General features: G+C 37.8%; 10 protein-coding genes and 2 non-coding genes across 25 annotated transcripts; 7 read left to right on the top strand and 5 right to left on the bottom strand.

Moving 5' to 3' along the window:
* Nucleotides 1-9,154: 9,154 nt before the first annotated feature.
* Nucleotides 9,155-28,716, bottom strand: usp38 (ubiquitin specific peptidase 38). 2 transcript variants are annotated; one of them, XM_067404525.1, is made up of 11 exons: nucleotides 28,580-28,716; nucleotides 18,600-19,334; nucleotides 17,473-17,608; nucleotides 17,010-17,139; nucleotides 16,538-16,639; nucleotides 16,094-16,252; nucleotides 15,301-15,494; nucleotides 14,962-15,055; nucleotides 14,723-14,829; nucleotides 11,181-12,459; nucleotides 9,155-9,902 (listed from the first exon to the last, which is right to left on the bottom strand). In XM_067404525.1, the coding sequence occupies exons 2-11, from the start codon at nucleotides 19,279-19,281 to the stop codon at nucleotides 9,741-9,743; spliced, it is 3,045 nt and encodes a 1,014-aa protein (XP_067260626.1). In that variant the 5' UTR covers nucleotides 19,282-19,334; nucleotides 28,580-28,716; the 3' UTR covers nucleotides 9,155-9,740. The 2 variants fall into 2 exon arrangements, with proteins under 2 accessions (XP_067260626.1, XP_067260627.1); XM_067404526.1 differs by having other exon boundaries at nucleotides 18,600-19,328.
* Nucleotides 28,717-95,452: 66,736 nt separating this feature from the next.
* LOC137032701 (uncharacterized) lies at nucleotides 95,453-98,555 on the bottom strand. 3 transcript variants are annotated; one of them, XM_067404596.1, is made up of 6 exons: nucleotides 98,173-98,555; nucleotides 97,735-97,888; nucleotides 97,219-97,603; nucleotides 96,957-97,103; nucleotides 96,353-96,503; nucleotides 95,453-95,621 (listed from the first exon to the last, which is right to left on the bottom strand). In XM_067404596.1, the coding sequence occupies exons 1-5, from the start codon at nucleotides 98,498-98,500 to the stop codon at nucleotides 96,366-96,368; spliced, it is 1,152 nt and encodes a 383-aa protein (XP_067260697.1). In that variant the 5' UTR covers nucleotides 98,501-98,555; the 3' UTR covers nucleotides 95,453-95,621; nucleotides 96,353-96,365. The 3 variants fall into 3 exon arrangements, with proteins under 3 accessions (XP_067260697.1, XP_067260698.1, XP_067260696.1); XM_067404597.1 differs by lacking the exon at nucleotides 95,453-95,621 and having other exon boundaries at nucleotides 95,955-96,503; nucleotides 97,219-97,319; nucleotides 97,428-97,603; XM_067404595.1 differs by lacking the exon at nucleotides 95,453-95,621 and having other exon boundaries at nucleotides 95,957-96,503.
* An 8,577-nt stretch (nucleotides 98,556-107,132) lies between these two features.
* LOC137032786 (B- and T-lymphocyte attenuator-like) lies at nucleotides 107,133-110,545 on the top strand. The gene is made up of 7 exons (XM_067404733.1): nucleotides 107,133-107,312; nucleotides 107,502-107,565; nucleotides 109,073-109,399; nucleotides 109,492-109,533; nucleotides 109,644-109,778; nucleotides 109,890-109,930; nucleotides 110,016-110,545. Exons 1-7 carry the CDS (start codon nucleotides 107,139-107,141, stop codon nucleotides 110,325-110,327), a joined length of 1,095 nt encoding a protein of 364 aa, XP_067260834.1. The 5' UTR covers nucleotides 107,133-107,138; the 3' UTR covers nucleotides 110,328-110,545.
* An 11,614-nt stretch (nucleotides 110,546-122,159) lies between these two features.
* LOC137032042 (B- and T-lymphocyte attenuator-like) lies at nucleotides 122,160-126,082 on the top strand. Of its 3 annotated transcripts, none has more exons than XM_067403534.1 (8): nucleotides 122,160-122,284; nucleotides 122,402-122,465; nucleotides 123,174-123,500; nucleotides 123,580-123,621; nucleotides 123,739-123,783; nucleotides 123,879-124,004; nucleotides 124,076-124,116; nucleotides 124,203-124,329. In XM_067403534.1, the coding sequence occupies exons 1-8, from the start codon at nucleotides 122,225-122,227 to the stop codon at nucleotides 124,287-124,289; spliced, it is 792 nt and encodes a 263-aa protein (XP_067259635.1). In that variant the 5' UTR covers nucleotides 122,160-122,224; the 3' UTR covers nucleotides 124,290-124,329. The 3 variants fall into 3 exon arrangements, with proteins under 3 accessions (XP_067259635.1, XP_067259634.1, XP_067259636.1); XM_067403533.1 differs by having other exon boundaries at nucleotides 123,577-123,621; XM_067403535.1 differs by lacking the exons at nucleotides 124,076-124,116; nucleotides 124,203-124,329 and adding an exon at nucleotides 125,798-126,082 and having other exon boundaries at nucleotides 123,577-123,621.
* Nucleotides 123,779-147,821, bottom strand: LOC137032041 (OX-2 membrane glycoprotein-like). Of its 4 annotated transcripts, none has more exons than XM_067403527.1 (8): nucleotides 147,697-147,821; nucleotides 146,157-146,220; nucleotides 145,830-145,905; nucleotides 144,948-145,280; nucleotides 141,757-142,086; nucleotides 130,323-130,604; nucleotides 130,061-130,166; nucleotides 123,779-125,489 (listed from the first exon to the last, which is right to left on the bottom strand). In XM_067403527.1, exons 2-7 carry the CDS (start codon nucleotides 146,190-146,192, stop codon nucleotides 130,078-130,080), a joined length of 1,146 nt encoding a protein of 381 aa, XP_067259628.1. In that variant the 5' UTR covers nucleotides 146,193-146,220; nucleotides 147,697-147,821; the 3' UTR covers nucleotides 123,779-125,489; nucleotides 130,061-130,077. The 4 variants fall into 4 exon arrangements, with proteins under 4 accessions (XP_067259628.1, XP_067259630.1, XP_067259631.1 ...); XM_067403529.1 differs by having other exon boundaries at nucleotides 130,061-130,136; XM_067403530.1 differs by having other exon boundaries at nucleotides 130,372-130,604.
* Nucleotides 147,822-152,933: 5,112 nt separating this feature from the next.
* On the top strand, nucleotides 152,934-157,024 carry tpt1 (tumor protein, translationally-controlled 1). The gene is made up of 6 exons (XM_067402952.1): nucleotides 152,934-153,076; nucleotides 154,382-154,455; nucleotides 154,782-154,969; nucleotides 155,296-155,401; nucleotides 156,020-156,136; nucleotides 156,565-157,024. The coding sequence occupies exons 1-6, from the start codon at nucleotides 153,049-153,051 to the stop codon at nucleotides 156,565-156,567; spliced, it is 516 nt and encodes a 171-aa protein (XP_067259053.1). The 5' UTR covers nucleotides 152,934-153,048; the 3' UTR covers nucleotides 156,568-157,024.
* On the top strand, nucleotides 155,067-155,200 carry LOC137033222 (small nucleolar RNA SNORA31). The gene has a single exon (XR_010896844.1). It is a non-coding gene; the product is annotated as a small nucleolar RNA SNORA31 (small nucleolar RNA).
* On the top strand, nucleotides 156,274-156,405 carry LOC137033221 (small nucleolar RNA SNORA31). The gene has a single exon (XR_010896843.1). It is a non-coding gene; the product is annotated as a small nucleolar RNA SNORA31 (small nucleolar RNA).
* Nucleotides 157,025-159,957: 2,933 nt separating the features above from the next.
* Nucleotides 159,958-168,974, bottom strand: gtf2f2a (general transcription factor IIF, polypeptide 2a). 2 transcript variants are annotated; one of them, XM_067404492.1, is made up of 9 exons: nucleotides 168,791-168,974; nucleotides 168,548-168,621; nucleotides 168,426-168,444; nucleotides 168,184-168,328; nucleotides 162,977-163,024; nucleotides 162,572-162,653; nucleotides 160,921-161,020; nucleotides 160,686-160,829; nucleotides 159,958-160,489 (listed from the first exon to the last, which is right to left on the bottom strand). In XM_067404492.1, exons 1-9 carry the CDS (start codon nucleotides 168,854-168,856, stop codon nucleotides 160,370-160,372), a joined length of 798 nt encoding a protein of 265 aa, XP_067260593.1. In that variant the 5' UTR covers nucleotides 168,857-168,974; the 3' UTR covers nucleotides 159,958-160,369. The 2 variants fall into 2 exon arrangements, with proteins under 2 accessions (XP_067260593.1, XP_067260594.1); XM_067404493.1 differs by lacking the exon at nucleotides 162,977-163,024.
* Nucleotides 168,975-169,189: 215 nt separating this feature from the next.
* Nucleotides 169,190-175,310, bottom strand: gpalpp1 (GPALPP motifs containing 1). The gene is made up of 8 exons (XM_067403881.1): nucleotides 175,141-175,310; nucleotides 174,813-174,936; nucleotides 173,692-173,826; nucleotides 173,439-173,591; nucleotides 173,042-173,300; nucleotides 172,098-172,262; nucleotides 171,806-171,907; nucleotides 169,190-170,071 (listed from the first exon to the last, which is right to left on the bottom strand). Exons 1-8 carry the CDS (start codon nucleotides 175,223-175,225, stop codon nucleotides 169,853-169,855), a joined length of 1,242 nt encoding a protein of 413 aa, XP_067259982.1. The 5' UTR covers nucleotides 175,226-175,310; the 3' UTR covers nucleotides 169,190-169,852.
* Nucleotides 175,311-175,458: 148 nt separating this feature from the next.
* pibf1 (progesterone immunomodulatory binding factor 1) lies at nucleotides 175,459-237,119 on the top strand. 4 transcript variants are annotated; one of them, XM_067404423.1, is made up of 18 exons: nucleotides 175,459-175,618; nucleotides 175,764-176,062; nucleotides 176,156-176,256; nucleotides 178,392-178,590; nucleotides 178,710-178,829; nucleotides 179,345-179,478; nucleotides 180,040-180,148; nucleotides 180,553-180,734; nucleotides 181,010-181,135; nucleotides 186,403-186,501; nucleotides 193,045-193,210; nucleotides 195,547-195,697; nucleotides 199,909-199,999; nucleotides 200,118-200,220; nucleotides 223,603-223,733; nucleotides 229,792-229,876; nucleotides 236,581-236,745; nucleotides 236,981-237,119. In XM_067404423.1, the coding sequence occupies exons 2-18, from the start codon at nucleotides 175,814-175,816 to the stop codon at nucleotides 237,032-237,034; spliced, it is 2,265 nt and encodes a 754-aa protein (XP_067260524.1). In that variant the 5' UTR covers nucleotides 175,459-175,618; nucleotides 175,764-175,813; the 3' UTR covers nucleotides 237,035-237,119. The 4 variants fall into 4 exon arrangements, with proteins under 4 accessions (XP_067260524.1, XP_067260528.1, XP_067260526.1 ...); XM_067404425.1 differs by having other exon boundaries at nucleotides 175,462-175,499; nucleotides 175,602-176,062; XM_067404426.1 differs by having other exon boundaries at nucleotides 175,468-175,499.
* A 1,280-nt stretch (nucleotides 237,120-238,399) lies between these two features.
* klf5a (Kruppel like factor 5a) lies at nucleotides 238,400-248,738 on the top strand. Of its 2 annotated transcripts, none has more exons than XM_067403187.1 (4): nucleotides 238,400-238,972; nucleotides 241,501-242,401; nucleotides 243,803-243,862; nucleotides 247,107-248,738. In XM_067403187.1, the coding sequence occupies exons 1-4, from the start codon at nucleotides 238,802-238,804 to the stop codon at nucleotides 247,283-247,285; spliced, it is 1,311 nt and encodes a 436-aa protein (XP_067259288.1). In that variant the 5' UTR covers nucleotides 238,400-238,801; the 3' UTR covers nucleotides 247,286-248,738. The 2 variants fall into 2 exon arrangements, with proteins under 2 accessions (XP_067259288.1, XP_067259289.1); XM_067403188.1 differs by lacking the exon at nucleotides 238,400-238,972 and adding an exon at nucleotides 239,796-240,030.
* Nucleotides 248,739-274,085: the final 25,347 nt, after the last annotated feature.

Genomic DNA, 274,085 nt, shown 5'->3' with positions numbered 1-274,085 from the left:
AAACGGATTGACTGTTTTATGAATGGACTTGTGACTTAAGCGCCGCCTCTTTACAGCGAAGGGACGCTCCCTGCTTTACCCCTTATGGATGGGTCTCCTTGACCTGGGGAGAGGGAAGTGCTTTTAACTTTTATTCATTTATTTATGTATTCATGGACTGTGTGTTGTATGACGGACAACGGGTATGAGAGGGAGGTTGGGGGTTAAATGAATGAAGAAACGTGCCTTTTGTGTGTTCACGGTGTGCTGTGTAAGCGTGCTGTTGGAGTGCTAAATAATTAATGAATTGAGCGTGAAATTCACTGTATGTAAAGTGTGGTGGTGAATTGCGGGTTGCTCTGTTTATTGCCCCCATTTGCTGTATCTACCCGTGCCTGTGTCAGGAATTATATTTGTGTACATGTGAAATAAAGTGAATTCCCTGTCATTAAATCAAATAGCCGTGGTAGGAGAATTTCTTTGACAGACGTGTTTTGGCTTTCAACGAGGTTTATTACACTGGAGGCAGCGGTGGGATCATAGCGAATTGCTGTGATTCATATAGATCTCGTTGATATAGTTGATCGCCTTAAGTTTGTCAAAATTTCAGAGCCAAGGTGGGGGGGGGACAGCGGGGCCGATGCCGTACTTGTTTCAGGTGCTGAAGCTTTTGGGCAGTTAAATCCTGCGCCGTCCTGTTTTTATGCCTGAAACATTCACTGGAACGGGGCGTGAGTGGTCCGATTGGGCCGATCAGTTTGAAATGGCTGCGGGGATTAATGGTTGGGACGATGTATTGAAATTAAAATTTATGTCTTTATTGTTGTCAGGTCGTGCGCGGGATGTTTATTGTGGTTTACCCGATGAAGCTCGACAAAATTTTAGTCAACTGAAGGCGGCAATGGGTAAATGTTTCGAGCCCTGTGAAAGTACTGATTGGAATCGGGTGAGCTTTTCCTCCCGTAAGAGGCAGCCAAATGAGACCGTGCGTGAGTTTGGAAACGCTTTAAGGCGTTTAATTTCAAAAGCATATCCGTCAGTAGATGGTGTTACGAGAGATCTTTTGGCTCGAGACCATTTTATTGCCCACATAGGCTGTGCTGATACGCGTATTCATTTGCGCAGCGTCAAACCAGCTACTTTGGAAGGGGCGATTAACCTGGCATCTGAACTTGAATTGATTAGAAATTTGGAAAGAAATACAGCTCTCCCAAATGCTAAAGTTTGTGGTGTAGTAAATGAAAATGTGGGGCCAGCTAGAGATGGACAAATCCAAGCTTTAGTGGGTATGGTGGAAGGGCTTCGGCAAGAAGTAAAAGCTTTGCAGAGTACTGTTAAAAATTTACAAGATCATGTGACAATGAATTCGTCGTCCTTGAGTCCTCAATTTGATTATGTCATAAATAGACGCGATCCAAAGAATTTGAAATCGGATAGTTCACGAATAGACTCACAAAATCGAGATAGGACTGAAGCTTGTTGGGAGTGTGGGTGTACTCGTCATTTTAAGAAAGACTGTCCATATGTTTCGGGAAACGGGAGGGGGCGGGCTCGGTAGACCGGGAGTCCGCCCCTCTTTCTATTGTGTCTATACCTGGGGAAGCGTGTCAGTCCCAGCCAGAAATGGCTGGAGTTTATATGCTCGGTAAAGTTGGGGGAGTGGAGACCCGCTTATTGGTCGATACAGGAGCACAAGTGTCGATTGTACCTAAGCAGTTTTGGTTGGAAGCAACAGGTGGGGGTGGTGATTTAGTGGAGTATAATGGTAGTTTGCTAGTAGCGAATGGAGGCAGAATGGAAGCTATAGGTCAATGGAAAACTACTTGTCAATTTGAATCTTTGACTGTAGTTCTTGACTTTGTAGTAGCAGATATAAGCCCCGGTGATGTGTTATTGGGGAGTGATTTTTTTAGTTAAATTTGGCGTAAAGTTGGATTTGAAGGAATTATGCTGTTATCTGATGGGAAAAATTTCAGTATATTTGCAAACTGATGTTCCAGTTTCTTCTATGCCTGTTGTAGTTCATGGAGATACCAGGATTCCTCCACGCAGTGAAGTGATAATCTTGGGGTCAGTTGAGGGAGCGCCACCAGGAAAGATAATAGGTATGTTGGAACCTGGTTCTTCTCTGTCTCGCCATTGTGATGTGTTGGTGGCGCGGGTGGTGTGTGCAGTAACCGCTGGTGTTATGCCAGTCCGCGTTGTTAATGTAACTAAGGAGGCCCATACTTTGCGTGATGGAATGAAAATTGGTGTTTTGTCTACCAATATAGAGGTAGGAGAAGGGGCAGAAGAAGTGGATCAGAAGTGTGATGTTATGACTCAGTGGTCAGCTGATGCCTTGATATCCCATTTTGGGTTAGATTCTAGGGGTTTTAATCTAGAACAAATGCATTCCATTCGCCAAGTATTAGAGCAATATACCCAACTTTTTAGTACGGGTGACCGATTTGGGTAGGACGCATCTCGTTCGTCATCAAATTGATACAGGAGCAGCTAAACCTATTAAAATGGCCCCCGTCGTGTCCCGCTGCACTTGCACCAAGAAGTAACTGATCAGATAAAGCAAATGTTGGATAATGGTATCATTCAGCCTTCTTGTAGTCCCTGGGCAGCCCCAGTGGTACCAGTTAGGAAAAAGGATGGCAGTTTACGTTTCTGTATTGATTATAGGAAGCTAAATGAGGTTACACAGAAAGATGCTTACCCGCTTCCCAGGATAGATGATGCACTGGATAGTTTGGCAAATGCTTGTTGGTTCTCAACTTTGATCTAGCCAGTGGTTACTGGCAGGTTGAGGTTGACCCCAAAGATAAACCCAAGACTGCTTTTATTACACGTCAAGGTCTTTTTGAATTTAATGTTTTAAGTTATGGTCTGTGTAACTCTCCATCTACCTTTCAAAGGTTGATGGATTTGATTTTAGCAGATCTTCAGTGGACTACGTGTTTAGTATATCTGGATGATATAATTGTTTTTGGAAAGACATTTCAGGAACATCTAGGACGCTTGGAGCAAGTCTTTAGGAACTTGTATGGAGCCAATTTGAAGGTGAAACCCTCTAAATGTAATTTATTTGCGAAACAGGTATCTTACCTGGGGCATATAATTTCAGCAGAAGGCGTCAAGGCTGATCCTTCAAAGGTTGAGGCAGTGAGGGGGTGGCCGGTGCCTAGGAACCAGACGGAAGTGCGTAGTTTTCTGGGGTTGGCGTCTTATTATCGTCGTTTTATAAAGGGCTTTGCTGAGATTGCTAGGCCTCTGCATCAACTGACGGAAAAGGGGAGAAAATTTCAGTGGGGAGAGGAGTGTCAAAGAGCATTTTTAACACTCAAGTCATGTCTTGTTTCAGCTCCAGTATTGGCATATCCAGACCCCTTGAGACAATTCATTTTGGACACTGACGCTTCCGATGTTGGGATAGGTGCTGTATTGTCCCAGGTGGAGAGAGGGATGGAACGTGTTGTGGCTTATGCCAGCCGGTCTTTGACTAAACAAGAACGTAAGTATGCAACCACCAAAAAGGAATTACTGAGTATGGTGACATTTACAAAACATTTCAAGCATTACCTTTTAGGGGCAGAGTTTGTGTTTCGTACTGATCATAATTCCCTGCGGTGGTTGCATAACTTTCAAGGAATTGAAGGACAGCTGGCTCGTTGGCTAGAACAGCTAGCAAGCTTTCAATACAGGATTGTGCATAGGTCAGGTAAGCAACATGCTAACGCTGATGCTTTATCAAGACTGCCAGGCCTGAATTCAGTTTTGGATCAGGTGCCCAAGGGGGTTGGGGGTGAGGCTAGTGAAGAAACTTGCCCTGTAAGGGTAGTGCAAGTGGTTAACTCAAGTGAGAAGCCACTGTTTAGAGAAACGTTAGAAGATGACTTGGTTAATTTGCAGAGGGAGGATAGTGAGCTGGGTCAGCTGCTTCACTTGCTAATTAAGCCACCAGAGGAGCGTGGGGAGATAGAAAGTTACCCAGGGTTGCGAAAATTTGCAGTAGTGTGGGATCAGCTTCAGATACGTGACCAGTTATTGGTGCGGGTCCCTCCACGTAATTCTGATGCAGCTAATAAAGTGCAGGTCGTACTCCCAAAGTGTTTGGTTCCAAAAGTTCTGACAATGTTGCATAATGCCGTTACTGGTGGCCATCTAGGGGTGCAAAACTTCCAAGGCAAAGTTAAAGATCGTTTTTATTGGCCGGGGTGGTTTGCGGATGTGAGGAGGTGGTGTAGGGAGTGTTCGGACTGCGCCTCACGAAAGCTTCCAACTCGCAACCCCCAGGCCCCATTGTGCCCTTCTGCTATTTCTCGCCCTTATGAGCGTGTTGCTTTGGATATTTTGGGTCCACTTCCAGAAACAATTGATAAAAATCATTATATTTTGGTTGTGGGAGATTATTTTTCTAAGTGGACGGAAGCTTTTGCTTTGCCTAATCAAGAAGCACGATCAGTTGCCAAAGTTTTAGTGGAGCAGTGGGTGTGCCGTTATGGTGTCCCTCGGAGTCTCCATTCCGATCAGGGCAGAAATTTTGAATCTGTTCTTTTTCAGGAATTATGTCGGTTATTGGAGATTAATAAAACGCGTACTTCCCCCTATAACCCTCAGTCAGATGGGCTCATTGAGCGTTTTAATAGGACTTTGCTTTCTATGCTGTCACTTTTTGTGGATAAGAACCAACAGAATTGGGATTCATTGTTACCTTATGTGATGATGGCATATCGTAGCAGTGTCCATGCAACTACTGGTTTTACCCCCTATAAGGTGGTGTTTGGTAGGGAGATGGTATTACCAGTGGATGTTATGTTGAATGTGAATTTGGAAGAGGCTTTTGAATCTCCAAATGATTATGTGCAACGCATGGCCGAGACTTTGTCTACTGTGGTGGGGGCAGTACAGCAACATCAGTTACAGGCTTCTTCGCAGCAGAAAAAGTATTTTGATTTTCGGGCTCAAGTACAGTATTATTCAGTGGGAGAATTAGTCTGGGTTCGAAATAAGGCTCGGAAAAAAGGGGTTTGCTTTAAATTGCAGAGAAATTATAAAGGTCCCTTCAAAGTGATTGAGCGACTGTCGGATGTATTGTATCAACTACAGTCAACAGAAGGGGGTGCTGCTATAGTTGTTCATTACAACCGTTTAAAACCATATGTTTCTCGATTTGTTGCAGAGAGACTGGGGGGAAGTGATGAGTCTGAGCAACCATCACTGCAGCAGCCGGTTGATCAGCCAGTCCTTCAGTCGGTGCCTCCAGTTGGAAGTGAGAGACGACATATGGAGGGACAGTCTTGCCCCTTGGGAGAGAAGGATGGACCTCTTCGACATGGTTCATCGGTGTCATCGACTCAGAAGCCAGGGTCAACTGTGGAGTTTAGCCCTGGGCTAGCATTTGAATCAGCGGACAATGGAGCAGATTTAATGCAAAGTGCAGAAATGCTTCGACCTGTACGACAAAGGAAATTGCCAGTTTGGGCTAAGGATTATCATCTTGACTCGAGGACGAGTTCTTCTGAATTAGAGGGGGAATAGTGTACTGTGTCGTCATTGTGTCGTCATTGGACAATCATGTGACTATTATGATGGGGTGCACCTGTGGAGGAGCGCACAAAGGACATTTAAAAAAAGTGGCGTGGTGGGGAAGACACGGTGGCCTAAGGCGGTGACTAGTGGGATACGTTTTGCTGTCTCTCGGGGGCAATAGGCCCTCCGGAGATGAAGACAGATAGTTAGTTAGCTGTCTTTAATATTAGAGAGCGGAGGTAGAGGGGGGATTTGACTTAGTGTCACCTGCCTCGGCACACTGATTGCTGGCGCCACGCGTCACCCAACTCCAATACGGCTGAGGGGACGGATTTTTGCTTAGTTCTTATGAATTCAGCACAAGGACGAAGTTGCTGCCGAAAACGGATTGACTGTTTTATGAATGGACTTGTGACTTAAGCGCCGCCTCTTTACAGCGAAGGGACGCTCCCTGCTTTACCCCTTATGGATGGGTCTCCTTGACCTGGGGAGAGGGAAGTGCTTTTAACTTTTATTCATTTATTTATGTATTCATGGACTGTGTGTTGTATGACGGACAACGGGTATGAGAGGGAGGTTGGGGGTTAAATGAATGAAGAAACGTGCCTTTTGTGTGTTCACGGTGTGCTGTGTAAGCGTGCTGTTGGAGTGCTAAATAATTAATGAATTGAGCGTGAAATTCACTGTATGTAAAGTGTGGTGGTGAATTGCGGGTTGCTCTGTTTATTGCCCCCATTTGCTGTATCTACCCGTGCCTGTGTCAGGAATTATATTTGTGTACATGTGAAATAAAGTGAATTCCCTGTCATTAAATCAAATAGCCGTGGTAGGAGAATTTCTTTGACAGACGTGTTTTGGCTTTCAACGAGGTTTATTACAATATTTTCTAAAAGCGCACAAGGGAGACCTATTCAAGATAAATCAATTACAAGCGATATATTGATGAAAAACGAAGAGTTTCAGTAAAGAACATTCATGTTAGTGGGATTGGTATCTGCGGAATGTTATTGTAATGCTAAACGCCTTACTCAGTTATCTCTGAAGCTTTGTGCCTACTCAGTGCTGTAATTTGTAGCTCAGTGCAAAGGATTGATTTAGACAGTTTATTATCCTATAATCTTTCATCATGTGATTTCAGGTTGTGGATTAAAATGTGCACTGACATTCCAGTATACTTGAGGCAGTATATAACTTTATTTATACAATTCCCAAACCTGTCTTGGAGGACCCCCAGCTCTGCACATTTTGTATGTTTCCCTCATTTATCACACTTGATTCAACTCATGTGCTCATTAGTAGAGACAGCAAGACCTGAAATGGGTGTGTCAGAAACAGGGAGACATACAAAATGCGCAGGGCTGGGGGGTACGACAGGTTTGGGAACCACTGCAATAGATTGTTTCAAAGCAGCTTTACAATAACAAACATACAAATATACAAGTATTATAAGTATACAATTAAGGATTTTGTTTATTCTTAAGAGTAACAATACTAATTTTAATGTATTTAAAATAAAGTTTAATTATTATAATTTCCTGTAAATTATGGCAAATTCAGTAAGTAAAGTAAACTTCAGAACAATAAAATCAAACAGAGAGCAGAGCGGAGTGTACTTAAAAGAAAGCATTTGATTTATTCAATTCTGTTCACAGTGAAAATTTTAGAGGTTTGAGCTCTTACAAGAAATGAAAAATTTATGAGACAAGTACTCTTATCAAGATATAATGCAGAAAAAACTGCCTTAAATTGAAAGCATGCATAATTTTAATATATTATGTGTTAATGGCGAGTATGGGTGCACATTTTACATGCCCTGTTTACACATTGTTTCATCAGAAATCGTCTAAATCCAATTACAACAATTTATATAAAGTCTGTCATTAAAATTACTTATCAGACAGCAAAAGTTATAAAGCAAACACGAGGATGAAGCCAAAAACAAAGTGGTGAATTCACTTTATGATATGCAACTCACAGTGGTAATTTAAATTGTGTCTATAATTTACAATAAACATCTGGTTGTTTTCTTCCATTTTTGATGTAAAAACCCAAAGATGACAATAGTGGCCATTCAAATTGTTACTACAATAAAGCTAATGTTGTTATAACAGTAACCTAATATATTTGCCATTCAACAAATTTTGATGTCACAGAATAAATTGTTAGTGGGAGTGGCCTAAACTGTAGCGATGAAATGTGTAGGACTCAGTTGTTGAATAATTGAGAGTCATTGATTTTACCAAATGGTCTTAGAGACTGTGTGAGTGGTGCAATGCTTCAGCGCACAATATGTTATAAAGCTAATGGCTCTGGGGGAGATTGAAGAGCTAAAGGTGCCCTCATCTGAAAACCACAAGGCCGACTTTTCTTAGGCAATGTTTTTTATTAACACTTTTTGTTATACTGGTTGTAACTCTCTTCACATCCTGATAGCAATCAATAATAGAAGGGGTCTAAATATTAAAAAAGAATGTACATATACCTTCTGTGGAAGTCTCGGGACCAAAAAACGTTCGTCCAATCCTTCAATTTGGTACAAATGCAATGATACAATGTCCTACCTGCCTGTCAACATGTACTTGCATACCTCCACACACCAAGATTATGCTGTGTTCATGCCATAATGTAATTGTGCATTTCTATGGCAACCCTATTTACACCAAAATGAATCTGCAGGAGTCAGGTGGTACAAGTCAGAGCTTTTTAAGTTGCTTACGTTCATTATTATTTGAATGTTATTTGCTTTTAAACATGAGGTAATTTATCTCCATCTCTCGTGACGCTTTGAAGATGCTGCTCTGGCTGTGCACGTTCATGTGTTTTGAAGGACGCGTGGCTTTAGAGAGCGGGATCTTATGCTTTCAAACCCTACCTTTAAATGTTTATTCAGTTACTAATACTCCAGGACTATGCCGTACTGATTTAAATGGGGTTTGTCGTCAAGAATGGAGTATTTTGTCAGAGTTCACCAAAACACAGGAGTGCAGTGGTTCAAACTGAGGGCACTGGGAGTTTGGGGGTGGACTTATGGATTGATAGCCACAAGGTGCCTAAAGGTTTCATGCTTTGATAGTAAAAACAGACCTCAGCTTGATTAAACTGTCTTAGAATATGTGTTGACAACATATTCAAAGGAATAACACTTGATTAATTGTTGCTTTGGTGCCCTGTGTAAACCAGTAGTATCATTGACATACTATATTTATCAATATTTGAAATTAGAATTTTATTTTATTTATTTTTTTTATGTTAATACTTAAACTATAAAGAGTTACTTAGTTTAGTTATTTTAGTACTTCAACTTAAACATGAGAAATATTGCCTTGGCAACTAGTTGAAATAAGTTTAAGTTATTTAGATTTTATTTCAGTTAATGTTTATCTTATTTCAAGCAATGACATTTTTAATGGTTTTAGTTTTAGTTAATGATAATAACGCTGTTGTAATGCTGAGATTTCTTCATGCTGAAACTGCTTTTTTTACATCCTCGGTTAGAGATGTACAATCTTCTTAAATTTTGTAACCAGTAAATGACAGAAAATGTGAGTGATAAAATTTTAACCATGTGTGTATTTTAAATAATAAAATTAAGACAATGTTCAATGATGAGTCTTTACTATAGAGCAAAAACATAATCATTACATATTAACACTGTACAGCAAGAGCAAGATGTATTTTGAATACTCAGTCCAATAAATCTGTAAAATCTGAAGTATTGAAAGGCACATAAAATTCTCAAAAAAGCTTAAACATTTAAAAAGTTAAATCAAAAAAGTATTCCCTGAATGAATAAAATAACTTAATTATAATTAAATAATTGACAAAACAGTTATAACTGTAATCCTCAAACCAGAAGCTGAAAAACTTCCAATTAAAATATTCATGCAAGTAGTTCACTGTATATTATGGTCCAAAAATATTTGCTTTAATTTTTAAAACCATTCTCTGCCTAATGATTTCATTTTAGAATATGAAACGATTAATATTCCAGGATGAGACCAAAATTATTACTGTATTCTGTACAAATTTATTGCATGCCCATTTCTGACCTATACTGAAAAGTGCTTCATTTAACTTCAAATGAACAAGTCGATGTAAAGGAAAAAAAGCATGCAAACCAGAAAAATTAAGACATGTTCTGAGGTGGCACATTTATCCAGACTGTGGGCAATTAGGACAATTAGAACTGGTGTTGTCAGTGGGACTGTCCAGTGCTCTGAGGGTATGTCTGTGACCCTTCCTTAGAAGACGAGTCTGCTGATAGTATTGAAGCCCCCTCCCCCACCCCCACCCGAGGGTCCACAGCTGCCAGGCGGCTCGTTGTCATCAGAACCATTGGGTCGGAATGAACAAGAAGTAGAGGTTGCTTGGAGAGCCCGAGCCCTGGCGTTCAGCTCCTGCTCCTGGAGGGAAAGGAACAAAGGGTTAACTCCATACTCTAATGATAAATAAGAGTGTCCAAGAGCAAGGAAAATGTTTCATATGATTTTGAAAAAAATTTAATTATTGGAATTATCTGAAGTGATTTATTCACTTTGACACACAGTCATGATGGTATTCAGGAGTCCTCTCTATAATATATTCGTTTGTTTTTCTCTTCAATGTTTCTGGAATAAATCAATATAACTCTACAAAACAAATTGGCATTATGCCATTTTAGTTTTTAGGGGAAAAAATAATTGAGGTCAGTAAGAATTTTTGAAATAAATACTTTTTTCAGCAAAGATGCATACGCACTTTTATTTCAAAAATTCTATTTCAAAGAAATGCTGTTTATTTGAACTGTCTATTAATCAAAGAATCCTGAAAAAAAGTTATATTAAGCAAAAATATTAAACAGCACAACCGTTTCCAACTGTGATTATAATAAGACCTTTTTCTTGAGCACCAAATCAGCATATCAGAATGAATTTTGAAAGATCATGTGACACTGAAGACTGCGTAATGATGGTGAAAATTCAGCTTTGCCGTCTCAGGAATGTATTGCATTTTAAAATATATTAAAATAGAAAATATTGTAATATATATATATATATATATATATATATATATATATATATATATATATATATATATATATATATATATATATATATATATATATATATATATATATATATATATATATGTGTGTGTGTGTGTGTGTGGGTGGGTGTTCAGATAAATGCAGCCTTGGTGAACATAACAGACATCATTTAAAAAAAAAAAAAAAAAGACTGACCCCAAACATTTGAATGGTAGTGTATATACAGTCAAACCAAAGATTATTCAGACATTTTTGAAATATTTTGACTAGTGGGTGCAGGACACTATAGTTCATTTATGTAAGTGAGGATAGCAAAATAAAGTAAACCGTGACTGTGATTATACCCAAAAATTACTAGTAAAATTGATTAAATTTGGTACCAAAAATCATTCACTTTAACCTGACAATGTTTTGCTTAAGTGTTATCTGACATAATTAAGATTAATTTTTTGACACAGTTTAACTCTGAGATCTTGTCATTTTTTATTACCATTTTTTAAACTTTAATGAATAAACTGTATTAATGAATGAAATGTTCAAGGTGTCTGAATAAATTTTGGTCTGACTGTATGTAAATCAAATGATAGTGAGGGCCTGTTTGATCATTTCTGGCCTATACTCCAAAAGCACCATAGATAATGTACAATATTCTCACCTGTAGGAAGAGTTTGTTGTCTTTGGTAATGGCATCCATCAGCTCTTTCTGCAGGGGTGGCTCTCCACTCAGTTTTGAGCCATTTACGACTGGCCCTGAATTGCTTGGATGTCCACTGACCTCTTGTTTCCTATAGATCAGGACATAGGCTGTGTCCTTAGGGAAGCGACTGGTGACGTTCTGCAATGATTGAAAGTTTGTAAAAGTCACTCGGCTGTCATTAAACAAGAACCAGTCCGTTGACTTGTGGTCAGGGCACCCCATGTCCTCTTGTGTGGTTGTCGAGTTCTCTGATAGGCTGGAGCTTTCCAGGTTTTTAGGACATGGGTTAGCTACAAGACCATCAGTGCTACTCACATTTCTTCCATACGAGTAGTAGTGACCACTCTCGGAGGACATACCAGAATGCATTACAACAGAACTCAAAACATACGGCACTGACAGCATTTCCAAATTGTTTTTCTTGCTTTTTGTTCTGCTTTCTGTCATCCCCTCCTCTTTCTGAGAAGGCTTGAGCTTTTTAGCTAGATTCTCGCCACTCTCAGGGGAGTCAGATGAGGAAGATGCAGCTGCAGTTGAGGAAGATGAAGCAGAGCTACCGTGTTGGCATAGAGGCAGGCACATGTGCAGAGGAATGCCCACGTTGTCCAGGATCTTGCGACGCACGTGGCAGGTGGCATCGTACGAGAAGCGCAGCAGAGTCAGAATGAGGTACTCAGGTGCCGCCACCACCCGCATGACCTTCTCGGCCCTCTGCAGGGAGGCACAGCGTTCACAGAAATAGCAGTTCTCATTCTCCAGGATTTCTGGAGCCAGGAAATAGTCCACTAAATCGGTCACAGACAGCGTGGGCTCCACCACGGGCATCTCCATCTTGGTTCCTGTACCTTCTTTTACTGAGCCTTCTGAGGATTCACTGCCTCCATTCACTGCCCCTTGGCAGGGTCCCACCGAAGAGGAGCTTTTGTGCTCATCAGTGGGACCATGTGGCTGTGACATCGAGGGGCAGAAGGCAAGAGAGAGGTCCGTAAAAGGCTCCTCTTTTTCTGACAGGCTGTGACACTGCAGGCAACGGATGGCTGTAGAGAGTCTACCACCAAACATACGCTCCACTAGTGTGCGACCATCTCCTTCGGCTACTACAGGATCTGGGTGTGATGGCACATCAGCGACTGGCTGACTTACAGCATTGTGAAGAGTTTCAGCAGAAGTGCTTGCGGATTCAGGTTTTTGGCTGGTCACCTGAAGGGCTGAGAGAGTCTTCTCTTCTTCATGCAACCTTAATATTACACAGGAAAATGAAACAAAACTTTATGGAGACTACGAAATACATGAACTCCCCCTGCTGATGTAAATAAGGAAACACATTGTTATCATTATCATTAGATTTTTAGAGTTGTCAATTAATTGAAATACTCGTTCATGATAAATCTCATATTTTGTAGTTAACAAACTAACTGCTTCAAAACCTTTTAAAGGTGCCCTAGATTCAAAAATTGAATTTATCTTGGCATAGTTAAATAACAAGAGTTCAGTACATGGAAAAGACATACAGTGAGTCTCAAACTCCATTGTTTCCTCCTTCTTATATAAATCTCATTTATATAAACCTCCGAAGAACAGGGGAATCTCAACATAATACTGACTGTTATGTAACAGTCGGGATCATTAATATGTATGACCCCAATATTTGCATATGCCAGCCCATGTTCCCAACATTATGAAAGGCATTAGACAAGGACAGCCAGTGTTAATGTCTGGATGTGCAAAGCTGAATCATCAGACTAGGTAAGCAAGCAAGAACAATAGCGAAAAATGGCAGATGGAGCGATAATAACTGACATGATCCATGATATCATGATATTTTTAGTGATATTTGTAAATTGTCTTTCTAAATGTTTTGTTAACATGTTGCTAATGTACTGTTAAATGTGGTTAAAGTTACCATTGTTTCTTACTGTAATCACGGAGACAAGAGCCGTCGCTATTTTCATTTTTAAACACTTGCAGTCTGTATAATTCATAAACACAAATTCATTCTTTATAAATCTCTCAAACAGTGTAGCATTAGCCGTTAGCCACGGAGCACAGCCTCAAACTCATTCAGAATCAATGTAAACATCAAAATAAACACTGTACTTACGCGATTAGACATGTTGCATGATGAACACTTTGTAAAGATCCATTTTGAGGGTTATATTAGCTGTTTGAACTTTTTTTATGTTGTTTAAGGCAAGCGCGAGCTCTTGGGGCGTGGAGCACCAGATTTAAAGGGCCACACACCCTGAATCGGCTCATTTCTAATGATGCCCCAAAATAGGCAATAAAAAAAATTAATTTAAAAAAATCTATTTGGTATTTTGAGCTGAAACTTCACAGACACATTCAGGGGACACCTTAGACTTATATTACATCTTTTAAAAATAAGTTCTAGGGCACCTTTAAAGGAAAGTCATATTTATATGTTAACACAATATAACAAAACAATCTGCATAAATGTTGTTTCAGTGACATATAGCCCTATTCGGACAGCAGTGTTTCTCATGGAGATGTCTGTAAAAATAAATCACCATGGCTTCTCAGAAATAAAACTCAAGCATTCAGATGATGAATTATTTATGGCAGAAAAGCAATAATTCTGTGATCTTAACAACTGGAAATATGCTTCTCACATATCTCTTAAAATGATGGAGGTCATTTTAAAAATGTAGAAATTAAACAACCTCTTATTTACATAAGGTAAACATTTCACCTATCTACTTAGTCGACTGGTATTATATTATTAAATTTTATTGCATTCTTGTTGCAGCCATAGTAAATTTCAGAAGTTTACATTATTTTGTTTAATTTTTTCTTTCAGTAATTCAGTAATAAGTGTGTCCATATTTAAAATGCAAGCACATTACTGTGAAGCACAACAGAATGGTGTTTTCCAGTGGTCAATCCAAGACTTGAATTGATCCCTTCTTGTAAACTAAGATGTGGATTCAGATAGTGTCTGGGAATTTTTTTATGCAGGTGGAGTGAGGAAAACACAGACATTCTGGATGTCAATAAATTCACAGATTTGCCGCTGTAAATCTAAAAATTACCTTACGTCCCCATGAGACAAATAACTGTCAATTGCAATTACTGTCAGACAACTTTGCCCAGACTTTATGGACTTATACATGTACAGCTTGTTTTGCAGCTGACCTGCTGTCCTTTGACATTATTCTCATTAATGTTTGAACAAATTAATGTGTGTTTTCATCCCATCTAGGTTTTTAATAAATAAGATTTTCGTTACAAGGGACATTTTTTCAATAATTCCTGATCATATAACAGAATAAATCTTTAATGTCAAATTCAATTAATGTGTTAAACAGCCCTTTCTTTGTTTTGAAAAACTGTTTCAAAATCAGCTCAGTTCTGTGTTAAGTATTGGCATTTACAACAAAACTGCATGCCTAGAGTATAACACATCAGCATAATAATTTGCAGGAATAACTATCTTTCTTTTAATTATGGGAAAGGATTCTGTTGCTATTTTCTGAGTTTACCTGTCCAAAAGAAAGCGCAAATACTCTGAGCAGTCTTGCTGGGATCCGGCTGTAAACCATGGGGGTCGAGAAACCTCCAAAAAACTCCTTGGCGAATATGCTGCTCTCTGGTGGGCATATAAAATGATAAATAGTCACTAGCAGGTACTTTTAATACTCTCATTTAAGAAACAGAAAGCACACCTACCCAGCAGTGCTGAGTTCTGCAACATTCTGAAACAAACAGACAGAAAACAAACCTGTGTGTGGGCCAAGAAGGCAAATAGAAGCTGGAGTTTTTTCATGAGACTGTTGCTGCCATTCAAATGCAGAGACATAACATGTCGCCTGAAACTTTTAAGGAGAGACTGTTAGCGCTGAGAAATATCTTGCATTTAAAAAAAAATATACTGTAAATATTTAAATGCTTGAGAGTTATTTTATTATACATTATAACATTGTGTTTACATGCAATCATTAAAAAAATGTAATTACATGTACTGGTTATAGCATTGGGAGAATGTTAATCACAGTTGGATTAATTACAGTAGTCAAATTGATTCACAGATCAGATAATATGCAATAGATTTTAAACTTACTCTGTAGCCATAAATAAAATTTGGATGATGCTGTTCATGTAGCACGTGTTGCCCAGATTTACAAGTCCCGTCTTCCCCGTTTCTGATTTGCCAGTGATCTTGAGCAGGCCTGAGGCAAATGAATTTGACTGAGAGGTCCAGGCACTTTGGTTCAGGACAAATTTGATCTTCTCCTCACTAGGTTTAGACAGGTCCTACAGCAGAACCAGAGGTGGATATAGAATAGATGAAGCATAGAAATACAGTACTGCTCAAAAGTTTGCATTCAGTAAGCTTCTTTTTTTTTTTTTAAAGAAATTAATACATTTATTCAGAAAGGATGCATTTAATTGAGCAAAAGTAACATTATTTATGTTACAAAAGATTTCCATTTTAAATAAGTGCTGTTCTTTCAAACTTTCTATTAATTAAAGAATCCTAAAAAATATTAAGCGGCCAACAGAAATGTTTCTTGAGCAGCAAATCAGCATATTACAATGAAGGATCATGAGCCTTTACAGGAATAAATTACATTTTAAAATATATTAAAATAGAAAAAAGTTATTTTAAATTGTAATCATATTTCACAATATTATGTTTTTATTGTATTTTTCATCAAATAAATGCAGCCTTGGTGAGCGTAAGAAATTTTCAAACTTTCAAAAACCTTACAGAACCAAACAGTATAAAATTAGTTCTTACACACAAACACAAAATGTTAAATAACTGCAGTGATACATATAACATGTCCTTTGTTTTACATACTTAAGATATAGATTGGGAATCTTTGGTTTAATCACTTGAATTAACTTACTTTAATGGATTCAAGAATGCTGTCATAGAGGTCTGGGAAGCCAGAATATTGGTACATCATGCAGTGGATGAGTTCTGCGAACTGCAGCAGGAAGGTTTTACTGTTGGGAAGGCCATCACTCTTCAAAGACTTCACAAGCGGGACTATATGAGGGACCACCTGGTATAAATGAGAGGGTTAACATAATTCATATCACATTGAAAAGCACTACAAATATTTAAAATGTTCTAATTCATTTGATACAATATTAACATAAAGTAAAATAAGATATTTATTAATACATAATATAATAACCATATTCTTGAAGAATCAAAGTAAGCTATGAATGTTTAATTAGGCTTTGAGCCCTTATAAATGGTTTCTCTCTTTTTAGCACATAGAATTTTTTTGAGGTGGAAAAAGTGAAGCAATGTTTTGGTGAGTTCTAGTTTATGGTGGCCTTACTAAGTGGAAGGCTTCAGGAGAGTGCTGGAAACTAAGCAGCATGTGTGAAAGAACCACCAGCGCTCCCTGTCTCACAATGGGATACCAGAGACGATTAAAGACCTGCAAACAAACAAACACACATTCATACACATAAACACACAGAAAAGTCTTAGGTATCAAAGATACCTAAGAAAAATGGTTAATGTCCTCAAACAATCATTTAGTCATTAGTCATTTAGCAGACGCTTTTCTCCAAAGCGACTTACAAATGAGAACAGTAGAAGCAATCAAATTAACATGAGCGCAACAGTATGCAAGTGCCGTGTCAAGTCCCAGTTATTCCAGCAAAGGGCTTGTAGCAAGAAAAAGTGCTATTCTGATCTAATCAATCTCCTTTTTGGAGATTCTAATTTGGCAGGTACTCTAATGCAGGTGTTGCTCTTTAAATATGTGACTTTGAAAGCTCTTTTATAAGTAAATACACACAAACCTGTTCAATTTTGAGAAGAGTGACATCTATGAGAATGGTGAACTTTTGAACAGCAGCAAGTCCCTTCAATAAAGCAATGACCCAGGTGTCCACATGATTGGCTAGAGGCCAGGACAACCAGTCAATCATCCTAAAAATAAAAAAAAAAAGAGAGAGAAAACAGGGTCAGGACAGGCAACATAAAAACCTTACATAACAGTAACAGCACCACAGAAAAGAAAATGGCAAAATTCTGACCTCAACATTCAACAACAAACCAACCACTACTCATTTAAAATCTGTTAAGCCGTTACAGACACTACACTCTTTCCAAATGACTTGCATAAATGCAATTACCACATGCTCAAAGTGCAAAAGTAGTAGAGAAAACAACATGATGGCAGTTGGATAAAGGGCTTAGTCTTTTAAATGGACACAAAAGCACTATTCACAAGCTTTACACAGCACACACACAGAGTCTGACCTGCAGAGCGCTTGTGTCATACTGGCATCTTTAACATTCTGGTCAGTTGTGAGGCTTTTGATAAGGACTGTGATCATTTGCAGAGGGATATGCTGGACCAGGCTTGCTAGAGCAATGGAAGGTTCAAATGAAGGATCTGAAATGATAAACACATTGTGCAGTGATATGAGGGAGCATTGAATATGATTTCATATTTTGATGCATATAACATATTTAGGATTTTTCAAAGGGTCGTATCATATATTTATTTATTTTTCACTAAGGTCCACTTAGGTTTCTAAATCCTTTGCTCCAAAAACAGTTTTTCAAGGCCATTTTACTCCCTCTCTGACCATTAAAACTGAATGTCTTATTTTGCATCAGTGCACTCCTTTTTGACATTGTTTCAAAATGCATACCAACAAACTATAACATATTTCAGAACAACTATATTTATTATAAAAAAAAAAGAGTTTATTTTCTACACGCAAATGCATAGTGTGATTCAGATTTACCAGTGTTGTGAAAAATTAATATTCTGCACTTCACAGAGCCATCTCTTATTATTATTATTATATTTAGACTCATATTTCTTAAGAAGATTATCTATGGTTTGACTGATGTCTACTTAACTAAAAGTAACCCCTGAGATTTAATATTTTGATAATTTACAAAGACATTCACATTTTCATGGTTCTCTGATGCTGATTAATGGTCACATGATATGCAGCTAAACAAAATATTTAATCTTTATTTTTAAGTGCATTTGGATTGTTTTTATATTAAAATCATAATTATTTTACTTATTTTAAAAAAGCCACTTTAGGAAACCCTAAATTAGATGTAGAAAAAAAAAATCAACATTTTAACTTGACATCTCATATCCTTACAAAGATAATTTCACCCAAAAATTAAAAAAACCTGTCATCATGTACTCACCTGTATCTATATGTCTATTTTATGGTGTTTTCACATACTCTTTAAAGCTACATCTCCATTCATTCTAATTTCATGCAAAAGAGCTAGAAAAAAGTCATACAAGGTTGAAACGACATGAGGGTGAGAACATACTAACAGAATTTTAATTTTTGGATGAACTATTCCCTTAACTTAATATATCATCATGAGAGGAATCAGAGCTTATTGACCTGTGGATGAGATGATGGCAAACACCTCCTGCAGTGACGGTAGCAGCGTGGCCGGCTCAGCCTTCCAGATGCCCTGCAGCAATGCACTCACCCTGGTCACTTGGCTCACATACTCCCGCAACTCCCGCTCTTCAGTGGCAGGACTGTGAAAGTAAGCAAAGGTGCGCACAAGCTGCTGACAGAAAAGAACTCCTGCCTTCTCTCGTGGGACGCACTGAGGGAAGTCCGTCAGTATGGTGGCCAGCTTGGCACAGGTTGCTGGTTCTGGCCGTTCACAGATGATGCGTAGGACCTCCGTCTGTAGGAGCGGTGCCAACTCTAACACAGCCGGGCAGCTGATGAGCAGTCGGAGAGAACCGTGAAGGAAGTCCAAGATGGCAGGGTCTCTGCAGTCTAAAGAGCCGTAGCCCTGCTGAAGGAGACCAAGCACATACTCCTTACTGAAGAAGCGGGCAAACTCATCGCGATGGTAGCGTGCGTATGCTTCTTGCACTTGGAGTCCAACCTGTCGCTGAAAAGCATCCTCACCCTGGAGGATAAAGCGGGTGGTGAGGTGGTACAAGGCCTGGCACTGCTCCTCTGTCACCTCCTTTTCTGCAGCCTCCATCACTTTTTTCACAATAGCCCGTTTGACAGTCAAAGGATGGGAGGAGCTCACTAGTGCCTCCAAAATCTTATCCATGGTTGGACTGTATTGCACCACAGGAAAGGTGAGGAAAGCCAAATGATCTGTAACTTAGATGAGAGAATGGTTTTACCCAAAAGAGTATGCTGTTATTTTAGTGCAATTCCTGATTTTCTCAAATTAAAGATCCTTGTGTAGTCATTTTTTCAAATAATAACAATAATATTAAAAAATAGATCAATTCTTAGTAGAACTTGAACTATATACCTGCCTGTACACTAAAAAAAGAACTGTTGGTTTAACTTAAAAAAGCAAGTTACCTGGTTGCCTTCAAATTATACAATTGATTTAATTAACAGAAACTTATTTGTTATTTGAACCACATTAATTATCCAAGTTGATTTGACAAAAGAAAAAATGCTGTAATATACGTTTTTGGAATAATAAATTCAGTAACATCAGATGAAAAAAATAAATAAAATAAAATAAATAAAATCAAAAAAATGTCTTCTGACCAAAAAAGTTATTTAAGTTTCTTTTTAAATTATTCAAAATGGTTACACAGTAAACTATAAACTTGCCAAGTATAATGACAGTAGTATTTCACCAATTGCTCCTTTTGTCACCACTTTTAAAGAAAGAAACAATTACCCTCTTCTTGTGGAATTGTGTTTATTGCAGCATAATTTGTAAAAACATTTGTTTTTTGAGACACTTCTCATAATGTTTATAATTATTTTAATGCTATTCCTTGCAAAATTTTACATTTATAAAATGTACAATTTTATAGAAAAATGCATTTTTTTTATTCTCAAAGATGTGATATATATTTGAAAATATATTAGAATTTTTTAAAGAACTAAAATAAAAATTCAATTGCTTGTAATATTCTTTTATGTTGTAATATATCTATAATATAATACACATCATTTAAGAATTTGATGTATTCTAACTCTCTTAGAAAATTGTCTTTATGCTTGTAAATGTTTTAAATTGTTTTATTAGTTCAAAAGACAATATGAACATTCACATGAAATGACTAAAGGCAGGGGCAGAGCCAGGGGTGGCCGTGGCCACCCTTGGCCTAAGCTTGGCTACCCCTTTGGCCACCCTGCTCACAACGGCTGTTTCTGTGAGACGTGAGACTTGAAGGCTGTAGGCTAACTGTAGGCTATATTACTCACTGTAGGCTATATTACTCACTGTAGGCTGTATTACTCACTGTAGACTATATTACTCACTGTAGGCTGTATTACTCACTGTAGGCTGTATTACTCACTGTAGGCTGTATTACTCACTGTAGGCTATATTACTCACTGTAGGCTGTATTACTCACTGTAGGCTGTATTACTCACTGTAGGCTGTATTACTCACTGTAGGCTGTATTACTCACTGTAGGCTGTATTACTCACTGTAGGCTGTATTACTCACTGTAGGCTGTATTACTCACTGTAGGCTGTATTACTCACTGTAGGCTGTATTACTCACTGTAGGCTGTATTACTCACTGTAGGCTGTATTACTCACTGTAGGCTGTATTACTCACTGTAGGCTGTATTACTCACTGTAGGCTGTATTACTCACTGTAGGCTGTATTACTCACTGTAGGCTGTATTACTCACTGTAGGCTGTATTACTCACTGTAGGCTGTATTACTCACTGTAGGCTGTATTACTCACTGTAGGCTGTATTACTCACTGTAGGTTGTATTACTCACTGTAGGCTGTATTACTCACTGTAGGCTGTATTAATCACTGTTACTCACTGTAGGTTGTATTACTCACTGTAGGCTGTATTACTCACTGTAGGTTGTATTACTCACTGTAGGCTGTATTACTCACTGTTACTCACTGTAGGCTGTATTACTCACTGTAGGTTGTATTACTCACTGTAGGCTGTATTACTCACTGTTACTCACTGTAGGCTGTATTACTCACTGTAGGCTGTATTACTCACTGTTACTCACTGTAGGCTGTATTACTCACTGTAGGCTGTATTACTCACTGTTACTCACTGTAGGCTGTATTACTCACTGTAGGCTGTATTACTCACTGTAGGCTGTATTACTCACTGTAGGCTGTATTACTCACTGTAGGCTGTATTACTCACTGTTACTCACTGTAGGCTGTATTACTCACTGTAGGCTGTATTACTCACTGTAGGCTGTATTACTCACTGTAGGCTGTATTACTCACTGTAGGCTGTATTACTCACTGTAGGCTGTATTACTCACTGTAGGCTGTATTACTCACTGTAGGCTGTATTACTCACTGTAGGCTGTATTACTCACTGTGTTACTCACTGTACTCACTGTAGGCTGTATTACTCACTGTAGGCTTGTATTACTCACTGTAGGCTGTATTACTCACTGTTACTCACTGTACTCACTGTAGGCTGTATTACTCACTGTAGGCTGTATTACTCACTGTAGGCTTTATTACTCACTGTAGGCTGTATTACTCACTGTAGGCTTTATTACTCACTGTAGGCTTTATTACTCACTGTAGGCTGTATTACTCACTGTAGGCTGTATTACTCACTGTAGGCTTTATTACTCACTGTAGGCTGTATTACTCACTGTAGGCTGTATTACTCACTGTAGGCTGTATTACTCACTGTAGGCTGTATTACTCACTGTAGGCTGTATTACTCACTGTAGGCTGTATTACTCACTGTAGGCTGTATTACTCACTGTAGGCTGTATTACTCACTGTAGGCTGTATTACTCACTGTAGGCTGTATTACTCACTGTAGGCTGTATTACTCACTGTAGGCTGTATTACTCACTGTTACTCACTGTAGGCTGTATTACTCACTGTAGGCTGTATTACTCACTGTAGGCTGTATTACTCACTGTAGGCTGTATTACTCACTGTAGGCTGTATTACTCACTGTAGGCTGTATTACTCACTGTAGGCTGTATTACTCACTGTAGGCTGTATTACTCACTGTAGGCTGTATTACTCACTGTAGGCTGTATTACTCACTGTAGGCTGTATTACTCACTGTAGGCTGTATTACTCACTGTAGGCTGTATTACTCACTGTAGGCTGTATTACTCACTGTAGGCTGTATTACTCACTGTAGGCTGTATTACTCACTGTAGGCTGTATTACTCACTGTAGGCTGTATTACTCACTGTAGGCTGTATTACTCACTGTAGGCTGTATTACTCACTGTAGGCTGTATTACTCACTGTAGGCTCTATTACTCACTGTAGGCTGTATTACTCACTGTAGGTTGTATTACTCACTGTAGGTTGTATTACTCACTGTAGGCTGTATTACTCACTGTTACTCACTGTAGGCTGTATTACTCACTGTTACTCACTGTAGGTTGTATTACTCACTGTAGGCTGTATTACTCACTGTAGGCTGTATTACTCACTGTAGGCTGTATTACTCACTGTAGGCTGTATTACTCACTGTTACTCACTGTAGGCTGTATTACTCACTGTAGGCTGTCACTGTACTGTACTCACTGTAGGCTGTATTACTCACTGTAGGCTGTATTACTCACTGTACTCACTGTAGCTGTATTACTCACTGTAGGCTGTATTACTCACTGTTACTCACTGTAGGCTGTATTACTCACTGTAGGCTGTATTACTCACTGTAGGCTGTATTACTCACTGTAGGCTGTATTACTCACTGTAGGCTGTATTACTCACTGTAGGCTGTATTACTCACTGTAGGCTGTATTACTCACTGTTACTCACTGTAGGCTGTATTACTCACTGTAGGCTGTATTACTCACTGTAGGCTGTATTACTCACTGTAGGCTGTATTACTCACTGTAGGCTGTATTACTCACTGTAGGCTGTATTACTCACTGTTACTCACTGTAGGCTGTATTACTCACTGTAGGCTGTATTACTCACTGTAGGCTGTATTACTCACTGTAGGCTGTATTACTCACTGTAGGCTGTATTACTCACTGTTACTCACTGTAGGCTGTATTACTCACTGTAGGCTGTATTACTCACTGTAGGCTGTATTACTCACTGTAGGCTGTATTACTCACTGTAGGCTGTATTACTCACTGTAGGCTGTATTACTCACTGTAGGCTGTATTACTCACTGTAGGCTGTATTACTCACTGTAGGCTGTATTACTCACTGTAGGCTGTATTACTCACTGTAGGCTGTATTACTCACTGTAGGCTGTATTACTCACTGTAGGCTGTATTACTCACTGTTACTCACTGTAGGCTGTATTACTCACTGTAGGCTGTATTACTCACTGTAGGCTGTATTACTCACTGTAGGTTACTCACTGTAGGCTGTATTACTCACTGTTACTCACTGTAGGCTGTATTACTCACTGTAGGCTGTATTACTCACTGTAGGCTGTATTACTCACTGTAGGCTGTATTACTCACTGTAGGCTGTATTACTCACTGTAGGCTCACTGTAGGCTGTATTACTCACTGTAGGCTGTATTACTCACTGTAGGCTGTATTACTCACTGTAGGCTGTATTACTCACTGTAGGCTATATTACTCACTGTAGGCTGTATTACTCACTGTAGGCTGTATTACTCACTGTAGGCTGTATTACTCACTGTAGGCTGTATTACTCACTGTAGGCTGTATTACTCACTGTAGGCTGTATTACTCACTGTAGGCTGTATTACTCACTGTAGGCTGTATTACTCACTGTAGGCTGTATTACTCACTGTTACTCACTGTAGGCTGTATTACTCACTGTAGGCTGTATTACTCACTGTAGGCTGTATTACTCACTGTAGGCTTTATTACTCACTGTAGGCTGTATTACTCACTGTTACTCACTGTAGGCTGTATTACTCACTGTAGGCTGTATTACTCACTGTTACTCACTGTAGGCTGTATTACTCACTGTAGGCTGTATTACTCACTGTTACTCACTGTAGGCTGTATTACTCACTGTAGGCTGTATTACTCACTGTTACTCACTGTAGGCTGTATTACTCACTGTAGGCTGTATTACTCACTGTAGGCTGTATTACTCACTGTAGGCTGTATTACTCACTGTAGGCTGTATTACTCACTGTAGGCTGTATTACTCACTGTTACTCACTGTAGGCTGTATTACTCACTGTAGGCTGTATTACTCACTGTAGGCTGTATTACTCACTGTAGGCTGTATTACTCACTGTAGGCTGTATTACTCACTGTAGGCTGTATTACTCACTGTAGGCTGTATTACTCACTGTAGGCTGTATTACTCACTGTAGGCTGTATTACTCACTGTAGGCTGTATTACTCACTGTAGGCTGTATTACTCACTGTAGGCTGTATTACTCACTGTTACTCACTGTAGGCTGTATTACTCACTGTAGGCTGTATTACTCACTGTAGGCTGTATTACTCACTGTAGGCTGTATTACTCACTGTAGGCTGTATTACTCACTGTAGGCTGTATTACTCACTGTAGGCTGTATTACTCACTGTTACTCACTGTAGGCTGTATTACTCACTGTAGGCTGTATTACTCACTGTAGGCTGTATTACTCACTGTAGGCTGTATTACTCACTGTAGGCTGTATTACTCACTGTAGGCTGTATTACTCACTGTAGGCTGTATTACTCACTGTAGGCTGTATTACTCACTGTAGGCTGTATTACTCACTGTAGGCTGTATTACTCACTGTAGGCTGTATTACTCACTGTAGGCTGTATTACTCACTGTAGGCTGTATTACTCACTGTAGGCTGTATTACTCACTGTAGGCTGTATTACTCACTGTTACTCACTGTAGGCTGTATTACTCACTGTAGGCTGTATTACTCACTGTTACTCACTGTAGGCTGTATTACTCACTGTAGGCTGTATTACTCACTGTAGGCTGTATTACTCACTGTAGGCTGTATTACTCACTGTTACTCACTGTAGGCTGTATTACTCACTGTAGGCTGTATTACTCACTGTAGGCTGTATTACTCACTGTAGGCTGTATTACTCACTGTAGGCTGTATTACTCACTGTAGGCTGTATTACTCACTGTAGGCTGTATTACTCACTGTTACTCACTGTAGGCTGTATTACTCACTGTAGGCTGTATTACTCACTGTAGGCTGTATTACTCACTGTTACTCACTGTAGGCTGTATTACTCACTGTAGGCTGTATTACTCACTGTAGGCTGTATTACTCACTGTAGGCTGTATTACTCACTGTTACTCACTGTAGGCTGTATTACTCACTGTAGGCTGTATTACTCACTGTAGGCTGTATTACTCACTGTAGGCTGTATTACTCACTGTAGGCTGTATTACTCACTGTAGGCTGTATTACTCACTGTTACTCACTGTAGGCTGTATTACTCACTGTAGGCTGTATTACTCACTGTTACTCACTGTAGGCTGTATTACTCACTGTAGGCTGTATTACTCACTGTAGGCTGTATTACTCACTGTAGGCTGTATTACTCACTGTTACTCACTGTAGGCTGTATTACTCACTGTAGGCTGTATTACTCACTGTAGGCTGTATTACTCACTGTAGGCTGTATTACTCACTGTAGGCTGTATTACTCACTGTAGGCTGTATTACTCACTGTTACTCACTGTAGGCTGTATTACTCACTGTAGGCTGTATTACTCACTGTAGGCTGTATTACTCACTGTAGGCTGTATTACTCACTGTAGGCTGTATTACTCACTGTAGGCTGTATTACTCACTGTAGGCTGTATTACTCACTGTTACTCACTGTAGGCTGTATTACTCACTGTAGGTTGTATTACTCACTGTAGGCTGTATTACTCACTGTAGGCTGTATTACTCACTGTAGGCTGTATTACTCACTGTATCTCACTGTACGTTGTATTACTCACTGTTACTCACTGTAGGCTGTATTATTCACTGTAGGTTGTATTACTCACTGTAGGCTGTATTACTCACTGTAGGCTTTATTACTCACTGTAGGCTTTATTACTCACTGTTACTCACTGTAGGCTGTATTACTCACTGTAGGCTGTATTACTCACTGTTCTGTAGGCTGTATTACTCACTGTAGGCTGTATTACTCACTGTAGGCTGTATTACTCACTGTAGGCTGTATTACTCACTGTAGGCTGTATTACTCACTGTAGGCTGTATTACTCACTGTAGGCTGTATTACTCACTGTAGGCTGTATTACTCACTGTAGGCTGTATTACTCACTGTAGGCTGTATTACTCACTGTAGGCTGTATTACTCACTGTAGGCTGTATTACTCACTGTTACTCACTGTAGGCTGTATTACTCACTGTAGGCTGTATTACTCACTGTAGGCTGTATTACTCACTGTAGGCTGTATTACTCACTGTTACTCACTGTAGGATGTATTACTCACTGTTACTCACTGTAGGCTGTATTACTCACTGTAGGCTGTATTACTCACTGTAGGCTGTATTACTCACTGTAGGCTGTATTACTCACTGTTACTCACTGTAGGCTGTATTACTCACTGTTACTCACTGTAGGCTGTATTACTCACTGTAGGCTGTATTACTCACTGTAGGCTGTATTACTCACTGTTACTCACTGTAGGCTGTATTACTCACTGTAGGCTGTATTACTCACTGTTACTCACTGTAGGCTGTATTACTCACTGTAGGCTGTATTACTCACTGTTACTCACTGTAGGCTGTATTACTCACTGTAGGCTGTATTACTCACTGTTACTCACTGTAGGCTGTATTACTCACTGTAGGCTGTATTACTCACTGTAGGCTGTATTACTCACTGTAGGCTGTATTACTCACTGTAGGCTGTATTACTCACTGTTACTCACTGTAGGCTGTATTACTCACTGTAGGCTGTATTACTCACTGTTACTCACTGTAGGCTGTATTACTCACTGTAGGCTGTATTACTCACTGTTACTCACTGTAGGCTGTATTACTCACTGTTACTCACTGTAGGCTGTATTACTCACTGTAGGCTGTATTACTCACTGTAGGCTGTATTACTCACTGTAGGCTGTATTACTCACTGTAGGCTGTATTACTCACTGTAGGCTGTATTACTCACTGTTACTCACTGTAGGCTGTATTACTCACTGTTACTCACTGTAGGCTGTATTACTCACTGTAGGCTGTATTACTCACTGTTACTCACTGTAGGCTGTATTACTCACTGTAGGCTTTATTACTCACTGTAGGCTGTATTACTCACTGTAGGCTGTATTACTCACTGTAGGCTGTATTACTCACTGTTACTCACTGTAGGCTATATTACTCACTACTCGCAAAAGAACAAGCATACATCATCCTAGTTCTGTTGTCAATTAAGTCATTAAAAATGTATCACATTTAAATGCATAAAAAAATTACATTCTGGCATTTATGTGCTGTTGACTTCTGCTTCTGCATCGTGTAAATGGGAATTCAAAAGAGAACACATTTTTTCCTTTTTCCTACTTTTGCAATGATTTATTTTGACAATGTAGAAACCTAAACATTTGGTGTTTACTTTTTCGGTTAGTTTTTGAAACAGACAAACTCAGAATTGTTGAACAGTTCATTTATTATACATAAATTCAATGAAGGTTTAAAAAAATCTTTGAACTAGTCTTTAAACTAGTTATCTGCATGTCTAATTATTATTATTATTTTAAATAGTCAAATTCACTCAGCCTTCCATGATCTAATTCACTGACTAAATTACAAATTAAGAACAACCTAACTGTGTTCAGTTGTGTTGTAGGCACAGTCCAGTAGGCTACATTATAGTCAGACTAATTTTTTTCTTAAAATAATGAAGATTTCTGTGCCACTCTAGATTGGTTGCTGGCCCCTGCCTGGCCACCCATATGAAAAAATCCAGACTGAAGGATGTTTAAATTAAAGTAGTGTGTCTATAGCACTCCTAAAAATGACAAATCCGCTTACATGATGGAAAACTTGCTAATAATATATAATTTTTCTTAGTTATGTAAACAATGTCTTTCTTAAAAAAAAAAATAAAAAAAAAGAACTATTACAAATGTGTATTTATCGTGTTATTCACCTACAGAGTATTCTAGAAAAAAACAGTACCGTAAGCTCTCGACAAACATCACAAGTGTTTCTCTGAAGCTGTCATTAAGATAAAGCTACCTGCTAACTATTCTGCTAGCTAGCTTTGCTAATACAAAGAGTAGCAATGAATTAAAACATCTAACGTTAGTAGCACGAAACACTAAAAAAAAAAAAAACGAAAAAGAAAAAACAGCACCCACCGTTTATAGGTTAAATATTTCATTTCTTTCTATCGACAATATCACCAGCTAAGTGGCTAACTCAGAAATCGAAACAAAGCAGATACACACAAATGCCACAGCACTGACTTGGCAAAAACAAATATTACTTTCCTGTCCTTACTCAAAGACGAAAACAACCACCGACACTCACCAGATTAAGTCATTCCGAAAATGTCTTGGTGTAGAAATGGAAATAAATCACAATAGAGGATGAAATCTATATATTTTCAGCAGATTAATGTTGTGAGCTGTTTGGTTAACTGCGACCTCTTTCAGTCAGCTGTTGAAACACACACGTCATCTGAATGCGCGCGACTGATGTCAGGACCCACATTCAGAGCCGCGTACTAGCAAAGAGCAAACTACTCTCACTACTTTCTGCCATAGAAACTGATGTGGTAAAAGTAGTACGAGTAGTGTAGGCCACTATTATGCGTTTCCGAATTCAGCAATAAAATGTTATTTCTTTCTGACAGAATAAACTGTCCATTTCATTCAAGAAACGATCTTCTTTTCAAATGGACTTCTTCAGTCCCTCCATTTAAAAAAAAAAACAAATATTCTTATGTTGAGTATTATAGTATATTCATTAATCAATTACTGTTAATAAATATGAATAATCATTACAATTAATTATAAGCCTACAAATAAATTCAATAAAATGAAAAGAATACATTTAATAATTACTTTTGACTTTTCTTAAAGTCAAAGATGGCTTACTAGGCTAACACATATCTTACATGCTTTATTTTTTAGAGTAAGGGTGTACATTGACAGGTTTGCTGGCATCTGGCACTAAAAGTACCCAAAAATAAAAGAAAAGAAAAAAGCGTTTACTGCGTCCAAATTACTGTAGCCTACTTTCAGAGTATGTAGAGCCTACCTGAATTTGATATATAAATTAAAAAAAATAAATAAATTCTCGACCATTGAAGTATTAATGTATTAATCATTAATGCAAATATCTAATAAGCCAATTACATGGCAGCAACTCAATGCATGTAGACATGGTCAAGCTGAGGTTCAAACTGAGCATCAGAATGAAGAAGAAAGGTGATAAACAGGTCTCACTGCTGATCAGCTGGGATTTTCATACACAATGATCTCTATGGTTTACAGAGAACGGTCTGTAAAAAGGAAAAAATATCCAGTGAGCGGAGGATCTGTGGGTGAAAATGCCTTGGTGATGCCAGAGGTCAGAGGAGAATGGTCAGACTGATTTGAGCTGATATAGGCAACAATAACGCAAATAACTAATCGTTACAACTGAGGTCTGCAGAAGAGCATTTTATTTATTATTTTATTTTATATATTTACAATAGTCTGATATTCTAAGTCAGCACTTCTCAAAGTCCGGACTCCGGTCCGGATCCGGACCCGGAGGGAATTCAATCCGGACCCGCCTAAATTTCGTATTTCAACAGTAGTAATTGTGTTAAGGGATTAAAAGTCTGGATTTCCTACTTTGATAAACGCATGCCAGAATCATTTGTTTAGTGTTTTATGTCTTTTTGGAGATGGTCAGAAATTAAAGCAAAGGCGAGATAGACTATTTAAAGGTGCCCTCGAATGAAAAATTGAATTTATCTTGGCATAGTTAATTAACAAGAGTTCAGTACATGGAAATGACATACAGTGAGTCTCAAACTCCATTGTTTCCTCCTTCTTGTATAAATCTCATTTGATCTCCGAAGAACAGGCGAATCTCAACATAACACCGACTGTTACGTAACAGTCAGGGTATACGCCCCCAATATTTGCATATGCCAGCCCACGGTCCCAACATTATCATTATGAAAGGCATCAGACAAGGGCAAAACGTCTGGATGTGCACAGCTGAATCATCAGACTAGGTAAGCAAGCAAGAATAATAGTGAAAAATGGCAGATGGAGTGATAATAACTGACATGATCCATGATAACATGATATTTTTAGTGATTTGTAAATTGTCTTTCTAAATGTTTCGTTGCATGTTGCTAATGTACTGTTAAATGTGGTTAAAGTTACCATCGTTTCTTACTGTATTCACGGAGACAAGAGCCGTCGCTATTTTCATTTTTAAACACTTGCAGTCTGTATAATTCATAAACACAACTTCATTCTTTATAAATCTCTCCAACAGTGTGTAATGTTAGCTTTAGCCACGCATAGCCTCAAACTCATTCAGAATCAGTGTAAACAATAGTGATGTGACGTTTGACACCGAGGCTTCGAAGCTTGTATCATCTCACAGTGAAGCTCATTCAGAATCAGTGTAAACAATAGTGATGTGACGTTTGACACCGAGGCTTCGAAGCTTGTATCATCTCACAGTGAAGCACTGTATCGGAGCTTGATTCGTTTTGCCATAACCACGTGATCGGTGACGTCCGAAGCTTCGTTTTCGCACACAACCACGTGACTGCTTCATATTCTGATTCACATAACATGAACCTTTGCGCAGATGTGAAGTATCATTTGCTTTTTAGCAAAAAATATGCCATAATACGAATAAATATTTACATGTGTTCAGTTTGTATTTATTCCCAGTTCATACTTCATTCTATAACAATCATTTATTTTGATAATATATGCCAAAGCTTGCCTATTTGTCCCCCCAAATTTTATTCAGACTCATTTATTCAAATTGTGTAAGTGAAATGACACGTGAAAGACTTTTTTTATGTATAATAATAATTTACATTGTTTTATACGCTTTTCATAGCACAAACTGATTTATTACATGAAACTCCAAAAATAGCTGCGTCATCTGGGACGCAAAGGCAGTTTTTTCCACCTTTTGACCACAAGATGTCGTTAGTGTGCACTGTGTTGAAAAGCTTCGAGTAATTAACCTTTTTACGATACACTTGAGAGGAAAGCCTCGGTGCTTCACAAAGCTTCATTTCGCCATCACTAGTAAACAATATAACAGTACACAATACTCACATTATCCGACGCATGCATGCCGCATGCATGACGAACACTTTGTAAAGACCCATTTTGAGGGTTATATTAGCTGTGTAAACTTTGTTAAGGCACTGTTTAAGGCAAGCGCGATCTCTGTGGGCGTAGACCACGGGATTTAAAGGGGCCACAGCATAAATCGGCGCGTTTGTTTATAATGATGCCCCAAAATAGGCAGTTTAAAAAATTAATTTAAAAAAAAAAAAAAATCTATGGGGTATTTTGAGCTGAAACTTCACAGACACATTCAGGGGACACCTTAGACTTATATTACATCTTTTAAAAACATAATCTAGGGCACCTTTAAAGTTTCCCTCGATGATTCAGTTGCCATGACATCCAGTGAATGTAATTGGGCGCGAGTCGCGCAACGCGACACTTCACTGCAGCAAGCGTTTGAATGGGTGTGGAGCAGTGGTTCTCAACCTGCGGCCCGTCACGAATGTAAATGCGGCTCGCGAAATGCCGATCACAATTAAAAAATAATAATAATAATAATTATAGCATACAATTTATTTTTGTTTTAAAATTTAAATTAAAGTGAATTAAATAAATATAAATGAGCTATAATGCTTTATTTGTCATATAAAATAATTTTGGTGAGCATTTATTATTTTCAGACATCAATGTAGTTAGGCTAATGACGCAATCACTAAGTTAACGAAACAAACACAAGTGCGCGCTTAGGAAGAATTCAAACAGTAGCCATTAATTTTGTAAATGTAAGCCTGGTCAAAAATGGTCAAATTTGTTATTAGAGGAGAAAAACAAAATGAGGAACATACAATGAAGGAACACATGCAAACAAGAAGAGTCAGCATCGAAGGTAAGAAGAATGGAAGAATCAGTACCGCAGTAAAGATAGTTTGCGGTTTGATATTCAGATTTCTTTTGGCTATAAATACGCAGTGCGCTGTCATAGACATGCAAATAATACCGAATATCGTTCTCCATGATTTGTGAATTAAGGTGACGCTGTCCTTTGGGCCGAAATCAGTTTTTTTTTTTCATAGCGACTCTTAATTTTATAATGGCTATAGCTCCAAATGTTGGACACTTAGAGGAATGAAACTGGTGTCATCTTCACCAGCTTGATCTGTGAATTTTTTCACAGCAAAGCTCTTGTCCGTAAACCCCTTGGTAAGACCGCCAGTAAGGAATGTGAAATAAAGGCGTTCTTCATGTTTAACGTCTATTACCAATGAACAGGCAGACTGCTGGAATAAAATAACCTTTTACAGATCAGAATAGTGATGCTAGTGACCCAGGGAAGGGTCAGCTGACCCGTACTGAACTGTGAAAGTTTTCACAGATCAGAAAAGTTATGTACATGACCCAGGGAAGGGTCAGCTGACCCGTACTGAACTGTGAAAGTTTTCACAGATCAGAAAAGTTATGTACATGACCCAGGGAAGGGTCAGCTGACCCGTACCGAACTGTGAAAGTTTTCACAGATCAGAAAAGTAATGCTAGTGACCCAGGGAAGGGTCAGCTGACCCGTACTGAACTGTGAAAGTTTTCACAGATCAGAATAGTGATGCTAGAGACCCTGGGATGGGTCAGCTGACCCGTACTGAACTGTGAAAGTTTTCACAGATCAGAATAGTGATGCTAGAGACCCTGGGATGGGTCAGCTGACCCGTACTGAACTGTGAAAGTTTCAAAAATGAGAATAGTGATGTCTGTACAAGGTCATTTATATAATATATATATATATATATATATATATATATATATATATATATATATATATATATATATATATATATATATATATCATATTATACAAAAAATGGGGGGCAGAGCAAAGAGAAACACGACCACGAGATAAAATGCTATTGTGAAAGTTTTCACAAATCGAGCTCGACCTAAAACAATGTTATTTTATTCCAGCAGTCTGCCTGTTCATTGGTAATAGACGTTAAACATGAAGAACGCCTTTATTTCACATTCCTTACTGGCGGTCTTACCAAGGGGTTTACGGACAAGAGCTTTGCTGTGAAAAAAATTCACAGATCAAGCTGGTGAAGATGACACCAGTTTCATTCCTCTAAGTGTCCAACATTTGGAGCTATAGCCATTATAAAATTGAGTCGCTACGAAAAAAAAACCCTGATTTCAGCCCAAAGGACAGCGTCACCTTAATTCACAAATCATGGAGAACGATATTCGGTATTATTTGCATGTCTATGACAGCGCACTGCGTATTTATAGCCAAAAGAAATCTGAATATCAAACCGCAAACTATCTTTACTGCGGTAGAATCAGTTAAGCGAGATGGACGGCCTTCCTGTTTGCTTTGTAGTAAACTAGGTTACTTGACAAGCAAAACCTACAATTTCAAAAGACTGTGAAATCGATGTGTTTGTTTGATGTATTTTAAATCAGTAAAAATAACCTCATCATCGCACCCGCGGCTGGAATGAGTCCAACTCTGCGCGCGCTCGCGGATCCGATGCTGCGCGAGGGATTGCGACATCACAGAATGCTTGATATCGTCAGAGATTGTAATTACAATGCGCTCAATGTTGTTTGTAAAAAGAGCTGAGTAACATTTGCCTATTAAGGCGTTTATGTGATTGTTTGGTGACTATTGCGATGCTGTTGAAGAAAGTCATAAAGTCATACAGAATTAAATAGCAACTTAAAGTGATTTATACAGTTTGTGTGTTCATTGAGCATTACTGATAATTATTGTAAAGCTAATGTCAGTAAGTTAGTTTTTATTTGTTATTTATTGTGTGCAACATCTAGGTATAATAATAGTATTTGCTAATACGATAACATTAAATCTGATTGGTTTGTATTGGTGACGTCATATGTAAATTTTCATTTGGACCATTGTGCGGCCCACTGGGAAAAAAGTTTGAGAACCACTGTTCTAGGTCATTAACAAATATGTCTTTTATAATTAGCCAAATTGTTGAAAACCATAAGCTGGACATCAACTTTTTGACAGAAATGTGGCTTGACAGCTTTTAGAATATTCTCATCCCCAGTTCAAAATGAGCACTTATTGAAACTAAGCAGCAAAGATGACTTATTAACTTTCTTACATGACACGGATAAATGCATCAACACATGACCATTTTTGGCACATTCTCTGCTTTGTAAAATACTTATTATATAATAAAATAATATTTATAATACACCTTATAAATGCCTTCCTCTTCACATTTCTGCTATGTTTGACTTTGCATCCTCCCCATTCATCCACTAGACAAATATATGCCCATTTAAATAATGTTTCCATTTCTTTCAATATTCAAAACATGCATCTTAAAGGGTTAGTTCACCCAAAAATGAAAATTATGTCATTAATGACTCACCCTCATGTCGTTCCAAACCTGTAATACCTTCGTTCATCTTCTGAACACAGTTTAAGATATTTTAGATTTAGTCCGAGAGCTTTCTGTCCCTCCATTGAAAATGTACGGTAGACTGTCCATGTCCAGAAAGGTAATAAAAACATCATCAAAGTAGTCCATGTGACATCAGTGGGTTAGTTAGAATTTTTTGAAGCATCAAAAATACATTTTGGTCAAAAAATAACAAAAACTACGACTTTATTCAGCATTGTCTTCTCTTCCGGGCCTGTTGTCAATCCACGTTCACGGACTAAATCTAAAATATCTTAATTTGTGTTCCGAAGATGAACTTACGGGTCTTACGGGTTTGGTACGACATGAGGGTGAGTAATTAATGACATTATTTTCATTTTTGGGTGAACTAACCCTTTAAGTAGTAAATTCTCAGTTTCTTCAACCATTTTTTTTTCTTTGAAAACATTTTTATGCACACAGAATATAAATGCTCAAATATTCATTGCCCAGCACTGACAAATGACAGAATTAAATATAAATATATATAAATATATAAATATATATAAATATATATATATATATATATATATATATATATATATATATATATATATATATATATGCTCGGGCCCTAATAATGTGTTATATCAAGATACACATTTACTTTTACTCATTCCTTAGGCATTCCCTCTAATATGAATAATTTGAGTTTCATCTAAAATAATTTCACATCCACTTTGACTACAGTGGCTGCTTACAGTTCATAAAGTCTGTAACCGAAATATTACATTGTTACAGATCCCGTGTTCCCCTGGACTCTATTTCCCAAGATCCTCCTGTTCTCCACACCTGCACTCACTTCCCTCGTCAGCTCCTCATCGTCACTCATCACCTGCACCTGGACTCTATTGTCAGCACTCCCCATATATTGCACTCACTCCCTTCACTCCTTGTCCGTTCTCGGTTTATGTTAGATGCTTGTTTGGTGTACTCTGCCTTTGGTTATATTAAAGTCTTATATGTTTGTGGAAATCCGTTATCTGCCTCATCTCTACACCACCAGCCTTAACATACATAGGCTACCACAAAACTTTCAATGAATAAATGTCATTGAAATTAAAAGTATTGCTGTCTGACTTATTTTTTACATATGCACTCTTGTCATGTGCAGGTGACTGTGAGTTATGAGTCATGGTTTATTTAAGGTAAACCTAAACCAAAGCAAAGGTTTTACATTGTAAACAGCAATGAAATGAATGTAAAACATCAATTACGTTGAAAACAAATACTGTCGTTTGCATTTTTCCATTAATTTCCCCATGCAAAGGAATTCCACATCCAGAGTTCTCTGTTCAAATGAAGGACAAAAAAATAAGTCATTTCCTTGGTATCAACTGAGCATCTTTTAAATGCCACAGCCAACCTCAGTATTGTTGCAGACCATGTCCATCCCTTTATGACAACAGAGTACACATCTCTGATGGAGATTTCCAGCAGAATAATGCGCCATGTGAAAAAAGTCAGATGATCTCAAACTGTTTTCTTGAACAATGAGTTCACTATACTTTCAGGACTAAAACAGGCTCTGCAGCATATTCGAAAGTCTCCGTTTTCGAGGTTAGCGACAGGCATAACCATAGCAAAACATATGTGTTTTAAACAAAACGCACTAGTGTAAACGGGGCCTAACCGTGCTGAATCGTACTGGTAGAATCCATGAGATGACGTTGCCACTCAGGATTGGTCACTTGTCTGTTGCCTGGCTACCAGTTTCTCTGAAGCTAGCTAAGCACGCTATTTGATTGACGTAAACACAAGTTAATAATTAAATTAAAAGAAATATCTGATTATCCTACATAACGCGGTCGTTATTCATATCGTCAGTAAACCGTTGTGTTACCAAGACAACGACTGATGCTTTTGTATTCCAAAGTGCGGCTGTTATCAGCCCCGCAGTGGAAAATGAAACCGTACCAGCTGACCCTGATCGACACGGAATGGAACAGTTTTACAATGAGCACTGTTTGGCCCGACGGTGGAAAAGCAGCTAGAGAGGCCATTTTTGGTTCCCCAAAGAATCTTTCAGTGAACAGTTCTTAACCATTTGTTTCTTAGTGTGAAGAACATTTTAATTTTAATATTCTTACATAATTGCTAAGACCCATTTCTCAATAGCCTACTTTGGTCAGTGAGCACAACAGAAATCTATGTGGGCTAAAATATGGACCATTTAACTTTGCTTTGGCGCAAAATGCATTCAATGACTACATCTTTCAAATAACATTATTTATTTAATCACTGCGACACAACAATCATTAAAACTCTGTGTACCTACAGGCCAATTTGCACGTTTACATATTTTTTTCAAAACTGTTAAACTTACTGTAAGTTCAAAACAATAACATAATACAAAACTGAATAAGACAGAAATATGCTGCATTTCTACAATGAAATATATTCTGAATCTAAAAAATCAAATACTATCAAAGCAATTAGATGAAACCGAACACAAGCATTAGTCTTTCAATTTCCTTATCTTCCATTCAAAGAGGAAAACTTCAGAATAATGTTGTACTGTTAAACATGGTTCATGTAACATAAACTGCAGTGAATTATAAACTATAGAGAGTGTTATTCTTGTTTTGTTAAGAAAATGTACAAAAGAAATCATTGTATAATGCAACCATGTTAGTGTTTTTTAGGTCTGTATTTTATGACTGAAAAAGTGTTTTCTGGGTGAAAAACTTTGTGTTCTGGAAGAATTAGTTGATGTGAGACATGAATGAAGTGTTTTGGTAGATTTAGTGCATTTTGAATGTGAAATTAACTGCTATGCCAAGATGAAAGTTGGTTAGGAGAACTGTGTGAAGAGTTTTGAAAAAAGTGACCTTATTGAGAATGTTAAAAAACTGTGTGTGTGTGTGTGTGTGTGTGTGTGTGTGTGTGTGTGTGTGAGAGAGAGAGAGAGTGTGTGTAAATCGTTTTCAAAAACAAAAATACTATACACTGTGACTGTTGTACCTGCAGTACATTAATAACGATGGATTTGCATGTTCCATGTCAGCAGCTCAGTGAGCTTCATAAAACTGTTCAGTGCTCAACCATCCTTAAACCAAACCAGCTCACTACAGCAGAGATGAAGATCACTCTCACTGGATTTAGCCTGTTTGTCCTTTATGGACTGACTACAGGTTATAGAGTACACATTTATGTGTCCACTCCAATGACCGCGAATGATGCTTATACATACTGTACTACAAACTATAAGGACTTGTCCAGCATCACTAGCAAGGAAGAATACCAGGGTTTGGTAGAAGCAACAGGAGGACAACTCTCTGAAGCTTGGATTGGTCTGCACAGAGGGACCAGAAATCCAAACATCTGGACGTGGACTGATGGACAACCACATGACTTCACGAAGTTATACATTTACAATAACAATGATTATAATTGTGTATATACTACAAAGCTTGAATGGTTTAATGGGTTTTGTCCAGATAAACGTCCTTTCTTCTGCTATTACAACTATAATTTGAGCCTTGTGACAACGAATATGACTTGGCAAGATGCTCTTATGTACTGCAGGAATCAGTTTATTGACCTGGTCAGCGCAACGGAACAGTATCAGTTGAAACTTATGCAAGATACAATCAAAGATTCCACAACAGACAGTGTATGGACAGGTTTGCGTTTCCTGGAGGGAGAATGGCACTGGGTGAGCAAGACTTTCATACATATCCCATACCAGGGCTCACTGCCGTCATGCCCAGAAGAGGCGTACCGCTGTGGAGCCTACACCAAAACAACAGCGCAGTGGGAGATGAGAGATTGTGATGACATGCTCAACTTCATTTGTTACTAGAGGTGAAAGTGAGTAACAGAAATTTACATTCCCCTTGTACAAGTTATTCTTTCCTGTTAAATTGAATTCTGCAGGAATAACAGATTCAATGGGTTTATTTAATGTATAAAAATGCATTTTAAGACTGTCTTTGCTTACCTCTGAATTGCAAAAAAATTATAATCAAGCTTAATTACATGTTCCTCTGTGCAGAAAACTCGGTGTGCAGTGGATGAAGTTCAATTTCACACAGGTTTCCCAGCAGAACAACTTCACATAAATATGGACATGTTGCAAAGTTTGTCAAGCAGACAAGTTTGAAGAATATATGAATCGTTTATCTATTTGAAACCTTAAAAAGATTGGATAGGCTTTATTTTCTGTTAATTACAAGCCATGGTTGAATATATTTTGTATTATTTTGTTTTTGTGTGGTTTATCAGTACAAATATTATATATAGACATACACATATATAACTTTACAGTAAGGTTAAATTTGTTAGCTTTTGTAAACATTTAACATTTATTAGCATTTATTAATGTAGCACATGTTCATTTAAAAAAAATGTTAATTCATATTCATTCATAATATATAAACTATTTTTAATTTATAGAACTTGATTAACAGAAGACATTAACCTATTCATTAATAAATTCAGTAAAAGTATTGTTTATTTTTAGCTACTGACATTTGCATTAACCCCATAAAACCTACTGTATCATATTTGATATTTAAATTTCTATGGCCTCTAAATTATCAACAAAATTTGCTGAAAAGTCTGTTTTACAAAATCTACTACATGTCTTTTGTCATCTGATTGATAGTTTATTCTTTAAATATTCTTTTAGAACTTAATATAATTCTAAAAAGTTCCACTACTTCTTTTTGTTGTGAAATCTTTACTGATATATAAAGTAAACATAAGAATAACTTTTATATTGTTAGTAATATTTCAAGATGAACATTTACTGGACTGAAACCACTTAGGTTTACTTAATTTTCAATACAATATTTTAGAAGAATCATATTAAAATGTGAGCAATAAATCAATATTTATTTGTACATCTCCTAATTAACACTGTATTGATAAAAAACAAAAACAAAAAAAAAAACATAAAATACATAAGCAAACATTTTTCTTAGATTTTTTTTTAATACTGTATAAAGGTTCAATAAACCGAAAGAGAGAGAGAGAGAGAGAGAGAGAGAGAGAGAGAGAGATTCATAGGACATCCATGTGAATGTTAATTATGACAAGAACTCATAGTGGTATACTTAGCAATGAACTCACTGCTATAATGCATTGATTCCTGTCTTCCTATGTAAAAGAATCAACAATAAGTGACAATTGTTAGTAGCAGTGCGTTTCTAAACAATGGTTAGTAATGAGGAAGAGGTGAAGTGGAGAATTATATTAAAATGCCTTTATTATTTAAAACAAGGTTTATGCATTTTTTTCTTAATGTAGCAAATTAGATTAAAAAGATGTAGCACAGGGCAGGATTTTTAACTTCTAAGAGCTTTAATAGTTATTATTATTATGCTCACTGCTTATAGTTCGATATATTTAATGTTATTTTAGTGTTTACAGAGATTTTCGAAAACCTGCCTTTCAAAAGGCACAGGCATGTCCAAAAAAAGCCTTTGATTGAAAAATACTCAGTACTGCCCTCTGATGTCCAACAGGAACAAAATAGTCTCTGCTTTAAAATGAACCTGATTTATGAAACCTCACCAGCAGATGGAGTAAGTGATGTGTCAATGAAGTCATGATACTACAGAATCAAATTACAACATAACATTTTCACTTTGTACTTAGCACTACTGATACTAACAAAAATGTCCTTTTGACAGCTTATTTCACTTTTCTTCATTTGTTATAAGTGCAATTGCATTTCTTTTAGGGGGCAAAACTGTTTAGATTGTATTTTTACTCTTCCTTTGTTATTTTTTTAAATAAAATAATACTCAAACATCTGTGTAATAAGATAATAGTAATTGTTATTCTTGCTAATAAATTGTAGACCAATAGCATGATGCTCGGGTTGTGTAATTGCCCATCTGTATGTGTAACTGATACAGTTAACTGATATGTTTAAATTCTCAGCCATTTGAAGAATGCCTCCTGCTTCGTCTCACACCTCGCTTTTGTATGAGCTTTTTTATGGTTTCTGTGCATACAGTATAAGTATAAGCGTGCAAGGATACTGCTGTACTCCACAGGCAATTCGATAGTATGCTTATGTGCTGGTGTCCTTTCACATTGGGTGCAGAAAATGTTTATTTAACGAAACTGACATTGGCAGAATTTGCAGAATTTACTGTTTACCTTCAAACAAAAATGAACAGAAGAAAGAATCTGGCAAATTTAAAAGTGGTCCATTCTAGCTCAACTTAGTAACAAGCACCCACACCCATGAAGCACTGCAAATGAAGTAATCAAGTCAATTTTTGTCTGATTTTTAAATACTGTTACGTCAAATCAAAGTTTGTAACGATGTGATATACCTCACAGAGGATTGTGATGATCAGGAACCTCCTAGCAGCAGCCCTGACGTCCTTCCCTCTTCTGAGGACCAGCAGATGCAGAAGCATCTTCAACCTCGTGTCTATGATAGACCAGATAGTCTTAGTATTAGAACAAATGTTTAAAAATCAATTTACCCTGAGAAAAGCATGTCACTGCAGAAATTTCATTTGTCTCTAGGGTAACCACCACAGTCCTGAAACTGGGAGCTCTGTCCCACATTCTGCAAGACTTTAGCTGTCCTGCATTTCAATTATGTCTGTATTGTTTTTCTTCCCCGAAATTACAATACCACTAAAAAGACTATGATACTAAAATGTGATTTCCATATTTAAAATCTCGCAGCCATTATTACTATAGCTAGAGTAGTAAAATAACCAACCAATGCATTCAAGGTTTTTTTCCACTTATGAAAACTGCGTGAATGGAGCAAAGAAACCAGTGTGGATCTCATCAAAAGTTGTCAAATACAGCTACACCAGCCAGGGCATCTTCTAGACATGTAGTACTGGATAACATCCTGGTTAAACCTGCAAGATCCAACAAAAAATACAAAATCAAGATGAATTGAATCCAGTAAAACACATTTATTGTTTATATAGTCTATATAAGAAAAATAAACTAGTCACTACTTAAGGAAATTTATTTTAGCATAAAATGCAATTTCTATCTACTGGCTTGTTATTCAGTCCATTATACAGTGCACAGCATAAATGAGTACACCCCCTCTGAAACTTCTGAAAGTCAGCAATTACTCAATTACTTAGAAGACATGTTAGGGTTCTTTAGAGATATAATGTTCCAGCAAGTCTGCTTAATCAATTACCAAAGAAGCATGTGAAAATTATTCAGCAAAATAAGATGTTCTTATCAAGGTGATAAAATGTTGTGTAGCAAAAATGAGTGCACCCTCCTAAAAGTTACTAAATAAAACAAAATAAAAATGTTCTGGTGTAAGTTTAAGGCAATGTTTGAGGTAAGTATGTTGAACCAACACATTTAAAGAGAAGAAATTTCTTGACAATTAAAAGTGTTATATAGCCACTGAATCATTCTCAGACTTAATGCTGACAACAATGGAAGCACTTGGGAACCAACTGTCAGAAGACTTATTTCTTAGCACAAAAGAGGACAGTGGTACAAGAGGATTACCAAATCATTGTTTTGAGTGTGAAAATATAGCAAAAGTAATACAGAAATTAAAAAAAAAAAAAAAATGGACTTGTGACAAGGCCCCTGAAATAACCAGGCCTTCATTTTAAAGGGATAGTTCACCCAAAAATGAAAATTTGATGTTTATCAGCTTACCCCCAGTGCATCCAAGATGTAGATGACTTTTTTTCTTCAGTCGAACGCAAATGATGATTTTTAACTGCAACCGCTGCCGTCTGTCAGTCAAATAATAGCAGTGATGGGAAACTTGAACAATAAGAGTCGAAAAAAACTTCCATAGACAAATCCAAATTAAAACCTGCGGCTCGTGATGGCACATTGATGTCCTAAGACACGAAATGATCAGTATGTGCGAGAAACCCAACAGTATTTATATAATTTTTTACCTCTAATACACCTCTATGTCCAACTTCGTTCAACTTCCGGCAAGTGAGGTCGGATCGCGCTCTGACAACGGAAGTGATGTCTCGCGCTCATTGAAGTATATGGGTGAGACATCACTTCCGTCATCACAACGCGTGAAGCTGAACGAAGTTGGACATAGCGGTGTATTAGAGGTAAAAATTATATAAATAATGTTCGGTTTCTCGCACAAACCGATAGTTTCGTGTCTTAGGACATTAATGTGTCATCACGAGCCGCAGGTTTTAATTTTGATTTGTCTAAGCAAGTTTTATTTACTGTTAAAGTTGAAGTTCCCATCTACTGCTATTATTTGACTGACAGACGGCAGCAGTTGCAGTTAAAAATCATAATTTGCGTTCGACTGAAGAAAAAAAGTCACCTACATCTTGGATGCACTGGGGGTAAGCAGATAAACATCAAATTTTCATTTTTGGGTGAACTATCCCTTTAAGCTTTCATTTAGTGATGAGGGATTTTTTTTGCTAGACAAAGAGCAGGAGAAATACCAGAGAATCTCAGAGCCAGCAAAAGCTATTAAAAGAGTGACTGTTTATCTCACAGAGTAAGATGCAGCCTGCAGAAATGACATGCATGGTTGTTGTTCTCACTGGAACTACCTACTGTAGCCAAAGCACAATAAAGTCAGTTAGCCATTTCCTCACCCAAGGCTGGCTTATATTCCCAAGATCCCCACTAATGTGTACACAACACTGTTTTCAAAACTGAAAACTTTTTATGCGTTTTGGCTTTAGGTTGTTTGCACATGACGTCATTGCTGTGGCGCGAAATCCAGCTGAAGGGCAGGAAGTGATTTTTCTAGGAATCACAAACTCAAAGTTCCTATGATTTGCGTCATTTATGGTTGCTCAAATCAATCCAAACCACAATGAGTTATCGTTTAAATAACTTTTATCGTTTTTTTAACTTTAAAAGTTGTCGTCGTTAATAGAGTTTTGTGTCTGCTGATACTGAAAATAATATGGATACCTGCTTTACATTTATCCAAAATATTGATTAAATAAAATAAAAAGGCCCATATGAAGCATGAAGAATGACGTTCCTCTCAAGCTATAGGTGAGTAGACCTGAGATCAGGTTCTCCATTCATGTATACATTTTACTGTGATCATAAGCACTATGGACAGGATTAGTTTCTTAAGTTAAGTTATGAACAGAATAAGTTATGTTAATAACATCTTAAATCAACTGATTTCATGTGCCATTTGATGGAAGTAGCCTATAGTTTTTGTAGGGGAGTTACAAAAAGTCATTATATGAATACTTACGTGCATCACGTAATAAATGCATGATAAAATCGAATCAATATATTATATGATATGATATCAATATATTATATGATATGAGCTTTCTTTTAATGAATAATTAACCAAATGAAATATGTGATTAATTAACATTGTGTATATGTCACGGGAAATCACAGAAACAGGCAAGTAGATCCAAGTGCAGCTTTTTAATGAGGCTAATCCAAAACATAGTCGTCCAAGCAAAGATCAAAATCCATCCAACAGTCCATAACAAAAACAGGAAAACACAAACAGAAACCTGTGACCGTAAATTAAACCACCATGACAAGAACAGAACAAACACAGACTAAATAGACAGACACTGATTACAGAACTCAAAACAGCTGAGTGTAATGACAGGGATAACGAGTCCAGGAGTGAGTTATGGGAAATGTAGTCTGAAACAGTGAAACAAGGTCCGGGGTGGAGTGCCCTCTGGTGGCTAGACAGGGCACTCCAACTGGTGGTCGTGACAGTACCCCCTCCCTACGGAGCGGATCCCAGACGCTCCAACAAGACCCAATAAAAAACAAAAACTCAGGAGGGAGGTGGACCGGAGGAGGACCAGGGGGCGGGATGGTGGGCCCAGACCAGAGTCCCCGGCTGAGGGCCAGGGGGGAGCCGGAGGAACAGACCATCGGGGTTCCATGAAATTCGGGGTCCAGGCTAAATGCCAGGGCGGCGCTGGGGGAATTGACCAGGCAGGTTCCCGCAGGTCTAGAGTCCTGGCTGGTTGCCAGGGCGGCGCTGGAGGAACTGACCAGGCAGGTTCCAGCGGTTCCAACGGCCGGGGCAGTGGCAGCAGGGCAGGAAGCCTGGACGACGGTGGCAGGACAGAAGGCTTGGTTGATGTTGGCAGGGCAGACGACCTGGGCGGCGGCGGCGGCAGGGCTGGCGGCCTGGGCGGCGGCGGGGCTGGCGGCAGGGCTGGCCAAGGGTGCTCCGTGGTCGTATCAGGAAGAGCGGGCAGCTCGGTGATGGCAGCAGACTCAGGCTGCTCGGGCTGCTCTGGGACGGCAGCGAGTTCGGGCTGCTCGGGCTGCTCTGGGACGGCAGCGGCCTTGGGCTGGCAGACAGCTCCAAAGTCCATAGAGCTTGAATTCATCCTCCACGCGCGCAGAACAGCCAAAACATAAAAGGTGAACACAGCCCTCTGGGCCAAGACAGGACTAACCAGGACAACAGGCTGCTCTGGAGTGGACTCACTGGCTGGAGCGGGCTCTGGAGTGGACTCACTGGCTGGAGCGGGCTCTGGAGTGGACTCACTGGCTGGAGCGGGCTCTGGAGTGGACTCACTGGCTGGAGCGGGCTCTGGAGTGGACTCACTGGCTGGAGCGGGCTCTGGAGTGGACTCACTGGCTGGAGCGGGCTCTGGAGTGGACTCACTGGCTGGAGCGGGCTCTGGAGTGGACTCACTGGCTGGAGCGGGCTCTGGAGTGGACTCACTGGCTGGAGCGGGCTCTGGAGTGGACTCACTGGCTGGAGCGGGCTCTGGAGTGGACTCACTGGCTGGAGCGGGCTCTGGAGTGGACTCACTGGCTGGAGCGGGCTCTGGAGTGGACTCACTGGCTGGAGCGGGCTCTGGAGTGGACTCACTGGCTGGAGCGGGCTCTGGAGTGGACTCTGGGGAGGCCTCCGGGTCTTGAGGGATGGAAGCCTTCCTCCTCCTCTTCCTCCTTTTAGATGTGGGAAGTGGAGACTCAGTGCCCACCTCCTCTGAGGCCTCTGGAGCGGACTCACGGACTGGAGCTGGCTTTGGAGCGGACTTGCTGGCTGGAGCGAGCTCACGGGCTGGAGAGGATTCCCATACTTGAGCGGATTGATGGACTGGAGCGGGTGCTGGAGGTATCCGTATCTGCCCATTCCCACGCAGGTACAGGTAGTTGGAGAAATTCCAGAAACTTAAATTTCCCACAAACTCCATCTCCCATTGCGGCAGGGGTTCATCAAGACACTGATTAAACATGTCCCTAAGGACCAAATCAGGGAGATTAAATCTCTCCGCCCGCGACCAAAACCGTTGGGTGAATTTCCGCACCTCCATACCCCTCTGCCGAAGCTCCGCTAGATCCTGGAGACTGCCTCGACCTCCCCAGCCACTAGAGACTGGCCGATCCCTCCTGCTGCTGGATCTGTTCATGATGGTGGTTTATGTCACGGGAAAACACAGAAACAGGCAAGTAGATCCAAGTGCAGCTTTTTAATGAGGCTAATCCAAAACATAGTCGTCCAAGCAAAGATCAAAATCCATCCAACAGTCCATAACAAAAACAGGAAAACACAAACAGAAACCTGTGACCGTAAACTAAACCACCATGACAAGAACAGAACAAACACAGACTAAATAGACAGACACTGATTACAGAACTCAAAACAGCTGAGTGTAATGACAGGGATAACGAGTCCAGGAGTGAGTTATGGGAAATGTAGTCTGAAACAGTGAAACAAGGTCCGGGGTGGAGTGCCCTCTGGTGGCTAGACAGGGCACTCCAACTGGTGGTCGTGACAGTATATAATTAATTAGGATTAGATTTATATCTGACAAACAGTAGCCTACTTAATTTTTTATAAATTAAATTAATTTGTAGGCCTAAATGGCAGATAAATCAAATAGCAGAATCCCAGTCAAAGAAGTACATCTGAATTACACGCCTATATATTTAAATTAAGGTGATAATTTGCAATTGAATTCAGATTAGATTATTCTGCTCACTTTCGGGCTATAATGAATTTAATTAAGATGTTGGAAATAAATAATAGGCTAGTTCCACTAATTAAAATGATAATTTAAATAATAAAACATTTTCAACAACATGCCACTGGGAAACGTGCTACTGTGTCCATGGAAAATCACTAAAAAATGTTGGGTTATTTTTTCATTTGGGTTAAAAATAACCCAACAGTTGGATTAACTATTTACTTTTATTCATGACATTATTTTAATATATAAAATATACTTTGTTTTCTAGATTGTTTATTTGTATAAAATAATATGTTTTAACAAATATATTTTAAATTACAAATTAAATATTGTGGAGCCATTTAATGTAAATATACATAAGTGTACATATTAAATTCAAAACACACAAGTGTACATCTATTCAAAACCTATGCAAATTTGTACAAACAGTACACATTCAAAACCTACACAAACATGTACAGAGTAAACTCAAACCATAAATAAAATATGTATACAGGACACAAAAATTCAAAATAAACACTATTTAAACCTACACAAAAGCGTACAGTACAAATATTAAATTCAAAACCTATAAATTTGTACAAACAGTACACAATTAAAACCTATATTTGAAACCTTTGCAATCATGTAAACTTAAAACATACATAAAATATGCACACATACAGAACACACAAACACAAAATGAACACTAAAAGAAGTACACATAAATTCATAACATTAAATCCTTCAATAAATAAACATCTTTAATGAAAAGTCAACACTGTACATTGTATGCATTGATGTGTTGTAAACATACCTTAAGTAATAAAATCAAATAATGTTGGACCTAATGATGATGATCAAAGTTCTTAAGGAGGCAGCAAAGTGTTGAAGCAACCCCTCTTAATAGTAAACATTTGAAGTGGATCAAAAAAAAAGCATAAAGTTTAAAGCAGAAGTTAAGATCATAAAATTAAAAATTTAAATAAATATGCACTAAATTTTAATTGGTAAGATTAATCTAAACTCAATAATTGGCCGAAAGCAGCCTATATTTGCCTTGATTTATCCCATTACAACAGTCCATTTACAGTTACTGCTATTATAAAAATACACTTACTTGTATGTTTAAAATTGTACATAAGGCACATTTAATGTCCAAAATCAAATATTTTAGCAAAAATGTATATTTTAGTCAGAATTATTGCGCTCATTCACTGTGAAGTTTAGCAGCAAAATGGAAATATTTGCATGACTTTCTAATATTTACAGATGGAGAATAAACCTGTGAAATGTAAGTTATGCACTGAGGAAAATACCATGTCTCAAACACATAAAACATATGCTGTTGCTATGGTGGATCAATTTGATCCATGATCGACCTCTAGTGCTGCTTAAGAAAAGCGTGCACGCGCAATTATCTTGTAAACCCGGATCAAATTAGCGGGATTGCATGATCTTCAGTTACCTTTTATGAAACCGCTTTAGCCCCAACTTATTTTAGGCTCATTCAAGTCAGGTGTTGGAGTTTAATCCTCGCTTTTCTTAGCGTCTTTTATGAAACAGCCCTCTGTTCAACTCAACACAACACAATGAAAATAATAATGTTAAGTCACATTGAGTACTTTTGTAATGTCTTTACTACCCTTCTGGGCCTTAAAAATTTTAGTTGCGTAGAGACTGTCAATTGAGGGACAGAAATTTCTCTGATTTTTTTAAAAAGATTTTGATTTGCGTTCCAAAGATGAACGAAGGTCTTATAGGTGTGGAACGACATGAGGGTGAAAAATTAATGACAGAATTTTCATTTTTGGGCGAACTAACCTATTAACTAGCAGAATCACTAAAGGAAAGGAGAAATAAACAAAATAAAATATTAAAACACTCACCTCTTATTTCATCCATGTGAACCATTGAAAATCTCAATAAAGAAAATGGGTAACACTTTACATTAAGGTTCCCTTTGTAAAGGGTTTATAAAGGTGTTTGTTAATGAGTAATAAGTCATTTACAAATGCATTATAAATCATTAATAATGCAGTTATAACTGCATGAATAAAAAGGCGACTTTAATGCAATACCTGCCAAATAGTGAGCCGTTTTTAACTCACATGTTATAAATGCTTAATAAATGTATTTATTAACATATTTAACTCAAAACCAGATTTCTGGTTTATTTTATGATGCAGCAAAAATTGACTATCATAATTAGACTGAAGGTTGTTGTATTTGTGCTTTCTTATTAATATCTCATGACTGCCACTTGTCTTACTATGTTGCTTACCAGAAGTTTTTGTCTTACCCATGATACTCTCCAAAAAGGTCATGATGCCTCTCCACAGCAGTGTATAAAAACAAAATTATTGTTTTTTTAAAGACAAAATTCCAACTTTATTTTGAAAATAAAACAAAAGATAATAACCATAACTTGATTAGATATTAAAGTCTGCGTGAACCGGAAGTTGCAAACGACTCTTCTCCAGTGTTGTGACGTATTTCCAAGTGAAACAGAATATTGAATAGAGGGCAGAGTTTTACTTTAGTGCTCCTCCTTTCCATCTCTCGCACTCCTCCTCTCCATATCTCACTCATAGCAGACGAACGGTTGCAGAAGAGTGGTTTACACGTTTTCAACCCAAGCCGTCAAACTGACGTTATCAGAGAAGGAACGCCATTCCAGACCAGAAGTAACTTTTCAGATTTTGATTAAAGATTACTGCGGCAAACAAGTTTTTTCTGTGTTTTAACTTGCACGGATTCATTGTTCACCACAAGACCCGTAATATGACCAGTAATAATATTAATGTAAAGTGAAAACCTGTGAACCATTTATTAATGAGTTATGAACATTAACAACCTATGAAAGGGAACATTAATGTAAAGTGGAAACCCGTGAACCATTTATTAATGAGTTATGAACATTAACAACCTATGAAAAGGAACCTTAATGTAAAGTGGAAACCTGTTAACCATTTTTTAATCAGTTATGAACATTAACAACCTATGAAAAGAAACCTTAATGTAAAGTGGAACTCATTTAATGAGTTATAAACATTAATTACCTATTAAAGTGAACCTTAATGTAGTGTGAACACACGTTAATCATGTATTAATGAGTTATGAACATTAACAACCTATGAAAAGGAACCTTAATGTAAAGTGGAAACCCGTGAACCATTTATTAATCAGTTATGAACATTAACAACCTATGAAAAGGAACCTTAATGTAAAGTGGAAACCTGTTAACCATTTATTAATGAGTTATGAACATTAACAACCTATGAAAAGAAACCTTAATGTAAAGTGGAACTCATTTAGTGAGTTATAAACAATAATTATTTATTAATTATTAATGTACACAGAAGATAATATCTTTTTCAGATGAAATATTTTATTTTTGATGAATGTCTCAGTAAACACAACTTTAAACTTGAAAAAAATAAAAAATCTTTTACAGCACAAAGTTACAGAGCATGACTTCTCATGAAAAGTGGCTTATGCAGGTAAACTTAAATTAAAAAATTCAGAGAAACAATCAAGTATTCAGAAAAGATAATAAACATCACACCTATAAGCCAAACATATTTGATACAAGCTGAATAAAGGCACCTAAATATGTATTTTTTTAAATTAACAGTTGTGTAAACCATTAAATCAATGACCTAATGCACCATTACAGAACATTAGCAGCATATTAATATGCATTTAATAGATATTTCTGATATGATAAAGGCCACTGTAACTTGAGTACGTTATTTGGCTTTGGTCATCCGTACAGTACATGCGCGGGTGCGCCGGAGCGGTTATTTGTTTAAGATAACTACAAACTAACACAGCGATTACTAATATAATATAAACACTAGAAAAACAAAGTCTGCGATTTCACCACAGTTAATTTACCCATCAAATCAGTAAACACAAATTCCCTTCAACGCATGTTGGAACAGTACTGTGTAACTTCTTCTCAAAAGTGGCAAGGCTTTATTGAATGCTCACTAGCGCCAACTCCTGTCACACGCCAGAATCAACACGCATAGTGATGAGAACCCGAAAGAGAATAATAAAGTATATAGCCTACTACTACTGCGTATAATAATAATAATAATAATAATTATAAATAGAAGAAGAATGCATTGCTCATTATACATTATTGTCACATTTGGTGTAAAGAGCAGTCAGGGAGCAGGATTCAGATGAAGCATTTTTTTTATTATGAAGAAAGTTATAGAAAACTAGACATGACAATAATATATTAGGCTATACTAATATATACTCTTTATATATACTCTTTATATACTTATATACTCTGTATACTTATATACTCTTTCAGGGTTACATCACTAAGCATGCGTGTTCTGGCGTGTGACAGGAGTTGGCGCTAGTGAGCATCCAATAAAGCCTTGCCACTATCATGAGAAGAAGTCATGCAGTTACCAGGGCATGCTCTAAAGTAAAATTTGTGTTTAAAGTTACTGATTTGATGGGTAAGCTAACTGAAGTGACATTGCAGACTATGTTTTTCAAGTGTTTATATTATAATCGCTGTGTTAGTTTGTATATTATATGTTTATTCGCGGTGTTAGCTTTTTATATTAAATAAATAACCGCTCTGGCACTCCCAAAAAATTACAGTATCCTTTATCATGGTATCAAGAATAATTATTAATTGCTTATTAATATTTCAACAATAAAATATGTCACCAGGAAAAAAACAAAAGAGATCTGCGTCTGCTTTAATAAACACGATGCACACTACATTAAGGTTCACTTTCACAGGTTATTAATATTCGTAACTCATTAATAAATGGTTCACAGGTTTTCACTTTACATTAAGGTTCCTTTTCATAGGTTGTTAATGTTCATAACTCATTAATAAATGGTTAACAGGTTTTCACTTTACATTAAGGTTCCTTTTCATAGGTTGTTAATGTTCATAACTCATTAATAAATGGTTCACAGGTTTTCACTTTACATTAAGGTTCCTTTTCATAGGTTGTTAATGTTCATAACTCATTAATAAATGGTTAACAGGTTTTCACTTTACATTAAGGTTCCTTTTCATAGGTTGTTAATGTTCATAACTCATTAATAAATGGTTAACAGGTTTTCACTTTACATTAAGGTTCCTTTTCATAGGTTGTTAATGTTCATAACTCATTAATAAATGGTTAACAGGTTTCCACTTTACATTAAGGTTCCTTTTCATAGGTTGTTAATGTTCATAACTCATTAATAAATGGTTAACAGGTTTCCACTTTACATTAAGGTTCCTTTTCATAGGTTGTTAATGTTCATAACTCATTAATAAATGGTTCACGGGTTTCCACTTTACATTAATGTTCCCTTTCATAGGTTGTTAATGTTCATAACTCATTAATAAATGGTTCACGGGTTTCCACTTTACATTAAGGTTCCTTTTCATAGGTTGTTAATGTTCATAACTCATTAATAAATGGTTAACAGGTTTCCACTTTACATTAAGGTTCCTTTTCATAGGTTGTTAATGTTCATAACTCATTAATAAATGGTTCACGGGTTTCCACTTTACATTAATGTTCCCTTTCATAGGTTGTTAATGTTCATAACTCATTAATAAATGGTTCACGGGTTTCCACTTTACATTAAGGTTCCTTTTCATAGGTTGTTAATGTTCATAACTCATTAATAAATGGTTCACAGGTTTTCACTTTACATTAATATTATTACTGGTCATATTACGGGTCTTGTGGTGAACAATGAATCCGTGCAAGTTAAAACACAGAAAAAACTTGTTTGCCGCAGTAATCTTTAATCAAAATCTGAAAAGTTACTTCTGGTCTGGAATGGCGTTCCTTCTCTGATAACGTCAGTTTGACGGCTTGGGTTGAAAACGTGTAAACCACTCTTCTGCAACCGTTCGTCTGCTATGAGTGAGATATGGAGAGGAGGAGTGCGAGAGATGGAAAGGAGGAGCACTAAAGTAAAACTCTGCCCTCTATTCAATATTCTGTTTCACTTGGAAATACGTCACAACACTGGAGAAGAGTCGTTTTGAACTTACGGTTCAAACAGACTTTAATATCTAATCAAGTTATGGTTATTATCTTTTGTTTTATTTTCAAAATAAAGTTGGAATTTTGTCTTTAAAAAAACAATAATTTTGTTTTTATACACTGCTGTGGAGAGGCATCATGACCTTTTTGGAGAGTATCATGGGTAAGACAAAAACTTCTGGTAAGCAACATAGTAAGACAAGTGGCAGTCATGAGATATTAATAAGAAAGCACAAATACAACAACCTTCAGTCTAATTATGATAGTCAATTTTTGCTGCATCATAAAATAAACCAGAAATCTGGTTTTGAGTTAAATATGTTAATAAATACATTTATTAAGCATTTATAACATGTGAGTTAAAAACGGCTCACTATTTGGCAGGTATTGCATTAAAGTCGCCTTTTTATTCATGCAGTTATAACTGCATTATTAATGATTTATAATGCATTTGTAAATGACTTATTACTCATTAACAAACACCTTTATAAACCCTTTACAAAGGGAACCTTAATGTAAAGTGTTACCAGAAAATGTGCACATTCCACAAATCCTCCATTGACAAAAATTTAAAAAAAATTTTTTTACAATTTAACGATGAAACACTATAAGCTGAACATGTAATACGCATGTGCATGACGTCATCGTTTTCACAGATTTGCGTTTTTGTTGTTTGCAAGGAGGCTTGTTTATGTTTAATAGTCTAAAGAGAGAGAGAGAGAGAGAGAGAGAGAGAGAGAGAGAGAGAAACAAACACTCCAGACATCTGAATGTTGAGGCCAGAGCTTTTCACACCTTGAAGCCTTGAACAAAAAAGATACAGTTCATTTAACAACATACTGACATTTTGTAGCTAAATACATCAATGATTTGATGATTCAAAACCACTGCATATGAAAACAAGAATTAGAGCACTTTGTCTTAAACCTTATCAATGAGATTTAGGGGCTATTTACACTATACCGTTTTCAACAAAAATATTTACACTACAACATTGTTTTGGCGGCCTGAAAATACTTTTGAAAATGTTTTTCAAAGTACAAGTCTTTGAAAACCGTATTGTTATTGTCTGTGTAAAATACAAAAACGTAAATTTGTGAAAACCATGACAGCATCCGCATACATGTTCACAATATAGGTGTGTAGTTTTTCTTTACAAAGTGACCTCAACAACTACTGGCCTGAAATGCATAATACAGCATTTTTAATTGATTTCGCAGATCCGTGTAAATGGCTGTCATTTTGGCAATGATGTCTATACGCAATAAATAAATAAATAAAATACCCTTAAATATGGCACTATTTGAGGGAACAGCCATTTGTAGTGGTGTCTGAAACCAGTGGACATTATCGAGTGCACTCATTCAATCCCACAATGCACCGCAATAATGAGTGTACAACTGATGTAAGCTAAATGGCTAGAGAATACACTGTGAGAGTTGTGTGTCGATTGAATTCCCACGTTTGACCAGAAGATGTCGCCTGCAACTGAATCATCCATTCATCCATTTTGTTTTAGGCAGGTGATTTGGAGCTGGTTGGAGCTAAACTCTGCTTGACAGTGACCCTCCAGGAACGGAGTTTGATACGTGATTTAGGAAGTGATTATTTCCTATAAGTGGTTGCATTTCCTCTCACAGACACATGAGGGTGACAGACATCTTTGTTACCAACCAATCTTTCCAGCAGAGATTTGTATTCATCTGCAGGCTATATACAGATCAAGAAGAATTTGTGTACCATCCACAAAGAAATACCCTTCCTATCTGTGGAGAATTTACTTACTCAGATTTGAGGTTGCAAAAAGTGTCTATTTCATTCAACTCTGGAACAACATATGACATCCATTAAAATGGAAAATCTAATGGAGGTTGTGTGATTCGCATGCAGAGTTTATTAGAACAAACAAAGGTCCAGGAGATCAGTAAATACAGCAACATAATGGGCAAAAAAGCGTGAGAACATGTAATCCACAGAATATGGAGAACACTCAGAAATGCTAATTAAATTTAACTTTGCAAAGACTGGAAAAACTGGCAGGATACAGAGATAATATTTTCCCATTGCTTGTTGTTTGTTACATGTTTAATGTGAGACTGTTATAGGTTAATTTTGCAGTGTAAATATTATAATCTCAGAAATAATACCTAAAAGTAATTGCAAAGGGTTCCTTTTCCTTTCTTTGTTTTTCATTTCCAAACATCATCCCCCTATTTTTTTTTTCAGATCTCAGAAGACTTATACAAACTGACAGAAAATTTTACCATTACACATTTTTTTTTTTCTATTACAAACATCTAATCACAGCTGACTACAAAAAAGTCATATTCTTGAATGAAAAAGTATATTTTAGATGTTTATAATAATGTTTATGAAAGATTCTGAGCCACTTCTTTGTTGCAGAGAAATTCTTCTGTGCTCGGTTATCTGTTAAGAAAAACATATTTGTAAATTTTAGTGAACAAGTATTTACTTATTTATTATATATTTCAGCTGTTAACATACTTTGGAATCAATCTGCAGTTTCATCGCTTGCCTTTATTACTTGAAACACAGAAAGTTGAGCTTCTCCTCACAGTCTCTGTTTTCCCATCGCTCTGTCTCTGTGTTTCGGGCTCCACAACGGTACGGCTCAGGTGGGCATGAGGGCAGAGGGAGGTCAGTCTGAACACTCTTCACATTCAACCAATACCAGTTTCCATCCAGAAAGCGCAGGCCTTTCCACACACTGTCTGTCTGAGTATTATTGGTCTCATTTTTAATCTGATTTAGTGGCCAATCAAAAGGAAAAGAGGCCAGATCAGTGTAGTGACTCCTGCAGAACTCCAGAGCTTCCTCCCATGTCTTATTCTCCCGCACCAGAATGAAATTCTCATAGCAGAAGAAAGGAAATTTATTCAAACATGATGTTTTTTTCCAACGAACCTCATAAGTGAATGCACAAAATGGAGGATTTTCAAACAAGTATTCTGTAGATGAAGTATGTGTGTCTTCATACTTCAGTGACTTGCACACATTTTCCTGGCTGTTGATCCAACTATTTTTGTATGTTCCTCCAGCTGCCTCTTCAAGCATCTGAAGATCCTCTTTGTTAGAGACTATAGACAGGTTTTTATAAAACCTTATACAGTACGTCTGAGCAGAAGTGCAGGTCATTGGAGTGGACACATAAATGTGTACTCTATAACCTGTAGTCAGTCCATAAAGGACAAACAGACTAAGTCCAGTGAGAGTGATCTTCATCTCTGCTAGTGAGCTGGTTTGGTTTAAGGATGGTTGAGCACTGAACAGTTTATCAACCTCCCTCAGCTGCTGACATGGAACATGCAAATCCTACAGCACAATCATCTATTTTGTTTATTTAAAGAAGTTGGGAAGTTAGGCATGGATTTATACATTTTTGCTGGTCAGCCTGTCAGTGCTCAGACCATACGCCAAACACTGCATCAAATTGGTCTGCATGGCTGTCGTCCCAAAAGGAAGCCTCTTCTAAAGATGATGCACAAGAAAGCCCACAAACAGTTTGCTGAAGACAAGCAGACTAAGGACATGGATTACTGGAACCATGTCCTGTGGTCTGATGAGACGAAGATAAACTTATTTGGTTCAGATGGTGTCAAGTGTGTGTGGCGGCAACCAGGTGAGGAGTACAAAGACAAGTGTGTCTCAGTCAAGCGTGGTGGTGGGAGTGTCATGGTCTGGGGCTGCATGAGTGCTGCCGGCACTGGGGAGCTCTACTTCATTGAGAGAAACATGAATGAGCAGAGCATGATCCCCTCCCTTTGGAGACTGGGCCGCAGGGCAGTATTCCAACATGATAACGACCCCAAACACACCTCCAAGACGACCACTGCCTTGCTAAAGAAGCTGAGGGTGAAGGTGATGGACTGGCTTCCGGATTGGCCCATGCTGGGTAAACTTTTATTCTGATAACAGCTATGGCTGAGGCTAACAAGATAATGTAATAGTTACAGTATTTCAGATTTTTGTGAAATTAGCCTAATTGCAGCCTCTCTCTCTCTCTCTCTCTCTATATATATATATATATATATATATATATATATATATGCTCCAAATCACACACTTGCAACTATGACATTCATAGACACACATTCATATAGATATGAAAATTCACTATATGAATTAGATGCCCAAAATTGTCATAATTTTAAATGGCTGTTGTTCACAGACAAAATAAAATCATATAGGTTTGAAAATTCATTAGGCTGAGAGTTTTTAAAAGAATGATCCTCTGCGGCCTCCATAGGGCTTTTACACTGGTGGAATATTTTCATAGTTCCTATAACTATTGGTAGAAGTACCCGCTTTTTAGCATGTTCGCACCACATGGAACTGGGAACGATTTTATTTATAGGAACGCCTTTAGGGAGACTAAATTAGCTCCTACTTCAGAGTAGGTTCTAACCCAGCACGATAGGAAGTACCAAAGATCATGAATGTATGAAACACAGGCACCCGCCATTTTTAAAAAGCTTTGTAAACACAGTTTACATATACTTCCCAAACTAATGTACAGAAAGCTAATGTTAACATATTTCTCCATCCTAATAGCATATTGGCAAAACAAATTTAGCCAATGCTTATCTGTGTTTGTGCTCTGGAGAGCATCAAAGTTTTTTATTTTCAAAACGTTTTTGCAACTTCACAAGCATATCTGTTGATTTCTTGAATGCAATGACCAAAAAGATGTGTTTACATTAGAATCCACTCACCACTCTATGGGAACGCCTCTGCGTGACTGGATCTTGTAGCATGTGTGAAATCAGTCCAATGTTGTGACGGAACATTATAGGCAGGTGACGTCATGACCAGGAAGGTATAAATCCCCCAAACCAAACTGTCAAAATGGCACCGAATCCTCCTTCCCCAGTTTATCTCCAAAGTGTTTTGTGTTATGGAAATAAATTCACCCTCAATGCTTGTGACCACGTCATTGTGCTGCTGTTCTGTTGGTGACACAGTCTCACCTTCAGGCAGACTATCTGGACTATCATGGACACGATGTTGAATATGCTGGTCCTCAGAAGAGGGAAGGATGTCAGGGCTGCTGCTAGGAGATTCCTGATCATCACAAATATATATATATATATATTTCAGTCATTAGTTCCAAGAAAAGGTCCAGTGTCATCTCTGATCTCACTTGATGTGATAATTTATCCAATGCAGTGATATTATTAAATGTGAATGAACTGACAAATAACATATTTGGAGGACTGTATGATGTCAAAATCTCTGGAATCAACATTTGTATCAAAGAACAATCACACTCTTCAAAGTAAATGTATATGGAAGTTATTGTCAGGTAACAGACTAGAGAGATGGGTAAGACAATGCTTTATTGAACACAGCAGTATAGGAATGGCGTTATATTATGTTATGTAATGTATTTTTTTAAGTGTATGTTTTTTTTAAGTGTTTCTAACAATAAGCAAAAGAAAATACATCACATGTATTCAAGCCAAATAATTACACAACTAATATTATAGTAATTCAACAACAACAACCTGCAGTAAATATGTTTGGGAAAATGGGCTAATTTTCAAATGAACAAAATGGTAAGTTGGTTCTCATTACTTCAAAATGTGTCTACATAATATTAAAATGTTGGGATGGAATTCTATTGCTTTATTTGTAGAGTATTTTGTTAATATTAATTCAATTGAAACAGATTATTTAGTATGTTACATACTGTACATTATTTGGATAAAATGAGGTAAGTGTTACAGATCCCTTGTTTCCCTGGACTCCATTTCCCAGAATCCTCCTGTTCTCCACACCTGCACTCACTTCCCTCGTCTGCTCCTCATCGTCACTCATCACCTGCACCTGGACTCTATTGTCAGCACTCCCCATATATTGCACTCACTCCCTGCACTCCTCGTCCGTTCTCTGTTTTGTTAAGGTGTCTGTCTGTTGTTCATTGCCATTGTTTGAAGTAAAGTCTCTATTATCGTGGAAATCCGTATCTGCCTCATCTCTCTACCAGCCACCCGTAACAGAAGAACGGACCAAACCGACCGGATTTTCCACAAAAAAAAAATGGAGACTTCCACCAGCTCCCTGGCTCCTGCTCCTCCAGCGCCTCTCACTCTTCTAACAGCCAGCGAACGCATTATCGGGCTCCTGCAGGTAGGACGTTCGCTGGAGAAGGTATGTGGAGGAGTTCGTGGGCTTGCTTTCTTGTCTGACTGGCCTGATGCTCAGTTGATCTCCTTGTTTTTGGATGGATTGGATGACGACACTATCCGTTTTGATGAACCTGTTTTTTGCTTCTCCTTAAGCGACACTATCAATTTAATTTTGTGGTTGAATGGCTCCAATTTCTTAGTAGAAGAGGTTCAGGATCAGTGTTGTCGTCCGGTCCATCCAGAAACACGGTTGGCCGGGCCAGTCAGTCAACCTCCGGCTTCCTCCGCATACCGCTCCAGCGAACTCCCTGCCTGCCCCAGGCTGGACCCATATTCCGCTACTGGGCCCAGTAAGCGGAGGAGGAGGAAGAAAGCGGCCCCAATGTCTCCAGAGCCCGCTCCAGTATCTCCAGAGCCCGCTCCAGTATCTCAGAGCCCGCTCCAGTATCTCCAGAGCCCGCTCCAGTATCTCCAGAGCCCGCTCCAGTGTCTCCAGAGCCCGCTCCAGTGTCTCCAGAGCCCGCTCCAGTGTCTCCAGAGCCCGCTCCAGTGTCTCCAGAGCCCGCTCCAGTGTCTCCAGAGCCCGCTCCAGTATCTCCAGAGCCCGCTCCAGTATCTCCAGAGCCCGCTCCAGTATCTCCAGAGCCCGCTCCAGTATCTCCAGAGCCCGCTCCAGTATCTCCAGAGCCCGCTCCAGTATCTCCAGAGCCCGCTCCAGTATCTCCAGAGCCCGCTCCAGTATCTCCAGAGCCCGCTCCAGTATCTCCAGTGCCCGCTCCAGTATCTCCAGAGCCCGCTCCAGTATCTCCAGAGCCCGCTCCAGTATCTCCAGAGCCCGCTCCAGTATCTCCAGAGCCCGCTCCAGTATCTCCAGAGCCCGCTCCAGTATCTCCAGAGCCCGCTCCAGTATCTCCAGAGCCCGCTCCAGTATCTCCAGAGCCCGCTCCAGTATCTCCAGAGCCCGCTCCAGTATCTCCAGAGCCCGCTCCAGTATCTCCAGAGCCCGCTCCAGTATCTCCAGAGCCCGCTCCAGTATCTCCAGAGCCCGCTCCAGTATCTCCAGAGCCCGCTCCAGTATCTCCAGAGCCCGCTCCAGTATCTCCAGAGCCCGCTCCAGTATCTCCAGAGCCCGCTCCAGTATCTCCAGAGCCCGCTCCAGTATCTCCAGAGCCCGCTCCAGTATCTCCAGAGCCCGCTCCAGTATCTCCAGAGCCCGCTCCAGTCTCTCCAGAGCCCGCTCCAGTATCTCCAGAGCCCGCTCCAGTATCTCCATAGAGCCCGCTCCAGTATCTCCAGAGCCCGCTCCAGTATCTCCAGAGCCCGCTCCAGTATCTCCAGAGCCCGCTCCAGTATCTCCAGAGCCCGCTCCAGTATCTCCAGAGCCAGCTCCAGTCCCCACAGAGCCAGCTCCAGTGCCTGTGGGGATTTTAATTGTATTTGAGGGGATGAAATGGCCCTCAACCCCAGTCTCCGCCGAGCCAAGTTCTCCAGTCTCCTCCGAGCCAAGTTCTCCAGTCTCCTCCGAGCCAAGTTCTCCAGTCTCCTCCGAGCCAAGTTCTCCAGTCTCCTCCGAGCCAAGTTCTCCAGTCTCCGCCGCCGAGCCAAGTTCTCCAGTCTCCGCCGCCGAGCCAAGTTCTCCAGTCTCCGCCGCCGAGCCAAGTTCTCCAGTCTCCGCCGCCGAGCAAAGTTCTCCAGTCTCCGCCGCCGAGCAAAGTTCTCCAGTCTCCGCCGCCGAGCAAAGTTCTCCAGTCTCCGCCGCCGAGCAAGGTTCTCCCGTCTCGGCCGCCGAGCAAAGTTCTCAGTCTCCGCCGCCGAGCAAAGTTCTCCAGTCTCCGCCGCCGAGCAAAGTTCTCCAGTCTCCGCCGCCGAGCAAAGTTCTCCAGTCTCCGCCGCCGAGCAAAGTTCTCCAGTCTCCGCCGCCGAGCAAAGTTCTCCAGTCTCCGCCGCCGAGCAAAGTTCTCCAGTCTCCGCCGCCGAGCAAAGTTCTCCAGTCTCCGCCGCCGAGCAAAGTTCTCCAGTCTCCGCCGCCGAGCAAAGTTCTCCAGTCTCCGCCGCCGAGCAAAGTTCTCCAGTCTCCGCCGCCGAGCACAGGTCTCCAGACTCCGCCGCCGAGCAAAGAGCTCCAGTCTCCGCCGCCGAGCAAAGTTCTCCAGTCTCCGCCGCCGAGCAAAGTTCTCCAGTCTCCGCCGCCGAGCAAAGTTCTCCAGTCTCCGCCGCCGAGCAAAGTTCTCCAGTCTCCGCCGCCTACGAGCCCTCAGCTCCAGCCGCCGCCGCCGAGCCCTCAGCGCCCGCCGCCGCCGCCGAGCCACCATCTCCAGCCTCCGCCGCCGAGACAGCCGCTCCAGCCGCCGCCGCCGATCCAGCCGCTCCAGCCGCCGCCGAGCCTGCCGCTCCAGCCGCCGCCGCCGAGCCTGCCGCTCCAGCCGCCGCCGCCGAGCCTGCCGCTCCAGCCGCCGCCGCCCGAGCCTGCCGCTCCAGCCGCCGCCGCCGAGCCAGCCGCTCCTAGTATGGTCTCTGTGATTGAACTCTCCAGCCCAAAGACTGTTTTCCCTCCCTGCCTCCCTCTCCCGCCTCCACCAAGTCATGTCTATACTGCACCTCCACCTCAAGCCCCCTCGCCCAGATCTCCACCTCGGACCTCTGGGCGATTACCTTCACCCCGGCTCCAACCTCCCTCTGCTCCACCGTTGCCCATCAGTCCTCCAGCTTCACCAGTCTCCATCCTGCCTCCACTCACACCTTGGTCATTCATCAGCCTGCCCTCCCCTCTGGACTTCACTCCTCCGTCTCCGCTCCGTCACTCCGTCCCTCGGATTCAGTTGGCCTCCTCACTCCCCCCGGTGTTCGTTTTGTTGGCTGTCCTTCTGCTTTCACTGCGGCCTTCTGGAGCCCCGGCTGCGCTTCGGTCGGCGGAGCCTTCGGTTCCGCCATCACCCGCTAGTCCTTCAGCGACGCCTGGGCTCAACGCCTCGAAGGCTTCGACTCCTGACCCGCCATGGCTGCCCGCTGCACCTGACCCGCCATGGCTGCCCGCTGCACCTGACCCGCCATGTATGCCCGCTGCATGTCTGCCCGCTGCACCTGACCCGCCATGGCTGCCCGCTGCACCTGACCCCCCATGGCTGCCCACGGCTCCTGACCCCCCATGGCTGCCCACGGCTCCTGACCCGCCATGGCTGCCCACGGCTCCTGACCCCCCATGGCTGCCCACGGCTCCTGACCCGCCATGGTTTTTGGACCTGCCCTGGAGACCTCCACTCCAGTTTACTCCTTCCCCTGCTCCGGTTTGAGGTCTCCAGGGCGCCCGCCCCCCTCCCGGTTGTTACATCTACGGCGCGAGGACGCGCCTACCGGGAGGGGGAGGTACTGTTACAGATCCCTTGTTTCCCTGGACTCCATTTCCCAGAATCCTCCTGTTCTCCACACCTGCACTCACTTCCCTCGTCTGCTCCTCATCGTCACTCATCACCTGCACCTGGACTCTATTGTCAGCACTCCCCATATATTGCACTCACTCCCTGCACTCCTCGTCCGTTCTCTGTTTTGTTAAGGTGTCTGTCTGTTGTTCATTGCCATTGTTTGAAGTAAAGTCTCTATTATCGTGGAAATCCGTATCTGCCTCATCTCTCTACCAGCCACCCGTAACAGTAAGAAGATCACACTGAATTAAATTTAATGTAATTTGTAATTTATCCACACATGAAAAAATGGTAACAAAGCAGACATTACACTGCATTTTAAACTGGCTGTATCAATAAATTAATACATACTGTATTTACTACAATAATAATAAAGCATAAGATCCATAATGCAGCATACACAAAAGAGCAATAAAACAAATGTTACAAATTTTGCTACATGAAAGTTCTAAAGTTTTATGAAAGTTCTACTGATTTTAGCCTAAAATTTTGACTTAAATCAATACAGGCAATATAGGAAGCAGTTTGAATGTTTTATTTTCTGACAAATATATTTGTATTCAAAAACACTACAGTTTTCTCCTCTCATGTTTATAAAGGAAGGCTTCAGAATCAGATGCAGTTTATCTTTAAAAAGAGCATCTTTATGTTTAGGTTAAGTCATTTTATTTCAATGGCAATAAAAAATAAATAAATAATAGTCAGTTATTGAAATGCCTTCTTTTCAAAAACATCACTGATAAGAGTAAAATTAAAAACATTAAAAAGCTCATTTATAAAAATAAAAAAGTCAGATAGACAGTCTTCAAACTACACCAAATCACATGAAAGGGCAATATTTCTTCCTTGGCTGATTTTGGTTGTTTGTAAAATATCAGTTGCTGTGAAAATGAGACCGCAAACAAATCTGTTGTTTGCACTGTTTTGCATCCATTTCTGCATGCAAAGAATTTCCACATGCACAATCCTCATTCAAATGAGAGAAATGATGATTTGCCTTTGTCTACATTTACATTTCTTAGCATGAACATGATGTCATCAGTTATTGCACCTTAGATATTCAGTGCTGAGACACATTACTCACTCAGATACCTTTCACAATGATGGAAACTAAAAAGAATTAAAAAAAATATTAAAACATTTTTTATTCAATGAAATATTTTTTTTATTGTGGTCACATCACTTTTTACCATGCAAATATGCCTTGTTTATGTCATGATTATAGTGTAGATTTTGTTTTCAGTAACTAAAATGTTACTCCAGTAGATAATATGTTTGGCTTTCAATCGTCTTTAAATAAACAAAACTGCTACAGTAGACGCTGTTGTATCAGCAATAAGTTGGATGACGATGTGGGATTTTGTAGGATTTGCATGTTCCATGTCAGCAGCTCAGTGAGGTTCATAAAACTGTTCAGTGCTCAACCATCCTTAAACAAAACCAGCTGACTACAGCAGAGATGAAGATCACTCTCACTGGATTTAGCCTGTTTGTCCTTTATGGACTGACTACAGGTTATAGAGTACACATTTATGTGTCCACTCCAATGACCTGGAATGATGCTTATACATACTGTACTACATATGTCCATCATTACTATTAAATCACCAGATGCTGTAGAAGCAGCAGAAGGAAACATCTCTGAAGCTTGGAATCACATTTCTTAAATGCTTTTTTCTGTTTTTCTATTAGTCATGATGACTGTGTATATGCTGAACGTACTTTCTTCTTTTAAGACAACTTTAAATTGAGGCTTGTGCCTGTGAATTTGACTTGGGAAGATGCCTTTTAACAGTTAAAGTTCACTTACCTACCCAGCGCAATAGCACAGAGCTTAGACCTGATGAAATACTGTCAAAGATTCCAAAACAGATGGACCAAAGACTGTGAAGAGATGCTCAAACATAATCTGCTACTAGAAAAGTGTGTGAGAAACAGATTTATTGAAGTTTTTCCCATTAATATTCTCTGTGAACTGATAGCAAATATCACTTTAGTGGTTTTAGTCTTTACATGCATCAACAATTAAATGTTAATTTAAACTAAATGTAAGCCACCAAAAGTTTGCATATTTTTTAAATATTTAGAAACAATTTACAACTTGTTAAACTTTTTTTTTTTTCTTCTGAACAGAGTGCTTGGTCCAAGGATAACTTGCAAGTTTGATATATAAATTTTTCCTTGCTCTTGATCAGAAACATATAGTACATGTTAATATTTAATATAGTTAATACACCTGCTATAGCAGGTGAGAAAAGGAGGACTCAAAGCATATTTGAAAACTATAATGTTCTTATCTCAATCACAGTCAAGGCTGGTGTAGGAATTTACACATTGTATTCCTCCAGTAGTCTCCCTCCATTTCACACATGCATTTCAACACACTTATCTTCTTCTTTTCTCTTGTGTCCCTCAGAACACTGAGATAGGACTAACCGCAGAACCATACGTCATGACAGTCTGAGGACAACGGCACCAGACTAACAGCCTGAGGGCGGAAGTTCAAAATTGAACATTGGTCTGGGGAGTCTGTAGGTGCGTCCCAATTCGCGTACTTATGCACTATTCTATGACGTTTTTAAGTATAAATAGTGTGTGTTCACACTGAAAATTCCAAAAAGAAAAAGTGCACTTAAAATACCCGGATGATGCACTAAATTAACAGAAAAAAACGAAGTGTGGAATGTTGGACACTTCGTGCACTCAACTGTCGCAGCTTTAATTACATAGTGGAGGGGAAGGGAGGATCGGACCCGTTATTAAATGACAAAATAACCTTATACAGTTCACGCACTACATGGATGAATGCATAGTGCACAAGTATAAGTGTATAAGTGCATAGTGTGTAGTATACACTATGCACTTATACACTTATACTGTATAGTGATATTCTCTTGTGCTTTTGTCAGTCGATGTTTGGAGTTTCTTGTGTTCGGATGTTCCCAGTTTGTTTATTAAACATACTCTACTGTACTTAAATCATCACCTTTGCCTTACTCCCTTTCCTTAAATTATACAAAGTGCATGTCCTAACCAAATACAATCAATCAAACCATCAAACAATATCAACAGAATGTGAGGTGTAATCCAATTCATGTCTAAACATTCATTAAAGCCTTGTGTCTTCTGCCCCCTTGTGAGTGTTACATCTTCTTACATTTCTGTGCTCCTTTTACTCACTCCTCCCTTTCTGTATACTAAAATACTGAGGAAGCAACACAGAATGTATATAGTTGACAAAACTAAATAAATGAGTTCAATTAAATGAGAACTTTTGGTATGGACTTTATATATTTAATGTGTGATTTTTATGTATCTCTAAAATAATATGGACTTTAACTTTTCATTAAGAACTATGTGAAGTTTAAATTACAGTCAAATACAAAATGCAAATCTCATAAATGTACTAATCCATGCAAAATATCCACAATCAACAAAGTACACCGTATCTATGGTAAAACAGAAACAAACATGAACAAAGAATGTGAACTTGTAAAATGCCTGTAAAACATGAAACTATGCAGGATATTTACGTGAATCGTGAACTAACAGGTATGCAAATAAGCAAAGCAACTGACCCTTAATACCAGAGGAGATAGTAACCTCTAGTGTTGACTAAAGTTGCTGTGATGGATGCCAAACAAGGAGAAAAGTATGAAGGGCAGCAACTGCACAATAAAGAATCTCAGATAAAAGTCAGCAAGAGACATTATTAGGCTACAGTTATGGGTTTAAGAACTCTCCAACCCCCCTTAATCTCAGTTTCATCCATCTCTTGACAACATAAGACTTATATTACATAGCCTATAGATAGCGTTGTTGTAACATATTTTGTTTTTAGCACCTGCATCTGCAATATATTTGAAGTACAATACAGGCCTATATTATAAAATTCTACTTTAACACCAATTGAAAGCATGGACATATTAACATTAAAAATGAAATTAATCATTATGTAATTTCTGATCACCCACCTGCATATATTTTAATATGTTTAACCCTTGTGCATTGTTCAAATTTACTACCCTTTCATTATGTTCGTGGATGAAAACATCCACTAAATTAAACTGCTGTAAAAATGTATCAGATAAATATTTTTTTCAAATTTTTTTGCATAAATCTGTTAATCAACCTTAGTCCTGATCAAAACTACTAAAAAATCCAGTCCACAATCACTTTTTATATTGAAAATAAGTAATTTTGTGTGTTTTTTCCCCCAAATCAGTGACATCATTTCATAATCTTGGCAATAAAAGAGTAAAAATCCTGGATTTTTTTCAAACATTTAGTAGTTTTGATCAGGACTGAGGTTGATTAACACATTTATGCAAAAAAATTTAAAAAATATATATTTATCTGATACATTTTTACAGCAGTTCAATTTAGTGGATGTTTTCATAATGAAAGGGTAGTAAATTTGCCCACAGTGTATTTTTGAGGTTTTGAAAATTTTCAAAGCATTTTCCCAAAATATGTATCAAAATAAGATTTGTCACCAAAAATCATTCCATTTGCTGAAACACAGAGAAAGTTGTGGCCAAATTAACACTCAAAAACACCCCATAGTGGATGAAAACATCCCCAACAACACATAAGGGTTAAACATGGAAGCATTTAAACCAAAACAAATAAAAAGCAAATAAAATAAGAAACAAATGTATAAGTACCTAAAACATAAATAACTAGCATCAATGGTGCATCACTTTTATTTTATAGACACACTTTTAAGTGCCTTTATGTTTCAGGGTTGTCAACAATGCATTCAATGTCAAACATATCTGCAAATGAACTGAAAACAGTTCTCACGTGATGCTTCATCACTTGCCTTTATCTTTAAAAACAGAGAAAGTTGAGCTTCTCCTCACAGTCTCTGTTCTCCCATTGCTCTTTCTGGCTGTTGCAGGCTCCACAACGATATGGCTCCTGTGGGCATGAGGGCAGAGTGATGTTGGTCTCAAAAATATTCTCCTTGCTCACCCAGAACCATTTTCCAGCTAGGAAACGCATGCCTGTCCACACACTCTCTGTCTGGGCATCACTCAGATCTGGTATCACCTTAGAATCCAAGTAGGCCAGATCAATGTAGTTGGACCGGCAGTACTCTAGAGCTTCCTCCCATGTCTTTTTCTTCTGCACCAAAACCATGTTCTTAGAGCAGAAAAAAGGATGCATACTTGTACACAACCAATTAGGAAACCCACACAATGCAGTCCAAAAAGCTGGGATTCTTGCTTCTTCATAGTTCATTAATGTGCATGAGTTTTCAGTTTTCTGAATCAGTGAACTGAACCAACTCTGGTTATAAGCTCCTCCAGCTGCGTTTTGTACCATCTGGATGTCCACCTCACTGTTGATTGTAGACAGGTCAGTATGATATGTTTGACAATACTTTTGAGCTTCAGTGCAGGTCATTGGAGTGGTCACATAAATGTGCACTCTAATTATACCTGTTGTTTGCCTGTAAAGGACAAACAGAAAAAGTATAGTGAGAAATAACTTCATCTCTGCTTTGCTTTGTTGTGTGCTGGTTTGGAGTTGAAGGATGGTTGGGCACATTTTTTATCCCTCTCACTGGGTGTTGACATAGACATGCAAATCCTATAGACTCATCATCAAGGGGAATTTATCCCCGGGCATCATGAGTGAAAATGATACAATCACTTTCACAGGGATCGACGTTTTTGATGGATTTATTGAGGTGCAGTCTGTTGAGCTTTATCTTGTACAATCCAAAGTTTAGACTTAAAGTGTTTAGTGATGTATTTGTGAATCTTTGATATAGTAATAATAACAGTGTATATGTTTGTCAATGGTCCATCTAATAACAAAAAAGTACTCAAGCAGCTTCTCATGTTACATCTTACTCTTTTATTTACTGAAATGTTTGGAAACCACATTGAAACAAATACAGCATGTTTTTATTCAGTTGCAATATTTGTTCTTAAGGCAGAACATAGTAGGTCAGATCCTCTCCAAAAAATAATGCCTTGTTGCATAATATGACGTTTACCTTGTGATCCAACAGTAGCCTTCAAATACATGAGCAGAAGTTTTACTAAAATGTCTTAAATTTCAGAATAACATAATGGGCATGTAAATAACATTCAGAAAGTATTTTTGAAACGAATAAGGATCAATACATAAATACTGATGTTCTTAAAACAAGAAATTAGGAATTTATTTATTATGATTCGGCATGCACAACAAAGACAGAAGCACACAGAGGAACACTGTATAGGTTGCTTTTGTGTTGAAGAGCTGCTATAAATTATTCACATAATGTTCTCTCTCTTAAAATGTGAAGGAGTGTAAATGGCAATATTATCATATGTCTAAAGGATTAAAATTAGGTAAAATGAAAGCTTTCTGATGCAGTTCAGGCAATATTATTCTAACCATTCAGTTAACGGTTTAGTAACTACTCAACTTAAAATCTAAGTTGGCATTGTGTAGTTTGTTTGTCTGTGTATGCGCAAGGGATCCCAGGTCCAAATCCTGATAATTTTGTTTGAAAATGAACGTAACATGATTATCTGTTTTCAATGTATAAAAAAGAAAGAAAGTTTGGAGCAACATGCGAGTGAGAGAGTGAGTCTTGATGACTGACCAAATTAAGAGGACTTGTTTCAGTGTTTTGAACTATATATATATATAGGTATAAAATTGTCAAACCAAAAATTATTCAGACACTAGGTAAATATATTTTTACTAGTGGGTGCAGGACACTAGTTCCTTTAAGTGAGGATAGCAAAATAAAATTAACTGTGACCGTGATTATACCCAAAAATTATTACCAGTAAAATGTATAAAAATTTGGAACCAAAAATTATTCAAACACTTTTACCTGACCATGTTTTGCTTAAGTATTATCTGACATGATTATTTTTTTCTGACACAGTTTAACTCTGAGATCTTGTCATATTGTATTACCATTTTTTTTTTAACTATAATGAATAAACTGTAATAATGAATGAAATGTTGAAGGTGTTGGAATACATGTTGGTTTGACTGTGTATATATATATATATATATATATATATATATATATATATATATATATATATATATATATATATATATATATATATATATATATATATATATATATATATATATATATATATATATATATATATATATATATATATATATATATATATATATATATATATATATATATATATATATATATATATATATATATATATAGTGATTTTTGTAATTTTTTTTAATTGAACTGACCAAAATAAGTTTGCATGCAAAATTACTGACCTCACTGATAACATTAACAGGATAAAGGACAAACAGTAACATATTTGTATCAAACAACCATTAAGTTAAGCATGATTAGTAAGGTCAAGGCACATAAAGTCAAATTTCATCTAATTTGAAATAAGATTTTGCATGAAGATGTGGAATTTCTTTGCATACAGGAAAAAAATGCAAAAGTTTTCTTGGGTGTATTCACATTCAGAGCATCAAGACTGATGTTATCTCTCACTGCTGTTTCTATACTTAAGTCTTTACCTCGAAGGAATACAAAAATCATATAATTATATTCTCTCATATCTTCTCCCCTCCATGTTTATTCATGTCTTAATTATATGTATTAATCAAAGAGAAATCACCCAATGAGCAGTGTTCTGATTTTAACCCTTGTCACCAAAGGTGCATAAGGTTTCATCTGTGGTTTTATTTCCTCTTCATGAAGGGACAACAAGTAAGAAATGGCTCTTGAAGATCATTAAGGGGAATGAGCAGTCACAGATAGACAAAACAGAATCAAAATCTACTCTCAAACATCAACGCATCAAACAAACGTAGCTGTTGTTTGCATTTGTTATCCTTTTTCGCATGCAAAGAAATGTGCATCCAAAGTGCTCTTTCAAATGAGAGTAAATTAGATTTGCCTTTGTGTACATGATGTCACTAGTTGAAATGAAATGATGAATCAAAAACATGAATAGAAAGCATAAAATAGATCTTATTGTAAACAATCTGTGCATATGTTTCAGACTTCTCTCTGGTGACCTATGCAGGACTCCTCCAATCATTTTGTCTGCTTAAACACCATCTCCTCTATTTTTGAGAGCAACTCTCCAATCTCAAAACCCAATCAACAATCAATACATAGAACAACTGTAAACGATTTCTGTTGTTTTCACAGTATTATTGCTGTATTATCAGAGAAAGCTTACTGTAGAAACAGTTTACAGTAAATTGCTATCAATTTTATAACTTTTGCAGTATTATTGCTGTATTTCCAGCTTTGTCTTACTGTAGAAACTATTTACAGGACAGTTGCTGTCAATTTATGCTATTCTTTGAAAAAAACAATTGAGTGGGAAAATAATTACAGTAATCCTTATATTACTGTTAAATTGATGACAGTAATAATCCAACAGACAAGGAATTTTATTTATTAATTATATATTTATTTATAAGGAATTTTATAATATATCGTTTCATAAGGTAACCCATATATTAAGGCATTTAGCATATAGTTAAAAAAATGTTTAATGTTTTATGTGGGTGTTTTTTAATTGCGTATCTTTATGGTTGCCAGATTTTGACACAAAACCAACTAATCTCATAAGTTATAGCCAACAATTTTGTGGGTGGGAGGTAGTTGTAGAGATGTAGATGTCAATAATATAGGCTAGGTAAATAGATAAAATCAATTCCCATGATATTTTTTTATTATTATTATTTTGCTTTCTATTAAACACACTAATTACATAAAGAGCGGAATCGCACGGGATATACCTGGCAACCAATCATCTAAACCGTCAGCCCGCACTCATTTTCCAGTTCATTTGCTGAGCTTTTGAGGATGAGCAAGACCAACAAGAACCAGTCAGGTGAGATATACAATTTTATTCAATATCTTAAAGATGTGTATTTCTAAAAGTTTCACCCCAAATGGGAAGATATTCGTTTTAACGTTACCACTAACGTTAACGTTAAATAATCGGTGGTTTGATAGTAGTTTTGTAACACAAACATTCTAACTTTAACGTTAGCCAAATACTAATTATCACAAGGTTTGCTGTTAATGTTAGTTAATAATTTCAAGTTCAGAACAAAGTAATCGAAATGTTCTTGTTTCTGAACATTTGTGTGTAACTTACACCGTGTGTGTGTGTCCTGTCGCGATCGTTTGTTGTTAACATATTGTATGTTCCACAATACGGAAGAAAAAACCTGTTGCTACTTATGTTTCATTGCAACTTTAATATGTTTTTTTTTTTTTTTTTTTTTTTTTAAGTTTTACATCTATAGCAGTGATAAGCTTCTGAGAAATATCACTAAAAAGATGTACACTCATTTACACCAGCCTTCCAGCGTTGTATCTTAAAGGATTAGTTCACTTCAGAATTTAAATTTCCTGAAATTACCCCCATGTCATCCAAGATGTTTATGTCTTTCTTTCTTCAGTTGAAAAGAAATTAAGGTTTCTGAGGAAAACATTCCAGGATTTTTCTTCATATGATGTTTTATTAACAAAGTTTAGGAGGAACATGTTCAAATGATCTATCCAATCAGCTTGAGAGGAGGCATATATATATATATATATATATATATATATATATATATATATATATATATATATATATATATATATATATATATATATATATAGCCAACTCACCTATGTTCCTCGACAATTTTTAGCATCCCACCCTGACTCCTCACTCATGGCAGGTTCCTAGGGATATGGGGAGTACATGTTTGAGCTTCCGGAAGAGTTTTTTTCTCGCATGTGTAGCAGGTTTGGTTGAGCTTCTGCAATGTTCACATGCGAGCAAAAGCATAAAATAAATCTTTTTATCATAACAAGAGATCATGTCTGGACAGAGGACCCAAGAGTGATGGCAGGTAACAGAAACAGTTTATTAATAATAATAGAACATAGGCAGTCTGCCGAGCACCGGCTTTCAGGGTGAACGCAGCTGGAAAAAACCTAAATATTTCGCATCAAACAGAACGAAGAAACAGGTCCCAAGCTTGACAGGGCACACAGCAAAGAAGTTGCACAGTCCCCAGCCAGCAGACACAGCAAGTCAACAGCAGAAGGCAAGGTGACTTCAGGCAGCAGGATGACTGGGCAGAAAACAGGTATGACGTGCACGACTAGAGAGATGAAGCAGTTTGAAGAGCCTGCGCGAGACTGTAGAGTGTAGAGTGTACTGTACTTTTCCTGCGGTTAGATCAGCACGTTACACTTCAAATGTGCGCATCTTCCACACTGTTACAGTACAGAAGGGACGGAGACAGGGAATCGCAGTTAATGATGTTTTATTGAAACCAGTATGGGTAAACAGCAGTGCAGGTGAGTAGATGGTGAAGTTAGTGAAGAGACTTGAGGAATGGAAAGGTAATACTGTCTTTTTGTGATCGTAGATGCAATGGGTCTTGGAATTACTGGAGTTGGAGATCGCTGGAGACAAGGAACACACAGACGAGGAGTCACACGAGGAGAACAGGAGACGCTGGAGACAGGCAAGGTAAGCGTAGATGCAAATGAGACCAGACCCTGGAGTGGTGTGTGTGAGTGTTCTTTATACTGAGAGTGATAAGATGCTGATGAGGTGCAGGTGCCGGTGATCAGTACTTGGGTGATTGAGTGCGCTGTGATTGGTGGACGGTGGAACCTGACGTGTCTGTGACAGTACCCCCAGGAGGGAGTTGGAGTTTGTAGGTGACGGGGTTGATCTGCTCGATGATGGTGAATGGGCCAATGTACCTGGGACTCAGCTTCTTGCAGGGCAGACGCAGTCTGATGTCCCGGGTTGACAGCAAGACCTTCTGTCCCGGCTGGTAGGAGGGAGTGTTGGAGCGGCGAAAGTCAGCTGTCATCCTGCGTCTGCGCAGAGCTCGTTGCAGTTGATGGTGTGCTGAGTCCCAGACCCTCTCGCTCTCTCAGAACCAGTAGTCGACTGCCGGCACGTTGGATGGTTCCCCATCCCAGGGGAACAGTGGGGATTGGTAGCCAAGTACGCACTGGAATGGATTGAGGCCAGTAGATGGTTGACGCAAGGAGTTCTGTGTGTACTCAGGTACTGGTTCCAAGAGTCCTGGTGGCCGTGACAGAAGGTACGGAGGAAGCGGCCGATCTCCTGGATCTTCCTTTCCGTCTGCCGATTCGACTGAGGGTGGTAGCCGGAGGAGAGACTGATGGTCACACCCAGGAGGGATAGGAAGGCCTTCCATACCCGAGAGATGAACTCGGGGCCTCTGTCTGAGACGATGTCTTCAGGAATACCATAATATCGGAATACGTCAGCTCCGCTGTGTCCATGGCGGTAGGTAGACCTCTTAGGGGAATCAGACGACATGCCTTGGAGAAACGGTCTATGACCACTAGGATGCTTGTGTGACCATCAGATATAGGTAAGTCGGTGATGAAGTCCACTCCCAGGTGTGACCATGGTCGATCAGGAATGGGCAGAGGATTGAGCTTGCCTGCTGGAAGATGGCGTAGGCTCTTGGAGATGGCACGCTCCCTGCAGCCCTGCATGTCCCTTCTGACAGCCGCTGCCATGTTTGGCCACCAGAAGTGCTCCTTCAGCAGCGAGAGGGTTTCATTGACCCCCGGGTGGCCAGTGCCAAGTGACGTGTGGGCTGAGTGAATGAGTGGAGTGCGTTGTGTTCTGGTGGTGTATTGCAAGCCCGGTGGACATGGTTTCAGGTTCTTCATTACTTTCCTCTGGAACATAGAGACGAGATAAGGCATCCACCTTGACGTTTTTGGAGCCAGGACGGTAGGAGATTGAGAAGTCAAAGCGGGAGAAGAACATAGCCCAGCGTGCTTGTCGAGGATTCAGTCTTTTTGCCGCTCGCAGGTAATCTAAGTTCTGGGGTACACGTGAACTGGGGTACACGTGAACTGGGGTACGTGTACCCCTGGGAGTACGTGAGGTTACAAAAGGGGGTACGCAAAATGCTGAGTAGTTCATTTAATTCTACCTTAAAATAATATTAAAATCAAGCATGTATTTCTAACTGCCAAAATATCATAAATCCAGTACATTTTATAAAATTACCTCATCATTTTCAGTCAAAAATGACTGTATCCATTGAAGTAGCATGATATGATAGATTGTGTGCAGAGTCTGCTGCCTTAAATCACGCTAAATTACTGTCGTTCTCGACAATGTACCTTTGTAAAAGTGGGGATTCAGCACTTACTCGCATGAAGAACAAATATAGACAGATATTGGATTAATTTCGATTTAAGACTCAAACTTCCTCCAATACAAAAACATACCTTGTGTGAGTTCTTGCATTTAATGATAACGAGCATGACTGCAAACGTGACATTATTATAGAACAGGTCAAAAAAAAAAAATTTACATTTTAAACAGTACTGTCATTATTTACTCTATTTTGCAATGAAATAATAATTCTAACGAAAACCGCAGCAGAACTATAACACACGTCTGTGTTTCAAAAACAATTCTGCGGCTTTGAACGAATCGTAAGAGTCAGTGATTCAATGATTCATTCACAGCCACTTGCTTCGTTACTGAATGACTCGATGACTCACTCATAAAAACAGTGACTTGCTGCCACCTACTGGCGGTTTAATATTTAAAAGTTTTACTTCGTTTTATCATCATTGCATATTTCTCTATTGAACATTTTTTTTATTTAAAACGTTATTCATAAAGGTAACAAAATACACTGAAATCAATTTAGGGGGCAAATTTTGTGGTGACTGCAGTCGAAGTGGAAGAGAGGGGGTACGCAGAAGGATGGTAATCCCTTCAGGGGGTACTCCACGCTAAAAAGTTTGGGAACCACTGTGGTAGATGATCGGAGAGGGCGAGGTCTTGAGCTTGAGTTGTTGGCAGATGCCGGAGATGAAGTTTCCTACTGACCCTGAATCGAGGAGCGCCACTACTGGAATAGATATATCAGCAGCAGTAAGGTTCACAACAGTAGTGAGTGGTTTCATCATTTTAATGGAGGGAATGACAGCAGTCACCATTGGACGAGGAGGACGTATGGGGCATGCAGATATGACATGCCCAGGAGCACCACAGTAGAGACAGAGATTCAGGGTCAGCCTTCCTTGACGTTCTGTAGACGATAGACGAGAGTTTTCAACTTGCTAAGTTCGTTGGCTGGTTCTGGAGGGCTGACGGGTTCGGACCGACAGAGGAGGGTGTTGAACAGTGGCTGGTCCAGGTTTTCTTCGATACACGACTGCATATGAGAGCCTACGTGGATGGACAGCTGGATGAAGCGTTCGAAGCCGATGGAATCCTCGTATGCAGCAAGATGCAACCGCACCCTGGGTTCCAGACCTTGCCGGTAGGTGGCGATGAGCGCTTGCTCGTTCCATCCGCTGGAAGCTGCTAGCGTTCTAAACTGCAAAGCATATTTATTGACAGACACTGAACCTTGTTTCAAATTGTAGAGTTTCTCACCAATGGATGAATCAGAGACTGGTTTGCCGAAAACTTCCCGGAAGTGGGTAACGAAGGAGTCATAGGATTGTACAATGGGACCTTTCTGAGACCGGAGGGAGTCTGCCCATTGGAGGGTTTTACCTTGCAGTTGAGAGATGAACGCCAATCCGCTGCAATCCTCTGCCGATCCGGCGCTGGTTTGGCCATGGGACTGGCGTGAACGGTAGTGAAGGAGAGGAGGCTGTGTTTATGGAAGTGACTGCTGGTGCCGACGAAGGTGGACGAGGAGTAAGTGCTCGGCGCAAAGAGTCCACGAGCTCTTGAAACGGATCCGGGGTGCTCATACTGGTTTCTGGTGGTAACGGTCCGGTCTTCTGTTACAGTACAGAAGGGACGGAGACAGGGAGACAGTTAATGATGTTTTATTGAAACCAGTATGGGTAAACAGCAGTGCAGGTGAGTAGATGGTGAAGTTAGTGAAGAGGCTTGAGGAATGGAAAGGTAATACTGTCCTTTTGTGATCGTAGATGCAATGGGTCTTGGAATTACTGGAGTTGAAGATCGCTGGAGACAAAGAACACACACACAGATGAGGAGTCACACAAGGAGGACAGGAGACGCTGGAGACAGGTAAGTAGATCGCTGGGAATCCTTAAGGTAAGCATACAGGTAAGCATAGATGCAAACGAGACTGGACACTGGAGTGGTGTGTGTGAGTGTTCTTTATACTGAGAGTGATAAGGTGCTGATGAGGTGCAGGTGCCGGTGATCAGTACTTGGGTGATTGAGTGCGCTGTGATTGGTGGACGGTGGAACCTGACGTGTCTGTGACATACACAGGACATCAGTCCTGACTGGATATCTTCCCAAATCGTCCCTCTCTATCATTTGTCTCGTTTTTATTCATTGACGAAAATTAGTACATTTTAGTTTTAGTCATTCAAAACGCATTGTAGTCATCGTCTTGTTTTCGTCCGTGAAAAAAAAATGACACTGACGAAATTAACATTGCGCTGTAGACAGGAGAACCTTCGACAAGAACAGGAGAGGAGTGGGACAGGAATCCGCAGGAATAACAGGTTTAATACACGCTACATGGAAGACAGGATGAACGCATTGCAGATAATGAGGTAATCTGACTCTTATGGCCACAGGACTAAGAACTTTGACAATGGAAAAACGGCCAAATAAAGTGAGGTGCCAGCTTACATGAAGTGAACTGATGGGGTAAATTATGGGTGGAAAGCCACACCTTCTGGCCACAAACGTATCTAGGAGCCTTGATGCGATGTCAATTAGCAGTGTGTCATGTGCGCTCTCTGTTCTGGCACAGCGTGGTTCTCACCCTTCTCCAGGTACATCGGCATCGCTGAAAAAAAGCCTGCACCGAGGGAACGGACACCTCTGTTTCCTTAGAAGAGAACAGAGGTGGTTGGCAACCGAGACGGCAATGAAAGGGGACAATCCAGCGGATGATGAGGGTAGCCCAGGGCAGGGTGTATTCGGCCCAGGGCAGTTACTCACTCCAGGATGAGGGATTATGGGATGCCAGGGTGTGAAGCATACAACCGTGAATCTGGTTAGTGCATTCAGCTTGCCCATTAGTCAGTGGGTGAAACCCTGATGACTGATTGGTGGATGCTCCAATCTGCCGGCAGAACTCCCTCAAAAACAGAGGCAAACTGGGGTCCCCTGTCAGAAACGCATCAGAGGGAAGCCCATGAAGCTTAAAAACATGATCGAAAACCACCCACACTGTCTCCTTGGCGGAGGGGAGCTTAGGGAGTGGAACAAAATGGATGGTCTTAGAAAAGTGATCGACGACCGTCAGGATCAATGTGTTACCCGTGGACGGAGGAATCCCAGTCACGAAGTCCAAGGTGATATGAGACCAAGGACGAGACAGGATAGGAAGCGGCTTGAGCAGACCAGTGGGTGGAGAATTACTAAACTTGGTCTTGGCACAAATAGGACAAGATGCAACGAAAAGGCGTATATCGCAAGCCCTCATGGGGCCAAAATCTTTGACTAATCGTAACAAGAGTGCCCCTCACCCCAGGATGAGCAACCAGTTTGGAGGAGAGTTCCCAATGGAGGACAGCTTAAGGTGATCAAACGTGTTCTGGGTGGACTCTGGCCAGATGAAGTGAGACTTAGTCAAGGTGGGAGTGGTCAGAGGGGCGGCAACTTGACTGAAATTTGAAATGAAACAGCGACAGAAATTTACAAACCCCCTACTGACAAGCTCTGTCTTTTAGTGGGCAAACAGCAACAAGATGGCCTAAACAACTGCAGTACATACAAAGTTTATAAAGGGTGTGGCGTTGGAGTTCAGCTGGAGAAATTTGAATCACCTTCAAAGGAGATAGCAGGTATAGGCTGGACCAAAGGTTGTTCAGTAACCACACCCCGTGCGCGGTGACACAGCTCAAAGCGCTTGTCTAGATGAATGGTCAATTCCACCAGCTGTTCCAGGATAGCAGGAAAATCACAAGCATAAATCTCCCTTTAGGTCTGAGTTCATCCCCTCCAAAGAGCGTGCAAGCAAGGCAGGTTCATTCCTCTCACATGTGGCAGCTAATGTGCGGAACTCTATGGTGTAGTCAGCCACGGAGCGCCTCCCTTGACACAACACTGCAAGCAGATGAGAAGCCTCCCGTCCGTAGACCGAACAGTCGGAAACTTTGGTCATCCCCTCCTTGAACAAGACAAACTTTTCACAGCACGCCACCTGGGTCAAGAATGCTCTGCACTCAGAGAGCTCACCCTAATAATGAGGAGGGTTGTTGACTCTGGGTTCGACGGCACTGCAAGAGGCCGGTGTGCTCGGCTGGTCACGATGGAGGTAATGGAAGCGACTGCTCAAATCAGTGACCTGGGCAGCAAGATTCTCAATGGCGTGCATGGCAGCAGACAGCTCCTCTTCGTGTCTGCCCAGCATGGCTCCATGCAGCTCGACTGTGGAATTAATGGGTGCCTCTTTCACCAGGTCCATGTTGGCCAGATTGTTCTGTCAGCAGGGACAGAGGACACAAAAGTGATGGCAGGTAACAGAAAAGTTTATTAATAATAATAGAACATAGGCAACCTGCCGAGCACCGGCTTTCAGGGTGAACGCAGCTGGAGAAAACTTAAAAAGTTCACATCAAACAGAACAAAGAAACAGGTCTCAAGCTTGACAGAGGGCACACAGCGAAGAAGTTGCACAGTCCCCAGCTAGCAGACACAGCACGTCGACAGCAGAAGGCAAGGTGACCTCAGGCAGCAGGATGACTGGGCAGAAAACGGGTATGATGTGCATGACTAGACAGTACAATCAGGACGGAATAATGCTGAGACTAACAAGACTGATGAACATAATAAAGCTTAACCGGTATGAAAAGCAGAGTAACACGCTAGAAAATCCACAATAATCTGGAAAAGAACTGAGAGAACAGCAGAGTAAAATAGCAGAGAGAATTAGAGTAAAGCAAGAACAGGTGTGGAGATAATCATCGTGAGCACTGATTGCGATAGCGAACAGCTGGGTCTAAGTAGCAGTAATGATAGGAGAAAGAGAAACAGGGAGAAAATCAAACCAGACTCATGACAGATTGATTCTCTTCAGAAAATTTGGACTAAACTGCTTGATTCATATGGATAAGTTTTCCAATCTGTTAAGTTTTTGAAGTGTCAAAGTGGTAGTTACAAAGGCAGTCAATGGAAGGAAATCTGACAGAATTCTGTCATCAAAAAGATGAGGGTGAGTAATTTATGACAGAATTTTCATTTTGAGGTGAACTAAACCTTTAATGAGATAATATACGCACCCTATTGTTGCAGGTGTATTATTGATGTAAAAGTCTAGACCCTAAATATAAGATGACCCCATTTTTTTATATGTATTTACAACAAAACAAAAACATTGACTTATATTTGGAACAATACGGTACCTCCCTCAGATCTTGGCGCTTCCTCTTGCCAGCGCACTTGGTTCAACTTGTTCCTAGAGATGGATCAGAAGTTTTAGCAGCGATAGAGGGAGGTGACCTGGTTCGGCGAGGGATGTATTGCCTGAATGCCTCTTACTGTGCCTTCGCCTCTCTGAACCCTTCTACCACCATCTTGACGGCATTGCCAAAAGGTCTAGAGGGCGATAATGGGGAATTAAGAAGAAAAGATATTTTTTCCTTTCCTTGATCCACGAGATTGAGCCAGAGATGCCTCTCCGAGACCACCTCAGCCTTCATGTAGCACAGACGTCTGTTTCGTGAAACAAGTCCATAGTATGGCACAGTTTAGTGACTTGCCCATTATTCAGGTCCTTCAGCAGGTCAGCCTTGTAGGCCTGTAACACTGCCATTGTGCAGGGCTCCATCCTCCGTCCTCGCATCTTTTCCTTGTGTCCTTCCCTCGCGTCCTGAAAGGGTGGAGCTAAGACGCGAGGAAAGAAAACGAGGATGCACAAATAAGAATTGAGAAGCACCCTCTTAATTGTTCAGTGATTTACTGATGAACTGTGGGCTATCAAGTATGGTTTACCATACTTGGCCTTCACATGTCACTCATATTTAATTCTTAGATTCTGCTATTGAATAGCAAAGTATCAGTTGTATATCCTAAAGGACAGGAATATTAAATTGTGTTTGGCAAATTTACAAAAATAAAGATCCGTGTTTCAGCTGTACTAGGATGCTGTTTCAACTTACCTAAAATGGGTGTTGTTCTTGTGGAAAACATTAACTGTTTATAGGCATTATTGATCACAATTTCATTAGTAGACAAATAAAAGAACAGAAATATTGTATAATTTTTAAATATGTTACATGATTTATGATGTATTACACAATAAAATTTTTTTGCTAGTTTTTGTGTTGTAATGTAAAAATGTGCTCCAACTGCACCACAGTCTACCCTATAAGGTTACACAAGAGTGAATGAAAGGTGTAACAACTTATATAAGTGGAGTGTAATGAAGCAAATGTGATTTACATCCAATCTTTGTCAGCAATCAGGAGATGCTGACCTCTTCTGGAGAGTTGACTATACTGCATCAGTATATGTATGATATGTAATGAATCAATAATTTTCTTTATTCCTTTTCATGCTTTCAAATTCATCAGAGTATGTCACAGGAAGAATTGCATGTGGATATTTCATAGCATACTAAAGCATGTGAGATATTAATATGTATTTGTAAACATATAATCTAATAATAATAATAATAATAAAAATCACATCTCCTGGGGCCTGTATGGTAGATGAACAAACTCAGGGTTGTAGGATTAGTTTCGAGTTGACAAAACCAAACCACTTTGTTGGTACCATGATGATTTTTTTTAATTGCAAAATTCGAACATACATACAGGATCAGGGAAACAAAGCGTGGTTGCGTCTGTTACAATGGATAATTATACATTAAAAGAACAGAAAACAAATATCCTGATTTGATCTGTTTGCATACATCAATATGAGATAATAAAGAAAAGAAAAGCACAATAATTAGGTTAAAACACATCTTTAAATAAATCATCATAATGCATCAAAAATTTTGCACTTTTTTTGTTATTTATAAGTCTGAGGGATAAAATAAAGGAGTTAAATTCAGCAAGAAAAAGAGGAACGCTTAGGTGAGATTTAAGCCATTTTTGTTTGTGAATGAAGAATTTTGCATACAAGATAAAAAAGTTAACAACATATTCAAAGGATAGCAGCTTTGGGTTTTCATAGTAAAAAATTATTTCTTTAAGGGTGAAGGTATGGGTTACATTTGCATGGGTAAAAATATAGGAACTTAAATTAGCCCAAAATATATTGGTTAAATTACAATCATAAAATAAATGGCCAACTGTTTCTTCGACAAAACCACAGAAGGAGCAAGTTTCATCAATATCAGAATATTTAGAGATAGATGAGTTAACAGGATAGATTTTATGAAGGATTTTATAATGAATTTCTTTAACTTTGTTCGATATACAAAATTTGCTTGGCAAAAGCCAGGCTTTTCTCCAATTTACACTTGTTACAAGGGAATCCCAATAGAATTTACCCCTTGGCGTAATCTTTCTCTTCATCTGAAAGATTGTACGAATATGTCTGTTGTTGCATTTACAATCTAAAAGATCAATGCCGTCCAAGCGTAAAGCTGGAGAAACACTGTTGCTTTTACTGAATTTAAGGTGACATTTAATTAATTGGGTTAAGCCTGCTGGGATAGCTTTTACCAAGGTGTTATATTCTTTAAATGGGACTGGAAAGTTATGAAGATTCATAAATTGCACATAAGTTAGAATATTACCAGAATCGTCAAAGACAGATAGAATGCAATTAAAGTTATTGTTATACCACCTAGGAAAGAAGAGAGACTTATTTCTAACAGTTATATCAGTATTATTCCAAAGGAGAACTTTGTGCGGGGAAAAGTTATGGACAAAACACAATTTCCATGAAAGAAGGCATTGTTGATGAAAGTTAGATAAGGAAATGGGTAATTTGGTAGGCAAAAAGTTACACTTCAATAGGAAAGACAGACCACCAAGTTTGTTGAAAATATTATTTGGAATGAAAAACCATAATGACACTGGGTTCACAAGGCATATTTTCAGCCAGTTTACTTTAAGGGTGTTTACAGTATCTGCAAAGTCCAGAAAGTCGAGGCCACCTTCACTTCTAGCATTAGAAAGTACTTCTTTTTTTAATTTGTGGGGTCTATTTTTCCAAATGAAATCCAAAAATATTTTGTTAATTTCCCTTATTGTTTTATCATTAATAAACAGAGAGAGAGAGCAGGGTATACAAAGCGAGAGAGCCCTTCCACCTTAGATAAAAGAACTCTACCATATAACGAAAGATCTCTCTGAAGCCAAATGTTAAAGATATTTTTAGTTTTTATCATTTTATCAGAAAAATTTGAATGATGTCTGGTAACTGGGCTTTTAGTGATATGAATGCCTAAATATTTTACACTATTTTTAACTGGGATACCTTCTAAAAATGTATCATCTATATCATGAATTGAAATAATCTCACATTTCGAGATATTGAGCTTTAGACCAGAGGCGCATGAAAATTGTTCCACCAGTTCCAGGGCATTAGGTAACTGTCGTTTGTCTTTCAAAAATAGTGTGGTGTCATCGGCTAGCTGTGCAATTTTGATCTCCCTGTCAAATATAGAAATTCCTTTCAAATTTTCATTTTGGTTAATTCTCAGACAAAGTAATTCTGTGGCTATAAGAAATAAAAACGGGGAGATCGGACAGCCCTGTCGGACTCCTCTCTGGATGTCAAACCTTTTGGATGTGTCGAAGTTAATAATCACTGAACTGTTAATACCTTTATAAAACATGGTTACAGTATCTATAAATGATTTACCAAATCCAAATAATTCTAGAGTACGAAAAAGAAATTTGTGTTCTATGGAGTCGAAAGCTTTATGAAAGTCAAGAAAGAGTATAAGACCATCTGAATTAATTAAATCTGAATAGTCTAGCAGATCTAATACTAATCTTATGTTATTAGATATATGACGGCCTTTCATGAAGCCCGATTGGGACTCTGAAATAATAAAATCCAGACCAGAACTTAATCTTTTAGCATAGACAGAGGCTAATATTTTATAATCTAATGTTAATAGAGTAATAGGCCGCCAATTATCGATTACTAAGGGGTCCTTGCTGGGTTTGGGTATTAGGGAGATAACTCCTTGTTTCATAGTAGCAGTCATATCTCCCTGACTGATGCATTCCTGATACATGTGAAATAAAGGTAATTTAATAAACTCCCAAAAATGGAGGTAAAATTCTACTGAAAGCCCGTCAATACCAGGGGATTTGCCTTTTTTCATTGAATGCAGAGCTTGCTTAATTTCATCTATTGATAAATTTGCATCACAAATTTTACTATACTCGCACTCAATAACTTTAATACGGGGTTTAATTATATCAATAAATTTTTCACAAATGTCATAATTGAAATTAGAGGTATAAAGATTGCTATAAAATTTGGTAACAAATTCTGAAATTTTTTTAGGATCTTTAGAGGTAACTCCATCAATATTTAGTGTTGAAAGAGTTTTTCTCTGACCGTTTCTTTTTTCCAGGGCAAAAAAATAACTTGAATTCTTTTCCCCCTCCTCGAGCCATTTTGCTCGAGACCTTATGTATGCACCTTTAGCCAACTCTAAGTATGCTTTGTCAAACTCCAGATTTAATTCTTTAATTTCCAAATTCTCTTCTTCTGTGATATTATCTTTAGCTAGCAATATATTAATTCTGTTTATCAACTCTGAATCAATTTGAGGAGAGATCGGAGCACAGGGAAAAAATTAAATCATTATTCATCCTGTTATCAAATCTAGGGGGAAATCTATCCAGGTGATTGTCCATACACTCATTAAAATCTCCTCCCAAAATAAAATAAGCATTATTATATTTTTTGTGTAACTTTTTAAGTTTATCCATTAGATGAGAGAACATTACCCTATTGGATGAATGAGAGTTGTGTCCGTATGCATGCTCTGAAAATTGATATAGGCTACACATCCTCAGTGATTCATCCGATCACCACCAATTTCGGTTAGCGTGAAATCATGACATTGAGACTGCTAAATTTCAAGCATATTTATGGCAACAACAACAACACCAAAAAAAAATGGAAACAGGAAGTGTGTTTTAACTTCTGCATACATTGATTTTGATGAAACTTCAGCTGTGAAGTTTCTATTGTGACTATTGTGAGTCAAAGTCTTAGCACCACCAAGTGGCAGCAGGAAGTGTGCCACTTTAAAAATGCATTGAAATCACCGTCTTATTTTTACACTATTTGCTTCAAACTTCGTCAGAATAATGTCAAGCCACCACAGATACCCATCTAAAGGATTCTTGACATCTTGAATACTGTTGTCATGGCAACGCATCAATCTTTAATATTATTTTTGGGTGTTGTTAAGGATCATGCTTCAAATTGCATGAAACTCGACACACACATTAGAGCTGTCGGCCAGTAGACATGGGTAAAGCCTTAGAAGTGGCCATGTAGGAGGGGCTTAGTAGTGCCAGCCTTTGACTAAAGTGGGGGGTTAGTTTTATCTACAGTCACCAAATTCGGTACATAATTTGTTCTCATTGATCCGGACAACTTTCTAATTTCCAGTCATTATATCTGACCAACAGGAAGTCAGCTATTTTGTTTGAATGTGCATTTTTTAAATTAAGCTCTGAATTTTTAAATAGTGCGCCAAAGAGCATCATGCGATTCACACCAAACTTTCTCAACATGATGCCAATATATTGAAGATGCTAAACTGCAAACAGATATTGGATATCTTGAATGGTGTTGTTATGGCAAGGGATTAAATAATTACAAAAAGGGAAACTGGATATAATAAATTATACACATTTTATTTCTATATAAAATAATAGAAATAAAAATAAAAACATTTTAATCTTTTTTTTTTAAAATGCATTATGTGCAAGTTTAAAATATGCAGATTTCATGCTGTCTGGTTAAAATAAATAAAATGTAATACATAGTATAACCACTTAAAGGGTTAGTTTACCGAAAATGAAAATTCTCTCATTAATTACTCACCCTTATGACTGTCACGGAGACACAGCCAATGCCCACCAACACCAACGCGTCGTCACCAGATCCCCACGCTCCGTCCACTCGTTCACTCTCCCGAGTATTGATCACGAGCACCTGCACCTCATCTCACTAGCCCTATAAAGACTCTAACTCCCCACACTTCAGTGTCTGGTCTCGCTGATACAAATTGGACTGTGTCATCCCACTGTCTCCTCTCCATCTCCTGGGTCGTGTTCTCCATGTTCTCCAACCGATCACCAATCAAGGAAATCCCGTGGCCTTGCCAGCAACATTCTCTGGTGTGGCTGAGGATTGCAGTGGGTTTCTTCTACAATGTTCGCTCTATCTGGAAGCACAGGCTCATCTTTTCTCAACCGAGCGTGCGAGGGTGGCGTTCATCATTTCCCTGCTCTCCGGACGAGCATTGCAATAGGCTCAACCCCTCTTGGAATCCAACGCACCAGTCACAGCCAACATAAATGATTTCTTCAGCCATTTCAGGGAAGTATTCAGGCAGAATAGCGTAGATCTCTCCGTATATGACCAATTATTCAACCTTTGCCAGAGTGAGGAAACTGTGAGTATGTATGCACTCCGATTTCGTACACTAGCGACCGCTAGTTGATGGAACGAGATGACGCTGATAACAGCATTCCGCCAAGGACTCAACCCTCAAGTAAAGCAGTTAATGGTTGTGTACGACGACTCTATGGGATTGGAAAACCTTATACAAGAAACTCTCCGGGTGGCTCAACGTTTCTCAGCATGCTCTGTGTTCACGCCCACTGCCAATCCTCCGCCCACCTCAGCATCTGTCACCCTTCCAGCACCTGAACAATTGCAGGAGGATTCCTATCGCCTCACCCGAGCAGAGCGTCAGGGAAGAATTCAACAACATCTCTGTCTTTACTGTGGGGGAGAGGACCACTTCATCACTGTCTGCCCTATTTGACCAACATGCCCCGCAGTGAGTACCATCCAGTTACCCGCTCGTACTGCTCCTCTTACTAGAACTACTGTCCACATCCTAAATTCTCACGCCTGTGTTTTAGCGCAAGCCCTCCTCGATTCTGGTTCAGCAGGGAACTTCATCGGCAACCAGATTCTCCAAAAACTGAATGTACGCCGTAAACAATGTCAGCAGGATTTCCGCATACAGACCATCCAAGGAGAGCCGCTGGGGCGTGGTCGCATCAAGCATTTCTCCCCCGTACTGACACTCCGCATCGGCTGCCTGCACTCGGAGGAAATAACGTTCATGGTGCTGGAGGGATCCACCGCAGACATCATCCTGGGACGTCCTTGGCTTAACCAACATCTACCTCATGTCAAATGGAATATAGGTGAGATTTTTAAGTGACCATTGTTTCACGAACTGCTTATCTTCTATCAAGAAATCTCCTAGAAAGCTGCGTCCTTCTTCTTCTTCCGACTCTGAAATTCTGTCCTCTCCACGTCTAGCGAAAGTCCTGAGACGAGGTTCAATTTTATGGTTTTTCTACTGTTCTGGAACGAAAAACTGCAAAGCGGACGCCTTATCTAGACTATAGCAACCCAAGCCAGAAAGTTCTGACCCTGAACCAATCCTCCCTCCAGCCATGCTCATCAGCCCTATCCAGTGGGCCATCAGCCAACAGTTTACCTAAGCTAATGCCTCTGAACCCACTCCCAGCCCTATCGATTTCATGACTGACCTCCCACTATCGAACAACTTCACCTGTGTTTTAGTCATTGTGGACCGTTTCTCAAAAGTCTGCAAGCTCGTACCCCTCAAGGGTCTTCCCACAGCCCTGGAAGCTGCCGAAGCTCTGTTCAACAATGTTTTCCGTCATTTCGGCATTCCCGAGGATATTATCTCAGACAGGGGACCACAATTCATATCCAGAGTCTGGCAAGCCTTTTTCAAGCTCCTAGGAGTGTCCGTCAGCCTATCCTCTGGATACCATCCCCAGACCAACTGCCAGACTGAGCGGAAGATTCAAGAGATCGGGAAATACCTGAGGTTGTACTGCCACCGGAACCAGGACAGCTGGAGCCAGTTCCTGCCCTGGGCCGAATATGCCTAGAATTCCCTCCGGCAAACAACCACTCACCTGGTTCCAGTGTGTCCTGGGCTACCAACCTCCTCTCTAAGATTAGATGGACTGGCTCCTCCCTTAATTACGTTTAGGAACTTCACTAATAATTTGCTGTTCAATAGCAGAACATCTAAGTAGTTCAGAAAAACACTGAACACTTTATGTTAAAATTAAGAATAGTTAATCTACATTTTTTTTTTGAAAAATCTAAATCTTTTTTTTTTTTTTTTAATTTTAAATCACAAAAATATTGAAAGATTTAAAAACCTCTTCATCTGTACAACTGTAAAACATTTACTGTGTCAGTGAATAACTTCACATTCTCATTAATCAATCAAATATTAAGTTAAATATGTGGTGGTAGTTATGGCCTCTATCAGTGCAGGTGTGATGCACATGTAAGTTTTTTAATGTGTTCCAGCTGTACACTGTCTACCCTATAATTTGCACAATTTATTTAATGATTGGAAGTACAATCAACATTACTCTGGCATCTATTTATTTGTTTGTTTGTTTATTTGTTTGTGTGTGTGTGTGTGTGTGTGTGTGTGTGTGTGTGTGTGTGTGTGTGTGTGTGTGTGTGTGTGTGTGTGTGTAATGAAATAGCATGCAAATTATTATGCAGAGGTAATGTAAAAACATCTTATGCAATAGTGACTTATAATAACACTGATGCACACTGTTCAAAACAAATGTGCCATTTCCAAAAAGTAACATAAGTCTCAAGGATACAGTGAAAGTGACTTGTTCTGGATGTCAGTCCTGTCTCCTGGTATTTATTTGCATATTTTAAAAATCTGTTTACACTTGTTTACAATTAGACCTGTAAAAACTTGAGGCGTGTTGTGACTAAAGATTTACATTCTCTAAGCAGAGTTTGTAGTCCTTTTATAATTTTTTGCATTTTTCAAATCAATTTGCAAACATCAAATTCAATGTAAATCTGCAAAGTTAAACCCAGACTTTATGGACTTAATATTGCATGTCTTGTTGAATATTGCAACCAGTTGTTGTGCCACAAATGTTCAGTAAATATTTATGAATGCAGCTGTTTAAGCCTTTGACTGACTAGGATGCAAAAACAGATCAAAACGGATTTAGACCAGTTTTCAGGATGCCTTGATGTCTCCTGAATCCAGATGCTGTTTGATAAGGGAGCATTTTGATTTATTTCAACATAGCCCATGTCTTTTTCTCTAGTACACTTAAACTAGCCTAAGCTGGGTTAAACTGCATTCCCAGCCTGGCCAAGCTAGTCTTCAGCCGGTCTCCCAGTCTAATCAGCTGAAAAGGACACAAAACCACTCTAAAATTGGCCAAAAGACAAGCCTGAGCAAGCTGGAACAATAACTACCCAGCTAACAGGGAACAATCTCAAAATGTTCTGGCAATGTTATAAACAACCATTCTTTAAGTAACTTTAATAGAATGCTTGATAATATAGGTTATCTGTCTTTAATAACATTATCAAAGCATCATTAGAACACAAATATATTTTTTATACTTTTTCTTTTTTCTTTTTCTGAGACATTTTGGACACTAGTCTAATGTTTTCTAAATGTTTTTACTTTTTTCAGATGGTTCAGAGAACATTCAAAAGTTACGTTTCAATAATACTTGAAAAATTATAAAATAGAGAACATCCTTAATGTTTTCTTTAAAGTTCACACTAAGAAAACACTGTCTAAAACATTAAAAAACTGGGCATTTGAAATGTTCTGAGAACATCAGAAAACAAAAAACAAAACAAAACAAAAAAAACATTTTCACAACTTAATGGGAAAGTTAGCAAAACGTTTTTAGAACATATATTTGATAGCAGGGTAAGACCGAAAAACAGTTGAGACTGGTTAAAAGTGTAACTGAATAAACAAGTAGGTGAGGTTTAATTTCCATGATGAAGTAATTGCTGCATTTGTGTTCATTTGAATGTGTTTTGAATGAGTTCACAATATAACTACATACTGGAGGATCAGTGGCTATTAGCAAAGGAAACTTGGAAAGATTTGTGCGCTCATTCGGAAACATTTCTACTGACAAGCAATTCATCAAAGAAGAAATGGAAAACCTTTTTCTGTTTTTTCTTTTGATTTTCCATGGTGGATCCTCAACAATCACAAGAGTGCATATCCATGTGAGCAGCAAGAAAAACTGGGCAGATTCACAGTCTTATTGCAGGCAAAAATACAAAGACCTTTCCACCATCTCTAGTACTGAAGAAAATGAGCGTCTCAGAATAATGTTGGGGGGAAAAAATAATCATGCTTGGATTGGGATGTACAAGAACAGTACGAACCTGGACCAGTTCATATGGTCTGATGGGGACTTACAAACAAACTTCTATAATTGGAAGTCATATCAACCTAATTGGAGAAACAGCAATCAAAATTGATTTGTGTCACTGCCATGGTGCCCAGCCATACCTTATCGTTGTGGAGCCTGCAATGTAGTGACTAAGCAGTGGGAGAACAGAGACTGTAATGATAAGCTCAGCTTCCTCTGTTGTTAGATTTGAGGATGATTGATAGAGGTACACATTTATTATTATTTTAATTCAGTTAATCAATTAATATTCAAATTTAACTTGATTCAAAGTAGGATTTTACCTTCTTTCCAAATGTTTTGCAGTGTGAATGGTATGAGCTGAAACCTCTCCTGAGTAATCTTTCATCTTTTGTATAGTAGTGGTCAAAAGTGGACATCTTCACCCTTTATTCAAATATTGCTAAAGATTTTGTAGATATATTACATAGTTGTACTTGGAGCAAATTGTTTTATTTGTGATAATGCAATGAAACATGCCAAATTGTGCAGACATAGAAAGAATTAATGAGCACATGCAAAAACAAGAAAGAGCCAATGAAATATTAATAACTGATTATGCTGTAGTAAATGTATGCTTTTTTGTGTGTTTTTGTTTATTTCATCACCTTGGAATTACAAGGTTTACAAACAAAAAGATTTCTATTTAAGTAATCGAATGGAATGCAAAAACATTGAAGCTCAGTATCTCAAAATCGCTCACAATGCAGAGAGAACCTTATAATTCCAAGGTGTAAAATGAGTTATGCTTCAGGTATTTTCACCAAAAGACTGTTTTTCTGTTACAGATTCCCAAGACTCTCCTGCATCCAGAAGATCCAGAATGTTTCTGTTGCAACAAATGTTTATCTTCTTACTTACTGTAGAATTGATGTAATAACCTTTTGGTGGCCTGATTGTTTAGAGAGATCTTTAAAGTCTTTTCTTCCAAGATTCCACATGTAACATGACTATACTGTAAAAAGATAAATAAATGAATTCATCAAATAAACAGTAGTGAAATGCATACATTAACACCTTTTTTTCTTTTTGTTTGCACAATGTAAAAAAATGATTTTTGTACAGCACTATTTATAAAAAAAAATGTCATGTTTTAGTCAATGTTTTACTTGCTGTTTCTGTATAATTAACTGAGAAATTTACTAGCAACGTTTCCCCCCAGTGCACTGTTGCCAGTTTAGAACTGCAGGTGGACAGTTTGTAGCTTCCTAATTGGTATGACAATGTTCTGTTTCAAAGATCTGCATTATAGCTTTCAAATTAAAATATTTGATTAGAGCATTACATGTATTCTTTCCATGTTTCATGAATAAAGATATTGGAATAATTATACTGCTTCATTTTTATTTTTGTATTTTATTTTTAAATAAACACAGATAAAACCTTACTTTTAGGTCCTACAACAGTCACAAACTGTCCATCATCCTCAGTGTTATCTTTCACCAATTGCACACTTTTGTAAACCATATGCATTCATCTACAATTCAGTATAAATTCATTTTTTCAATATATATGTTTGGCCATGTAACGTGTCCTGCAAGACAAAAAGTAATATCATCTCTCCCGTATCTGTTACAATACAAAAAGGCAATATACAAAACCGTAATAATACACAATGTCCTGTATATGCATGTTCATTTATAGAAGGTTTGTCTATGTATTAATGGAGAGCATTTGACCTTAAATGGGCCTGCTTGGACCTTTGCTTGTTACGGTCTTGAGGGGTCTGTAGGATTATTAGTTAAAAGTAGGGTGGGCAATTTTGGAGCAGCTAGCAATGGCAAGTTAGCTTTGAAAGCATGAGAAAGCATAAAAACTTTTCTGTTTTTAGTATTATCATGTAAATGTACCCTCAAATGCAGGACTGACAACCATATTCTGCTGCTGTGTGAACGTGGCCCTAGAATTTAGATGAATCTAGAATCTGACATACACAGCAGAAAGACCTTCAGACTGACAGCAGAATGGTCTGTGGGCATGACGTCTGAGGTTGAGACTGCCAATTGAGAAACACCCAAAGACTTACTCATACTCAAGATAGTAACTTGTCACCAGTTACTGGCATATTGATGCAAGTTCATACAGCACTGCCATCTGACTGCATGGAGTGATCAACAGCAGATGGATTTATTTTGGAGTGGTTTAGATCCACAATTCACTCCGTGGACAACACCTGGAAATTCCAATATGACCCTTGAGTGGTATCTGGACTCTGTTCTGAGATGGTGTGGCTCACCATATATGGTCGGTGAGGTTAATTTCACCAATACCAACACCATTCTGTCACAGCCATCCTAGCACACTCCAGCTCTATTGGTACCTAACTGTATTCATCTCCGAATCCATTCCAGTGTTTGAAGACTCCGAGTACATTCCAGAGATTGAAATTTCTGAATCCGGTCCAGTGAAAGACATTCCAGAGGCTTATCCCATCATGGCCGCCCTTCCAGAGTCTCGTCCCATCATGGCTGCCATTCCAGAGTCTCGTCCCATCATGGCCGCCCTTCCAGAGTCTCATCCCATCATGGCCGCCCTTCCAGAGTCTCGTCCCATCATGGCCGCCCTTCCAGAGTCTCGTCCAGTCATTGCCACTCTTCCAGAGTCTCATCTCATCATGGCCACCATCTCTGAGTCTCGTCCTGTCATGGTCACCCTTCCAGAGTCTCATCCCGTCATTGCCACTCTTCCAGAGTCTCATCTCATCATGGCCACCATCTCTGAGTCTCGTCCAGTCATGGTCACCCTTCCAGAGTCTCATCCCGTCATTGCCACTCTTCCAGAGTCTCATCTCATCATGGCCACCATCTCTGAGTCTCGTCCTGTCATGGCCGCCCTTCCAGAGTCTCGTCCAGTCATGGCCACCCTTCCAGAGTCTCATCCCGTCATTGCCACTCTTCCAGAGTCTCATCTCATCATGGCCACCATCTCTGTGTCTCGTCCTGTCATGGCCGCCCTTCCAGAGTCTCATCCCGTCATTGCCACTCTTCCAGAGTCTCATCTCATCATGGCCACCATCTCTGAGTCTCGTCCTGTCATGGCCGCCCTTCCAGAGTCTCGTCCAGTCATGGCCACCCTTCCAGAGTCTCGTCCCGTCATGACCACCCTTCCAGAGTCTCATCCCGTCATTGCCACTCTTCCAGAGTCTCATCCTGTCATTGCCACTCTTCCAGAGTCTCATCTCATCATGGCCACCATCTCTGAGTCTCGTCCTGTCATGGCCACCCTTCCAGAGTCTCGTCTCGTCATGGCCGCCCTTCCAGAGTCTCGTCCCGTCATTGCCTCCCTTCCAGAGTCTCATCCTGTCATTGCCACCCTTCCAGAGTCTCATCTCATCATGGCCACCATCTCTGAGTCTCGTCCTGTCATGGCCGCCACGCCTAAGCCCTCAGCCAAGATGGCCACCACACCTGAGCCCTCAGCCAACATGGCTGCCACGCCTGAGCCGTCCACGGCCAAGGTGGCCTTCCTTGAACTGTCAGATCTGCCCTGGCCCCCTGAACTGTTAGATCCGCCCTGTCACCCTGAACTGCCGGCTCCACCCTGGTCACCTGCATGTCCGGCACCACCCTGGAGGCTTCCTAACCCGTAAGAACCACATGCACACCTGCCCAGGACTCCAGGGTGCCTGCCCCCCTCCCTGGTTGGACTCTTTTTGGCACGAGGTCGTGCCTTCTGGGAGGGGGGAGTAATGTCAGAATTATGTATTTTTTTAGGTCAATTTGATTGTGGTTTTACTTTTCCTTGCTCCGGTTTACTGTTATTATTAATAGATTAAAAGACTTTCTATGTTTCTCCTTTGTCGTGTGCTTTATCTACAGCCACACAACATGACTCTGGTCTTGTCTTGAACGTATACCAGGCCAAACAAAGTCATGTAGCACTGACTTAGACTTATGACTAATCTGTCTCACGATGGTCTAATGGTATAGGAGGATCTTTGTTGACATCTTTGTACGCATGCGCGAGTGGTTGTGTGGCAACAAAACAAACAGTATGGCGGGCTGTAAAGGCGCGACGAGCACTTTCAAGAGAGTTAGCGGGCGAAATCCACAATATATAAGCACTTTAACATCTGAAGACCGGAGGAGGTTTGGAGAGAAGCTCAAAATTTGTATTGGTGACAAAATTGAAGTTATTCAAAGCCCATATGAGATCTGGGATGACAAAAAACGTTGGTCCGACTCGCCCGTGTCTTGGCCACCAATCTGCTGGGGAGACATTTATTCTTATTTAATAGAAACCCCTGGACCCTTCACTCATGAAAGATTAAAGGCTTTCAAAAGTCTGGAGGCCTATGATTATTTTGTTTCTCGCAAAGTTGGGCCGATCTTTTCTGCCAAACAGAAAGCAGTGATCGTGCTAAAAGCAGAGGTTAGACCTGGCCAAGCAGAGTCACAGCGTGATTCGCATCTCCCGTGGGTGATCGCCAAAGAGAACGGCGAAATAATCACTGCTCACTGCGACTGCAAAGCCGGGTAAGTCTTCATTGATCAGTGTTCTTATTTACTTATTTATTGAAAATGTAGTGACTGTTGTACCAATTCAATTGTGTTGTTTAGTTTTGATCCAATTCAGTGTGAGACTTTCAATGGCGTCTGTACTAATGGTGAAAAATTGTATATCACAGCTTACACATTTCTCCTTCTTTCAAATCCAGTCTTGGAGAAACATGCAGTCATGTAGCAGCTTTAATGTTTAAAGTAGAAGCAGCTGTCAGGATAGGACTTACAAATGCTGCATGTACTAGTGAGGCTTGCAGGTATCAAAGCACAGCTACAGAATGTAATATTTTGTCATTCTGATAAGATTAACTAGATATGGACACTCTTGTCAATATGAATTAGGTAAAAAAAAAAAAAAATTATTATTTTGTAAAAATTGCGTCTAATATTATATGAATCCAGAAATAAACAGCCTATTCTGCTTTTCAATGTTTCAGATGGAATCAAGTTTTTGGAAACAACTCCCTGACAGCACCTGCAGATGAAATCAACTTCCATCCCAGTAAGAAAAAAGAGACTGCTCCACGGCCAGCATGTGAGAAGAAGGGTAGAATTCCGCTGGCTTGTACCAGAGGGGATGAGTGATACATGGAGACATATAGGGGTTTTATCAGCGAGTTGAAAGAAATTTGTCCCACTGCTTGCGTATTTAAGTCCTTGCCAAGATTGGACCCAGAAGAGACTGATACAGCAAACAGCGAGACAAATGACACTGAAGATGAAGGTAAAAATTGGCGCTTGACATTTACCAATTAGTTTCAATAATGAGAAAAATGAGAATCTGAGGCATATCTGGATTTAATAGAGGCCTATGCATTTTGACTTGCATCTTCATCAGGGCAGTATGACATGCATGTGTAAAGCATGGCATTTAAATACAGGTCATTGTGTTATCAGTCATATGATAGCTATGCATGCAGTAGAATTAACAATGCAAAACAGCACTAATATTTATATATACATACGATATATTCAGGAGGATAAGAATGCAGCAAGAACATGGCATCAGATATTGGCTATATACAAAATAGGGTTGCACTACTACAGAATAGCATAATACATATGGGAGACAGTCTTCCATGTTCCAGCTGCATTGCATGCATTGCATTGTAAACTATATTGCATGCATAGCTGATTGTGACTGATCACACCTGTGTCATACTGCCCTCATGAAGATTAATGTCGAAGCGCATTGGTATCTGTTAAATCCAGATGTGACTTAAGATTTTATTTTTGGTATATGTTGCGCCTAGCACGTCCTGCCTTTCCTCTTTTCATAAATATTCATTATTCTGTTTTACAGATATGGACGTTCCAGCACACGTGGAGAATGCTGGTGAACCCTACCAGGTGTCCGTAACACCACATCAGGAACCACTGCTCGACCATCTACTTGCCAAGGAGTCTCCTGGTCCACCACCTTTCCCATTTAGTGGCACTAGGCTCCAAAGGTGGGGAGAGACTCCACAAGAGATCTCAGCTCAGCATAAAGTTTACATAGATTCACTCTCTGTGACATATGATCAGGCAAATAAATTTCAGAATGAAACAAAACAACAGGCTGATTGTCCCAAATGGTTTCTTCTGAAGTACTCAAGACTCACTGCTTCAAATTTTGGAAAAATTTGCAAGAAAATGAGCAGTAAAAAAGCCAAACCAGAACTTGTTGCACGTGACATGCTTCATCCAAAGCCCCCACTGATTTCCAAAAAAATGCTCTCTTGGGGAAAAGAAAATGAAAGCGTCGCCATTCAAGTTTACAAAGGACTAGCACAGAGAAGACATGTCATAGTACATGAATGTGGCTTGTACATCAGCCCAGAAGAACCCATTCTAGCCGCCACTCCTGACAGAGTTTGTTATGACAGCACAGAGGTCAGCAAGTGGGGAATCATTGAGGTGAAATGTCCATACAGTGTGCGAGACAAACCCCCAAGTGAGGCAGCAAAATCTGACAACTTCATGAGCAAATTGCATGATGGGGCCCTAGAACTCAAACACGACCATGAGTACTACCACCAAGTACAAGGACAAATGGCCATTACTGGTGCTCAGTGGTGCGATTTTGTCATTTACACAAAAGCTGGCATTTCTATTCAGAGAATTCCATTTAACCCCCAGTTTTGGATGTCAGCTGCTTGCAGATTACATAGCTTCTTCTATTCCTACTTTCTACCCATGTTCATTGTATCACAAGAGTCTGCGAAGTAATGTAAACAAAACAGTGATATGCAAGGATACTGGAGGAAAACCTTTATTTCACTAGTGGAGGTAGCAGATTAACAAGTGCAGCGATTATTGTTACTATGTTGTCTGCACTCTTGACCAGTCCGAGTTCCCATGTTGTGTTCAGAATCCGGAATTTTTTCATCCGACCAATGGCCCGTTCTACCTGTTAAAAGAAAGGAATATAGTAGAATATATATTTTAATCAGCTGATGTGTACATTTGAAGTACTTTGCATTTTATTTGTGTTGGCTATTTTCAACAGAGCACTTTGGCAAAAGCAATACACTTTTTTTATTTTATTTAAGAATGTCTATTTTTCGAGGCAAGACTGAATGTTCTTAAATTATTAATGGATTTCTGCCTTAAAATGTTATTAAAATAATTGCTGGTTATAATTGCAAGCGTATGTTTGTGTAAGTTTGAAGCATAGTTTGTATTCTTCAGATCATAGGTTTATGAATCTAGACTGAATATTACAAAAGTTAATAGAAGACATCTTAAATACATTTTAGTTATTCTTTCTTTATCCCCCTCAAGTCAAATGTTTTGGAAATAAGTATTCATAAAACAGGAAACTTGACTATAAATTGAATGTAGAGTAACAGTTTCAACTTACGTGAATTCTGACATTGGCAGTTTTCCTTGAGTCGATGACTTCCTTGTGGCTAAGCTGATTTTTGCCCTTTGTGAATGCAGGGATGACGAGGCTTGCTCCTCTGCAGAGAAGTTCTTCTCGAATGAGGAATCCTCGATCTGCCATAACCTTCAACACAATCATAAAAAAATATATATATATATATGTTACAACTATTTTATTTATTTGAGAGGGAGGGTTTGGAGGGGGATAGATTTACATGTTATAAAAAGAAGCAATTTACCTGGTCCCCATGCTCCAGCTGTTCCAGGAATCCACTGTTGATTGTCAGCTCCTTGTCTGATACCCGGCCACCCCAGCACTTCGACAGAAAGCAAACTGCTCCTGTTGGAGTAATTCCCACCAACAGCTTCAACGTGTTGTGATGTTTGTATGTGGAGTATGTAACATTTCGAGCTAGTAAATTAGATGGCCGCTGTATGAAGATCTCACTGCAGTCAATTATGACACAAGTCTTTTTGTATCTTCTAGTTTTCTTAAAAGCTTTAGGCAGGTTTCTTATTATCGCCCCTTTTTCTGGCCACACTATCAGGAACTTCAGGGCATCAGCCATTACAGAGCTTCCGATGTTCACTATCTTTGTTACTTGGTCAGCACTTATCTTGAACCTGAAGAAAGATAAGAAAACATTAATGAATAGAAATCATGATTAATTATTTTTCCAATGTTACAAAAACTTCTAAATGGTTTATTTTTGTGATGACAATCAAACACCACAGTTACAGGCAATGAATCTCACCTGTATGCTAGGTCCTTGTTCTGCAGTCCCAGCCTCAGCTTCATTAAAAGAAGAAGGACCTTGTCTGTGATGCTTAATTTCTCACAGAAGTAGGGCAGTTGACGAGCAGACACCACTTTAACTATCCAATCAAATAGTTTCCGACTTCTGAGGCCTTCAACAAAAAGTGGTAGTAATTAGGATTGTCACCTACATCGGGTGTAGATTGGATGCTGATAGACATATTTATTAACCAGTCCAAGTGAATGCGCTGCAAAAAGTGATGAAAACATGTACAATTTTAATAATATATATCATTGCATTATAAATCTCAATTTCATTCATTTGCATTTATTTTATCTGCTCAAATCAAGGTCAAATAAACTTAAAAATAAAATTGTACTTATTTTTACATCATATATTGCAGTGTTCAGTCATATTGAACTAAAAAGCACATACCTGTGTAATACTTGAGTTGTTTTTCGCTCAGGTTGTTTACAGTGAATTCTTCTTTATTTAGAGCTTCTTGGAGTTTCGTGCTCTTCTCATTGTAGTACACAGCTGCTCGTTGCTGTGCCAGAAGTTCTTCTGCCAGTCTCTTGGTCTCTGCCTCGAGCTGCTGTATTTTCACTGCCTGGTCAGAGCAACTGGCGCTTGTTTCTGTGGTCATTTCGTTGTCAGCAGAAGTGGGATCGGGGTCAACACTGACGGTCACTTCACAGTCCATGCTAACATCATCATGACCACCCAGATCCGGAACCGTAGCGGAAGTAGAAGTGGAAGGCATTGCGGATGGAAGGCGTTGCCTCTTGATCCTCCGTTCGTATCGCTGAATAGCCTTTTCTTTTGCTTTTTAAGTTTTGCGATCCATAATAGCCCATTTTGATGTGAGGAACATAGTCTGGGTGCTGTGGATCGCGGTTTGGGACACCTGAATCAGAACGCGAAAACATATGACGTGGTTGATTTGACTCAGTTTTATTTATTTTTTATTTAATCTTCTATAAATACATAGTCACTAAGACTTACCATGAACAAAATGTGCCTCACAAACTCGATCAGAAGCTGCAGGAATCCAGGCTTTCTTTGGAGCGTCCAGGTTCAATCGCCTAATTGCACGCAACCATTTCTTTCGTTTTTCGCTATCCTTTTCGGAGGGAATTCGAAAAAACTTTTTATCAGGCCCCCAACGAGCCGTACAATCGACCACACAGCAAGAGTGAACCATCCTCTTCTCTAAATCCTCCTCCAAACGTGCAAAACAATCAAATTACAGGTATCTAGCGGTGTTTCTTGCCACACGACTCCCATGATGCAACGCGACAAACATAAACAATGACGTCACAAAAGATCCGCCTATAGGCTTTTAGTGTGCAATGATTATCCCTGTTGTTTTAGGTTGTATTTCATATCCATATATCGGTAGGCAAATATATCACTTGGAAATCACACATTGCTCTTAAATTTCAAATCATCATTTGACAGACATACCAGCATTTTTTTGTGTGTGTGATACATGTGTGTTTGCAAACTTTTTTTGATATTGACAAATTCTAAAATCTAAAATAAACATTTTATTGTAATTGATTTTTCTCTTTTATTTTAAATGGATACTTTCCATCATGCAAGACACTTACCATTCAAATCCTTTTACAGTCTTTGGTAATTTCTGCAAAAAAAAATGGTCCTTGATTGAACTGAGCAGACTTAAAAATTGAGAGGGTTTTACTTATAGATCTAATTTTTGTTTTCAAATAATAATAATAATAATAATAAAAATAGTTCAGATCAGTATTTAATATCCTTTCATGTACTAGTGAATATGATCATGAACAGCCATCATTTTGAAAAATAACACACCACTTTTTTACCTAACAATATGAGCTGTTACTGATATCAGGTCAGAGTGCAGAAACTCTGTGATGAACTTAACAATGATTGAATTCTCTTTTAGCCAGTATTATCCAGTACAAAACAAACAAAGAAACAAAAAAACTCAATAGTTTCTCATCAGACTGAATGGTTATCCAATTGCCTTCCTTAATTTTTATTACATCCTGTTGTCAAAGTGTATTCAGTAATTATCCTATGAAAATTTGAGAGTGTGGACGGGACTGCGTTACCTGGTTGGAGAATGGTTCTGGGTCAACAACGAGCCTCTGGGGGATCAAATGTCACTGCTAGAGTGCCCAGCTCAACCCTGTCGTTGTGGAGTTCAGTCTCTCGGGAATTAATGTCTTTTGTGTTCATTCGGCACAACACCACAATAATCCACATGTAAAACTATGTGCAGCACACGTTATGGTAAGAGGCGTGACCTTTCCGGGCAAGGAGCGCTAAGCTGCTGTCGATTCAGAACACAGGAACCGCTGGCACAATCAGAACTCGTCACGTATTTCTGAAGGAGGGACTTCATAGAACAAGGAAGTCATCAGCCCGTTTTTATGACAGTGGAAACAGCGGTATACAGATAAGTAAATTATGTGAAAAATACGGTGTTTTTTTACACGCGAAACATGAACACGTTATATTGCACACTATAAACACAATCAAAGCTTCAAAAAAAACACGAAAAACGGGACCTTTAAATTTAGGTAGGAATATGGTGTGTAATTTAACACATTATTACAGGAACTGTTTAAGTTTAAGTTTCCTTTTGTTTAGACAGAAAACAGCTACTGCAATTCCACAGAAAGTGAGACAGGTACCGTGCTGTATGTTCTATTGAGGTGGGATATAAGTAAGGCTAGGGATAGATTTGGTGTTATAGGTTTAAGGGTTGTTACAGGAAACACTCGAAAAATGCTAGGTTGTTTCAACCCATGGTTTGAGATGAATATGGACAAATCCAACGGTTGGGTTTCAAAATTTAATTTAAAAATTTAAACTGACAGGTGGGTTTGTCGATATTTGACCCAAACATGGGTCAACAGTGTAATTACATATATTTATTAAAATACAAGTACAATGTAAAACATGTATGTACACAATAAGTGTATTGTATCAAATTATTAATTTAAACGTTACTACATAATAGTTAAAGACACATAATAATAAGCAGGACCACTAGAGTTTATAAAGACACTGTGGCTATGAAACCTTAGTTCTGATTGAACAAGGAACCAAAGAGAAATCAACTTTCTGGTTGAGCTCAAAAAACAAACCAAACATCTGGGAGAAGCTTAACTTCCTCTAAGTAAAGTGAGAAGTGAAGATATTATTTGCATGTCTTTTAAATAAGCTTGACATGAATGTGTCACTGAGCACACTGTCAAATGGAAGAATCAACAGATTTGCATGCTTCATGTGAGCACAAACTTGATCGTTAGAAACATGACTCATCATCATCATCCTGACCCCATGCTGTGGAGACTACAGCTTTTGGTAAAATAACTACAGAAAATACAGAGCTTCTTTGCCAATGATAAAATTCAGGTCAATTAAGGAAACCACTAATCTATAGCAGTTGCATGAGACCCAGTTCTGGATTAACCGATTGTGGCAAGAAGCTTAAATCTAGGCTCTGGGTAGATTCATATCAGATACATTTGTGTGTTGGAAGTTGTTATAATTCTACTCTGTGCGTTTGCTTGGATGCTACTATAAGACACTTTATGCACACTGCATTAAGCTAGATCGATATTAGGCATGTATGGACAACTATGTGACAGTCTAAAACAGGACAGAATTGTTGTAGGCATTCACAACGATGCACTCAGGGCCAGGCTGCTGAGAGAACCTGATTTAGACTTGTATAAAGCCATTCAAATGTGCGAGCCACACACAGCTCTCTCAAATTCAAATTACAGCAGATGCAGAAGTTCATGCAGTGAGACAAACGCGAACAAGACACGGAACACAATTAAATGATCCAGGCACGTCACGTTACATCATAAGGAACTGTAAATACTGCGGAAGGGATTACAACAAAGGTAAATGTCCAGCATATGGAGAAACCTGCAAAAGATATGGCAAAAGGAATCATTTTGCTAGTAAATGCATGACAACCAGGCCTCAGAAAAATAAATAAATACTGCATCTGAAGAGATGATTCAGAAAATGAATTATATGTGGATGCTGTGAATGCAAGAAATGGAGATGCTTGGATGGTAACCATCAGACTGAATGGCCATAAAACAAAATTCAAGATGGACACGGGGACTCAATGTAACATCATTCCACAATCAATACACGCTCAAGGCTGTTCCAAGATGGAAAAATCAAAAGCAAGATTGGTGACATGGTGGACAGTGTTTGAAACCCAAAGGCAAATGCTTATTATTGGGTGAATACAAAGGCAAGTATTACGACATTGAATGCCAAATTATGGAGGATGATGTACAGCCCTCTGGGACTAAAAACATGCACACAAATGGGACTCAAACGTGTAGTGACAGTTACATTAAAGCATAATGACATTAAAGACCGATATGCAGATGTGAAGGAGAACAACACATCAAGATTAAATGCTCAGCCTGCCATACATGCACCTAGAAGAGTTCCAGTAGCCCTCAAGAACAAAGTAATAGAAGAGCTGGAGCGTATGGAAAAATTAGGTGTCATTGAAAAGGTGGTGGAGCCCAGAGCTTGGGTCAACAGTATATGGTCACTATATGGAAACCAGAAAAGAAAAAAGTCAGGATATGCATGGACCCAAAAGATTTAAATGCTGCAATTGAACGAGAGCATTACTGATGACAACAAATGAGGAGGCGGTGACAAGAATGACTGGTGCTAAAATATTCACCACACTTGATGTCTGTTTACTGGCAAATAAAATTGGACAAAGAGAGTTCCAAGCACCTTCAACAGTCCTTTTGGAAGATTTGCATACAAAAGACTGCCATTTGGAATCAGCTGTGCTGGAGAGATGTTTCAAAGAATTATGTCACAAACATTTGAAGACTTGGAAGTGATTGTGGATGACATACTGATCTGTTGGGAAAATGAGAAGCAACATAACGAGAGACTTGAAAAAGTAATGCAGCGCATCAGAGAAAAGAACATAAAACTAAATCCAGACAAATGTACATTCAAAGCTAAGGAACTGAGCTACATGGTCATTTACTGACTGCAGATGGACTTAAACCAGACCCTGAAAAAGTGGCCGCCATTAGGAACAAACCACAGAACAAAACAGAGTTACAACAGTACCTTGGCACGGTCACATACTTAGGAAAATTCCTCCCACAACTGTCTGATGTCACAGCCCCTCTAAGACTCCTCTTGGAAAAGACAGCTGAATGGTGTTGGGAAGAAGCCCATGACAAGAGTTTTGAGCAGTTACAAAGGATGGTTTCAGAAACAGCTACTCTCAAATATTCTGATCCAGCAATGCCAGTGACACTCAGTGTAGATGCATCCAGCTGTGGGGTATGTGCCGTGCTACTTCAAAACAGTAGCATTTGCTTCCTAAGCGTTCACTGAAACACAGAAGCGTTGGGCAGAAGTTGAAAAAGAATGGGCAGCTATTGTATTTGGATGTGAAAAATGTTATCAGTACATATGTGGCAGACGCTTCACAGTATAAAGTGACCATAAGCCTTTAGAAATGATCATGAAAAAACCCTAGCTGACACTCCTCTCAGACTCCAAAAAAAGCTCCTGAAACTTCAGAAATTCGACATGACAGTGACATATAAAAAAGGAACAGAGCTCTACATAGTTGACGCTTTAAGCAGAAATGATCAGTCCCACACAGATGTTGACACAGCTGATGACGATATACAAGTGTGCATCATTGCTTCACTGCCCATCGCACCACCACGTCTGTTGGAAATAAAAACAGAAACGAGAAATGACTCCATTTTGCCCCTCGTCAAAAAATTTTGTCCTAAATGGCTGGCCTGAAGACATACGTGACTTACCTGACCAGGCAAAACCTTACTGGGATTATCGTGATGACTGTCGAAGATGACGTACGCCTAAAAGGTAACCGCATCGTCATTCCACAAAGTTAACAAAGATTCATTCTACACAAATTCCACACTAGTCACCAAGGCATTGAAAAAAACCAAACGACTTGCAAGAGACATAATGTTCTGGCCTGGCATATCGATGCAAATCACTGACCTGATTTCCAAGTGCACAGTATGCAATACATTCAGGAGAAGGAACTGCAAGGATCCCATGATAGGGCATGACATCCCATAGAGGCCATGGCAAAAGGTGGGCTCTGATCTTTTTTAATTTGATTCTGAACAGTACATTGTACTTGTGGACTACTATTCTAACTTCATCGAAGTGGAAAAGGTGAAAAACATCAAAAGTACAACCATCGTTAACATCTGCAAGCAGCAATTCGCTAGATACGGTATACCTGAAGTGATGATAACGGATAATGGCCCAGCTTATGCATCAGCTGATTTTATTCTTTTCAGTCGGTCATATGGATTCAAACATGTTACATCATCACCAAGGTACCCACAAAGTAACGGCAAAGCAGAAAAAGCTGTCCAGGTGGTTAAGTCACTATTCAAAAAAGGAAAGGCAGACAGACAAGACCCATACATCATGCTCCTAGACTACCGAAACATACCCCTGGAACCCATCCTATCTCCGGCGCAATTGTTAATGGGGCGTATGACTCAAACACAGCTACCCACTGCACAAGCACTGCTTAAACCACAATGTATGACTGGCATACATAGACAAAGGCAACCAGCTCAAAACAAAACAGTACTATGACAGAGGTGCCAGTCACCTGCCATGTCTTAAGCCTGGTGATTATGTGCGCGTACAGGACAATGCACAGTGGAAGCCAGCAAAGGTTTTTGAAGTATGTGAAGCACCACACTTTTACATTGTGGAAAGTAATGGACAACAACTCAGATGGAATAGAAGACATCTCATACAGACAAGAGACCAACAACAAAAAAGCATCACACATGATTCAGAGCAAGAGTGCATTACCTTATTGCCACCAACAGGAGAAGAGGGAAGTAATGAACTTGATGCGCAGTCCGGGGCAGTTACAGAGCTCAGTGTCAATGTCCAGTCCAATACGACAGAGCCCAGCATCACAGAAGTGGAATATCCTAAAAGAGTTTGTAAACCATCTATGAGATTAGACTTATGAAGTGAAACTCTTTGGTGATGCATATTGCTAGTAAATACTGTTTACAGTTAAGTTGGTACTCCTTAATTGTTAGTAATGCTGTCCCTGTTAAGGTATTAAATACTGTTATGTTCTATTACTATTTAATATTAGTGAAAAAAGGGGAGATGTAATATGTGTGTTGCCTACCAGGTGAGGGCGCTAACAGTTAAGACTCCCCTGGAGAGCGGATCCGAATACAGTTCAGTTGTTATTGACAAACATGGCGTGCAGACTCGTTTATAACAAACATGATTAGTTTTCTGTCAGTTAATATATTCATCCAAACAGTTAAATAGCTAAATAAAACCAGAACTAGAGGGTAACGATGTCGTTGATATGCTTTGCACTGACACAAAATTGCTGGATTTAAACATTCTTAGAAACATTTGGGAAAATGTAAGTATACAAGTCAACAAAATATATAACACTGTTCTAGAAGTTTTGGGGTATTTTAATCCAAAAATCTTACATATTGTGCCTTTAAGTAGTTTGTGTACCTTTGTGTATGAATTAGCTCAATGACAGCAGCACCCTAATCAGGGACTATTTTTATGTTTTCAAAGTTACTCACTGTACTGTAAAGTTTTCTCACCGGTGAATGACACATGATGTAATCCATTAAGGTTGTCTTTCTGTTTTGTGCACTTTCATGTGTTTTGGAGGAGGTGAGAGGTGTGGCTTTGGACGGCGAGTTGCAGGGAGGGTGGGATCGTATGCTTTCAATGCTAGCAGGCTAAAATTAGCATTTCTCAGATCACCTACTGCTCTTTTAATGTTTAAACTGAACATGAACTGAACCGCACTAAACTGAACCATCCACTTTTTGATATAGCAACAATAACACCTTTAGCACCGGAAACACCTTGTAAACACAAAGACAGTGCCATTCGTATCTCTACAAAATTGTTTGGATGAATTTATGATAAAGTAACCACCAGCATTTCTTACGAACAAGGATCAGTCAGGAGAAGTGTAGTGGACATGTATGATATTAATTTCTTCAGGTAAAAGAAGAAACTGATATCATATATTTTTTTTAAAGCTTATACTACATACATTTTGCAATTTTCATAAACAAGAAAAGCACTTTTTTCATCATCTCTCACAATGTGAAAAAGACAACAGTGCATTTTTCGTATTACTCATCAGATATAATTAACTATAGGCAATCCAATTATTTCTAGAATATTTTACTGAATTATACTTGGAATATCATTTTTCTCATTTATATATCAAAGTTTTCTCTTCTTTATTTCCAGTCCCTATTAACATTCTTTACTGATAGGTTTGTTGAAAAGAAAATGCAGAAAATATCCCATACTGAATTATCTGTCAATGTTTTTAAAGTGGAAGTTGCAATCATCTGCTTCTCAAACAAGAAAAAATGTAGGGCGGGACTTGATTTCGTCTATTGTTTGGATCTTGGATCATTAAAAAAATAAGAAGTGTACATTTTTATTTCATGATGACTTTAAAATTAGGTAAATGTAAATAGAACTTTTTCAGTTACACAGCATCTCATGTAATATTTAATATTGCCGATTTGCATTTTGCATGGATAAGTACAATCTGATCTGGAGAATGATGTAAATGCAATCCTACTAATAACTTCCAGATACTATTCGGACTCTAAACGTATGTTAAGGCTAGGTGTACATGGTGCTCTTATCTCCTCAAGGTGACTTGGAAAATTGTTAATAAGTAGGACTGTTGAAAACAAGCACTCATTTGAACTTGTATAATTTGTGTTCCAAATAAAAACCCATGCATGTCTAATACTTTACTTATGCTAGAGAAACGTATGACCAGTTTTCTTTTGTTTTATTTGAGGACACTAGAAATATTTCGTACTATAGGTACATGTTTTGCTGGTTAACATGACCTTGTTAGTCTCTGCTGGTAAATTCTGTAACTGCAAATCTGTGGCTCCAAAGAGTCTCTTTCTCCATTGATGGTATTTATCTATGGTATTTATTTATAGCTCAGGTGACCGGCTTAAAACAACCTGCCTGCTAAATTTCCAAGCAACCCATGAGCAAAGATTTCTAATTCTGAGGACTCCTCCATCAGTCAAACAACTGCCATTAAAATAAATGGGAATGCTAACAAAATAGCTTTATGCATGCATTTAGACCTCATTGGAAAGAGTAGATAGTAAGCAAGTAGATCTTGTTTGTGCTGGTGTTCAGTCATTATCCACAAGGAGGTGTCAATGAGTTCATTTGAACAATGTCTTTCTGTTTCTTCATTCTCTTCAACAGTTGCATGAAGGTTCAACCAACCTGGACAAGGTTCACACAACCTGAAACCACTACAAACACACTAGATGAGGTTCGACACTGTCAACGACCAAAGAAGGCAAACCAAGAACAACCAAGATACAGAGACAGACACAAAACCAACTAAACAAATACAAAGAAATGCTGAGAACCAACACAGGTGTAAAGCACTTATGATCCAAGGAGGGACGATACAAGTTCAGAAAAGAGAAACAGAGATGGTGAGAAACGTCATAGAGGAACTTACAGCTTACAGCACACTTCCACTTCACTCTTGGTCTTTCCAATACACACATTCACACACACACACACACACTCAGGACAAACAATGAACTCTCATTTTGGAAATTAGTTTTTAAACACATGTTGTCTGATAAAAACCTTTGATCATGGGCTACTGTGTCTTCCAGATCATCTGTAATCTTACTATTTCTCTCCTGCTGCTATCGCTTAGTGTCAGCGGCACCACAAACGGTAAGTATTAAGATCTGCTCTATGATGCCCTATTACTGACTGATTTCAGTCAGTAATATATTGTTAAACGTGATTTCTAGCTAATATTGTGGTCTATGGCAACATTTGCGGTGTGTGTATGGTTTTATGAGTAGAAAGCAGTTGCATAACCTTTCACCTGACAACTACAGTAGCTGTTTTTTTCCCTTTTTCCCATTTACTGTCACACATATAATGTCTTGTTTGATCTTGGTTCAGCTTTTATGAGACAAACAATGCCATTTATTAAAATGTTATACTTTATTTTTTAATTTTATAGACAATTTAATGCTTTTTAAGTCCAATTTACATTGCACTGACAGACGCCAACCAACAGAAAAAGAAGGATTTTGTCGGATCAGTGTGTTACCCCTGCCGCGTCTGTTGATGAGAAATGACATACTGTAATCTGGTTATTGCCTATTTTAGTCTGTGTCTATCATGCAGTTTATAATAATTTTAATAATAATTTTGATTATTATCATAATTCTAAGATAATATTATATAATACGTAGCTGGTAAATATTCACTTAGAATACTAGAGTAGAAATAGCGAACTAGAATTTTTGTTAATTTAGATTTTCGATACCCAGATACCTATATCTGAATCATAAACCCATCTTAAAAAATATAATTTAACTGAAAGTCCTTTGACTTAGTCTTTATGCCAATATTACCAGACAGATGTAAGGAACAAATAAAGTCTCCATCCAATTGTTAAACAAAAAATAAAGCTCATGCGCAGCATTACACTTAGGGATTGGGGTGGGGGTGTCTGGTTACAGAATAGTGGATATAATTCCATTAAAGGTAGGGTAGACGATTTCAGAGAGGCTAGCAATAGCAAGCTAGCTTTAAAATAATAAGATTACAATAATACGCTTTCAAAGCATCATAAGAGACTGCATTAAATGACCTAAAGTCTCAAAGCACATTACAATAATAATGAATATAAACAACTTAAAGAGCGCTGTCTTGTACTACCTGACTGCGGCAGAATCATTTTGACATTGATAGTGTTGCCATAGAAATGTATGAGTGTGAGGACGTGAACAACTCCGGCAGAATGACACGGGTTGCCATTTCGTAATTACAGTCACAACATGACTTGAGCTCAGCATAAGCTTGTTGTTTTGGTTCTGGAGGAACAGTAAAAGCTGGCTTGTTTTTGGTGCTCTGTGGTTATCTGTCTACAACTTGGCATAGCCTCATGGAACATGCTGATGACTTGTGATGTCTTTTCTTGATTTGAGTTTCAACCAGTATAACAAAAAGTGTTTATGAAAAACATTGCCTACCCTACTTTCAATATCTGGGGAAAAAACTGAGAAGGTTTAACTTTACTTTTTCAGGATTGAAAATTAGAATGTGTAGAAAATTACAGTAATGGTCTTATATGGTGTGTTTTAATGCTAATATCTATGCCGATATTAGACATGCAAAGGCTTTTCTCGGTCTACATTTTTGTCCTGTTTTTTTATTCTTTTAGGGTCTGAGCTGCAATGTAATCCAGTGATCAAAGTGCCACGAAACACAGTGTTTAAAGCTCATGTTATGACAGTGTTGAAGATAAACTGTACTGTAAATCTGCGTGGATGTCACAGGAGCCCAAGAGTATCATGGTGCAAAATCGATGGAAATGACTGTAAAGCTTTAAATCACTCAGATTACATAAAAACTGAGTGGAATAAAACAACAGAGCATGAAGGGAAGGCTTTCCTGATTTTCCTGAACATCTCAATGGAGGATGCAGGTTTATACAGATGTAAAGAAAGTGAGACGTCTGTAAGCCATGCTATTAATGTCACTGTGACAGGTGAGTGAATTATATTTCATTTCATTGGCAGCATGTATACGCATTCAGACATTCTGTTGAATATAAATATGTATTTACATTTTTTTCTCTAGAAAATAAGGAGGATGAAGTTTCACACAATCAAAGCAACAAAAGTAAGGCATGACCATTACAACATGATATGATGATAACTGTCAATAGGTTTTCAAAAGTTAAACTGCATTAAAGTGCATGTCTTTAATATTCCTTCGTTCAATTTCTACAGCAGCAGATGAACGGAATACTGATCATCCAAAGGATGATCAGCAGTGGCTCTGGCCATATGTTTACATCTGCACTGGAATAGCAGGGCTGGTGTTCATAATTATGACTGTATCATTACTTTTCATCAGATGCCAAGGTAAGTGGTTTGGGAATTTGCAATAAAATCTGGACTTTATGTTACAATAATAATAATAATAAATTAATTAGTTTCTGTGTCTGTTAAATGATTCTGTGAAATTTTCCGCAGGGACAAAATCCACAAGAAAAGATATGGCAAATAAAAATCAGGTACCTTTTGTTTTCATTTTGGAATGTAGAATTGTTTGTTGAATCCACTGAATTTTTTTTAAATGCTCTGTCTTTACTTCTACAGTACATGGAAACACAAAGCAGTGACCTGCCTCCTCCTCCTCCTCCTGCTCATCCCCATCACAACACCCGTCCCCCCTCACACCAGCAGACCTCTGCTTCATATCGTGTCTGTGAAACTCCACCTGTCAGAGGAGCACCATCAGCTGGAAGAGTTTCAGTTGGTAGACACAACACTGTTGACACAGAAAGAGGAGAAGAAGAGAATGTTCTTGTATATGCTTCTTTGAATCACCAGCCTGTTTCAAGAGGGCCGAGAAGAACAGTACGACAAGAACCAGAACCTTCAGAATATGCTGCAATCCGGTTCCGGTGATTCAATTACTCATTTACTTATAGACACTTTAAAAAAAGAATACTGAGAAAATGGTCACTCATTTGCTGTATTAGGAAATAATTATAATGTATGAGGACCAAGAATGAAACCTCTATTTCTGGAATGTTTGATGGCAACTGGCTGCTGGTATTTTAAAGGTCTGGCACGCATTAAAAACAGTATTCTCACATTAAAAAACAATTTAACAGCTCCCTTATCTGCCCTAAAACTAAAAAAAATTACTAAATAAATATATATATATATATATATATATATATATATATATATATATATATATATATATATATATATATATATATTGTGGAGAGTTGTTGTGCCTGGTGGCAGAAAATTAACACAATTAATGACAATGGCTTCTGCAATGGATGTTCTTTTAAGGTGCTATTTTATTAAATGTAAGAAATCTTTTGAAAACATTTCATGTTTTATTTCCATGTGATTCATATAATTAACAGCTGCCAAATGACTAAAGGCCTATTCACACCAAGACAAATATTCGGTATGAAAATTTGGAGTGATTAACATTTTAATTTAATTGATGTGTCTGGATTTGCTCTTTTGGTCACATGCCCAGAGTTACATAAAACTATGACTTGGTGTTGTGTGATAAACACCACAGCAAATACTAAAATCTGAGTTGCTAAAAAAGAAGGGGGGGGGGAAATTAAATAGTGTTTGACTTCCGTTCTTCTCTGTGACAAGTGTGTCAGAAACGAAAAGTAAGTGAGAAATCAGAAAGTGAATTTTCATTTCAGTTCATCCCATCGAATTTGACTGAACAGACAAATCTTGTGTTCAGGTTGGTGTTAAAGGCCTGCTTTAAATGCTCAAGCTCATTAAGTCAGGTGGATTCTTCAATGTTTTTATTGTTTATTACCAGAGGAAAAAATGTTCTGAAAGTAATTCAACAGTATTGTTCCTTTGTGTCATTATTGTTATAGTTGTGGTGTAAATATCCCTGTTCTCATAGAATTAGAACTATTATGAAAACTTTATAGTTACAGTTATCATCCTTGGTGTGAATGGGCCTTTACAGTACAGTTTGGAATGTTTCACTTCACTTTATTGATTTAGAAATAGAATGTTGATGCTAAATTATTTTTTCTAATCATAAATGTATTGTAAAGATGTTATGATTTTTTTTAAAACAATGTTTCTATAAGACCACCAGACATTATCAGTATGTCTCTTTGTCAGCATCTAAGTTGTGATTTTTAGAGTTTCTACGAAGAGTACAAACTGAAAAGCCCACAAGAGCAAAAGCATGCAAACACATTTCCTGTATGAGCAGGGGGGAGAATGCAACTTACCAGATATGATGGTGGGATTCTTTACCACCCACAATGAGGAGTAGTACATACAACCACCTTTTTTAAATTCACTAAAGGTCATCAATGAGATACATACTCTGTTCTATTTATACTGTACACCCACAATGAAGAATAGTATATTTGACCTCCTACTGTTAATGTATTAAAGGTCAATGAGTAACGTACTCCCTTCTACTTGTACAGTACATACTGAGTGTATGTTTTTGTGAATGAGTCAGTCAATCCAATTGTTTATTCCTCATCAAGCTTAAAGCTTATTTGCAAGTGTGTAAATAAGTTTGCTGCTGTTCTCGTTGTGTTGGTGCGTCTTTCACCGAAGACTGTGACTCATTTCTTTAAAGGGGACTTCCATAAAATATTTCCTTATCTAATCTCAACACTGTATTTACCTTGACATGAGTCAGTTAGAGAACTGTTTCTCATGGAATATGTACTAGAAGTATACAGTTTAAGAATGTATGAGCAATACGCTCCTCTCATAGGGGGTCCGGTGCTCCAAGATAAAAAAAAAGTATGGAATAAATGTGAATATGCTTGCTGTAGCTTGTTGTCTGTGAATCAGTTTTCAGTAAATAAACTGGTATAATCATTAAAGTAATTCAAGATTTAATTCAAAATTTAAAAAGGTAATGTCATCGTATTAGATACAAATATCAAAACAAGTGGTATCTGTGAACAAATAATGCTATGAGGTTTTCGTCACTTTCTGCAACACCTTGTAATTGTTTTCAGGGTGGTTTTTAGCAGATGTATGAAAATGAGCTCATCAGAGTAACCACAGGTGGAGTTCACGATGTTAACATATACAAACAAGTTGTACTTGTTTGACAACCAGAAAACAATAAATGTCATAATTTAACACAAATTTAATTCATGTAAATAGTGATTGGCCACAACATTAAAACCACCTGCCTAATGTCCTCCTTAAAGGTGCTAAAGAGGATGTTTTGTTTTATACATTTTTGCAATATTACTTGAAACTGCCTTTACTAACTGATAAAAGACTATTTATTAGGTGCACTGAGAGTAATAATATTAATATACATCATCTGTGCAGGAGGTAGGGCCTTTAAAACATCAGCCAATCGTTTACGCGATCATCGCATAAAAGATTGGCCCTCTGGCTTGTCAATCACTGCCGTGACGTTCCTTGTGAGAGACGAGCGCGGCTGTGCGCTCCAGTAACTTTCCACACTCCACAGGCGCCGCATGCGATGTTTTTGTCAGGAGACAGGAGCAACAACTGCAGATTATGAGTTACGTGCGGTGAGTCCGACATAATGAATCCACGAACACGATACAGCGAATGCCGGTGGTAAACACTCGTGTTCCAATACTCGTACACAAGTTTTGGGAGGCGTTCCCATTGAAGCGAGCTGTGAAGGAGGGGGTTGTTCTTACGCATGCGCTCATTTCAAAACCTCACTAACAATCTTTGGTTTCTCAGGTCGACGAAAAGATCCTCTTTAGCACCTTTAAGCTGCCAAACAGCTCTGAGGCGCTGAGGCATGGACTCCACAAGACCTTTGAATCTAGGACTAAGACATTAGCAGTAGATCCTTTAAAGGGTTAGTTCACCCAAAAATGAAAATAATGTCATTAATTACTCACCCTCATGTTGTTCCACACCTGTAAGACCTTCGTTCATCTTCTGAACACAAATTAAGATAGTTTTGATTAAATCTGATTGGCCTGCATTGACAACAAGTTAATTTACACTTTCAATGCCCAGAAAGCTACTAAAAACATATTTAAAACAGTTAATTTGACTACAATGGTTCAACCTTAATGTTATGAAGCGATGAGAATACTTTTTGTGCACCAAAAAAACAAAATAACAACTTATAACAACAATATCTAGTGATGGGCGATTTCAAAACACTGTTTCATGAAGCTTCGAATCAGTGGTTCGGAGATTGTGTATCAAACTGCCAAAGTCACATGCACCATTTAAATTTCAAAATGTTTCAAAACACTTATGACACAACGAAGCCTCGTTTACTGAAATCACTGTCTTCTGACAGTGACACCTTTGTATAATAGGCAGCATTACATTTTTTGGCAATATGAGTTACCGTGACTCCTCTATATTACCAAATGGGCTAGACTTCACTCTCCACAAGCATCAATAAGCCTTGGATACCCACACTGTCAGGTGCGGCACAAAAACACAGGTCAGGTTTTGCACAAAAAATAAATGACCCTTGTATTTTTTTAGTACATATTCCAATGACATAATATATCTATAATGCGTTAGTGTACTTTTTGGAGCCACAACCTTTATAGTTCTTTTAGCGATGGTCCATTAGAAAGCAGAATCTTTTCTCAGTTCCCTGTTACAGGTTTTATTTCACTTGACTAGGACTGTCCTGAGAACCTTTAACCTGTACAGATTTATGGTTGCTTGTCTCTCTTCTGCTTTTCCAAATAACACTGCAACAGGTAATAGAGAATTGAGAATACAGCATGCATGAAACTACTTTTAAAACAAACTGACACTCTAAAACTCAAAGTATCAAACATTGCTACTGCAGACCCATCATTTTGAAAATGTTTCTGGGCTTAGGGGGAGGATTTTGCATTTTATAGAAAGACTTGCAACAAATTTTAACAGTATATGTAATAGGTTGACAAAAGAGAGTAGAGAAAGTTGTCCCTAGTGCCAGTATGAGGATATAAGCTGTAGAAAATGTCAGTGAACCGATCTGACTGAATCTTTTTCAGTGGTGTAAAGTATTTGAGTAAATGTAATTAGTTACTGTACTTAAGTGCTTTTTTGGCTACTGTGTAGTTTTACTAACAAATACATTAGCCACTTTTACTCTCTACTTCACATTTTTGAATAAGTAAATGTACTTTTTTTTCTTTGATACATTATTGACTAATGCAGTTACTGGTTACATTTTGCATAGCACCTAACTTTCTCTGCTGCAGTTGGTTTCTGCTGTAAAGAAGCTATATCGCCATCTTTTTGAAAGATATTGGTTTTCCTATGACTTTTTTGTGCCCTTGAACTTTACTCAGACTTGAGAGATTGTAGACATTTAAGAGGCTCTTGTGTCAACCTTGATTTATTGAAATTTTGGGATGTTCAGTTTTGTTTTGATTTTAGAAAATAAACATGATTTCTCATCTTACAAATCAACAGTTTCTTATTTTCAGTGGAATGTCGCTTAGATGTTGAAGACAAGTGCATCTTTGAGCTTAATGGAGTCATTTTTGCTGTAAGGTATCTGTACTTTTACTCAAGTGGTTTTCAGGTACTCTTTACACCTCTGATCTTTTTGGTGAACAGATTCAAAGGAACTGATTTACTGAGATGAATCAAATTTTCCACTACTTGCACACAACATTTATTAACTTTTTTTTTTAATATAATAAAAATGAAAATGTATGAATTACACAACACAAAGTCTATTTGCTTTAAACTATAAACGCAAGTAAGTTACATTTAAAAAAAAAAAAAAAGCTCTTCATTTAGTTTAGGCCTTTAGTTCTACTAACAAATAATTGTACCAGACTGATTTTTGCAGATCTAGTTAAAGGGATAGTTCACTCAAAAATGAAAATTTGATGTTTATCTGCTTACCCCCAGCGCATCCAAGATGTAGGTGACTTTGTTTCTTCAGTCGAACACAAATGATGATTTTTAACTGCAACCGTTGCCGTCTGTCAGTCTTATAATAAGAGTGGACGGGAACTCGAACAATAAGAGTCTAAAACACTTCCATAGACAAATCCAAATTAAACCCTGCGGCTCGTGACGACACATTGATGTCCTAAGACACGAAACGATCAGTTTGTGCGAGAAACCCAACAGTATTTATATAATTTTTTACCTCTAAAACACCACTATGTCCAACTGCGTTCAGGGTTCGTTTAGTGCGGCCTGATCACGCTCTGACAACGGAATGATGTCTCGCACTCATTGAAGTATATAGGGTATGCATCGACTTATGCATCAACTTTCCCGCCGAAAGCACGCTCCCTCAGCTGGACTGAGTGGCAAAAGAACCTGCTGCTTGACTGGATTTAACAGGGGAAACTGCGAAAATGCGAGTAAAACTAACGAATTACACTAAAGGTTGGAATTGAATGTGCTCCTTACAACTTGTCGAATAAACCTCCATGGATATTGACATGCAGCCTGGAGTCGTGTTTCCTGACATTTATATGTGCCTGATTTCGACGGCGGGGAGACACAAAGCAAATCTGCCTGTGAATATTTTATATAACTACAATTTAGGTAGGTTTAAATCCGCGCAATCACTTATATCAATGTTATATCGTCATATTGTCCAGCCCTAAAACATATATAGTTTCATAGTATAGTTTTTGTGGGGTTTGTGTAAAAGCTATTTGTACAGTCAGTCACAAAGCTCTTTCCCGTTTTGGATGTGTTTTGTGTGTTTTTCGCGACATTCACGTTGAAAACCAAAACTGCCGCTCAAGGGGATCGCACACCGGACGCGAAGCTCAGCACCGCAACATGTCTTTCAAATTTGAACGCATTGTTTTATATATTTTTTCTGAGTCGTAGCTGGGCGCTGCGGACAGGCGCCGAATATCGCCGCCGGTGTGCATACACTCATAACAATGCGTTCGAATTTTAAAGTGGCGAGGCGCTGAGCTTCGCGTTCCGGTGTGCGAGCCCCTTCAGTCTTTTGCCGTGACCGCAGTCGTTACGGTCGACGGTGATGTCACGTGCATACCCTCTATATGCGCAAGACATCACTGCCGCTGTCAGAGCGCGATCAGACCGCACTAAACGAACCCTGAACGCAGTTGGACATAGTGGTGTTTTAGAGGTAAACAATTATATATACTGTTCGGTTTCTCGCACAAACCGATCGTTTCGTGTCTCAGGACATCAATGTGTCATCAGGAGCCGCAGGGTTTACTTGGATTTGTCTATGGAAGTGTTTTAGACTATTATTGTTTAAGTTCCCGTCCACTCTTATTATAAGAGTGACAGACGGCAGTGGTTGCAGTTAAAAATCATCATTTGTGTTCGACTGAAGAAACAAAGTCCTCTACATCTTGGATGCGATGGGGGTAAGCAGATAAACATTTTCATTTTTGGCTGAACTATCCCATTAAAGTGATTATAGCTCATCTTTGCCCAACATGTATCATGTTAAATGGTCCAATTGGCCTCAGCGTTGTGTGCTGGACAGATTAGCTAACCAATGCTTTTGGAGATCCAGAAAGAGAAAAGAATAAAGATTTATAACAATATTTTTAACAATATTTTTAAGGAAAAATAACGTGAAACTACCTTTTGCATGATAATTTCTTTTAAAAAGCCTGTAAAAAACATTGAACATCACCATAGACCAAGTGAAGTAACTGTGTGGGTTTTTTTCTTTTTAATTTCCTTTATGAGTGGGAGGATGAAAACACACAGTGCATACCACTCACTCAAAATCACCTCATGTTTGTCTTCAAAAAACAATGCAAACAAAACAGTACCATGTGACCGACAAGGTCACACAGCTTGATTAAAGTGCATGTTTGCTTTATTATTCCAGAGAACTTTATTCCAAACACATCAAAGACTTGGAGGTGTGAAGATGAAGGGGAACAGGAGACACTCATTTTAGAATAACACGGGTGGGCTAAATGTTTAAAGCTATGAAGTTCACTTCTTCACATCCAAACATCAAGACAATAAATTGGCACCAAAGGCCAGGAAGTTGTTCATGTTATTTTTTTTTCTCGTTTGTTTTCTTTGCTTTGCTCTTTTTTCACCCCCTACAGCTTCCTCAAAATAATTAAGAAGTCACAAACAGCATAAAGAGGAAGTTGATGTATGTCTATACTGTATCAAAGGTGGCTAGCAGCACTCTGTCAAACACGAGGAAGATATCACAGAAATCAATCTGTCACACTATTTGCAAAAGTCAACAAAAGTCAATTGGAAGCAATCAAAGAGGCAGAGCTCCCTCCAGAGGAATTCTGGGTGCATTTATAGTCTGGGTCTCTTCTCTGGTCCAAACACCAACAGCCACACATTACGCACAGGACCAATCCTACGAAAGGAAGAAAAGGAACAACAGAAACACCAAAATATAACAACATTACATCACAGATGAAACATTAATGATGTTTTATTAACAAATTTCAGGAGGAGCACGTTCAGATAATTAACCTAATTATCACAGGAGGAGCGCATTCAGTTAATCTCGTAAACTCAATTAACGAGATAAAAGGTATATATGTATACAGCAAACTTGCCTCTGTTCTATGACAGTTTTCCAACCTTTACTCTATTTAATTATACGTAAGTGTGAATTATATGTAACTCGTGATTTGATTTTTTTGGAAAGTTCCAGATACTACAAGTCTGCTTATATTTATTTAGGTCTCTTTTAGGTCTTTGACTGATTAGTTTTGCTAAGCAAAAAGCTTTACTAAATTATTATTTGCATCCTTCTGTCTTGAAAAACAACGGAATCTGCTCCTCGGGGTCTCTAGACATTTATTGAGTTACAGCGCCTGCTGTGACAGTAGAGCCCGATTCTTTAATGACATGTTCTGTTGCAATTACTGCAAGTGCAGATCATGCCTGTCTTTGTGGATGTTGGGTCTGTTCTCTGTTGTCTGTACTCTCTACTGGTGCTCTCTACTCTTTTCGCTAATTTCGATGACTAGTTTGACTGCGAGCCTCCATCTATCACAATCTATGGCTGCATCTTCCAAGTCGTCCAGATTGATGTTGCATGCCTTTAGGTCTTGTTTACACACATCTTTGTAGCGGAGTACAGGCCTACCGACCTGGAGCCAGTTGCAAGTTCGCTGAACAGCAGGTTCAGCTGTTGCTCATGTGGGTGACATGACTGAGCCACAGCAAACGTCTCTGGGTGAGCAAGGCATAACTAGGTATTCCTGCCTGTGCAAGAACATTTTTGTTTAGAAAGTTGTCCTGCCAGGTTTCAGATTTCGTAGATGGAAGACATTGAGTCTGGGTTCTTGGAAAGAATATGGGTCCATGTTTCACTGCTGAAGAGTAGTGTGTTAAGTAATCTAGTGTTGATTGTTTACATGGGGTTATCCCAGATCCTATATAGGGTATGCATAGACGTCACTTTCCCGCCGAAACGCGCTCCCTCAGCTGGACTGAGTGGCAAAAGAACCTGCTGCGTGACTGGTTTTAATAGGGGAAACTGCGAAAACGCGATTAAAACAAACGATTACATTAAAGGTTGGACTCGAAGGTTTTTCTTACAACTTGTCAAATAAACCTAATCCATGGATATCGACATGCAGCCAGGAATCGTGTTTCCTGACATTTATATGTGCCTGATTTCGATGCGAGGGAAATACATAAAGCAAATCTGCCTGTGAATATTTTATATAACTACAATATAGGTTGGTTTAAATCCAAGTAATCACTTATATATCGTCCAGCCCTAAAACTTGTATAGTTTTTGTCAGTGTTTATTTAAAAACACACAATTATGCAGAATATAAGATGGTAAATATGTAATTGATGAGTTGTCAACACAATACAATATATAGGGTATGATTTTACCTCAAAATCCAACTATTTGACAAAATGATAACTGAAAATCCATGTTTCTCTGCCTGGAGTCCAGCTGTTTCTGTCAATTGCAGTGATCCATTTGCTTCTTTTTTCTGTTGCTTTCTGCAGTTTTTAAATATATACCTCAGGTTTTGTGTCAAAGCTATTTGTACAGTCAATCGCAAAGCTCTTTACCGTTTTGAATGTGTTTTGTGTGTTTTTCGCAACATTCACGCTGAAAACCAATGCTGCCTGACTGTCTTTGTGCCACTCAGTGGGCCGCAGTCGTAACGGTCGACGGTGACGTCACGTGCATTTGCCAGGCAAGCCATTGCTTGCTACTGCTGCCTTTCCGATTCATATGTTCAGCTCAGCGTCCAGAGAGAGAGAGAGAGAGAGATTGCTGGAGATAGAAAAGCCAAGGTACAAACAACAACAACAACAACAAAAATCTGTAAAAATAGGGCACAATGTACTGTATTAATTTAACAGATTTTTTTTTACAGGTGTTTTACCTGTATTTAGAATTTTCACTTTATTGAGTTGTGTTTGGGTTAACGTAAATGTCCGTAAAATTACTAGATAATGTCCTGGTAATGAGCTGCCAGTACTTTTCCCATTGTTTTACAGATTTATTTTTTACAGTGTGAAGTTCTCCACTTCAAAGGTGAAGTCACCAATAGAGATGCTGGGGGCTCTGCTGACATCTTATCCCATAAGGTTGGTTTTGTGGGGGTTAATAGTGAGTCGAAACTCACTGCTAGCATGTGTGAAGCAATTGATGAGGCGCTGTAATGCTTTTTCATCATGTGCTGTCAGGGAAGCATTGTCTGCAAATAGCATTTTCCTCATTAATACTTTTGGTACCTTGGTCTTAGCTCTGAGACGAGCAAGGCTGAATTGATTCCCATTACTTCAGGTGTGAATGTACACCATTCCCTGACTGACTGACTGAAGGCATAAGACAGCAGTAGAGAAGAAGATGCAAAAGAGTGTTGGTGCCAGGACACATCCTTGTTTCATGCCACACATCTTGGGAAAGGGTCAGAGGTTGAGCCATCATACTGGACAGTGCTCTGCATGCTTTCACAATGAAATGAAATTCACACAATGAAATTACAAAAGTAATGTTTTCTAAACACTCCTGCCTGGGTCATTCCTTCTACACAGTATATTTTCATGTCTTAATACATTGGATAAAACATTAAACTCAGTTTTAATGATGGAAGTCATATTCACTTAAAGGATTAGTTCACTTTCAAATGAAAATTAGCCCAAGCTTTACTCACCCTCAAGCCATCCTAGGTGTATATGGCTATCTTCTTTCTGATGAACACAGTCAGAGTTATATTAATAAATATCCTTACGCATCCAAGCTTTATAGTGGCAGTGAGCGGGATCAATGAGTATGAGCTGAAGAAAGTCCATCCATCCACATCCATCCATCATAAACATGGCTCCAGGGGGTTAATAAAGACCTTCTGATGTGAGGCGATGCATTTGTGTAAAAAATTATCCATATTTAACAAGATATGAAGTAAAATATCTAGCTTCCACCAGACCGCCTTCCATATTCAACTTATGAAGAAAGTGTAAAACTCTTGCAGTTTGAAATGCTTACGTTACGTCCTATGCCTTCCCTATTCAACTTATCAAACTTAACAGACGTGACGCCAGTTTACACTTTCTTCATAACTTGAGTACAGAAGGTGGTCTGGCGGAAGCTAGATAATTTACTCATTATGAAATGTATAATAAAAAGTGTTATGAAGGTATAATGGGTGGTAAATGACGATTCACAATTGGCTTTAAGTGGTTTGTCACACAAAGTGAACATATTTATTTGTAGATGCACTATATTGAAGTGATTTATGATATGGTGTCTTTAAACAATAATGTTTTCCTGTTTCCAATGGTAACTAAAAAGTCATCAGTCATGGTATATAAGGTGAGTTTAGAAGGGTTTCTTGCAAAATACAGGAAGTGGTAACTCCTTAGACTTCCTGTGGTTCTGTACTTAAAGTGAGCCCTGCACATTTTCATTTGGCTTTGGTTGCTCTAGTTCTTTTGCTATACTTCTCATACATATTATCAACTCAATAGTATAGATTTTCTTACACATTAACACATTACACTTTTTTTTATGTGTGCATCTATGCTAAAATGTACAATATGGATGTATTGGTAGCATATACAATGTACAATTAAAAATCCTCAAATACTTTATATTTTTATTATAAATATACTCTTTGAATACGTTTGTGTTACATTTTACTATAATATAGATATTTTTGTGTCCCTTACAAAATCCCTAAACCTTTTTAAATGCAGCTGTATAAAAACAGCAAGAAAAGAGCTTCTTCAGATTGCGAACACCATAACATGACCATCTTACACTGGCCTACTTGTTACACACCTAGTTATGAACATTAGCAAAACAAGATAATAATCAATAATCAATATTTTCTCCTGTAGAATGTGCTACTTGAAAGATAATTTTAGAAACGTCACAACATTTTTGATTGAGTTTTTGAAAGGAAGAGCACAGAGGATGATTTCCATCTATCATGATGATTTATATACATAAAAAAAAAGAAAAAAAAAAAGGTTTTGTAGTCTAAAGAATGTAAATGTACATTTTTGGAAATATATTGTTAATCAGTTATAAAATGGTTTGTTTTGAATCAACACATTACGTCATGAACAGAACAGACAGCAAGTACACTACATTTACCGACTGTGCTGGTGTTCAGTCATTATCCACAAGGAGGCGACACTGAGTTCATTTGAGCTCATCTTTCTTTTTCTTCATCCTTTTCTTTTTCAAAATTAACATGAAGGTTCAGCCAACCTGCAGGTTCAGACAACCTGAAACCACAAACACTCTAGATGAGGTTTGACGCTGTCAATGACCATAGAAGGCAAACCAAGAAGAACAACCAATAGATATAGAGACAGACACAAAACCAACTAACAAGTATAAAAGAAATGCTGAGAACCAACACAGGTGAAAAGCACTTATGATCCACAGAGGGACGATAAAAGTTAAGAAATACAAGGACAGAGGAAAAACAGAGATGGTGAGAGACAGTGCATACTCCTGACAAACAAAATTTACAGCTCTGTTTTGTATATTAACTTATAAATACACATTTTCTGATGAAAGACATTCAACAATAGGCAACTGTGTCTTTCAGATTAATTGCAACATTGCCGCTTCTCTCCTACTGCTATCGCTTAGTGTAAGCGGCACCACAAATAGTAAGTATTAAGATCTGCCCCATAGACTGACTGATATTGTTGAATGTGATGTTTGGGAGAACAGCATTATTATCTAAAATTATTTTATTTAAAATGTAGTACATGCTGGTAAAAATTTGCTTCTAAGACTTCAATAACAGAATTTTTATATTTACATTTGAGATATTGCATACATATGAATAATTAACCCATCTTAGATAAAAACATTTAGGTAAAGAAACTGACTTAGTCTTGACTTTTAATGCCCAAAAGCATAGAACAATACGCCAAAGGAAAGCCTATTTTTGGATATTAATGCACTGCATTACGCTAATGGACATGTTGCCTGATATCTGTGGTTTATATTTATTTTATATTTAAAATATAAATATATTTGTATTTTATATTTAAATGCAAAAAAATTCTAAACAATTCACTAACAATTTAGGGTGATGTGTTTCACCATTTGTAGAAACTTGATTTTCCTATGAATGTTGACTCCTGTAAACATTCTTAATAGTTAACAGTTAACCGTTTCATTTCAAGAGAAATTAAAAAAGGTCCTTTTTCACAATTGTTCGAAAAATCCTCTTATATCTTATACCGTTTTCTTAAGTGGAGAATGTCAATGCTGATATCTAAAGAGTTGACATATAATGAAAGATCTTCCTTTACTTGATCTTAATCTACAGTATGCATTTTCTTTTCCTGTTGTCTCAATTCTTTTAGGGTCTGAGCTGCAATGTAATCCAGTGTTAAAAGTGCCACGAAACACAGTGTTTAAAGCTCATGTTATGACAGTGTTGAAGATAAACTGTACTGTAAATCTGCGTGGATGTCACAGGAGCCCAAGAGTATTATGGTGCAAAATCGATGGAAATGACTGTAAAGCTTTAAATCACTCAGATTACATAAAAACTGAGTGGAATAAAACAACAGAGCATGAAGGGAAGGCTTTCCTGATTTTCCTGAACATCTCAATGGAGGATGCAGGTTTATACAGATGTAAAGAAAGTGAGACGTCTGTAAGCCATGCTATTAATGTCACTGTGACAGGTGAGTGAATTATATTTTATTTCATATATGTAAACAGACATTTTGTTTGTAAATTTTAAATGTATTATATTTTCAGCAGATAATAACAAGGATGAGTTTTCATCCACTCCAAGAAGCACAAGTAAGGGCATGGCCATATTCAACGTATCAACGACAGTATCTTTTATTGCGTAAATGTAAACAGACATTTTGTTGTTTGTAAATTTTAAATGTCTTTACAATTTTATTAAATTTTCAGCAGATAATAACAACAATGAGTTTTCACCCACTCCAAGCAGCACAAGTAAGGGCATGGCCATATTCAACGCATGATGTTACTGTTAAATTTTTATTTATGATAACTCTTTTAAATATATATATCAATTCTTACAATATTAGGTGATCTGTATACAATTCAAAATGATGATCAGCAGTGGCTCAGGCTATATGTGTACATCTGCAGTGGAATAGCAGGGCTGGTGTTCATAGTTCTTCTGACATTAATTTATGTTGTTGGACGCCAAGGTGAGTGATTGAATTAAACTTTACAGTTGCTTTGCAGTTCCTCAGTTCATATGATTATTTATTTATTTTAGGGAGAAAATGGACAAGAATAGATATGGCAGATAAAAATCAGGTATCATTTGTTTTAATTTTATTCAGTGTAAATCTTTATATTTGTTAAATAATACATTAATAAATGCCCCGTTTTCAATTCCACAGCACATAAAAACACAAAAAAGTAATCAGCTTCCTCCTCATCTCTATCTGAACTCAGACCTGCTGACCACTGTTATATATCGTGTCTAAGAAACAATACCTGTGATATTTCAGAACAGCACAAGAAGAAGAGAATGCTTTTGTATCTTCAGGCAATGTCATATGGCCTTTGAGACTTAACTTTTTCTTTTTTTTTTTTTTAATTGTGTTGACCATGAATAAAATTCAGTTCATATATTGCAGTTCCGACTGCTTTGAAGTAGTGATATGACAGAACGTTGAAAGATATTGCTTCAGAAAAGGTGTATTGTTGTTATTTGTGAATCACTGATTGTTATAAACTTTTTCTTTAATACATTTATTTAAAATGTAATAAAAGCAAAGAAAAGATTGAATCTATACAAACACAAACATGCATCCCTGGGAGCACTATGGACATTATTTACTAAGAGCATGTGGACTACAGCTTTTCCTTGGCTCCTGTGCAAATACACTATATTATGCAAAACTTTTTAACATTATGAATTTTGCTGTAGATCCGGTAAGGTTTTATTTATTATCATTTCCTTTGTAAGTGGGTGAATGAAAACACTGAATCACCTCATGTTTGTCTTTTAACAATGCAAACTTAAATTCATGTCTTGTGACCAACAGTGTCACATAGTTTGATTAACAAAGTGCATGTTTACTTTATTATTTCAAAGATTTCAGAGAACTTTATACAAAACATAAAACACATGAAGGTGTGAAGGGGAGGGGAAATGGAAATACCCCATTTTAGAATGACAGAGCTATGAGAGTACTTCCCTCTAGTGGGAAAAGGTTTGTAATACTTTAATCACTTTAATCCAAACATCAAGACATTAACTTGGCACCTAAAGCCAAAAAAGTGCTCATGTCTAAAAGACTGTTTCCCCTGATAAAACTTTGTTATTGTTATTACACACATCAAAACATCTGTAAAACTAACAATAGCTTTTGTCTGGTTATTGACTTTTCTATGGTTACAGAATGTCAACTTTCAGTAAGTCTGCTTCAATTTAGTTAACTTGTAAGAGATTACAGCTTGGCTAAGAACAAAATGCTTTACTAAAATATACAGTCTATAATAAATAGGGCATTTAGTGTTGAAAGTGCTGTGATTAAATGTTTGTTGTATACTATTAGACTGAATATCAGTTATATTAGAAAATGTAGACAGAATAGTCCGTGATTCAGAAAGAGGCCACACCGTTGTTTGGTCAGGGTGAACATCTGAACATAGCAGCATTTCCTTTCATTTCAGTCAGGCTAAAGAAAAAGAAAAAAAGAAACGATTTGACAAGTGTTAATGTCCTAGAATTACACAGCAAAAGCCCATGCAATGCTCAGCCTAACCCCCACAAATCAAGCTAAACTCCTACAGCCAATGTTTTATTTAATGCTCTCCATCTCGAGTTGATAGAGGGTTGGGCTGAATGGTCTAATTACAAAACTGTATTATTCCAGTTGAGCCTTTTTCCTGTCTCCCATGAGATTACATCAATACTGAAACAGAATAAAAAAAATAAACTATCTTTGAGGTGAATAACAAGTTTTTTTTTTTTTTTATGTTATAGAGATGAAAATGTGCTGCATAACAAGAAAGACCTTTTCCTTTCCCCGTCTACCTCTCTTTGGACAAAACTAATACAGGTTACAGGTAACAGTCCAGCTCAAACTAATGCTACTGATTTAGCCAGAGGTTTACTGCTCAAACAAGCAGAGCAGTTTTTTTAAAACACCACAGAGCCACAGTGTTTCCACTGATCAGAGAAGTCAATTTACAGTACCCATCAAATTAAACAAAATTCGTTTCAAAGCAGGTTTAGATACATGTATTGCCTAATGCCCCTAGTGAACAAGTCAAAGGTGATAATGGCAAGGAAAAAGCTCAATAAAGATGTTTAAAGAGAGAGAAAATAATAGTTGTCAACAAAAAAACATAGGAAAAAGAAAGAAAGAAAGAAAGAAAGAAAGAAAGAAAGAAAGAAAGAAAGAAAGTAAGAAAGAAAGTAAGTCTTGGGAGGAATGAGGCTCAACTGGGGGGGCCTATTCTCCTCTGGAAACTTCAGGCAAATGAAATGACACTAATGTTTAAGGAACAGCAACAAAGTTTTGGACCATACGGAATGTAGCATTTAGATGAGAGGGGCCAAATGATTTAAAGTCAACATTAAATCAAAAATAAATCACATTACAAGTCTTATTATGAATGATTCATCAGAGCATGTTATTCCAAAGGGGAAAAAAATGTTTTCTGGTAACACTTTACAATAAGGTTTAATTTTTTCATGTATTAACTAACATGAACTAACAATGAGCAACACATTTGTTACAGTATTTATTAATATTTGTTAATGTTAGATCTTCATGTTTTCACGATTCCATCAATCCCCCCCCCTCCCCCCCACATTTTTATATCCTATAAATAACCCCCATTATGAAAGTAAAATGAGTTGTAATGGCAATTCAAAATGACTTTAAGCTTGAAACACTTCATTTTCCTTGACTCTGTAGAAGCACTACAGAGGGAGATGATATGACTCTTTTAAACAATGATTTCCTGTTTCTGATGACAACTCAAAAGACATCAGTCATGGTATAAGGTGAGGCTGAGAGGGCTTCTTGCAATAGACAGGAAGTGGTACCTCCTTAGACTTCCTGTGGTTCTGTAGATAAATGTGGCTCTGTAAAACATACTTTGCATACTTTGGTTTCACTAGCTACTTAACTCATACATTGAAAACAAAAATATATTTTAGTGCAACTCTCTAATCCAATAAGATTAAGATTCAAACCTTAAATCAGTCACACCAAAAGAGATTTACGGCCACTTAACTGGTTATAAGTCAATGTGTTCAGTAATGAGCAATAAGAAGACAGCTCAATGAACAAAACCTGAACAGAATGATGTGGACTTTCTATATGTCTGGTCTTGAGTTTCTGTTCTCCCTAGGGCCTCTTATGTGAATTTAGCTGTATTGGTTTAAATTTAAAACAAATATTAAATGATTATTTCTTTTCTGCCCTCTCAGGTGACCTGCAGATTCTAAGAGAGGAAAGTGGAACAGAATGAAGCAGGAAGGAAAACTCGGACAGACTATGCAAAGTGAGAGGTTAGTGAGTCACTATGGTGTCTCTCTCTCCATTTCCGACTATACATTTCTTGACTAGCTTCTGTTTTTATCATCTCCTCTCTTAAAAATAGTTTCTGGAAGATTTTGCTTACAATAGTCTTAAACTTTAATAGGATGGACTAACAATACTGTATATATCTAAAAAAAAAAAAAAAAACTTAAATGTAAAGCATTTACTTATTATGAATATATTCATATAGATACATTTTACAATTTTATTTACATATATATATATATATATATATATATTTACATATATATATATATATATATATATATATTATATTATATTATATATATATATATATTTATTCATATTTATTTATTTATTAGGGGTGTAGCGGTACACATATTCCGTATACCGTTTCCGTACAGGGCTTTCGGTTCGGTCCACGTGCGTACCGAATGCGTCAACTCGCTCTGGAACAAATAATAGAGCAATAATTACCTTATCCTTTATATAGCATATCATATTGGCTACAACTAGACCGGAAATATCAGACGAAGACTCTTCTCCGCTCTTCAAATACGTAAAACATCAAACTTTATAGACAGTGTTTTTTGAGTAAAGAAAACGCTTTACATTTTTTTTCAAACATCAGATCTTTATTTATCTTTGCATTGCACAGACGAGATGTCCAAACTGCGTGTGCACTTCATTCAGGAGGATTTATGAGGTTTGATTGACAGTTTGAGGATCCAATGGAGTTACGAGGTTTTGTCACAAGCTCTTTAAAATCCTTTTCATTCATTAAATGTTTGTAAAACCCACATACAAGCGTAAAGGGTGACCTATAGTTTTTTTGTTTTGTTTTTTTAAATAAAATAAAACAAACATTTGGAAATATAGAGATACGAGGTATAGCTTTTATTTATTTTTTGCCATTTGGTTATTATCCACGGCACACTTGACAACCGTCACGGGCACATTAGTGCTTTTGCACGTTTGACTGAACTGTACAATTGTGCTTATTTGTTGTTCAATAAATATTTTAAATAAATATGTCCATTAGTGCGTAATATGGATTGAGTGAAAGTTACATTAATACGCCATTAGATGGCGGCAACACTTTACAGGTGAATGAGTCAGTGAGTCACAAGAGACTTTTAAATTGAAAGGAACTTTTGCAAAGCAAGTCGTTTTTACGCTGTATGTATGTTATGGAAAATTCCCATAGCTGTAAAAAGGACAAATGCAAAATCGCTTTCCTCAGCGGACATTCAAACGGACTTTTATAATGGATATAATATTATGGACATCGACTTGAAGAATGAATGTTATGCAATATATCAGACAGGTAATAGCCTACTCTCTCTCTCTCTTTCTCTCATACTGTACAAAATTCAGTGAGTTTCAATGAAGCGACTCAACATTCCTCCGTTACTAGTTCTGAAGTGACGTTTTAGAATTAGTAACGGAGGCTTGGTCCAACTGTCAACTTGAGATTTGAATCCGTGGCGGAAGGAAGTAGTGCTTCATGAAAGAGGGTTTTAAAGATGCTCCGTTGTTGTTTTTATTTGTTTACACACTAATGCCATCGAACTGTTGTATAAACGCAATATCACACTTGTAGCCGTGCGATATGGCTATATATCAGCACGCTGTGATTACCTACGGCACTCGGCCTACCGACGAATCACAGCCGTGCTGATATACAGCCATATTGCACAGCTACGAGTGTGATATTGCTCATACATATATAAAGCTTTTGACGATGTGTAGTTTTGTAAAATAGCAGAGGTGGTTATTAAGTATACAAGTTGTTAAGAGAAGACTTTGTTGCACAAGAGTATCATGATGTGAGAAGACTGAACAAAATGTGATTCTTTGTTGACTTGGAAAGTAAATCATGACAACCGAAACAATGGACTGCTAGTTGTGAATACAAGATACTTGTCAAAATGTGTGGAATAACTAAAATACATGATTTGTACATGCATGGTCATCCGTCCCTCAAAGTGACCCTCGACAATAAATGAAAAGTTTGATTTTACTTCTACCACAGTCACCAGATTTTTTTTTTATGTGCCTGTGATCATCAAATTCCAAAGCTACATTTATTCTTAAGTTGCTGCTTCACCCCACGTCAAGAAAAAAACGTTGGTGTCAAAAGCCAAGTTTTAAAAACAAAACATTTCAGACTGATCCAAAGTAAACACAGGATATCTTCCTTCTGTGATTATTCTTGAATGTGAACTTCTACATTCTTACATGTTCATCCCTATATTCTAAGCATATTAAATTCCCTGGGATTAAAAAACATTTGTGAAAGTAATTTCTTTCCTTATATTGTGAGCGATAATTAAGTGAATTTGATTTTGTCCATTGAGAATTGATTGGATCGTTGTGGTTTGCTATTGCTGTGATCTCATATGAGTGACAGTTTGTCCCGCCCTCATGTCGGTAAACACATAATCAGAGAAGAGAAGAGAAGAGAAGAGAAGAGAAGAGAAGAGAAGAGAAGAGAAGAGAAGAGAAGAGAAGAGAAGAGTGTCATTGCAAGAGGGAGGTGAAGTTATTTTGATTAAAGATTATGAAGGAACATATTTTTTTTTTTAAATAATGATGGATAAATCATTTATAATAAACACTACAATATTCCATAAAAAATAAGAAATGTCAATTTTGATTTCCGTGTATCTTTAAATTGATGTGAAACATAATATTAAAGAGGACAGACATTTTTGTGTTGCTATACTGACCATATCAGCAGGTGAAGTTAGCACCTCTTCAGGCAGATGCACAGACATATGAGCAGCACAAGGGCCACACAGCTGGCTGAAATGAGAATGACATGGGTGTTCCTAGCTGCAACAAAAACACACACACACACACACACACACACATTAACCAAAGAAATCAAATATTCACAACACTCTAGTAACAAAACCAGATTAAAAAAAATAAATAAATAGAAGAATGTAAAAAAGTATAACCCCAAACAGTCGAGTAAGGTTCACTCACATTTATTCAGAGTCACATAGATGGCAGATACAAGGCCTTGATGACGAACCTCACACTTCACAAGTTCATCATCCAGTAGTTCAGTCTGCAGTTGAATGGAACTGACCACCATTGTGGTGCCGTCCCCTAGCTGGTAAAATGATGTAACGGCAGGGCCCAGAGTTTGATTATGCCCCTCCACGTTCCAAGAGATCTCTGCTGCAGGACGTGACACGGCTGAGCAGTTCGCCTCAACAATGCCCTGCGATACGGTGACGTAACTGGCCTCAGGTTTGGGTAGGACTAGGAAAATTACATGAAGTTCATTAAATATTTAAGTAAGACATTAACATTATAATCTTTTTAAATATGTGAAGAAAAAGCCCCCAAATTATCAAAAAATATTCAAAAAATGTGTCTGTTGATTCCACTTGCATCAATAATTCTTGTTAAATTTACAGTCCTAATTTACTTTTTGTTGTTGTTGTTCCTTTTTAAATCTTCAGACTTAAAATCTGTAGAGATATCTTGTGTACTTTTGGTTGGGGGACATCTATCATGTTTAACTGGGAACCCTTACAACAGTCCGGAGTGTGCCAAATATGTGAACTTTGTATATGTCCAGTACAAATACTGTATTGGTCTTGTTGAACTTCTTTGTTGTATTGTAAGTGGTAGCTTCATTCAGAAGACAAAAGAAGGCACTTGTGTTGTTATTCTGATTACAAGCCGTCAGACGTTGGTCATGTCTGTGGCAGACTCCATCAAAGAGGGACTCTGTGACATAAGTCAGATAAAAGAGAAAGAGACAAACCATGACAAGACGAGGGGAAAGTGAGGCTCTGTCCACTTTTGTGGCTGTGTGAGCTTTTTGGTGACAACAGCCAGACTGTTTGGGAAATATATCAACAGAGAGAAAGAAAACACAGTGGAGCTCTGTTCTAGAGGAACAGAGACACAGTAATCGCACTGGCCCTCATCCCAAACTGTCTCCTAAACTACAGTCACAGCCAAGCATTAAACCAGTGTCAGCTCTGACTGATTGTGAGCTTTCTCCACAAGAAGAATTTACCTTGCAATGAAAAGGATGTTTTCAACAGAGTAACATAACTTGCTGATAAAATAGTTGCATGACATAAAGGATGTAGCTACTGCGATACTGCATTTGAACAGGAAATGAAACACTGACCAATAGTTACTGTATCACTGTAGAAATCTAGGATATCTAAAATTAGTTTTGGAGTGAACAAGGAACTAATCCATCACATTAAAGTAACATTTGACCCACAAATTTTAATTCTGTCATTTACCCAAAATACCATAAAAAGCATCATAAATGTGGTCCATATGAATTCTCACAACCTCTGCCCAGGCTCTCTTTGGCGTGCTCATCAAGAGAGAGAGTCCAAATTATGTCTTTTTAATTTATCAGTTAAACATGTCCAAAAAACAAGTTTAAATGATTCACAAATCGGATGGATCTGGCAACTTGTGTCAGTCACATTGGTTATAAAGGCAACATTAAACAATTTATATTTTGGTCAGTTTGACACACAAAGCTATTGCATGACTTGCAACATAGACTTGTAATATAGACCTTCTTGGCTATGTTTACATGCACACTTTTTGCTTCAATCTGAATTAATTAATTCCGATTGATGAATCCGAATGTAGTGTTTACATTAACGCTAAATAAAGTGAATGGGTTGAAGTGCACATTTACGTCACAAACTTCTTATCTGTATTGATTTTTTTGACACGCACACTGCACAAATATACAGTTAACAGCTGTTTGTGCATGATAACCATCCTCCTACATAGTTCTATATTTGTTTTAAACAGCAGACTTGATATTTATCCATTTCTGGTCATAATTTGGAGACAATGTGCATATGAACCATTGCAACGTGCTGCTTATCACGCAGTAAAAATGCCCCTCCCTGCGGCCAAAACCAGTCATCTGTGGATGAGAGCATGAAACAAGGGCTTGTGGGACGTTGTCCTGCTCCACTTGACAGACGCTGAGTGAAAAGAGAATTTTAGAATGACAGAACACTCATTTAGGCTATGACACTTTATTCAACAGGAAGAGCAGCTCATTACGCATGTCATACGTCATTATGCTATTTTACGTCATTGCACATGCACAGTATTTTCCAGTTTCGGTTTTCAATCCGATCAAGTGTTTACCCTATAAATTGGATTAGAAAAGAATGGAACCACCTCATCAAATCCAATCCAATCTAAATTTAATTCAGATTGAGCTCAATCGGATCGATTAAAGGTACAATATGTAATTTTTAGGAGGATCTATTGATAGAAATGCAATATAATTTACATAACTATGTTTTCAGTTGTGTATAAAGACCTTACATAATGAACCATTATGTTTTTATTACCTTAGAATGAGCCATTTCATTCTACATACACCACGGGTCCCCTTACATATTAAGTCACCATTTTGCGCCGGCATGTTTCTACAGTAGCCCTAAATGGACAAACTGTCATGATCACCGTCTGTTCCTGTCACTCCCCGGACTTCACTTCCCACAATTCTCCCTGTCAGTCACATGTTCACTTCACACCAATCACCTGTTGCCACATCCACTCTAGCACACCACACTGATTACCACACCCAGCTGCAGCTCATTAACAGGACTATAAAGGACTTCCAAACACACCACCTCACCGCGAAGTATTGTTTAACTATTGTTGCAATTTCTGAGCGTTTCTATCCTGTCTGCCTGCTTGTTATCGTTCCTGCCTGTTTCTTATTTTGACCCGTTGCTGCCTGTCCTGATCCTTGCTTTGTATACCGACCTGTGAGTTATATCTGCCTGCCTTGTGACCTACCGCCTGTACCCTGACTACGACCCTGCCTGTCCTTTGCTGCTCCTGTTTGTTCCTGATTGACCCTGCCTGTACGACCATTCTCATTCTTAATAAAACGCTGCACTTGGATCTCCTGCCTGAGCCTCCCATTCGTAACAGAATACTTCGCCAAACCAAGATCCAGCAGCTCCGTGAGTGTTTGTCTCATCCAGCATCAGCATGGACCCAGCAATGTGTCTTGTCAGCCTTCGTCAAGGTAACTGTACCCTGGAGGCACATATTCAGAAGTTTCTGGATATAGCCCACTTATCTGATCTACCCGACTGTGCCCTCATTGACTTTTTTATTTATGGATTAAACCAACCACTTAAGGACTATGTATTCACCAATGGTCCACGAGGGTCGTTCGTGGAGTTCTTGGACTTTGCCCTGCTCACCGCTGGTTCAACTTTTACTGTGGGGGTCGCGGAGGAACGCGACACCACGCTGAACCACATAATGGCTGCCGCGCCAATGGACATTCACAAAATGGCGGCTACAATCACAACAACAGTTCACGTCTCCACTGATCGCCCAGAGTCACGTCACGTCTCCACTGATCGCCCAGAGCAACGTCAAGTCTCCGCTGATCGCCCAGAGCAACGTCAAGCCTCCGCTGATCGCCCAGAGCAACGTCAAGCCTTCGCTGATCGCCCAGAGCTACGTCACGCCTTCGCTGATCGCCCAGAGCAACGTCACGCCTTCGCTGATCGCCCAGAGCAACGTCACGCCTTCGCTGATCGCCCAGAGCAACGTCACGCCTTCGCTGATCGCCCAGAGCAACGTCACGCCTTCGCTGATCGCCCAGTGCAACGTCACGCCTTCGCTGATCGCCCAGAGCAACGCCACGCCTTCGCTGATCGCCCAGAGCAACGTCACGCCTTCGCTGATCGCCCAGAGCAACGTCACGCCTTCGCTGATCGCCCAGAGCAACGTCACGCCTTCGCTGATCGCCCAGAGCAACGTCACGCCTTCGCTGATCGCCCAGAGCAACGTCACGCCTTCGCTGATTGCCCAGAGCAACGTCAGGTCTCTAGATTAGTCCGGGAGCGGAGAGGGTTGCGTTCCAGTGTGACCGATCCACCGTTGATTTCAGTCCGAGCAGCTGGCATCCCCAAGTCTCCGTCGGCCGCTTCGCTCTCAAATCCGGTGGCCGCTTCGCACTCAAGCCCGCCGGCCGCTTCGCACTCAAGCCCGCCGGCCGCTTCGCACTCAAGCCCGCCGGCCGCTTCGCACTCAAGCCCGCCGGCCGCTTCGCACTCAAGCCCGCCGGCCGCTTCGCACTCAAGCCCGCCGGCCGCTTCGCACTCAAGCCCGCCGGCCGCTTCGCACTCAAGCCCGCCGGCCGCTTCGCACTCAAGCCAGCCGGCCGCTTCGCTCTCAAGCCAGCCGGCCGCTTCGCTCTCAAGCCAGCCGGTCGCTTCGCTCTCAAACCTGCCGGTTTCAACGCTCTCAAGCTCGCCGGTTTCAACGCTCTCAAGCTCGCCGGTTTCAATGCTCTCAAGCTCGCCGGTTTCAACGCTCTCAAGCTCGCCGGTTGCTATGGATTCTTGTTCGCCGATTGCAGTGGACTTAAGCACCCTGGACGCGATGGACGAAATGGCTGCTTTGCCAGTGCCCACGGGCAAGATGGCCGCCCCTGCGGTGCTCAAGGATGCAGGGGTTGTTCCAGCCATTGAGTCCGCTCCAGCCAGTGAGTCCGCTCCAGCACAGCCTGCTCTCCTGGTCTGTCCTGTCTTGGCCCAGAGGGCTGTGCTCACTTTTTATGTCTTGGCTGTCCTACGTGCGTTGAGGAACTCGAGCTCTATTGCCGTTCCGGAGCAGTCCGAGCCCGCTGCTGTCTCGGAGCTGTCTGCTCTCCCTGATACGGCCATGGAGGCCGTCACCGAACTGCCCGCTCTCCTTGATACGGCCATGGAGGCCGTCACCGAACTGCCCGCTCTCCTTGATAAGGCCACGGAGGCCGTCACCGAACTGCCCGCTCTCCTTGATAAGGCCACAGAGCAGCCTTGGTCGGCCCTGCCACCACCGCCTGGACCATTTGCTCTACCGCTGCCGCTCAGGCCATCTGCCCTGCTGGCGCCACCCGAGCTCCTTGCCCATGAACCCGCCAATGCCTCCCTTGATTTCCCCAAGAACTTTTTGGGTGGGGAGCTTGTGGGTGGGGACCCTGCTCAACCATGGCCTTTAAGGGCCTCTGAACTACTATGGCCATTCATGGACTGTAGGCCACTAGGGCCATGTATGGACTCTGTCCTGCCGTGGCCGTCCAAGCCACCTGACCTGCCGTGGCTCTCCGAATCACCTGACCTGCTGTGGCCGCCCGAGCCACCTGACCTGCCGTGGCTGCCCGAGCCATCTGACCTGCCGTGGCTGTCCAGGCCACCTAACCTGCCGTGGCCGCCCGAGCCACCTGACCCACCGTGGCTGCCTGAGTCCCTGGGGCTGCATTGGAGATCCCGTTCCCGGCTACTGTTAGATCTCCAATGCCCCCCCTCCCTAGCTGTTCCTTTACGTCGCGAGGACGCGCCTTCCGGGAGGGGGGCATTATGTCATGATCACCGTCTGTTCCTGTCACTCCCCGGACTTCACTTCCCACAATTCTCCCTGTCAGTCACATGTTCACTTCACACCAATCACCTGTTGCCACATCCACTCTAGCACACCACACTGATTACCACACCCAGCTGCAGCTCATTAACAGGACTATAAAGGACTTCCAAACACACCACCTCACCGCGAAGTATTGTTTAACTATTGTTGCAATTTCTGAGCGTTTCTATCCTGTCTGCCTGCTTGTTATCGTTCCTGCCTGTTTCTTGTTTTGACCCGTTGCTGCCTGTCCTGATCCTTGCTTTGTATACCGACCTGTGAGTTATATCTGCCTGCCTTGTGACCTACCGCCTGTACCCTGACTACGACCCTGCCTGTCCTTTGCTGCTCCTGTTTGTTCCTGATTGACCCTGCCTGTACGACCATTCTCATTCTTAATAAAACGCTGCACTTGGATCTCCTGCCTGAGCCTCCCATTCGTAACACAAACTGCTCTACAGAGCACGTTTGCTTGAATTGCTACTCTGCTGTCTCAGACAACGGCATTTTTGTCCTGTGTTGCCCACCGTAGCTTCTCTATATTGCAATTCCCAACCTCACCGCTAGATGCCGCTAAAGTTTGCACACTGCACCTTTAAGGTGTTAAAATGAAGGGTTTTTTTAGTCCGACTGAGCTGTCAATCTGATTACTAATGGATTACTTGGTTGGATAAACTCAAAAGAACTACAGTTATAATAATATTTTGAAGCTTGAAATCTTCAATTTTTTATGATGGCATGAGAAAGAGAGAACAAGACAGTCTTCAGAATTTCTCAGGTTGGTATGTTTTTTTAAAACTTTGGAAACACTTTGGTATGGGAAACATATTCACTATTAACTATAACTTTTGCCTCAAACTCTTAATTTACTGCTTATTAATATTTAGTAAGGTAGTTGTTGTATCATTTAAGTATAGGTATGGGGTAGGCTATAGGGATGTAGAATGTGGTCAAGCAGAATAAGGCATTAATATGTGCTTTATAGCCAAAATGCAATCTAATAAGCAACTACTTGAAAGTGTGAATTGTTCCCCATACTAAAGTGTTAACAAAACTTCTTAACCCTTGAATGCATACCTTGTAGTGATGTGCGTATCAGCTCAAAAGTCACCCGAATCCACTTTTAAAAATTTGTCATCCGCCCGCCACCCACCCGCACCTATGACTTTCTCTGATTATATGACAACGGAGCTTGGCACATCAAGATTATCACCATGTAACCAGTTATAATCCTTGCCACTCCTGTGCTTTATGTACCTTCCCGTCCTGTCATGTCAGAGTCCCCGATCAAGATGGCTGCCATTCAAGAGTCTCGTCCCGTCATGGCCACCATTCCAGATTCTTGTCCCATCATAGCCGCCAAGCCAGTGTCTATGGACAAGAAGGCTGCTTTGCCTGTGTCTTCAGACAAGATGGCTGCCCCGCCTGTGTCTTCGATCAAAACAGATGCTACGAGTGTGTCTTCGGACAAGTTGGCTGCCACGCCTGAACCTCCAGCCATCATGGACACTGCGCCAGAGACTCCAGCCTTCATGGGTGCCTCACCAGAGTCTTCAGCCATCATGGACACCACATCTATGTTCCCCGTCATCATGAGTGCTGCACATGAAGATGTTGAGGCTTTCCCTGAGCCCTTGAGACTGGCTTCAAGTCTGGACACCTTTGTGTCGGTACGTGCAGCCAGCATCCCTAGACCAGCGCCATCAAGCCCACCGGCCTCAGCACTCTCAAGCCTGCCAGTGCCTGCGCTGTCCGTTCCAGAGGTCATTCCCTTGTCCTTGGTAAGCCCAGTCTTGTGACCTATGAACTTCCTGTCTGTCCTGATACGATACCACGGAGGTTGTCCCTGAGTTCCCTATCTGTCGTTGCGACCACAGAGGTCGTCCCTGGGGTCCCGGTCTGCCTCAACATGACCGTAGAGAACTGTACGTACCAGAACTGCTTTTTTTGCCTCGACTTGATTGCAGAGGTAATTTCTAAACTATCTGTCTGCCTCAGCATGACCAGAGAGGACGTTCTGGTCAGAGCCTTGGAGGACATTCTGCTGTGGGGGTCTTCAAGTCTATCTGCCTGGCCACCTGCACAGCCTGCACCACCCTGGCCACCTGCACAGCCTGCACCACCCTGGCCACCTGCACAGCCTGCTCCACCCTGGCCACCTGCACAGCCTGCTCCACCCTGGCCATCTACCCAGCCTGCTCCACCCTGGCCACCTGCACAGCCTGCACCACCCTGGCCATCTGCCCACCCTGCTCCACCCTGGCCACCTGCACAGCCTGCTTCACCCTGGCCATCTGCCAAACCTGCTCCACCCCCGCCACCTGCACAGCCTGCTCCACCCTGGCCATCTGCCAAACCTGCTCCGCCCTGGCCACCTGCACAGCCTGCTCCACCTTGGCCATCTACCCAGCCTGCTCCACCCTGGCCACCTGCACAGCCTGCACCACCCTGGCCATCTGCCCAGCCTGCTCCACCCTGGCCATCTGCCAAACCTGCTCCACCCTGGCCACCTGCACAGCCTGCTCCACCCTGGCCATCTAACAAACCTGCTCCACCCTGGCCACCTGCACAGCCTGCTCCACCCTGGCCATCTGCCAAACCTGCTCCGCCCTGGCCACCTGCTCAGCCTGCTCTGCCCTGGTCGCCTGCTAGGCTTCTGTTTGCAGGCCCTCTTCCATTCCATAGACCTGATCCTCCACCCTGCCCACTTGTTCACCTCCGCCCTGCCTCCCTGGACATCTTGTTAGGAGTGTCTGGAAGCCGCTCCTTAGAACGGGGGCTATGTCACGACCCCTGTCTGTATTTTTACTGTATCTCCATTGTTGTTTGTACACCTCATGTTTCCCTGCCATTCTGCCATTGTTTGTTACCATGGACACTCATTAGACCATGCCCCTTTGTTATCTCGTTACCTTGTTTAGCTCATTAGCCTTGTTCACTCTGCCTATATAAGCCTGGTTCACTCATCCATTCCCTGCAAAGTCTTGTCTAGTGTTCCACTGCAATTCTGAGTGTTATTCCCAGTTTATGTATCTTGGTTTTTGGACTCTCTGCCTGTTTCTGGATTAATCGTTTGCCCGTGTTCCCTGCCTGGTTGTGTTTGTCTGTTTGGACTGCTTTCTTGTGTATTTTGACCCTTTGCCTGTTTTTGAGCTTTAATATGGATTACCTTTTCAATAAACTGTGTTCAGATCCTCAAACATTCGCGTCTCAGAGCAGTTTGTAACAATATGTTCGGGATCATGAATTTAAGCCAGATGTTGAATGTACTGGGAAATCTCACACGAGAACAATAATGATGGTATAAAACATCTGCTTAAACTGAACCCTTCCAAAGCTCCAAAAGGTAACAAAATATGCTTAATTAAAATATCAGGAAAGTTTTATACTATTGAGGCAGTTACAGATCCATACATATGTTAGATATAGAGTCAGGTTGCTAAAGACCTGAATTTGTAATAATGATTAGTGAAACATTCATGCATTTAAGGGTTATTAACTATTTTGTCATTGACTTTTATTGTTTGTTTTTCATTTTTACATTTTAATTATAACAGTATGAAGTATGTTTATTAAAGTATACTAATGTATAGCCTGTATGTTTCTTTATTATGTGATTTCAGGTTTTACCATATTTGTAGGAACATTTGGTCACAACAATGTAGGCAAAATGTGAAAGACACACACACACACACACACACACACACACACACACACACACACACACACACACACACACACACACACACACACACACACACACACACACACACACACACACACACACACACACACACACACACACAAACACATTCTCTTCCTTCCTCATATGCACTTTCCACTTCTTACAAATACACCCACCCACCCACCCACTCAGACATACATTTAAAAACCTTTGTATGACCCGGAAGACAGAATTAAAGGGTCTGTGAAATACCCAAACAACCCTTTTGGAAAAAAGCACATTGATTTGCCATTTGCTCACATTCACACATATTGTGCACACATGTGAAAATATTCCAAACCCACACACGTGTGATTTGGTCAAAATATCACACGTGAAATGTATGTGCCTTTTATAGCTGTAGCAGGTTAATTCTGTGGCACTGCTAATTAGAAACATCCTTGTGGATATTATAAAATATATATATATATTGAACACACACAAACACACCGCGAACACACACCCAGAGCAGTGGGCAGTCATTTTTGCTGGTCAAAGGCACCTCAGTTGCAGGTAATGAGAGTGGAAGTGAGTGCTGTTCATTCACCACCTACATTTCCTGACTGTTTTGTGGCTCGAACCTGCAACCTTTGGGTTACAAGTCCGACTCTCTAACCATTAGGCCACAATTGCCCCAATGATTTATGTATTTTCTGTTTATTTTATTTCAGGTGGGCTCTATCCTGTTCTGGATATCCAACTTCTAGTTTAGATTCAGCCCTAATAAATCACACCTGAACTGTATAATCAAGGTTTTGAAGTTCATAAAAAAATCCAGAAAGGTGTTTTTGAGCATCCCTGTTTTATTCCAAACACTTTAGAGCAGGGGTCTCAAACTCAAATTGGCTGGGGGCTGTTGCTGTGATTGACACCTCATAGGAGGGCCATTTTAACATTAAAACAAGAAAGCTCAACATTTCTGAAAATTTACTTTCCTTTGCATTATTTCTCATTTACTTCAAATTTCATTGCTAAAATATTTTTGTCATAGTTAACAAAAAATGTAAACAGCAGTATCTCTATAATTATTACATACAGTATTCGTTTTTAACAGTTACTGCAAATATTTGGCCCTAAAAGGCCCCTAGGCTGCTCTTTGTGTGCAGCTTCCTCTTTCACGGCGAAACATCAGACTTTATCAATCTGCCACAGACACGCCCTTCAGTGAAAACTGAAGATCTTCACAAGTTAACATCACTAAGGCCTTAAGATTAGACTGACCAAATATGATGTTGATCTGGTTAAATCTCTACAAGGATTTAATTACAGTGTAAAACAAGTAATTTCCTGTTGCCCGCAGGTGGCGCTATGACTGTAACTGAATATTGGCATGTAGATGTCTTCAGGTCAGGACTCTAATAAAACATGTGAAGTTTGGGCAGATCAGACACTGCATGCCCGAGTTACAACAACAACTTCCTGTGTCATGGCGAAACATAACATTTTTTCAGACCGTCACGGACACGCCCTTCAGTGAAAACTCAAGATCTTCGCAAAGGCCTTTAGATTAGACTGACCAAATATGATGTTGATCTGAGTAAAGCAGTTCGTGGAAATCGCAAAAACTGCAAAGATTTTGCAGAGAAAATTCAAAATATCTCACTTCCTGTTGGGTTTACAGATTTTGCACCCAGGGATTTTTTGTAGGTATTGGGCTGTTACATCCGTCTACTGAATTTCATACCTGTAAGTGAAAGGTGCTGCTATCAAGCCATTTTGCCACACCTAATATCAGACATAAATTTTCACCACTTCTGATGTGTGTGCAAAGATTGATTTCATGAATCGCATTTTTGAGGGCCTAAACATGCTCAAAGTTTCAGTTTGAACATGTTTAGGCCCTTAAAAAATGCGATTCATTTCGGAGAAGAAGAGCAGAGCAATTAAAACAGGGTCCTTGCACCATCGGTGCTCAGGCCCTAATTACAGATGTAATTATATGAAGGTATTTTTTGGTAACACTTTATTTTAGTTACACGTAGTTACATGTTACTACATGTACTTACTCTAGTAATAACAGTAAATTATGCATAATTACAAGTAACTAACCCAAACCCTAACCCTAACTGAAACTTATTTGAGTAATTACGGTGCAGCACTAAAATAAAGTGTAACCTTTATATATTTTTTTATATAAGTACAATGTAAGTGCATTTTATGAAATTATTAATTTAAATGTTGGCACATAGTAGTTAAAGACACTTAATATAAAGTGGGATCCAAATAAATGTGTCTTTAAGCTCTATTATTACTGCCATTTGCACTTACCATAAACAGACAAGCAGGCTGTTGCACTCTTAATGCCACCTGGATACGTGTGGAACTCGCAGGTGTAGCAGCCCTCATCCTCTGTCTGAGTCTGGTGTATGGAGAGCTTAGATTGCCCAAGTGATGGATTTAGAGTAACCCGATCCTTGAAAGGGGTGTGAACGACCGGTCTGTCATTGTTGACATAAGAAGCAACAGTGGCGGTGTCCCCTTGCTCAGCTGTTTTTTTCCATAAAACCTGCTGGACTCGCTTACTGAGAATGTACTTGCACATAAATGTAACAGGCTTTCCACTCACAACTGTTTTATTGTCCATCAGTTCCACCTTTGCTGGAAGAAATAAAAAAAAAAGAAACTAAGAGATTTTACACGTGCTTTAACCATTAGGTAGGTATGTTCGCTCAAAAATGAAAATTCTGTCTTCATTTACTATTTACTCAATGTCATTTCAATGCTTGGAAGGTTAGTTTTGTATATATTAAATATATATATATATATATAGTACAGTCCAAAAGTTTGGAACCACTAAGATTTTTAATGTTTTTAAAAGAAGTTTCGTCTGCTCACCAAGGCTACATTTATTTAATTAAAAATACAGTAAAAAAAAACAGTAATATTGTGAAATATTATTACAATTTAAAATAACTGTGTACTATTTAAATATATTTGACAAAGTAATTTATTCCTGTCATGCAAAGCTGAATTTTCAGCATCGTTACTCCAGTCTTCAGTGTCACATGATCCTTCAGAAATCATTCTAATATGCTGATTTGCTGCTCAATAAACATTTATGATTATTTTCAATGTTGAAAACAGTTGTGTACTTTTTTTTCAAGATTCCTTGCTGAATAGAAAGTTCAAAAGAAAAGCACTTATCTGAAATACAAAGCTTCTGTAGCATTATACACTACCGCTCAAACGTTTGGGGTCAGTAAGAATTTTTATTTTTATTTTTTTGAAAAGAAATTAAAGAAATGAATACTTTTATTCAGCAAGGATGCATTAAATCAATCAAAAGTGGCAGTAAAGACATTTCTAGTGTTACAAAAGATTAGATTTCAGATAAACACTGTTCTTTTGAACTTTCTATTCATCAAATAATCCTGAAAAAATATATTGTACACAAATATTTTGTACAACTGTACACATTAAATGTTTATTGAGCAGCAAATCAGCATATTAGAATGATTTCTGAAGGATCATGTGACACTGAAGACTGGAGTAATGATGCTGAAAATTCAGCTTTGCCAACACAGGAATAAATTACTTTGTGAAATATATTCAAAAAGAAAACAGTTATTTTAAATTGTAATAATATTTCACAATATTACTGTTTTTACTGTATTTTTAATTAAATAAATGTAGCCTTGGTGAGCAGACAAAACTTCTTTTAAAAACATTAAAAATCTTAACTTTTGGACTGTACTGTATATATAAGACAAATTTATTTGGGTCCCACTTTATATTAAGTGTCAGGCATACCATTATGACCACCTTCCTAATATTGTGTTGGTCCCCCTTTTGCTGCCAAAACAGCCCTGACCCAATGAGACATGGACTCAACTAGACCCCTGAAGGTGTGCTGTGGTATCTGGCAGCAGATCCTTTAAGTCCTGTAAGTTGCGAGTTGGGGCCTCCATGGATCGGACATGTTTGTTCAGCACATCCCACAGATGCTCGATTGGATTGAGATCTGGGGAATTTGGAGGCCAAGTCAACTCCTCAAACTCGTTGCTGTGCTCCTCAAACCATTCCTGAACCATTTTTGCTTTGTGGCAGGGCCATAGCCACTAGGGAATACCATTTCCATGAAAGGGTGTACATGGCACATGTCATCCACATGGATGGCAGGACCCAAGGTTTCCCAGCTGAACATTGCCCAAAGCATCACACTGCCTCTGCCGACTTGCCTTCTTCCCATAGTGCATCCTGGTGCCATGTGTTCTCCAGGTAAGCGATGCACACGCAGCCGGCCATCCACGTGATGTAAAAGAAAACATGATTCATCAGACCAGGTCACCTTCTTCCAATGCTCTGTGGTCCAGTTCTGATGCTCACGTGCCCACTGTTGGTGCTTTCGGCGGTGGACAGGGGTCAGCATGGGCACCCTGACTGGTCTGCGGCTATGCAGCCCCATACACAACAAACTGTGATGCACTGTGTATTCTGACACCTTTCTATCAGAACCAGCATTAACTTCTTGAGCAATTTGAGCTACAGTAGCTCGTCTGTTGTATTGGACCACACGGGCCAGCCTTCGCTCCACACATGTATCAATGAGCCTTAGCCACCCATGAGCCTGTCGCCGGTTCACCACTGTTCCTTCCTTGGACCACTTTTGATAGATACTGACCACTGCAGACCGGGAACACCCCACAAGAGCTGCAGTTTTGGAGATGCTCTGACCCAGTCGTCTAGCATCACAATTTGGCCCTTGTCAAACTCGCTCAAATCCTTACGCTTGCCCATTTTTCATGCTTACACATCAACTTTGAGGACAAAATGTTCACTTGCTGCCTAATATATCCCACCCACTAACAGGTGCAGTGATCAAGAGATAAACAGTGTTATTCACTTCACCTGTCAATGGTCATAATGTAATGCCTGATCGGTGTGTGTATATATATAATAGATAGATAGATAGATTTCTCAAAATATCTTTTATGTTCCACAGAAGAAAGGCTTGAAAAGACATGAGGGAATTGATGACAGAATTTAGATTTTTGGGTGAACTATTTCTTTACGACTTTGTTGAGGTGAATACTATGCGTGACATTAAGTGAACATACACTCATCGTTTTCAGTTTTAAACCACACCCAGGCTGATAAAACGTCTAATCACAAACCCAGTGGTAGTTTTTATCTGATCAAGACTCTTGTGGTTTTCATGATAGTTTGTTGTCAGTAAAAGAGGCCAGGCAGGAAAGTGGTTCTCACCACTTCCTGCTTGGGCATAATTTATAGCAATTCTTCAATGTCTTGTGAGCACAATGTGATAACAACCAATAACAACAGTTATTCATCATGAAACCATCTTTGTTCAGGACTAGAAAATAGCATTTCCTCTGTTTGATGACACATTAATGAGTAATATTTCCTTCTAAATTCATATTTTCAATTCATCAGTGCTTGGAAAAATATATATATTGTTGATATTTTTAGAAAGTTTAAAAGTGATTACCAAGCCTTACCCGTAAGTGAAAGACATGTCCTTCCTCTCTGCTGGCCGCTTGGGTACACATCAAAAAGACACTGGTAGCAGCCTTCGTTTGCTGGCCCGGCTCTTCTGATGGTGATGACACTGGTGTGAGCTTGTTGACCTTCTGTTTGCTGTGAAAGCTCGACTCCATCCACTTTGGTGACATGCTCATACTTATCGGGCTGATAGTGAAGTATAGTTTTATTTGCCATGTCCAACCACAGTACTTGTCTTAAAGCCTCCCCTGTCTCCATGGTAATATTGCAGGCCAGCATGAAGGGAAGCCCAGTCATCGCCTGCAGATGAGATGGTGCAAGTACCTTACCTAGAAAATATTGACAAAGCTTAGGGGGTGTAAAGTATAAAACGTCAGGGTGATATAACTGTCCTGATATCACAATGAAGAAAAAGCCTGATTAAAAGAACTGAAGTCATGAAAAGAACACCTTAAGTATTTTGGCATAATCTTTTACTTTGTTTATTAGATTTTTTTAACAAAAAAGGCTTTATTGCTTATTAATATATATATATATATATATATATATATATATATATATATATATATATATATATATATATATATATATATAAAACACTTTTGTCTGCCAAGTCATGTGGTGCAACCAACATGCAGAAAAAACATGTTATTACTTTTTATTTAATCTTACCACCACATGACATAGTTAATAAATTGAATCTTGCCTTGAAAATGGCATAAAATATATCTAACCCATGTAAAATCAGCATCTATACAATTTCTAAGAACCTACGTTTTAAACTAGATGTTAAAATATTTTCCTGTTCCTTATCATTGACACCCTTTTATATCAGAGCTAAGATATTCTAATGCTCAGAAATGAGGCTGGACAGGCACCTTGTAGTCGAGAGAGCAACATCAGTGTCACCAAGACTTGCAGGGATATTGCAAACACAGATCCACACATCTTGACCTGCAGGAAGATCATTTTAACTGTGAAGTAATGGGCCAAACAAACATTCAAAAAAAGACAAAGAGTGTTTTACCAAACAGATTTCCAGAATACTGTCTGTATTAGCCATGTGCATAAACAGATTTCACAACGGCATAGTTAATTTCAACAAATAATCAAGGCAGTACTGCCTTTATGATCATTGCTACATTCTGAAAAATATCGTAGCAAATCTAAAAAACTAACAAAGTCAGGAAATACAAGATACTTACAGCCACAGGTTTATAAAGAGCAGACAATCCACACATCAGCAGTTCAGCTCCTCAACAGCCATTGCTTTATAAAAAAATAACTTTCAATGTCAAACAAATAAGAAGTTTGGGTTCTGGTGTACACATATATGTAGTTATTTTTGGTAAGGGAAGTCCAGCATACAGCTCAAGTTTAAATAAGACTTTAAGGAAAATATTTGTCCTAGAAATCTGGTCTGTTTTGGAATTTGAGGATTCAATGCACTATTTATGGCATTCTCCGGGCCGGGACAGTAGTGCAATTCAGCATTTTTGAATTCTTTGAAAATGTCATTATTATTTGCCAGGTTTATTTATGGCATGAAAAGAAAAATCTCTAACCACCTGCATCCTGTTAAGGTTTATTACCTTTCTGGTGCTTTAACAACAGTTTGGGTACCATCAAACTTCCACTTTGTTTTGTAGACTAACATTAACTTGAGGAAATAGCTTCTCTTGTTCTATACACAAACTACTATATGATTAAAATCACTTGTGGCTAAACTGCCAGTAAACTGACATAAATAGTGGTGCAAGCAGATGATTTTTGGGCCACTGGGCAAATACTTCCAGGCAGCCACACGCCCCTGCTGACCTTAAATGAAAGATTGTGGTGGGGCATTTTTAAATATTGCTGGGGGGGGGTTTCTTTTAACTTTTAAGTTAGCAATCCATTTGAAAAAAAAAAAAAAAAAAAAAAAAAGGAACTAATTTAACTCTTTCTCTCTCTCTTTCTCTGTATATCTTTAAATTGTAATAACTGACTTTTAATTGAATTATTAAATTATAATACCATACATTAACCATATTTTAACAAACATTATATAGTTTGCTAAATAGATCCATAGTTATATGCCATCTGAAATGTTCTTATAAAATGAGCATTTTTATCAAGCTTGCATGTTTATGTTCTGTTATTTCACTTTAATGGCAATGAAAAGGACCTTTTAATTGCCATTAAACTGAAATCATTTTAGAAGAAAATTTCATACGGCACTTAGAGGCTTTTGCATCTGAAATCTTTATATATATATCATGCATACTGATGCCAGTTTATAAATGATTAAATGATCTCTTAAATGATAGATAGATAGATAGATAGATAGATAGATAGATAGATAGATAGATAGATAGATAGATAGATAGATCTTTCTCAATATAAAGTCTTCGCAAATTATGTGATATACAAAATATCACTTAAAACTATAATGCTTTCTGACCCCTTTACTGTAATAGAATATCACTAATAGTTCCATAACTAGAGTAATTTAGAGGAAGAACGATCAGACTTCAAGTAGACATGAAACAACCTATACAATTTATACATGGGTCTACTTTATCTAAGTAAAGTACTTACATTTAAAATTAGTCGACTAAGACAATATATTATTATTTCTGTAACTAAAAAGAAAATTAAATGACTGCAAACACTTCAGCGTCTGCTTTGATTTTATCTTTATTAACTAAAACTATTAACTCTATAAAACTATTTTTAATATAATGTTTAAAATATGCGACTCACCTTGCAAAGCATGGTTGCGTTCATTCGTATTGTACAAACGCAAGTGTTGCCAAATCCTGTGCCTCAGAGTTATTGTGGCATGTGTGTCATTCGGGATACGAATGGAAGTGGAAGTGAGGAAGTTTGGCCATCCAATCGTGGGAAGCATAGCAATCAGTGTTTAGAAAGGCCCAGTGACGTTCAGTGTATGATGGAAGCATGCAATTACTAATTACCGAGTAAACAGCGACATCTAGTGGTGTGCGCCATCTGTACAAAATATCTACAAAAACATCTCAGTTTTGGTAAAATGCCAGTCTGACCCAATTAGCCAAGTGGGGGAAAAAAGCTTTCAGAAACAAACTTTGGTTACGTTCAGGCACTCAACAGGACGAAATAAAGTTAGCCATGCCTATAGATGGTTTGAGGGCTATAGTTTGTACATATTTTGATAATAGTGTAGCATGTCCAAAGAGTGATTTATGTTCTGTTCAGATAAATCTAAGTGCATGCATGTTCTTTTCTTTTCTTATATTATGGTTCAGCTTGTGTGGGGCTTTAAGGGGTGGGAGGTTCTCCTGAAAGAAGAGCCTGCGTGGCGTTGTGTGGGCGGGGTTCTGGGAAAAAATGTGCCAGAAGTTTGTTCGCTGTCTGTGAGGCAGGAGCATCCAAACAGGTGCTCACCTTAATAAAGAAGACTCATCATTTCCTCCGTTCGTTACAATATCATGATGTCTTTTATATTTATACTGGGGGTCATGTTTAAAATTTGAAACGCAAAGGCTACAAAACATCGAGCTTCTGCTTTGTTTTTGATTATTATTAATATTATTATTATTTTTATTTACAATTAACCTACATATCAAAATACACTACCACTTTATTGAACAGATATACAACAAATAGGAAAAGAGAAAAATGGTAACACTTTACAATAAGGTTCCATTTGTCCACATTATTTAACCGCATTATACAAGAATTAATTATGTAAAATACTTCCAAGACATTAGCCAAAGGCTCAGTCTTTGCAAGCAAAGATGTGCCATTGTTCATCACATTGTGCCAAATTTCATGAGAGAATTGTCAAACAATTCAAAAGTCACATTTTCCAATGCAAGATTGCAAAGAATCTAGCTCTTTCACCATCTACATACATAATATTGTGAAAAGATTCAAGAAATCTAAAGAAATCTCAGTCTGTGTGGGGCAAGGCAGGAAACCTCCATTGAATGTGCCTGACCTTCAAGCCCTCAAATGGCACTGCATGAAAAAACATCATGCTGCTGTGTTAAATATAGCCACATGGGCTTGAGACTTTGGAAAACCCTTGTCATTAATCAGTCTGCCACTGCAAGAAATGCAACTTGAATCTACACAAGAAGAAAGATAATATCAGTTCTATGCAGAGATGAATACAAGTTCTATGGGCTGAGCTCATCTCAGATGGTCCAAAAGACATTGGAAATGTGTGCTGTGGCAGGTTGTTTTGCGTTCTCAGTCCCGAATACGATAGAGACCATCCAGACTTTTATCAGCGACAGGTGCAAAAGCAAACATGTCATGGTTTGGCAGAGTATCTGTGTAAACGGCATGGGTGACTTGCATATTTGTGAAGGTACCATTGACATGGAGGTAAATACTGGGATTGTACAGAGACATATAGCAGCATCCTGGGAGGAAAGACAATGCCAAGCCTCATTCTGCATGTGCTACAACAGAGTGGTGTCTTAGATACTCTACACTGTAAAGTGAATGCTTGACTGACCTGCCTGCAGTCCAGATCTGTCTCTTATTGAAAATGTATGGCCCATCATAAAAGTAGAATCAGAAAACAACAACCGTGGGCTGTTGAGCAGCTGTCTTACATCAGGCGAGATTGGACAAAAATTCCACTTAAAAACAGCAAAATTAATTCAGTTCAGTTCAATTCACATTTATTTGTATAGCGCTTCTCACAATACACATCGTTTCAAAGCAGCTTTACAGAAAATGCATGTGTCTACATTACAATTTAGAGAGATTATCAGAGGTGATGTATTGTGTCCAAGTAATGTATTTTAGAAATGTACAGTGCTCTGTGTAAATGGGTACACCCCCCTTGAAAAGTAAAATTTTATACAATATCTCAAAGAACACAAAAACAATTTCCAAAATGTTGACAAGACTAAGTTTTATATAACATCTGTTTAATTTATAACATGAAAGTAAGGTTGATAATATAACTTAGAGAACAAAATTTTCAGTTTTACTCAAATTAGGGTGATGCAAAAATGAGTACACCCCACTGGTGTCCAGCAGACAGTTGACTATAAAAGGGTGTTAAAACCCCTTCCCATTTCATGCTGAGGAATGGCATGCATGGGTGTCGTCCACGAAAGAAGTCTCTCCTAAAGCCCAGGCACAAAAAAGCCCATCTAGAGTTTGCCGGGGCCCATGCTGACAAAGATGAACACTACTGGGACTCTATACTCTGGAGTGATGAGACCAAGATAAATGTTTTTGGAACTGATGACTTCAAAACTGTATGGCGTCGCAAAGGTGAGGAATACGAAGAAAAATGCATGGTGCCTACAGTGAAACGTGGTGGTGGCAGTGTCCTTATGTGGGGCTGCATGAGTCAAGTCAAGTCACCTTTATTTATATAGCGCTTTTTACAATGCAGATTGTGTCAAAGCAGCTTTACATTGATAACTGGTTCATAATTTGGCTGCACAGCAGCTCTTAAATAATAGTGTCAATGCAGGCAGATCAGAAGCACTGTTGAATAAATGTCAATAATACTATTGAATATCAAATGTCAAGTCAAATGTAAAGTGTCCCCAACTAAGCAAGCCAAAGGTGACAGCGGCAAGGAACCCAAACTCCATCAGGTGACATCAGGTGGCAAATAAGTGGCAAATAGGTGTTAAAATGGAGAGAAAAAAAAAAAACCTTGGGAGAAACCAGGCTTAGTCGGGGGGCCAGTGCTCCTCTGGCGAACAGTGCGTTGTTACAATCAGGTTGCTATCATAAGTCTGATAGGATTGCAACAATGAGTGCTGCTGGTGTCGGGGAGCTGCATTTCATTGATGGCATCATGAATTCACAGATGTACTGCTCTATACTGAAAGAGAAGATGCTACCATCACTTTGTGCCCTTACTCGTCATGCACTTTTCTTACATGACAATGATCCTAAACACGCATCTAAGGCCACTGTTGGATTTCTGAAGAAGAACAGGGTGAAAGTGATTCAGTGGCTCCTGATCTGAACCCAATCGAACACCTATGGGGAATTCTGAAGAGACAAGTTGAGCATCACTCTCCATCCAGCATCCAGTCTCTAAAAGAGGTCATTCTTGAAGAATGGAAAAGATAGATGTTGCAAAAAGTCGACCAACTTGTTCATTCCAAGCCTAGAAGACTTGGTGCTGTCATTAAAAATCATGAAGGCCAGACAAAGTAGATGTAGTAGTTTTTGTTGTGGGGTGTACTCATTTTTGCATCACCCTAATTTGAGTAAAACTGAAAAATGTGTAATTTAAGTTATATTATTAACCTTAAAAACCTTATAAGTTAAACAGATATTAAACTTGTCAACATTTTGGAAATTGTTTTTGTGTTCATTGAGATTGTTTAATATGTTACTTATCAAAGGGGGTGTACTCATTGAGCACTGTATATATGCAAATCATGCAGTGAGTCTACATAATGTATTCATTTTAGGCAGAAACAATGAGCTCATTTAGGTAATTATTACAAGTTGTGAACATAATGATTGCAATATATTGATCATTTAGATCTGGTGCATGTTGATTCAGAGTTTGCACCATCTGAAGTCCCTGCAGGGGTTGGGGTCATCTCTTCACATGTGTTGGGGCATCTGAAGTCTTTGTAAGTGGCTGGATCCAAACTGGAGCTGGCGTAGTTTAGTTACCTCAGGATGGGGCATCCGAGATAAAACACAAGAGCAAATGCAAAATAATTATCGTAGCTGCTGTTCATAACATATCAAGCAAAAATAGTTGCATTTGATCTGATATAACTTGAGTATAAGGTTATGAAATGTATTATGTGAATGCTCGGCTAAAGAGATGTGTCTTTAATCTAGATTTAAACTGCTGGGAGAGTGTGTCTGAATCTTGAACATCACACCAAAATGATTTTGGCCCATCAATTCCCAAACAATCAAAAAGCGTAATTAAAAGGAAAGCTGATGTGACAGTGGTAAACATGCCTCTGTCCCAACTTTTTTGGAGTTTGTTGCAGCCATCAAAATCAAAATTAGTTTATATTTCCAAAATATACTTAAAGGGATAGTTCACCCAAAAATGAAATTCTGTCCTCATTTACTCAGCCTCAAGTTATTCCAAACCTGTATGAATTTCTTTCTTCTGGTGAACACAAAAGAAGATATTTTAAACCAAACAGTTGATGGTCCCCACTGCCTTACTGGAAAAAATATATTAAGGAAGTCAATGAGGCTAATTTTGATGGCTGCAACACACTCCAAAAAAGTTGGGACAGAGGCATGTTTACCACTGTCACATCAGCTTTCCTTTTAATTACGCTTTTTGATTGTAGGGAAATTGAGGGGCCAAAAGCGTTTTTAGTGTGATGTTCGAGATTCATACACACTCTTTTGTAAGTTAATTAAAGTTTAAACAAACCGAAGATTCTTGATTTTATTGCACTTTACAAAATGTCCCAACTTTTCTGGAAATATTTCTTTTGTACAAAATTAATTAACAACATTCCCATAAAACATGAAATATTTTGAACAGAGAAAGAAAAATATATAAGAATTGCCTGGGATATTCCTTAATAAATTGCCAGTTTTTCATGATAGAATTTAGTGCATAGCCTCCTAGCAAAAAACTTTCAAAAACTCCATAGAAAACACTTCCACTCAAACCTAGTGAAATGACATAACATTTATAACTGTGAAAAAATAAAATAACTAATATGATCTTTACAAACAAAAGTATAAGATTTGATCTAATACTGAGACATAAAAGGCATGGGATCATGACCGGAGAAGTACGATGATAATAAAGTAATCTACAGCATAACAGGAATGATCCAGATGGGTGTCACATATGTCTTGCCTACTGTTTTAACATGTAAATAACTATAACATTTTGTATATTTCCCTGGAATTGTAATTATCCAAGATCTAAACAGTTATCCCGATCATTGGGAACCAATGAAAGAGGAGTTTAGGAAACTCGCAATACCTGTGGACCTGTTTCATGTTAGACCAGCAGAGGGCGCCCGTGTTTTTCAGCGCATATATAAGATGCTCAATCCACGCGCCGGCCTTTTCAGCTGAGTCCGCGATCAGGTCACAGCCAGCGCTGTTTGCCTCCTGACACCCCAAACACAATCCGACAAAATGATCATCTACAAGGACATCATCACCGGTAAGAATAGTGTATAATACAACGTTGGTAACCGAAATGTTATATTTTTGCCGATATTTTTTGCACCGAATGTTGTTGAATTGTTTAAAGAGCCGGTCTTTCCCGGCTCACCGCGGCCTAACTTTCTTGAATGCAGTTAGCTTAGTGGCTAACCAAGCTGTTAACTATACAGACGCTCGTTTCTATTATTGCGGGATTAAATGTTTCTCTGCTGTGTACCTTGTCTTTGAGAATTACTCTACTCAAACTACTTAATGTTTTAAAAGTTTTCGGTTATATTTGAACAAAGTTGACGGTAAATGGGAGTGTTAGCGGCTGAGTTAAAACGCCGGTCGGCCAGTTTTTCCCTCGGTAGAAGTTGGACTGTTAGTTTTAACACTCATGCTCCTCTAAATCAGTTTGTTTTGGGAAATAATATACCTCTAGTGAATTTGACTTTAACGACGGAAACTGATAATTTTGAAGATCCAAATAGCTTATTTTTTCGTTTTCACAACCCCTTTATGAGACGATGAAGTGAGCGCTAAACAGGGCGTGTTACTAGTCCAGGCCAGTTCACTTTAGTCATCACTCACTCACTTCTGAGGGCCTTTAAAGGGACATTTCCTTCATATTTAAGAATTATTGACCTTTTCTCGAAGCCCCGTGACACTTTGCGCAATTATGGATGAATAACATCCGTTTAACTCCAGTCAGAAGCTGAAAATAAACTTGTTTAAAGGTAGAATGGTAAAGCGAACTGGTTACAATGAGGTTCTTTTCAGCCCTCAAGCATCGAACAACATTAGGAGAATTACAGTAATTACTTTTCAGCAGATTATGAATTACCCCCTAAAGTTCAAACAAGTATTTCCGCAGCAATGTTACGGATGTGTTAAACAAACACTACTGTTGTAATTAGTCTGTTGCATAACGTACATGTTGCGTCAATGAAAAATGTTTCGTCATGATGTGGAACATTGATGATGATTGATGACAAAGTGCTCTGCGTCATCATAACTGAAAACAAATATTGAATTTCTCTGTTTGGGGAAACCATGTTGTTTGGGATTGGATGTGAAAATGGGCAGACAGTTACGCTTTAAAGCATTGGAGTGAAAAACCAAGCAGGATTTTGAGCAGAAAGTGAGACTGTTAGTGCATTGCACTGAATATTCATGAGCGTTAATTAAAACCGGACCACAGGAGTGCAGTAGGCCATCTGTTGTCTTCCACTTAATATCAGTGGGAAATAGATATAAAATAATCAGAAGTAACTGAATACATTGGACTGAAAAACTAACTTTACATTGTTTTCTTTCACAGGGGATGAGATGTTCTCCGACATCTACAAAATCAAAGAGTCTGAGAATGGAATGATGATTGAAGTGGAGGGAAAGGTATGCAGGTTCTTTTTAACCAAACTGCTTTTTTTATTTTTTTTATTTTTTATTTTTTTTTGGAGTCGCAGCCCTCTTATGGACGTACAATGATGACAACTTAGGACACCTTTGAAGGTTATGACCTATGAAACCACTATGTATACAGAGTACGAAGTTTGATGGGCTGTAGCAAATTTTTTTAATTTTTTTTGTGCAACCCAAATTTGTGTCAGTTAACACATTTTTCCAACCAGTTCTGCATATATAAACATTGGTTGTACAGTTGCTAATCAATATGTTTGTGATGTGATATCCGCTACAGTCATTGACTCGTGTTTTTGCAGATGATCAGCAGGTCAGAGGGAGACATAGACGATTCACTGATTGGTGGCAATGCATCAGCAGAAGTTCAGGATGAGGGCTGTGAGAGTTCCACTGTCAGCGGTGTGGATATTGTTCTCAACCACAAGCTTCAGGAGACCTCCTTTGACAAGAAATCTTACACGGCCCACATTAAGGACTACATGAAGGCGTAAGTTTAATGGTCATGAGGCATGTTGTACCTTGAAACAGGCTCGGTGTACTGTAAATATCATGGTGCGCATCAGTTTTCCTGTATGGTTGAGGTTTTGCATCATTGACAGCTCAGAGTCTTGCATTGTGGCCACCTGGGTTTCAAAATGTTTCGATGCAAAATTAAAGGTCCCTGCGCTTTCTGCCTGCCCAGTTAGTGGCTTGTAAGATTGAATTGGGGACTACAGAATTTTTATTTGAAACCACTGTGCTTAGTATGTTTTTATTTTTTTTTTTTATTATAAATGTTTTGGTAAATTTTGCTTCCCCTCCTCATTATGACAGAGTGAAAACCAAGCTACAGGAAATTGCACCTGACCGGGTAGACCCTTTCATGGCTAACGCACCGGCTGAGGTCAAGAAAATTCTAGGCAACATCAAAAATTATCAGGTAGGCTGCAGTAACTATTAATTTTGTCATTATGCTGAACTTATATACTCTACCTTTGAAAAGCTTGGGGTTGGTGAAATTCTTTAATGTTTTTGAAACGTCTTGCATTAAATAGAGCAGTTTTGTGGGATATTAAATTAAAATTGCTTTTCTATTGTAAAATATTTTAGAATGCAATTTATTTCTGAGATGGTGAAGCTGAATTTTCAGCATCATTACCGGTCTTAAGTGCCACATGATCCTTCAGAAATTGTTCTAATATACTGAATTGGTGCTCAAGAAACATTGCATCAATTTTGAAAACGGTTGTGCTGCTTAATATTTTTGTAGAAACCGATGCTTTTTTTCAGGATCTTTTGAAGAATAGAAAGTACGTAAGAACAATTTTTAATGTGTATTTTCTGAAGTATTCATAAGGTATTCAAGACTTAGTCTTACTGTTACAATTTTTGAATGGTATAAGTTTAGGGCTCAAATTAAATGCCAAGTAGGTTGTTCTGCCTTGAGTGTATTGAAACTTCAGACATTGTCTTTAAGTTGAGTCTGCAGTAAATTAAAGGCTATTGTCTTGGGTTACAAAACAGCCTGTGGGGTCTGCTAACTGATTTTCTTATACAGTTTTTCACTGGAGAATCAATGAATCCGGATGGCATGATTGGTCTCCTTGACTTCCGTGAGGATGGCGTCACACCATACATGCTCTTTTTCAAGGATGGTCTGGAGATTGAGAAATGCGTAAGTTTCTGAAGAGATATATATATATATATATATATATATATATATATATATATATATATAAAATTTTTTTTTTTTTTTTTATGTTTTTCCGTGGAGTTTCCGGAAATTTATAATATCATTCTCAATTTATTGCATAGCATCCACTGATAGGCCTGTTGCCATAATCTATGGCCTCTGGGTTTGCACAAGGATGCAACAGTAATTTTCCTTATGATGTCTAGCCATCTGAATGGTGGCTGGAGAGGATTGAATGGAGGAGAACAGGACAATTTCATTAGCATTAAGATCTGATTTAAAAAAAAAAGTTACATGATAATGGTTTGCTTGAACTTTTTTTTTTTTTTTTGCTGGTGCTTAAGTGTTTGGGTTTTGATGGTATTAACTTGTAACAAAACTGATTCTTGTGTTTCTCTTTCTCACCGTAGTAAATTTCCCAAATGTCTACAAGTTACCCCTCCAACTCTGGCCTCTGCTTGGTGGATTGGGCCCATGGATTAAACCAGTCATTCCCCTCATTCTTTCCATCAGGACCAGAGGATCTTTTAAATTTGAGGCCGCTGTTTTCGTTTCTTGACTGGCTTACGTCCATCCATAGCAAGAAGACGTGAACAATCCATTCATGAAATTAAAAACAGGACTTTTAGCAAGCCAAACCACAGTGTGAAAAAGATTGTGGTAATAAAAAACTGACTAATTTTGGGGTTCTTTTATTTCCTTGTCATCATGGAGGTGAAGTTGACTTGCTGGCTTCTCATTTGCTGTGCATGTCAGCTTGTTTCAGCAGATGTACAGTTGTAATTTCCCCCCTGTTCCCATTGAGTCACAGGATTGTATAGGATTTCTTGGCACCATTATTGAATAAAATCAAGCTGCTGGCTAATTTAAGTTTTTGCTTGTTTACTCTGCCTAACTTGTCTGCACGTGTTGTCACTTTTCTCTTAAAACCTAGTTCTTTATCCAATTAGCTGTTGCTCAGACTGTCATTGACAAAATGATCAAGGAGATAAACCTTTTTTCAAGATAAGTTGGAAGCTCTACAGAGGTGGCCAAAATTTTTACTATACAAAGGACCAATAGTCAATTTTGATTGAGGCTAGTGGGCCAAAATGAATTTTCTATTAGTCCAGCTATAAACAAAGTTTAATTTAAAAATTGAAGAGTTTTAAATGTTCTTTCAATGCAAAACGAGTTTAAAGGTGGGGTGTGGGAATTGAGTGGCATGGGTTAGGCATTTTTGCCTACACAATGAATGCCTACACAAAGTTGTCCTAAAACCTAACTCTTAAAAAACAAAAAAAAACCTGAAAGATGTATATTATTCAGAGGTTGTAGACATAATACAAAAAATATATATTATAAGCTTAATTCAAGATATTTGGGACATTTTTTCCCCAGTCCTCTCAATGGAAAGTGTCCTGTTTTATCTGAATTAACTCTAAAGTCCTTACTGTTTGAAGGTTTTCTGTTTTGAAAAAAAAAAAAAAAATTGCCTGCAAGAAGGTAAATCCAAACTTTACAACTAATGTTCATATAGTTGTACATGTACAAATATACCACAGTAATGAATTAAAACAAAAGTTGTGCTAAATTGCAGGTAGTGATTAAAGTGCATTTGTTAGAGTAAATACATACGTGGACAAAATTGTTGGTACCCTTGATAAATTATCAAAGATAAAAATAAAAATCTGCATTGTTCATCCTTTTGATCTTTAATTCATTAAAATTAGCAAAAATCTAACTTTTCATTGAAGGAAAATAATTGAAAGTGAGGGGAAAATCACATTATGAAATGTTTTTTCTCCAAAACACATTAGCCACAATTATTGGCAACCCTAGAATTTTTATGAGTAAAATATCTCTAAAATAACTCATGAAATTGTCCAGCCATGACTTCCTGTTCCACAGGAGTATAAACATGAGGAACTCCAAGTGAGTGGCCAAAAACACTTAAAGGAACTCCACTGGAGAATTGCGGAGATTAGTTGAGTCTAGAGTCTCTGAAAGCCTAAAAAAAAGATCAAACACCACCTACATCCCCACAAGTTGTTCGGGAGGGTTTCAAGAAAAAATCCAGAAACAATGTCCAGCATATTCAGTTGTCAGACAAGACTGGAACTTCAAACGGGACCAGCTTCTATGGTCAGATGAAACTAAAAAAAGCTTTTTGGCATCAAACCCACCAGATGGGTTTGGTGCACACATGGATAAAAAGTACCCCACGTTTAAATATACTGCTGGATCTTTAATGTTGTGGGCCTATTTTTCTGCTGGAGGTCCTGGACATCTTGTTCAGATAAATGGTATCATGGATTCTATCAAATACCAACAGATAAAAAATCAAAACCTGACCGCTTCTGCTAGAAATCCAATAATGAGCCGTGGTTGGATCTTCCATCAGGACAATGATCCAAAACCAACACAAAAATGGGTCACTGAGCACAAAACCAATCTTCTGCCATGGCCGTCCCAGTCCTCTGACCTGAACCCTAAAGAAAATGAATGGAGTGAACTGAAGAGAGCACCAACATGGAGCTGGAATCTGAAGGATCTGGAGAGATTCTGTATGAAGGAATGGTCTCTGATCTCTTGTCAGGTGTTCTCCAAACTCATCAGGCATTATAGAGCTGTTATCATGGCAAAATGAGGATGCAAGAAGCACTGAATAAAAGGGTGCAAATAACTGTGGCCATTGTGTTTTGGAGAAAAACATTTATTTCAATTCTTTTCCTTCAATGAAAGGTTAGATTTTTGCTAATTTGATCAATTAAAGATCAAAAAGATAAACAATGCAGACTTTTTAGTCATCTTTGATCATATTTACCAAGTGTACCAACCATTTTGTCCACATCTGTAGCTTGCCCAGATGTATATTGGAAACACAAATGCCTGTTTTTTTTGTTTGTTTTTTTTTTAAGATGGGTGTGTCTTGCATCTACATGTGAAAGCAATGAGGTAAATTGTTCTTAAAGTCCTTGATCAGCATATGAAAGAGTCTTTAGCATTAGTATAGAGAATGCGAAATGCATCACAAAACTGTATTCTTCACCCCCTCTCCGCCCAGCAATTGTTCAGGCTAATCTTTAACTTTACACATTCTATTAACTATAAACTTTGCAACTACATGTCAGCTAACTCACATTAGAGTATTAGCAGACTGTAGGGTTAGTAGAATAAGATCTCGTGGTTGCAAAGTTATTTATAGTCAGTAGAATGTCGGTTCGAGGAGCATCAGAATAAAGTGTTAGCAGATATTAATCATCGAAATAGCACTACCCTAGATTTGTAACTCCACCTAGGAAAAATCTTTACATAAACGTAGTTAGATTAACTGGTGTGCTCAATATCATTGTCCCAAGCCTGACATTTGTGTTTAGAGTACTGGTATAAAAGGAGTTCATTAATGACTGTACTAAAAGATCCTTGGGTCTTGTAGCTGCAAAGAAAGCCCAAAATCACCCTGTTTTTGGTAACAAGCTGCTTTGTGTTTCTTGATGCCTTTTTATCCCTTTCTTGAACACTATGCCAGAGAATTTTGCTTACAAATTTTAAAATGCTCACAATTTGGCCTAATTATATTTTAAATTTCCATGACAGAATTTCTCTGGTATAGTGGTATACATTTTAGGGATCATGTAGAACCCTCAACAAGGTTCATTTGCACTCTGTGATTAGCTGAGGATAAAGGACAATAACAATATTCTAATATATTATGAAATAATGATAATTAAATTGAAATTATTAAATACTTTGATTATTTGAGCATTTATCCCAGTCTTGCTCTGTGAATCATCAGATACAACATGGACAGTTTTTTGTACAAAAACCTTTATTTCAAGAAATTAATAACGCGAAATATATAAAATAAAAGTGTTTCAATCAGAAAACTAAATCTGAATAAAACAACTGTTTACCATTATTCTATCAACACGTTTTCTTAAAAAACGTAAACATCTTATACACACACAACAAGTGATGCAAGTTCTTTTCATCTCAGTCTGATGACAGAAGAGCTGAACTGAACAATTCTATTACTAATTTCTTATGGGGATTCCTCAATATAACAAGCATAATAAAACTGCTTAGCATTGTAAAATGCCACATAGGTTTCTGATACACCTTTAAAAACTATTGAATCACCCTTAAAATGATCCAGAAATAACATTTTGAACTTTCTGGGGAAGTTTGTTTTTCAGATTTTCATAACCACAAAGAGTCCGAGAGTGAAAATAATCAGTCACTCTTCTCTTCATTCTGGTAGTGTCTGTACTCCGGTTTGAGCTCCCAGGTGTTCTTGTGGGTGCCTTTGACATTGTATATGCCAATGTCCCGTAGAATCTCCTTCAAATAAATCTGTAGGGAATGAGAAAGGGAGTTTTTATAGGTACACTACATTCAAAAGTTTGGGTCATTAAGACATTTTTTTGAAAGAAATTGCTACTTTTATTCAGCAAGGATGCATTAAATTGGTCAAAAATGGCAGTAAAGACAGTGTATTGTATTGTTTATTTATTAAGCACCATTTTAAACAACAGTGCGTGTAACTCACCACAGGCTGTTTTGTGATGTCCACCAGATCCTTAATGTTATAATACTGATGCTTTTCAAAGGCGGAGAACAGCATGTCCAGCACCTGCTGTTTATCTGCACGTGCCCTCTTCCCTTCTTCTTTCTTCCTCTTTTCATAGTCCAGCTGAGAAAAACAGGAACAAAGAGAGTGTGCATCAACAATCAATTGTATAATACTTAAGACATCTGGCCTATGACACAAAAGCTTGACCTACATTATAGGCGTGATTAGCCACAGGTTTGTAGTTGGTGGTAACGGCTTTGTCGAGCTGCTGAGAAAACCTGAGAGGTTTAGATAGCTCCTCGATCTGCAGTCTGCAACAAAAGACAACATCCTTTATGAGCTCTAGCTACAAACATGTTCAAGTTTTAAGAATCAAACAGCATTTTTTCTTTTTCGATAATCCATTACACTTAGATGTACGTCACAATATGGAAACAAAAATCTGTTGCTACTTCTGTTTCATTGTGACTAGGTTTAGAGTTAAAGGATTAGTTCATTTCTGAATTAAAATTTCCTGATAATTTACTCACCTCCATGTCATCCATGATGTTCATGTCTTTCTTTTTTCAGTCGAAAAAGAAATTAAGGTTTTTGTGGAAAACATTCCAGGATTTTTCTCCATATAGTGGACACCTGGTTACCAACGGGTGGAAGGTCCAAATTGCAGTTTCAGTGCAGCTTCAAATAGCTCTACATGATCTCAGATGAGGAATAAAGGGTCTTATCTAGCGAAATGATTTTCAAAAAAAATAAAAATAATAATTTATAAATTAACCACAAATGCTCATCTTGCACTAGCTGTGATCCACCATGCAGGACATCATCATGTTAGAAAGGTCACGCGTGATGTAGGCGAAAGTACCGATCCAGTGTCTACAAAGCGAACATGTTGGACAATTTTGAAGTTGGAGGAGCAAATGAGATGGAATTTCAGTCTACATCACACGTGACCTTTCCATCGTGATTACGTAATGCGTGGCACATTGTAGAGCAGAGCAAGACGAGCATTTGTGGTTAAATAGTATATAAATACATTATATATAATGTTTTCCTCAAAAACCTTAATTTCTATTCAACTGAAGAAAGAAAGACATGAACATCTTGGATGACATGGGGGTGAGTAAATTATCAGGAAACTTTAATTCTGAAGTGAACTAATCCTTTAATGTTTGCTTACAGTTAGTGCTCACTTGCTAAGCGGTCTATGGAGGCAGCATTTTAAGGCATCACCAGTGCATCTGCTTATTTTAACTCAAGTTGGTCAAATTCATCATGTATTCTTTATGGAAAAGATAATCCAAGAATACATTGCAAAACATTTGGTGAAAAAAAAAAAAAAAAAAATATGGCAGAAAAATGTTTATGCTGCATATTTATTTTCATTGATTACAGAAAAGCAGAGCTAAAACAGTTCAGTGAAATTAAAAAATTAATTTACACCATATTTGTGTGTGGTACCAATATTCAAATGCTTATTACAGAATCCTGCTGTCATCTTAGCGACATGCTGACAAAAAATGATAATTTATGCATTTATAATTTACATAGCAAATACTATTATTTTAGTCTTGTTCCCCATGTACATACTATGCACTTATTATAGTAATTCCAATAACTGGGTAATAAATAGGTACTAACCCTGAACCTAACCCCATGTAGTTACCTCATATTACCCAGTACTTTCTTAGGCAAGTACACTGTGAGTACACGTATGTGAACATACTGTAAAATAAAGTGCAACTCCTAACCCTAAAACCCATGTTGTTAATTACTAATTAAATGTATCATTTTAGAGTGAACGGGCCTCAATAGCAGTTCAAAAGGTTTTGTAACAGAGCTAGTGTGTGCATATATGAACATACTTCTTCAGCTTCATGTAGTTTTCACTGACGGCTGGTCTGCATTCAGCTCTCTGCACCACCAGTCCTTCCAGTGCAATTTTATCTTTGTGAGAGAAGAGACATTAATACTCAGTGACAGTTGGAATGAAGCAAACGCTGCTGCAACACACAGCCTATTACTGCTCAGTCATTACACCAGCTGTGAGACACGCAACAGTACGTTCTGTACAGTCTCTGCTCCAAACGGTGAAATTTCAATACACCAATTCAATAGTTTAAATTAGGCCAAAGAAAGGATTATTTAAATTTGCTGTTTTGTTGGCTGATTGTCAAATTAAAGGTCATCAGACCATTATAAACAGTACAAGGCTTGACTAGGTCATTCCTGGACCTCCACTCAAGCAGGGGGCGACGGTGAGCACTCACCTGGGCCTGTACCTGTACCTGAACCGCTGGCCTCGGCATCTGACTGCCCTACAAGAGGGATGGCAACATGAGAACGAGGGGGGTGACATGCCAAAGTAATCACGGCAGGCCAAGCCTCACGCCAGATTCTTACACAGCAGTGAGCGAAAGCAAGCGCACAAATAGGCACAAACCACGCAGATACAACCAAAAAGCCACACAGAACCTCTGATCAATCAGAAACCAACATGGAAATTGATCCAAATTAATCCAAGCAAAAATCACATACCAAAGGTCACTACGCTGTCTATGGAGATGTATAGATATATAATAAATAAATTTATAAAAAAGAAAAAAAATTATATATACATTTACATTACTGTTCAAAAGTTTGGGATCAGTAAGATTTTTTTTTTTTAAATACATTCATTCAGCAACAAATTCATTAAATTATCAAAAGTGAGAGTAAAGACTTACATTGTTACAAAAATGGGTAATTTAATTAAATGCTGTTTTTTTTTTTTTTTTTTTTTTACTTTTTCATTATGAATCCTTAAAAAAAAATTAAATAAATCACTGTTTCCCTCCAAAAATATTACTCAGCATACATAAATTTTTAACATTGATAATAATAAATGTTTCTTGAGCACAAAATCGACATATTAAAATGCTTTTTGAAGGATCATGTGACACTGAAGACTGGAGTAATGGCTGCTGAAAATTCAGCTTTGCCATCACAGGAATAAATTACAATTGAAAATAGAAAACAGCTGTTTTCAATTATAATCATATTTCACATTATTACTGTATTTACAGTGTCTTTGATCAAACAAATACAGCCGTGATGAGCATAAGAGACTTTTAAAAACAAAATAAAAAAATCTCACCGATCCCAATACACACACAAAAGGTTAGAATACTGTCATAAATAATACATTTCAGGGGTGTGACGATACACTTAGCTCACGAGATAATACACAATATTGGGTTCATGAGAACGAGAAAATATTTTAACATTATTTCTAAAAAAAATCTTTATGATATTAATACGACTGGAAAAATAAGTCTTATTTAACTGAAAGTCATGAAATGCAAAAACTTTTTTGGTGGTAATAACAATAGACCTAACTGAACAACAGCCTTTAAAATGATTAAAAATACATATATAATAACAATGAGGCAATAATATTTGGATTAAAGTATCAAAAGCAAGTTATCATGTGGTTTTATTGAACAACACTGTTATATATATATATATATATATATATATATATATATATATATATATATATATATATATATATATATATATATATATATATACACACAATATATAAAAAAATCAAGTCACCGTCATGCGTGACATTTCCAACGTGATTACGTAATGCGTGACGCATCGCAGAGCTAGTGCAAGACGAGCATTTGAGGTATATATATTTTTTACCTTTTTTTCCGAAAATGACCGATCGTTTCGCTAGATAAGACCCTTATTTCTCGGCTGGGATCGTGTAAAGCAGGGGTTCCCAAACACATTCCCCAACGTTGCACATTTTGCACGTCTCCTCTGTCTGACAAACCCCTTTCAGGTCTTGGAGTCTCGACTAATGATCTGATGATCTGAATCAGGTGTGTTTGATTAAAGAGACATGGAAAACATGCAGTTTAGGGGAGGCTCCAGGAATGTGTTTAGGAACCCCTGTTGTAGAGCCCTTTGAAGCTGCATTGAAACTGCAATTTGGACCTTCAACCCGATGATCCCCGCTGAAGTCCACTATATGGAGAAAAACCCTGGAATGTTTTCTTCAAAAACCTTAATTTCATTTCGACTGAAGAAAGAAAGACATGAACATCATGGATGACATGGGATAAATTATCCTCATTATACGAGTAAATTATCAGGAAATTTTAATTCCCAAGTGAACTAATCCTTTAATCTTTAACATTTGACCAATGCGACAGCCACTGTAATTTCTTGAACAAAAATATATTGACATTAAAACAAGAATTTTAAACTTTTACTTTGAAATAGCGATGAACAACAATTTGCATATTTAGAAACATATTGATGTATTCTCCTGTGTCGGCGTAGGTTTATAAAAGATTTACGTTACAAATGTTGTATTCCCAGATGAATGTTATAAGCAACCCAAACTCACAGCATATGCAGAGATGGAGTTTGTCATTAATTAATAACTGTACAACACTTCACTATGAAACAAAGCGCGTCAGACTTTATATCCATTCCCAAATACACGTTATTAGAAACCCAAAAAAACAGCACATGCAGAGACTGAGTTCATGTGGAACAGCATTTACTGTGAACGGAGCCACTCTGAGATGCAGGAAGAAACAAGTAACCTGCAAGCATGTAAATAATTAAAGCATCGAGCTTCACTCTGAAACCTGCAGTGCATATATTTGTCATATGCAGTAAAAGACAGAACAATATAATGCAAGCAAAGTAAAAGGTTTGCCACAAACTCAACTGTTCGCTGATATCGCGAGATAGCTTTTCACCTCGACGAGAAAGGTTGTCATGTTTTATTATTGCGAGATCTCGTCACACCCCTAGAACATTTACAGTTGAGCTAACAATTAAAACAAATTGATCAAAAAATATAAAATCATCCCCGAAAAACATTTTTGAACATCTGTCCAAAACACTCAGCAGAGAAGTGACTAGGCAATTTTGCACTCAAGCAAATTATAACAACTAAAGAAATCATCCATGATTGAATCCGAGGTGAATTAGGAGAATGGCAACTATACAGAGTTGCTCATGCACACACAACACCCAAGCTACACAAAACAAATCATCGTTAATCAAAGATAAAGGCGGTGAGTAGATTTGGCTTCCAAAACCAGTGATATTTGAAGGCCCATAATGTCTTCTACCGTCAAAAACACCACACGCGCACACGCACACACACACACACACACGCACACGCACACGCACACACACACACACACACACACACACACACACGATTGAGAGGCAGAGGTCAGCAACTGCAAAAGCTTAAGAGACCAGATCAAAGCTATCACAACCTAATATCTGATTCATCTCACAGAACAGACAAAGAGTAGAGAATGTAATTGAATAGAACTAGAGGAAGAGAGAGTATGAAGCAACTGAAGTTTGTACAGGACATCCCAGAGATTGCACGAAATGACCATATAAACAGTTTGAAAGCAAAAATAGTGATACTATACTAAATACTCTCATTAATAAGTAATTAACAACCATTATATAATTTTTAACATGTCATTGTACACAAATGTTAAAAAATGATCAGTACATGCAAGTATATGATTTAAAGTATTACAGAACTTTTTAGGTGCAAGTGGTTCTGATTTTGGACATCAAGTTGTGCCCCAAAGTATCAACTTTTTATTTTTTTTAAAATATAAAAATCAAACATCAAAATGTATAGATGTAAATATAATACTAAATAAAAATAATAATCAAATAATTAGTAATAATTTTTGTTAATGACTTAATAATGAAAGTTATCACTATATATTAATGAAAATGGTAATCTGACTTACCCATTTTACTTACCCATTTAAATTAAAGACAAATGTAGTACTTTGACTGCAGGTCATTTTAAATGCATTCGTTTCAGGTTTTCTAAATTTAGTTTGATCACACAGGCCTGGTTTCACAGACAGGGCTTAGATTAAAGGGTTAGTTCACCTAAAAATGAAAATAATGTCACTTATTAATGCCGTTCTACAGCCGTAAGACCTTTGTTCATCCTCAGAACACAAATTAAGATATTGTTGATGAAATCTGATGCCTCAGTAAGGCCTCCATTGCCAACAATGACATTTCCTCTCTCAAGGTCCATAAAGGTACTAAAAACATATTTGAATCAGTTCATGAAAGTTCAGTGGTTCTATCTTAATATTATAAAGCGACAAGAATACTTTTTGTGTGGCAAAAAAAAACTAAATAAAGACTTTTCAACAATACCTATATAGGCCGATTTCAAAACACTGCTTCAGAGCTTTACGAATCGAATCAGTGAATCGGAGCGCCAAAGATTTCAGCAGTTTAGCCATTGGATAGGAGATCCGAATCATTAGATTCGAAACAAAAGATTCATAAATCTCAGAAGCTTCATGAAGCAGTATTTTGAAATCGGCCCATATAGATATTGGCTGCGTCCGAAAACTGGAAAATGCTGCCTTCCGAGGACACATTTCAAGGTAGTAAGGCATCAAGGCACATCCAAATCCAATGTTAGCTTCACTTCCTCTCTCATGAGATACCTTCCTCAGATCGATTTTTGAAGGAAGCATAGATGTATCCTTAGCTGCCTTTGATATCCCACAATCCTGTGCTTTCCATTCTGTGACAGTTGAGCTAGAAAAATAAAGATGGCGTCCGAAAGTTGCGTTTGCTGCTCAGTTTGTGTATAAATGTACGATTTTGATCAACATATTTCACTTTTGATATCCTTTCTATCGAGAAATTACTACTGTAGAAATTAAATATTTGTTTAGTTCTCACCAAAACTCGTGCTATATTGCTGTAGATTGTTACGCTGCCTAAGAAAGTCGGTCCGAAATCAATTTCGTGAGGTACCTTAATGCACAAATGCTGCCATACAAGTCATTCTCTTATAAGATAGCGAGGCAGCAAGACAGCTACCTATGTTTTCGGACGAAGCCATTGTTGAAAAGTCGTCATTTTGTTTTTTTGGCGCAAAAAAAAATTCTTATTGCTTTATAATATTAAGATAGATCCATCCAATTCACATGAACTGTTTCAATTATGTTTAGTACCTTTATGGACCTTGAAAGTGGCTTTGCTCTCAATAGAGGCCTCACTGAGCCATAGGGTTTCATCAACAATATCTTAATTTGTGTTCTGAAGATTAATGAAGGTCTTACGGGTGTGGAACGACATGAGGGTGAGTAATAAATTACATTATTTTCTTTTTCTTTTTTTTTTGGTAAACTAACCCTTTAAGCCAGGATTAGGCCTTAGTTCAATGAGAACATTTAAGTTGCTTTTATAAATGTGCCTTAGGAAAAAAAAAAAATACATTGAAAAAACAATGGCACTGACATATTTTAAGATATGTCAGTGCAAGTTGCTTTCAGTTAAAACAGAGTTTAATCTTAACCCTTGTCTAAGAAACCAGGGGTAAGAATTTTTAATTCCAGATTCAGCACAGCAATTCACAGCAAGCTATATTTAGTGAAATCCTGTTTCTCACCTGAAGAGTTCTCAGTAAAAACAGCTAGAGTCTGTCCACCGACAGTCTGAAGAGTGAATGGATGCTCTCTAGGGGCTCGTACCATAGAGGGCTTCTCCCCAATGGTGTCTATGGTGGTCAGCTCCTCATTGAGTGTGAAGGACACCTGTCAATCAATCAATCAATCAATCAGAAAAAACACTGACTCCACCTAAAGACACAAACCCACATATAAAAAATCTCAATGTGTACATGCTAGTTACCTCCGCTTTGCCTTGATTCCTGTACGAGCAAAAACAATAGTGTGAATATGAATGTATAAATGTCTAATATAAAGGTTATGTTTGTAGTAACGTACTCCATAACATTAAGCTTTGCTACATACTTGCAAATTCGGAGCTTTCCAACTTCACCTCTCCCTGTTGCTTTGCTCCATTGCTGTGACAAATACTTGGGGACCTTTATGAAGTTTACACACAACAATGGCTTTAAAACAATGTAATAAATACACTGCAAAGCATAGAAAACACATTGCTATTGTGATATACAGAGATGCTAAAGCCAGGTTAATACAACCTGAATCATTAGCTGTAGCAGTTCATCATCGACTGCTTAATAAAGCACTTACTTTGACCAGCCATACACCCGTATTCTGTTTTGCCCCAGTCAAATCCACCTCTCCTTTGTCTGACATGCTTGTTAATAGTTTAAAAATGTATAACTTATTCTAAATATTTCATGTGGATTTAATGCACCTCTTCCACGCTATACGCACTTTAGCTAGTACATCACCAAAAAACAAAAATCCGGTTGTACGGTGGCCAGAAAGGACAAAAAAAAAAAAAAAAACAAGCGGTTACACAGATTACAGTTAGGCTGCCACCTATGGGAGCCACAGAGAAATGTTTGACAGGCATTTTGTTCGATTAACCAGTTATAGATTTAAATATTTTCTACATCGTTGTTTTATTTAGTCAAAAAAAAAAAAAAAAAAAATGCAACTAATTTATATTTAGAAGTGGACGTTTTTGAGAAGTATTTATTCAAAAGAAAATGTACACCTTACCATACATTTAATATAGTATAAGAAGAGACTTAAGCCTTATAGCCTTAATACTTACAAATATCCCGAAAATAAGACTTTTTTTGCATTAAGGTTGTGATAATTTGGGGTTGAATAATAAGACAAAAATAATGATGCAATACAAACATTTTGAATGGTCATAAGGTAGTCATTTTCTTTAAGTAAAATATAAAATCTTTCTTTTAATCTTTTAAATGTATTTATTTTTTAAATATTTTAATATGACCTGAACTTGATGTATTCTAGACATATAGGAAAGTACACGCTGGTGAACAATACATTACCCCAAAACACAAAACTGTCATTATTCAGTGGAATGATAGGATATCACTGTATATCAACACCAATACTAAAGTACTCATCAGTCTTTAATAAAAATAAAAGGTGGCCTAAAACCTTTTATAAGCCACAAAAACCACAGATTTTTAATGCATTAACTCTTACAATTAGATATTGGTATATAAAAAGCAAATTCAGGAGGAAGAGTCAGTTCAAATTTTACATATAATTATCAACACGGCTCATAATGTTTTGATGATGACGTTTCAAGGATTCCAACTCAGTACAACATCCTTGACAACATCAGATAAATGCGTTTAATGTCCCTCACAGGAACATGCGTTCTTTGCTGTGTGAAAAGCGGGTGTTCAGCTCTTGTGACTTCTTGAGCAGAGCTTTTTTCTGAGCTTCATCAAAACGATTGACTTGGAGGTCCGTGTCTCTGTCAAATGGTTTTCTCTCCACAGGCTTGTTAGCATCCTCCTCAGCTTTTCTCTTCATCTTCTTAGTGTGCTGACTGATGAGAGATTCACCACGCTTGGTCTCCTAAAAAGAAATGGGCATTTTGAGATTAAAATTCACATTTTTATACTCAAGCAGTAACAATCACATCTAGCAAATGTACTAACATAACAATGAGCAACACACGTTACAGTATTTATTAAAGGTGCCATAGAACTTTTTTTTTTTTTAAAGATGTAATATAAGTCTAAGGTGTCCCCTGAATGTGTCTGAAGTTTCAGCTCAAAATACCCCATAGATTTTTTTTTTTTATTCATTTTTTTAACTGCCTATTTTGGGGCATAATTAGAAATAAGCCATTTCAGGGTGTGTTGCCCTTTAAATCTTGTGCTCCATGCCCCAAGAGCTCTCACTTGCCTTAAACAACATAAAAAAAGTTAAAACAGCTAATATAACCCTCAAAATGGATCTTTACAAAGTGTTCGTCATGCAGCATGTCTAATCGCGTAAGTACAGTGTTTATTTTAATGTTTACATTTGATTCTGAATGAGTTTGAGGCTATGCTCCGTGGCTAAAGCTAATGCTACACTGTTGGAGAGATTTATAAAGAATGAAGTTGTGTTTATGAATTATATAGACTGCAAGTGTTTAAAAATGAAAATAGCGACGGCTCTTGTCTCCGTGAATACAGTAAGAAACGATGGTAACTTTAACCACATTTAACAGTACATTAGCAACGTGCTAACAAAACATTTAGAAAGACAATTTACAAATATCACTAAAAATATCATGTGATCATGTCAGTTATTATCGCTCCATCTGCCATTTTTCGCTGTTGTCCTTGCTTGCTTACCTAGTCTGTTGATTCACCTGTGCACAGATCCAGACGTTAATACTGGCTGCCCTTGTCTAATGCCTTTCATAATGTTGGGAACATGGGCTGGCATATGCAAATATTGGGGGCGTACACCCCGACAGTTACATAACAGTTGGTATTATGTTGAGATTTGCCTGTTCTTTGGAGGTCTTTTAAACAAATGAGATTTATATAAGAAGGAGGAAACAATGGAGTTTGAGACTCATTGTATGTCATTTCCATGTACTGAACTCTTGTTATTCAACTATGCCAAGATAAATTCAATTTTTGAATCTAGGGCACCTTTAATCTTTGTTAATGTTAGTTAATAAAAATACAGCGTTCATTGTTTGTTCATGTTAGTTCACAGTGCATTAACTAATGTTAACAAATACAACTTTTGATTTTGTATTAGTATTAGTAAATGTTGAAATTTACATTAACAAAGATTAATAAATGTTGTAGAAGTATTGTTCATTGTTAGTTCATGTTAATGTCATGTCATGCTAATGTAGTTAACTAATGTTAACTAATTTACCTTATTGTAAAGTGTTACCATGTAATTAATATTACTATTATCATTAATAAATTTAAACTATTTTGTGTGATTAAAAGGATTTAAAAAAAAAAAAAAAAAAAAAACATACAATCAAGATGTAAATTAAAATCATATTTCTTTTTGCCCCTTAATAACTAGTGTTTTTATTGAACCTTTGGAATCACAAAATGGATAGTGGTTCATTTACCTATTTGTTAATATATAATATAATATAATATAATATAATATAATATAATATAATATAATATAATATAATATAATATAATATAATATAATATAATATAATATAATATAATATAATATAATATAATAAATTAGTATTTGTGCCATAATGCTGACTTATATGATTGAAGTACAATTTGTAATACATTTTTAAGCTGAATTTAACTGAAAATAACTTACATTATATTTTGAAACTTTTTCAGCCATCTCAAGCTCAATCTGAGACAGGCGAGGTCCATCATCCTTGGTGGTTTCACCTTTTTCCTTAGCCTCTAGTCGCTCCTAAGAAAGACAAGGAAAGAAGGGAACTTCCAAACAATCCCTGAAATCCCTCTTTGCCAAAAACCCATGTAAAAAAGCTTGTATTATTTGCAGAATTACAAATTACATCACTGGTAAATCTACAGTGAGTCTCCACAACAATCTCCACATTTCACATCTGAACTCAATCACATCTAAATTACATACTCACCCTTGCTTTTCTCTCACGGTCGGCGGGAGTGTCCGTCCAGATTGAGCGGTCTTTGTTTTCAGGACCTGATCTTTTCTTAAAGGTCCGTGCTTCCAGGCCCACATGCTGCAACTCAGGAGGCAACTCTGTCATCCAGCTCTCTCTGGAGACAACTTTGGGGCCAGTCTAACAACAGAAGAGTCAGAGATTGTTTAGTTTGCACGCTGATTGGAATAAATGAACATTGAATGTTAAAACAAATTACTCAAGTTCTTTATGGATGTTGTACAAATACAGCAAAATTACTTTTATCTTCCACTGGTTGTTGCATAATGTGTGTGTGTGTGTGTACATGTGTGTGTGTGTGTGTGTGTATATATTATAAATATATATATATATTATATATACACACACACACAAATAAATACATATTAAGATGTATGTAAATAGAAATAAAATTAGGAAATATAAGGCTAAAAATTAGAAAAAATATGCGCAAAAACAGAAATATAAAAAATACAAAGAAATATACAGTAGAAAAACAAAAAACAATAAAATAAATACTACTACTACCAGGGTTAATATTGTTAACTAAAACTATTAAAACATGTTTGTTAATTGAAATAAAGTTTAAATAAAATAAAATAATATAGAAATATTAGATAGAAAACTTAAACTTCCTTCAGTTAGTTCCCAAGGCAACATTTCTAATTTTCATTTAGTTTAAGCACTAAAATTACTAACTTGAAATAAATTAAAATAAATAAAACCTAAACAGTAATAATTTTTAAAATATGATTTTGTCTTTTTATTCATTTAACAAAAATACTAAATACTAGAAATAAAATGACAACATAAAGTATAAAACTATTAGCTAATTCAAAATTTTATAGAATAAATATTATAGAAATAACACTGAATTAATGAGGAAAAAAAAAAAAAAAACAGACATAAAATGCACTTACATCCACTCCTGTAAGTTTGTCTTTCATTCTTTGAGCTCTTCTTTCAATGTCTAAAGCCACGGAGTCCTGAGACGGTCCTGTTGATGGCATGGGTCCAATGACATAATCATCTTCTTCTTCACTGCTTGACAAATCTGGAGTATAACCTGGTGGTAGAGCTGGTCCTGAAAATCCTTCGGCATCTTCTTTTTCCCCCTCTTCATCTTCAACTTGTCTTTTAAAGCCTGGAGGTAGAGCAGGTCCTATTGCAGGTGGTCTGCTAAAAAGGCCAAAAAACAAAAATGAATTCAATCAACATTTACATTTGGATGTATAAATATAACAGTGTGTGATACTACCAACTCTACACAGCAAAAATGTGAAGATATGTCTGGTATTTATGTTTAATTCCTGTTACCGTTCAGGAGATCTGTCTTGCTTTTGATATTCTGGGGGTAGAGCTGGTCCTGAAAACCCTCTGGTATCATCTTTTGTGCCATCGTCATCTTCGTCTTCATCATGATCTTGTTTTTTGAATCCTGGAGGGAGTGCAGGTCCTAGTAAAGGTGGCCTGGAAATGCAAAATGTAGTTCATCCAAGACTTAGATTGGGATACTAAAATTGCTATATAAATGACCATGTGTGCGATACTGTTAACTCCTGTTTATTACTCTTCCGGTGACTTGGCTCGCTTTTGATATCCTGGCGGAAGCGCTGGACCAAAGAAACCATCATCATCCTCCTCCTCTTCCTCCTGTTTGTAGGTTTGCTTTAGATCCATCTCATCTTTCATGATGCCTCTGTTGCTGTTAAAGAGTCACACATGTAAAAGTGAGAGACAATGATTACCCTGTAAAGACTGACATATGAAAGTCAGATTTTTTTTTTAATATGACAGTTTATTGAACCTTTACACAAAATATGAAAGAAAATCTAAAACAAATATATGCATTGTATTTTATTTTATGTTTTGTATCATATCATACATCAGGCAATTATGGCCCATATAGTATTCACACTTGAGTGAGAATTTTTCTGAGCAACAATATACAATTTGGTGAGTAAGAAGAAATTTTGAGCTTGTAGTAAATAAATTATATTTATTAAAACATTATGACATTGCATATAAATATCAGTTCAGTAATTATAACTCCAAATAATGTGTCTCAGTACAATTATATTTAAATGCTTAGTTTTATGATTATAACTGTAGTGGAGGGCAAAACATATCATTCAATGTAATTCAATGATGATTAAAAGATGTACAAATAAACATTCCTCAAAAGCCTGCTGTATAATATTTAATACTTATATATTAACATGATTTCTTTAAAAAAAAAAAGATGTATGCATATTGCATAATCAACTACATCTAAGTTGCTTCAATACAGTAAATGTGCATCTTGAAATATTTATAACAATATAAAATGTACTCTTACGTCTACTATATAAAAACCATTAGAGATTTCAAAAGAAAAAAAGACCTGTACCACAAACTGAAGGGGGACATTTTTAAAATTACGTTAAAAGGACTTTTACTTGCTAAAAAAGTATAAGCTATCATTCAGAGGGCAGAAGCAATGTTTTGATCATGTTGATCATTTAGAGAGCTTAGGAATATATATTATATATATATACAAAATATGATACAGTAGGGTTAACTAGCAAGCTATAATCTCCTAACATAAAATGTATTTGCATATATCACAAGTGGTTCATTTCTGACCAAACACTTCATTAACTATGAATCCCTAAGAAACATATGTGTCAGGAAAAACATCAAGTATTATACTTTGAAGAAGGCCGTTTCCCAGATGATGAGTATTTGGCTCTCTTGAACACGACCTCCTCTTGATCACTGTCCTCACATGAGCTGGAGGACTCTTTATACAGTGGAGGCAAAGCTGGACCTATGACTGGAGACAACATTTATTATTTATTGTGTAATTAGTTGCACTCGGGTCTAAATTAAAGAATTTTATGTTTATGCAAAAATATTGACAGGAAAAAGAAAACATATAAAGGCAGTCAGCTTTGTTGTGCATTTGCAAAAAAAAAAAAAAAAAAAAAAAAATTGCAGTTCACAAAGCAGCTACTACAACGTGCATGTGTAAACATACTTGCGCCTTCTTCATCGGAATCATCATTTTTGCTTTTTCCCATCGTCGGTGGCAAAGCTGGTCCAACTTTGTTTTGATTAGACATCGCAAAATTATCGTGTCGGAAAAAAAGACATGTATTTGTTCACAAATCCAGAAATATGGTACGACAAAATGAACACTTTCTCAAATTTCCGGTTTCGAATTTGAGTGAATTTCAAAATAAGAGTTCTGTTCGGGCGGAGTCCTATAGGTGGCGCGTAATTTTGTATCAAAAGCGTTTCTGAAAAAGACGCTCTTTAACGCAAACTTCACTTCTCTTCTCTGTTGTCATCCGTTGTTGTTTCTATGGGCGGCGGGACGCTTAAAAACAACAGTCGGTATGATAAATAATCATAAAACACTTCCCACCCCAACTTTAGACACTTTGAAGTTTGACGTCTCACATAAACGATAACTTGTTGTTGTGTTTTTCTTGTCAGGAGGCTACGAAAGTCAGGTAGTTAACCTAAAATAACAGAATTTGCCTTCTTGCTTGTCCATCTGTCATCGCTTAGTGACTAGCGTCTTATCCGTTAATTCTTTCCTTGAGCTTCTGAGCTCCTGTCCTGCTAATAATCCACATTTCCCGGTTTTAAAACCAGCTTTCTTTGATGACAAGTCGGTAGGACGCGTTGACTTGGTCTTTGTCGAGATGCCACCCAAGAAGCCAAAGGACGCAAAGGCGAACATCTCCAGCTCCATCGAGTCTGAGGACATCAGTCTGGAGACAACAGTCCCCACAGAGGACATATCGTCTTCGGATGAGAAAGATGGCGCAGGGAAAGTCACAAAACAGCTCCTGGAAAGAAAAGAGCTGCTTCATAACCTTCAAAAGCTGAAGATAGAGCTGTCACAGAAAAATCTGCTCATAGACAACCTCAAAGTGGACCACCTCACCAAGGTAATGGTTGATTAATAGAAAATTAAAGTATTCAATAGCTGTTTGTTTACCTGCTGTGAGTGTTGAAATTATTTTCACATTCATTTTTTTTAGATAGAAGAGCTGGAGGAAAGGCTGAACGATGCTCTCCATCAAAAACAGGTGCTCGCTCTGCGTCTGGACAGCCAGCTTAAACTACAGCAGGATGAAAACAGGTGCATTTACATACAGTTAAGAAGATCAATATATCAGTGGCCATATTGTTATTGGTCAATAAATGTAACCGTGTAGACAAAATATAAATGGACAAAATATAAAAGAAAAATGTGTATATATGTGTTTTATGTTTTGTATTTGCATAGATGCAAACTTCTCACCTTTCAGTCAGTGACAACTCACCTTTTTGAGATCAAAATATGGGATAACTTATGGGTTTTGCATAGATCCAATGAGAAACTGTTTTTGTGGGGTGGGGGGGTCTTACAAGGGTACTTGGTTGTTTCAATAAGTACTGTACATTGATTCCTTTACTCTTACTTAAAAAACTAATGTCTTTTTAAAGGGGAATATTTTATGTATTTGAGGTCTAAGATGTGGGAACAATGAAGAGAGAAAGGGCAAACAGTTTGCAGTTTAGCTCAGTATTGCCATCTAACCAGCCAGTATTGTCTTAAATATCCTGCATTACAGTTTAGGATATATACGGTGTTACAAATGAATAAAAAATCCCTTAAAGTAACTACAAATGAGCATGCAAAGCAAATATTTAAAAAAAACAAAAAACTGGAAAGCATTGATATTGTGCAAAGCATGCCCCCGCCCCACGCAATGTTCTAACCTTTTTTTCCACCTTACCTGTTTGCATCCCTGTATTTGACACATCAGGCTTTTATGGCCCATACAGTATGATATGGTGGGGATAAGGAGCTCAAACTTGAGGAGGAGAAAACATACATTTTATTCTGAGGCCCAAAGTGATAAAAAAATGTGCAATTTGGTGCTGATGTTGGTATTTATATGGCCAAAAAGTAAGATGAGGTTCAACGTTTTTATAATGATAGCAGACTACTTACATAAAATACATATAAAAAGCAGTTGTTACTCTATATATTTCAATAAAATGTCTTAATATGATGATATTTAAATGCGTAGTTTTATGATCAAAACTGTAGTTTTATAGGGCAAAACATATTCAATGCAAGATATTGATGATTGAGAGATGTACAAATAAACATTCATCAAAGGCCTGTTGTATGGTACATCATCAATAACGTAAATCTGGTATTTATCTGAAATAGAAAGCTTTTGCAAAATTATAAATGTCTATACTTTCACTTTTGATCAATTTAATGCATCCTTGCTGAATAAAAGTATTAATTTGTTTAATAACAAAAACGACCTCTTACTGACCTCCAAACTTTTGAACGGTAGTGATAAAGTTACAAAAGCTTTCTATTTCAGATAAATTCTGTTCTTTTGAACATTGTATTCATAAAATAATCCTGAAAAATTGTAAACAACTGTTTTCAACATTGATAATAAAAATAAATGTTTCTTTAGCAGCAAATCAGCATATTAGAATGATTTCTGAAGGTTCATGTGACACTGAAGACTGGAGTAATGATGCTGAAAAATAATGCAGAAATTAATTGCATTTTAAAATATATTCAAATAGAATTTGAATTATTTTATTTTAAATTGTAAAAATATTTCACAATATTACTGTTTTTCTGTTTTAAAAACATTTGACTGGTAGTGTAAGTTGATAAATAAGTATACCTCTTGAAATATTAACAACACTATAACAATATAAAAAATATTTCTTGCATTTACTTTCTAAAAATCATTAAAAACTTCACAGCAAAAACACATTTGAATCATACTAATCATACTAAAAGGCCTTTTTACTTGCTAAAAAAGAATGAACTCAATCAGAGGTCAGTTTTTTTCAGCAAAGTTTTGATCAATTTCAAATAAGACATGGTAGGCTTTATAGGGTTGAATGAGGGTTATGTGCAACAAACTTCCATATTCTGTAAAACAGGTTGCACCCCTTCCGGTTCAGGTCTTTTGTATGTGCTTCGTTAAATATAGAGCTGTTTAACTCAAGATGCCTGCAAAAGAGCGAGCAAACATGAGCATAACCGATGTGCAGTTTGGTATCTACATTTTTAAAAAAATGTTCTTCTCACAAACATTTAGATATTTAAATAAAATAAAACTTCTACAATAAAAAGACCTAGCTAGGTTAGCTGGTTATCTTAAAAATCCATAGATATCGGCATCAGTTTGTACTCTGACAAGCAGATGCAATGAGACCTGTTTTCCTGTTTGGCTTCTGCTTATGCAGGAAGCAGCAAGCCCTGAGGAAGCAGGAGATGGACACCATCATGCTCAGACAGAAGCAGCTGGAGGAGACGAACCGGCAGCTGTGTGATCGAGCAGGTGATCTCCGCAGGAGCCTGAGGGACCTGGAGCTGTCTGAGGAGAAGTACATTGAGCTGAAGGAACTGCCTGAGGACAAACTCACCATCCCTGAATATGTGGCGGTGAGCACTTATAAACTGGAGTAGGAAATTACGATTTTGATTTAAAACTTGTGGACCGAGGAGATTTTAAAAGCTATAATACATGTGTGTGTGTTCGTGTACACGTTTTCTTCATATAGATTCGTTTCTATGAGGTTGTGAACCCTCTGAGGGCTCTTGCGACTGAGCTACAGGTGAAAAAGGCTGACCTGACCGAGGATCTGGACAGTCACCGCAACCAAATCAGGTCACTAATGGAGGTGTGAAAAAAATGTTCTTCCCCTTTTTGGATACCATTTTTATTATTGTCTTTAAAGTCAGAATGAAATATTTTCTACATGCATGATATAGATCTTATTGTGAACGATTCATCCATGTATATGGTTCATTCGGTGAAAATAGCAGACTTCTTTCTAGTGATATATTCGGGACTTCTCCAATCATTTAGTCTGCTTAAACTCGCCCCCTGCAAGCTTGCGTTCATCCTCATCCGCTTATGAGGGCAACAACCACATCTCAACATCCAATCAAGAACTGATGCAGTCCCTGTCGGCCTGCACTATATTTTTTCTTTTTTTCGATAACCTATTTCACTATTTCCGTTTCATTGCAAGTTTTGAGTTGCAAGATGGCAACTATTCTGTTTGGCTATTCTAGCTTGCGTTGGTATGAACACAGAATCAAGTATTTCAGACAGCTATGAAATAATTGTAATTATTGGTGTTACTGTTATTTCTTATTGACATTCATCACTTCTTCCCCATATCCCAACCAGAGTTATGAGGAAGAGAGGAGAGCGCGCTCCGAGCTGGAGATCCGCTGTCAGAGACTCACGCTGGAACTTGCTGACACCAAGCAGCTTATTCAGGAAGGAGATTACAAACGAGAGAACTATGACAAAATCAAACGGTGAGTGAAATTTCATGCATTGTCTTTTGCAAGTCCGCAAATCATGATGTTAAAATGATTTCTGAAGGATCATCTGACTCTGAAGACTTGAGTGATGATGCTGAAAATTCAGCTTTGCAATCACAGGAATAAATTACATTTTAAAATATAGATTAAAAAAGAAAACAGTTATTTTAAATTTTAATAATGTTTCACATTTTTACATTTTTTTAATATCAAATAAATGCAGCCGAGATAAGCATAAGAGACTCATCATGTCTGCGTTAAAGAACAGAAAAAAAAGAAAAGAAAAAAACTGATACCAAACAGTACAGTAGTCTAATTCCTTTAAATGTCCAGCCTTAGCTGCAATCTGCTTTTTTTTTTTTTTTTTTTTTTTTTTTTTTTAAAGCAAAAAACAGAATTTAGTTGAAAAAGATTTTCTTTGGGAATCAACATTACGTGCCACATTATAATCGACTGACTAGTATAAAAGTTTCATAATGTATGAATTTGTAATATTCAGTCCTTTAATACTCTGGTTGTGTGTGTGTGTGTGTGTGTGTGTATTTATTTCCACAGAGAGAGAGATGGGTATGAAACAGAGGTAAGAGAGTTGAGGAAGAAGTTAGAAATGCTGGACCTCACACACACTGCCGTGACCAAAGAGAGGAATGAGCTGAATAAAGAGGTAATGTGGGATGAACTGACAGATTAGCATGTCGTTTAGGCCAATTAATTAATTGGCTGATTGTTTAAATTATCGACATCTGACACTGACTTTCTTAATAGATAATAAACAATTTCCAGTTTCTTTTCCTTTTTTTTTTTTTTTTCTTCGATAAATTACATACAGAGAGCAAGATACAATACCTAATATATATTTGAAAACAATAAATGTGCATTATCCATTAATAAGGTTGGCGGTACATTTTGTAACCAGGACATTTCTGCTAACTAGCCAAGCGGGCACCTTATCAACTGATGTCTATAATCTCAAAGTAGCCAAATGTCAAACTATAAATCTGTTTGTCATAAAGTTTCTTCTTCAGTTACTTTACCTCTTTCTCGGCACCTTTTCCTTTTCATCTGCAGGTATCCAATCTGCAGCAGTCTGTAACATTGATGCAGAAGGACAAGGATTATCTAAATAAGCAGAACATGGAGCTTAATGTGCGCTGTGCTCATCAAGAAGACCGTCTGGACAGACTGCAGACCCAGCTTGAGGACACAAAGAAGGCCAGGGAAGATGCCTATGAAAAATATGTTGTTTCTAGGTATGTGTGTGATAAATTATGTACAACAGAGGATGGTGCTTCCTACTACATTTTTTTTCAGTTCAGTCTTATGAACAATATAGCATTGATCTGTAGTAAGAAGGTTGCGTGATATGAAGAAATGGGCCAGGTCCAAGAAATGGAAATGGGACAAAAATCTTAATATACTTGGATTTCCAGCAGAAATCCAAGATCCATTAAGACTCTCAAGTCTCATATTGTTTTTGTGAAGTCATTACAATGTAACAGTTGTGCTGTTTGCATCCCTCCACCAGAGATCACTATAAGACAGAGTATGAAAACAAACTGCGTGATGAACTGGAGCGCATACGAATGAAGACCAGTCATGAGATCGAGAGCCTCCAGAGGGCATCTAAAGAAATGTATGAGAGAGAGAACAGGTGAGAGCAAGCCTACGTGTCTATGACTGAACAGATCCTATTCTTTCCTTGTTTACCATGGAAAACCTGGAAATGTAAGGGAATTTTAAAATTGTGATTTCCAGTCCAGGAAATCTGAAATCTCTATAAAATTATTTTTATAGTGTTTTCAAAAATAATAAATTATTAAATGAATAATTACATTTTTATTTTTTTTTTTTAAATCCTCCAGTAATAACGAATGACTGTAAATTCATGTTAAAAAGTCCAAATACTGTGTTTTATGTTTTATAATCTAAATATTTGCATCCAGTTACAGAAATTAAGAAAATTAGTTACTTAGGGTGGGATGCAATCTTTGAAACTGCTGTCTATAGTGAACATTTGGTCTTTTCACAGCTACAGCTCACATGTAAAACTCACATGTAAAGTTGTCTTAAAACTAGCTTTTATATTGCAATCATATTTTATAATCGACTAAGCATTGGCGGAGTAAGAAGGGTCCCAGGACGGACACTGCTATCCAAGTTGCCAGAGCCTAAATACAGTGCCCAGACAAAAAAAAGTCTACTCAAAGGTTTATTTCAACCAAAAATGAAAATGATCCCATAATTTACTCACCCTCAAGCTATCCTATGTGTATATTACTTTCTTCTTTCAGCCAAAAACAATCAGAGTTATATTAAAAAATATCTTGGCTCTTCCATGCTTTATAATGGGAGTGAATGGCACCTTAGATTTTTGAAGCCCAAAAAGCGCATCCATCCATCCATCCATCCATCCATCCATCCATCCATCCATCCATCCATCCATCCATCCATCCATCCATCCATCCATCCATCCATCCATCCATCCATCCATCCATCCATCCATCCATCCATCCATCCATCCATCCATCCATCATAAAAGTAATCCATACAGCTCCAGGGGGTTAATAAAGGCCTCCTGAAATGAAGCGATGCGTTTTTGTAAGAAAAAATATCCATATTTATAACTTTATAAACTATAATCACTGGATGTATGGCTGTACGCAAGTTGGGTTTTGGTGGAAGAGTGACTTCTGACCCAACGTAGGATGTAAAAGTAGTGTACTCTCTTAGGTGTGAGTATATGCCTCTCACGGTTCAAACAAATAGGGCTGGGCAACTCAAGCTCTTCTTCCCTTATGTAGAAATCCTCTGACATTTCTCTTTAAAAACTCTTGTTTAAGACTTCTAATTTGTGACCAGTGTTTTGTTTTGCTCGATCCTCTGTGCTTCCTCGTTCGTCAATACATCATGTGTCGAGTCAGAGTTCACTCTTCCGCCGGAACTAGACTAATGTACAGCCATTGCCGGAAGCCTGTTATTATAGTTTATAAAGATTTAAATATGGATATTTTTCTTACAAAAATGCATCGCTTCGCTTCAAAAGGCCTTTATTAACTCCCTGGAGTCGTATGGATTATTTTTATGATGGATGGTTGCACTTTTTAGGCTTCAAAATCTAAGGTGCCCTTCACTTCCATTATCCGCTTGTTAAATACTTACAGTCTACACTACAGTCTCCGTGCTCATAGTGTCACAAACATTGATATTTTAACAATTTATAAAAGATGAATCACTGTCTGGCCATCTGGAATTTTTATAAAGGTTATGATTCTAATTGTTTTGTAGTATTACACCACATTGTGTGTGTGTATATTAGCACCATTTGTTGTTTTCTTGTGGTATGAGATGGAGTGATTGGACCCGAAGCACTGCCGTGTGACGTCAGACTTAACAACCAAATAAAGCTTGGAAGAGTCAGGATATTTTTTTATCCATAACTCTGATTGTGTTTGGCTGAAAGAACAAAGTCATATACATCTAGCATGGCTTGAGGCTTGAGTAAATCATGGGGTAATTTTCATTTTTGGGTGAACTAACCCTTTAAGAGTCTATGACTGGATCATTATTGCAGTGATTATTATGTTTCTAGCACGTTTGGCAACAGTTCTTTTAACCCTAATTGATGGAGTGTGTAGCTTTTCATTTCTTAAACAACCATGTAGGAAGATATATCATGGCCATATTACAGGATGACAAAGCCAAGATTCTTCAGGCTCAAATTGTGAAAGAATGGATGGGAAATAAAGAATAACATTTATTTCCATCAAGAGGTGCATCAGTTTTGGTCAAGATATTGTATTGGCAATACAAGAGTCGAGCACTTTTTAAAGTCACATCCCAAAGCCTTTTAATGAATTTAAAAGGTTGGTTAACCCAAAAATGAAAATTCTGTCATTAATTACTCACCCTCATGTTGTTCCAAACCTGTAAGACTTTTGTTCATCTTCAGAACACAAATGAAAATCTTTTTGATGAAATCTGGTTTAGTCCAAATTTTCTCAATTGCTTTATGTAATGTACATATTTAATTTAGGCTTTTATTCACATATACATATTGATCAGAGAAAACATAAACAGAAGCTCAAACGAACGTGCGAGAACAAACCTCTTCCAGAAGCTCAAACGTGCTGTTTAACACACAAGAGTTAACCTCATTGGTTCTCATATGCGTCAAGCAAACATGCTTGAGTTTTTGTTTACCACAACTGATGTGTGAGTTGATGAATGTTTACATGTGAAAAGCCTAAATTCAATCTGTTCATCATATAAAGAGATCATGCATCTTCAGAAAATTTGGACTAAACCACTCAATTCATATGGATTAGCTTTATGATCTCTTTATAAACTTTTTGAAGCATCAAAGTGGTATGTAGCTGTCATGTAGCGGTCTATGGAGGGAGAGAAAGCTCTCAGATTTCACCAAAAAGATCTTAATTTGTGTTCCGAAGATCTTACGGGTGTGGAACGACATGATGGTGAGTAAATAATGACAGAATTTTGGGTGAACTAACCCTTTAAGGTCTGGACTCAGAGGTGCCAATTCATGTGTGAAAATGATTCTTCATGCTCCCTCCCAACCATTCTTTGACAATTTGAGCCTGATGAATCTTGGCTTTGTCATCCTGTAATATGGCCATGATATGTCTTTCTACATGGTTGTTTAAGAAATTAAAACTACACACTCCATCAATTAGGGTTAAAAGAACTGTTCCCAAACATATATAACGTGCTAGAAACATAATAGCATTTGAGTGTGTGACACATTGACTGCATTTACATGGACACTAATAAACTGTAATCCGACTAGTAGCACAATCAGAATAAAACAGGTCGCATGCAACCACATCAATCGAAATTAATTGGCCAAACCTAATTAATTTCATTCAGATTGTAAGGAGTGGTTTAAAACTTTTCTTATCCGATCAAGAGGACATGTAAACAGTTGATCGGACTGAAACCCGAAACTGGAAAGTACTGCCCATCTGCATTGAATGGCATAACGACGTATGGCGCCTGAATGAGCTTATATTGTGTGTTGTTGTTGTTGAATGAAGTATCATAAATGAGTTTTGTGCAGTTTTAATTTTGACAGCAAATTACTCTTCTGACCAAAATCCCTTTTAGTTTTAGTTATATTTTAGTCATCTGAATTGTTTTCATTATAGTTTAGTTTTAGTCGACTAAATATATTAACCTAATTATGTAAAGGTTTGAACATGCAATGTTCAATACAGATGTTGACATAAACATTTCTTTATATATCTTTAAATTAAATAAAGCTACATATCACAAAGAAATAAGAACATGGTCTTCTTTTTAATGAATAATATAGGCCTATGCATTCTTTATTACAACTTGCATACAACATTCTTCATTCTTTGAAGCAGACATATTTATTTGTATAAATTAAATATAGAGTAATCCCTAATAAAGCTATTAAAGTTATTCAGTCAAGAACATTTAGTGATTTTTTTTTTAGTGATTGTTGTTCGATTAATGTTAACAATGGACAGTAGCAGGTTATTAGACAGCTGTCACTTTAAGGCGGGATGTACGGATCCAATTCACTGATACACATCCAATATTCTCCCAACTATTTATGTTCACTTAAGACATAACCAAATGCGTTTATGTGAATACTCGCCAAAACTGACATTTTGACATAACTTTGTGTGTATTTTTCTAAGCGCAGAAAGACGTGAAAGAGAGCTCAGTTCAGTACTCGTGCACTGTCTGAGAGGCGGCTTTCTGTGTGCGCACAGAAAACCGGACTGAATAGAGCTCTCTTTTGCATCATCCCGCTTTTTCAGATTTATCCATATGTCTTCTCTTTTTCTCTTTCTCTTTCTCTTTCTCTTTCTCTTTCTCTTTCTCTTTCTCTTTCTCTCTCTCTCTCTTCTCTTAATTTTTGGATGTTTTTATGAGACATGAATCAAGTGTATGCCAACTGTCCCGCTGCATTGATCAGCATGTCACAATTCAAAAGCGGCAGCCCCTTTATGCTTCCGAGCTCCTCAGCGAGATATGAGACCAGTGTGGCGTACAGGTGCCGCTCGTCCTGCTTGCCACATTATTTGTTGACAAAAATATCAATAGATTTTCGTCATAGTTTTTGTCATTCAAATTTTTTTCTTAAAATTTAGTTAGCGTCTCGTTTTCGTCAGTGAAAAATGTAATTGACGAAAATTATGATAAATTGTTCGTCAATGAAATTAACACTGCTGTTGTTACATTCTAAAACTTTCCTTCTACTCATCGTCTTTGAAATGGAGTAGGACAGTGTTGTCCCATCAGTCCTTGCTTCGGACTCTCATCCACAGATGCCTTGCTTTGGGTTTCGGGAAGGGGCGATTTTACTGCTTGATAAATATAAGCAGCACGGCACAATGGTTCATACTCTCGTCGTCTCCTAATTAGGACCCAGAATAGGTAAATATTAAGTCTGCTTTTTAAAACAAAGAAAAGAAGCAATATAAGAGAATGGTTAATATACACAATGTAAAGTTTATAGATTAAACGCTACGTTCGGATTCATCAATCGGAATAAATTCATTCCGATTGAAACAAAAGGTGTCCATGTAAACATAGCTATTGTTTCCCCACTTTTGTAGGACTACAATTTCTGTGTGACTTTATTTATACCACTTCTTAGCATCAAAATGTTTGTGTAGTCAGACTTATATGTGATATATCCCCCAATCTGCCCTTTCCTATGCACAAAAATTAAATTCACATTCTGTAAATTATACAGGAAAAAAGTGGCAGCGGAAACACTGTATTGTATTATATATGTATTAAAACAGGTAATGAAAGTTCATGATTTATGTTGTTTCAAGTGGCAAGACTGTAAAGCACACTTAATACTCTGCTGCACAATGTACAGTATTGTTTCAGGAAATATCTTTGTTAATCTTTCAGAAACCTTCGTGAAACCCGAGATAATGCTGTGATTGAGAAAGACAGAGCATTGAATGCAGAAAGAGATGCCCAAGCCAAATACGATCAACTTTTGGACCAGTAAGTTCTTATACACCTTTCACATGTGAGTGAGGGTCTGTAGCTGTCATTATTTTCTGACTGACACTTATTGATTTTTAGAGAAACTAATGAGCAAATCCATGTGCAGAAATCCTTGTCAACTCATCCTTCAGTGGAAAGTAGCATAACAGCTGAATGTAAGTGAATCATAGAATGATCGTAAATTAGTGAAACCTGATATGATGTTGCAATATCCTTCTTCGAATTTTGAAATCATAATGGCAATTCTGATTTCAAAATTAGCCCTAGGAATTGACAACTACTTTTGCTATACTAATACTTGATGTGTCCAAGTATGATATCAAAGTACACTAGTGCGCAAAAGTTTGGGGTCAGTAAGATTGCTTTTTTAAAGAAATTTAGCAAGGTTGCATTAAACTGATCAAAAATGACCGTAAATACATGTATAATTTTACAAAGATTTCTGTGCCTTGCAAATGCTGTTGTTTTGAAATTTCTATTAAATAAAGAATCCTGAAAAAAATGTCAGTTTCCACAAAAATATTAGCTCCAAAACCTATTTTCAACATTGCTAAAATAAGAAATGTTTCTTGAGTATCAAATCAGAATGTTAGAATGGTTTATGAATGATCATGTGGTGACACTGAAGACTGGAGTAATGATGCTGAAAATTCAGCTTTGACATCACAGGAACATTTTAAAATGTAATAATATTTCATAGTATTTCTGTTTTTACTGTATTTTTGATCAAATAAATGCAGCCTTGGTGAGATGTCTTTCAAAAATCTTACCGACCCCATTATTTTGAACTGCAGTATAATTAGATCATTGTTATTTCCCCTCAAAATTTTTAAAATAGTATTAACTTTAGTAAATATAAAAAGTAAAGTAAAATCTAAATATATTTAGTAAAATATAAAAATAACTTTTTATTTAACTTTAGTAAAATTACTAACTAAACTTTTACATTAATAAGCACACAATAGAGATGGGATGCGGCATTAACACTGTCCTAGCCCTTGCATGCACTTTAAATCTGTGAAAAGCACATTTCTTTAGGCCTTTTTTATGTTGTTTGTTTTTTTCTTGGAGTCAAACATTTCAAGCTTGACTGGATTCTTCCAAGGCCAAATCAAGCAATCTTGAGTAAACCGATGACAGACATGACCACATTGTCACTGTAAGTAAAAGTGGGTGTAGTCATGTTTGTCTGTTAGTGCGAGGATCATGTACAATAAGTACTTTATACGACTTCAGAAGTTGCAGGGAGACATATTTAAAGTTCTGTTACTGCCTGCAGAAAAAAAGAAAGTGTTATTCTTTGCCTGTCAGTGAAAAGTAAACAATCAAAGCCAAGATTTTAAAATATGCTGATTTTTTTTGTCCTCCTGGTTATGATATAATTATTTTTGGAGCCTGCGTTCTTGAGGAGGAATTTGCTGTACAGTGAATGTTCCCACGGTTGTAGAGCCAGTGTGACAGAGGTGCTGAGCATGTCTTTGTTAAGCTTTCCATTGTGATTAAATGCAGTTGAATCCATGTGTCTACACTGTGGTGATCAGGTCCTGCACTTGAAGGAAAGCAGTATCAGATTCTGGACACTGGGCTGTGGTAGATGACTGTGAACAAATCAATCATCTAAAACAAGAACATGTGGCTAGTTAAGACATGACTAGAATTATAGTTAAGTAAGTAGAGGAAAAAAACAGTGAGTCGCCACAGCCCAGTGAAGCCTCTCTGACAGGCTAATTTAACATGTGAGCTTTATTTTTAACAACATCGGTAAATGTCATGAGTGAGAAAACATGCTAAACTGGCTGGAAGGTATATGCATTTCCTTTTTGGTACACTGCTGGTGCATGTCTGCTGCCAAAACATAGATAGATGAAGGACAGACTTGAAAAATGACATATTTGAAATGTAGAGCTAGTGTAGATGTAGCATTACACTTAAGTTTGGGATCGGTAAGGTTTTTTCATTTTTTTGAATGAAGTATTTTATGCTCACCACAGCTACATTTATTTGATCATAATACAGTGAAAACGATATTATTCATATTGTTAATAATTATCAGAAATAATAATATTACAATTTAAAAGTACTACTTTCTATGTTAATATATTTTAAAATGTAATTTATTCCTGTGATGGCAAAGTTGAATTTTCAGCATCATTACTCCAGTCTTCGGTGTCACAATCCTTCAGAAATCATTAAAATATGCTGATTTTGTGCTCAAGAACCATTTCTGATCGTTGTTATCAGTGTTGGGGGTAACACATTACAAGTAACTTGAGTTACATAATCAGATTACTTTTTCATGTAACTAGTAAAGTAACGCATTACTTTTTTTAATTTACAACAAAATATGTTACTTTTTCAAATAAGTAACACAAGTTACCTTTTCAAAGTTATTGACTGACAGCTCTCCTGTCCTCATGTTGACAGAAATGAAGTGCAGAGGTGTTGCGTGCGCTGTGTGGTTATTGTAGTTCTAGACTAAATGTGAACATGCATTTACTCATCTCACTTGCACAGAAACATTCAGTGTTCCTCAAAATTAATAAAAACAGTGAAATGCAATGTCAGAATTTTATGCAAACATGTTATAATTAAATATATTAAATTACACAAATATACTTTATGTATTTAATCTCACTTTATTAACCAATGTCTTTGCTGCTGACCTTCAGTGATCAAATTCATCCATACTAATAATCAAAAATTACTTTATATTAGATTTAGAATTAAAGGTGTGTTCACGCGGCCTTGTAATTCTTGTAGTTACGAGATTCCTGCTTGTAAAAAATGTTCACGTCCTCGTAGAGATCGTAGTTACAGCTTGTAAGCTGGGAGTTTTCTGACAGCTGCCAGATGTACCATGTGGCCACTATACCACCTGACCGCTGTAGATTAATTTAGGCGTTGATAGTGGTGCCATGGAAACGCATAATTCCCAGTCCAAGGACCAAAAGGACGTGAACAGCTCAGAATATAACATCACGTGTTGTCATTTCAAGATACCTGTAAATACAAGGTGACGTGAACGCAGAATTAGAGCATTAAACTTTCTTCTCCTGTATCCTATTCTTCTTGAATCCAGAACGGCAGCACTGATGAAAGTTTTGTGTCAGCGGCGCCCTCTACTGTACAGGTGTAAATATGCATTTCCTTCAGCCTGAGGCTTATGCATTTCACTTTTGTTGTGAACGGGCCTTACCATTTGCAAAAAATATAACTTTTTTGTTGTTATTAAAAAAACAAACAAGCAAGCCCAGCCCAGGTGAGGAAAAAGTAACGCAAAAGTAATGTAACACATTACTTTTCATAAAAAGTAACTAAAAGTAACCAAGTAACACAGTTAGTTACTTTTTTAGGGAGTAACACTATATTGTAATGCATTACTTTTCAAAGTAACTTTCCCCAACACTGGTTGTTACAGTTGAAAATGGTTGTGCTGCTTAATATTTGTGTGGAAATCATTTTGATATTTTTTTCAGGATTATTTGATCAATAGAAAGTTTAAAAAAATGGCATTTATTTGACATAGAATTTTTTTTTTAACAATGTAAAAGTCTTTTACATGTAAATGTATTACTTTTGATACATGGATTACATGAAATTGCTATTGATAAATTTCTGTATAAATGCAATAATTTCTGTCAAACCCCAAAAACTCTGACTGAACCCAAAAATCTAAAATAAAATAATAAATAAAATAAAATTAAGTGGTAAAAGTGGTTAAAAAAAATTGGTTCGATATTATTTATTATATTGTTTTTGCCATAAAAAATACCCATAAAGATGGAATAGTGTTAAATTATGAAAATTCACAAAAATATTTGAAAATGGGCTTGGTGGGCACAGTTTGTCCAAATGACAAAATATCTTGCGATTATTTAAATGATTTTCTTTTTTTGCCACCCTCTCTTTTTTTCTCTTTTGTTGTTATCTGTATTTTCTATTTTGTTATCTCTACTTTTTTTTTTTTTTTTTTTTTTTTTTTTTTATGAGTTGTTTGATAGGGGTGTCTAGAAGTGCAAGTTGTTGCCCCTCCCCTTTCTCCTGAGTGGTCAGCCCTTATTTGCCCATGCGAGAAGCTTACGGTGTCACTGAGCTCCAGGCACATGCCTTGCATACCAGCAGATACTCTGCACACAGTTGTTGGGCATACCCCACGTTTTTCAGCCCCGGGGAACGGATTGCTCGCATTCACAGAGAAGCTCGATTAAGGGAAAAAATGACAGATGCTCCTTTACCCTGCTCTTGAGAGGTCAAGTCTATGGTCCGTGAACATGTTGTCCAGTGACTCTATTTTGGGCTGACAAATTGAAGTGGGGGGAGGGAGAATAGAAATGAGTGTTGCATTGCATTGTGTCATGCTGAGAAAAAGGATGAAGCAGAATGATTTTTTTTTTTTTGTTGCAATTATGTCAAATGGGACTGTAGTATGACTCCAGTGGAGGTATCCACTCCAATGCATATATAGTAAACTAAATTGCACAATCATAAATATATGAATAAGACAACCACTCCCTACAACATAGTGTTCCGACAGCCTCCTCACCCTTCCTTTTTCTGCTGAATTTATGTAAATAAACAACCCTAATATACTTTAAGCCAATAAATAGCTTAACAATATCCAGCCTTGCTCCATAATGTAAGATAGGAGTGGTCCAATTACGCACAATTTGTCACAATTATTTCTACAGGTGTTGGTCACCACAATGATGAAATTTCCTTTGTATTCTACACAAAACTGCCTGCTTTGACTGAATGGCAACGCACAAACAAAAGAAAAATCTTGACCTGCCAGTTTGGCCCCTCCATAGGTGTGGTTATGGTTTCAACCAAAACCCCCTGGAGCTCTCTGACATTCAATAAAAATGGTTTAATCCTTCAGAGACCTGGCTGTAAATGTAGGAGGATGCAAACAGATACGTAATCTGTTTGGGCATGTTGAGATTTGGGGTTTCTTTCTGATTTCTGTGACATTCTGCCCTAGGAAATACACTTAGCACATCAGAGGCAGTAACAACTAAGCTTGGCATCACCCTAATTTAGCAATTGCTTAGCTTAGCCAAAGGTGAGCTACAGCAGAGTTTATACATATTTCATGTTTTTTCCTCATTTTGTTTAAAACTCGATTTGAGTCACAGTAAAGACTATTTCAAATAAATGCATTTTTTAAACTTTCTATTCATCAAAGAATGAATGGAAAAGGTATTGTGTTTCCACATAAATATGGAGCACAACTGCTTTCAATGCTGATAATATTATGTTTCATGAGCAGAAAATCAGCATATTATGATGTGATCATGTGATTATGATCATGTGACATTGAAGACCAGAGTAATGATGCTAAAAATTCAGCTTTGCCAACACAGGAATAAATTACATTTTAATATATATTATAAAATAAAAAGTAGTCCTTAAATTTTAATATTTCACAATTTTACTGTTTTTACTGTATTTTTGATCAAATGAATGCTGCCTTGATGAGCATAACAGACTTCATTCTAAAACCAAAAAATCTTACTGAACATTTTTTTATTATATGTGACCTGTGCTGGCAAAATAAATCGCAATGAGCAAATTTTCACATTCATTGGGGTCGGTAGTTTCTCTATTTAAAAAAAACTTCAAAATGATGTATGATTTGATGGAATCGGACAAAAATGACTGAGCTACACCTGTTTGAAGTCGATTGAGTCAGCAAAGTCAATTTTGAGAAAAATCAAGTTAAAATTGTCAAAATCACCTAGCTACTGTACCTTTAAAATCTGTGGTAATAACACCAAATTTGGCACAAATCCATATCTATAGGAAAAATATGTTTTTTCTTTTCCATGATACCTCAATTGTTTGATTTCATTAATCAAACAGACAGCCTATATATTAAGACCTACTGTACCACATGGATCTAATTCTGATGTTACATATCAGATGTTTTCCCCCAACGTTTTAACCAAACGTTCACTTAAGACATAACAGATAATGCTTATGTGAATACTCGCCAAAACAGATATTTTGAAATACTTTAATTCTGTGTATATGTGTATATCGGGATCGCACGCTGTCTGAGGTGTCTCTGTGCGCGCGCTTCGGATCTGTCAGTCAGCGTGAGTAAGATCGTTTTGTTTACATCAGTGTGAGTTTGAAAATCACTTTTCATTGGTTTAGACTCACAAAGTTGTAATGCTGCACTTAGCAACGATACCAAACTTGTGCTGAGGGAAGCACCAGTCATCTATCATGGTCAAAGGAAAGGTACTCCTCTCAGAAAATGTACAAATAAAGATACTTTTAGATGTTTAATTGCTATTTGGAGCACTGTGATTGCTAGACGAGGGCTTAATGAACTCCTTTTTGTGAAAAATTTTTCACTTGTTTTGCCTGTAGCTCGAAATTCACGGGTCACATATGTGTCTTCAAAACTTTTGTGATTTCAAAATAACTTTGCATGGGATAACTTAGCAGAATTGTTGCTCTATCTGTTTTCACTGATGTGTAGAAAGAGTGAATGCAGATGTCCTTATATCCTCTCTTTGTGCTTGTGTCCAGGTTCAGGCAGCTGCAGCTGGGCTCAGACAGCAGGGTGGCAGAACTGCTTAACCAGGTGAAGCTGAAAAAGTTTGAGTTGGAGCGTTCCCAGATGGTCCAGGAGGAAACAGCCAGGAACCTCAGCCTTTGTCAAATTGAGTGTGAGAAACACCAGAAAAAACTGGAGGCAAGGCTCTGTAAAATAAATAAATGTTTCATTTTGGTTAAATCTGTATGGCAAAAATGCCATGTACATAAAAACTTGAACAAATGATTTCTTTTAGCCTCACTGCAAGTCAAAACCTGTTAATTGCTTAGTAGTTCAAGCGGTTAACTCCTTAAAGGAATATTTTAACATTCTGTCATCATTACAACACCTTCATGTCATTTACAACCTGCATGACTTTCATTTTTCCAGGAACACGAAAAGAGAATTTACTGACTGAAGTAAATGGGATCTGGGCTGTCAAGCTCCAAAATGACAGAAAAGCTGTATTAAAAGTATCATATATGTACCATAAAAGAGGTCCATATGACTGATGTCCAATTCTCCCAACTCTTCTTAAGCTATACGATTATTTATTAGTATCAGTCAGTGTTAGATATGTAATTGTCAAAATAATTTTTAACATAAAACTTTAACAAAAAATTAAAAATATTTAAAGGCTAGCAATAGCAAGCAAGAATGGAAAGCATTAGATCCCACCCCCCTTTCTTTTAGAGTGCCCTCCAAAGTCACGCCTCCAAAACACATGAACACACACAGCCAGAGCAGAGTCTGCAAAGTGTCACGAGAGATTAATTACCTAATGTTTCAAAGCACATAACATTACAATAATAACGAATGTTAACTACAAGTCGGACTTGTACCACCTGACTGCTGCAAATTCATTCAGACCGAATGCAAACATTTTTTTGGTCATGAGACTTCCACAGAAGATATAAGTACATTTTTTAATATTTAGACCACTTCTATTATTGATTGCTATCAGGATATGACAACCAGTATAACAAAAAAAATCATCCTTTTACTCATAATTATTCTTTAAAAACATTCATAATTTAATAACCCTGTAAAATATAATCTTTATAGTATTTGAATCTCAACATGAATATCCATATTTTATACTGTACATTTATAATGGAAATATAAGAGATATTGTTTTTTTTGTATATTCTGACAATATAGCTGGAGAGAGGACAGGAAGCGGAGTGTTACATGGCATTTTATAACATTACATAAAAAATAATTATCAGCTTATATCATATTAGGAACAGACTGGCATTTATGTTAAGCCCAGTAGCGGCTCCTGGCCATAAATTTAGGTAGGGCAGATTCAGGGTCTTAGTGCTAGTTTATGATAACCATTTCTGTAAGCTTTATATTCTAATCGCTGAACACATCATTCACACTTTTGGCAGAATTCTGATGTTCTTGCGTTATTCAGCCTGAGGGTGGCGCTCTAATGATGATTGACAGACTTTAGTATAGAATGCCATCTTAGAATTGCCTTAATGCAGTATGCCTATTTATTGCATCCGAGTGTTGTTTTAGAATATTGCAAGTTATGTAGGAATTCCAGTGAGGAAAAAAGTCTATTCTTAGAACAAACAGAAAACACACACAACAGAACTATTGTATATAAAAGCTATTCACATGAGCACATTTAAACTAAAAGGTTTATACTCATTAATTTGATATGCTACTCCACACAGGATCACAGGCATGCCAACTAGTTACTGACCTGATTCAGATACACATCTGAAGAGGACTGATATCGTCAGATATCGTGTTTACCTAATGTAAAATATAAGTGGGGCAGCCAGAAATCTGCCCGAATGCCTCTCTATGAGAGTGTGCTGCAGTTCCATTTTTCACCACAGATTAACATTGGAAGTATGTGGGACGCTGTAGAGTTGGGGAGAGCTCCGAGACCAGCTGCCCCACTTCACAGTATCATGAACACATGTCGAATCCATGTGCTATATTTTAATATATCCTGCTCATTTTACGACTTAAAATAGTCTAGAAAATCGAAAAAATATTTGTTGCAGAATGCTGAAAACATTTATAATATATTATTAAGTCATTATATATAGAAGTCTATGTTTGAATGAACATTTTAGTGCCCATACAGACCGTGGCTGGTTAAGCCATTAACAAGTCATATGGACTACTTTATTGGTGCATTTTTGTCATTTTAAAGCTCAACATTGTGAATCCCAATTCAAAGGCCAGTCCATTTTTCAGCATTTCTCCCTACTTGTCCCACAGTGAGAAGAAAGTATTAAGTATTTGATTTGTTCCAATGTCATATTGAATACATAATTCTTGTAATGAGCTCCACTGACTCTTAACTCATTTAGACACCAGACCAGGATTGAACCTATACCGGCCTCATAAAATAAGGATTGTACATATTTGTCAGCATCATAAAGCCTATTTGAACATGATATGACACCACCCTTGTTACTCAAGTTCTGTCGTTATATCTTTGTCCTTCTCTTCATCTGTTGATGCAGGTTCTAACAAAAGAGTTATACGGGCTTCAGACATCATCAGACAAACGCATCACCGAACTGCAAGCCCAGAATTCGGAACATCAAGCACGACTGGAGACATACGAGCGATTGGAAAAGGAGCTGGACGATGTTACCATGCAGGCTGCAGAGAGTAAGGAAGGATACTGATTCAGTCATTGCAAATGAAGACCAAAGATAACATTAGCAAAGGTTGCACATAGAAATTAAATGGCCTGTGAGGCCAAATTTTCCTTAAATTCTGACACAAGGTCTTATTTCTGCATATATGATTCTGTAGATTTAAAGTCATCAAAGGTGGTAAAATTTGTGCTGATGAAGATTCTGTTTTATGAATACCCATGAAACAGTTCTGCTGCAAAAACACATGTAAGCAATGTTTTTTAGTTTAAAAATCTAAAGAATGTTAAATACAATGCATATCTGTTTTTCCACTGCTTATTGCATGTTCAAAATGCCATACTACATCAGACCTTATGATGGTTTGAAAAAATGGCCTTAGGGCCTTGTCCTTAAACAACCCTCTTCTAAACGTCAGTGAATATGCTGACACTGAGCTGAGGTGATGCAAAAGGCTGGCCTAGCCAGGTTTTAAAATCCCTCAGGTTAACAACAGGTTTTTAACTCCAACAAGTTAACAACAGGTTTTTAACGTCATCAAATCTGCATAGATCAAACATGAAAAAGAATGCCTAGTGCAAGAAATGCAGGTTGATACCAAATACAGTTCCTTATCACAGTTGTCAATTTAAACTTGGTTTTATTTATTTATTTTTAATTGTCCGTAACTGTAGTTTATGGGTCAATGGCATTTTTGTCTGGATTTCTTAATTGGCGCAATGGCAGTTTAGTTCAAAACAGCATTTTTGACGCAGGAGCACATTGAGACTACCAATGGCGGCTGGTGTTTTTTTTAAATAGAGGCAGCAGACTAAATTGTTGAGGTCTGAGGATCCTCTCCCAAAGATTTTTGATTGTTTGTTTGTTTTTGCTTGCCTGCTTTAATTAAAATAAAAAATAAAGAAAATGGCATTACACATATACAAGAAGACAATGTAAATATAATTTCACTCACTTATTACCTGAAGAAAAAAAAAAAAAACCATCCTGCTGTCTATTTAAATGTCCTTTTAAAAAGAGCATGTTAGGCCGTTTAGTGAAGATGATTGATGTAGCCTAGCTTAGGTGTGTGGGGTCTTCATTTATTTTTAATTTGTAATTGCTGCTTGAATGACAGCTTTGTAAATTTAATGGTGATTAAATATTCTCTACCCTCCATAATTAGCGTAGTTGCTAGATTATCAGAGGGAGCAGTTCAAACTATCACGCAAATTACATCTTTACGATGACTGGTTCAAAATGATGATTGGAGGCTAGATTTTTTTTTCTCGACACGCTAACTGCAGAAAGTCAAATACTTGATGGTGATTGGCTAGTTTTTTGGGTTTTTTTTACCAATGAAGGCAAAAGCCTTTAGTAATGGATTTGCCCCCCTCTCGCTTCCTCTCTTTCAGACTCGCTTTAGCACAGTTTTACAAACAGTTGTGATACATCGGCAGATTCGACATGTTCACGGGAAAGAGCAGCGATAGTTCCAACAATATAATCATGTGAGTCTGTAACCAGACCAATACCGCAGGGGACGCCAGGAACAATTGTACTCTGATCCGAACCGCAGCAAACATGCCCAATGTGAACCCCGCCCAAAATGCAGTTCATACATACAATGACTTGAATACACTATGGTGAACCTGTTTTTAATTTGTAAATTAAGTTTAACTATGATATATAGACCATAATGTAAAAAGAACATCATGGTCTTAATCATAATGAAGAATAAAAGTAAGTAGTCCTTGGCTTATGCTGATTCTGATGATACTGTATGTCATTTTTCATTTCCTATCATTTTGTTTGTCTGCCATTTTGAAGCAAATGAAAAAGTTTTTTCACTGCTTCTACAAATTTAGTCCAATTTTGTTTAAAATCTGATCAGATGATTCAATTAAATTCACAATTATTTTTATATTGCTTTTCACAATACATATCGTTTCAAAGCAGCTTTACAGAGATTGTCAACATTACAATTTAGAGAATGCATTTAGCTAATAATGTAATAATTTAGGCAATTAATTTACAATCATTTTTAGCAATTTAATTGAAGGTAGAAGCAATGAGCTCCTGGAAAGATGAATAAAATATTAACAATAATTAGGATATATAGAAATTTGGGAATGTGCGTGTTGATCCAGATGTTGCATCTTCTAAAGTCCTTGCAGTTTACCGTCATCTGAGGTGTTCTTAAAAGGCTGGATCCAAACTGAAGCATTCAGATGATCTTTGAACTGAGACGCACAGAAATTACTGAACTAATTTTTTATATTCGATACCATTCCTGAGAAATACCTCTCTGAATTTGATGTGCCTGTTTTTGTTGTCTTATGCTAGTTAGATTAGAATGCTAATTGTTTAACATGCTAACCAGTTGCCATTCTTTCTAATGTCGCTCTTCAGCTATCGGATTAATCATAAGCTACGTTAGCAGTTAAGTTAGCCCAGCATGCTAATCGGTTAAAATGCTAAGTAATGCTTTTGTATACTTGTTCTTGCCTTGGAAACTCCTCAGCAGCCTGTTGAACATGCGTCAAATAGTGCTGTACTGTGAAGCAACAAGCACCGAACCTTTCAGGTCGTTTGACTTCTTTGTGAAACATGCCCAGACCGCAAGAGCTACTGTGGCCCGAAATGGTGCAAAAGTTGATTCTCTTCCAGACATTGTGTCTTTCTGAGAATTATCTAATCTGAACTTCATAAATCTAACATGTGGTGCATTTATATACAAAATCTTCATTTTGAGTTCATTCTCAACTGAACTACTGAAACCGCAGCTGGGTGAAAGCGTGTCTTCAAAGTGGCGCACCGCATTAAAGGGTTACTTCACCCAAAAATTAAAATTCTGTCATTTATTACTCACACATGTCGTTCCACACCCATAACCTTCATTAATCTTCGGAACACAAATTAAGATATTTTTGTTGAAATCCGATGCACGGGCCCGGGTCCAACTTTCAAATAATAGATGGGTCAGTTCCGTTTAGCACATTTACAGGTCTCTTCGGGTATGAATTTTTAGACCCGTGAACACCTGTATACAGTGGTTCAATATTAATATTATAAAGAGACAAGAATATTTTTGGTGCGCCAAAAAAAAAACAAAATAATGACTTACATAGTTATGGCCGATTTCAAAACACTGCTTCAGGAAGCATCGGAGCATAAATGAATCAGCTTGTCGAATCTGTTGTTAGGAGCGCCAAAGCCAAATTTCAGCCGTTTGGCAGTTTGACATGCGATCCGAATCATGATTCGATGCACTGATTCATTTATGCTCTGAATCTTCCTGAAGCAGTGTTTTGAAATTGGCCATCACTATTTATAAGTCGTTATTTTTTTAAATTTTTTGGCGCACCAAAAATATTCTCTGCACTTTATAATATTAATATTGAGCCACTGAACTCACATGAACTGATTTAAATATGTTTTTAGTACCTTTATGGATCTTGAGAGAGGAAATGTCATTGCTCCCTATGCAGGCCTCACGGAGCCATCTGATTTCAACTAAAATATCTTAATTTGTGTTCTGAAGATTAATGAAGGTCTTACGGGTGTGAAACAGCATGAGGGTGAGTAATAAATGACAGAATTTTCATTTTTGGGTGAACTAACCCTTTAAGCAACAAGCATGTGATCTAAAGATTGTGGGTTTGATTCCTGCCTGGTACAACTTTATAAAAGTGTGTAATGTTGTGTTTGATTCCTTTATTATGTGGGTAAGCAACTTTTAACCTTAAAAATATTTTTAAAGAATAACAATTAAGACACTCACATGTATTCAGTGTGTAAAGAAAAATTACTTTTGCCTGATGGTTACAGCACATGACATTTTAATCATGTCATTCATTTATTTATTTATTTTATTTTATTGAAAATTGTGTAAAAGGTTTTTTGAAACCAACTTTGAATACAAAGAGTACTTTTCTAGAAACTTGGCACAAGATTTTTCTTTATTTTAAATATTCTTGTTTGTTTTTGACCTTTATGTTCTTGTTCAATTGGTTATAAAAACTTGCTCATGAGTCTCAGCCTCATTCTCACCTTTATCTGTTTAAACACTACTTCACCGTTTTTCATGTCTACATAAACTTTCCTACACAGTATGTATTGTAAGAAGATTTACAATAGATTTACTGTTTATAGTCCTATTAGTGCTCTCCCTTCTGACCACGATGCTAGTTGGGTGGTCTAGACATGCTCTTAAGCAATTTTTTTCCTCCTTTTTTTTTGTAGTTGAAAATGAAGATGAGGCAGAGAGGGTGCTGTTTTCATATGGTTATGGTGCAAACATTCCAACAACTGCCAAGAGAAGACTGAAGCAAAGGTGAAGTTTGAGGAGGTCACTCGTCTTTGAAAACCAGAAGCTCATCTTTTTGTTTACTGACTGTTTTTATGTCTGCGTGACTCTAATCATAGGTTTCTGAATGTGTGTGTGTGTGTAGTGTTCACTTGGCACGCAGGGTTCTGCAGCTGGAGAAACAGAACACGCTGCTTAGGAGAGACCTGGAAAGACAGACGGCGCACAGCAGCCAGATCTCTGAAGAGGTGCTGCCTTTCAGTCTTTTGACAAGAATGCATAGACACACATGTACACATACAGTATCTGGGTGGGTAGGAGTAAAGAAGTTGGCAGTAGAAAGCATTTTTGTGTGTGTTTGAGTGTGTAAGGGATAATCCACGGCTAGCTGTGCATTAAAACATTTTAGAGAGTGTTCACACTTGGCAGGATTGCTCTGTTAGTGTTGTTCAATTGAATAAGTGTGAACACTACTGTCCAAACCCTGGTGCACACCAAACAAGCCAATCGAGGCTACTGAAAAGACAGTCCACTTCCAAACGAACTCTGGTGTGGTTCAAATGAAATATGAATGCAACACGGACCAAAGACATGTAAACAAACCAAAAACAGTACATGATGTCACAAGATGTGATGAGATGTAAGTTCTGTCACGAAATACACGTCATCAATCAGGTTTTGAACATATTTGAACATAAAGGGCTTTTTAGTGGGGAAAATGCTGTTAAAATAGGATTATGAGAGGCAATTTATGAATTGAATTCACATTTATTTGTATAACCATTTTCAAAAACATACAATCGAAGCAGCTTTACTGAAAATGCATGTTCCCATTTAGTCAGTCATGTTCGACGTTACGTCAAAACTGACGTAATGGGGTCTCGCCTGGGAGCCCAATCACCTCCAAGTGGTACAAAATGAGCCAATGGGAATTGGCCAGTGAGATTTACATGCCGGGCCTCTATTGAGAGCAAATTTCTGAGCAAATAACAGCAATTTTAATTGCTATCAGGAGAACAATCCAAAAACGGCAATTATAATTGCTATTTTGCTTAAAGCTTTAACAAGCTTTCTGCTGGGAAAACCCTCGCGAATCTCTCACTCCTCAGCATGTCATGTGCCGGTGAGCTGCCTCGTTGGCCACGTCGTTGGCCGCTGCGGATGAGGTTCAGATGTCGAAAGCTGCATCGGTGAGAGGGCTATCGTTCTCTTGAGAGGAAGATGTAGCTGAGCTTCCCTCTTCGGCAGTGTTTGCTCATGCTGAATCGAATTCAGAGTTGACAGCCATGCTTTCCCGGGCTGCCACGAGCTCAGACTCACTCTGAGCAATCACGGCTGGTGTATTGGTTCTGGGCTCGGAGCGTGACGCAAAAGATCGCCCCACCCCGCCCCGCCCCCATGTCTTTCTTCCCGGAAGTGCATGAAGAACTTTGGCAGTATGTAGGCACATTAGTGCCAAAATCTGTTCAAAGTTTTTCCTCTCTCACTACCCTCATCTTTGGGGCGGTCAGGGGTTCATGGGGGTTCCTCAGGTGGATTGTGCAATTGCGGTGCATTTATGGTAGTAATGCGATGGTAGTTCTGAGCTGGGGTTGATGCAGGACCTGCGCATGCTGACTGACCTTGCCCTCTGGGCGAGAGAAGTCGCGGCATGCCTTCCCTTGCCCAGACAGTGTCCACTGTTGTGGTCCAAAGTACACTTTCTTGACGCTCCTCTCATAAGGCAATCTCTTGACGACACTGTCGGGGATTGCATGGCAGTTCTCGACAGTTCAGAAGCAGACATTCTGACCATGGTCCAGTCTGCTTGTCGCTAAGAACATCCCTCTTCGAGCAGTGCTCTGCCCCGGCTCAGCCATGAGGCCGAGCCCTCTGCAGGAAGGTGACGCAGCTCATCCCCAGGTCGCTGCTAAACCTGCTAATGGTTGGTGAGCTGCTAATGGTTGGTGAGCTGGCCCGGGGACGTGTTACCCGGAGCTCCAGGGAACAGTTCATTCTCAGGAGTTGGTGTACGCACCAGTCCTTCCCCCAGAGGAGGGCCACGTGGAGAATCTTACTACTGTTCCGCCATTGGCCCAATGGCCAGTGGTCCCAAATTCTCAAGAAAGAGCGGTTTCCTGACTCTCCGGTCATACAGTGTGTGCGTGGGCAGTGAGCGACGTGCTGATTCCTCCTTCCCAGCCCCTGTTCTTTCGCCACAGACATGGAGTGTGCGTTAGAGGATGTGCTGCTTCCTCACACCTCCTAGCCAGTCCCTCAAGGGACCCACAGAGCCAGGTAAGTGCACCAAACTCACTGCCTCTACTTCGGGACGCTGTGCTTTCCGGGTTAGGCCCAAGCACCTTCGCTGCCCCTGCGGGTACATCTGTGTTCCCTTGGTGCCACTCGTATGGGCCTTGGGAGCCTCGCTAGAGCTTCCCAGCCTGTCCCGTTGGCCCATCCGGACAGTCAGACTCGGCTATGCGATCTGGTTCGCCAGGCGGTCCCCCAGGTTCAGCGGTGTCCTGTTTGCCTCATGGCAGACAAGGACGCCCCTGTCCTGTGAGTGGAGATTGCGTTCCTGCTGGCAAAGGACGCAATAAAGCCTGTCCCTCCAGCCGAGATGAAGGATTTTACAGCAAGTGTCCTTCATCATACCCAAGTTAGCGGTGGGTTAGGGCCAATCTGGCATCTGCATGTCTTGAATCAGGCCCTTTATAAGCTCCCATTCTAGTTGCTCACGCAGGAATGCATCATCATATGTGTTCACCCCATGATTGGTTTGCAGCGATTGTACTCTTGTTTCACCTCGACAAAGACAGTTTTTCCGCTCTGTTTCAAGGGTCGAGCATAGTACAAGCTCCTCCCCATTTAGGCTGTCCCCGTCTCCCCATGTCTTACCAAGGCCGCAAAGGGGAATACCCCTCAGGCATTCGCATCTTGAATCTTGATCACTGACCCTTTCTGGCTCACTCTCGAGATCAGTTATGCGAACACAGGGACCTGGTGCTCCGGCACCTCAGCCATCTAAGGTTCTGGGTCAGCTGGGAAAAGAACAAACTCTTATCTGCGTAGAGCACCTCTTTTCTCAGTGTGGAGATGGACTTGGTTAGTATGACGGTGCGTCTCACTAACGAGCACACACGATCAGTGCTGAACTGCCTGAATACATTGAAGGGGGGAGACAGCGGTTCCATTGAAACAATTCCAGTGGCTCCTAGGGCATATGGCATCCGTAGCCACGGTCACGCCCCTCGGATTACTGCATATGAGACCACTTCAGCACTGGCTACACAGTCGAGTCTCAAGGTGGGCATGGCCCCATAGCATGCTCCGTGTGGTCATCACACTGAGTTGTCGCCATACATTCAGCCCATGGTCGGACTTTGCTTTTCTGTGGGCTGGAGTGCCCCTAGTACAAGTGTCCAGGCATGTTGTTGTCACAACAGATGCCTCCACCACCGCCTGTGGTGCGCCATTTAAATCCCGGGCAAGCTCAATCGTGCAGCCGACACACACTCACGACAGCTCACGCTCCCGGGGGAATGGAGACTCCACCCCCAGGTGGTCCAGCTGATTTGGAGCCGATTCGGGGACGCACAGGACCTGTTGCCTCCCAGGAGTCCGCTCACTGCCAGTGGTTTTATTCCCTCACTAAAGGGACCCTCGGCACGGATGCACTGGCACACAGCTAGCCCCGGGGCTTACGCAAATATGCGTTTCCCCCAGTGAGCCTTTTCGCACAGACACTGTGCAAGGTCAGGGAGGATGAGGAGCAGTTCTTGTTAATTGCGATGTACTGGCCCAACCGGGTGGGGGGGGGGGGGTGGTCTGGACGACGTCTGACCAAGTCGGAGCCTGTGGGACGAGGGAGCCCGGTGGAGTCTTGAGGCTGAAGGTATCCGGTGGAGCCGAGGGAGGGAGGAGCCACGGCGAAGGCGAAGCGTCGACAGGCCGCGGTGGAGTGTTGGACTTGAAGGCTGGAGGCGGAGCCAGGAGAACCTCAGTCCACGGTGACACTGGTGACCTGAAGCGTCGAGTCGGATCCATGCGTTTACGTGATGGAGTTGATGAGAGGCTGAAGGGTACCAGGGGAAGCAGAGATGAGATGGTTTGAGGAGGCGGGAGAGGGAGGTTGGGAGGGAACACAGGGCTGGACAGAACCAGCAGGGGCACGGACAGTTCTGAGCTGGACGGGACCAGCGGGGACACAAACAGTTCTGAGCTGGACGGGACCAGCGGGGAGACAGACAGTTCTGAGCTGGACGGGACCAGCAGGGAGACAGACAGTTCTGAGCTGGACGGGACCAGCGGGGAGACAGACAGTTCTGAGCTGGACTGGACCAGCGGGGAAACAAGACAAGGGGAATTTACCTCCTCAAACACATCCAATAAATCCAGAAACGCTCCTGTAGACATGACGATGCCATCCGCCGTGTTGATGTGGTCGGGGCTCTCTTCCCAGCCCTCGAACTCCACTAACACTCCCTCGACAGCACACGATGTAGCGGACTCACGCACCTGGTCAGACACACCTAGCGGTTCACATCCCGGGGTGACGACTCCTTCCGTCCTCTCTTCAGGTTCGGTCTCAATCGTCCCGGCAGGTTGATCTCCGCGGTCTGTGGTGGGCTCTCGTTTCTCCATCGTGCGCGTAGTCGATGGCGGAAGGTTGGTCTCTGGATGTGGAGTGGTGCTGGTGTCGTCCTCAGCGGGGCCGATGGTGAACTGGGAGTTGTTGTTCACCAGCACCCACTCCACGTATGCGGCGAAGTCTTCCGTTGGACCGCCCGCTGGAATGCGTGCCTTGGACCGCTCGCTCAGGCCGGTACGATGGTAATTATACAGACTGCGAGCGGTCCGGGAAGTGAGTCAGGCACGCAAGCTGGAGAAAGTCACTGGTGTGCTGTTCCAGCGAGCGGTCTCCCTGCTCCAGGCAGAGGAGCTGGACTGCGGGTAGAGCCATGAAGGATAAACAAAAATAAAAACTGGAGCAAAACGCCGCAAAAAAAAAAAAAACTGTTAAGGTCCGTTCTTCTGTTACGTGTGGTTGTAGGGACAAGCACAACGACGATGAAGATGACAAATATAACAATACTTTAATTCCAAGCAGAGTGAGACAGCATACACACGTGTAAACATAAACGAGAACGGACGATGAGTGAGGGCAGACACAGGGTATAAATACAAGAGACTAACAAAGGAACTAAACAAGGTGATGGGATAATGAACGAGACACAGGTGGATCAAATTAACTAATCAGACAGACTGGGGAAAAACTAGGTCACAGGACACAGTACATGTAACAAATGCCTAGAACATGGGCTGGCATATGCAAAAGTTGGGGGCGTATATATTAATGATCCCGACTGTTGCGTCACAGTCAGTGTTATGTTGAGATTAGCCAGTTTTTCCACAGTGTTTTTCACGCACAAGATTTACATATGAAGGATGAAACAATGGTGTTTTCATACAGAACTCTTATTATTCAACTATGCAAGATAAATTCAATTTTACAATCTAGGGCACCTTTAAACAACCATGTATTAAGATGTGTGTATATACACACACTATATTGCCAAAAGTATTGGGACACCCGTCCAAATCATTGAATTCAGGTGTTCCAGTTTCATGGCCACAGGTGTATAAAATCAAGCACCTAGGCATGCAGACTGCTTCTACAAACATTTGTGAAAGAATGGGTTCGCTCTCAGGAGCTCAGTGAATTCAAGCGTGGTACCGTGATAGGTTGCCACCTGTGCAATAAGTCCATTTGTGAAATTTCCTCAATGCTAAATATTCCACGGTCAACTGTTCTTCTATTCTCTTGAGTGACAAATCATGCTTCTCTGTCTGGCAATCCGATGGACGACTCTGGGTTTGGCGATTACCAGGAGAACGGTACTTGCCTGACTGCATTGTGCCAAGTGTACAGTTTGGTGGAGGGGGGATTATGGTGTGGAGTTGTTTTTCAGGGGTTGGGCTTGGCCCCTTAGTTCCAGTGAAAGGAACACTTAATGCTTCAGCATACCAAGAAATTTTGGACAAATTCATGCTCCAAACTTTGTGGGAACAGTTTGGGGATGGCCCCTTCCTGTTCCAACATGACTGCGCACCAGTGCACAAAGCAAGGTCCATAAAGACATGGATGAGCGAGTATGGTATGGAAGAACTTGACTAGCCTGCACAGAGTCCTGACCTCATCCTGATAGAACACGTTTGGAATGAATTAGAGTGGAGACTGCGAGCCAGGCCTTCTCGCCAACATCACTGCCTGACCTGCACTTCTGACTGACCTGCACTGACAAATGCACTTCTAGAAGAAAGGTCAAAAATTCCCATAAACACACTCCTAAACCTTGTGGAAAGCCTTCCCAGAAGAGTTGAAGCTGTTATAGCTGTAAAGGATGGGCCAACTCCATATTAAACCCTACAGATTAAGAATGGGATGTCATTAAAAGGATAGTTCACCCAAAAATTAAAATTCTGTCATCATTTACTCACCCTCAAGTTGTTCCAAACCTGTAAAAATGTCTTTGTTATGTTGAACACAAAGAAAGATATTTTGTAACCAGGCCGCTTTGGGGCACACTTTGACTTCCATAGTAGGTAAAAAAATACTGTGAAAGTCAGTGGTGCCCTAGAACTGTTCAGTTTCCCACATTCTGGATCTTTCTTTGTGTTCAACATAACAAAAAAATGTATACAGGTTTGGAACAACCTGAGGTTTACTGAGAGTAAATGATGACAGAATTCAGAATTTTCATTTTTGGGTGAACTATTCCTTTAAAGTTCATGTGCACGTAAAAGGCAGGTGTGCCAAATCTTTTGGCATATTATATATTTGGCATATTATATATTTGTACATATACAATATGTATACAAACACCCTGTTTGTTGTGCTAGTTTGTAGGGAAACACAATTTTGGGCCAAATTGTGTTTATACAGTATATTAATATGACTAATAATAATTATTGTGATTATTATTATTGCTAAATATTAAACGAAATAAGACATATTACTATTTGTAATAACACTTAAATTACTGAAAGTAAAACACAGAGTATTTAAGAATAAATATAACATCATAAAAATAAGATAATAATATTAATAATAATAATACGAAAAACTGCAGAGATGCCTGTTAACATGCAGGCAGCCTATGATCATAAATCATTACAAAGGTCTAAGGATTTGTTATAAAATATTATATTATGATAAAAAAATTTGGGACAGTAATTTTGTGTATATATATATATATATATATATATATATATATATTTTTTTTTTTTTTTTGTCAGTTTTGCTAAACGTATTTTTCATTCATACATCAGCTCACAAAAGGAAGCTATTTTAAACACTCGACTGATGTTATGAAGTCAGTTTGGAGTAAAATCCTGTTACTAAATGATGTCTTTTGTTAGACAACAGGTTTATACATTTAGGATGATGTTTGACTTTTTCAAAAGCATTTACTACTGATCAAAGAGCTGCTCTCCACCAAATCACAATTTTGGTTTAATTTCGATTAATCATGCAGCCCTAGTACGATCTAAAACACCTTAATGCCTGTCACTGAATACCAGTATAATTTTGTAATGATCTATGAGTAATGAAGCTAGAAATCATTTGTAATTTTAACGAGCACAGTTTCTGTGCTATGATGGGGCCGGAATCCTGACTGAATCCCCTGACTGAGACCTTTTTTAACCTTTTTAATCATTTGTAATTTATTAACGGCAAATTGAATTCAGGTCGTAGGACATGACTTCGAGATAGATAATATTGATTATATTTAATATTGAGAAGAGGCTCTTCTGTTAGGTAAAAACTCTCTCAGTAATGTAGTGGATATCGATTTAATAGAAATCTTCAGTGAAGAAATTCATGAAGTCATTACTACTAAACTGTCATGGAATATTCAGTTCAGGTGATGTCTGCTTAGTTGTTAATCTAACCACTGTACTAAATAAAAACCTTGGATTATTTTGGATATTTTCTATGAGTTTGCAGAGATGCTTGGCCCTGGTGGCTTTTAGAGGTTTTTTTTTGTTTTTTTATAGCAGGACATACTGTCTTTCCACATGTCTCTAAAGACCTCTAAATGAGTTTGTTTCCATTTCAGCTCTACGAGTTTCTCTCTTGAAACCATGAGTACTTTTTTTTCCCCCTTTTTTTTTATCATTTGTAATTTATTAACGGCAAATTGAATTCAGGTCGTAGGACATGACTCCGAGATAGATAATATTGATTATATTTAATATTAAGAAGAGGCTCTTCTGTTAGGTAAAAACTCTCTCAGTAATGTAGTGGATATGGATTTAATAAACTTGTTGGTTTAAATGCAGTAAGTTTATTTAGCTCTTCATGCTCTTCTATAGTTTTAAAGCATTGCAATTGTTCTTGAGGGGCGATAATTGAGGATGAATCATAAACCGCTGTCAAAGGTTGTAGCCTACATTTAAAATTGTATTTCTGATGCTTTCGATTTTCTCAGTGAAGAAATTCAAGAAGTCATTACTACTAAACTGTCATGGAATATTCAGTTCAGGTGATGTCTGCTTAGTTGTTAATCTAACCACTGTACTAAATAAAAACCTTGGATTATTTTGGATATTTTCTATGAGTTTGCAGAGATGCTTGGCCCTGGTGGCTTTTAGAGGTTGTTTTTTTATAGCAGGACATACTGTCTTTCCACATGTCTCTAAAGACCTCTAAATGAGTTTGTTTCCATTTCAGCTCTATGAGTTTCTCTCTTGAAACAATGAGTACTGTTGCACCATGGTGCAGTAGTTTTCTCTCTAACCTTTTTCAGGCAGGTTATTTGTGAATCTATCTTTAGTGGTTGGGCTGTGTTTTTCTGGTTTAATCATAATAAGATTTTTTTCTAGATCCTGTTGTAAATTTATTATTTGACTTCATTATTCTGGTAACAGACAGTGACTCTATTAATTGGACTACACGTGCACTTCTGTCAATTAAGTGAGCAGAGCAACAAAGACAATGATTTGAGGTTTGACTTGCCCTTAGAACACATTATATCCAATATTAAGATAGCAAGATTAAAAGCTTGAACTGTAAAACCTCAGTATAACCTTGCTTTTGTTCATGTTGGTATAAATAATTGTTTGCTCTTGTCTCAGAGGTCACTAAGTTTGTTCCAATAATGTGTTCAGTAATGCTACAAAAGCCAGGGCATACCTGATCCAGCAGCAGGAGTTAGTCATGTACATTTTTTAGTCAGTCTGCCAGTCCACCCCAATGAATTACCAAGTAAAGGAGATTGTGCACAAAATTACCATAGCTTTGGATTTCATCCATCTGTGCATACACTTCATGTTGTTCAAAACCCATATAGCACAAAAAGAGAAATCTTAAAAAACTTGCATCAAAACAGGAATGCGAGAGTGAATGGGAACTGATGCTGTCAAGCTTGAAAAATGATGTAAAAGCACCATAGAAGTAGCAGAAAATGTTGTACATTCACCTAGTTTTCTTTTGGCGTGTTCATGAGAGAAGTAGTCTGTAGAAGTAGAGAGAAAACTCTGATTTGTGAAGTATTTGTTTATTTTAGGTTGGATATTTTCAGTCATTGTTCATTTAGTTCAGGAAAATTACTTCACATGTTTATAAATATGACTAATCTGTTTACTCAGTGATCCATTCACAGTGGTTAACATCTCACTGGAGTAGAAGATTATCAATGACATTATAAAATTTCAATTTCTCACAAAAATATTGAAATATTTTGTTCTTTTTGCATCTTTTTGAAGCGCTAAAGCCTCAGTCCCCGTTCATTGTAATAGCATTGAAAAAAATTGTATAATTCATTGAAATGTCTTTTGTGTGGAAGAATGCATTTGGAACAACATGAGAGTAAGTAAATGATAACAGAACTTACATTTTTGGGTGAAATTCTGAAGCTATAGTAATAACCTCTGAAAAGGTTAAGTTTAAATGCAAACCGTGGTACACAAAGTGTGTTCTAGTCCTAACTGCCTTTCAGATTTCATTTTCACTTAAGATCTGTTCTATTTGCGTTTGTCTTTATGGTAAGCTCAGGGTCAGAGCTCAAACAAAACCGCAATCAACCGTCTTTGCTTAAAATGGTGAGACAAAAATTTCCCTAGAGTTTGAAAAACATTTTGAAATATTGAACCAGTTAGAAATAGAAAAGAGAACAGCATTTATATTTAACTTGGCACAGTGTGTTTTCTTTTTTTTAAGTTCTCTTTTTAAATCGTCATTGTACTATGTTTGCTTTTACAGATATTCAGTAATTTCAGCAGAATTTTTGTTGGTTCACAAGGTCAGTGATGTGGTTTCGAAAAATAGCAGAAAGTACTACAGACTGTAACAGAAACATTCTAGGATCAGCTTTCGTCTAAAATGTCCAACTTCATGCTTTACATACATTGATCCTCTACTCAGCTGTGGTAAATATTAGAGTTGTAGAAAAAAATAGTAAAAATTACATTGCAGATGTTATCACCTATTGTTGGCCTCCTGAATATGCCTTAAAATTAAAGTGCAATAAGATCTCTATAAATGATATAAATTGATTATGACTATAAAGTATAATATAATGAGATTCATCACCCTTAAAATGATTTAGAAGGCCCAATTTGTAGAACAGTATTGTGTTAACTTGCACATTGAAAAACATTGGCATGTGGCAGATTTTATGGTCTGATGAGACCATAATTTAACTTTTTGACTAAACACCCTGTTTGGTGTGATGGAAAAAAAATAATAATAAATATAGCTGCAAGCAGCAATTACGGGGCCAAGCACAAAAACGGCAGAAGAAGCCAGCCAACATGGCTGGGAGCATCAGACCAACAGCAGCAGTGAGCAATTAGAAAAAAAAGTTATTAGCATTTTTGTCAATTTTGTTATAACTTTTGACCACAAGGTGGCGCTGGTCCGAAACTTCTCAGGCTCCTTCAGGGCATTGTCCTGATGACCCATACCAAATTTATGAATTTTGGTCAAACCCATCAGAAGTTATAAGCAAAAATAGCCATTATTCATATCTCCACTCCAGTAGGTGGCGCTGCGCCGAAACACTGTATGATGCCTCAGGTCATGCTTGTGATGACACGTACCAAGTTTGGTCTGAATATGATAAAGCATTGCAGAGATACAGCTTCAAGAGTCATTTTTGCATCATATCTCAAATGTTTTGCTCTGGTATACGAAAACGGTTTGACTTATCAACTTGAAATCCATAACTTTTTGTCGGCATGGTCTGAAGATGATACGGTTCAATTTTGGTGAAAATCGGAGCAACGGTCTAGGAGGAGTTCGAAAAAGTAGGTTTTTAAAGTAAAACAATATGGCGGACAGGAATTTCAGCTGACTATGGCAAATTTGATATCTTTGTTCTCAGCATGACCCAAGGAATCTACTGAGACCAGTTTCATTACAATTGGTTAATATAGACAAAAGTTATTAGCATTTTTGTAAATTTTGTTATAACTTTTGACCACAAGGTGGTGCTGGTCCGAAACTTCTCAGGCTCCTTCAGGGCATTGTCCTGATGAACCATACCAAATTTATGAATTTTGGTCAAACCCATCAGAAGTTATAAGCAAAAACAGCCATTTTTCATATCTCCACTCCAGTAGGTGGCGCTGTGCTGAAACATTGTATGATGCCTCAGGTCATGCTTGTGATGACACATACCAAGTTTGGTCTGAATATGATAAAGCATAGCAGAGATACAGCTTCAAGAGTCATTTTTGCATCATGCCTCAAATTCGTTGCTCTGGTATGCGAAAACGGTTTGACTTATCGACTTGAAATCCATAACTTTTTGTCAGCATGGTCTGAAGATGATACGGTTCGATTTTGGTGAAAATCGGAGCAACGGTCTAGGAGGAGTTCGAAAAAGTAGGTTTTTAAAGAAAAACAATACGGCGGACAGGAAGTTCAGCTGACTATGGAAAGTTTGATATCTATGTTCTCAGCATGACCCAAGGAATCTACTGAAAACAGTTTCATTACAATCGGTTAATATACTCAAAAGTTATTAGCATTTCTGTAAATTTTGTTATAACTTTTGACCACAAGGTGGCGCAGTGCTGAAACTTCTCAGGCTCCTTCAGGGTATTGTGCTGGGGACCCATACCGAGTTTCGTAACGATACGCTAATGCGTTCGTAAAATACAGCATTTTAGCACGAAATTCAAAATAGCCGACGGCCAAAATGTCCGATATGGGAAAATTGGATATCATTTGACTCGGCATGATACCCCGAATCCAACAAGACCAAATTTATGATTTTTGGACAAACCCATCAGAAGTTATAAGCAAAAATATCCATTTTTCATATCTCCGCACCAGTAGGTGGCGCTGAGCCGAAACACTGCATGGTGCCTCAGGTCATGCTTGTGAAGACATGTATCAAGTTTGGTCTGAATATGATAAAGTGTTGCAGAGATACAGCCTTACTTCTATTTTCGCAAGCGCTACGTACAATTCGTTCGTGTGTTTTTCGAAAACGGTTTGAGCAATCGACTTGAATTCCATAACTTTTTGTCACCATGGTCTGAAGATGATCTGGTTTAATTTTCATGAAAATCGGACTAACGGCCTAGGAGGAGTTCGAAAAAGTAGGTTTTTCAGAAAATTCAAAATGGCGGAAAAATTTTCATGACGGAAAATGACGTCATATGATGCAATCGATTCGTCTTGACCCAAGGAATCATAGGAAAAAAGAATTTTGTTTCTAGCCCTTATGGTTCAAAAGTTATTAGCATAAACATAAGTGCAACTTTGGACAGCTGGTGGCGCTAGAGGGATTGAGTTAGAGACTCCAAATTTGCTATGGACAAAGGTCATTCTGTCCTCTAACTGTGTGCCAAATTTCACAACTTTCCCGCAAGCGGTTCTATGGGCTGCCATAGACTTCAAGAGCGGAAGAAGAAGAAGAATAAATATAGCTGCAAGCAGCAATTACGGGGCCAAGCACAAAAACGGCAGAAGAAGCCAGCCAACATGGCTGGGAGCATCAGACCAACAGCAGCAGTGAGCAATTAGAAAAAAAAAGTTATTAGCATTTTTGTCAATTTTGTTATAACTTTTGACCACAAGGTGGCGCTGGTCCGAAACTTCTCAGGCTCCTTCAGGGCATTGTCCTGATGACCCATACCAAATTTATGAATTTTGGTCAAACCCATCAGAAGTTATAAGCAAAAATAGCCATTATTCATATCTCCACTCCAGTAGGTGGCGCTGCGCCGAAACACTGTATGATGCCTCAGGTCATGCTTGTGATGACACGTACCAAGTTTGGTCTGAATATGATAAAGCATTGCAGAGATACAGCTTCAAGAGTCATTTTTGCATCATATCTCAAATGTTTTGCTCTGGTATACGAAAACGGTTTGACTTATCAACTTGAAATCCATAACTTTTTGTCGGCATAGTCTGAAGATGATACGGTTCAATTTTGGTGAAAATCGGAGCAACGGTCTAGGAGGAGTTCGAAAAAGTAGGTTTTTAAAGTAAAACAATATGGCGGACAGGAATTTCAGCTGACTATGGCAAATTTGATATCTTTGTTCTCAGCATGACCCAAGGAATCTACTGAGACCAGTTTCATTACAATTGGTTAATATAGACAAAAGTTATTAGCATTTTTGTAAATTTTGTTATAACTTTTGACCACAAGGTGGTGCTGGTCCGAAACTTCTCAGGCTCCTTCAGGGCATTGTCCTGATGAACCATACCAAATTTATGAATTTTGGTCAAACCCATCAGAAGTTATAAGCAAAAACAGCCATTTTTCATATCTCCACTCCAGTAGGTGGCGCTGTGCTGAAACATTGTATGATGCCTCAGGTCATGCTTGTGATGACACATACCAAGTTTGGTCTGAATATGATAAAGCATAGCAGAGATACAGCTTCAAGAGTCATTTTTGCATCATGCCTCAAATTCGTTGCTCTGGTATGCGAAAACGGTTTGACTTATCGACTTGAAATCCATAACTTTTTGTCAGCATGGTCTGAAGATGATACGGTTCGATTTTGGTGAAAATCGGAGCAACGGTCTAGGAGGAGTTCGAAAAAGTAGGTTTTTAAAGAAAAACAATACGGCGGACAGGAAGTTCAGCTGACTATGGAAAGTTTGATATCTATGTTCTCAGCATGACCCAAGGAATCTACTGAAAACAGTTTCATTACAATCGGTTAATATACTCAAAAGTTATTAGCATTTCTGTAAATTTTGTTATAACTTTTGACCACAAGGTGGCGCAGTGCTGAAACTTCTCAGGCTCCTTCAGGGTATTGTGCTGGGGACCCATACCGAGTTTCGTAACGATACGCTAATGCGTTCGTAAAATACAGCATTTTAGCACGAAATTCAAAATAGCCGACGGCCAAAATGTCCGATATGGGAAAATTGGATATCATTTGACTCGGCATGATACCCCGAATCCAACAAGACCAAATTTATGATTTTTGGACAAACCCATCAGAAGTTATAAGCAAAAATATCCATTTTTCATATCTCCGCACCAGTAGGTGGCGCTGAGCCGAAACACTGCATGGTGCCTCAGGTCATGCTTGTGAAGACATGTATCAAGTTTGGTCTGAATATGATAAAGTGTTGCAGAGATACAGCCTTACTTCTATTTTCGCAAGCGCTACGTACAATTCGTTCGTGTGTTTTTCGAAAACGGTTTGAGCAATCGACTTGAATTCCATAACTTTTTGTCACCATGGTCTGAAGATGATCTGGTTTAATTTTCATGAAAATCGGACTAACGGCCTAGGAGGAGTTCGAAAAAGTAGGTTTTTCAGAAAATTCAAAATGGCGGAAAAATTTTCATGACGGAAAATGACGTCATATGATGCAATCGATTCGTCTTGACCCAAGGAATCATAGGAAAAAAGAATTTTGTTTCTAGCCCTTATGGTTCAAAAGTTATTAGCATAAACATAAGTGCAACTTTGGACAGCTGGTGGCGCTAGAGGGATTGAGTTAGAGACTCCAAATTTGCTATGGACAAAGGTCATTCTGTCCTCTAACTGTGTGCCAAATTTCACAACTTTCCCGCAAGCGGTTCTATGGGCTGCCATAGACTTCAAGAGCGGAAGAAGAAGAAGAATAATAAATATAGCTGCAAGCAGCAATTACGGGGCCAAGCACAAAAACGGCACAAGAAGCCAGCCAACATGGCCGTGAGCATCAGACCAACAGCAGCAGTGAGCAATTAGAAAAAAAAGTTATTAGCATTTTTGTCAAGTTTGTTATAACTTTTGAGCACGAGGTGGCGCTGGTCCGAAACTTCTCAGGCTGCTTCAGGGCATTGTCCTGATGACCCATACCAAATTAATGAATTTTGGTCAAACCCATCAGAAGTTATAAGCAAAAATAGCCATTTTTCATATCTCCACTCCAGTAGGTGGCGCTGCGCCGAAACACTGTATGATGCCTCAGGTCATGCTTGTGATGACACGTACCAAGTTTGGTCTGAATATGTCAAAGCATTGTAGAGATACAGCTTCAAGAGTAATTTTTGCATCATCTCTCAAATTCTTTGCTCCGGTATACGAAAACGGTTTGACTTATCAACTTGAAATCCATAACTTTTTGTCGGCATGGTCTGAAGATGATACGGTTCAATTTTGGTGAAAATCGGAGCAAAGGTCTAGGAGGAGTTTGAAAAAGTAGGTTTTTAAAGAAAAACAATATGGCGGACAGGAAGTTCAGCTGAATATGGCAAATTTGATATCTATGTTCTCAGCATGACCCAAGGAATCTATTGAGACCAGTTTCATTACAATCGGTAGATATTATCAAAAGTTATTAGCATTTTTGTCAATTTTGTTATAACTTTTGACCACAAGGTGGTGCTGGTCCGAAACTTCTCAGGCTCCTTCAGGGCATTGTCCTGATGAACCATACCAAATTTATGAATTTTGGTCAAACCCATCAGAAGTTATAAGCAAAAATAGCCATTTTTCATATCTCCACTCCAGTAGGTGGCGCTGCGCCGAAACACTGTATGATGCCTCAGGTCATGCTTGTGATGACACGTACCAAGTTTGGTCTGAATATGATAAAGCATTGCAGAGATACAGCTTCAAGAGTCATTTTTGCATCATGCCTCAAATTCGTTGCTCTGGTATACGAAAACGGTTTGACTTATCGACTTGAAATCCATAACTTTTTGTCAGCATGGTCTGAAGATGATACGGTTCGATTTTGGTGAAAATCGGAGCAACGGTCTAGGAGGAGTTCGAAAAAGTAGGTTTTTAAAGAAAAACAATATGGCGGACAGGAAGTTCAGCTGACTATGGAAAGTTTGATATCTATGTTCTCAGCATGACCCAAGGAATCTACTGAAAACAGTTTCATTACAATCGGTTAATATAGTCAAAAGTTATTAGCATTTTTGTAAATTTTGTTATAACTTTTGACCACAAGGTGGCGCTGGTCCTAAACTTGGTATGCTCCTTCAGGGCATTGTGCTGATGACCCATACCGAGTTTCATAACGATACGCTAATGCGTTCGTAAAATACAGCATTTTAGCACCAAATTTAAAATGGCCGACGGCCAAAATGTCCAATATGGGAAAATTGGATATCATTCGACTCGGCATGATTCCCCGAATCCAACGAGACCAAATTCATGATTTTTGGCCAAACCCATCAGAAGTTATAAGTAAAAATAGCCATTTTTCATATCTCCGCACCACTAGGTGGCGCTGCGCCGAAACGCTGCATGTTGCCTCAGGTCATGCTTGTGATGACAGTTACCAAGTTTGGTCTGAATACGATAAAGCGTTGCGGAGATACAGCCTTATGTCTATTTTCGCAAGCACTACGTACAATTCGTTTGCGTGTTTTTCGAAAACGGTTTGAGAAATCAACTTGAATTCCATAACATTTTGTCGGCATGGTCTGAAGATGATCTGGTTCAATTTTCGTGAAAATTGGAGTAACGGCCTAGGAGGAGTTCGAAAAAGTACGTTTTTCAGAAAATTCAAAATGGCGGAAAAATTTTCATGACGGAAAATGACGTCATATGGTGCAATCGATTCGTCTTGACCCAAGGAATCAGAGGAATTCACAAGAGGAATTTTGTTTCTAGCCCTTATGGTTCAAAAGTTATTAACATAAACATAAGTGCAACTTTGGACAGCTGATGGCGCTAGAGGGATTGAGTTAGAGACTCCAAATTTGCTATGGACAAAGGTCAGACTGTCGTCTAACTGTGTGCCAAATTTCACAACTTTCCCGCAAGCGGTTCTATGGGCTGCCATAGACTTCAAGAGCGGAAGAAGAAGCGGAAGAATAATAATAAGCGTACGGAACGCCAACAATAACAATAGGTGCCTAAGCACCTTCGGTGCTTGGCCCCTAATAAGCGTACGGAACGCCAACAATAACAATAGGTGCCTAAGCACCTTCGGTGCTTGGCCCCTAATAATAAGCGTACGGAACGCCAACAATAACAATAGGTGCCTAAGCACCTTCGGTGCTTGGCCCCTAATAAAAAATACAACTCTATGAATGTCTCTTTAAAATGTACAGAAGCTGCTGAAAAACTCCAACCCTTGCGATTTTGAGCTGTTAGTCATCAGTTAGTCAACACATAATTGGTTTCATTAGGTGATTTAAAGCATATCAGCTGCTTATTACTCAGATAGAATACATAGCCTATGATAATGCTTAGTGAACAGGTATCAATGTATATTTTAAGATAATATGCATAGTTTTCACTGGAACATAAGTTAACAACAGAATTACTGCGATTGCAGAATCTTTTATTTATTTTATCAGGCTGACCCAAACCGACAGATTAGATTGTATTGTCAACAAAGATTCTCTTTCCTAATTGTTGTTCAGGCCAAGACTGCAGTAAAAAAATGCAATCAAGATGACCCTATGTACTTGCACTGAATTATACTGTTTACAATGGAAAACTCTAGAGAGATCTTATTTATTACACATTAAAACACTTTAGCCCATTTACATTTATACAACTACAACATAAAAATAAATCAAATCACAAGAACTGACAAATTCACACCAAAAAGGGGGCATAGAGGATGATGTAGGTTAGATTAGCTACTGTATTGTGATATACCATAAAGTAAATATGTTATTTATTTAGAGAGAGAGAATTGATCTGGTCCTGATGTTCTTGATATAGTCTAAAATAAGATGTATTTTATAGATTATTTTTTTAGGATGTTTTGCTTCATAGGTACATGCATCTATTCATTTATGAAATCCACGTTCCAAGTACAATGACGTGATTCAGTTCCACACTATGCAATACATTTTTTGGCAAGAATTAGTAATAAAATTCCTGTAAATTTTATTGTGTAACTCTGCCTTGTAATTAGAGTTAGTGAAGTTACCTAGTCGACAGGTCTCTGATTCTTGGAAAGACAACATTTGGATATGATGTTGGGCTAGGAAGTTAAAATTAATTAATTGAACTAATCCTGGATCTGAACACGGAGAACTTCAGTGTTTCTTGGTGATAAAACAAACAAACAAACAAACAAACAAACAAACAAACAAACAAAAAAAACAGTGTACCAATGAATCATGACTTGAATCAGTTACTGGATCCATATCTGACTCTCTTATTGACTTGTTTCTTTCATTTAAATGTCTCAGAATGAAGGTGCTTATTGTTTACTTAAATCAGTATTGTTAATGATAGTTCATATGGGTTGACCTTCATAAGGTCTTGTTAGTTGAATAATGGCATTAAAAAACATTATTATATTACTTATAATTTTGTTTATGCTGCTCAAATAGTAAACCCCCATCCTTATTGCAATGTTCAAAGCAATTCCTAGCTTGATCGGCCCATATTTTGACAAAAAACATGGCCAAAATATTTTCCCATAACTGTGTTGTTTGGGGAAAAAACCCTGAACAAACATCAGCTGAAGTCTGCTCCACATCTGAATAATCAATAATCAAGAAAAAATATTTTCTCTAGTTTTTCAATATTTTGCCATGATGAGAGAAGTTTATATACCTTGATTCAAAAGCTTGGAGTCTTTTTGGGTCATGTGACTCTGAAGACTGGAGTAATGGCTGCTGAAAATTCATCTTTGCCATCAGAGGAATAAATTATTTTTTAGCAGTTATTTTAATAATACAAATTTAATAATTTTGTAATAATATGTCACAGAATTACTGTTTTACTGTATTTTATCAAATAAATGCAACCTTTATGAGCATAAGAGACTTTTAAAAAACATTAAAGAATAAAGAAAATATTTGATGTGGTGTACAGAGGTGTACATCTGGACCATTTATCTAGATTAGGCTGCTCAATTATGTCTATTTAAACTGTAAAGTCATAGTCCTTTTGATCAATCCAAAGCATAATGTCACATCAATGCCCTGAAAGACAAAAAAAATAAAATAAAATAAAATAATCATTGGTACTTGGATTGGTAGAAACTTTGATTACATTTAATTGTATCTTATCCACAGAAAGGTCTATGTAAATACATATAAAAATTATATATACAGTAAATCCTGTAAATGAGAGAGATAGTCGTCAAGATGAGTTTGGATTAGCTTTTAATAAAGAGGCATCGCAAGTCTATACTTGTTCCTTTCTGCCCTTTTACACCACATTTTAACCCTGGTACATGCTGTTCTTGGGCAGAAGTAAAATGATTCATGAACAAAAGGAATAGATCTACTCTTTTAAAAGGGAGTAATAATGCATTGTCAACAAGGTAATTATCATTGTCCTATTAGCAGTGTGCTGAGACAAAAAGTGCCGAATGGTGTTCTTACAGTTTGGTCTGGCACACCAGGCTAATAGGGAATGGCCAGAGGGAGGAAAACTTAATTGCATCTTTCAAAACTACCCCAAAAAAAAAGCACTTTATATATATTAGACTTGCTCCCACAGACATAACATCTGAGCTTTTCCTTTCATTGACGTTTAAATATGTCATAACAAGATAATAGCAGACTGTAACAGTCATGCTTGGTGTTCTCACAAAGCACCTGAAACATCAATGTGTTGATTTACTGGATTTGGCCCCCATATGCTTATGCCGTGTTTACATTCATCACGTTTCTCAGTCGCGTGTTTCATCCCTTGTAGGAATGAAGTGATCGCCCTTTTCCTTTGCCCTATCAGACACACACTCCAGCTTATCCTCAGCCAATTGGAAGAGACGTTGAACAGTGTTAATGAGTTTACCATGAACCTGGCCTCCGCTTTTAGCAAACAGACCTTTACTTTGTCAGACATGACTGATTGGCACTTGTGTCTTTGTAATTCACTGAAGATGAAAACCAAGTTTTCTTTACAAAATTCCTTTAGATTGCTCACTTAGCCACCCACACAGCGGCAGCCTCACATTGCATGCAGACTTTAAGAACCGCACCCTGCCTCAGAAGCCCAGAGATAGCAAGATCTTACCTGTGAACTGGTCCACAAGTCATCTTCTGTTTCATGCTCTGTATCTTATCATTCTTGACAGTCACTGACTGATGGGCTTGACATAATGTAATGGCAGATGGGATTATAACTGATCATTTAAAGGACTGTACTTTAGATGTGTCCTTTTGATGAGCATAAGCATATCATGTATTCCTAAAAAAAAATTCATTCATCATATTTGCAGTCTGTTTATACACTTCCGTGCATTTTTTTTAATTTAATATAATAAAGAATATAATAATATTGTGAAATATTATTACAATTCAAAACCACAAAGAAAACGTGCTCTGTTACTAACGTAACCTCGGTTCCCTGAGATACGGAACGAGTACTGCGTATGGGGAAAAGTCTCCCTTTTTCCCCGTCACTGAAGCCTTTTCAATAACGCAGTGTAACTGCGCGGCATAGCTGCGCGGCCTATGGCGACAAAGCGCGCAAAGGCCATATCGACTGAAGCGACGACCCTGAAGCCGCAGCCTCGTGGCACAGCAAGTAACGCAGTACTCGTTCCGTATCTCAGGGAACCGAGGTTACGTTAGTAACCGAGCACGTTCCCTTTCGATACTTCACTCGTACTGCGTATGGGGAACGAATTCAACCGCGCTGTGCCACGGCAGGGAACAACTGGACATGTTTGGGACGCCTAGAAGGGTCCACGAAACTAGTAAGAAGGCCGAAGCCGTCGAACCCTTAGTTACACTACAAGAGGAGATCACTCCTGAACCGGTTTGAGGCGGAGCTCGAAGAGGCCGCTGCATCACACCGAAAGGACCTGAGCTTGCAAAGTCGGAATGTCCAACTGGTAAATTCTGACAAAGGTAGACGGCGAGGACCAGCCGGCCGTCTCACAGATGTCTTTGATAGAAACTCCAGGACCAAGAAGAAGCTATGGCGTCGACAATCCAACACGAGAGGCGTTGCTTTGAGACCGGAGACCCTTTGGTGAGCAACCCGCGAGCGCAGAGAGGCCAGACTCATGCACTCGAAGCGTTGGTGAGCGCAGCTCACCGCGAGGAAAACGCTCTCAGAGGGGGCGCCGGATGGCGGCAGGAGACGGCTGAGACGGCGGCCGGAACAGGAAGCAGGCGGCAGGCGTCTAGAAGAGGGCGCCGGCGCTGTCGTAGTCCGGCGGCTCAGCTGGGTCCGCTGCGGGGCCTCTTCAACGGCGGCGAGAGCTGCTTCTTCCAGGCGGCGAGCTTCTTCGGCTTCAGCACGGAGATCAGCGAAGAGATATGTAGTCGTAGGAGAAAGGACTGAAATCCTATGGCGAAACACCGGCTTATATACACTGCATTCCAAATTATGATGCAAGTGACATATCATCAGTAAGATTTGAGTAGAATAAACATTCAGATTTTAGTTTTTCTAAGAAAATGTTTGTTTGTTTATTTATCCATGTCTTTTTAGATAATTGGTATCAATCTCAGACAAAATAATTTGCCAGATCTATGGAAACCCTACTTAGAGGTTGTTCCACATTATTAAACAAGTCACAGTTCTCATGCAATATGGAGAGGAAGAAAGATCTTTCTGAAGATGAAAAGCATGAAATGGTGCAATATTGTGCGAAAGGCATGAAAACAACTAATATTGTGTGAAACTGAATGGAGATTATTGAATTATCATCAGATTTGTAAGTGATTTAGAGCACAGCAGAACTCGGTCAGATAAAGGCTTATTAAGAAAAGTTACTGTCAAGTTTAGAAATACATGAAGACTAATTTTTAAATAGTTTTATTCACTGATTAATGCTGTACTACAATGGATGGTCTAAATAGATGGATTTCTGGATGGTTGGTGAATGGCCACCACGTTCCAACAAGACTGCGACGTCAGCAAGGAGCTGGTGGGTGATGATTTGGGCTGGAATATTGGGAAAAGAGATGGAGGGTATTAAAATGACTTTTGCAAGATATGTGGAGTTCATAACTGGCCATTTTCAGCTATGGTATAAAAAGGTGGGTAGTGCATAGTAGAATGCACTATTGTACACTGCACTATGCACTATCCCATGCTGCAAAAAAACACCACAGCAATAAAACTGTTTTAAAATGTATTTCTACACCCACTGTAAATGTTTCTCTTTGTGAGGTTTGGTTTGGAGTGGCTGAAATGCATCTTTACGCACAACTGCCAGCCAGCATGGAGAGCTTCTTGAGACTCCAGAGACACCAGTGGCTTCAAATACCTGTTTGCTGCCCAACACTGGCTTTTTTTATAGCTGCCCTTTTAATACAATAAATTTTTTTGACAGGAACTTTCATTCATTTTATCTGACCAAGTTCTGTTGTGTTCTAAAACACTCACAAATCTTATGATAATTCAATAATCTCCACTCAGTTTCACACAATATTAGTTGTTTTCATGCCTTTCGCACAACATTGCACCATTTCATGCTTTTCATCTTCAGAAATAATGCTTAATAATGTGGAACAACCTCTAAGTAGGGTTTCCATAGACCTGGCAAATTATTTTGCGCAGTGTAGCACTAAAGCCCGCCCCTTTCGGCAGGAATATTCGCGCGCTTTGTTGCCATAGGCCGCGCAGCTATGCCGCGCCGTCATTGGTTCAACAACTTCTCACGAGTGAACCAATGACGGTGCAGCTTCAGTGACGGGGAAAAAGGGAGACTTTTCCCCATACGCAGTACGAGTGAAGTATCGAAAGGGAACAGTTTTTCTTTGATGGCAAAACCACAGTCTTCAGTATAACATTATCCTTCAGAAATCATTCTAATATGCTGATTGCTCAAGAAACATTTAGCATTTTTATTATCTCTGTTAAAAAGCGCTGTGACACTTATTATTCTTGTGGAAAATCATGATGCATTTTTTCAGGATTCTTTGATGAATTGAAAGTTTAAAAGAACAGAATTATCTGAAATATAGAATGTAGACATCTTTACTGTCACATTCAGTCAGTTTAATGCATCCTTGCTGAATAAAAATGTTTATTTCTAGTGGGCGGTATGTATGCATGTGTACATGTTGTATATATTAAAAGAAAATGAAAAATAAAATCAGTGATTTAAAATTCTGAATGTAAATTCAGGCATTAAATATAGATATTCACATTGAGATTTGCAAAGAATTACATTTAAAAACATGTAAAAATGTAAAAATATGTATAATAAAAAGTATCATTAGTTCACCCAATTATTATTATTTATTTTTATTTTTTTTACTTTATTTTAGTTGGAGGCAGCCAACCAGCTTCTTCAGCAGGCCCAGCAGCCACACAGCTACCTGATTGAGACCGTTCGACAGAGAAACACTCAAATCCACACGCTGAAAGACCGTCTCACGCAGTTAGAAGAGGAAGTGAGGTAAAGGGGAAGTAAATAAACATCACAGATTTACGGATAATCCTTTTTTATAAATAACCAGCACCATACGAAATCTTTACAAAGGTTTTATTTTGAAAAGATGTAGGTGGAGTCATTATAGAAGCATTGCCTTTGTTTTGTAACAATAGTTGCAACGGTTTCTGACTGCAAATGTTACAAAGTATGCATTTGTATTGACTGAGGAAAGACAGTAGGCAATATCTGAAATATCTTAAATACATTCCATTTAATTGAGGAGCAAATGCAATAGACCTGACTCATAAAGGTCAGGAGCCATACCCACCTGTCAGCTTCTTAGTAGGAGTGCATGTGCGTGCATTCATGGGTGGCTGGATGCCTACTTTTTATCTTCTTCTTTTATTTTTTTTAGGCAAGTTTTTCTTGGCTTGGTGACATATCAATGACAGATGTATTTTCCTACCACTATATGCAAAGCAGGCATTCTCCTGTGTAAGTGCCTTTAGAGATACTCCTGGGGTTAATGTGAAAAATATGTACATTTTTCAAATTTTTCAGCACTAAATTTCAGCATTTTTCAGCTATGATTAGATGGCTACTTGTGGCCAGGGGGACTGTTCTTGCATAGGCATGTGATGGCATCCAATTTTCATATATAATTGCTGAATCTTTCACAAATGTTGTATTATACACAGTATTAAAAACACAAAAAGTGTTTTCCTCCCTAAAAGGTTTAATAACTTTTTTTTTTCATATAAAAAAAATTAAAAAAAACACTTAAAGGGTACATAACTCACACACTTTCTGCCAATCTAATGTTAATCTTGAGTACCTATAGAGTAGTATAGAATCCTTCATAACTCCAAAGAGTCTTTAGTTTTATCAGATTTATAAAAGACAGATACACTGTTCCGAGTCTTTCCGAAAATAGCCGAGCTCCTGGAGGCGTGCCATGAGTGAAGCTAAAGAGACGTGCATGCGCAGCTTTTGCGTAGCGAAGCTATCAATGGTGAGCTAAACAAATGTATTTAATCACACACAATACCTCATCGCATTATTCCTGGATAACCTTTGATTCAATATACGTTTGTGTTGTTTACACTTACGTGCCGACTGCCAACAAAACAGACATTTGATGCAGTTTTACTTACCACCTACGGTTCCGACTCACTCACTCGGGGTCTTTTATCGCTGGGACTGCTCCATCTTTCAGTTTCAAACGATCTGCAAATCCAGCGTCGAACTGGGCCTTTTTTATAAAACCGTAAGTGCCAATCCTAAGGACTCGAGCAGCCACAGAAAAACACAAGATATTCTCTATTCATTTTAACCAACCAATAAAAATTTATTGCAACTATTAGAGATGACTTTATCCTTATTTTGATAGTTAATTTAAGTTTTCTATGGTTATTTTAATGATATATTTCGAGAACGCATTAATGTAATGCGTGAGTACAAATCTCTCAGCTCCACTGTTCACTTAATGCTATGTTCTTTGGGAAGCAAGGTTACCTTTCCCTCACAACCAAAAACACACTTCTTTGGTTACATTTTTGATTTTGTGGTCTAAAAACAAAGTGACATACATAAAAATTACATGAGAGTGTTGTCCATATTGCTAACATCACCTCATTATAGGTAAAAATAGAAACCTCCTGGCTTCACATGTGCAACACGCCTGGAAAAAGCAAAATTTTGTAAAGTAGCGTTATGATGAGCGTAATTTAATTGGCATAGGTATCAATATGTAAAGCTTGGGACTGTTAGTTAGCCTGGCATGGCTCATAATCAATATGAATATTACATATAGCCGAACTGAGCAGCACCTGCGCTTTTCTGGCTTACTTCAACACAATAACATAATTTATTTAAAATTAAAAGACTAATTTAGATATTTATAAATGGACTCATTTATAACATTAAATAGAACATTTTGGCAGAACCTCAAGTAAATTACATGTTATTTTGTTTAGTATAGTTTAGTTTAGTTTATTGCATCAACTGCGTTAGGAGAATGACAAGATTGTTGAATAAAGTCATTATTTTTCTTTTGTTTTTGCGTACAAAAAGTATTTTTGTGTCTTCATAAAATTATGGTTGATTCTTTGTAGCCACGTTGTCTATTTTAACGATCTCTTTAGTACCTTTCTGGGGGTTCTAGAGGGGGCATATCTAAAGTGGTTTGCGAAACATCATGTCTTTACAATAAGAAAACATTTCAGAATCCTGTATTATAACTCAGCCACCAATCCTAACCACCCTGCTCCGAGTCGGTCTCGAACCCCGGCCCGGCCTCTGCTGGCATGCGAAGCGAATGCACTACCAATGACGCTAAACACCGCGTTCACTAGCGGTCATCAGTGTGCAGTAGTTTAACTGCAAAACTCTCATTATCTGGCCACTGTTACACACGCAATGCGAGTAGATGTCTGTTTATCACAGCTGACGCACAACAAAATGCTTCATGGAAAATAAAGCACAGTTGATGAACAAACGACAAGGAAGCACAAAAAATGAATGTACAGTACACAAGAGTAAATACAAACAAGTGTTCGTTGTTAGTCGCCAACAGCACAGCAGCTCCAGACAATCAAAACCCAGTGTACTTAAATGAAAAGGAATGAAAGCAGTCACATCTGTTTTTAGGCCTTCCCGCTTAGCTCTCTCAAAGCTTTTCTAATATAAACGCTGGTCCTAATGCGCTTGCCCAGTCATAAACCTTCATTCCAGTAATATACTTTTGAAAATCTATCGTTCTCTCGTTTTGCAGGGGGTTTTTTTATTATTATTTTCAAATCTCCCTCTTGCTCGTTCTCTCTCCTCGACCGTAATGCTTATTGGTTAGACCAGAGCTTCCCAAACTTCAGAGTGGTAAGGCCCCCCCAAAAACATAGCAAAAGCTCCACGACGATATATATATATTTGTATATTAGATATATTTCATAAAGTCTCTTTGCACAAAATTATCAACATTTATTAACCAGTTTGTAAGAATTTCTTTTTCAGTTTGTAAGAAACTACCATAAAATGTAATATTTTTATATTCCTGTGAAAGATGACGTAAACATTCTTTACAAATATATTTAAAGAGTTCATTTGCAAAAACAGATAACTTAAAGATAACAAAATTAAAAGTATGTATAAAAAAAAAAAAAAAAATTAAAAGTTTTAGCAAAAGCAGATAACTCCAACAGTCGTTTTTTGGCAAAAGCAACTCCACATTTCATGTTTCAGAGTTAAACAAAACCAAGTAATTTAAAACGCACTCAAACACACGTGCACACAAACACACACGCATCCACGCACTTCTGCGCGCACACATACACAAACGCAAAAGGACAAACAAGGGTTCAGCATGTAAAAGTCGTGTAAGGTGTACAAGGACTTGCAGGAGTCGAAATTATAAATCCTCGATCACTTTTAGTCAGCTTTGACTAAAATACCGGCTTTTTGACAAAACGGATTTTGAGTTCAGAACGTGCTATAGTCTATGTGGAGAATAATGCACACGCACAGCAGTCAGTTATTTATTTATTTATTTATTTTAAAATGGCGTTTATCGGTTTTTGCAAATGAACTTTTCAGGTTCATACAGGATACATGTACTCCTCGCTGTAGCTACTTACTAGTTTTACATTTACTTGAAGTGCAGTTAGGTCTGTTATTGGGTTATTGTCATCCTCTGCTCCACCGTGGCATTATTGAATTGACCAACTGTGAATTCCTGCTAAGCAACTGACGTCAGTTTGACAATAAGTAATGTATCTCACCTCGCTATAATGTGAAAAAATAATGTTTTTACATGTTTTATGTTTGTGTAATAAGGAGGGAAGAAATCACATTTCAGAACAATTAGAATATTTTAATTTTTTTAATTATTTTAATATCTTGATTTAGCCTATCCACGGCCCCCCTACAATACCGCTACGGCCCACCGGGGGGCCGCGGCCCACAGTTTGGGAAGCACTGGGTTAGACGTTTATTGTTGGTGTCAGCCCGACTAACTTCCAAACAGTGTTTTTGAAATTCTATTGAGTCCACCTTTAAGTACAATATTTTAGTACTCTTTCCACCACTAAGTACGCGATTTCGGAAAAGCTCTACTGTCAGAAAGTGAATGTGGATTTTCATTCAGCGTGTCTCCTTCACACGTTCCGCCATGCTGCTCATGCTTGTGTTGTAAATTTTAAAAAGTATTGGAAAAGTATTCTTAAAATGCATTCTAAAAATCGAAAACTTCATAATAAGGAACTATTCATGGTCTTTTGAAGTGCCTACGATAACAATATTGTGCATGTTCATTATCATTATATATCGCATTACCGTATATTGGCACATTTCTATTCTTGCATGTGGAAAATTTCAGAACTTTACTTCTATATTGAAGTGATGGAGAGATTAGTTTTTGAATGTTGCCTGTCCTGTGCAAACAGGTGCTGTGCAGTCAGTGAAGTGTATGCAGTTCGGCTTAATTTCACATGACTTTTATTTGAAGAGTTTTGTTTTTCTTAACTGCTTCTGTCAGGCCCTACAGATTGTGTTTGTGTACAGCTCAGTGGTTAATTATGTATAAATGGTCTCCCAGGCAGTACACTAAGAAATAAATACCTTCAGCTCACTATGTTTGTCACCACTCATTACTCATGCGATACGTATGACAAAGAGGTATTGCTCTGTTGAAATACAGTTTTTGTCATGTATGATCTTCAGTGCTGCATTTCACATGAGGCGCAAGTGGCATTTAAACTCATGGAGGAAGGTTGATTAGAAGACACTAGCTATGTTTCTGTCCAAAATTGTGAATTTAACTTATGTGCAAAATTGGAATATCGCATAAAATATTTGAGATTAAAGCACCATTTCAATCCAGTGAATCAAAGAGAACAAAATAGTCACTTCCTGATAAACTGACACCAAATATCACTAAAATCGATGTAAGTTGCTGCAGTAGCTGAAGCCAATTTTTTTTTTTTTTTGTACGTAATAATGAATTACTTGCGCCACAGTGCTCGCAGACAAAACACAATACATTTGGTAATGTTGGCTTGTGAGACAGTTTTGTGAGGTAGTTATACTGAACCATTTTGATGAAAGTCACAACTATTTTTGATGCGCACCAAGGAATTTATTCGGTAAATGTGTTTCCATTGTAGTTTATGTGCTTGTTTTCTTATCTTATAAAAAATATATCTGCATTAATTGAGCGCAAATGTTTTGTTTTTTTTTTACACTTTTTTAGAATATATGCACATCTCTGTTTCCATTCGTTTTTTAATATCCCAAAATTGGCATAAAAATAGATATAAGGACATATATATATATATATATAATATGTTAACATAATAATATGTTATTTGCTTGTCTTGAATTGTTTGCAGTTATTTCCATCTCATTAATCCACTGTTACTTCTTTGGTTCATATTGTTCTATTATTTTGCAATTTTTCCACATAAATATGATTTAATATTTGTTAATGTCCATTGCACACATTTCTGTATATGGACAGGACACATTATCCTAAAGTTGTCCACATGTATGACATTGCTTTTAACACATACATATAGTTAGTGTTGGGGGTAACTCATTACAAGTAACCTAATTTGCGTAATCAGATTGCTTTTTCAAGTAACTAGTAAAGTAACACATTACTTTTAAATTTACAACAAAATATCTGTTAATTTTTCAAATAAGTAACGCAAGTTACTTTTTCACATTTATTGACTGACAGCTCTCCTGTCCCCAAGTTGAGAGAAATGGGATACTGTAAGTGCAGAGGCGTTAAAATATAACTTTTTTATTTGTTATTAAAAAAAACAAATAACCAAGCCCAACCCAGGTGAGAAAAAGTAACGCAAAGGTTATGTAACATTACTTTTCATAAAAAGTAACTAAGTAATAAAATTAGTTACTTTTTTAGTGACTTTCCCCAACACTGCATATAGTCACAAATAATTGATTGGTAGAGACTTCAATAGGTCATAAGTCATGAAAATTAAATGAAATATTTTACAAATTGCTAATCAAACTTGTCAGCATTCAAGACCATTTCTCTAACACTCTTTTGTATGAATTTTCACAGTGCGCTACGGAAAGAGAAGTCTGCACTACTGCAGGTGAAAAACAACATGGCTGCAGATTTGGAGAGACTCCTGAACCACAGAGAGGTAAATGCTGTGTCAGCAGATTAAAAAGAATCACTCAATACCTAAAAGAAAAACTATTTAACTCCCTATGTTCTTAAATAAATTTGATAATGTAGTTTCCTTTCATACTTTTAGAAAAAATCAAGTATTTTTTTTTTTTTTATTATTATTATTATTCCTTATTTTACTATTTCTTTGTTAATAGTATACATTTAGATTTAGGTGCGATTGTTTGGCCTTAAGTGTCCCACAATACAAAAAATAAATAGACAGAGTTCTACAAGTTTAAGTTGCAACATTAGCTTTGTTTCCATCCACCGATTTTTATCCTCCCCTTACGGGCCACTGTTTTATGGGCAGTTGTGGCCTAATGGTTAGAGAATCAGACTGGTAACCCGAAGGTTGTGGGTTCGGTTCTCAATACTGTGTCCACAGTTGGCAGTGTGTGTGTGTGTGTGTGTGTGTGTGTGTGTGTGTGAGCTCACTACTCCTAATGTGTGTGCACTAACTTGGATTGGTTAAATGCAGAGGGCAAATTTCGAGTGTGGGTATGGTTTTTTCACATTACTTTCACTTGTCAAATATAATACTTTTTTTCAATTTTTGGCAACCCCATCCCCCCCCCCACATCTGCATGAGTTGGAAACACATTTATTGAATAAATTCCTCGATGCGCATCGAAAAAAAACATGTGACTTTGTGATGGGGCGGCATAACTGGACCAACCAGCAGACCGATCTCGTTGCACAGCATCTGAGTTGCTGTTTTGGATGTTTTGAAATACCTGAGCAAAGTCTGTCATCAAAGTGGTTCAGTAAATTACATTCCAGAAGTGTCTTAAGCCCTATTCGGACGGGACTAGTTTCACAGGGGGACGTTAGAAAAATTTCTGTTTCACAGACGTACTTTGAGATTTTAATCCCGTCCGAATCTGCCATGTCTGTCTTTTTCTCACACGACCTCTGTAAAAATTCCAGAGCAAACTACCTACTGTTTTTCGTCAAACTCGGCGGTCCTCAGAGAAATCTAATCCCGTCCGAATGCGAATGTCTGTGATTTCCGAAAATGTTTTTTTCCAAAACACTTTTTCTTGTGTGTTTTGGTCAACGTGAACTACCGTACAATCTCTCGCTATCGCGCCGGTATTCAAGTTTCTGCTTTTTGCACACCGATAATGGATGTAGATGTGTTTGGTACACTGTGAAGTAATAAAAAAAATAAATCAACAAGAAGAGCCAAATCACATAAACTGTTAAGATTGGCTACTGTGATATCAGTTTCAGGTAAGATTACTTTCATTTCTGCACTTAATTACATAACGTGTAAATTAATTAAGTTAAAACTTCTTATTCCAGTGAGTTTATTATAAGAACCCAGTTCTATTAAATCATGATGATAAATGTATGTTTATTTTTTCACACTACAATTTTTATAAAATGTTTACAAAACACTAAATGTGTTAGGACGTTACTTTCTTTTTCACCGCCATCTTGTCATTGATCGGTCATATGACCATACGCAATCCATGCATTCTGAACACGTGATCTTCTGAAATGCCCACATGTAAAACAGACACTCCTACCTCTGTAATAAACATGGAGATGTTAGTCCCGTCCGAATCAGTACATAAAATCACAGATGTAGGTTGATAAGAATTGTTACTCAAACGTTGTTTGGAAAACTAGTCCCATCCGAATAGGGCTTTACACAACATCTTGCCTCCGAAAGCAAGATGACTAGTTAAAAAAAAAAAAAAATCTGAAATGGAATTCATCAATATTTTAAGCCTATCTTGCTATATTGATTTATTTAGTCAAATAGGCAAAAAAATAGGCAGTTAAAAAAAATTTATTTAAAAAAATCTATGGGGTATTTTGAGCTGAAACTTCACAGACACATTCAGGGGACACCTTAGACTTATATTATATCTTGTAAAAACTGGTTCTAGGGCACCTTTAATTTAGTTTCATGCATATTTTGATGCTTTGAGAGAATTCAAAATTAAGTAATATTAAAAAAAAAAAAAAAACTACTACTCCAAGGTGCTTTAATTAAAAACTTTTTCCTTTTTTTTTGCAACATTATCATACATTGTCCATTAAAGGTGTCCACAGGTGACAATGTAAGAGAGTAGTTCCCACATACACAAACGCATGCAGTCTAGTCTAGGTGTGTCCTCTTTCATTGTCATCCAGTCATCCAGCCTGCCATTCCAAATAGTGGTTACACTGCTTACCTACCGTTTACTCTCTAAACCAGGCATACATTCATCAGAAAGCTTCTCACGCAAATTAGGAAGCTGCATTTTTAGTAAATGATCGATGGATGCCTCAGTTTTGTATGTGTAGCGACAACAACTTTCCTAGAATTTCTGAGATGCACTCAGTAACTAGAAAATCCAGTCTCTCAGGTCAACTGTTTCCCATGCTCAAGTCATCAGATTAGTAATAACCTTGCAGCTTGTGGTTGGTTTTGATGACAGACAGCTAATAGATTGCTTCCATTGAGGGGAACTGATGTGTAAAGCCGTAATCTACTTCACCAGTAGGTTCTGAGTTTAGGAAACAAAGAACGAGAAGTCTAAATTTTTGTGAAAATTTTCCTTGGGATTGATTTACTAATTTATTAATAATGTCGAATAGCGTTTCTATTAATGAATGCAGTGATCCTGTATCTGTTGTATTGAAAGGCGCATGAAGGTACACTACACCTCCTCTGACATTCTGAACTCTCCGAATATTAAGGGCAGGGTGTAACTGATTAAGCACCAGTGCAATATGGAGCTATTTTCAACCAAATACTGCTGGCACACACTGTGCCGACTTCACAACTTCCAGTGGCATGTTGGCAGAAAGCATGCAATCCTCACAGACAGCTGCTCCTCACTGGTGCTTTTTGGCATGCCAGCGCATATGGTCGTGCAGTGATAAATAGAAATATTGAATGACTCTTACGCATCGGGCTGATCTACATTCGCTGCTGAAGTCGATGGTCATGTGCTAGCAGGGGATATTTTACATTGCTGTCGTACTCGAGAATAGTAACCGTTTGCAAATAATATGAGTCCTTTTTTGCAAAGATTTTTGTTTTGACACCGAGACTTGCATTTCTTTTCAGTACATTTTTGTAAAACATTCCTGTTGCATAATATGGAATGTATGTCCCCTTTTCCTCAGTTTTATTTTAAGACCTGCTCTTAGGTCAAGTATGCTGAGTTTTAAGCAATATACTGTACCTTTAACAAAATATCTTCTATATCTGTCACCAGTGCTTTTCTGTATGAAAAGCGTTCTGGCGTCTGTGATTTTTATCAGCGTGTTGGAACACGAGCGTGCACAGCAACTCCCAATGTGATCTGACTTCAGAAAGTCGTTTTCTTTAAACATCTTAATTTATTCACACGAGTCAAGTAAAAACATGAAGGTTTTTTTTTCAACACAGCCACAAATTGCTGATAAGTTGTACCTGAGACAAGACTGTGGTTGAACACAAGAATCATAAACATATATTAACTCACTCATTAATACAGTTGTCAGCAAGTATTTGTTTTCATTCTAACCCTACAGTACAAAACCAAATAGTATTTCTTTTTGCCTACCAGATCTTCATAATCTTTGTGTATTTTTGTTTTGTTTTGTTTTTTACTTTTAATGAATATGAATAAATAAAAAAAAAAATTTCCTGCGGTTTTATTTTTGATTTTTTTTTTATAACAGTTTATAAGGCCCCATTAGTTAATGCATTAACTAACATTTAACTAACAATAAGCAATACATTTGTTACAGAATTTATTATTATTTGTTTACGTTTTTAATAAAAGTGCATTGTTATTTCATGTCAGCACAGATTCATTAAATAATATTAACAGATACAACTTTTGATTTTTATAATGTAAATGTTGAACTTTATTATATGAACTAAGGTTAATAAATGCTTTAGAAGTATTTTTTTCTAACTGATGCTAACAAATGGAACCTTATTTTAAAGTGTTAGCGTATTTCTGTTGTTGCTGTTTTGCCTTGTTTTACCATTTTATTTTATTTTTTTTTTTAAATATAAAGAAAATGTTTAAGTAAGTGATATCGCAGCTTCACCGTATTTAAGCAACATTTAATCCTCTGTCACATTCAAAGAATGTGATATTGGGTAATTATTTTCTTTACTCTCTCTTTTAATGACATGTATGCAACAGCATTTTTTAGAGGACCTGTATCCGTTCTCAGAACTGTATTATGCTGATGACTTAAGAGAAATAAAAGAACACTGTGTTGCATGAGGGCGTTTCCTTCAATTGATTCAGAACTATTTACACTAAAGCAGGGCTGTGTGCTTTGTAGAGGTGCTCTCAGGGCACCCCGTGTACTGGAGAGGTTATGAAGATACGCCTTCAAATACCATTGCACATTTGAATGGAGTGTTTACATGATCCCCCAGGCTGCTCCTGGAGGATTCTGTAATGGTTTTTTTTTTTTATGTTTTTTTTTATTGTTTTTTTGTGAGCCACTTTCGATTAAAAAGGGGAAAGAAAAAAAGCGTCAACAAATGACCAATTATGCATAAAGTAATCCACCTTATTCTTAACGTAAGAGTGAATGTAACCTGAATGTGTTGAGTCTTCCAGTCTCATCCATTTCCATTTATTTTAGCTATACAAAAACTGTCTGTTATGCTGTTTTACATTGCAAACTTTTACTTATCGTATTTATTATCGTAATCATAAACACACTAGTTTGTAGTGCAAATTATTTTACCCTTTACAGCATTTTGTTATTCTTCCAGTTATTTGCCTATGGCAGCAAATGAATTGGAAGTCTCTATACATTCACAGAAGATAGCTTACTTCCACATTGAAAAAAATAAGGTGGATAGTTCACCCAAAAACGATGTTATTTTTTTGTTCTCACTCATGTCATTTCAAAGAGAGAGTTTTTGAAGGAGCTTCTTTCCATACAATAACACTGACCATGTCTGTCAAGCTCCAGTAAGGAACAAATGTGCCATAAAAGCAGTGTTGGCGGTAACACATTACAAGTAACTTGAGTTACGTAAACAGATTACTTTTTCAAGTAACTAGTAAAGTAACAGATTACTTTTAAATTTACAACAAAGCTCTAAGTTACTTTTTCAAAAAAGTAATATTTGGTTTGTTTTCCCATGTATTGACTGACAGCTGTCCTGTCCCTGTGTTGAGAGAAATCGGGAGTGAGTGCAGATGTGTTGTGTGCGCTGTGTGAACATGATGGTTATTGTAGTTCTAGACTAAATGTGAACATGCATTTACTCATCTCACTTGCACAAAAACAGAGTCTGTATGCCTCAAAATGAATAAAAACAGTGAAATGCAATGTCAGAATATTGTGCAAACCTGCAACAATTAAATATATTAAATTAAACAAATATATTTTATGTATTTAACGTGTTTAACATAGCCTTTCACTCTTGGTGTAAAAGGGCCTTTACATTTACCAAAAACAGAAGTGTTTTTTGTTGTTTTTGTTATTAAAAAAACAAACAAGCAAGCTCAGCCCAGGTGAGAAAAAGTAACCCAAAAGTAATGTAACACATTACTTTCCTTAAAAGTAACTAAGTGATGTAATTCGTTATTTTTAAGGGAGTAACACAATATTGTAATGCATTACTTTTAAAAGTAACTTTCCCCAACACTGCATAAAAGTACTATATATTGTAAGTAGTCTGAATTAAGGCCCGTTCACACTAAGGATGATAACTATAATGATAAAGATATAGTTCTAAAAATCGTGCTAAATATAAAAGAATAGCAGTTCACACCACAACTATAACGATGACGGCACAGTGAAACAATATCATCGGAATCACTTTCAGAGTGATTTCAGATAAAACACATTGACAGCCAATCAGAATGCATCCTGCTTTAAACAGCTCGAGCATTTAAAGTGGCATATAGAGTATAGAGTTATCTTTGAATAGAGTTACCTTTATTTTTATCTTTACAGTTATCATTCTTGGTGTGAATAGGCCTTTACTCTTAATATCTGTCAATCTCCAAAAAGGACAAATAAAATAAAATATCAAAATAAAAAATATACCCATAAAAGTAGTTCAAGCAATTTGTGCACTATATTCAAAGTCTCCTGAATCCATACAATAGCATTATTGCAGCTGTTTTGCAAATGTTTATTGACAAGGCACCAAAAGCAAATGGCAGATGATGTCTGTGATGTTTTTTTAATTGAATCTAAACACTGTTGTGAGAAAATTTTCAGAACTTCAGCCAAGGGGGAGATTGTTAATGTCAATGATGACTCAAAATTCTATTTATAATACATTTTTAAATTCTTGTATGGCTTCAGAACACTTGGAATGTAGTGCACAGGTTGCTTGGTCTACTTTTATGGTGTATTTTGTGGTCTTTTTTTTTTTTTTTTTTTTTGAGCTTTACATATTATCACTATTGTATGAAAACAAAAGTTGTACAGAGATTCAAAATTGTCCTTTTGTGAAAAAATATGAGTGCATAACATTGTTTTGAATGACATAAGGACATGGATGTTATGGAATGTTGACATCCAACATCAGGACACATTTGATGTTTGTGTTTTCAGTTTTAGTTTTAATTGCCCTATAAGGGCCTAGCACTGCTGGCACAACAAGACTTCAATCAAATGCTGCAGGCTCTTTCTTACCTGTTAATGGGGATTCTTTAACCTTCAGGCTTCCTCTGATTTGTTCTTATCCTGTTGCAGGAACTTTCTGTTATGAAGCAAGTCCTTATTAGCATGCGCTCACAGCAGCACGCTGGACCTCTGTCTCTCGAGACCGATGGCATGGGGACAGCAGTTCACCGACCCAAAGCTTTAAAAAGCACAGATGAGGAGCAGTATAACTATGGTCCCAAACCCACAGTGTTTGTAAGTTTTACTTTACTATCCAGAATAGAGCCTTTCAAACTGAATTTTAGGACAAATCTTTCGGAACCAACATATTTTGAACTGCTGATTAATGTACTTTTTTTGAGCTTGCTATTTGGGCTGGTATTTACTTCCACATGAACTTTTACTAGTTTAATAAAATGTTTTACTCAAAGCAAAGTCCAAAGGAATGGTCAGTGATATTTAACAATGATATTTTTTTTTCTTTTAACAGACCAATAAAGAAGTTCCAGAATGGTATAGAAAACTCAAACGGAAAACCAAGTAGGGACTTGTTCAACTTGCTTAAGAGTTTTAGGATGCTCCTTGTCATGCAATCACGGATGAAAGTCTGTTTGAAAGTTGTAGAAGACCTATTACATAACTAGTTACACAGGTTTGTGTAGCCATGAACAATGTGAAGTTATTAAAAATGAAACATTAAACTATGATTTTTTTTTTATGGTAATAAATCATTTGTAGTCCAACTGGATGTGTGAATGTTTTATTGCATTTATTTTTAATTTATTTAATTTTAGTTTTATTTTAAAAAGTTTATATTTTTAGTATTTAAGGTTGTATAAACAACAAAATAGCTATACAGTATACTGAATGCAAGCATTTTTATTCTTTTCCCTGTAAAAAATCTCAATATCTGGTGATGGTAATAAATCTGGATTCTTTCGTTTTGATTCATAAAACGCGAGACACGCTGTTGATAAAAATAGAGGAGCGCGTGCATACCTTAATCGCTGCAGCATCGCGCGCTTATTTGTGTCATCTTAATGTTACGCACTACAGACTCAAATGTCCAACAAGATCAGCGGTCGCGGTGAGCTGCATATTATTGATTCTTTTCATTGATTTAGTCAGCTTGAGATGGATATTTTTATTTGCCGTGTTGTTACTTTTAAATTTGACACATTTATTTACTTGGGGATCATATGGCGTTTGTAAATAAGCCTTGTTCCTCTGCTTTATTAACGGGAAGCGCTGGCAGACACAACTTGGGAGCAATTGTACCTCGTTGAATGAGAATCATAAAGAATTTAAGGATTCCGGCATCATTAACGGCTATTTTAGTGCTTTCAAGGAATAGCCTATAGGCTATTTGAAGGGTAAAAAAAAATTAACAGTCGGTTGCTAAATCATGGGATCATTTCAGATTAATAAACCAGATACAAAACAAATCAGAAATAAATAGGCCTAATAAAGTTCCTGCAAAATAAATTATAAATTATAATGTGTACACGTCATCTAGGCTAAGTATAGTAGGCTATAACATAGTAATATTTGACTTCTGTAAGCGAGTAACTGATTCACAAATACAGTAAGATATTCAGAAGTATTTTGATTCCCGACTCTTATGAGTCGGTTCTTTTGAATCAGACTACCCTGACCACGCTGTTTGTTGTTGAATCACTTAAAAGAATCGATTCACACGAGTCATTCGTTTGGGAATCGAATACACTGAATGAGAACCGTTTTACATGTTATGAACCCTTCACTGGCTTCTCTGTTATAGTTATTTTTACAGAACGATATGAAAAAACAAAAATGTATGTGTTCATCACAAAATGAACTTTGAATTAACTTATAAAAATATAGTTAATAGTTAAATAGTCTAATGAATAGTCTAGCCTACAATTCGAACACATTATTGCTATTTATAGTCAGTTGTGATTTTAATATTAAGTATTCTACACTGCCGTCATTATGGAAATGTTAAGGGAAATACGTAGGCTACGGCTGGCCATATTTAACTCCGGCTGTTTTGACGGGTTTGTTCCGCTGTTACAGTAACAGCAGTAGTAAAGGTGTAGCCGTCTCACTTTCTTAGTCCCTGACAGAGTCAAGCCCCGCCCTTTCAGCGATTATATGCTACATATATCCCGGAGCTCCAGGAACGGAGCGAGGCAAAACGGGATATTACTATCGAAAGCGCGCACACATACACGCACGGGTGTCATTCCATGCACCATACACTCACTTCCCCTTCCTCAACGTCTATCAAAACACATTTCGCGGACGCGCTCTCCGTCACATCCACGGGTTTATGGCCGCTACGCTTCTTACGATGAGCGCTGCGCTCGCACCGGGACAAGATGACTTTCTCTCGCTTCTCAAACCCTCACTATCCGAGGGCTTTCAGGAGGACTCCTCTCTGTTTCCCTTTGAAGCCAAGAATCCCGATACGGAAAGGGGCTTATCAAACGACTATTCTCAGGTAAATTGTTTTATCAGTTCTCTGAAAGGTGCTCAGGAAGATATGACTGTATCACTGGATGAATTAAAGATCATATGCATCGTGTGTGAAAGGTGGGCCATCGAGATGATGCAGCATGCTGCACGCCTGCAGTCCCATCAGCATCATGCCCCGTGAAACGCGTTAAGCGATGTGCGATTCTTTAATTTGAGGAACTTTTCTATTCCATAGGTTAATTTGCAAAAAAAAAAAAAACGTTTTTTTTTGTTTTTTTTTTGTTGTTGTTTTGTTATTTTGTGTTTTTTTTTAAAGGAAAAAAAGACGTAAACTTTAATAGGCTAGTTTATTTTTCGCTGAAATGTTAGATTTTCAGATTCTTAGAAATTAAGAATTATAATTTTGTCCCTCATCCAGATTTTTTAAACCTCCCATCTTCAATACACGCAGGATAATTTTACTTTGCACTTTGCCATAAGAACTTAAACATATTTCAAAGTAGTAATAATTGTGTGTGCATTACTATCAAACTAAGCGCTGCGTTGAGTTTTATTAGCTGTCATTTCCAAATTAGGTTGTTATTTGAAAGTTAATTTCCTTATAACTAAAATAAAAACATTACCAGCACTCAATGCACATAACTTATAGGCATATAGTTTGAAAAATCAAGATTTCAAGTCCAAAGCGTCCTCAATTGATTAATCTCTCACGATGTAGGCTACTTCAAAAGGATTTGGTGATGTTTTTGGGATTTCCCCGTGGCTGTAATGCAGGGGAGAGAGTCTGGGCTGGGTCGGATAGCGCACAGACTCATGTCAGTTGCTTGCAGTTGGTTTCTTGGCTACCGAACCGTCAACAACTGACTCCCCCTCCTCACCCACGCGCGTTGCTCTCGCGCTCCGAACTGAAACTTCCCAGCAACGCCGAGCCTCAATCTGAAAACTTGTGAAAGAGATACATGTCCGGCGAACAGCTGGAAGATCTAAATCCAGAAATAGCTATGCGTAGCAGCCGCGTAAAGAGCACTTAAAGAGCTCTGGCATTCCGAGTGTGGATGTATGTAGGCTACGTACAGTATGTGTGTGAGTGTTTTTATTTTCCCTCATGTTTATTCCACTATTGACTATGTTACACTCAGTAGGGAGTAATGAATGAGTCTTGATTTATTATTTTCTGCTGATTACGGTTTTATGATAATTGGGTGGCATTTATTTGGAAAGGCTGAGCAATCTCTCCAGCATGCTTTCCACCTGTCAGCAAAGCCTGTTTTGAGCTTGTGGTATGAGCGCTGTTTTACAGTCTTAGGGGGAATGTAGCAGAGACGTATTGAAGAAGACTTGATAAATGCTTTACCTCTGACTGCTCGATACAGCTACACAGCCGCTTCATGCTCTCAATATACATGATCACAGATCAGGTGTTAAAACATCAAGTCCTGATATTTAGGTTTCACATCTTCGCACAAAGATTTTACAGGTAGGCTAATTGTTGGTATCATTTTCAACGTCTCATGTAGGTAACTGTTTTACTATAAACATAATACAGCTAAATAAAAGCATATTAGATGAGACGAAATGGGATTTTACATAGCATTTACTAAAAATTCGCATTAAAAAATGTAAATAGGAATTATTTATCATTAATTGATACGATGTAAAGACTGGCAAAAGAAGGAAGTAACCTGTTAATCGGCCAGCCGACATGGCTATCGGTTAGCTACCTCAAATACCAATTACTCAGCCTGGCCAGTAAATTGGTTCATCACTAGATGAAGGCTACATGACACATTTTGTTTTACCTGATGCAACATGCTTGCCTATTCATATATAACATACTGATGTCCATATTTCTAAATAATATTAAGTTTCTATTACCTACTTTCTAGGTTAACTGACTGCTAGCTAACTTGTTGTGTTAGCAAGTCCAATGCTAATCCCGTCTTCTCCAAATACTAAAAAAAAATGGTTGACATTACTGTCACACTCAACATATTAAAGACAAAGTGTCCTCAACTGAAGAGGAAGTAAAGAATATCAGCCAAATACCCCGCCTGGTCGATAAATTAGTTTGTCAGTTTATTTTGACTTGCTCAAACATGCTTGTCTATTCATATGAGGGGCCATTATTTTGTTTCATAACACTAATTAGCAAATACTCACATAGCACAAGTGTACTGAAGAATAAATGCTAAAATGTATGTTTTAATGTTTAATATATTTAAACTGTAAGCTGATTTAAGTGTCTACCACACTGAGTAGTCCATATATTTTTACTCAGAGCAAGTTAGCTTAGCTGAGTAAGCAGGCAGGTTGGCCATTGTTGTAACAGTAAGTGAATATTTGCATTCTTGCAAGCTTTTATAAAATTTTATGTGTACTGTGTTTCTGCTCTGCCAACACAAGCAGTCCCTGGAGATCTTGCCAGCTTTGCTGACAGAAGCAGCGTATGCAATATTCCAGTAGTTATTATTCTCAAATCTGTTTATCGTGTTTGCATTTAATGGCCTTTACAACTGCATTTACAAATTTATGCTTCTCTCTTTTGCTCTCTAGGCCAAATTAGAGATGGATAAATATCTGTCTCCACAACCTGTGGCTCTCCCCGACCTAAAGAAGTCAAGACGAGAGAGTATCTCAGTAATGGACCAGTTTTTCGGAGACGACCACGGTTCCCCCTACAGCATCAACATGAATGTCTTCCTGCCCGACATTGCGTATCTAAGAACGGGCTTTTGCCGGCCGGCGCGGCCTTCGGTCCCCAGCCAGGTCAAAACTGAACCTGTAGCGGCGCCTTTCTCTCATCCAGAGTGTCCGGTGAGCACGACCGGGCCCGCTCCATCCACGCTACCAGATTTCACCAGCATCTTTAACTCGAATTCCACTTCAGGCTCTGGAGTGGACACCATGGACGATAACACCGGAGTCTTTGTCAAGCAGGAGATGCAAGGCTTTGACATCCCGCAGGATGGGCCGCTCTTCCAGCTCCTCAACTCAGAACTGGACGTCCCCCATCAAGCCGATTCTCACTCACACCCTCACGCTCACTCTGTGCCCTCACAGATGCCTACTTTCCACGACCTGCACTTAGCGACCCAACAGACTGCTTCCAAGCCATACTGTGGCATGCCCTCCGCCGGGTACCCTCTCGGCCCGGGTCACTTTGTCCATCCTCAGGGTCAGGCTCACACGCAGCTCAAAATGCCCTATCTTCCCCCTTCGCCTCCCACTTCAGAACCTGGCAGTCCTGACAGACAGAAGGAACTGCTTCACAATCTGACACCACCACCATCTTACGCCGCCACTATCGCCTCCAAAATGGCTGTCCATGCACCCAGTCACCCAACCCCCACCTCGACACGACCCTCCGTGACCAACGGGTCCATGCCTGTCCGTTACAACCGAAGGACAAACCCAGACCTTGAGAAAAGACGGATACATCACTGTGATTTTCCAGGTACAGAGAATAAACAAATTGTTTCAATTGAACTTGAAGTAAATCGTGGCGAGCTTAAAAAGCTAAAAAGATGCTCTTGTTTTTTTTCTGGAGCACAACGCTGCTTTCTGCTGTGCTTTCTTACTCACACGCTCGAATCCACTGTTAAATAATTCAGAGACGGGCAAAGCCTTTTAACCAGTGCTCAAAATGAATGCCAAAGAGTTGACGTCAGGCTAATTGTTATTGAATCCTGTTGCATCAAATTGACTGGGCAAATTGTAAAACAGACAAGCCTCACAGTGCCATTAATAGTGCATTTACGCTAAGAAGCTGCATGTCTGAAGCGACGTGCTTCGCAATTAAGAACCCATCACTGCTTTTCTTCACTGAGTGGGGTTTTACAGCTAACGACATGAGATGGGCTTTGGATTCCTAATTGGAAAAGAAAGCATACTGAAACCAAATAACAGGATGCTCTTATTTGTGACTGTGGTGATGAGTGAACCAACTGATTTTGTGTTGGTGACTTAAAATAATAAATTGCTCTCTTGTTGCAAGTGGGAAAAAAAAAAAAAAAAAAACTGTCGATGCATCAAACATTAATATGTCATTGTTTTGTTTTATAAACTGAAATATTTATTTGTTATTATTATTTTAATAATTGTTATTTTTATCAATAGCCTCCCAGCATTTTTATCTCTCAAAACATTAAAATGATCTGGTCATACTGCTTAAGCATTAAGCATAACTGCATTTTTTATTATATTTGATCATTTTAATTGTTTTAATAATTTTTATTTTTAATTTTTTTTTCATTATCAATAGCCTCCCAACATTTTTTATCTTTCAAAAAAAAAATGAAAGCACTCTTCATATTGTTTATGCATCAAGCATAATAATTACATTCTTTTAAAATTTAAATTTGAATTTTTAATTTAAATATTGAATAATTTATAATTATTTTAATAGTTCCCAATATTTTTTATCACTCAAAAGATCAATGCAATCCTAATAATTGCATTGTTTTTAATACTTATAATTTAAATATTTAATAATTTATGTATTTTGTATCAATAGCCTCCTAACATTTTTTTTTCTTTTTTCTTTTAAAAATTATGCTGGAAATGCATCACACATAATAATGGCACTGTGATTATAATTTAAATATTTAATGTATAATTGTTTTAATAATTAATAATATTTTGATTGAGAGCCTCACAACATTTTTTTACAGTCTCTAAAATGATTTCAATATATAATGATTCAATATATAAATGCAAATATAATGCATTTTTATTTCTTATAATTCATCATTTAAATGTTTAATTATTTTATAAATACTCAATAGCCTTTTAACATTTTTTTAAACACACAAATGCTTTACTGTTGTGAGTAACAAAAACTGTTACCTTTTTTTAGGTTGTAAGAAAGTTTACACCAAGTCGTCCCACCTGAAAGCTCACTTGAGGACACACACTGGTAAGAGTTCTCCAATTAAAAATGGTTTTATTTATGCTCGATAAAGCTGGCCTCCTATTTTGGCACTTTACTGTCATGTTGCTGGGCAGACGTGCGTTGTTGGCATGCACATGCGTTCATTCTTGCACGATGCCTGAAAGCTATCCTGCGTCGCTTCCTAATATGAGATTGCACAAAAACCATGTCCAAATACATCAGCAGCAACAGCCTTTTCAGCTTCCTTTTTCCATATCAAATTATAACATCCAATGTTTGAATGACCTCTTGGCAACATTTGAAAACATCAGTAAAAAAGCATTTTCATTGTTCAGTGTTGCTATCTCTCTGTCTATAAAAATATATTTGGAGATACACGTTTAGTATCTGAATGGAAGTAAACAGAAGGGCAGAACTCATTTGACCCAGAGGAGTGAATATTCATACATTCCATAACGTGGCCTTTAGCATGTGAACTTAATAAACTGATAAACTATGCTGTACTTATCAGGCCATCAAAAGTTTTTGATTTTTCCAGCTAAAGAGTTATATTTTATGTCACCGTCCTGAGCCTAATGACTTGCTCGTACTGATTGTAAAGCACTATTACGATAAGATAACAACACCCACTCTTTTTTCTTTAAGTCTTGACATGACATGATTTAGACTTTTGACAGTGTTGCTGTATTTGAATAAACAGCATGTCAAAGTGAGATTTACAATTATAGTGCAGGTGCTACTTTCAAATTCATTATGACATTTAGTAGTCAACACATTTGATTTTCTTCTAGAGATCAGTTGGGTCAGTTTAATAATGCCCACATTTATTATACTCAAGAATGATACACAATATTGCTTAAAATAAACACACACACACACACAAAGGTTTGTTTTGCTATCTTAGTGAGGACATTTCATAGGCATAATAGTTTTTTAACTGTACAAACTGTACATTGTATCCCCCTACACCACCCCTACTCCTGAACCTACCCATCACAGAAAACATTCTGCATTTTTACTTTTTTAATAAAACATTTGTTTTTAAAACTATTTTAAATATGAGGATTCATGAAATGTCCTCATATTTCATGTTTATCTTGTAATACCAGTGTAATACCCATGTCATTATACAAATGTGTGTCCTCATGAATCACAAAAAAGCGCACATACAATTCTAACTCATAAAAAATGTTTATACAAAAATATTTATAAAAAAATAAAATGGAAGTTTATGAAATTAAATGGTAATTTTTCACATTTACGATGCTGTTCAAAAGTTTGCTGTCTAAGATTTTTAAAAAGGCGTCTCTAATACTCAAAAAGGCTGCATTTATTTGATTTAAAAATACAGTAAAACATTAATATTGTAAAATAATAATGTTCCTACAATTTTAAAATGACTTCTTTCTATTTTAATATATTTAAAATGCATTTTATTCCGGTGATGATTTGGTGCTAAAAAAAAAAGCAAAAAAAAAAAAAAAACACATAACATTCTTTAGTAAATAGACATTTCAAAAGAACAGCATTTATTTGAAATATAAATTTTGGTAGCACTTTATAATAAGGTCTCATTACTTAACACTAGTTAATGCACTAAATAACCTTAACTTACAGTGAGCAATGCATTTGTTACAGTTACAGTTTATTAGAATATGAGTGTTCATTGTTAGTTCATGTCAACTCAGGTCCATTAAAAAATATTAACAGATACAACTTTTGATTTTAATAATGTATTAGTAAATGTTGAAATTAACAACTGGAACCTTATTATTAATGTATTACTGAAATCATTTGTAACAGTGTAAATATCTTTATTGTCACTTTTGTTCAATTTAATGTATCCTTGCTTAATAAAAGTATTAATTTATATAAAGAAACTAAAAACAAAACACCATGTTCTGATAAAACCCAATCCAACCAGTCCCTGGAGAGAAGAGAGGGGCCTCAGGCAGACAACGCATGTGACGAACAAACCAAACAAGTCATTACAGGATCCCTGTTCAGGGCTCTTCTCACAAACGCTAAAGCTCAAGACAGGCACATGTTCTGACGTTTTTGCTAGTTAATTGTTTTTGAGCGCTACACCTACTGCATGAGGTTGAAACAGCTGAACTTGCAGTATCACTCTTTATAGTTCTTCGCCTCCCGTTTTCTGTTACTTAAAAGGCGATAGCCCAGATGAACGATAACATTGTGATATTGTTTTCAGTTTATCAGTATTTGTACGGATATTTCAAATAGTCTAAATCTAATTTACTAACTTCAAGCACTTAATGCTTACAATACACAACTCAAAAACTAAAACTCACAACAAATAATTGTCACAATTTATTCAGCAGCATGACATTCCAAACCTGTATGCAGTTTTTTATTCTGTTGAACAAAAAGAAGTTATTTTGAAAGAAAGTTTTTGTTGTTTTGGATACCATTGACTTGCATTGTATGGACAAAAAAGTTGAAACATTCTCCAAAATATCTTCTTTTGTGTTAATACAGGTTTGAAACAACATGAGAATGAGTAATTGATCACAAAATGTTCAAATTTTTAAAAGAAAGTTGTTGTTTTTTCTTCCGATGTTGTTTTGGACCCCATTGACTTTCATTGTATGGACAAAAACACATTTAAACATTCTTCAAAATATCTTCTTTTGTGTTCCACCGAATAAAGAGGTTTGGAACAACATGAGAATTGATCATTTGAGTGAATTGAATCAATTGAGTGAATTATCTTATATGCTTGGTAAATCATTCTTATTTGTGTTTTTATTATTATTATCTGTCATCGACTATCCGAATTTCAAGCTTTTGAAAGGGTGCATTGTGGTAGTAATGCATGTGTTGAGCTGGCAGGGCTTTCGGAAGGGATTAACAAACCGACTTGATTTCGGGAGGAAGAAATAACCTTGTCGTCTTTTAAAAAACACTCTTTAAAACTTCTAAACCCGAGTTCCAGAAAGGCAAACATTGTGCTGCTATTTATGGCCGGCTATGAGTTTAGTCTTGTCAGCCTCCACGAACATACCAAAATCCTGAAATACTTTAATCTTAGAGATAGAGTTAAGTGAAGTTTATGAGGTAGCTCCACACCTCTCAGTATATGTTTGTTATGGTTACTAGCAATGACAGAAAGAGAAATGTACCCACACAGATTACTCATTTAGTATTACTAATGTGTTAGAAACCTGTTTTTTAACTCTGCATGATAGTTTCTTCCGTGACTCCATACACCTAACCAAACTTGGTGTCCATTGTGCTTTGTGTTCAGGTGAGAAGCCGTATAGGTGCACGTGGGAGGGCTGCGACTGGCGGTTCGCACGTTCCGATGAGCTGACGCGTCACTTCAGGAAGCACACCGGAGCCAAACCCTTCCAGTGCGCCGTGTGCAGCCGCAGCTTCTCTCGCTCCGATCATCTCGCCCTGCATATGAAGAGGCACCAGAATTAGACACAAAAACACAGACACACACACACATACTTATTATTATGCACATGAAGTGATAAGAGAACAACTTATTTCTTTCTCTACGCCGCGACGAACCTTATAATGTTTAGGGTAATCTTCTCTCTCTCTGATCTGTCGAGAGTGTTGAGCTGTCGACTATAAACTTTTGATATTGCCATGAAAGCCAATTTCTTGTGGTACCTTCAGATATCATAAAGCCCGTTCCTTTTTCCTTCCTCTTTAGGATGTGTAGATCAAATTTCCGTTAAGACCCTCAGGTCACATGTGACATTCTGGTACATGAGACTTGGCTCTCATCCTCTAATTGGAAGATGGAATTTTTTTAAGCGTAATGAAATGGAACTGAATATACAGGATTCATTCTTGTATCTGCAAAGCACTAAGACACAACTCCCATTTAACTTTGCACTTGAATTAGACTGGAAAAGATGAATATCTATGTATGATAAATACTTTTAATATATATATATATCACTGGAATAGTTACTGCTCATACTGGGGTTTCAAGTACACAGCCTATACTGCGATTCCCTCTTTTTAGTTGCTGAAGTATTTATAGCTTTGGATGATAATGTGCTGCTACTGAACAGCAATTATTTCATGAATTATTAAACAATGGTATAGAAAAGCAATGAGAAGTGGAAAAGGGCTTTAGACAGCTGTGTGATTTGTACAGTCCCCTTTATACACACAGAAGCATGCCGACCATTTGTTTTCCTACTGTCATTGATGCATAAGCTCATATGAATGTACGAGACCACAGTGACTGTTCTTTTGAAATAATGCCTTTGGATCACATTTCATCTTAAAGTGCCTTTTCATGTTTGTTTTTATCAGCAGCACATGCTACGACTTCTTGTTCACAAAGAGACAGATAATAAAAATGGATCGGATTACCATTATTTCAATATTACCGCGATTCGGCTGCCTTTCATAAGTTTAAGAGAGGGTTAAAGTATCACCTGGTTCTTGTAAAATCGATGTATTTATTGCATTGGCTTTGTGAAGTGGAATTTGACAAGTTTTGTGTAATTGAAATGCCTTAATGTAAATATATGACATTTTATTGTAAATATTATTTTGAATTATTTTTGTTGCTCTTTTTTCTTTTTCTTTTCTTTTTTTTTTTTTTTTTTTTTTTTTGGAAAAGAAGGGCATCATATTGCTCTGGATTTTGGCTGTGTGACTATTATTTTTGTTTCTTTGAATTTTTTTACTTAAACTTATTTTGTAGATTATATTTCTAAATTGGTTGTCCTCATGACAAACATTTTTTGCCTACTGATTGAAATGAATTCTAATAAAATCAACTTCATAATTTTTAATGCTTTTTACAAACTGAACTGTGTTAAATTTATACAGAATTAATTTATTTACAAAACTATAATAATGTGTGTCCCGGTGAGTTATTACTTACAGAGCCCCTAAAGGGACATATGCAAAAATAAAATAAAAATAAAAATATACAGACTCTTGTGTGCGCACATGAACCTTTTTTTGCACGGGAAGGTGCATTCACGCCATGTCATAATTAAAGATTTTGACGATTATTAGCCTGTGACATAATTGAACGATTTTGAACTGTACCACCTGGCCACTGCAGTTTTAAGATGTGTTCGACTTGAAGCGGTGCTTTCTCGCAAAAGTCTGTATATATATATATATTTTTTTTTTTTGCAAAGGTCCCTTAAGGGACTTCATTACTACACTGGTGGAATAAAATGTCATAAATCATCCTCCCTCAAAGCAGATAAACTACTTTTCTATAGTTTACATTGGTGTATCCTAAGGCTTCCTGTTCACTCTCTTTAGAGTCATTATAAAGTAGTTGACCAATTTCTATTTGTTGATGTTTCTAAGGTTTAAAACATAAAAATACTACAAAGAAGTAAAGATAAAACTATCATCAAAGCAGAAAGTTATGTTTCAAAGATCACTTGGGCCCATGCCACAAACGTTGAATGTGCTCTTATCTGATGGTTGACATCATAAAGGAACAATTTTCACAACTCAAACAAACCCTCAAGCTCTGACAAAGAAAATTAATGGGAATTCCTTTTCATGTCAACAAATGTAAAGAATGAGAGTGACAGCTCAATATCTCAGTGTTATTTTTTATTGTCCACTGCAAACCATTTTACATCTTGCCCACTAAAACATTGAGCATTAAAGTGATACCAAAAAAAGTTCTTTCATCCTTTACTCACCCTCATGTTGTTCCAAACCTGTATGACCTCAAAGATATTGTGAGAAATATCTTTGTGACAAGGTGAAATGCCAGAGATTTTTTATTCTTATTATTTTCATTCTATTTTTGTGTCTATACAGTGGAAGTCAATGGCAATCAAAACATCTGGTTAACATTTTTCAGAATATCTTCTCTTGTGTTCTGCAGGGTCGCCAAAATTATGACAATTTTTGGTTGAACAAACTACATATTATTATATTTTGATGTTATTCAGAGATTACAGATGGCATTAGTGACCCATAAACAATGTAAGTGATAGTAGAATTTGGTTGCAATTCATGATTTCTATTTTTATTATTGGCAAGACTGTTGCTTAACAGCTGGTGTGCAGATAATGTTCAGGACAGATCCCACAAACATCACAAACTCCAGAATACAGCCTTTCAAAATCTGACTTATCACTGGAATTTTAATGGTATCACTGCGGGAACAGATGATTGCTTTGCTCGCAGGCTCATAGATCCTGTCCAGAGTCCACTGTGACTACTGAAAACATCCTATATCACTCAAATTGAGCCTCTTCACAGTAATTCTGGAGTTAGTATGATGCCCCTCCATAATTGTTACCTGATTCTCAACCAGTATGTGGATTAAAAATGATCTGTGATGTTCAGAATCGGAGGCCCTGAAACGATCAGCGTGGATGGACATTTGGTGAATGCACTGTTTGCTTTAAGAGGCATCAGCGGTTTCTTGGGGTGCAACCGAATTACAAGCTGCCAAAACGTTGGGGACCCCTGTGAGCAAAGAAACAATACAGCTTTTGATATGAGATCAGGAAACACCACAAAGGAAAATAAATGCTTTCATTGCTTTTAAAGAGAAGGGGAATTTCTCCCTCTCTTCTACATATGTTCTTAGTTTGATTCCTCGGACAAACCTCAGCCCCTGGACATAATGAACTTCAGATGTCAAAGACAGGCAAACAATGGAAGCTCCACTGGACCCAATCAGGAGGTTCTTCAAGGTTCCTCCTGAGAATTGTTACTCCTACAAGTCCTCTCCTCCACTATTTCTTCCTCTCCTACCTCCCCCTTTCCGTAGCCTACATGGAGGTTTTAAACCCCCAGGGTGAACATTATTTCTCTAATGCATAGGGCCCCTAGTTTTTTCTTCACTTTCAGCCCTCAAAACATCATAAGCTGCACTTTCTCATAACCTGTCCCGGCCAGATCAATACAAATGAGTCTCCCTTTGCTGTAAACAAACAAAAGTGCCAAAGACAAAGGAAACAGCTTTGTTTCTCACAGATTTCTACGTTATGTGCCAGACGGGGAAATGTTGACTGGCTGCACCCTTAAAAATAATGTTCTTTATTGGCATTGATGGTTCCATAAAGATCTTTTAACATTCATAGAACCTTTCTATTGGACAAAAGGTTGTTTACAGTGGTAAAAGGTTCTTCAGATGATTTAAATGTTATTTATTCCAAGAAAAAATGTTCTTTTAAGAACTGTTCCCTGAAAGGTTCTTATATAGCGGTGAAAAACCCCTTTTGGAACCTTTATTTTTAAAACTATATAATCAAATCAGCATAATCTATCCCAAGACTTGATAGGTTTGTAGTTATTCTGATCAGTCAAAAACATTCAACTTAACTCTCTTAAGAGCAATCATGCAAAAGTGACGATGATATAGGCCTTTATAAGCCCTAAAGTTCAAGCAGTCAAGGTGTCAGTTTTTGGGCAGAAATGATTTACAGCACTCCACATATCACCCAACATCTTCCCTCAAGCACTAATAATGCAGCTGGATGGTCAGGTTAAATGTTCAGAAAGCAAGGAATTTTCAGAGGAAGTTTCCTGGTCACACAGGCTTTGAATAAATTACTAAGGGTATGTTTACATGACAACAATGTACTAAACACGGAACGTTTTTTCTTTGCTTTTTTTGTGTACAGATGACAATGTTGTCGAAATGATATCCGTTCACAAGGGTCCATAAAAAAATATTCAAAAAATGCTGTACTATCATGCCAGGCCAGCAGTTGGCGATGTCACTTTGTAAAGAAAAACTACCTTATGTAGCCTCGCCCCTTTTCAGCTCTGTGCTCATTGTCTTTTGACTTCCGGTTTGTATTTTCAAAGCGATCTTACGTATTTATGAATGAACTGCTCGTTTTAAGATCTTCCTGGTCTACTGACATGTGTTAAGACATCTGCTTTAAACGTAACAATGCTCATGATAACTTTTATTAACTCTACAACAAGTAAATCCACTTCAGCAGCTACATTCTTTGACAGCGATGCCATAGAAAAGTACAGAGCTACCGCAAAAAAGGAAGTTCAAAGACAATTTTATAAAGATGGCGTCACGCTCGTTTCTCTGAAAATGTAATACGCATGTGCATGACGTCACCATTTTCACAAATTCGTGTTTTTAACGTTTACATGGAGACAATAATGGGATCATTTTCAAAAACTTGCATTTTGAAACCCAATTTCAAAAGCTTGCGTTATTGTCATGTAAATGAGCAGCCAAAACGCATAAGTTGAAATCACTGTTGTGTAAACATCCCCTAAGTTAAAGGTGATTCTCCTTTCAAATATGGTAACACTTTATAATAACTGCACGCTATGAAGCATTAGTTAAGAATTAGTTAATAGTTAATTCATCGCTTATAAAGCATTAATAGGCATTAGTAAGAAATTTATAAATACAGCTATAATTGCTTTATTCTTGATTTATAAGTATATCTATAATGTGCTTAATAATTGTATTTTCATACTTTATTAATAATCAATTTATCATTTCTAAATTAAGTATTACATTATTTACAAACCAGTTATTCAGGAGTTGTCAGTAGTTCATTTAGGAAGTGTAAGTAAATGATTAATAAACTATTAAAACATTAATTTATACATCTTATTATTTAGACACATAGTAATAGTTACTTAGTGTGTTAGTAAATGTTTTATTAACACATATTCCTACTGCAATTCATGATTAAATCAGGTAATTATAAAACATTTAGAAGTGGTCAGTTAACTATTTTTGTGAGCTCATCTAAAGTGAGGACTATTTATGCTTTCTAAAGCTTTTATAAATGAGATTTAAAGGTTCAGCGATCTTCTGCACTGCTGTTCTCTAATGTTTTATAGTTAGTACTGAGGTAGTTTTGACACTAGGAATATGTTAATAAAGCATTTATTAACACACCAGGTAACTAATACTATATGTCTAAATAATAAGATGCATAAATGTACATTTAAATATTTTATTAATAATTTACTTACACTTCCTAAATGATCTTATGAACAACTGACAACTCATAAATAACTGGTTTGTGAATAATGTAATACATAATTTAGAAATGATAAATTGACCATTAATAAAGTATGAAAATACAATTATTAAACTCATTATAGATATGCTTATAAATCAAGAACCAAGCATTTATAGCTGTATTTATAAATGGCTTACTAATGTTTATTAATGTTTTATAAATGATGAATTGACTGTTTACTAATGCTTAACTAATGCTTCATAGCGTGAGTTATTCTAAAGTGTTACCAATACATCTGCAATTGCATGGAAATCCTAAATTACATAATTCTTTATTTTGGTCAAATGAATAATGAGAGATGTATAGCCAAGACTCAAAGTTAAAGGGTTAGTTCACCCAAAAATGAAAATTTATCATTTATTACTCACCCTCATGCCGTTCCACACCAGTAGGACCTTCATTAATCTTCGAAACACAAATTAAGATATTTCAGTTGAAATCCGATGGCTCCGTGAGGCCTCCATAGGGAGCAATGGACACTTCCTCTCTCAAGATCCATAAAGGTACTAAAAACATATTTAAATCATTTCATGTGAGTACAGTCGTTTAATATTAATATTATAAAGCGACGAGAATATTTTTGGGGCGTCAAAAAAACAAAATAATGACTTATTTAGTGATGAACGATTTCAAAACAATGCTTCAGGAAGCATCGGAGCGTTATGAATCAGCGTGTCGAATCAGCTGTTCGGAGCGCCAAAGTCACGTGATTTCAGCCGCTGGCAGTTTGACATGCGATCCGAATCATGATTTGATACACTGATTCATTTATGCTCCGAATCTTCCTGAAGCAGTGTTTTGAAATCGGCCATCACTAAATAAGCCGTTATTTTGTTTTTTTGGCGCTCCAAAAATATTCTCGTCGCTTTATAATATTAATATTGAACCACTGTACTCACATGAACTGATTTAAATATGTTTTTAGTACCTTTATGGATCTTGAGAGAGGAAATGTCATTGCTCCCTATGGAGGCCTCACGGAGCCATCGGATTTCAACTAAAATATCTTAATTTGTGTTCTGAAGATTAACGAAGGTCTTACGGGTGTGGAACGGCATGAGGGTGAGTAATAAATGACAGAATTTTCATTTTTGGGTGAACTAACACACTAACACACTAAAACTGGCTTTGGCGAGTAAATGAAACTCACCAGTTGGCCAGTAATTTTATTACGAATAGAAACATAATACATTCAAATCGAACACATGCAAACTGTCCACCAAAGAAAACATCTAACACAACTCCAACTTGTACCTCAGTAGGAGGTTTATCATCAGATGTTTGTCTTAAGTTCTCTTCTCTAGAACTCCATGTGGTCCTCACCTTTTTCTTTTCTCTTGTGATGCTCCTCATCTGTAATTCACTTTACATAAATGCGTTAATGAATAAATGTAACTCTGCTGCTTGTGACAAATTTAAAAGAAAAACAAGTCAAAGCAGACAAAATATATTTTAAATAAACAAAATTCTGTTTCTTTGCTGATGGGATTTATGTTTACATTTTCTCAACTTACTTGCCATAGACAGGTGTCGAAAAAAGTAACTTGGACCTGAGCACAGCTCACTTTTTTTTTTCCTTGAAAGAAACAAGTCATGTGTCTGATTGAATTACTTAAAAAACATTGTTTATTCTTCTGAAATTAAATAATAGCATGTCAATTTGGACCATAAGCACAGCTGAGCAGTTTTTTTTTTTTTTTTTTTTTAAAGTAGAAAGCCTAGCAGCAGTGTGGTTGAATTACTTTGAAAATATTGCATTTCCTGTTCATCTTTATGGAACTTAAATATGAAGTCATATTGTTTAACTTACAAGTGCACCTTTACTGAGTGTGAAAAGGACTACTGGCTCATTGAGCAGATTAAAAACAATTAATGTCACATCTGGGCTTCTGGCCGCAGGCCGATACAACATGCTGCTTTTGGTGCAATTTTTCCAGTGTAGCTTTACAGACCACCCACACAGAAAGGAGGACCTGTTCCCAACACACTGTGGAAACATAATAAGCATTGAATGAACACATGGGAGCTTGAGCTTATGGTTCTAATCATGTTCTTAATACCTTAATGGACAGTGGTTTCAAATGGGTACTTTCCCCTCTTAAACATCAACATTGCTGCACTTGAGGGGGTGTGGGTTGCTCATGGCTAATCTTGACATTTGTTTGCCATAGCTGAAGACAAACTTAAGCTTCCAGAAGACAGCTTGGACGCTGGTACGCATCTATGTGTTAAACAGAGGGTGATTCAGTGGCCTGCAGGGTCCGTGTCCGTGATTCAGTCTCTCGGTACTCTCACACCTCAGCGTGAGGAAAACAAAATGGAAAACGGCGAACCATGAAACTCTGCGGCAATCTCATGAGCTGATGTACTAAAACAGCTGCGGCATGGGAACGCTTCATAGCCTCAGTTGTTTGATTGTGTCATGGCGGAAACACATTCACATGTGGTGACCGTTTTGTTAATTCTAACTCTTTGTTTATTAAGTACACTTAAATAAGTCGTCTGTGTAATGAGCAGGATCTTAGCCATCAAAGCCAAAGGGACAGATTATTTATAGATGGTTTGGTTGACAAACTGAGGTGCCTTGTTTGAGGCTAATTGAGCATGAAAAAAACATAACAAATACAAATACAGAGTGAAATGAGACTCAAAATGAACATTCAGAACCACTAATAGGAAATAGTTCACATTAAAATCGAGTGCACCCATGAGCAACAACATCAATGAGAAAACTTCATTATATTTTGTTATATTTCAACTGAGTTTGAAGGCATAGGTCTCATAATAGAGGTTAGGTAAAAGGTCATTACTTTCATTGTGCACACCTAAAATGTCAAATAGCATTATATAGATATATAATTTATTATCACATTTAAATTAGGCAAAAGAGACAGATAAACATATTAGCTGTAGTGCAGTTTAGTGTCATTGAGATAATATATGACCCTGGACCACAAAACCAGTCATAATGGTCAGTTTTTTTTTTTTAAATTGAGATTTATACATAATCTGAACAATATTTGGGAGAGAAACACCTATTTGAAAATCTGAGGGTGCAAAAAAAAAAAAAAAAAAATCAAAATATTAAGAAAATCACCAATATGTCCAAATGAAATCCTTAGCAATGCATATCCACTCACAAAAACAAAACAAAAAAAAACAACAACATTTTTATTGGAAATTCACAAAATATCTTCATGGAACATGATCTTTACTTAATTTCCTAATGATTTTTGGCCTAAAAGAAAAAATCGATCATTTTGACCCATACAATGTATTGTTGGCTATTGCTACAAATATATCCTTGCGACTTCTGATTGGTTTTGTGGTCCAGGGTCACATATTGTAGTTTTTATTAATAGTTTTAATTTGTTTTTATTTTCATATTTCGTTTTCAATTAGGTTAAAATTCATTTTGTTTTGTGTTTTCGTTATTTTTATTATTATTAAAAAAAAAGATGAAAATGAGAAATGTTTCCGTGACAACTAGCTGAAATAATGTTATATGCATTTATATAATTATATAACAATAATATATAAAATCGTATGTAATTTCAAGTTAAAGATTATTTTATTTCAAGTAACAAACATGCTATTTTATGGTTTTAGTTTTTGTAATATAATAACCCTCACTGTAAAACCGAACAGTGAAATTAATTAAATTAAATGAGTTTGTTTCACTCAAATAATAATGAAAGTTCATTGTACTTAATAAAAAAAGTTGCATGAACTTAAAATGTCATTGTAGTAAGCTGAACTTAATATGATTGAGTTGAGCTGCAGCAGATTTCTAATTCCCAGCATGCTTTGCGTCAGACCATATAAATAACTGTTGAAATTAAGTGTTATTTTGTGTGTTTTTGCACAAGATTAACATATGGAGATATAAGTTAATGTTTAATGTTGTGTTATGTTGGGATTCAGAGGGGGTTTGTTATGTTAGTTTTGTAGAGTTACCACTGTGGTGAAGAGTAGAGCCTGTGGTTAGGTTGAGGATGAGCTGCAAAACATTTAAGACCACATATGTTGTTTGATTATATGCAAGCATGTAATGACTCTCTGATAATGTCTCTCTGATAGTTATAATAGCATGTGTTATTTGCTATGTAACATTATTAATCAAATTGCATAAATTGGTTTAGCAAAAAATCTGAATATTACCTGTTGTTGTTACAACCCTGTCTATAAAAGCCGAAACTGTTTTGATATTTCTCTGTATTCCTTTTTTTGTGTTTTGACTGTTTCATTGTATATAAAAGTAAAATGAAAGCCTATGATGTTTTTTTTATAGCAGGTGCATTGTGACAACTTACCCCCTATTACTCACCGAACGTTATTACATGTCAGAATCCATGTGTTTTGCAATTTTTCATACAAAACTCCATTAATAATTATTCAACCATCATTCTACATTGATTTCTATGGGTTTTTGCTCAAAGTACACTCTAATAAGTCACCATTTTATCAGTTAATGTTTATGTAAATATAAAACTAAGGTGAAGACCCTCTTGAGTGTTCTTAAGAAAGAAAAAGCATTGCCTGCAAACACTCTGCACAGCTACAGAAAATCAAGACATGAATAAGAGCATTTATTGATTTACTATCCACTGTCTCACACACGTACACACACATATGCCATAAACCTGACGGATTTTCTCAATGAGCACTTATCAAATGTAGAACAGGGAGTCACAGAGAACAGGAGACCTCCTCCCTCTGTAAACAGCCCACTCACTATACCTGCAGCACACATAAATGATTAATGCTTGTGATTCAGATATTAGATTAGTTTGAGGTGAAAGGGTAGCTTATGCCAAACCCCCATTAAATTTCATAACTGAGGGCTTTCAATAGCTCTTTGATGGATGAAGTATTTTCCCCCCCTTTTAAAAAGCTTGCTTAAGGTTTCATTGCGTCAAAAAAAAACTTTCTGGTTCCCATTCAACTGCCTACATCGCCTATATGATGAATGCAACCCACGTATTACGGTTTAAAGTTGACATTACAGTTAATCTTCAGTATGTCTAAATGTTTTGAGATCTCATTTGTTATAAGCATCAGTTACAGGGGGTTATTTATAGGGCAATCTGTCAACACCTTATCTGGGTATTCACTGATAAGGTGGTTTTGATAAAAGAACAGCAAGCAAAGAGTTTAAAATGCACAATCATGCACAATAGACAAGCAAATGGCAAGCAAATGTCACGTAAATAGAGTAAACTTCAAGATGGGTCACACTTGACTCATAAGTTCAACCAGTCCATTCTTCTTGCTTAAAAAACAAAACAAAAAGTGTATTATCTTGATTATAGCTATAAGTTCTATAATCCTTACAATGATTGGCAGCAGCCCAGGTTTCCATGACAACAGATAATTGAAGCTAATGGGTTTTCTTAATGATTTCATTCACTCTGTGTGTAATCTCTATGTAAGGTGAGCACCTTTACTATCGGCTATAGTGACCACACACCTGCCATAAGGCATGCACACACACACACACACACACACACACACACACACACACAAACAGCACAGGTGAAAGTTGTTGACTCTTATTAAAGGCTTAAACATTTGAGTAATGCCACAAACAAGTTATCTGCCTCCCCCCCCCCCTTTTTTTTTGTTTATAGAAAACAGATGAACCAGGTGTCTCTGCCAAGAAACAGGTTAGATGTGTCTTGTTAATAGATATATACATGTTTGAGTAAACTGGACGCTACTGGATGTCAGTGACCCGGCCACAGGGCAGCAGAGAAGCTCCTTCTTCAGATTCTTCCTTTTGTTTAATCAACCTGAAAAGAAACAGACCCGGGTGTAGCTTGTATTTATAAGAATATGGATTTTTTTTTTTTTTTTTCTGTTTGATATATAGGCCCATATTTTGGAATTAATTTTCCTGATTATATATACCCAGGTGAAAAAAGTATACTTGAATGCACTAAAAATGTACTTAAATACAAGCAAGGACATTTGTAGTACATTCTTATTTTTTTGTGCTAGATAACATTTCAAAAGTTATACACTATAAAAACACTAATTAAAAGTATATTTCTACTTTAGTAGCACTTCAGTGCACTTAAAAAAGTATCCTAAATACCATTAATACTTAAATTGATTTTTAGTTCTTTGAAATAATGTATTGTAATGGTGGTGACCCCCAAAACAACAATTCACAATTAAGTGTTCAATAAATTGTGTTTAATCAAACTTGTTCGGGCGCCAGGCAGGTAAAGGCCTGCCAAAAAAACAAAAAACAAAAAAGAAAACCCAGGATAGTTCCAAATAATACATTTTTTTTTATGAAAAATAAAACATTCAGGTTAAATGTGTACTAAAATGTACAATTTAACAGTAAGTGTACTTTTGGTGTAAAGTACTTAATGTGCTATATTTTTTAATGTGGGAAAAAAGTGCTACTAATGTTATACAGCTGAGCTCAAAAGTTTACATACCCCTTGCAGAATATGCTAAAATGTTAATCATTTGAACGAAATAAGAAGGATCATGAAAATTGCATGTTATTTTTTATTTAGTACTGTCCTGAATAAAGTATTTCACATAACAGATGTTTACATAAAGTCCACAAGATAGAAAAAAAAAAAAATTGCTGAATTTATAAAAATGACCCAGTTAAAAGTTTAAATACCCTTGATTCTCAATACTGTGTGTGGTTACTTGGATAATCCATGACTGTTTTTTTGTTTTGTGATGGTTGTTCATGAGTCTCTTGTTTGTTCTGAGAAGTTAAACTGAGCTCTGTTCTTCAGAAAAATCCTTCAGGTCCTGCAGATTCATCAGTTTTCAAGCATTTTTGCATATTTGAACCCTTTCCAGCAGTGACTGAATGATTTTGAGATCCATCTTTTCACACTGAGGACAGTTGAGGAACTCAAACTCAACTATTAAAAAACTATCAAACATTCACTGATGCTCCAGAAGGAAACACGATGCATTAAAGGTGCTAAAGAGGATTTTTTGTTTTATCCATTTTTGCAATATTACTTGAAGCTGTCTTTACTAACTGATAAAAGACTATTTATTAGGTGCACTGAAAGGAATAATATTAATATAACATCATCTGTGCACGAGGTAGTGCCTTAAAAACATCAGCCAATCGTTTACGCGATCATCACGTAAACAATTGGCCCTCTGGTTTGTCAATCACTGCCGTGACGTTCCTTGTGCGAGACGAGCGCGGCTGTGCGCTCCAGTAACTTTCCACACTCCACAGGCGCCGCATGCAATGTTTTTGTCAGGAGACAGGAGTAACAACTGCAGATTATGAGTTACCTGCGGTGAGTCCGACATAATGAATACACTAACACGACACTGCGAATGCCGGTGGTAAACAAACACTCGTGTTACTATACTCGTGTTTACGAGTTTTTGGAGGTGTACCTTCGAAGGAGGTTCTTACGCATGCGCTCATTTCAAAAACTCAGTAACAGTCTTTGGTTTCTCAGTCGATGAAAAGATCCTCTTTTAAACTTTTTGAATTGGATGAACAGGGTAAATTATAATTTTTTCTCTTCTGGTAAACATGCAAGAATCTTCTGTTGCTTCAAAAGGGCAGTACTAAATGAAAAAATATGATCTTTAAACAAAATAAGAAAGACTTGCACATCATCTTCTTGTTCAAAAGTTTTCACCCCTCGACTCTTAATGCATCATGTTTCCTTCTGGAGCATCAGTGAATGTTTGAACCTTTTTTTAATAGTTGTGTTTGAGTCCCTCAGTTGTCCTCAGTATGAAAAGACGGATCTCAAAATCATTCAGTCACTGCTGGAAAGGGTTCAAAATATGCAAAAGATGCTGGAAAATCAAAGAATTTGCAGGACCTGGAGGATTTTTCTGAAGAACAGAGCTCAGTTTAACTGCTCAGAACAAACAAGGGGCTCATGAAGAACTATCACAAAACAAACAGTCGTGGATCATCTAGGTAACCACACAGTATTAAGAATCAAGGGTATTTAAACTTTTGAACTGCATGGGTCATTTTTATAAATTCAGCAATTTTTTTTTTTTTTAATCTTGTGGACTTTATGTAAACATCTGTTATGTGAAATACTTTATTCAGGACAGTACTAAATAAAAAATAACATGCAATTTTCATTATCCTTCTTATTTTATTCAAATGATTAACATTTTTGCATATTCTGCAAGGGGTATGTAAACTTTTGAGCTCAACAGTACTAATAGTTTACTTGATTGTACTTGTCACAGTTTGCAGGTTCACTCGTTCACTTTGGCTGCGTCCAAAAACTGGAAAATGCTGCCTTCAGATGATACATTTCAAGGTAGGAAGGCATCCAGGCACGTCCAAATCTAATTTTAGCTTCACTTCCTGTGATACCTTCATCTGATCGACTTTTGAAGGCAGCGTAGATGTATCCTTCACTGCCTTTGATATCCCACAATCCTATGCTTTCCATTCTCTGACAGTTGAGCTAGAAAAATAAAGATGGCATCCGAAAGTTGCGTTTGCTGGTCAGTTTGTGTGTAAATGTACGATTTTGACCAACATTTTCCACTTTTGATGTAATTTCTAGTGAGAAATTACTAGTTTAGTTATTAAATATTTGTTTAGATCTCACCAAAGATCGCGCTATATTGCCGTAGATCATTAAACTGTTACGCTGCCTCAGAAGTCTGTCCGAAATCAGTTTTGTGAGGTGCCTTCATGCACAAACGCTCCCCTATAAGTCACTGCCTGAGAAGGGGCAGTGAGGTAACAAGTCAGCTGCCTAGGTTTTCAGATGCAGCCTCTGTCTCTCTGTGAGTGTGTGTTGCTGCTGATGAGCTGATCAGAGTCAGCTGGACCTCATCAGAGCTGCTATTTAATATCTGTGCATTTTGCCCCTGTATGTGTTGTCAGATCATTGGTGTGTTCATGCAGTGTTAGTCCTGGCTGTATTTGAGTCTCTCGTTCCTCACTGCTCTTCTGGATATTCCCCGTCAAGGCAGTTTTGGATTACCTGTTGGACTTTTGTCGGAGGACTGGTTTGCTCATTGCGGTCTCTGAGCTACCAAGAAATACATTGCCATCTGCACCCACGACGTCTGACCCTTGCTATCTTTTTTGCTGCTATTTTTCTTAATAAACTGATATTTACTGCATTCGCTATTGAATCCTCCTTATTTCACATGACAGTAGGATTTAAAGACACCATTAACATGTAGTTAAGTATCATATAAGGGAATATTAACATATTTACAATACATTTGAAATGAATTATTTAGCGTATAGCACGTCCTGATATTGCTGAGTTAGATGCGTTCCTGGGTCAACATATTTTGTTGATCCTGGAACAACATTCCAGTCTAGAAATGTAGTCTTAACCCTATTCCTACCCCTAAACCTAAACCTACCCATAAGTTATCACAAAAATCAGAGGGAAATGATAGATGAATAACACTGATGTAGAAGCACCAATTCATGATTTTAAGCCTAAACTTGACATAATCTGTAAACTTGTCCCTCAAATCTGATTGGTTGATTTGAATGTTGTTCCAGGATCAACTAAGATGTTGACCCAGGAACATGTTGAACTCAGCAAAATCAGGTTATGCTTCATGCACTACATGTAAGAATATTTAGAATAAATTATAAATACATTGTGTATAAATGTATCATTATTTTGATATTTTAAATAATTCATGTGTTTCTATGTCTGATGAGTATATTTAAAAGTGTATGAAAGATGGGTTCAAGTGAACTACAAGTGGTAACTAAATACATTTTTAGTTAGTATGATAGTATGTTAAAAGCACATTTTAGTTCATATTCCTGGTGTCTCAAAATAGCACAGTTGAGTACACTTAGATGTTCCTAAGATTATCTTAAGAAGTACTAAAGAAGTATATTAAGTACAAAATTAGTGTGTGAAAATAGAGCACTAAGTACATTATGGAAATAGCGTACTGAAATAAAGTGTATTTTAGTGCATATATTTATATATAGTACTGTGCAAAAGTCTTAGCCCACCATTACATGTTGTGGTAACTCTTTACAATAAGGTTCATTTAACTAGTTAACATGAACTAATAATGAACTGCAGTTCTACAGCATTTATTCATTTTTGTTGATGTTAATTTAACATTTACTAATACATTATTAACATCTTGTTAACATTAGTTAATGCATTAACATGAACAAACAATGAACAACTGTATTTTCATCAACTAACGTTAACGAAGATTAATAAATACAGTAACAAATGTACTACTCATGGTTAGTTCATGTTAGTTAATACACTTACTAATGTTTAACTAATGAACCTTATTGTAAAGTGTTACCGATGTTGTTTTAGCAATGCTATAATGACCGTATATAATTACTATTAGAATTTAATCAGACAATGCAGTAAATTTGTATGTAGTATTAAAAATCTGAAAAACAAAAGAAAAAAGAGAAAACAGCTTTTATTGGCTGTGGCAAGTATTCAGTTATGTCTCTCTTAAACTGGAAGGCCAAGAAAACTTTCAAAATCTGATGAGAACTTTCATTTTTTCGAGTTTCATTTTTGAGAAAAGTCCAGGTTGTCACACGAAATACTTATATATATATATATATATATATATATATATATATATATATATATATATATATATATATATATATATATATATATATATAAACAGCAAGGCAAAATAATATTAGATATTAATTATTTTTAAATTTGAAAAACTTTAAATACATTTTCAATCAATTATTGATGCTACCTTTAATTAACATGCAATACAAAAGTAGCAGTAAATAATGCATAAGGCACAAAACTCATACTAAACTTATAATTAGATAAAGTGGCCAGTAACATAATATCATGAAATATTTAAAAAGTAAAAATAATGTAAAAAATTGTAGGTCATTTTTGCTCCAAGACCTGATTTCTGATGCTACATGTGTGTTAATAGGGAGGTTGAATATTGTAACAAATTTAGATGGACTGGTGAGGCATAAACAAGTACTTGGAAGCCCTGTATCCAAATCCATCTCTATATATTAAAATATATATAAAAAAATATTCCAATGTTCACTCAACCCAACCGGAACTCCAGCAATCTGGAGCTGGGCTTGTGTGGGTGGTAGGGATGTAAGAAGGGTCTGTTTGACTTTCAAAGTCCCAAGACATATCTTTTCTGTTAGTTTATGGTATGCATATATGTCTCAAAGGTGGCGAGGAAATTTGTGTGCGCGGGCGGACAGCCATTCCGAAACTTTCAGAGTGAATTGCTCTTCCCCCTCACTCTTCTCCTGGGGGCTTCCTAATATGAACTGACCGCTCTCATTTTTCCCATGCTCTTGGAAGCTCTCATTTTGAATGCACACGCACACACACGATACACACGTGGATGAGAACTCTTGAACACACAAATCTTGTCTACTTAATGGATCAGACGGCTGCAAATTTCTCCAATTCTCTTTTGCTCCCCTTTGCACACAGCTGTCACGTTTTCACTGTCGACATTGTCTCCAGTGTTGATGGAAAACAGCCTTCTAAACTCCCTTTTCTAATGGTACATTAGGGACCTTAGACACAATAGCATAAAAAACACCAAACAGAATTCTGCTACCAACCCCTGAACCCTTACCTCCCACCCTCACACACACATCCACTGACTTACTGACCTGAGTGGGATGAAGCTCCTTAGCTCATACCACAGAAGAAAGACTGCAGATGTTCCCCAATCACTTCCATCAGGATCACTGGCCAGAACAGGCTTAACGTCACGATTCACAGGCATCCTAGAATGTCCTTATGGTCCGTCACAGCTGAACAGGCATATCTGACATATCTTAATCCATATCTGTCCTCTTGCATGGGCATTATGCCTCATGGTAAATGATAGCTACATGTTGTTCAGCATGTATTTTGAGTTTGACTAGATGGCCATCAGCAGGGTTCAAAATTAACACTTGACTACAAGTGGCAAATGCAAGTAAAAGTGTCTTATAGGCAAGGAAAAAAATATTTGTTTGGAGTGTTTTTGAAAGAAGTCTCTTATGCTCTCCAAGGCAGTATTTATCTGATCATAAATACAGTAAAACAGCAATAATGTGAAATATTATTGCATTTTAATTACAATTTTTAATTTTCTATTTTAATATATCCCCTTGAAATGATAAGGTTCTATCTGACGCTTTTGTCAAACTTGAGTTATTCACATACTCTTATTCTGTGTCAACTTTTTTACATTATGTGATGTTTTTTTTTTTTTTTTAAATGTTGTGTACATTTTGGGACTTTTTGTTTAGAAAACAAAAAGGTTCTATCTACAATGTTGAACGGAATGCAAAAAAATTTGAAGCTCAATATCTCAAAACTGCTCAGAATGCAGATAGAACCTTATAATTCTAAGGGACAATATTTTAAAATGTAATTTATTCCTGGGATGGCAAAGCTGTATTTTCAACAGTCATCACTCCAGTCTTCAGTGTCACATGATCCTTCAGAAATCATTTTTATATGCTATTATGATACACATGAAACATTTCTTATTATTACAGTGCTTTTTTTTTTTTTTTTTTTTCAGGATTCTATGATCAATAAAAAGGATTATTTGACAAATAAATATTTTAACAAAATTAATGTTTTCTGTCACTTTTGTTAAATCAATTCCTTACTGACCCCAAAATTTTAGCCACCACATGCACATCTTCTAACAACTTTGACCTTTTTAGTAAAAATATACAAGCAAACGTTTATGTAGAATTTATTTAATTAATTAATTTTAAAATTGTATTTCATTTATTTTATTTTACCAGAACTCCTTGTAATAACATATGTGGAATATTTATTGCATTAAGTCACAACAAAAATATAATGAATTATAATATATAAACATATTTTTGTGTTTTTTTTTTTTTTTTGTGTTAGGTGCATTTTGTTTTTTCTATATGATTTTGCAGGTATCACAATTATTTGTTATTATAAGGTATTATGAGTTATTTGTAAAAAATATAAAAGCAAAAAAACAAAACAAAACAAACAAAAAAACAACAATACCAAAAAAAGCAACCCACACAAATATAATTAAATTTAAAAATATATATAAATACAATTAACATTTTATATTATTTGATAATATTTCAACATATTAAAATATTTACTATTGAAATTATTGTTTGCATTTTATTTTATACGTATTGTCTTTTTATTCTTTTTACTTCATTTTTAATGTATTTTATATCTTTCTATGTATCATCTTGTCATTTCTGACTTTTAATGCATTTTAAATATTGCTGTCTGGTTGAAAGAGATGGGAGAATTAGGAAGAAAGCATTTGTGATAAGGTTAAAATTTGGTAAATTTGGATAGGGGGACAAACCATGGAGAAATTTGAGCTGTGGTGCATGGTTAAGATATCTCTGGATTACAGTCAGGACACTTTCCAAAGGGGGAAATTTGACCTGCGTTGCATAGATAAAATATCTCCGGAAGGGGAATTAGGGCTGTATGGCGCAGTCTTGGCAAAAGGGGAGACTGAAACTTTGTTTATCAGTTTGAAGTGCCTTAACAGGTAGCAGTCCTGTCATGTGAGGAAGATCTATTTAGATCTGCTCTGATGGATAGATCCATTTAGATCCACTCTGATGACAACAACAACAACAACAACAACAACAACAAAACCCCCTAAGACTTCCTAGCTCATCCATCCAGATAGCAAAATTCTCTGTTTTTACTGTTATTTCTATTCCTTATGTTTTATTTTTATTCTTCTTCTTTATGTAAAGCACTTTGAAATACCATTGTGTATGAAATGTGCTATACAAATAAAATTGCCTTGCCTTGCCTTGCCTACAAAATTTAAATAATAATAATAATTATAAAAATCATGGCCAGTATGAACTGTTTATGGCTGGTGAATTCACCTACCTTTTCCCAGTGTGTCAAAAAGTTAATTTAGGATTATGGTCGTACGTCTTTATCTGAACAGCATGGAATAACCTGCTAATCTGGAAAAGGCAGCGTGGAGGTGGATGAGTCAACAAGAATGATACATGCAGACATAGGAAAGAAGGCAGGGATATGTGGCATCTCACTGTAGACAGATACCTTCTGTCCCGGGCAAGATCACAGGGATTCCCTCACTTCCGTGGGAACATTCATGACTCAATAAGGAAAGTGAAAAAGAAAAAAACAGACAGAAAAAGAGGAAAGAGGTATGGAAAAAAAAAAAAAAAAAACCCTGCCTTCAATCACCCACAGTATCCAGACACATTCACACATTCTCATTTCCTCACCTTGTCACTTTCATTCGCTCTGGATCATTTCAGCTGTGGCAAATTTGAACACATTACTGATTAATAACAGCAGGCAGCTTCCTCTGATACAACTATATTATGAGCCTTGTTCGTGACATAAAGAGGAATTACCAAATATTTACCAGAACTCCCATCCCCCAAGGTCAATTATCTATATTATCAATGCAGTCTCAGAGCTGCCTGTAATGGGAGTAAATGGGAAGTAAACAATTAAGTGACTGCATTTGTTTATCTGCTCCGTGGTTTTCCATAAGACAGTGTCTTTGGAACATTATGTTACAATCACAGATTTCTGTTACTGCTTATAAATGGTTTCGTTCTCAATTTTACAATGTGGTTTTCAGTTGTCAGTTACAGGGAGGGTTTTATGAATCCCAGAAACACCGTGACACTGTAGTTAAAACTACATTGTGTCCTTATGTGTCATTTCTCCAGTATTTAGTCAACGTAGGCACAGTGTAAACTAGCGTGCGGGCTTGACACGCGAGACTTCATACACTGTTGTGTAGAATATGGATCTAAAGGCCTTTGATAGTGGAGAAAACTTCAGAATATGATATAACTGTGACTTCAAAAACATTCTTTGAGGCACCATGCAAACATCGCCAAACATTTACTCTCTCTCTCTCTCTCTCTCTCTCTCTCTCGATAAAACCTTCATGTTTGTTCATGCACCAGCATTGTGCGTAACAAAGAATGAGTCATAGGGTGGTTATAAAAAGCACACCTTTACAATTATCAGTTTAGCCTTTGAACCTGTAATTTTGCTATAATGGCACCAGTATAATTGTGACTAAAACATGACAGAGACTTTGTGGAGTCTGGCAGCCGGCAGTGCAAGTATTGCAATCACGTTTTGTTCACTTGGCACTCTCCTAATGCCCTGGGGTCTGTTGTGAAACCTGTAGCGCTTCACCAGAGATTTGTATGGACACCTGATTCTTGCTCAAACCTGCAAATGCTTCATTAAACCTCTTGCGTTTGCTTCTGCGTATCATATAGCTTATATGTGACTTATGTAAGTACACCTTTTGATCACTGCTGCACAAATTTTAGAAGGCACAGACAATGTCTTCAAAGGGTCAGAGATGGAATCATTTGGAGTTTTGAATCATTTGCCAAGAGCCAAAATTATAACTTTTTTTTTCTTCTGAAGAGATAGAGCAGGAAAAAGAAAGAGCAAAAGCGAGACAAGTGAGCAAAGCCCGTGCCAACTAAAATACGAACATCCTGCCTCCCCATTCTCTCTCTCTTGTTTTCTCCACACACATGCTCAATCTCTCTCTCTCTCTCTCTCTCTCTTTCTGTTTTGAACAGTGCTCAGCGGTTGTGTTATGACAGAGATTCTTTTGTTTGGATTATGAGGCAGAGGAAAGGGGAACAACAAGCCTTACTGCTGTTTTTACTGTCAGATAAACAATATTTTCATAAGGTGTTTCTCATCCTCTCAGATCAGAGGGAGATGACTGATTGAGACATGCAGGATCTATTTCCAACTAACACAAACACACTCAGTGTGTCCACCTCTCCTCCTGACACTTGTGGAAGTGTGACACTGGCCCTTATAACTTGATGTAAAGCAGCATTATGAATATACAGCTACAGTATCTCACAAAAGTGAGTACACCCCTCACATTTCAGCAACCGTTTTATTATATGTTATTGAGTGACAATACTATAGAAATGAAAATTGGATATATTTTAGAGTAGTCAATGTGGTGCTTGTATAGTAGTGCAGATTTACTGTCCTCTAAAAATAACTCAACATACAGCCATTATTGTCTAAATAACTTGCAACAAAAGTGAGTACACCCTAAGTGAACATATCAAAACTGTGTCCAAAGTGTCAATATTTTGTGTGAGCATCATTGTTATTTAGCACTGCCTTAATCCTCCTGGGCATGGAATTCACCAGAGCTGCACAGGTTGTTGCTGGGATGCTCTTCCACTTCTCCGTAGTGACATCACGGAGCTGCTGGATGTTAGACACAATGGCGCTTCTCCACCTTCCGCATGAGGATGCCCCATAGGTGCTCAAAAAAGGTTTAGGTGTGGAGACATACTTGGCCACTCCATCACCTTCAGCTTCCTCAGCAAGGCAGTTGTCATCTTGGCGGTGTGTTTGAGGTCATTATCATGCCATTCAGCCCAGTTTTTGAAGGGAGGTCATCATGTTCTGCTTCAGTATGTCACAGTACATGTTGGAATCCATGTTTCCCTCAATGAAGCAGAGCTCCCCAGTACCAGCAGCAATCATGCAGCCCCAGACCATGATGCTACCACCATCATGCTTGACTGTAGGTAAGACACAATTTTCTTGAAACTTCTCACCAGGGCATCGCCACACATGCTGGACACCATCTGAGCCAAACAAGTTTATCTTAGTCTCATCACACCACAGGACATGGTTCCAGTAATTCATGCTCTTGGACATGTTGTCTTCAGCAAACTGTTTGTGAGCCAGCTTTAGAAGAGGCTTCCTTCTGGGATGACGGCCATGCAAACTGACTTGTTGCAGTGTGCGGTATATGGTCTGAGCACTGACAAGCTGACCTTCCACTTCTGCAACCTCAAAAGCAATGCTGGCAGAACTCATTGAAGCCAGCATTTTGAAGCCAGCTTCTGCACCTCAACTTCTTTGATTCAACTTCTTTGGCCTGTTCTGAGTGGAACCTGTATTGGAAAACCTCTCTCTATGACCCTGGCCACTGTGCTATAACTCAGTTTCATGGTGTTACCGATCTTCTTATAGCCTAGGCCATCTTTGTGAAAAGCAACAATTCTAATTCTCAAATCCTCAGAGAGTTCTCTGGCCATGAGGTGCCATGTTGAACATCCAGTGTTCAGTATGAGAGGATTGTACTCAAAGCACCAAATTTTAACTGCTCTAATACAAGATTCACACATTTGTATGGTCCTGTCAAGCAGACAAAAACATGAACATGATGAATAGGACATGTGGCTTTGCATGGTAAAACAACATACTGTTATCACTTAGGGTGTACTCAGTTTTGTTGCCAGCTATTTAGACAATAATGGCTGTGTGTTGAGTTATTTTCAGAGGACAGTAAATCTATACTGCTATACAAACAGCACATTGACTCCTCTAAAATATATCCAAGTTTAATTTCTATAGTATTGTCCCTTGAGAAGATATACTAAAATGGTTGCTGAATTGTAAGGGGTGTACTCACTTTTGTGAGATACGGTATGTGAATTGGCTTTTGCTTTTATTAGGTTTTGCTGTACGTTAATGTATTTATAAATTTTGTTTTCAAGAAACAGCTAAAATAACAATAAATTGTTTGAATGAACAAAATAGTGTAAAAAAAATCAGTGCTACATTGCAGGAATGTCATCATTTTCATTCAAATCATGACAAATTCTGAGAAACCGGTTTTAGACTTGTCTTAACATTTAAAGGTCATGTATAACATACCACAAAAAAAAACAAAAAAAAAACACAAAGTTTTTTTTCTAAATAAAGATTATACTTCTTTTATAGATTAAAAAGAAATTACTACATACTAACTACATTTTGGAAAAGCATGTTTTGAATAAATTTATTTTTAAATTAAATCATTGTATCAGAGAAGAGAGTTTTAATCATTTTAAACTAAATAAAAAATTCTATTATATTTTGGGATATACCAAAACCAAACACATGATAAGGTGTAAAAAGAGACGCTTTTAAAGAGTTTCCATCCTGAAATGATATCTTGAGGACCGTAAAAGGAGATTAAAATATATAGAAATTTGATCATTTAGTTAAGGGACACACACACAAACAAATCCTGAAACATTTTACATCTCTAATTAAAATAATGTATGCCAGTATGCAATTATAAAGAACTAGTTGAATCTGTCAGGCAAAATGTTGTCTTAATAAGGTTATGAGTGGAGTCATGAGGAATATATTAAAGACATCCCGCAGGGTGCTTTAACCCACGCACTTGCAATAATAAAGATTGGCACGATAGTGACGAAAGGTATTTCATCATCACTTTTAGACTGACAACACCCAAGGAAAACGGTTGACATTTTGTCGTTAAAATGTTAGCTATAGTCAGGGTAAAGATGGGTTAAAGGTTAAATCTTGTGTCATGAACTGACCTGTATGATGACATCCAGTTTAGAACAACAGCTGTCGGAAAAGATGACTGGGTGTCTGTTAACACTGGTGTACTGCTGCACCCTTGTGGTTAGTTTCAAGAAGTACATTACAAATGTAGGAAAATATGGACAGTTAATATTATAAATGCATTTTATACAAATTAAATTATATATTCTAATGAATCATCAAAGTGTAAAATATCGGGCCTACACATACGGTGGCTCCAGCGGTGTCTAAGGAAGTCTAATACCTGATGAAAGGTTAGCATTCTGCTCGGTTAGCATGTATGTGACTAGCCACTCATGGCCACTAGCTGGATTCAAAAGCTGAAATATGCTACCTCAGAGTTAGCAGCCAGTACAGAGGTAAGGCAACAATAAATCCAAGCTTTTATGAGCCCTTCCAAAAAAAAAAAAAAAAAAAAAAAAACATTGTTACTCACTGATTCTTGAGAGATGGGACAAAACATGTCCAGCAATTGTAACTGCTATTAGGTTTAAAAATAAAAATATTTTCTATTTTAAATGTTATGAGGGATTAATAATAGAAAGTATTTATCACAATTATCCCCTTCAATTTAATTTTATCATTATTATATCAAATGTATAACACTTATTGTCTTCTCACTACATCTAAAACAGTGTGAACACAGAGAAGGGTTCAAAAATTTGTATGCAATAAAATGGATAAAAATGTTTTTTTTTAATGATGAAAAAGCTTGTTTTATAAAAAGCAATACTTGATAATATTTCATGTCAGAGCAATATTGTTTTTCAATGACACATGCATGTTTTATAAGATTTCCAAGTTGTGTCCCCACTTTTTGTCAACACCGTCAGACATTTATTAAAATGTAATAATATCAGGGAATATCAGGGGCAGCTGTCACTCTGAGGGACCCCCTTGCCACATTCCACCTCTGCAGAGTACATCAATGTCAGACAGGCTCTAGTAAGTTTTATAATTTTAGAATATTTTAAATCTTAATGTTAATATTCCCTGTGTCACAACCATGATATGTCAACACCCTCTTCCAATTCATGAGGAAATTATTCAAAATTTTTAGATTATTTTTTCTCCTGAAGCAGGTTCTATTAGCATATAGCATCAACAGAGAAAACAAAATGGCTACTACATGAACTCCATTTGTTTTGTGAAAGAAATGCCAATATGTCAACACCGTCAGTGTCAACACCGTCAGATTTTCTGTCTGACGGTGGTGACAGACCAATGACGGAGTTGACATTCAACATGAAGTCATCATATTTTTGTGGTTTTCAAGTCATTTTTAATTATATTAAATATAAAATAGTGTATAGTTTTTCTAATATTGTACTAATACTAACTATATGACCTGACAGCGTATATTGCTTTTGTGGATTAGTCATCACTTCTAGCAGAGTTAGGCTTAATTTAATTATTACCCTGCTGCTCCGATAAGCTTTATAATGGCAGTGCACAGAAACTACCTGTTTAAAACTCAAAAAAGTGTATCCATCCATCATAAATGTACTCCACACAGCTCCGGGGGGTTAATAAAGTCCATCTGACTTGAAGCAATGCATTTGTGTAAAAAAAAAAATATTCATATTCAACACATTATGAAGTAAAATATCTAGCTTCCGCCAGACCGCCTTCCATATTCAACTTAGGAAGAAAGTGTAAAACTCTAACAGTTAAAAATGCTTCTTCCTTAGTTAAATATGGATATTTTTTTAACACATCGTTTCGCTTCAGAAGGACTTTATTAATCCCCCAGAGCTGTGTGGAGTATGTTTATGATGGATGGATGCACTTTTTGTGTTTCAAACAGGTGGTTTCTGTGCACTCCCATTATAAAGATTAGGAGCATCAGGGTGATTATTAATATTTCTCCAGTTGTATTCGTCAGAAAGCAGAAAGTCATAAACACCTAGGATGGCTTGAGGGTGAGTAAAGCTTGGGCTAATTGTCATTTTAAAGTGAACTAATCTTTTAATCCTTTACTTGCCCTCATGTCGTTCCACATAAGACCTTCAGACCACAAATTAAGATATTTTTGATGAAATCCAAGAGGTTTATGACTTGTCCATAGACAGCAATATAATCACCACTTTCAAGGTCCAGAAAGGTACTAAAGACATTGTTAAAACTCAAGTGGTTCAACTTAAGTGCTGTGGTTCAACCTCAATATTATGAAGAGACGAGAATACTTTTTGTGCCCAAAAACTAAACAAAAATAACGATTTTATTCAACAGTATCCTCGCTTCTGTGTCATTCTTCTATGCTGTTTATATGTTCAGCGCTTCCAGGTTCTACAGATATTGTTGAATAAAGTCATTATTTTTGTTTTGTTAACATACTCACTGTTTGTTGTGTTTGTTTTAATAGAGTAATTGATTGATTCAAGTATTTGATAGTTAACATGACTACAAGTCAGGTTTTCGTCAACACCGTCAGATGTGTCAACTCCGTCAGATGAATATTTTGATATATCATTATGATATTTTATATTTGTTTAGGAATTGTTGGTCATAGGTAAAAATGTAATCTGTCTGCTAACATGAGAATGGGTTTTGAAATGTTAAAATCATCTTGATTTTTTGTTAAAGATAAAGTTAAAGTTATATTTCACAGTCCAATTTAAAGAAACACAAATGAAAATCTTTATAATAAATATATATACACATATTGAAAGTATTTTTTTGTGGCCTCTGTCAGCCTTGGTAAAAATGAGTGTTTACTATACTTTTTATAGGTCTTGCATAATGTGAGTGAAAATTAATTTGTGTTTTTGTTGTCTGACGGTGTTGACACAATATAAGTGATGGCAAGGTAAAAAGCACATTTTGATTAAAAAGAGTAAAGTTGGGAGGTTGTATCAAAGC

Source organism: Chanodichthys erythropterus, chromosome 12, assembly GCF_024489055.1.
Source record: "Chanodichthys erythropterus isolate Z2021 chromosome 12, ASM2448905v1, whole genome shotgun sequence".
Classification (NCBI taxonomy): Eukaryota; Metazoa; Chordata; class Actinopteri; order Cypriniformes; family Xenocyprididae; genus Chanodichthys; species Chanodichthys erythropterus.
The sequence above is the reverse complement of the archived record's forward strand: the minus strand, read 5'-3'. Positions and strand labels throughout refer to the sequence as shown.

What these genes read in the sequence shown, in the direction of transcription:
- usp38 (XM_067404525.1), bottom strand. Translation starts at nt 19,281, where the DNA reads ATGGATAAGATTTTGGAGGCACTAGTGAGCTCCTCCCATCCTTTGACT. An exon ending in ATGACACAAGCGCTCTGCAG is followed by an intron (nt 17,140 to 17,472) that starts GTCAGACTCTGT and finishes TTTTATTTTTAG; the next exon opens with GATGATTGACTGGTTGTCCT. An exon ending in ATTTTATTTATGGCTACAGA is followed by an intron (nt 15,056 to 15,300) that starts GTAAGTTTAAAA and finishes TCTCCTTAAAAG; the next exon opens with TTTCAGGCGACATGTTATGT.
- LOC137032701 (XM_067404596.1), bottom strand. Translation starts at nt 98,500, where the DNA reads ATGCCTTCCACTTCTACTTCCGCTACGGTTCCGGATCTGGGTGGTCAT. An exon ending in AACAAGGACCTAGCATACAG is followed by an intron (nt 97,604 to 97,734) that starts GTGAGATTCATT and finishes ATCTTTCTTCAG; the next exon opens with GTTCAAGATAAGTGCTGACC. An exon ending in CTGCCAATGTCAGAATTCAC is followed by an intron (nt 96,504 to 96,956) that starts GTAAGTTGAAAC and finishes TTCTTTTAACAG; the next exon opens with GTAGAACGGGCCATTGGTCG.
- LOC137032786 (XM_067404733.1), top strand. Translation starts at nt 107,139, where the DNA reads ATGAGGTTCGACACTGTCAACGACCAAAGAAGGCAAACCAAGAACAAC. An exon ending in AGAAAAGAGAAACAGAGATG is followed by an intron (nt 107,313 to 107,501) that starts GTGAGAAACGTC and finishes TGTGTCTTCCAG; the next exon opens with ATCATCTGTAATCTTACTAT. An exon ending in ACACAATCAAAGCAACAAAA is followed by an intron (nt 109,534 to 109,643) that starts GTAAGGCATGAC and finishes CAATTTCTACAG; the next exon opens with CAGCAGATGAACGGAATACT.
- LOC137032042 (XM_067403533.1), top strand. Translation starts at nt 122,225, where the DNA reads ATGATCCACAGAGGGACGATAAAAGTTAAGAAATACAAGGACAGAGGA. An exon ending in TATTAATGTCACTGTGACAG is followed by an intron (nt 123,501 to 123,576) that starts GTGAGTGAATTA and finishes TTATATTTTCAG; the next exon opens with CAGATAATAACAAGGATGAG. An exon ending in ATATGGCAGATAAAAATCAG is followed by an intron (nt 124,117 to 124,202) that starts GTATCATTTGTT and finishes TCAATTCCACAG; the next exon opens with CACATAAAAACACAAAAAAG.
- LOC137032041 (XM_067403527.1), bottom strand. Translation starts at nt 146,192, where the DNA reads ATGTGTGGATTGTCTGCTCTTTATAAACCTGTGGCT. An exon ending in GTTGCTCTCTCGACTACAAG is followed by an intron (nt 145,281 to 145,829) that starts GTGCCTGTCCAG and finishes AATATTTTCTAG; the next exon opens with GTAAGGTACTTGCACCATCT. An exon ending in GACATGTCTTTCACTTACGG is followed by an intron (nt 142,087 to 144,947) that starts GTAAGGCTTGGT and finishes TATTTCTTCCAG; the next exon opens with CAAAGGTGGAACTGATGGAC.
- tpt1 (XM_067402952.1), top strand. Translation starts at nt 153,049, where the DNA reads ATGATCATCTACAAGGACATCATCACCG. An exon ending in ATTAAGGACTACATGAAGGC is followed by an intron (nt 154,970 to 155,295) that starts GTAAGTTTAATG and finishes TCATTATGACAG; the next exon opens with AGTGAAAACCAAGCTACAGG. An exon ending in GCAACATCAAAAATTATCAG is followed by an intron (nt 155,402 to 156,019) that starts GTAGGCTGCAGT and finishes TTTCTTATACAG; the next exon opens with TTTTTCACTGGAGAATCAAT.
- gtf2f2a (XM_067404492.1), bottom strand. Translation starts at nt 168,856, where the DNA reads ATGTCAGACAAAGGAGAGGTGGATTTGACTGGGGCAAAACAGAATACG. An exon ending in CGGGTGTATGGCTGGTCAAA is followed by an intron (nt 168,622 to 168,790) that starts GTAAGTGCTTTA and finishes AACTTCATAAAG; the next exon opens with GTCCCCAAGTATTTGTCACA. An exon ending in TTTTACTGAGAACTCTTCAG is followed by an intron (nt 163,025 to 168,183) that starts GTGAGAAACAGG and finishes TCCCTCTTGTAG; the next exon opens with GGCAGTCAGATGCCGAGGCC.
- gpalpp1 (XM_067403881.1), bottom strand. Translation starts at nt 175,225, where the DNA reads ATGTCTAATCAAAACAAAGTTGGACCAGCTTTGCCACCGACGATGGGA. An exon ending in TTCCGATGAAGAAGGCGCAA is followed by an intron (nt 174,937 to 175,140) that starts GTATGTTTACAC and finishes TGTTGTCTCCAG; the next exon opens with TCATAGGTCCAGCTTTGCCT. An exon ending in ACAAACTTACAGGAGTGGAT is followed by an intron (nt 172,263 to 173,041) that starts GTAAGTGCATTT and finishes TTCTGTTGTTAG; the next exon opens with ACTGGCCCCAAAGTTGTCTC.
- pibf1 (XM_067404423.1), top strand. Translation starts at nt 175,814, where the DNA reads ATGCCACCCAAGAAGCCAAAGGACGCAAAGGCGAACATCTCCAGCTCC. An exon ending in AAGTGGACCACCTCACCAAG is followed by an intron (nt 176,063 to 176,155) that starts GTAATGGTTGAT and finishes CATTTTTTTTAG; the next exon opens with ATAGAAGAGCTGGAGGAAAG. An exon ending in AAATCAGGTCACTAATGGAG is followed by an intron (nt 178,830 to 179,344) that starts GTGTGAAAAAAA and finishes TATCCCAACCAG; the next exon opens with AGTTATGAGGAAGAGAGGAG.
- klf5a (XM_067403187.1), top strand. Translation starts at nt 238,802, where the DNA reads ATGGCCGCTACGCTTCTTACGATGAGCGCTGCGCTCGCACCGGGACAA. An exon ending in TATCAAACGACTATTCTCAG is followed by an intron (nt 238,973 to 241,500) that starts GTAAATTGTTTT and finishes TTTGCTCTCTAG; the next exon opens with GCCAAATTAGAGATGGATAA. An exon ending in TCACTTGAGGACACACACTG is followed by an intron (nt 243,863 to 247,106) that starts GTAAGAGTTCTC and finishes CTTTGTGTTCAG; the next exon opens with GTGAGAAGCCGTATAGGTGC.